Below are 288,358 nucleotides of genomic sequence, written 5' to 3'. Positions count from 1 at the left end.
GAAGAATCCTCCAGGGTCAGTTCCTGAGGCATGAATTCGGATACCGAAAATGTTACCCCATTTATAGAGAAATTCAGATGGATTGATAAGGGTGAAGTTAACTTTGTTACAAGTATTTAAGGCACAGTTGGACATGCTTGGTACCAGCGTTAAGGAAGCAGACTTATAAGTGGTATGCCATGTGGCAAATGCTACACAATCCCAGTAACCGCAGTAAGAATGTGCTACACCGGAGGTACAATGTCTCTTATCCTTGTATGTGCGGGGCCATTGTTTCGGACATATGTACTTATGATTGTGCATGTAAGTGTGGTGCCACACTAGGGAACTTCCACAGGTCTGGATAAAATCCCAGTTCGAGATCAAGGAACATACTTCGAAGATGAGGGAGGTAGGCTTGACAATGGGGGGCAGGGGAACAGACATCAGGAGCAGTCCTTGGGATGAGCCTCCTTTGTGAACTTGTAGCCATTGCTGGGCGGGGGCTTCAGTAGGATCAAAGCAGGTAATGGTTGTCTGCATGGTACATACACTGTATCGTGTAGAATTATGGGAACAATATGTAACTGTCCCTTCACATTCGTAATGGGATTTATATAGCAGGGTGGAAGTTTTAGTCGTACCGTCTATAGTGACTGAGATGCAAGCATCACAATTCGGGTCAGTAGTGCATACAGGGAGTATGCCACTCCAAAGGGACAACACACAAAAAAGGATAAACATGTTAATGCAAAAAGTGAATACCAAACTGGAAATACAAAAGCAAACTGATAGTAACAAAAATGATAAACAGGACAGAAAAAATGCACATCCAGGTATCAAAGGAAAAGAAAAGGGGCTGTTGAAACATTTGAAACATTTTGGTCGAGTCCTTAAATGAGGGTAATTGTCCTTAAGTATCTATGCAGCAGTCTGTATCTGTCAACCGGGGCTGTGGACGTATGTCCTTAAGGTGAGTCCAAACCGTATCTTGCCCAAGTTTAACTGCGGTAGAAGTGACGGCAGTAACAGGAAAGGGTCCCACGTACCCAGGGTCCTTCCAGCTCTTGTGTGTGTGGTTTTTTCTCCACACTAAATCACCGACTTTCACAGGAGGGGTGCACTCGTAGTCCACGGATCGGTCACTGGAGGATCCTTGCAATCAGCGTCCTGAATGGGAAGGATGAAGCCATATAACAACTGACCTTCGGGCTCCTGCCACGAATTCAGTAGATTAGGCGTCAGAGCTCTCTGCCATGACCCCACTTAGCACTTCTCGTGCAGCTGATCGACACCTGCACGCTGGGTGATTGCCGGCAGCTATAGGCGGCCGCCACACACCTATTAGGACAGAAGATTCCTGGGGAGGGGGTCGCAAAATCCTTCCTCAAGTATCCCCGTACGGGCCACCAGATGTTAATGGCGGTAACCTCTGACTAATTAACCCAATGAATACCAGCTCCAAAAAGTTATAAAAGTAGAAGTTTTATTTATGGAGGAGGCGTGGTTCCTCCAGGAGCAGAAGCAAATAAATATAATTCAGAATCTGCCCAGTGCTCTAGCGTGCATGCTCAGCAATATAAGGGTTTGGGTCCGCCGATCCCAGATATCTGAATAATCCCCACCCATTACCTTAATAGCCCATCAATAAATTTTAGCATGTGTGCGTGCTCTTACTATGGGCAGGAGCCTCTTGTTATCATTAGCAGAGAATAAGACCAAGTTAACTTTCGTTTTCCCAGGAATGATGTCATCTTTAGTTATCATAGTGCTTCATAGTGCTATCAATCTACTAGGTGCAATTCGGAGCTGGGTATTCTTACAGTATATATATAGAGAGAGAGCAAGAGCATACTAAGCATATGAGTGGTTACAGTATGTAAGAGGATACATATATTGTGTGTGTGTGTGTATATATATATAGAGAGAGAGAGAGAGCATACTCTGCATATGTGTGTCTATAGTATGTAAGCTGATATGCTGTATGTGTGTATGTGTATATATATAGAGAGAGCGAGAGCATACTAAGCATATGAGTGGTTACAGTATGTAAGAGGATATATATATTTTGTGTGTGTATATATATATATATATAGAGAGAGAGAGAGAGAGAATACTCTGCATATGTGTGTCTATAGTATGTAAGCTGATATGCTGTATGTGTGTATGTGAATATATACATCCAGAGAGCGAAAGCATACTCTGTATATGAGTGTCTATAGTATATAAGCTGATATGCTGTATGTTTGTATGTGTATATATACATCCAGAGAGCGAGAGCATACTGTGTATATGTGTGTCTATAGTATGTAAGCTGATATGTTGTGTGTGTGTATGTGTATATATTAGGGATGTGAATCGTTTTAGGACGATTAAAATTATCGTCCGATAATTTTAATATCGTCTTAAACCGTTATGGAACACAATACAATACAGATTCTAACGATTTATCGTTATAAATCGTTAGAATCGTGAGCCGGCACACTAAAACCCCCTAAAACCCACCCCCGACCCTTTAAATTAAATCCCCCACCCTCCCGAACCCCCCCCCCCCAAATAACTTAAATAACCTGCGGGTCCAGCGGCGGTCCGGAACGGCAGCGGTCCGGAACGGGCTCCTGCTCCTGAATCTTGTCGTCTTCAGCCGGCGCCATTTTCCAAAATGGCGCCGAAAAATGGCGGCGGCCATAGACGAAAAAGATTGGACGGCAGGAGGTCCTTCCGGACCCCCGCTGGACTTTTGGCAAGTCTCGTGGGGGTCAGGAGGCCCCCCACAAGCTGGCCAAAAGTTCCTGGAGGTCCAGCGGGGGTCAGGGAGCGATTTCCCGCCGCGAATCGTTTTCGTACGGAAAATGGCGCCGGCAGGAGATCGACTGCAGGAGGTCGTTCAGCGAGGGTTCCGGCGCCTCGCTGAACGACCTCCTGCAGTCGATCTCCTGCCGGCGCCATTTTCCGTACGAAAACGATTCGCGGCGGGAAATCGCTCCCTGACCCCCGCTGGACCTCCAGGAACTTTTGGCCAGCTTGTGGGGGGCCTCCTGACCCCCACGAGACTTGCCAAAAGTCCAGCGGGGGTCCGGAAGGACCTCCTGCCGTCCAATCTTTTTCGTCTATGGCCGCCGCCATTTTTCGGCGCCATTTTGGAAAATGGCGCCGGCTGAAGACGACAAGATTCAGGAGCAGGAGCCCGTTCCGGACCGCTGCCGTTCCGGACCGCCGCTGGACCCGCAGGTTATTTAAGTTATTTGGGGTGGGGGATTTAATTTAAAGGGTCGGGGGTGGGTTTTAGGGGTTTTAATGTGCCGGTTTTTCGATTTTTCGATTTTTCGATTTTTAACGATTTTTCACGATATTTTACCCCCCCAAACGGCAACAATACGATTCCCTCCCCCTCCCAGCCGAAATCGATCGTTAAGACGATCGAGGACACGATTCACATCCCTAGTATATATAGAGAGAGAGCGAGAGCATACTAAGCATATGAGTGGTTACAGTATGTAAGAGGATACATATATTGTGTGTGTGTGTATATATATATATATAGAGAGAGAGAGAGAGAGAGCATACTCTGCATATGTGTGTCTATAGTATGTAAGCTGACATGCTGTATGTGTGTATGTGTATATATATAGAGAGAGCGAGAGCATACTAAGCATATGAGTGGTTACAGTATGTAAGAGGATATATATATTGTGTGTGTGTGTGTATATATAGAGAGAGAGAGAGAGAGAGAGCATACTCTGCATAGGTGTGTCTATAGTATGTAAGCTGATATGCTGTATGTGTGTATGTGAATATATACATCCAGAGAGCGAGAGCATACTCTGCATATGTGTGTCTATAGTATGTAAGCTGATATGCTGTATGTTTGTATGTGTATATATGCATCCAGAGAGCGAGAGCATACTCTGCATATGTGTGTCTATAGTATGTAAGCTGATATGCTGTATGTGTGTATGTGAATATATACATCCAGAGAGCGAGCGCATACTCTGCATATGTGTGTCTATAGTATGTAAGCTGATATGCTGTATGTGTGTATGTGAATATATACATCCAGAGAGCGAGAGCATACTCTGCATATGTGTGTCTATAGTATGTAAGCTGATATGCTGTATGTTTGTATGTGTATATATGCATCCAGAGAGCGAGAGCATACTCTGCATATGTGTGTCTATAGTATGTAAGCTGATATGCTGTATGTGTGTATGTGTATATATAGAGAGAGAGCGAGAGCATACTCTGCATATTTGTGTCTATAGTATGAAAGCTGATATGCTGTATGTGTGTATGTGAATATATACATCCAGAGAGCGAGAGCATACTCTGCATATGTGTGTCTATAGTATGTAAGCTGATATGCTGTATGTTTGTATGTGTATATATGGAGAGAGAACGAGAGCATACTGTGCACATGTGTGTGTATATCCAGTATGTATCTATAGAGAGCACTGTAGGTATGGCAAGGAAGTAAGTTAATTAAATCCCTACCCTTCATTAAGCTTTTTGAGATAGGGACTTGATTTCTCTCCCCTTCCCAGACATGAGGTTTCTCTATTTCCACCCAAACAGTCCTCTCTTTACAGGTTATACATTCCAGGCATAAACATAACGATTTAAAAAGCAGTTTGCATGCAGTAGAAATCAAACCCTGCTTCTATGTGGTTCTAAACCGCTTTAACAGCTGACTTTCTCATGGAAAATTATTTGCTCTCACCCTCTCCAGTTCAGAGACTGAGGTCTATTCTAGCCCTTGCTTTTTCTTGATCCTTCTTTCCTATCTGTTTTCTTTTTCTCTGTTCCCTTATCACATTCACCTGGTTTCCAAGAGCAGATTGCTCGCAGCGAGCTTTGCCCAAGAGCAAGATCATTTCCTTGCTAGCCATTTCTCAGTGAAGGCACTGTGCACTCTCACTGTACAGGACTTCATTTTAAAGCAATTTATGCCCACAAAGCCCTGCTTTATGCAATTTGTGACACATTGAAAATCAATTAAAAGTACGGGCAAAACTCCATCCACATGCACCAGAGTCAGGGTGGGGGCGGGGGAGGGAGCATTTACACACATATTTTGCATTTTTGATGATTTTCAAAAGAATGTGCCTAAATGTACGTACAGACCTGCTGTACATCTGTATACATGTGCATCAGGAGGACACCCTGGGAATTTTCAAAGTAGATTTGTGGACGCAAGTCCACTTAGAAAATCTGAGCTACAATGTGCGGGTTTTTTGCACTTTTACACTACGCAGACTGTTATAACATTATCCTCCCAGAGCACTGTGTGGGTAGAGAGACAGACAGAGATAAGGGGTTGGAGCTCTGTTTCTAGGAATGTGTATTTATCTTTCATCAAACATTGTTTCAGCAATATATTCACCTATTTCTTTTCCTGCATGAAGTGGGTAGATATTACTGTTATCAAGTAACATTTAAAATGCTACAGCTGAGAGATCAGTGATTATATTCAATGTCATTTAGAACAAAACAATGAAAAAATTGCGTAATATGGGCTCTTCTCCTGAGAAAAAGACATTTGCACACTGCAGGTTATGTAACACATTTGTGCCATCATGAGTCTGGGACCAGTGCATTAAGGATGTTGAAATTAAGAATTTTAGAACCTGCACACCAGGGTATGACAAGCCTTTGGTCAGTTTTTTTGGATACCTCCTGTTAAGTGAAGTAAATCAAAACTACATGGCAAGAAGATTATGAACAATTAAGCACTTGCATAATAATAATAATAATATTGTTATTTTAATATCAAAGTTAGCAAACAAGAGGTGGATATGCATCGGGCCAGTTACCTGGTTACATTTTCCCCTGAATATGCTTAGCTCAGCGCAGGTTTATCAGACCATCACTAGCCAGCTACTACTGAACATCCATGCTTCCTGGCTCAGCTTCAGTCCTGGACATTGCTGCTGCTACTCTCTTCTTTTAACTGGATAGATATTGTACAGGGAATGAGCTATGTTGTTGGGAAATCATTTGAATATTGACCTTACAAGAAGTGTCTGCTCCCTCATGCTGGCATGGAAAGATGATTACTGACTGGAGCACAGCAGTTAATCTTGCAAAGGGGAAGGGGGCTTTGATTGGTGTTCACCTTTTGAGATGGGGGAGGGGAGATTGTGCAGCTCGTGCCAGGGGCTCCATCTTTGGATCCAGAGCTGACTCCTGCTGTAGCCTTCCTCCATGTTATCCTGTTTGTATCTGCTCTGATTGAATCCTGGGATTATTCAGTCCTATATGATATGGGGATGAAAAAGTAAGTCCTGCAACAACCATCTGGAGTTAGGTGTGCAGAGCTGGTTCACAAAGGAGGACATGTTGAGAGCGCATGTGTGTCTGCATGCACTTGTGTGTTGGGGCAAGGGAATGGGTAAGAGAAGAAGAAAGGAATGAGGTAGGAAGCTGGAGCTCAGGGAAGGAATAAAATTCCTTAAAGTACCCAGGAGACCATGCAACTGACAACCTTCAAAACATGTCTCAAAACCAATCTTTCAAACTGGTCTTCAATTAACTGATCTCCACTTGTCTACCAATTTCAAAACTATTGCAAGGTGCCCTGGATGAGTATGCCGGAGAAATGCAGAATAAATAACAGGCACTGCCTGGTAGTTTAGCTTTTTCATACACTAAAGACATGAAATTTGAATAAATTACAGAAATAGTAAGTGCATTCCCACTACCCAGTGACTTAGTGTTTATTATCATCCCAAAAGGAGCAGCTGTCCAAGCAATAAATAATATATAATAGTACTGTATGGGAGTACCTGATAGGGATGTGAATCGTGTCCTCGATCGTCTTAACGATCGATTTCGGCTGGGAGGGGGAGGGAATCGTATTGTTGCCGTTTGGGGGGGTAAAATATCGTGAAAAATCGTGAAAAATCTAAAAATCGCAAAACCGGCACATTAAAACCCCCTAAAACCCACCCCCGACCCTTTAAATTAAATCCCCCACCCTCCCGAACCCCCCCCAAATGACTTAAATAACCTGCGGGTCCAGCGGCGGTCCGGAACGGCAGCGGTCCGGAACGGGCTCCTGCTCCTGAATCTTGTTGTCTTCAGCCGGCGCCATTTTCCAAAATGGCGCCGAAAAATGGCGGCGGCCATAGACGAACACGATTGGACGGCAGGAGGTCCTTCCGGACCCCCGCTGGACTTTTGGCAAGTCTCGTGGGGGTCAGGAGGCCCCCCACAAGCTGGCCAAAAGTTCCTGGAGGTCCAGCGGGGGTCAGGGAGCGATTTCCCGCTGCGAATCGTTTTCGTACGGAAAATGGCGCCGGCAGGAGATCGACTGCAGGAGGTTGTTCAGCGAGGCGCCGGAACCCTCGCTGAACGACCTCCTGCAGTCAATCTCCTGCCGGCGCCATTTTCCGTACCTAAACGATTCGCGGCGGGAAATCGCTCCCTGACCCCCGCTGGACCTCCAGGAACTTTTGGCCAGCTTGTGGGGGGCCTCCTGACCCCCACGAGACTTGCCAAAAGTCCAGCGGGGGTCCGGAAGGACCTCCTGCCGTCCAATCTTTTTCGTCTATGGCCGCCGCCATTTTTCGGCGCCATTTTGGAAAATGGCGCCGGCTGAAGACAACAAGATTCAGGAGCAGGAGCCCGTTCTGGACCCGCAGGTTATTTAAGTCATTTGGGGGGGGGGGGTCGGGGGGGGGGGGGATTTAATTTAAAGGGTCGGGGGTGGGTTTTAGGGGGTTTTAGTGTGCTGGCTCACGATTCTAACGATTTATAACGATAAATCGTTAGAATCTCTATTGTATTGTGTTCCATAACGGTTTAAGACGATATTAAAATTATCGGACGATAATTTTAATCGTCCTAAAACGATTCACATCCCTAGTACCTGAATTGTCACAGAATCTCTTCGGTCTTCCTTGTTTTCTAGCAAGCACTCAATAAGTGTTGCACATTTCTGAGAGCAGAGCTACAGAACCTGAGAAATGATGGGGTGCACAGCTGAGCACAGAGATACAGCTCACATTGAGCACCAGGGTGCAAAGCTGAGGACGGAGATTCAGCTCAAGAGGAGCATTGGGGTGCAAAGTTCTGAGTGCAGAGATACAGCATGTGATGAGTGTTGGGGTGCACAGCTCTGAGTCATAAATCAGCTGATTTGCATTTTAGGAGAAATAAAAGCACTGACCAGGTAATTAAATTATTTTACATTGTGATAATGTTTAATAATGTCTTGTACATGGAAATCTTGTTAGATGTGCATTTATACTGAACCAGTGTCCTCTGTGCATGTCTGTCTACACAAAATATTGAAATTAAAGATACTAAAAAAATTAATTTGCTGATTGTATTGTGTCCACAAAGAAAATGTTGATCGTATTTTTAATGAAACATTTAATTTTGTGGCAGCAGCAAAAGGCATCAAAACTTCTAGGATTTCCCAGCATCTCCAACAACATTCAAAGTGAGGCTAAAGTGATGGAGTGAAAAGGTAGAGAGGAATATGAGAAATGGGTGGAAACTGCCGGAGACGGGAGACAAAGACTTGCATTTTATTATTCATTGTTCCAAGCCGAGCTACATTTCAAGTGCACCTTAGGGCTTACAATCTAAGAGGCTGATGTGCTAGCTCAAGTATTTACCATGGGTTACTAACCATTTTGCATGCAATTTTGTAACAGATGCTAATGACCGCAGAGCTCATTAGCATATGCAGTAAAATTGCATGTGAAATTTTTTGCACACTGCCATGCCAGAAACTTCATGCGTTCCAGGCTTGACCAAGAATCCGCTGATATGTGTGCCTGAGTCTGAGACCAACATGGAGACTATGATTGACCCAGAATGCTCTGCAGCCTTGGCCTGCTTGCAGTTCTGGCTATGTGAACTCTAAATGCCCTATTGAGCCTGATTTTGAAAAGTTTTAAGACACATCTGGACAAGAGCCGGAGTTTCAGACTTGTAATGGATGCTCATAGGGTCACAATAAGCAGAAGGAAAAGGTCAGAATCTTAGGCCAGAATTCCAACTACAGTGTGAAAAAATAGTCTAAGCCATGAAGATCTCCCTGAGCAGGTGAAGATGACAGGACAAAGGACTAACAGAAGACTAATGCAAATACCAGGCAAGTAGGCCACAATTTGGGAAAATGATCAGGGTAACATAGGTCTAATTTATCTTCTTTTTGTCATGAGAAACTGTGTAGGTGATGCTCCCATATGTTCATGCTATTTTGGGACTGACTTACTTGAAGAATTAGCTGATATTCAAAGGGAGACAGAGGGTAGTGCTTCTCATGAGCATCTTGCCAGAGAACTGCTACCATTCTGCTTCTTCCAGGGATACCTGTATTGCTTACTGATATACAATAAAAAATTGAAATTTGTTTCTACAAAAGTTTGGTGTGATATCCTTGTGTCCATGGAGAAGTGCCTTAGGTGTGACTGGCGCTTAACACCGTGAAGCACCAGGCAGATTTAAAGAAATATCAAGAGAGTTCCCTTCCACACTCCCCACAAAATGTAACAAACATTCCCTGGTGGTCCCCCTCCCTGGTCATTGAGCCCATCACAGGCCATAAAAGTAAAGATAAAACCCCATGGGGAAGCCACATTACCTTCCAACCCTTCCCCCTTGCATCCCAAAATGATCAATATTTCCATTTGGATCGAACCCCTGTCTCCAAAAACATATTCCATCGAAGGGGTGGGCTTCTGGGGACATCAGTGATCCCCACTCACTCCTGCCCACCTCTGTTTATCTGCAAGTTTATTTCCACCTTCAAAAAAAATCTAAAAGATTAGTAAGACAAGAATTGCTGTTTCTAAAAACATTTTCCCCCATTAAGCCAAGTCAATATACAGTAGAGATGTGGTTCGTTTTTCGCCCTATTTAGGAAATTTAACGAAATTTCCTAATTCGTTTCTGTTTCGGAGTATCCGAAACACGACATAAACGCCGTTATTTCGGAGCCCCCGAAACCGGAAACGAAATGTTCCCCGCAATTCGGGGGAAAATTCGTTTTCGGGTTTGCCTAGGGAGAGGGGCAAAAATTATTTTTTTTTTTATTAAAAACCACCCCAAACCACCCCAAATTTAAATTAATTATAATACACCACCCCCCGATCCCTCCCCAAGACTTACGAAGATCCCTGGTGGTCCAGCGGAGTCCCGGCTTCCATTTGCCATGCCCTCCGTGCCCTAGTTCGTGCCAGTGCAAGCCGCACGCCAAAATGGTGCCGAATAGCCCGAACGACCATGTCACAGGGGCTTTCGGCGCTATTGGTCAGCCCCTGTCACATGGCCATCGGCGCCATCTTGTGCTCCTATCATGTGACAGGAGCTGACCAATGGCGCCGAAAGCCTCTGTGACATAGTATGGGCAAAGGCTATCGGCGCCATTTTGGTTACTGGCAGCCGAAAATGAAATCGCTTTCGGACCCTTGCTGGACCCCCAGGGATTATTGGCAAGCCTTGGGGGGGTCAGGAGGGGGCTCCTGACCCCCCCAAGGCTTGCCAATAATCCCTAGGCAAACCCGAAAACGAATTTTCCCCCCGAATTGCGGGGAAAATTTTGTTTCCGGTTGGGGGGGTCAGGAGGGGGCTCCTGACCCCCCCAAGGCTTTCCAATAATCCCTGGGGGTCCAGCAAGGGTCCGAAAGCGATTTCATTTTCGGCTGCCAGTAACCAAAATGGCGCCGATAGCCTTTGCCCATACTATGTCACAGAGGCTTTCGGCGCCATTGGTCAGCTCCTGTCACATGATAGGAGCACAAGATGGCGCCGATGGCCATGTGACAGGGGCTGACCAATAGCGCCGAAAGCCCATGTGACATGGTCGTTCGGGCTATTCGGCACCATTTTGGCGCGCGGCTTGCACTGGCACGAACTAGGGCACGGAGGGCATGGCAAATGGAAGCCGGGACTCCGCTGGACCACCAGGGATCTTTGTAAGTCTTGGGGAGGGATCGGGATGGGGGGGGTTGTTATATATGTACGAAAATGCTTAAAAATGTTTTTAAATGCTTGGGGTGGGTTTTTTTTTTCGCTTCGTTACCGATTCGTTTTTCGGTCCGGTTTCGGGTTTCTCGTTTCATTTTCGGGCAAACGAACCGAAAACGAAACGAGAAGACCCGAATTATACCACGAAGTATTCGAACCGAAAAACGACCCGGTAGAAAAAAATGAAGCACATCTCTAATATACAGTACCTGCCCAGGGATTTCACTTTTATGATTCTAGCTTCTACCATTTTACCCAGTACTGAAACCAGGCTCATCCGACTGTAGTTTCCCAGCTCACCCTTGGAGCCATTTTCAAAATCGGCCACCCTCTAAGCTTTCAAGCATTGCGGTTGTTTTACATTTTAGGTTAAAGAGTCTAGCAAAAGGTTTACAATTTCAAGTTTGAGTTCTTTCAGTACTTTACATAAGAACATAAGGCTTGCCAAATTGAGTCAGACCAAGGGTCCATCAGGCCCAGCATCCTGTGTCCAACAGTGGCCAATCCAGGCCTCAAGTCCCTGGCAAGTACCCAAAAACTAAGAAGATCCCAAGCTACTGATGCAATTAATAGCAGTGGCTATTCCCTAAGGGTCGGATTTTAAATGCCCTGCGCGCGTAAATCCGGCCTGATTTGCGCGCACAGGACCCTCGCGCGCCGGCGCGCCTATTTTGCATAGGCCGCTGGTGCGCGCAGAGCCCTGGGACGCGCGTAAGTCCCGGGGCTTCGTAAAAGGGGCATGTCGGGGGCGTGTCGGGGGCATGAAGCGGCGTTTCGGGGGCGTGACGTGGCGTTTCAGGGGTGGGCCCGGGGGCGTGGCACCGGCCCGGGGGCGTGGTCGAGGCCTCCAGACTAGCCCCCGGGTTGGGTGATGGCGCGCCAGCAGCCTGCTGGCGCGCGCAGATTTACGTCTGCTTTCAGCAGGTGTAAATCTGCTAACAAAGGTAAGTGGGGGGTTTAAATAGGGCCGGGGGGTGGGTTAGGTAGGGGAAGGGAGGGGAAGGTGCGGGGAGGGTGAAGGAAAGTTCCCTCGGAGCGGCCTCGGAGGGAACAGGCAGCGCGCGCAGGTTGCACAAATGTGCACCCCCTTGCGCGCGCCGACCCCGGATTTTATAAGATACGCGCGGCTACACGCGTATCTTATAAAATCCAGCGTACTTTTGTTCGCGCTCGCGCAATTTTATAAAATCCGGCCTCATGTCAACTTGATTAGTAGCAGTTAATGGACTTCTCCTCCAAGAACTAATCTAAACATTTTTTAAACCCACCAAAACTAACTGCACAAACCACATCCTCTGGCAACAAATTCCAGAGCTTAATTGTGTATTGAGTGAAAAAGAATTTTCTCCGATTTGTATTAAATGAGCTACTTCCTAACCTTATGGAGTGCCCCTTAGTCCTTCTATTATCTAAAAGTCTAAATATCTGATTCACATTTACCCCTTCAAGACCAGTCTCCAGTCTTCAGGTACAATGGATGATTTTAATGATAGATAACAGATTTTTACTAATAGTTCTGAAATTTCATTTTTTTTGTTCTTTCAGAACCCTGGGGTGCATACCATCCAGTCCAGGTAATTTACTATTCAGTTTGTTAATCTGACCTACTACATCTTCCAGGTTCACAATAATTTGGTTCAATTCATCTGAATCATCACCCTTGAAAACCATCTCTAAAACAGATATCTCCCCAACATCCTTTTCAGTTAACATCAAAGAAAAAAAATTGTTTAGTCTTTCTGCAATAGCCTAATCTTCCCTAAAAGACCCTTTAATCCCTTGGTCATCTAACAGTCCAACTGAATCCCTCACAGGTTTCCTGCTTTGGATATATTTAAATAAATTTGTATTATGAGTTCTTGCCTCTACAGTGAACTTCATTACAAATTCTCTCTTAGCCTGTCTTATCAATGTTTTACACTTTTGACAATACTTGTGCTTTTTCCTATTTTTTTCATATGGATCCTTCTTCCAATTTTTGAATGTTTTTTTTTTGTCTAAAATAGCTTCTTTCACCTCCCCTTTTTACCATGTCGGTAATCATTTTGCCTTCCTCCCACCTTTCTTAATGCATATAATACATCTGGACTGTGCTTCTAAGATTGTATTTTTAAACAATGTCCATGCCTAGTGTACACTTTTAACCTTTGCAGCTGCACCTTTCAGTTTTTTTCTAACTATTTTCCTCATTTTATCAAAGTTTCCCTTTAGAGCTGTAGATTTACTTATTATCTCCCTTCCAGTCATTAGTTCAAATTTGATCATATTATGATCACTATTGCCAAGTGGCCCCATGACTGTTACCTCTCTCACCAAATATTGCGTTCCACTAAGAATTAAATCTAAAGTAGCTCCTTCTCTCATTGGTTCCTGAACTAATTGCTCCATGAAGCAATCATTTATTACATCCAGGAACTTTATGTCTCTAGCAAGTCCTGATGTTACATTTACCCAGTCAATATTGGGGTAATTGAAATCTCCAAATCAAATGAAATGGGAACTACAAATCAATTTATAAATTTAGCTTAAATGAAGAGGTCAGCAAGCCTGACGTTGTTTCAACCGAAACCAATCGGTCTTCTCAATCATGCACCTTCAAGCTTTAATGCACTATACTTTTAAGGAATTTTTTAGAATTTTTCAAAATAAGTTTTTCTTTAAAATTTAGATGTAAACCACAGTCCAGAAATTATATTCCAAAACAAACTCTGAAAATCATTAGATAGTGCCATTTCCCATTATTACTGCATTGCCAAATTCGTTAGCTTCCCTGATCTTTCTTAGCCTTCGATCATTTACCTGATCATTTTGGCCAGGTGGATAATAGTATACTCCTATCACTATACTCCTAGCCAACACATATGGGATTTCACTAATTAATCTGCTAGTGACCTACAAGGGGGTGATTAAACTCTCAATAATGGCTGGTGCAATACTATGATTTACAAAAGAGCCTGATTGATGTTTACTGAAAAAGTGTCTCTTGCCTAAAAATCAAGGGTTCAGCTAGGGGTGGGTGGAAGGGAAAGACAGACACTAGATTTAATTCCCTCTGGCTTGCTTATTATCTTAGAAACACACAAACTCCAAAGAATAAAATGTTTAAAGTCCTAGGTATTTCCAAGGCTATACTTACCAATCCTCTTTAACCAGTATTAGGTTTATCTTCACTCAAAGGATGGAGAGGTTTGAGATTTGCATGCCTAGGGGCGTGTGTGCTTCTGGTCCTTTTCTACTGCAAAGGGTGTGGGGCCTCTGGAAGCTGGGGCTGTTGAGTTTGAAACCTGTATCCCTCACTGTGACCTCTGGAGTCCTCCCCCAGGGGATGCTGGGAGCAGTATGCAGATGAGCCTTCCAGTCCTCTTGTACTGCAAAGGGTGTGGGGCCTCTGGAAGCTGGGGCTGTGAAGTTTGAAACCTGTATTGCTCACTGTGATCTCTGGAGTCCTCTCCCAGGGGATGCTGGGAGCAGTATGCAGATGAGCCTTCCAGTCCTCTTGTACTGCAAAGGGTGTGGGGCCTCTGGAAGCTGGGGCTGTGAAGTTTGAAACCTTATCGCTCACTATGATCTCTGGAGTCCTCTTTCAGGGGATGGTGGGAGCAGTATGCAGATGAGACTTCCGTGCTCTTATTCTGCTTCCTCTCTTATCAATTCCTGAACTAATTGCTTCAGGAAACTGTCATTTATTCCAGCTAGGTTACTTCATCTCTCTAGCATGTCCCGATGATACATTTACCCAGACAATATCAGGGTAATTGAAATCTCCCATTATTACTGCACTTCCAATTTGGTTAGCTTCCCTAATTTCTCTTAGCATTTCATTGTCCGTCTCATGATTTTGGCTAGTTGGATGGTAGTATACTATCACTATACTCTTCCCCAACATACAAGTGATTTCTACCCATAAAGATTTGATTGGGCATTTAGTCTCTTGCAGCATCTTTATCCTGTTGGACTCTGCCATCCCGGACACAAAGTGCCACCCCGATACCAAGTTGCTCCTCTCTGTCATTGCGATATAGGTTGTACCCCAGTATAGCACTTTCCCATTGGTTTTCCTCCTTCCACTATGTTTCTGAGATGACAATTAAGTCTATGTCATCAATCATGCTATCTCTCCCATCATACTACTTAGACTTCTAGCATTGGCATACCGTTATAAATCTGATGCCAGATGGGCGGAGCAATCAGATAGGAGTTAGAAAGGTTAGGTTATACTCCTGCAGAGGGGAGGAGTTAATAATCTGTTACACTTTGCTCCTGTAAAAGGAGGAGTTAGCAATCTGTATGAGCTGGCTCCTGTGGAAGGAGGAGTTGGCCATCTGATATACTCAGCTCTGTAGAGGGAGTAGATAACAATCTGTAAAGGTAAAGACTGTGGAGGTAGCAATCTAATATGAATCTGTAGCTGAAGACTCCTGTGGGAAAGGAGTAGCAATCTGTTATCAGCGGAGTGCTTGGAGATGACACTCGACTGTAGGGGAATGTAGATAGGTGGGTCCTTGGGCCGATGGCAGATGACAGCGCCCCCAGGAGGATATTCTGAGAGAGACCACCGGCTAGGCTTGGATATGGAGACAGACACAGATAGTTCTTTTATTAGACAGGTTAGTAGAACCACCAGAGGTGGCAGTAGTGAGGTGATATGCCTGGCAGGGCTGAAGTCCCTCAGATTGGAACAGTGATCCCAGGGTTGCTGAGCTGTAGAGAAACTATAGATAGTGAGTAGACAGGGTATGCGGTGTACATAATAGGGATGTGAATCGTTTTAGGACGATTAAAATTATCGTCCGATAATTTTAATATCGTCTTAAACCGTTATGGAACACAATACAATACAGATTCTAACGATTTATCGTTATAAATCGTTAGAATCGTGAGCCGGCACATTAAAACCCCCTAAAACCCCCCCCCGACCCTTTAAATTAAATCCCCCACCCCCCCGAACCCCCCCCCCCAAATAACTTAAATAACCTGCGGGTCCAGCGGCGGTCCGGAACAGCAGCGGTCCGGAACGGGCTCCTGCTCCTGCATCTTGTCGTCTTCAGCCGGCGCCATTTTCCAAAATGGCGCCGAAAAATGGCGGCGGCCATAGACGAAAAAGATTGGACGGCAGGAGGTCCTTCCGGACCCCCGCTGGACTTTTGGCAAGTCTCGTGGGGGTCAGGAGGCCCCCCACAAGCTGGCCAAAAGTTCCTGGAGGTCCAGCGGGGGTCAGGGAGCGATTTCCCGCCGCGAATCGTTTTCGTACGGAAAATGGCGCCGGCAGGAGATCGACTGCAGGAGGTCGTTCAGCGAGGCGCCGGAACCCTCGCTGAACGACCTCCTGCAGTCGATCTCCTGCCGGCGCCATTTTCCGTACGAAAACGATTCGCGGCGGGAAATCGCTCCCTGACCCCCGCTGGACCTCCAGGAACTTTTGGCCAGCTTGTGGGGGGCCTCCTGACCCCCACGAGACTTGCCAAAAGTCCAGCGGGGGTCCAGAAGGACCTCCTGCCGTCCAATCTTTTTTGTCTATGGCCGCCGCCATTTTCGGCGCCATTTTGGAAAATGGCGCCGGCTGAAGACGACAAGATGCAGGAGCAGGAGCCCGTTCCGGACCGCTGCCGTTCCGGACCGCCGCTGGACCCGCAGGTTATTTAAGTTATTTGGGGGGGGGTTCGGGAGGGTGGGGGATTTAATTTAAAGGGTCGGGGGTGGGTTTTAGGGGGTTTTAGTGTGCCGGTTTTTCGATTTTTAACGATTTTTAATGATTTTTCACGATATTTTACCCCCCCAAACGGCAACAATACGATTCCCTCCCCCTCCCAGCCGAAATCGATCGTTAAGACGATCGAGGACACGATTCACATCCCTAGTACATAACCAGAACTAGAAGACAACTTACATAAGTTCTTAATGAAGCTCAGTAGCTGGAAAGGGTTAGGCCCTCGAGGAGCGAGTACCTGGTTCCAGGGAAAGGTCTGAGAGCACGATGGTAACTCACAAATGTCTGTATCCGTGATAGCTTCCAGGCAGTAGAGATTCTTCAGAGTATTCAGGAACATAGGCCCTCGAGGAGCGAGTACCGGTTCTATCTGCAATCTGAAATAAAGAAAAGAGAGCGAGGCCCCCGAGGAGCGGGTACCCCTGGTAAGTTTGAGGAGGCAGAGGTAGCTAGGATGACTCCGTAGACGAATCCCTTGCTAACTCGATCTGTTAGCAAAATCTGAGACCTTTTGTATTGGAAGCAGATGACATCATCTCGGGGGACACCCCCGAGGTTCGCGCCCTTGCTGGTACATCAATGGGAGCGCGCGCCCTATGTCATCAGGAACATGGCGGATCCACAGCGTCGTGCTGGTCCGGGGACGCCGGAGAGAAGCAGCAAGAAGACGCCGCAGCAGCTAGCCGTCCATCAGGCCCAGAGGGAGTCACCACAGAGGTAGAGAGGGCGGAGTGAGGGTGTCGAGCATACAGACATTTCAAAGTGTATTTTTTTTTCTATTAACATTCTGCTTTTCAGTTGTCAGGGATAATTTGGAATCTTTTAGCTCAGGTAATTCTTTATTTATAGACACATGGATTATTTTTCTTGTTATTGGAACCTCTCTGTTGGGATACTCTAACTCTAATGCTTCATTAGTTTACTTTGAATATACTTCCCTCCAAACCATGTGCTGTTGGGCAACTGTCAGCTTTCCCCTTTGTTCTAGTTTAAAAGTTGCTCTATCTCCGTTTTAAAGGTTATTCCAAGCAGCCTGCTTCCACCTTGGATAAGATGAAGCCCATCCCTTTGGAAAAGACTCTCCCTTCACCAAAAACTTCTCCAGTTCCTAACAAAACTGAATCCCTCTTCCCTGCACCATCGTCTCATCTACGCATTGAGACTCTAGAGCTCTCCCTGCCTCTGGTGACCTGCGCGTGGAACAGGGAGCATTTCAGAGAATGCTACTCTCGAGGTTCTGGTTTTCAGCTTTCTAAGAGCCTAAATTTGCCTTCCAGAACCTCCCTCCCACATTTTCCTATAATATTGGTGTCCACATCTACCACATCAGTCGGCTTCTCCCTAGCACTGTCTAAAATCCTATCTAGGTGACGCGTGAGGTCCACCACCTTCGCACCAGGTAGGCATGTTACTAGGTGATCGTCATGCCCACCAGTAACCCAGTTGTCTATATTCCTAATAATTGAATCACCAGCTATGACAGCCATCCTAACCTTCCCTCTTGGACAGTAGACCTGGGAGACACTTTCTCGGTTTGAAAGGACAATGCATCACCTGGAGAGCAGGTCCTTGCTACAGGATCAATTCCTGCGGCACTAGGTTGATGCTCTCTGACCAAGAGCCCTTCTTCCTCCAAGGCAGCATGAGGACTGCCAAACTGGAGTTGGGACTTGGCTACTATGTCCCTGAAGGTTCCATCTATATATACCTCTCTATCTGCCTCAGCTCTAGCCTCCAGGTATCGTACTCATTCTCTGAGAGACAGGAGTTCTTTGCATTGGGTGCAAACATACAACCTCTCACCAGCAGTTAAAAAATCATACATGTGAAACTCGATGTAAAAGACTGGAAGGCCCTCTCTTGCTGCTGGACTGCTGTCTTCATCTTAATTTTGTTCAGGTCATAGTTACATTTAGGTTGCTCTGCGAGTAGGGATGCATACAATTAGAGTCCTTTAAATCTTAGTGTATTCCCTATTTATCTAATAGCGATAAATAAGGGGATGATTAAACTCTTGATAAGGCCTGGGACAATCCTGTATTTAAGTTATAAGGCTGATTATTTTTCTATGTGAAAGTATCTCCTACCTATAAATCAAAGGATGAGCTAGGGGTGGGTAGGATACCATCCAGTTGTGGGGATTTGTTACCCTTTAGTTTGTCAGTATTCCATTATAACATAGATTTGCTTAAATTCCTGTTGCGCGCCCCGTCCGCTCTCGGCCCACGCATGGGCCTGCTCGCCTCGCTAGCTCCTCTGCAGGTCTCGAGTTGGCCTCCCCAGTGGCAGCCACTGGCTCCTCCAGGCCTTGGCATCCCGTGGCAGCAGTCACCGGGCTCCTCCAGGCCTCGGCATCCCGTGGCAGCAGTCACCGGGCCTTCCACTGCGCACCAGGCCTCACACCGGAGTTCGGCGTCCTCTGTGGCGTCGGCCAGGCCACTACGCACACGGACCGCCTGGCCTCTTGTAGGGCCAGGGGCAGGTCCTAGCTCTGTGGCGCATCCTGATTGAACGTACTAATTAAGGAAGTTCCTGCCTGCACTTCTTTGCCTTGGCAATCGGGTCGGCACTGTATGTGTACTAGTTTGCCTCCGCATTCACAGTCTTGCTCCAGCCTTGTTCCAGCATCCTACTGTTCCAACCTTATTCCAGCATCCTCCTGTTCCAGCGTCTGTCTGTCCTGTCTCCCCAAGTAGTACCTTCAGACTGACTCTCTGGTACTGACCTCTGCCTGCTCCGTTGACCATTCTGCTCGCTGCCTGGATCTTGACCTCTGCCTGCCTTTGTGACCTCGTCTGACCTCTGGAACGTGACCCCTGCTTCATTGACTACTCTCGGACTGATTCCTGGTATCTGACCCCTGCTTTGGCAGACACTCCTCGGACTGATCCTCGGAACCTGATCCCGGCTACCATTGACCACGTTTCTTGATTCTGGCTTTGTCCCTTGCCTTGTCATCACCTACGCTGTACTGGCCTTCCCTGATTCTCCAGGCTTACAGTCTAGTGACTGATCATGCTCCCTTGCTACTCATGGGCACACCTCTCTACTACCTCTCCGGGAGATCTTGCGAGGCCCACCTAAGTTCAAGCGGCCTGGGTCCCTACGGGCTCCACCGGGGGGACCGCAGGCTTCCAGTGGTGAAGCTCTTCCTAGCCTCTGTCTCCTCCTGTGCTCTGCCCCCTGGGTGCAGTTGCTTCCTGGTCCCTACCAGGGAGCCATTCTACACTGCTCCAGGACAAGGGTCCACCTCCAAGTGCAACAGGTTGCCAAGGCCATGGACTCTGTGGAGTCTCCCGCCTCCAGGGCCCTACGGGTTTGGCCGCAACAGTCAAAGAACATCACCAAGCTTTGGAATTGTTAGCCCCTTCGGTGGAAGAGCTCCATTCCCAGCTGCTAGATACAGCTTTGGCCAATCTTATGAGCCTATCGGCCTTTATGCTACCCAAAGCATCGCTGGTGTTCCCTGTACCTCCATGATACAACGGGGACCCACGCTTCTGTCATGGCTTCCTCAATCAGTACTTCTTGCAATTTGCACTGCAATCCTCCTTGTTCCTGAAGGAAACCACTAAAGTGACCTTCATCCTTTCCCGCCTTGAGGGGAAGGCTCTTGCATGGGCCTCTCCATTGTGGGAATGCTCTGATCCCCTGCTTTCCAAGTTATGAGTTTGTTGTCTCTTCAAGCAGACCTTCGGAGACCCAGGCTGCCAAGCTGTAGCCAGCCATAATCTACTCCACCTCCGTCAAGGGTCTCGGACCCTCTCAGAGTATACAGTTGAATTCAGGACCCTGGCTACTAAGCTCAGGTAGCAAGAAGATTGTCTGCAAGCCATCTTCCTAGATGGTCTCTCCAGCGTTCTCAAAGATGAACTCTACATCCATGAGACTCCCACGTCTCTAGAGGATCTGATTTCTCTTACCGGAAAGATCGACCATTGACTCCGGCAATAGTGCCTAGAAGTAAAGGCCTCTTGCTCTCCTACTCCATTCCCCACACGTGTCCAGAGTCCTCCAGCCAAGACTCCATCACCACCACCTCCTCCCGTGGTGGAACCCATGGAGGTGAACCGTGGGAGATCTTCTCTGACCAAATGTCTTCATCAGAGGAGGAAGGTCTTTGCCTTTACTGTGGTGCCTCTGGACATCTTCGGCAGTCCTGACCGGTCCGTTCAGAAAACTGCAATGCCTGAGCCCAGCGGGGGTCCCAAGCTTAGGCGCTATTGTCACCGGCCCCTCAACTCCTGCTTCCAGTCTCTCTGGGCATCGAGTCCCACTCCTTCACCTCCACTGCTCTTGTTGATAAAGGGGCAAGTGGCAGCTTCATCATGGATGACATTGTTAAGCTTCTCAACATTCCTCTCCAGCCATTAGAGGTGAGCCTTCGTATTGCCTCCATCCAAGGAGAACATCTTCCAGGGCTCATCACCCATCAAAAAGTGTCCGTTCGTCTTACTATGGGCACTCTCCACGAGGAGGAGATCTCTTTCTATGTGTTAAAACACTCCACACATCCAGTCATCCTGAGGCTGCCCTGGCTCCAGTCTCACGAACCCCAGTTCGATTGACATTCCCTGCAATTGGTGCAGTGGGTTTCCAAATGCCAGAAGACATGTCTATGTCAAGTATCTCCAGCCGTCTCTGTCTTGAAGTCTTCCACCCTGTCTGGTTTGCCTACCCAGTATGTCGAGTTTGAAGACGTCTTCTCGAAGCAGAAGGCTGACACACTACCTCCGCTACGAAAGCTGAATTGCCCTATAGAACTTCTGCCAGGCACGACGCCTCCTAAGGGCAGAACTTATCCATTGTCTCGTCCAGAAACCCTAGCCATGTCTGAATATATTAAAGAGAACTTAGAAAAAGGGTTCATCAGACCCTCCGATTCTCCCGCCGGAGTGGGCTTTTTCTTTATCAAGAAAAAGGACGGCAGTTTATTCCCTTGTATTGACTACAGAGGGCTCAATGCCATTGCCCCTTTTCAGTGAGCTGTTTGACCGCCTTCAAGGGGCTCAGATCTTTACCAAGTTGGACCTGAGGGGTGCGAACAATCTGGTACGCATCCAACCTGAAGATATCTGAAAGACCGCATTCAACACGAGGGATGGTCACTATTTATTTATTTATGTATTTATTTATTTAACAGTTTTATATACCGAATTTCTTGTAACAGGGTACAAATCAAAACGGTTTACATAATAACAATAACAGTGCCTCAAATAGTGCAATTACATAAAACAGAGGAATACAGAACTAGGATCATGAAACTGTTGAAACAAACCAGGGTATATATATATCGAACTATGATACATGGCTGGTAGAGAATGGTTAGGTTAAGACCATGGTATTGGCAAAGGGCCTTGGGAATTGGGGCTAAAGTAGGACATATAGCATTTGACTGAATACACCATGATGCCCTTTGGTTTATGCAATGCCCCAGTGGTCTTTCAATGCCTTATGAAAGAAATCCTCTGAGACTTCTTGTACTCATTTGTAGTTGTATATCTTGACGTCATCCTTATCTTTTCAAAAGGCCTTAAATCCCACCAAGATCATGTTAGGATAGTGCTCCAATGCCTAAGAGAAAATCATCTTTATGCCAAGTTAGAAAAGTGTCTTTTTGAGCGAAATCGTTTACTCTTCCTAGGGTACATCATATCCGATCGAGGGTTCTCCATGGATCCAGATAAAGTCCAGGGCATCCGGGACTGACCCCAGCCAATAGGCCTATGGGCGTTACAACGTTTCCTTGGCTTTACTATTACAGGAGCTTCATTGCCAATTGTTCTACCCTAGCTGCTCCGCTTACCGCCATGACCAAGAAAGGGGCTATCACTCGTGTGTGGACTCCCAAAGCACAAGCCGCCTTTCAGACGCTAAAAGACGCATTCTGTTCTGATCCCTGTTTACAGCACCCAGACCCAAGATGCCCATTCATCGTAGAAGTCGACGCCTCTGCAATCGGAGCGGTGGCCTTCTTAAGTCAGTTTTCTCCAAAGGGTAAATTGATACCTTGTTCATTCTATTCACACAGTTTCTCTCCTATAGAGCAGCACTATACCGTTGTTCATTTTTTTAAGTCTCCAGATATTTTCTTCCCCCAGATTCAAGTTTCTTTAAGGGGATCTGCAATGGTTCTGTAAATTTGAAAAATGTGAAGTTTTTTGTTTCCTGATTATGTACTGAACTTGCATGTCCATTTTCTTTATGTAAGATATTATCTTGCTGTATTGTTAAAATGATTAAAAAAAAAAAAAGAAGCTCAACTCTTGAACCCTAGACAAGCCTAATGGGTGCTCTTCTTTGAACGGTTCAATTTCGAAGTATGATATCGCCCAGCTTCCAAGAACCTCCATGCTGATGCACTATCAAGATCCTTTGAACCAGAGGATGTTCCTGATGTTCCCAGACACATCATAGATCCTGCCTGCATATCCCTTACTGTGACCACTACAGTCCCAGTTGGGAAAACTGACGTTCCACATAGATTATGTGAACGAGTTCTGAAATGGGCTCATGATTCCAAGTTGGCAGGACACCCGGGATGTACCAGGACCCTAGAGTGTTGCGGAGATATTACTGGTGGCCCAGCATGGTGCAAGACTCTCGTAACTATGTAGATTCATGTCCCGTCTGTGCCCAACAGAAACCACCTACCAGATGGCCTTAGGGCCTACTCCAACCCTCCCAGCACCTACCAAGCCATAGTCCAGCATCTCAATGGACTTCATCACAGATCTGCCTCCGTTCCAGAACAATACCGTAATCTGGGACATCATCAACCATTTTTCGAAAATGGGTCACTTTATTCCCCTGCCGGGCTTCCCATTGGCCCCAGAGTTAGCCAAGTTGCTTCTAAAACATATCTTCCACCTCCATGGACTTCCATAGGAAATAATATCCGACCGAGGACCGCAGTTTGCTGCCAGGTACTGGCGCTCTCTATGCAAAAAGTTCAACATTGCCTTGAATTTCACATCGGCCTATCACCCACAGGCCAACGGTCAAGCTGAAAGGACCAACCAGACCTTGAAAACATTTCTTCGTTCCTAGGTGAATGACCAGCAGGACAACTGGTCTGATCTGTTACCCTGGGCTGAGTTGTCACATAATACCCACGTCTCTGCTGCCACCGATGTATCACCATTTTCCGTGGTATTCGGACAACTTCCTCGGTTGCTACTTCCAGTTCCTCTCACCGTTCCTTCTCCAGCCGCGCAATTCATGGCACACACCATTTTCCAGGTGTGGAATCAAGTCAAAGAATGCCTTACGCAGGCCGCTGAGTGCTCCAAGCGCACTTCTGAAGCCCACAGACATCTCGCTCCACTCTTCCGACCTGGCCAGAAGGTGTGGTTAAGCACCCAACACATAAGGTTGAGACTCCCTTCTCATCGCCTGGCTCCCAAGTTCATCGGCCCATTTCCAGTTCTCCAGAGAGTGTGAGCAGTGTCTTACCAACTTCAACTACCTCGTGCCATGGGCATCCACAACACATTCCATGTCTCTCTTTTGAAGCCATTGGTCCTCTCCTGGCCCCCTCGCAGAGATCCTTCACCTCCGCGATCTCTACCGAACCAGATTCTATGCTTCAGGTAAGAGAGGTCCTCGATGTCCATCGGCGTCAAGGCAGATGGGAATACCTCTTATCCTGGGAGGGTTATGGGGCCGAGGAGAACTCATGAGAACCTTCCCATAACATTCTTGATAAAGAACTCCTCAGGACATTCCACAGGACCCATCCTGAGAAGCCACGGCCGCATAGAGGGAGGACTAGAGGGGGGGTGTACTGTTGCACCCCGTCCACTCTCGGACCACGCACGGGCCTGCTCACCTCGCTAGCTCCTCTGCAGGTCACGGGTCGGCCTCCCCAGCAGCAGCCACGAGCTCCTCTAGGCCTCGGCATCCCGCGGCGGCAGTCGCCGGGCCTTCCACTGCGCACCAGGCCTCATGCCAGAGTTCGGCGTCCTCTGTGGCGTCAGCCACGCCCCTACGTGTGCTCATGCATGGATTGTCCGGACTCTTGTAGCACCATGTTGGGTCCTAGCTCTGCGCCGCGTCCTGATTGAACGTACTACTTAAGGAAGTTCCTGCCTGTGCTTCCTTGCCTTGGCAATCGGGTCGGCACTGTATGTGTACCTGTTTGCCTCCACGTTCACAGTCTTGTTCCAGCCTTGTTCCAGCATCCTACTATTCCAGCCTTGTTCCAGTGTCCTACTGTTCCAGCCTTGTTCCAGTGTCTTCCTGTTCCAGCATCTGTCTGTCCTGTCTCCCCAGGTAGTACCTTTGGACTGACTCTCTGGTACTGACCTCTGCCTGCTGCATTGACCATTCTGCTCGCTGCCTGGATCTTGACCTCTGCCTGCCTTCATGACCTCATCTGACCTCTGAAACCTGACCCCTGCTTCGTTGACTACTCTCGGACTAATTCCTGGTATCTGACACCTGCTTTGGCTGACAATCCTCAATCCTCGGAACCTGACCCCGGATGCCATTGACCACGTCTCTTGATTCTGGCTTTGTCCCTTGCCTTGTCATCGCCTATGCTCTACTGGACTTCCCTGATTCTCTAGGCCTACAGCCTAGTGACCGACCGTGCTCCCTTGCTGCTCGTGGGCACACCTCTCTACTACCTCTCCGGGAGACCCTGCGAGGCCCACCTAAGTCCAAGTGGCCCGAGTCCCTACGGGCTCCACCCAGGGGGACCGCGGGCTTCCAGTGGTGAAGCTCTTCCTAGCCTCTGTCTCCTCCTGTGTTCCACCCCCTGGGGGCAGGTGCTTCCTGGTCCCTACGAGGGAGCCGTTCTACACTGCTCCTGGACAAGGGTCCACCTCCAAGTGCAACTATTCCTCAGAATCATCATTATCAGGAAATATTTCTAGTGTGGGTATGTTCCCAGTATCCTCCTCAATAAAGACCAAGGCAAAGAATTCAGTTTTTCTGCTCTTTCCTTGTCCTCCCTAAGCACCCTGTTTTATCCTTGGGTCGTCGAGAAGCCCAACTGACTCCTTTCAGTCTTTTTGATTCAAATGTCATTGAAAAATGTATTATTATTTGTTTTTGCCCATTTGATATTCTCTTCTCAAATTCTCTCTTGGCCTGTCTTACTTCTGTTTGACCATAACTTGCCAATACTTATGCTCGTGAATGCTTTTGTCATTTGGGTCTGCTTTTTATATTATGAAAGATGCTTTCTTAGATTTAGCTGTCTCTTTCACTTCATCAGTAAACCATGTTGGCAGTCATTTGGTCTTCCTTCAACCTTTTGTAATGCATGGAATACATTTTCTCTGGTGTCCAAGATGATATTTTTAAGTGATGTCCATATCTCATGCAAACGTTTTGATCTTGGCAACCACTCTTTATAAGTTTTTTTTCTAATTAATTTTCTTATTCTATCAGCATCTCTTTTTAAAGTTATGCTACTGCAATAGTTTTAGTTAATGTGCTTCCTCCAGGGATTATATCAAATCTGATTGCATTATGATCACTAATGCTAAGCGACCCCATCACATTAACCCTTGCACTAAATTGTGCATTCTACTGAGAATTATTTGTAATAGCTGCCCCTGCATGAAGCAGTCATTTATAGCATCTAGATACTTCACCTCCCTAGCATGTCCTGATTAGACATTTACCCAATAAATTCTAGGGGTGTGCATTCGTTTTCGTCGTATTGGCGATCCACAACGTATCTTGCCATATACGTTATATACATGGGGAGGCGAAACGCATCGCAACTACCCACGTATGTACCGTATTATCCGTTTAATTTGGTGCGCCCCACAGCGCGCACTTTTCTTCGCCCCCATTAGCTACTAGCTAGCTTAGGATTTTCACAAAATGGCAGCGCCCATGCCCTACATTTTGGTATCCATGCCGACCTGTCTGACCCTTTCCTGTGAGTCACTGTGACTCACAAGAAAGGGTTGAACAGGTCGGCATGGATACCAGAATGCAGCGTATCTGCACTGACATTTTGTGAAATGCACTGAATTCAGCCAATTGCACTGTCATTCAGTGCTCTCTGTCGATTTTACTGATGAGCCAGCACTATATAAAGATCAGCACGAGGAGAGCCACACATTTTATTTCCAGCGATGCTGTGGGGAGGTGGGCTTGGTGTAAGAGGAGGCTGCACTGAGAGATAGGCTAGTTAAGGAAATAAAAAGCTAATTATTCTTTATTTTGAAGCAGTGCTAGGGCCAGCTAGTCCTGTTTCTTTCAAGCTGTTTATTTAGGTGATCTGACTGAGAAGAGAAGCTGTGCCAGGGAAAGAAGCAGCTACCACTCACTATTAGGGTGCTGTGGCTGGCTTGGAGAGATATATTATTTTCAATTTCATCCATTTTTCTGGAGTGACAAAAATTCCAGCTTTTTTAAACTGATTTTTTAAATTCAAGTCACTTAGTCTCTCTGTGCAGTGCACTGGGCTTCAGTGGGTAGTGGTTAGTTTTAACAGACTGAACTTAACTATTGGGTGGGTCTGTGCAGTCAAGTGCCCAGGGAGTCTGCTTCTATTGTGCTTACAAGCAAGCAGCTTCTGTGTGCACACCACACACATTAGTGCACAGCCAGGCACCGTGACAGTGGGCAGTGGGTATTTTTAACAGACTGAACCTAAATATTGGGTGGGTCTGTGCAGTCAAGTGCCCAGGGAGTCTGCCTCTTCTGTACTTACAAGCAAGCAGCTTCTGTGTGCACATCACACACATTAGTGCACAGTCAGGCACCGTGATAGTGGGCACTACTCAGTGACAATAAATCCATAATGTCAGGGAAAGATAGATGTAGTCGAGTGATAGGGACTGGCAGAGGAGGCACCTCAAAAGACACTAGTGCAACACCACCAGTACAGTTACAAAGGCACGTGTCACAATCTAAACTCTTTGTAGGGGCTGGCAGTTCCATCCAGAAAAAAATGAAACCTGACCATGATGCATCGCCATCGCCACCACATGTTTCTGGCCCTGTAGTTTTGGAGGTGAGGGAAGGGTAGGCAGAGTCATGCCAGACAAAATGTAGACACCCAAAAGCAGCAGGGGGACAGAAGTCTCGACTAACACTTAGCGTTGACAAGGTAGCGCAGTCACTGTTTGCTTCTGATTCAGATGAAGAATCTTCTTGTGTGGGATTCTCATCAGAAACGGAAGTAATAGTGGAGAATCTTCGGTAGGATCAGTTAGTCCTGTCTTAGCCTCCACTTCAGTGCAGCAGGGGAGAGATGAAAGTGATGATGTGGAGGAGGAGCAGTCAGCACAGGCACAGAGGGTGACTGAGGCGCCCCCTGGCATTGCTTTTCAGGGTGCACCCACTACCTCAGCTCCAGTGGCAGCTTCCACCCCCAAGGCTTTAGAGAGGGGAGGATCGTGAAAGACATCAGCGATCTGGAGCCACTTTAAAGTGACGGAAGACCCGCGTTATGCTCGGTGTAATTACTGTGCCAGGGCTATTAGCAGAGGCAAGCAAATGGGACATCTATCTAATTTTGGCATGAACCATCCTAAGAAGAGGCAACACCCAACAAGATTACTGCCATCTGGGGATGGTGACAGTACCAGTCGGGGGACCCCTTCCAAGCAGTTTGCAGTGGTAGAAAAGCAGCAGAGTCAGCTCATGCCCTTATTCCCTTCTAGCAGTCAGATGGCAGACCAGCAACCCCCTGACATGTGGCAGAAGCGACAATCCACCATAGAGGAAATGGGGTGGAGTGCGGTAATGCTATCCCGGGGTAGGAGGCAGGCAGCCTCAAACATTGTAACCAGGACCATTGGGGAAATGATTGCCCTTGATGACCAGCCTTTGCAGTTAGTGGAGAATGTGGGTTACAAGCGTTTTCTGAAAGTTGTACTTCCAAATGAAAAAGTCCCCTCCAGAACCACATTTAGTAGAAAGGTCATCCTCAGACTGTACAAGCAGTGTCGCAGTCGCATGCAAGCGCTGCTAGCTAAGGCAGAGGGAAGAGTACATTTCACCTGCGATATCTGGACCGCCATGAAAGCTGCACACTCTTACCTCTCTCAGACAGCACACTGGTGGGACATGGCTGAGGCAGGGGCAGCCAGCAGCTCTATTACTGAAGAAGTATCAGGGTGGAGGTGGGCTTTACTGCACACCCAGCTGACGGACCAGCTACAGGATATTGTTAGTCCCTGAGGAAGCCTGATTGTTCAGGCGAAACAAGGAGATCCTTTGTTGGACAGATAGAGAAGGGTTTGGATATAAAAACAATAATATACCTGATATTGTTATATTGCTTGTAATCAATTGTAACTATTAACCATTGAACATCATTTGTGTATGTAGATGTTTTTATATGATGTGTGATTGATGAATGAGTGTGTGAGTTTAGATTTTAAATGTTTAGATAGGGAAACACCTTCTAATTATACCAGCGAGACAGAAAAACTCAGGCAGAGTTCTTTGTCACAGACAATGGTGCAAACATGGTTAAGGCAATAAACGATGGGTGCTTTAAGAACATCCGATGTTTTGCACACACTCTGCACCTGGTAGTGAAGTCAGCTCTGGGGTTGGATTCCAATGACAAAGAGAATGAATACCTGCATAGGTTAATACAGACGTGCAGGAACATAGCAGCGCACTTCCACAGAAGTGTCAAGGCGGGGCAGGTCCTCCGACAAAAGCAGACTGATTTGGAGATGCCTCACAAGCGTCTCATTCAAGAGATTGCCACCCGATGGAATTCCACCTTTATGATGCTGGAGAGGTTAGTGGAGCTGCAGACACCCCTTCATGAACTTTCTGGTACAATGGACATAGGTGTGCAGAATCCACTAGGGCATCATGATTGGTTAGTCATGAGTCAGCTGGTAAAAATCCTGCAGCCCTTCAAGGATGTCACGGAGCTGAGTTCCAGAAGTGCCACCTTGGCTGACATCATCCCTATAGTTCATCTCCTGGATGAACGTTTGGAGGCCTTTAAACAGGAAGAGGGAATGACAGTTGAGGTGCTGTATTGTCTGGATGTTTTGCAGCAGCAGGTGAAAGAGAGATTAAGGCCTTTAACAGACAACCGCACATACATGCTTGCCTCAGTCTGTGATCCTCGTGTGAAAGGGAAACTCGCCCTACAGTACGATTGTCTCTTATTGCTGAAGGACCTGCTGTTAGCAAAAGTCCGTGAACAGGAGTCCCATAGGCAGAGACAGATTAGGCTTCAAGCAGAGGTGGAAACAGCGGGCACTTCAGAGAGTTGTGCTGCTAGCCCAAGCAGGAGTAGCACTGTGTCAGTGACAGATAGTACCTCCTCCTCCATGTCAGAACGCCCAAGGCATGTTGCCTATAAAGATTCATCTTTTGTGCAACGGACGAGAGAGAAAGCAGTTGGCATGAGTGACTCTCAGCCCGCCCAAGCAAAGGAGACACCAGCACAGCTCTCAGTGACACGGTATCTCTCAGAGCCGATAGAGAACATGCAGACAGATCCGCTGGCATATTGGACACACAAGTCCACTGTCTGGCCACACCTAGCCAAAGTGGCTCAGCGATATCTGTCATGTCCACCAACAAGTGTGCCCAGTGAACGTGTATTTTCAATGACAGGGGATATCATGAGCCCTCACCGCTCCAGGCTGGCACCAGAGATTATGGAAATGCTAGTGTTTTTAAAAGTAAACCTGCCTTTGCTTGGGTTTCCAAATTTTCCCTGTGAATGGCAAGATGAATACTGGCAGATGGCAGAGAAAAGTCCAAAGTGGTATAGTGAAATTGAAAGGTGGAAATGATCAATGTGTGGAGGGAGACGAAGAAATGGCAGAAATATTAAACGAATACTTCAGCTCTGTGTTCACTAAAGAAGACCCTGGAGAAGGACCATCTCTACACAACAAGAAACTGGAGGGAAGCGGAACAGAGGAAAATCCATTTACAGTAGATAATGTATGGGAAGAGCTAAAGAATCTGAAAGTGGACAAAGCCATGGGGCCTGATGGGATTCATCCAAGGATACTGAGGGAGCTCAGAGATGTGCTGGCGGGACCGCTGTGCGACCTGTTCAATAGATCCCTAGAAACGGGAGTGGTGCCGAGTGATTGGAGAAGAGCGGTGGTGGTCCCTCTTCACAAGAGTGGGAACAGAGAGGAGGCTGGTAACTACAGACCAGTTAGCCTCACTTCAGTGGTGGGAAAAGTAATGGAGTCACTGTTGAAAGAGAGAATAGTGAACTATCTACAGTCCGGAGAATTGATGGACCAGAGGCAGCATGGATTCACCAGAGGAAGATCCTGTCAGACAAATCTGATTGACTTTTTTGACTGGGTAACCAAGGAATTGGATAGAGGAAGAGCACTCGATATCATATACTTGGATTTCAGCAAAGCTTTTGATACGGTTCCGCACAGGAGACTGGTGAATAAAACGAGAAGCTTGGGAGTGAGTGCCGAGGTGGTGACCTGGATTGCAAATTGGTTGACGGACAGAAGACAACGTGTGATGGTAAATGGAACCTTCTCTGAAGAGAGAGCGGTTTTAAGTGGTGTACCGCAAGGATCGGTGTTGGGACCGGTCCTGTTCAATATCTTTGTGAGCGACATTGCGGACGGGATAGAAGGTAAGGTTTGTCTTTTTGCGGATGACACTAAGATCTGCAACAGAGTGGACACGCCGGAAGGAGTGGAGAGAATGAGACGGGATCTAAGGAAACTGGAAGAGTGGTCGAAGATATGGCAGCTGAGATTCAATGCCAAGAAGTGCAAAGTCATGCATATGGGGAGTGGAAATCCGAATGAACTGTATTCGATGGGGGGGGGAAAGGCTGATGTGCACAGAGCAGAAGAGGGACCTTGGGGTGATGGTGTCTAATGATCTGAAGTCGGCGAAACAATGCGACAAGGCGATAGCTAAAGCCAGAAGAATGCTGGGCTGTATAGAGAGAGGAATATCGAGTAAGAAAAGGGAAGTGATTATTCCCTTGTACAGGTCCTTGGTGAGGCCTCACCTGGAGTACTGTGTTCAGTTCTGGAGACCGTACCTTCAAAAAGACAAAGACAAGATGGAGGCGGTACAGAGAAGGGCGACCAGGAAGGTGGAGGATCTTCATCGGATGACGTACGAGGAGAGATTGAAGAATCTAAATATGTACACCCTGGAGGAAAGGAGGAGCAGAGGTGATATAATACAGACTTTCAGATACTTGAAAGGTGTTAATGATCAAAAGACAACGGCAAACCTTTTCCGAAGGAAAAAAATCAGCAGAACCAGGGGTCACGATTTGAAGCTCCAGGGAGGAAGATTCAGAACCAATGTCAGGAAGTATTTCTTCACGGAGAGGGTGGTGGATGCCTGGAATGCCCTTCCGGAGGATGTGGTGATGACCAGAACTGTGAAGGACTTCAAAGGGGCGTGGAATAAACACTGTGGATCCATAAAGTCAAGAGGCTGCCAATGAAGAGTGGGTGACTCGCCAGAATGATGGCTACTGCCTGGAGTCAATACCCTTATTAAATAAACATACACAGGCTTACGGTGACTCCAACATCGCTCTAAGCTTCAACAGCAAGAGGAAATGTGGAAAAAAAGGATTCACACTCACAAAGAGGGGAGTAGCTGGCTTGTTACGGCGGTTACTACCCCAAATCAAATAAGCCTGATACTTCACTTTCAATGCATATACAGCAAAGTTCTCTGATTCAACGGCAGGGGAGAAGAAAAACTGATACTTCACACATCCAGCAGAGCTCTCTGCTTCAATGGCAGGGGAGAAGAAAAGAGGGTTCGCACTCACAAAGCGGGGAGTAGCTGGCTTGTTACGGCGGTTACCAGCCCAAACCAAATGTGCCTGATACTTCACTTTCGATGCACATCCAGCATGGCTCTCTGCTTCAACGGCAGGGGAGAAGAAAAACTGATACTTCACGCATATCCAGCATAGCTCCCTGCTTCAACGGCAGGGGAGAAGAAAAACAACCAATAAGGGCTAATAACATAGTCTGGGTAAAACAAATAAGCATGGGTGCAGCTTGCTTATTGCGGCGGCTACTACTACTACCCCTAACGAATCAAGCTAGATATTTCACTTGGATGCAGCTCCATCACTGCTCTCTACATTAAAGGTGGGGGTGGAAGGGAAATAGAACCAAGAGCTAAGAGAAACAGATAAGTATGAGAGAAAATATGTGTGAAGCTTGCTGGGCAGACTAGATGGGCCATTTGGTCTTCTTCTGCCGTCATTTCTATGTTTCTATGTTTCTATGAATAAAAGCAATTCAAAGCCATGCAGCAGCTCCAACTGCCTCCTATGCTCCAGATAATATAAGCACTGCAGCACATGTACCTGACCTCAAACGCTGTGCCTGACCATCCACTGCCCAGGCCTTATGTTCCTACAAGTGTTTGACCTCGACTGCTGTGCCTGTTTGTCCAGGCCTTATGTCCCTAGGTGTGATTGACCTCTGTCCTCGACTGCATTGCCTGTCTGTCTGGGCCTTGTGTTCCTACAAGTGTTTGACCTCAATTGCTCTGCCTGTTCGTCTGGGCTTTATGTCCCTAGGTTGGATTGACCTCTGTCCTCGACTGCTGTGCCTGTCCGTCCCAGCCTTATGTTCCTGCAAGTGTTTGACCTTGATTGCTTTGCCTGTCCGTCCAGGCCTTGTGTTCCTACAAGGGTTTGACTTAGATTGTAAGCCCTCTGGGGATAGGGAAATACCTACAGTACGTGAGTGTAATCGACTATGAAGTGCTGGAAACATTTGAAAATAGCAAAATAAAGAAATAAAGAAAAAAACCTGCTGTGCCTGTCCATCCAGGGCTTGTGTTCCTAGGTGGGATTAACCTCTGTCCTCTATTACTGTGCCCTGTTCGTTCAGGCCTTATGTCCCTAGGTGGGATTGACCTCTGTTCTTGACTGCTGTGCCTGTTTGTGCAGGCCTTATATCCCTAGGTGGGATTGACCTCTGTCCTCGACTGCTGTGCCTGTTCGTCCAGGCCTTCTGTTCCTACAAGTGTTTGACCTCAATTGCTTTGCCTGTTTGTCCAGCCCTTATGTCCTTAGGTGGGATTGACCTCTGTCCTCGACTGCTGTGCCTGTCCATCCAGGCCTTCTGTTCCTACAAGTGTGTGACCTCAATTGCTTTGCCTGTCCGTCCAGGCCTTATGTCCCTATGTGGGATTGACCTGTGTCCTTGACTGCTTTGCCTGTCTGTCCGGGCCTCTAAGGCTGTGCTTGTCTGTCCAGCTTGGAGCTAGGATGTAGTTTTCATGATCTTCATAATATGGGCCATTTTCCCTAGATGATTTTTAGTTGCCACATTAATGTTTCTAGTGCTATAGAAAACTGGTGGTAGTTGTACTCTAGTTCATCCTCTGTGTTCCCATTGTTTACAGAGGCACTGTAGGCTACAAAGTCAACATAGGTTGATATTGTAGATTTGGACATGAATAGGAGTTTTCTTATTTCTGAGAGCTCTTCAAGTTCCTTTGTCATCAGCTGAAGTGCATAAGTACAGTCAGTAGCTTCTGGGTATTCACTAGACGCCAACGGAAACACCCCACTCTAGGGGTGAACCTGTTCTAGGGAGCCCTTTCCTGCACAAAGGAAAGGAAACTCTCTTCTGGGCCAGCCTGTCTTGCCCCTATCAAAACCACAGGGACCAGACTACCTCAGCTCTGCCAGCTTGTCTTACCCCTATCAGCTTTCTGCCACTCTGCCTCACTTAACTCCTTGTGGTGTTCTTGCCATTATCATGGTTCCTCAGTGTGTTGGTGCTAGTCTTTCTGCTTGCTGTGTTCCCCCTTCATTGGCCTGTTAGATGTCAATGACCAGGTGAAAGAAGCAGCAGTTAAGTACTAGAAGAGGGAAAGTCTGTCTCCTTAACTGAACTCTTGCCTCTTCCTCCAGCGAGGTGACAGGCAAGCAGCACCCAACCCCCATCAGCAGCTGCCCACCATGGAGCAGATTTAGTTATTTATTTAAAAATACTCCCCTAAGATATAGACAAAGATGATAACTGGCTGGCCAGCACCATTTTCTCAGGGACAACACAGGGCCTGGAGTCTATGAGATTCTCTGAGCCCAACTAGGCCACCAGTATGTTATATGAATTGGGGGGCTTGGGAGGGTCTGGAGGCTGGGGGAGGGAGACTGGGGGAGGGAATTGGGAAGGGAGGGTAAGGACTCACGTCGTGCATTTTAAAAATATTTCTTTTACATGTTCTTGCTTTTGGCTGCCTCTAAAGGCAATGGAGGGTGGGACAGGAGGGTCTCTCACAAGACCCCTGGGGTTTTGTTACAGTTGGGGGGGGGGGGGATTTCAGGCCACTCCAAGCCCTTTGATTCACTGCCTTGGGAGCATCGGGGTATGTTTTGTGTCTCGATGCTCCCAGGGAAATTTAGCTAGAACTGCAGAGCTGTAGCTTTCAAGAAAATAATGTGACTTGTGATTTTCAGGCAAGCAGTGCAATGAAATTGCCTAGTAATGAGCTGCTTTGCATGCATTTGCAAAGTATTTGGATGCAATGCAGCTCATTTCGATTTTGGTGTATTGGAAGCAAAACAATGTACAATATTTATAATACTGCATATTATTGCTACCGCAAGGCATTGACCACATGTTAAACACCCTTAGGCGGCTTGCAAAGATCCCCTTGAATAAAAAAAACCCAAATTTTGAGCCCCAAATACTATGCATTGCTTCTCCCACTGGCTTTAGTGGAAAACGAATGAATTAATTACATGAAGAAACTAATAATTAAATAAATCACTGAGAAAAATTAAGTGACTGAGCTGAAAATGTTCTCTGTACACAAACCAAATGATAGGAGGAAAACCACAATCTCTCTCACAGCTGGAAGCAGGGTCATGGCATAGCTTCTGTCTCTCTCCCCCTCTTTCCATCTCAGTACACTGTCTCCTTAGCTAATTGGCCCTTTGCCACAGGCAGCATCCTGATTGGCTACCACAAATGTCACTCTCAGCTGACTGACCGTGGAGATTCTGCATGCTAGGGAGATCTTGCAGCTGTAACCCTCTACTTGCAGACTGGCAGTTCCCTGACATGCATGCAGTATTGGTAAATAGCTGAATAAATTAAACACAATTCACAGGCATAGTGGATTCTCTGTAAGAACAAAATGGTACCAGCTCTAGATGTACAAGTCCCCTGCTTAATCTAACAGCTAGGTAGCCTTTTATGTCTTATCACCTACTTTTTCTGCTAATACAAACAGATCTGAAACCTGTTGAAATTACTTTCCAAACACTCGGTCATTCCATGCTAATTCATGTTAGGTTTGTAACCTCCGTGCAGGTTCCTCCAGCCTTCATGGAAGCCTGACACAGCTGTAGCCCTGATGTTAGGCTTGCAATCTCGCCTGTTCCATGCAGGCTTGGAAGTCTGATTCAGTAGTACTTCTGTCAGTTTTGTGGGTGCTGCGGGCAGTTGAGGACCACTAGTGTCAGATCTGCCTTCTGTATTAACTCTTCAGCAGCTAACAGATGAGAGACTGAACAAGTGACATGGGAGGCAGATCTGATATTGGTGGTGCTCAAGCAGGCACAGCACCCATTGAGCTGGAGCCTATTTATTATTTTTATTTCATACTCACCTTTTTGAATACAAAATTCACCTAAAGCCTCTCATGTTAGTTTTGTAAACATAGTTATTCCATGTAGGTTTCTCCAGCCTTCCTGAAAGCCCTATGCAGCCATATCACCACTCTCTGCACTTTGACTTGTATTCTTGCCTCTTCAGCCATCTAATATTCCACATGGCTAAGAAAACTCTCCGTCCCCTGTTACATTATGAAACACCAAATGGTTTCATTATCAGTATCAAGAGTGAGGCTTATGGTCTGATGACACTGATGTATTGGTTCTTCACCAGTATGAGAGTCATGAGGCACCTGGAAACACTTAGTTGGTTTACGAGTTCATTCATGATAGCAAAATCAACTAAAGTACATGAATTTGGTGTTCTTCCTGTTTACCCTTCTAGTACAGGTTATACCTGCCTCGTTGTTCCTTGAACTGCACTTCTCCCATTCAGCAAATCCTAGATTTAACAAGTTACATATAAACCAACCCCATGACATTCTGATTATTAATATGGGGGCAATTCAGAATAATCTGTGCAGATGCGAGGTCAATGGATACTTTTTGTACCTGCATTGCTTGTAGGTTTTCAATGAGAAGCTACACTGGCAGTTTCTCTTCAAACATTAGCTATGAGATTGATGGGTACAAAATCACTGATGAACATTGCACCTGCTAATTCTGTGCTTGAAAATCAGTCTTTGCACAAATTTTCCCTCCATCCCAGGACAGCCCATTTAATCTAGCTGCTCAGAGGGTGCAATTTTCACCAATGAGGATTTAGCCAGGTAACTCCTTAGATAGCCAACTAGATTCATTCAAATCTAGTTGGCTATCATTCAAATCGCCTAAATCCGCCCAAAACCGGGCAGATTTAGGCGAGCAGGGCCCTGCGCGCCGGTGAGCCTATTTTACATAGGCCTACCGGCGCGCGCAGAGCCCCGGGACTCGCACAAGTCCCGGGGTTCTCCGAGGGGGGCGTGTCGGGGTGGGCCCGGTCGTCGCGGCGTTTAGGGGGCATGTCGGCAGCGTTTTGGGGGCGGGTACGGGGGCTTGGCTGCACCCTCCGTACCCGCCCCCAGGTCGCGTCCCGGTGCGCAACAGGCCTGCTGGCGCGCGGGGATTTACTTCTCCCTCCGGGAGGCGTAAATCCCCGGAGAAAGGTAAGGGGGGGGGGGTAGACAGGGCCGGGCGGGTGGGTTAGGTAGAGGAAGGGAGGGGAAGGTGAGGGGAGGGCGTTAGAGGATTCCCTCCAAGGCCGCTCCGATTTCGGAGCGGCCTTGGAGGGAACGGGGGTAGGCTGCGCGGCTCGGCGCGTGCCGGCTATACAAAATCAATAGCCTTGCGCGCGCCGATCCAGGTTTTTTAGCAGATACGCGCGGCTCCGCGCGTATCTACTAAAATCCAGCGTACTTTTGTTTGCGCCTGGAGCACCAACAAAAGTACGCCTATTCACGGTATTTGAAAATCTACCCCATATTGTCTTCTTCCTCAAATATTGTCTTCCTCCTGTCTTGAAAAACTCAGAATCTCCACATAAAACATGAAAGATGAGCTTTATTGGTGTATATAAGAACATTTTAGGAACATTATTCACTTTTAACATGTTTTATGAATGTAATGTCAATGATAGCTTGCATACACTGCACAATACCATTATCATTGCATATATTTTTCACCTTACAATGAATCTCAAGGCAATTTATAATACATCAAACAAAACATACAATTTAAAAACAAAATAATAAACATACAGCATTCAACACTCAGTAACCCACACTATCCTAACAACACAAGCCTGTATCCATCCCATCTACATACATCTGTAACAATCCCAACAAAACAAGCCTGGACAAACCCAACTATATATACCTGTAACTGTCCCATCTACATGCCTGCAACAACCCAAACTAAATGTGCGAGCAACAAACCCAATTATATATAACTGCAATTGTCCCATCTACACGTCTACACATCTGTATTCCACATATTAAGAAAGGTGGAAAGAAGGCAAAATGATTACCGGCATGGTTAAAAGAGGAGGTGAAAGAAGCTATTTTAGCCAAAAGATCTTCATTCAAAAATTGGAAGAAGGATCCAACAGAAGAAAATAGGATAAAGCATAAACGTTGGCAAGTTAATGTAAGACATTGATAAGACAGGCTAAGAGAGAATTTGAAAAGAAGTTGGCTGTAGAGGCAAAAACTCACAGTAAAAACTATTTTAAATATATCCAAAGCAGAAAGCCTGTGAGGGAGTCAGTTGGACCGTTAGATGATCGAGGGGTTAAAGGGGCACTTAGAGAAGATAAGGCCATCGCGGAAAGATTAAATGATTTCTTTGCTTTGGTGTTTATTGAAGAGGATGTTGGGGAGGTACCCGTAATGGAGAAGGTTTTCATGGGTAATGATTCAGATGGACTGAATCAAATCACGGTGAACCTAGAAGATGTGGTAGCCCTGATTGACAAACTGAAGAGTAGTAAATCACCTGGAATGGATGGTATACACCCCAGAGTTCTGAAGGAACCAAAAAATGAAATTTCAGACCTATTAGTAAAATTTTGTAACCTATCATTAAAATCATCCATTGTACCTGAAGACTGGAGGATAGCAAATGTAACCCCAATATTTAAAAAGGGCTCCAGGGGCGATCCGGGAAACTACAGACCGGTTAGCCTGACTTCAGTGCCAGGAAAAATAGTGGAAAGTGTTCTAAACATCAAAATCACAGAACATATAGAAAGACATGGTTTAATGGAACAAAGTCAGCATGGCTTTACCCAGGGCAAGTCTTGCCTCACAAATCTGCTTCACTTTTTTGAAGGAGTTAATAAACATGTGGATAAAGGTGAACCGGTAGATATAGTATACTTGGATTTTCAGAAGGCGTTTGACAAAGTTCCTCATGAGAGGCTTCTAGGAAAAGTAAAAAGTCATAGGATAGGTGGCGATGTCCTTTCGTGGATTGCAAAACTGGCTAAAAGACAGGAAACAGAGAGTAGGATTAAATGGACAATTTTCTCAGTGGAAGGGAGTGGACAGTGGAGTGCCTCAGGGATCTGTATTGGGACCCTTACTTTTCAATATATTTATAAATGATCTGGAAAGAAATACGACGCGTGAGATAATCAAATTTGCAGATGACACAAAATTGTTCAGAGTAGTTAAATCACAAGCAGATTGTGATAATTTGCAGGAAGACCTTGTGAGACTTAAAAATTGGGCATCCAAATGGCAGATGAAATTTAATGTGGATAAGTGCAAGGTGATGCATATAGGGAAAAATAACCCATGCTATAGTTACACAATGTTAGGTTCCATATTAGGTGCTACAACCCAAGAAAGAGATCTAGGTGTCATAGTGGATAACACATTGAAATCGTTGGTTCAGTGTGCTGTGGTCGTCAAAAAAGCAAACAAATGTTGGGAATTATTAGAAAGGGAATGGTGAATAAAACTGAAAGTGTCATAATGCCTCTGTATCTCTCCATGGTGAGACCGCACCTTGAATACTGTGTACAATTCTGGTTGCCGCATCTCAAAAAAAATATAATTGCGATGGAGAAGGTACAGAGAAGGGCTACCAAAATGATAAGGGAATGGAACAGCTCCCCTATGAGGAGAGACTAAAGAGGTTAGGATTTTTCAGCTTGGAGAAGAGTCGACTGAGGGGGGATATGATAGAGATGTTTAAAATCATGAGAGGTCTAGAACGGGTAGATGTGAATCTGTTATTTATTCTTTCGGATAGTAGAAAGACTAGGGGGCACTCCATGAAGTTAGCATGGGGCACATTTAAAACTAATCGGAGAAAGTTCTTTTTTACTCAGCGCACAATTAAACTCTGGAATTTGTTGCCAGAGGATGTGGTTAGTGCAGTTAGTGTAGCTGTGTTTAAAAAAGGATTGGATAAGTTCTTGGAGGAGAAATCCATTACCTGCTATTAAGTTCACTTAGAGAATAGCCACTACCATTAGCAATGGTAACATGGAATAGACTTAGTTTTTGGGTACTTGCCAGGTTCTTATGGCCTGGATTGGCCACTGTTGGAAACAGGATGCTGGGCTTGATGGACCCTTGGTCTGACCCAGTATGGCATTTTCTTATGTTCTTGTGTTCTTAATCCAAACTAAACGTGCGTGCAACAAACACAATTATATATACCTGCATTCATCCTGTCTATACATGAATGCAAGTAATACCAAACACACCTAGAACAGCATAATCTGAGACCTTTTATAATACAATCTCATGAATATGTAAAATTTTACCTTTAAATCTTTATTATATCACAACTTTCTTAATTATATCATAGCTTACTTAATTTCAGCCAACAAATTTATTAGATACAAAATTGTCCATGAAATTTAATGTACCCAGCACTCAAACAAATCACACAATCCCCAATACCCTAAAATAAATAGCAACCCCTATAGCAACAATCTTTGGAAAAGACAATGAGTTCCAAGGCAACCAATCAGAAGATCAACTTATTGTCCCAAAAACAAAGAGGTTAAAGGGCACTTAACTTGTATCCATTGAGAAAAGAAATCGGCATAATTAAATGTCATCGAGGTTGTAATCAAGAGAAATAAAATGTTGAAATGAACATCCAAAATGTCAAAGTGTTCAAAAACAAGTGCTGAAGTGATCGCTTTTCCTTGTAACAATGGTGTTATTACGAAGACTGTGAGTGCATTGCATAAAGATTATAATTTTCAAAAGTTACTTGTAAACCATCTGAATAGGCTTCTATCAGGTCCGATATGCATCGTAGTTGAGTTATAGTAATAAGTTCCTCATGCAGCAGTGTTACCTCGACATGCCCTGTGACTGGATAAGAGGGCCATTTAAATAAGAGGAGGGTAAGTTAGTAGATGGGAGGCAGTTTGCCATACTGGCATGGAGTAGTTTTATTGGTAAATATGGTGAGTTATCTTTTGGGGTTTTAACTGGGATTTTGGCCTGAGGTCTTTGGGGGTTTTTTTGAGGGGAGGGGGGGTTATGATATTTTATTTATATGTCTCATTATAGAGCACAGACAGTAATCTGATGCAGGCATGAGTTTCGTGCCTAAATACTTCAGCATTGGGAAATTTTAACGCTTTGGGAGACACTTTTAGATATGCTTAATGAGTTACCTTAGCAGACAACTCTCCAAGGAAACTATCCTTGTTTGGTAACTGAGAATGTGTATGCTGTGACTGGTGTGTTGGCAGTGCACATACAACAGGAATATCATTGTGCATTATATAACTGTGTCTTGGAGCAGAGACAGCACAGTGAGCAAGGAAGCTTTTATTCCTCTACGGTTTACAAGTAACTTTTGAAAATTATAATCTTTATGCAATGAACTCACAGTCTTTGTAATAACACCATTGTGAGAAGGAAAATTGATCACTTCAGCAATTTCACATATGAAAAGTCCCTTTTCACATGTGATAGCTTGCTAGGGGCGGAGTCGAGGCGACGAGGAGGCAGACTCCGCGATGTCTTCACTGGCGGTGATAAGGTAAGACAGAGACATAGAAATGAAGAAAAAGACCAATCGGCCCATCCAGTGTGCCCAGCAAGCTCCCACACTTATTTTCCCATACTTATCTGTTTCATCAGCCACCAAGTTCAGGGCCCTTGTTGGTAATTGTTTGATTCAAATTTCCTGCCATCCCCTGTCATTGATGTAGAGAGTAATGTTGGAGTTGCATCAAAGGTGAACATAAGGCTTAATGGTGAAGGGTAGTAACCGCCGCATCAAGCTTGGTTACCCCGATGCTTGGTTACCCAGACTGCACAGATCAATGCCTTGTTAGATGTTGTCTGAATGTAAAACCTGTTTCCACATTTCCCCCTACTGTTGAAGCAAAGAGCAGTGCTATATATGTATTCAAAGTGATGGATCAGGCTTAATTGGTTTAGGGTGGTAACCGCCGTAATAAGCAAGCTACCCCCACTCTTATTTGTTTACCCAGATTGTGAAGTTCAGTCCTTGTTGGTGGTTGTCTGAATGCAAATCCCCTTTTCAACATTTCCCCTTGCCGTTGAAGCAGAGAGCAATGTTGGAGTTGTGAAGGCTTATTAAGTAAGGGTAGTAATCATCAGGTAGTAGCCTCCATTCCAGTACTCCACCCCCATGGCTCTTCTCTTCATTCCCATCCTCTAGCCTTTATGGATCCACAGTGTTTATACCATGCCCCTTTGAAATCCTTCTCAGTTTTAGTCTTCACCACTTCCTCCAGAAGGGCATTCCAGGCATCCACCACCCTCTCTGTGAAGAAATACTTCCTGACATTGGTTCTGAGCCTTCCTCCCTGGAGCTTCAAATCATGTCCCCTTGTTCTACTGATTTTTTTCCAACGGAAAATGTTTCTTCTTGACCATGGATAATTAAAACCTTTCAAGTATCTGAAAGTCTGTATCATATCACCCCTGCTCCTTTTCTCCTCCAGGGAGTACATATTTAGGTTCTTCAATCTCTCCTCATAAGTCATTTTATGAAGACCATCCACCTTTTTGGTCGCCCTTCTCTGGACCGCCTCCTGTCTCTGTCCCTTTGGAGAAATGGTCTCCAGAACTGAACACAGTACTCCAGGTGAGGCCTCACCATTCACCAAGGCCCTGTACAAGGGGATCATCACTTCCTTTCTCTTACTAGATATTCCTCTCTCTATGCAGCCCAGCATTTTTCTGGCTTTAGCTATCACCTTGTCACATTGTTTCACCGACTTCAGATCATTAGACACTATCACCCCAAGGTCTCTCTCCTGCTCCGTGCACATCAGCCCTTCACCTCCCATCAAATACAGTTCTTTCGGATTTCCACATCCCATATGCATGACTCTGCACTTCTTGGCATTGAATCTCAGCTGCCATATCTTCGACCACTCTTCCAGCTTCCTTAAATCCCGTCTCATTCTCTCCACTCCTTGCAGCATGTCCACTCTGTTGCAAATCTTAGTATCATCCGCAAAAAGACAGACCTTACCTTCTGTCCCATCTGGAATGTCGCTCACAAAGATATTGAACAGGACTGTATCAAAAGCTTTGCTAAAATCCAAGTAGATAACATCAAACGCTCTTCCTCGATCTAATTCCCTAGTCACTCAATCAAAAAAGTCAATCAGATTTGTCTGACAGGACCTTCCCCTGGTGAATCCATGCTGCCTCTGGTCCAGCAATTCTTACAACTGTAGATGGTTCAATATTCTTTCTTTCAGCAGCGACTCCATTACTTTTCTTACCACCGAGGTGAGGCTAACCAGCATGTAGTTTCCAGCCTCCTCTCTGCTCCCTCTCTTGTGAAGCAGGACCACCACCGCTCTTCTCCAATCACTCGGCACCACTCCCATTTCTAGGGATCTATTGAACAGGTCACGCAGCTGACTCGCCAGCACATCTCTGAGCTCCCTCAGTATCCTTGGATGAATCCCATCAGGCCCCATGGCTTTGTCCACTTTCAGGTTCTTTAGCTCTTCCCACACATTTTCTACTGTAAAAGGATTTTCATCTATTCCACTTCCTTCCAGTTTCTTGTTGTGTAGAGATGGTCCTTCTCCAGGGTCTTCTTTAGTGAACACAGAGCTGAAGTATTCGTTTAATATTTCTGCCATTTCTTCGTCTCTCTCCACACATTGATCCTTTCCACCTTTCAATTTCACTATACCACTTTGGACTTTTCTCCTTTCTCTGATGTATCTGAAAAATGTTTTGTCATCTCACTTTATCTCTTTGGCAATCCTTTCTTCCATTTGACTTTTTGCCAACTTGATTATTTTCTTTTTGTCCCTCAGTTCCAGCAGATATTCTTCCTTGGGCTCCTCCCTTTGGGATCCTTTATATTTCTTGAACGCTGTTCTTTTAGCCTTTATGTTGTCAGCCACCTCCTTCGAGAACCAGATAGGTTTCATTTTCCTTTTGCTTTTCTTTACTTTTCTAACATATAGATTAGTTGCCTTGGTAATTGCTCCTTTTAGTTTGATCCATTGTTGTTCCACATCTCTTGTTCTCCAGCCTTTTAGTTCTCCCTCCAGGTTCTTCCCCATTTCATCAAAGTCCATGTTTTTGAACATGAAAACTCGGGTCTTCATGCTTCTTCTCCGTATCCTATTTGAGATATGAAACCATACCGTTTGATGATCACTGGTCTGAGGTGGGCACCCACCTGGACATTAGAGACATTATCTCCATTGGTGCGCACTAAATCGAGTATAGCTCCCTCCCTCGTGGGTTCCATTACCATTTGTTTGAACAGAGCCCCTTGCAGGGCATCCACTATCTCTCTATTTTTGTTACATTCTGCAGAAGGGATTCTCCAGTCTACATCCTGCATATTAACATCTCCAACAATCACCACTTCTCCTTTCTTTCCCATCTTTCTTTCCCATGTTTGAATTAAAAACCTGTCCTTTCTCTTCTCTCTCTGCCAAGTTCTAATCTCCCTGTTATTTGTAACTGCCTTTTTCCGCACCATTGTTTTAGTTTTGTTTACGATGCACACTTGTTTTAATGTGAACCAGCATGATGGGACTGCGTTCTCGAATGCCGGTATATAAAAACCCTAAATAAATAAATAAATAAATCTTTTGGATGTCTTCAACCAGATCTCTGTCAAGCTCTTCCATTTGATTTGGAGGCCTGTAAACCACTCCAATAAAAATGGATGCCCCATCATCTTTTTTTAGGTCGGCCCATAGTGCTTCTTCTTTGCCCCATCTTCCTTTAGCTCACTTACTTGGATATTGTTTCTGACATAAAGAGCCACTCCTCTCCTTTTCCTGTCCTCTCTTTCCTTCCTTAATAAGTTACAGCCCGGTATTGCCATATCCCAATCGTGAGATTCCGTGAACCACGTCTCCGTGACAGCAACAACGTCCAAGTCTGTCTCTACCATTAGGGCTTGTAGATCTGGGATTTTATTGCCCAAACTATGAGCATTTGTGCTCATAGCTTTCCAGCTTTTCTCATTCAGGTTACGTCGCCTTTCTCGGTGGCGCCATTGGGTGCAAAAGCCGGCAGCGATAACACCACGGTGGTGTGATGGCTGCTGTCTTTCACAGGCCCAACCCCCCCTTCACCCCCCGCCCCCCATTTTCGCTGGATTCCCCATTCTGCGATAGAAAGGTGAATCCAGGCCTTAGGTTGGTACGTCCGCTAAAAAGCTTGTTATCTCCTGCTTATTTTTAATCAGTAGTACAAGCCTTGGTCCTAAGTCATCTGGACTATTGTGGGACATTATACATTGGGTTCCTGGATGGCAGACAATGTAACTGATAGAGCCCTAACTGGGTTACCTAAAAGGGCACATGTCAGCCCAGTTTTGAGGAAATTATATTGGCTTCCTGTTAATTGGAGAGTGAAATTCAGGGTGGTAACCATTGTTTTCAAGCTTATGCTTTCCCTTGTGCTTTAAGAAATTCCTTTCATTTGTATAGTCCAGGGCGATCATTAAGAACATAAGAAAATGCCATACTGGGTCAGACCAAGGGTCCATCAAGCCCAGCATCCTGTTTCCAACAGTAGCCAATCCAGGCCATAAGAACCTGGCAAGTACCCAAAAACTAAGTCTATTCCATGTAACCATTGCTAATGGCAGTGGCTATTCTCTAAGTGAACTTAATAGCAAGTAATGGACTTCTCCTCCAAGAAATCATCCAATCCTTTTTTTAAACACCCATCCTTTTTTTAAACACAGCTATACTAACTGCACTAACCACATCCTCTGGCAACAAACTCCAGAGTTTAATTGTGCGTTGAGTAAAAAAGAACTTTCTCCGATTAGTTTTAAATGTGCCCCATGCTAACTTCATGGAGTGCCCCCTAGTCTTTCTACTATCCGGAAGAGTAAATAACCAATTCACATCTACCCGTTCTAGACCTCTCATGATTTTAAACACCTCTAATATCCCCCCTCAGTCGTCTCTTCTTCAAGCTGAAAAGTCCTAACCTCTTTAGTCTTTCCTCATAGGGGAGTTGTTCATTCCCCTTATCATTTTGGTAGCCCTTCTCTGTACCTTCTCCATCACAATTATATCTTTTTTGAGATGCGGCGACCAGAATTGTACACAGTATTCAAGGTGTGGTCTCACCATGGAGTGATACAGAGGCATTATGACTTTTTCCGTTTTATTCATCATTCCCTTTCTAATAATTCCCAACATTCTGTTTGCTTTTTTGACTGCCGCAGCACACTGAACTGACGATTTCAATGTGTTATCCACTATGACACCTAGATCTCTTTCTTGGGTTGTAGCACCTAATATGGAACCCAACATTGTGTAATTATAGCATGGGTTATTTTTCCCTATATGCATCACTTTGCACATATCCACATTAAATTTCATCTGCCATTTGGATGCCCAATTTTCCAGTCTCACAAGGACTTCCTGCAATTTATCACAATCTGCTTGTGATTTAACTACTCTGAACAATTTTGTGTCATCTGTAAATTTGATTATCTCACTCGTCGTATTTCTTTCCAGATCATTCATAAATATATTGAAAAGTAAGGGTCCCAATACAGATCCCTGAGGCACTCCACTGTCCACTCCTTTCCACTGAGGTTAGCGAATTCTTGCTTACTAGCCATCTCTCTGGTTAAAAAGTACAATTGGGTGCAAACTAAAGCCAGAGCTTTCTCCTCAGTTTCTGCCATTAAACGGAACAAATTTTCGGCTGAGCTTCGGCAGCAGCAGGATGTAAAGAAGTTCAGAAAGTGATTTTTGAGGGAGCATTTGGGGTGGCAGACTGACTTAGTATGTTAATTTGATTGTTTATGTAAGAATGTAAATTTTATGTTTATTTAAATTTGTAATTATTATTTTTGTGTTTTGATGTTATTATATTGTATTAATTTGTGTACACACTGAACACATTTTTTTGGAAGTGGTGGAATATAAGTAACTTTTAAAAATAAATAAATAGCAGGTCTAACTTAGCTAGATAAGGCTGAATATTGTCCCTTACCTGGCTAAGGTAGTCAGATAAGTAGCTTCTCCCTAGATGCCCCCATTCCCTCCTTCTCCCCTACTTAGCCAGCTAACAATCTAGCCAGTTAAATAGTTATTTGGTTAAGTATCAACTGCTAAATGTGGATGCATATTGAAATAAGCCACTTAGCTGGATAAGTCTCAATTTATCTGGCTAAGTGGTGCTGAATTCGGATCTCTTTTTATTTTGTTATTCTCTTTTTTATTGTATACTTATATCTGCTGAGTCTAGTATAGCAGAAACGGGACATATAAGTGTACAGAACATAACAGAAAAAAATCCCAGCATCAACACAACTGCAACCATCCCATTTACATATGCCTACAACTGTCCCCAGCTATACATGCTGGGATCCATCCCATGTTCACATGGGATGGATCCCAGCTGGCAATCACCCTATCTACACACACAGCTGCATTTGTCCCACCAATACCAAAGGCCTGTGCCACCTTGACACACCACCATCCAACTCACCAACACTAGGGATGTGAATCGTGTTCCATATCGTCTTAACGATAGAAATCGTGTGGCAGGGCAAGAAAATCGTGTTAGGCACGATTTTTTAGTTAAAAAATCGTTAAAAATCGTTTTTTCCGATTAGTGCGCACTAACGGGAGTTACTGCCCACTAACTGAAAATGATACAATTTGACACTTTTCAGGTCAGTTAAGGTCAGTTTAGGAATGAATATGTATTCCTATTGGCTGCCCTCTTATTTATTCATGTTAACAAGGTTCCCACTGACAGTATATGGGGGATGGGAAATGGAAACAGTTGGTAGCTTGACAAAACAAGTAATGTGATCAGTCAATGTGACTAGAACTTGTGCCCTAACCCTGATACCAGGGGTATTGTGATCTTCCTGCACACAGTGACCTATCCCTATTAATACCAGGAGTGTTGTGATCTTCCTGCACACAGTGCCCTAACCCGGACACCAGGGGTGTTGTGATCTTCCTGCACACAGTGCCCTATCCCTATTAATACCAGGAGTGTTGTGATCTTCCTGCACACAGTGCCCTAACCCTGGCACCAGGGGTGTTGTGATCTTCCTGCACACAGTGCCCTATCCCTATTAATACCAGGAGTGTTGTGATCTTCCTGCACACAGTGCCCTAACCCTGACAACAGGGGTGTTGTGATCTTCCTGCACACAGTGCCCTATCCCTATTAATACCAGGAGTGTTGTGATCTTCTTGCACACAGTGCCCTAACCCTGGCACCAGGGGTGTTGTGATCTTCATGTACACAGTGCCCTATCCCTATTAATACCAGGAGTGTTGTGATCTTCCTGCACACAGTGCCCTAACCCTGGCACCAGGGGTGTTGTGATCTTCCTGCACACAGTGCCCTATCCCTATTAATACCAGGAGTGTTGTGATCTTCCTGCACACAGTGCCCTAACCCTGACACCAGGGGTGTTGTGATCTTCCTGCACACAGTGCCCTATCCCTATTAATACCAGGAGTTTTGTGATCTTCTTGCACACAGTGCCCTAACCCTGGCACCAGGGGTGTTGTGATCTTCATGTACACAGTGCCCTATCCCTATTAATACCAGGAGTGTTGTGATCTTCCTGCACACAGTGCCCTAACCCTGGCACCAGGGGTGTTGTGATCTTCCTGCACACAGTGCCCTATCCCTATTAATACCAGGAGTGTTGTGATCTTCCTGCACACAGTGCCCTAACCCTGACACCAGGGGTGTTGTGATCTTCCTGCACACAGTGCCCTATCCCTATTAATACCAGGAGTGTTGTGATCTTCTTGCACACAGTGCCCTAACCCTGGCACCAGGGGTGTTGTTATCTTCATGTACACAGTGCCCTATCCCTATTAATACCAGGAGTGTTGTGATCTTCCTGCACACAGTGCCCTATCCCTAATACCAGGGGTGTTGTGCTCTTCTTGCACACAGTGCCCTATTCCTGATACCGGGGGTGTTGTGATCTTCCTGCACACAGTGCCCTATTCCTGATACCGGGGGTGTTGTGATCTTCTTGCACACATTCCGGTATCAGGGATAGGGCACTGCATGCAGGAAGATCACAACACCCCTGGTATTAGGGATAGGGCACTGCATGCAGGAAGATCACAGCACCCCTGGTATCAGGGATAGGGCACTGTGTGCAGGAAGATCACAATACCCCGGAGGAGTGAGGGTCAGGCAGCTCCCCCCTGTCTGTGAAGCCAGCCTCTCACTAGTAATGCAGGGAGGGAGCTGTCTCAGACTGGTATCAGGGATAGGGCACTGAGTGCAGGAAGATCACAACACCCCTGGTATCAGGAATAGGGCACAGGTTCTAGTCATATTGACTGATCACATTACTTTTTTTGTCAAGTACCTACAGTTTCCATTTCCCATCCCCCCAACCATCACCTCAGTTGGAACCTTGATAACATCAATAGATAAGAGGGCAGCCAGCCAATAGGAATACATATTCATTCCTAACTGACCTTTACTGACCTGGATAGTGTCAATAATTTGTATCATTTTCTGTTAGTGTTCCTGAGTTTCCATTTCCATTTCCCATCCCCCCAACCATCACCTCAGTGGGAACCTGGTTAACATCAATAGATAAGAGGGCAGCCAGCCAATAGGAACACTTATTCATTCCTAACTGACCTTTACTGACCTGGAAAGTGTCAATTTGTATCATTTTCAGTTAGTGCGCACTAACTCGAGTTAGTGCGCACTAACACGATTTAACGATTTTTAACGATAAATCGTTAGAATTTCTATTGTATTGTGTTCTATAACGATTTAAGACGATATTAACATTATCGGACGATAATTTTAATCGTAAAAAAACGATTCACATCCCTAACCAACACATGACTGCAACATACCCAGAAAACAAATCGGAAGCCGATCCAAGGTTGCTGTGTAGCAGTAAACAAGGTGGAGATCGGTGTATAAGAAAAATCTTTATTGAAAATAGCCCTAAGAAACACTTAAGTTCAGCACCTTAGGGCTATTTTCAATAAAGGTTTTTCTTATACACCGATCTCCACCTTGTTTACAATTTACACATACTTACAACCCAACTGTGACATGTAAACATCCCTGAATCCATCTCATCTACATATGCATGTGAAATTCCCAATGATAAAATCCTGCAATAATCACATTTACATATTTAGGTCACTGTTCTCATACAATTTTTCATATTCACAGAATTGGAGAAATACTTTTACTAAATGGAACTGTAATTTGTGAAAAAAATAAAAGGCACTCTTATGGTTCTGAAGAAATTCATATCAGTTCCTATCCCATTCGGGAAGCTGGGACATCAGTTGCAACATTGTGAATTCCCATCAGCAAATTCAGGCACCACTGTACTGTGTTCACTCTGTAATGAAACAAGAAAAGGTTTCTTTAGTAAAATCAAAAGAAAAAATACAAGGAGAAATTCTGAGGATTCTTCAAAAGATTTTTGTAGAAAAGCAAGTTTATCCAAGTCAAATGGGAGCCTCTCCAGCCTTAGTGTAGATAAAGGTGAGCGTGTTTTACAGCTCATGCATTTTAACGTAGGAAAGCATGCTTACCCAAATCAAATGGGAGCCTCTCCAGCCTTGGTGTAGGAAAAGGTGAGTGTGTTTTACAGCTCATGCATTTTAACGTAGGAAAGCATGCTTACCCAAATCAAATGGGAGCCTCTCCAGCCTTGGTGTAGGTAAATATACGTGTTTTACAGCTCATGCATTTTAACGTAGGACACCATGCTTACCCAAATCAAATGGGAGCCTCTCCAGCCTTGGTGTAGGTAAATATACGTGTTTTACAGCTCATGCATTTTAACGTAGGACACCATGCTTACCCAAATCAAATGGGAGCCTCTCCAGCCTTAGTGTAGGTAAATATACGTGTTTTACAGCTCATGCATTTTAACGTAGGACACCATGCTTACCCAAATCAAATGGGAGCCTCTCCAGCCTTGGTGTAGGTAAAGGTGAGCGTGTTTTACAGCTCATGCATTTTAACGTAGGAAAGCATGTTTACCCAAGTCAAATGGGAGCCTCTCCAGCCTTGGTGTAGGTAAAGGTGAGCGTGTTTTACAGCTCATGCATTTTAACGTGGGAAAGCATGCTTACCCAAATCAAATGGGAGCCTCTCCAGCCTTGGTGTAGGTAAAGGTGAGTGTGTTTTACAGCTCATGCATTTTAACGTAGGAAAGCATGCTTACCCAAATCAAATGGGAGCCTCTCCAGCCTTAGTGTAGGTAAAGGTGAGCGTGTTTTACAGCTCATGCATTTTAACGTAGGAAAGCATGCTTACCCAAATCAAATGGGAGCCTCTCCAGCCTTGGTGTAGGTAAAGGTGAGTGTGTTTTACAGGTCATGTACTTTTATGTGGGAAAGCATGTTTACCCAAGTAAAATGGGCACCTCTCCAGGACTCAATGTAGATGCCAGAAGGCTCATCTGCATACTGCACCCAGCATTCCCTGGGAGTGGACTCCAGAAGTCACAGTAAGCAATCCAGGTTTCAAACTCCACAGCCCCAGCTTCCAGAGGCCCCACACCCTTTGCTGTAGAAGAAGACCAGAAGGCTCATTTGCTAATCTCAAAACTCTCAATCCTTTGAGTGAAGAGCAAATTAATGGTGGTTGAAGAGGATTGGTAAGTATAGTTTTGGAAATTCTTGGACTTAAAAAAGTTTGGACAGAGGTTTAATAGCAGGATATATTTAGAGGGTGTGCATTTCTGAGATAATAAGTAGGCCAGAGGCATTTAATTCTAATGTCTGTCTTTCTCTCCAACCCACCACTAACACAACCCTTGATTTTTAGGCAAGAGACACTTTCTCAGTAAAAATCAATCAGTCTCATTTCCAAATCATATTATTGCACCAGCCCTTACCGAGAATTTAATCATCCTCTTGTAGGTCACTAGTAGAATAATTAGTGAATACACCTATAAATTTAAAGTTCTCTAATTCCAACTCCCTTAGCAATCTAAATGTAAATAGAAACTCAACAAAATTAAGATGAAGCAGTAGTCCAGCAGCAAGAGGGGGGCTTTCCCATCTTTTGCATCAAGTATGATTTTTTACCCGCCAGTGAGAGATCATATGTGTGCACCCAGTGCAAAGAGCTCCTGGCTCTCAGAGAATGAGTCCAATCTCTGGAGGCTAGAGTAGCAGACCTGGAAGAGCTGAGGCAGACAGAGAGGAACATTGATGAGACCTTCAGGGACATAGTAGCCAAGTCTCAAATCCAGTTGGGCAGTCCCGGTGCTGCCTTGGATCAGAAAGGTCTCCAAGTCAGAAACATTACCCTGAGTTAGCAGGAAGTAGTCCTGTAGCAAGGACCCACTCTCCAGGTGATGCATTGTCATCTTGCACTGAGGACAAGTCTCCCAGGGCTACTGCCCAGGAGGGAAGGGTTAGGTCAGCCATCATAGTTGGTGATTCGATTATTAGAAATGTAGATAACAGGGTGGCTGGTGGATTTGAGGACTACCTGGTAACTTGCCTGCCTGGTGCAAAGGTGATGGACCTCACATGTCATCCAGATAGGATTATAGACAGTGCTGGGGAGAAGCCAGCTGTCATGGTACATGTGGGCACCAATGAGATAGAAAAATGTGGGAGGAAGGTTCTAGAAGCCAAATTTAGGCTTTTAGGTAGAAAGCTGAAATCCAGTACCTAAAAATGGTCCCACTTCCAAGTGCAGGTCCCCAGAGGCAGGCAGAGCTCTGGAGTCTCAATGCATGGATAAGATGATGGTTCAGGGAAGAGGGATTCAGTTTTGTAAAGAATTAGACAACCTTTTGAGGAAGGGGGAGACTTTTCCAAAAGGGCAGGCTCCACCTTAACCAGATTAGAATCGGGCTTCTAGTGCTAACTTTCAAAAAGGAGATAGAGCAGCTTTTAAACTAGAACAAGGGGGAAAGCCGAGAGTCACTCAGCATGGTTCAGAAGAATGTATCCTTGAAGGATATTAATGAAACAGGAGAGTTAGGGGATCCCAACAGAGAGGTGCAAATAAAAGCCAAAGTAGCCCATGTACCTATAAGTAAAGAATCACCTGAGCTAAAGAATTCCAAATTATCCATATCAACCAAAAAGGTTGTTAATATAAACAAAAACAACACTTTGAAATGTCTGTATGCCAATGCCAGAAGTCTAAGAAGTAAGATGGGAGAGTTGGAATGCATAGCAGTGAATGATGAGATTGACATAATTGGCATCTCAGAGACCTGAAAAAAGGAGGATAACCAATGGGACAGTGCTATATTAGGATATAAATTATACCACAATGATAGGGAGGATCAACTTGATGGGAGTGTAGCACTTTATGTCTATGAGGGTATATAATCCAACAGGATAAAGATCATACAAGAGACTAAATGCTCAGTAGAATCTATGTGTGTAGAAATCCCATGTGTGTTGGGTAAGAGTATAGAAACAGAAGTATTCTCTCATCTACCTGGCCAAACTGATTAGACAGATGATGAAATGCTAAGAGAGATGAGGGAAGCTAACCAATTTGGCAGTACAGTAATAATGGGAGATTTCAATTATCGAAAACCACAAAGTATTCATACAGTTAGTCCAATATACAACGAACAATACAAAATATTTCAACCGTTCACGTTGTATGAAACATATTTTTAACTTTTAATGTGTCAATTTTCTTTTAATTTTTATATAGGAGCATCATAACACCTGCGGTTTGCAAGCATGTGAACTTGTATTTTCAACCGCTATGGGCCATATTTAATCATTGGTCCTTTACCTCAATGTCCTTTTTATTGGTTCAGACGCCGACAAGAGGAAACGGCGGCAACGCTTGAGCGAAAGCAATCAGGACCAAAGCCATGTGGACATAAGAAATATACTTCTTTTCATTAATATTGCCTGAAGAATAGCATCCATTACAGTCCCTGAAGCAGCAGCCCTGCGAAACATACATCGGACCTTTGCTTTTGATACGGTTCCGCACAGGAGACTGGTGAATAAAACGAGAAGCTTAGGAGTGAGTGCTGAGGTGGTGACCTGGATTCAAAACTGGTTGACTGACAGAAGTCAATGCGTGATGGTAAATGGAACTTTCTCTGAAGAGAGAGCGGTTTTAAGTGGTGTACCACAAGGATCGGTGTTGGGACCTGTCCTGTTCAATATCTTTGTGAGCGACATTGCGGATGGGATAGAAGGTAAGGTTTGTCTTTTTGCAGATGACACTAAGATCTGCAACAGAGTGGACACGCCGGAAGGAGTGGAGAGAATGAGACGGGATTTAAGGAAACTGGAAGAGTGGTCGAAGATATGGCAGCTGAGATTCAATGCCAAGAAGTGCAAAGTCATGCATATGGGGAATGGAAATCCGAATGAACTGTATTCGATGGGGGGGGGGAAAGGCTGATGTGCACGGAGCAGGAGAGAGACCTTGGGGTGATAGTGTCTAATGATATGAAGTCTGCGAAACAATGCGACAAGGCGATAGCAAAGCCAGAAGAATGCTGGGATGCATAGAGAGAGGAATATCGAGTAAGAAAAGGGAAGTGATTATCCCCTTGTACAGGTCCTTGGTGAGGCCTCACCTGGAGTATTGTGTTCAGTTCTGGAGACCGTATCTTCAAAAGGACAAAGACAAGATGGAGGCGGTACAGAGAAGGGCGACCAGGAAGGTGGAGGGTCTTCATCTGATGACGTACGAGGAGAGATTGAAGAATCTAAATATGTACTCCCTGGAGGAAAGGAGGAGCAGGGGTGATATGATTCAGACTTTCAGATACTTGAAAAACTTTAATGATCCAAAGACAACAACAAACCTTTTCCATCAGAAAAAAATCAGCAGAACCAGAGGTCACGAGCTGAGGCTCCAGGGAGGAAGACTAAGAACCAATGTCAGGAAGTATTTCTTCACGGAAAGGGTGGTGGATGCTTGGAATGCCCTTCCGGAGGAAGTGGTGAAGTGTAAAACTGTGAACGACTTCAAAGGGGCGTGGGATAAACACTGTGGATCCATCAAGTCTAGAGGGCGTGAATAAAGTGGAGGCAGCAAAACACTGCACGGAGCGGCAGTAGCCACAGAGGCATTCAAACACTGCACGGAGCGGCAGTATCCACAGAGGCATTCACAGAGCGGGATGCCAGTGGCCAGTAATTATTGTTCCACCTTCACGGAGCGGAAGGATGGAGAGCTGCTATCTCCAAAAAAAAAAATAAAAAAACCAAACAAAAAATAATAACAGGGGTGTGTAAGAGTATGGGGCAAGGGTGTGGCCTGCTTGTTACAGCAGTTGCTACCCCTAATTGAGCTGTATGTCACTTGGATGCAGATACGGTGCTGCTCTCTAAATTGGAGGTGGGGTGGAGGGGAATTAGGGCTGGAGGGTACTGGAAGCCAATAGTAACAGGTGGGAGAGAGAAAAAGGGAAAAAAAATTGATAAAGTGCGTAGCTTGCTGGGCAGACTAGATGGGCCGTTTGGTCTTCTTCTGCTGTCATTTCTATGTTTCTATGGACTGGACCTGCATCAAAATTGTTGGATCTCCAAAGCGCGGTAGCGCCATCGAAAAGGGAATTATTGTTCCACATCTTTTTAAGAAAAATAACAAAAATAACATTAAAAAAAACAAACATTGCTATCAATAAAAAGGACATTGAGGTAACAGACTGATGATTAAATATGGCCCGTAGCAGTTGAAAATACAAGTTCACATGCTTGCAAACCGCAGGTGTTATGATGGTCCTATATAAAAATTAAAAGAAAATTGACACACTAAAAGTTAAAAATTTGTTTCATACAACGTGATCGGTTGAAAGATTTCAATTATCCCAATATTGACTGGGTAAAGGTAACATCAGGACATGCTAGAGACATAAAATTCCTGGATGGAATAAATGACTGCTTCTTGGAGCTATTGGTTCAGGAATTGAGAGAGAGAGAGAGAGAGAGATTTTAGATTTAATTCTTAGTGGAACGCAGGATTTGGAGAGAGAGCTAACAGTGGTGGGGCCACTTGGCAATAGTAATCGTAATGGGGTAGATTTTCAGAGCCCTGCTCGCCTAAATCCGCCCAAAACCGGGCGGATTTAGGCGAGCAGGGCCCTGCGCGCCGGGAAGCCTATTTTACATAGGCCTCCCGGCGCGCACAGAGCCCCGGGACTCGCGTAAGTCCCGGGGTTCTCGGAGGGGGGCGTGTCGGGGGGCGGGCCCGGTCGTCGCGGCGTTCCGGGGGCGTGTCGGCAGCATTTTGGGGGCGGGTACGGGGGCGTGGCTACGGCCCGGGGGCGTGGCCGCGCCCTCCGTACCCGCCCCCAGGTCGCGGCCCGGTGCGCAGGAGTCCCGCTCGCGCGCGGGGATTTACGCCTCCCTCCGGGAGGCGTAAATCCCCCGACAAAGGTAGGATGGGGGTTTAGACAGGGCCGGGCGGGTGGGTTAGGTAGGGGAAGGGAGGGGAAGGTGAGGGGAGGGCAAAGGAAAGTTCCCTTCTAGGCCGCTCCGATTTCGGAGCGGCCTAGGAGGGAACGGGGGTAGGCTGCGCGGCTCGGCGCGCGCAGGCTATACGAAATCGATAGCCTTGCGCGCGCCGATCCAGGATTTTAGCCGATACGCGCGACTACGCGCGTATCTACTAAAATCCAGCGTACTTTTGTTTGCGCCTGGAGCGCAAACAAAAGTAGGCTATTCGCGCTCGTCTGAAAATCTACCCCAATATGATCAAGTTTGAACTAATGGCTGGCAGGGGGACAATATGTAAATCTACAGTTTTAACACTAAATTTTGAAAAGGGAAATAGAAAAAAACTGAAAGGTGCAGCTGCAAAGGTTAAAAGTATACAACAGGCATGGGCATTTTTTAAATACAATCTTAGAAGCACAGTTCAGATGTATTCCATGCATTAAGAAAGGTGGGAGGAAGGCAACACAATTACGGCATGGTTAAAAAGCGAGGTGAAAGAGGTTATTTTAGCCAAAAAACATCCTTCAAAAATTGGAAGAAGAATCCATGTGAAGAAAACAGGAAAAAGCATAAGCATTGTCAAGTTAAGTGAAAAACATTGATAAGGCAGGCTAAGAGAGAATTTGAAATGAAGTACCATAGAAGCAAAAACTCATAATAAAACTTTTTAAAATATATCTGAAGCAACTTTCAGTGATGACATCATCCACTGAGGAAGCTTGAATAGCGAGTTCCACTGCCCCTCTCCCCAAATCCCCCACCATCTCCGTAAAATTTTAGCCATCTCACTCCTGCTCGCTGCCGGTTGCAGAACACCTACCTGGTGATTAAAATTGCCGTGTTTGTGGGCTGATTCGGTGCCGAGGAGCGCGGCATGCACCATCGCTGCACAAGCACCATCACGGAGCGGCGAAGCCATGCAGCCAAGATGGCATCTGGGGCCGACAACCCAAAGCAGCTGGCTATTACAGAAGACATGCTGCTCCAATCTCGTCAAGAGTCTCCGCTGCTCTCGACGAAAGATTGATTAAACTACAAGCGGCCATGGATGATGTCAAGGCAGCGGTGGAAGGCCCAGCAAAAGGGCTAGACGGCGTGGAACAGTGAGTGGGGGAGCAGGATGATTGCCTCGTGGCTGCAGAATAGCAGGAACAACTCCTGACCAGCCAACAAGCTGTCCTTTTAGAGCGGATCAAGGGCCAAGAAAATAGGAATCACCGCAATAATATCAAAATAGTAGGGCTACCAGAATCCGTGTCTGAAAGTAAAATATATGTGTTCCTGGAAGAATGGCTCCCAAATAAACTGGGCCTGGCACAGCTCGTGGGACTGCTGAGGTGTGAACAGGCCCACAGGATGGGACAGTTACGCAAGGCTGGTGGTCGGCCGTGCCCTGTAATGGCCTGAATTCTCAATTGCTTTCATAAGGTCCAACTTATGAGGGAATACCGGAAACAACTTGCCCTTGAATACCTGGGTAGCAGAATACTTCTCTTCAACGACTTTTTGGCCGTGGTAACCACACCACACAATGCAAAGCTATGGCCCCGTCATGCACGTTACTCCATAAATGCAGCATCACTTTTGCTTTGCTATATCCGGCTAAGCTGCGCATACAATATGCGAACAGGAAAGGAGGAAGCGTCTCGCTTCTTGACCACTTTGCCTTCACAGGTTCCACAGTGAGCCTATGTCTCCTCTGGTCCGGGGACACTAAGAGCGCAGAGGTTCTGCTTCACTGCAATATATAAGCAAAGCTGGACAGAAGTCCCTATGGATCTGTTACACAAGAGGCACTGTTAAGATTCCTTTCGCTGGCTATTAACTATATCTATCCCGCCCAGGGGGATACTCTCCATAGCTTTTGGTTTTCTCCCCTGTGAGCGGGGACGGAGGGCAAATAGAACTCTCACGATCCACAGGAAGTGGCCAGGCCACCTGGGGGGGGGGGTACATAACGTAAGATAGCGTTCAATCAGGCCACTAGCATGGCTGCAAAGATTTTTAAGACATTATTGATTAGGGAAATTGGACGATACGATCCCACTTCATGAAGATCCTTCCCGGGTTTAGGGAGAAGCACTATGGTGGATAGATTTTCCGCAGCGCTAATCACATGGCCCGAGAGTAAACCATTAAAATATTGCCCTAGGACAGGAAGTACAGGAACTTCAAAATCTTGTAAAATTCGGGGCCCAAGCCATCAGGTACTGCTGCCTTTCCAGGCTTCAGACCATGAATGATCGCATGAATAGGGCCATTAAGCATTACCTGATGGTTCCTTGTTAACTGGGGCCAGGAAAAACAATGCAGAGGCCTCCAAATTTCTTGGTTTTTCCCTGTATAAACCACTATAATATTCTAAAAACCTCTTAGCAATGGCAGAAGCTGTTGATTTAGGGGTCCCCACCCTGTCATTTATACTAGTAATAAGTGCCTTGGAGCCCCCTCGCTTTGATTAACCTCGCTAGGTGCCTACTGGGGCGACTTCCATGATGATAGAGCTGAAATTTATAGTAACGGAGGGACTTGGAGGCCCTCTGGTACAACAATGTGTTTAACGTCTCCCTGATACTATCAACTATCTGTTTGGTGGAGGCTGACGAAGATTACATGTGTTGCAGTTGTGCTTGCTTAAGTTCCGCAGTAAGGGTCAGAATGTCTTTATTACATTTTTTGTTTTGGGTCGCTACATAGGCAATAATTGCTCCCCTTATTACCGCTTTCCCGGCATCCCAGAGCACTACCGGAGAAACGTCCAGTTGTGACTATTATACACATATTCCTCCCATTGCTCCTGTAGGTAACTATGAAAACCTTTATCCAGCATTCGGCCCAGGGGCATGCGCCAAGAAAAGGGTGGTTTAGGCAGATGCCCAATGGTAATGCTTACTGAGACCAGGGCATAGTCTGATAATGCTATCGCACCTATGGTAGCCGCTGTCACTCTGGGGAAGAGGGAGTCAGAAATCAGGAAATAATCCAGCCGGGAGTATGAGTTGTGAGGGTGTGAAAAAAAGGTATAGTCCTGCTCTCCTGGATGGAGGGCCCTCCAAATATCCATCAAACCCAATTCCTGGCAAAGTTGGCTCCCAGACAGTGATCGTGGAGGTCTATATCTTTAGGGGGATTACAATCTTCCTGCTTGTTCAACACAATATTAAAGTCTCCCTGCAGTAACAGGGCGCAATCAGAAAGCTCGGCCAAGATCCCCACCAAACAAGCATAAAAGTCATGGGAATATACATTTGGAGCATATAGATTGCAAAGAGCCATCCGTTGTTGATGACACTTCCCTACAACAACAATATATCTGCCTTCTTTATCATGCCACACTTTTTACATAGAAACATAGAAACATAGAAATGATGGCAGAAGAAGACCAAACGGCCCATCCAGTCTGCCCAGCAAGCTTCACATTTTTTCTCATACTTATCTGTTTCTCTTAGCTCTTTGGTTCTATTTCCCTTCCACCCCCACCATTAATGTAGAGAGCAGTGATGGAGCTGCAACCAAGTGAAATATCAAGCTTGATTAGTTATGGGTAGTAGGGGAAGTAACTGCCGCAATAAGCAAGCTACACCCATGCTTATTTGTTTTACCCAGACTGTGTTATTCAGCCCTTATTGGTTGTTTTTCTTCTCCCCTGCCGTTGAAGCAGAGAGCTATGCTTGATATGCGTGAAGTATCAGTTTTTCTTCTCCCCTGCCGTTGAAGCAGGATATGCATTGAAAGTGAAGTATCAGGCTTATTTGGTTTGGGGTAGTAACCGCCGTAACAAGCCAGCTACTCCCCACTTTGTGAGTGCGAATCCTTTTTTCCACATTTCCTCTTGCTGTTGTAGCTTAGAGCGATGTTGGAGTCACAGTAACCATGTGTATGTTTATTGAATGGTGAGAAAGGTAACGGTGGTGGGGCCACTTGGCAACAGTGATCATAACATGATCAAATTTAAACTAATAACTGGTAGGGGGACAATAAGTAAATCTGCAGCTCTAACACTAAACTTTCAAAAGGGAAACTTTGATAAAATGAGGAAAATAGTCAGAAAAAAACTGAAAGGTGCAGCTGCAAAGGTTAAAAGTGTTCAACAGGCTTGGACATTGTTTAAAAATACAATCCTAGAGGCGCAGTCCATATGTATTCCACGCATTAAGAAAGGTGGAAGGAAGGCAAAACGATTACCGTCATGGTTAAAAGGTGAGGTGAAAGAGGCTATTTTAGCCAAAAAATCATCCTTCAAAAATTGGAAGAAAGATCCATCTGAAGAAAATAGGATAAAACATAAGCATTGTCAAGTTAAGTGTAAAACATTGATAAAACAAGCGAAGAGAGAATTTGAAATGAAGTTGGCCATAGAGGCAAAAACTCATAATAAAAACTTTTTTAAATATATCCAAAGCAAGAAACCTGTGAGGGAGTCGGTTGGACCATTAGATGACCGAGGGGTTAAAGGGGCTCTTAGGGAAGATAAGGCCATTGCAGAAAGACTAAATGAATTCTTTGCTTCCGTGTTTACTAGTGAGGATGTTGGGGAGATACCAGTTCCGGAGTTGGTTTTCAGGGGTGATGAGTCAGACGAACTGAACGAAATCACTGTCAACCTGGAAGATGTAGTAGGCCAGATTGACAAACTAAAGAGTAGCAAGTCACCTGGACCGGATGGTATGCATCCCAGGGTACTAAAGGAACTCAAAAATGAAATTTCTGACCTATTAGTTAAAATTTGTAACCTATCATTAAAATCATCCATTGTACCTGAAGACTGGAGGGTGGCCAATGTAACCCCAATATTTAAAAAAGGCTCCAGGGGTGATCCGGGTAACTATAGACCAGTGAGCCTAACTTCAGTGCTGGGAAAAATAGTGGAAACTATCCTCAAGATCAAAATTGTAGAGCATATAGAAAGACATGATTTAATGGGACACAGTCAACATGGATTTACCCAAGGGAAGTCTTGCCTAACAAACCTGCTTCATTTTTTTGAAGGGGTTAATAAACATGTGGATAAAGGTGAACCGGTAGATGTAGTGTATTTGGATTTTCAGAAGGCGTTTGACAAAGTCCCTCATGAGAGGCTTCTACGAAAACTAAAAAGTCATGGGATAGGAGGCGATGTCCTTTCGTGGATTACAAACTGGTTAAAAGACAGGAAACAGAGAGTAGGACTAAATGGTCAATTTTCTCAGTGGAAAAGGGTAAACAGTGGAGTGCCTCAGGGATCTGTACTTGGACCGGTGCTTTTCAATATATATATCAATGATCTGGAAAGGAATACAATGAGTGACGTTATCAAATTTGCAGATGATACAAAATTATTCAGAGTAGTTAAATCACAAGCAGACTGTGATACATTACAGGAGGACCTTGCAAGACTGGAAGATTGGGCATCCAAATGGCAGATGAAATTTAATGTGGACAAGTGCAAGGTGTTGCATATAGGGAAAAATAACCCTAGCTGTAGTTACACGATGTTAGGTTCCATATTAGGAGCTACCACCCAAGAAAGAGATCTAGGCGTCATAGTAGATAATACATTGAAATCGTCAGCTCAGTGTGCTGCAGCAGTCAAAAAAGCAAATAAAATGTTAGGAATTATTAGGAAGGGAATGGTTAATAAAACGGAAAATGTCATAATGCCTCTATATCGCTCCATGGTGAGACCACACCTTGAATACTGTGTACAATTCTGGTCGCCGTATCTCAAAAAAGATATAGTTGCAATGGAGAAGGTACAGAGAAGGGCAACCAAAATGATAAAGGGGATGGAACAGCTCCCCTATGAGGAAAGGCTGAAGAGGTTAGGGCTGTTCAGCTTGGAGAAGAGACGGCTGAGGGGGGATATCATAGAGATCTTTAAGATCATGAGAGGTCTTGAACGAGTAGATGTGACTCGGTTATTTACACTTTCGAATAATAGAAGGACTAGGGGGCATTCCATGAAGTTAGCAAGTAGCACATTTAAGACTAATCGGAGAAAATTCTTTTTCACTCAACGCACAATAAATCTCTGGAATTTGTTGCCAGAGGATGTGGTTAGTGCAGTTAGTGTAGCTGGGTTCAAAAAAGGTTTGGATAAGTTCTTGGAAGAGAAGTCCATTAACTGCTATTAATCAAGTTTACTTAGGGAATAGTCACTGCTATTAATTGCATCAGTAGCATGGGATCTTCTAGGTGTTTGGGTAATTGCCAGGTTCTTGTGGCCTGGTTTGGCCTCTGTTGGAAACAGGATGCTGGGCTTGATGGACCCTTGGTCTGACCCAGCATGGCAATTTCTTATGTTCTTATGTCTCCAGGCAGTAGCCGTCATTCTGACTAGCCACCCACTCTTTATTGACGGCCTCTTGATTTTATGGATCCACAGTGTTTATCCCACGCCCCTTTGAAGTCCTTCACAGTTCTGGTCTGCACCACTTCCTTCGGAAGGGCATTCCAGGCATCCACCACCCTCTCTGTGAAGAAATACTTCCTGACATTGGTTCTGAATCATTCCTCCCTGGAGCTTCAAATCGTGACCCCTGGTTCTGCTGATTTTTTTCCTACGGAAAAGGTTTGTCGTTGTTTTTGGATCATTAAAACCTTTCAAGTATCTGAAAGTCTGTATCATATCACCTCTGCTCCTCCTTTCCTCCAGGGTGTACATATTTAGATTCTTCAATCTCTCCTCATAAGTCATTTGATGAAGACCTTCCACCTTTTTGGTCACCCTTCTCTGGACCGCCTCCATCTTGTCTCTGTCTCTTCGGAGATACGGTCTCCAGAACTGAACACAATACTCCAGGTGAGGTCTCACCAAGGACCTGTACAAGGGGATAATCACGTCCCTTTTCTTACTCGATATTCCTCTCTCTATGCAGCCCAGCATTCTTCTGGCTTTAGCTATCGCCTTGTTACATTGTTTCGCCGACTTCAGATCATTAGACACCATCACCCCAAGGTCTCTCTCCTGCTCCGTGCACATCAGCCTTTCTCCCCCCATCGAATACAGTTCATTCGGATTTCCACTCCCCATATGCATGACTTTGCACTTCTTGGCATTGAATGTCAGCTGCCATGTCTTTGACCACTCTTCCATCTTCCTTAAATCCCGTCTCATTCTCTCCACTCCTTCCGGCGTGTCCACTCTGTTGCAGATCTTAGTGTCATCCGCAAAAAGACATACCTTACCTTCTATCCCTTCCGCAATGTCGCTCACAAAGATATTGAAAAGGACCGGTCCCAACACCGATCCCTGCGGTACACCGCTTAAAACCGCTCTCTCTTCAGAGAGAGTTCCATTTACCATCACACATTGTCTTCTGTCCGTCAACCAGTTTGCAATCCAGGCCACCACCTCGGCACTCACTCCTAAGCTTCTCATTTTATTCACCAGTCTCCTGTGCGGGACAGTGTCAAAAGCTTTGCTGAAATCCAAGTAGATGACATCGAGTGCTCTTCCTCGATCCAATTCCTTGGTTACCCAGTCAAAAAAGTCAATCAGATTTGTCTGACAGGATCTTCCAATGGTGAATCCATGCTGCCTCTGGTCCAGCAATTCTCCCGACTGTAGATAGTTCACTATTCTCTCTTTCAACAGTGACTCCATTACTTTTTACACCACCGAAGTGAGGCTAACCGGTCTGTAGTTACCAGCCTCTTCTCTGTTCCCACTCTTGTGAAGCGGGACCACTACCGCTCTCCTCCAATCATTCGGCACCACTCCCGTTTCTAGGGATCTATTGAATAAGTCACACAGCGGACCTGCCAGCACATCTCTGAGCTCCCTCAGTATTCTGGGATGAACTTCATCAGGCCCCATGGCTTTGTCCACTTTCACCAGCTCTTCCCATACATTTTCTACTGTAAATGGAGTTACATCTACTCCATTCCCCTCCAGTTTCTTGTTAACTAGTGTCGGTCCTTCTCCAGGGTCCTCTTTAGTGAACACAGAACTGAAGTATTCATTTAATATTTCTGCCATTTCTTTGTCTCTCTCCACACATTGATCCTTTCCACCTTTCAATTTCACTATACCACTTTGAACTTTTCTCTTTTCACTGATGTATCTGAAAAATGTTTTGTTACCACTCTTTACCTCTTTGGCAATCCTCTCTTCCGCTTGACTTTTTGCCATCTTGATTAATTTCTTCGTCTCCCTCAGTTCTACCAGATATTCTTCTTTGTGTTCCTCCTTTTGGGATCTTTTATATTTCTTGAACGCTGTTCTTTTAGCCTTTATTTTGTCAGCCACCTCCTTTAAGAACCAGATAGGTTTCATTTTTCTTTTGCTTTTCTTTACTTTTCTAACATATAGATTAGTTGCCTTGGTGATTGCTCCTTTTAGATTGGTCCACTGTTGATCCACATCTCTCTCGTTCTCCCAGCCTTTTAGTTCTTCCTCCAGGTACTTCCCCATTTCATCAAAGTCTGTGTTTTTGAACATCAAAACTTGGGTTTTTGTGCTTCTTATCCGTGTCCTTTTTGTGATATTAAACCATACCGTTTGATGATCACTGGTGCTGAGGTGGGCACCCACCTGGATGTCTGAGACATTATCTCCATTAGTGAGCACTAAGTCGAGTATAGCTCCTTCTCTCGTGGGTTCCATTACCATTTGTTTGAACAAAGCTACTTGCAGGGCATCTACTATTTCTCTACTATTATTAGATTCTGCAGATGGGATTCTCCAGTCTACATCTGGCATATTAAAGTCTCCAACGATCACCACTTCTCCTTTCTTTGCTATCCTGTGGATGTCTTCAATCAGATCTCTGTCCAGCTCTTCCTTTTGGTTTGGAGGCCTGTAAACCACTCCAATAAAAATGGATGCCCCATCTTTTTTTAAGTCGGCCCATAGTGCTTCTTCTTTGCCCCATCTTCCTTGCAGCTCAGATGCTTGGATATTGTTTCTGACATATAGAGCCACTCCTCCCCCTTTCCTATCCTCTCTGTCCTTCCTTAACAAGTTATAGCCTGGTATTGCCGTATCCCAGTCATGATATTGCGTAAACCATGTTTCCGTGACAGCAACAACGTCCAAGTCCGCCTCCACCATTAGGGCTTGCAGCTCTGGGATTTTATTACCCAAATTACGAGCATTTGTGCTCATAGCTTTCCAGCTTTCTTTGCTCAGGTTACTGCTGTTCCTGGACTCCTTTTGTGACCTATTTAGTTGAGTTTTGTTATCCACTTTTCTCTTTGCATTTGTGCAAGTGAAGATATTAATGCCTCTGATGACAGAGTCATCCTTCACTGTGAGCTTTTTCCTTTGGTTTCTGATTTGGAATTTCTGTATGCCTTGGGTTTTTTCTCTCTTTTCTGATAACATTTCAATCTTTTTCTCAAGGACTTCTTCAGAATTTAATACAGAGAAGGCATTTTGTACTTGTTGCACTTGATACAGTGTGTGTCTACGGAACACAGGTCTTATTCTTCCAGAGCCCACTGTAATACTTTTTAAGTCCTTAATGGCCTGTGTGAGTGGTGGGATAGAGTTGTGGGTTGCACAGCTTTCAATAATGGGTGTTTGTGGGTTACAGGTCTTATTCTACCTGAGCCCACGGTAAATCTCTTTTTTCTTGAGTTTTGGTTATTCAGTGGTAAGTGGAAATTATTTCCTGAATAATGTACTGTGGCTGAGACTCTCTTTATTGAAGCTAATTCAGCTTTAAAGTCATCCAGCTCCTTTTCCAAGGTAGAGAGTTTTAAACAAAAGGGGCAAGCCTTAAGTTTCCATATGATTACCCTCAATATAAAGGCTCCACAGCAGTTGCATTGAATAGTACTCATTTAGGTAAGTTATTTGATTGGTGCACCTAAGGAATAATCAATTTACTAATTTATCTGGTTGCCTATTATGAAGTTAGGATGACTACTTTAGAAATACAAACCTAGGGGTGGGTGGGCAGAGGGGTAGGGTGGGAGGGAGTTAAACAGTTTATACCTAGGTCAAGCTGGGTAGGGCAAGACACTTTCTGAAAGTTTACTTGTCCTTTAGCTAGTAAAGGATCCCACAGCACTTATAATCCCAAAATGAAACAGTTTATACCTAGGTCAAGCTGGGTAGGGCAAGACACTTTCTGAAAGTTTACTTGTCCTTTAGCTAGTAAAGGATCCCACAGCACTTATAATCCCAAAATGAAACAGTTTATACCTAGGTCAAGCTGGGTAGGGCAAGACACTTTCTGAAAGTTTACTTGTCCTTTAGCTAGTAAAGGATCCCACAGCACTTATAATCCCAAAATGAAACAGTTATACCTAGGTCAAGCTGGGTAGGGCAAGACACTTTCTGAAAGTTTACTTGTCCTTTAGCTAGTAAAGGATCCCACAGCACTTATAATCCCAAAATGAAACAGTTTATACCTAGGTCAAGCTGGGTAGGGCAAGACACTTTCTGAAAGTTTACTTGTCCTTTAGCTAGTAAAGGATCCCACAGCACTTATAATCCCAAAATGAAACAGTTTATACCTAGGTCAAGCTGGGTAGGGCAAGACACTTTCTGAAAGTTTACTTGTCCTTTAGCTAGTAAAGGATCCCACAGCACTTATAATCCCAAAATGAAACAGTTTATACCTAGGTCAAGCTGGGTAGGGCAAGACACTTTCTGAAAGTTTACTTGTCCTTTAGCTAGTAAAGGATCCCACAGCACTTATAATCCCAAAATGAAACAGTTTATACCTAGGTCAAGCTGGGTAGGGCAAGATACTTTCTGAAAGTTTACTTGTCCTTTAGCTAGTAAAGGATCCCACAGCATTTATAATCCCAAAATGAAACAGTTTATACCTAGGTCAAGCTGGGTAGGGCAAGACACTTTCTGAAAGTTTACTTGTCCTTTAGCTAGTAAAGGATCCCACAGCACTTATAATCCCAAAATGAAACAGTTTATACCTAGGTCAAGCTGGGTAGGGCAAGACACTTTCTGAAAGTTTACTTGTCCTTTAGCTAGTAAAGGATCCCACAGCACTTATAATCCCAAAATGAAACAGTTTATACCTAGGTCAAGCTGGGTAGGGCAAGACACTTTCTGAAAGTTTACTTGTCCTTTAGCTAGTAAAGGATCCCACAGCACTTATAATCCCAAAATGAAACAGTTTATACCTAGGTCAAGCTGGGTAGGGCAAGACACTTTCTGAAAGTTTACTTGTCCTTTAGCTAGTAAAGGATCCCACAGCACTTATAATCCCAAAATGAAACAGTTTATACCTAGGTCAAGCTGGGTAGGGCAAGACACTTTCTGAAAGTTTACTTGTCCTTTAGCTAGTAAAGGATCCCACAGCACTTATAATCCCAAAATGAAACAGTTTATACCTAGGTCAAGCTGGGTAGGGCAAGACACTTTCTGAAAGTTTACTTGTCCTTTAGCTAGTAAAGGATCCCACAGCACTTATAATCCCAAAATGAAACAGTTTATACCTAGGTCAAGCTGGGTAGGGCAAGACACTTTCTGAAAGTTTACTTGTCCTTTAGCTAGTAAAGGATCCCACAGCACTTATAATCCCAAAATGAAACAGTTTATACCTAGGTCAAGCTGGGTAGGGCAAGACACTTTCTGAAAGTTTACTTGTCCTTTAGCTAGTAAAGGATCCCACAGCACTTATAATCCCAAAATGAAACAGTTTATACCTAGGTCAAGCTGGGTAGGGCAAGATACTTTCTGAAAGTTTACTTGTCCTTTAGCTAGTAAAGGATCCCACAGCATTTATAATCCCAAAATGAAACAGTTTATACCTAGGTCAAGCTGGGTAGGGCAAGACACTTTCTGAAAGTTTACTTGTCCTTTAGCTAGTAAAGGATCCCACAGCACTTATAATCCCAAAATGAAACAGTTTATACCTAGGTCAAGCTGGGTAGGGCAAGACACTTTCTGAAAGTTTACTTGTCCTTTAGCTAGTAAAGGATCCCACAGCACTTATAATCCCAAAATGAAACAGTTTATACCTAGGTCAAGCTGGGTAGGGCAAGACACTTTCTGAAAGTTTACTTGTCCTTTAGCTAGTAAAGGATCCCACAGCACTTATAATCCCAAAATGAAACAGTTTATACCTAGGTCAAGCTGGGTAGGGCAAGACACTTTCTGAAAGTTTACTTGTCCTTTAGCTAGTAAAGGATCCCACAGCACTTATAATCCCAAAATGAAACAGTTTATACCTAGGTCAAGCTGGGTAGGGCAAGACACTTTCTGAAAGTTTACTTGTCCTTTAGCTAGTAAAGGATCCCACAGCACTTATAATCCCAAAATGAAACAGTTTATACCTAGGTCAAGCTGGGTAGGGCAAGATACTTTCTGAAAGTTTACTTGTCCTTTAGCTAGTAAAGGATCCCACAGCATTTATAATCCCAAAATGAAACAGTTTATACCTAGGTCAAGCTGGGTAGGGCAAGACACTTTCTGAAAGTTTACTTGTCCTTTAGCTAGTAAAGGATCCCACAGCACTTATAATCCCAAAATGAAACAGTTTATACCTAGGTCAAGCTGGGTAGGGCAAGACACTTTCTGAAAGTTTACTTGTCCTTTAGCTAGTAAAGGATCCCACAGCACTTATAATCCCAAAATGAAACAGTTTATACCTAGGTCAAGCTGGGTAGGGCAAGACACTTTCTGAAAGTTTACTTGTCCTTTAGCTAGTAAAGGATCCCACAGCACTTATAATCCCAAAATGAAACAGTTTATACCTAGGTCAAGCTGGGTAGGGCAAGACACTTTCTGAAAGTTTACTTGTCCTTTAGCTAGTAAAGGATCCCACAGCACTTATAATCCCAAAATGAAACAGTTTATACCTAGGTCAAGCTGGGTAGGGCAAGACACTTTCTGAAAGTTTACTTGTCCTTTAGCTAGTAAAGGATCCCACAGCACTTATAATCCCAAAATGAAACAGTTTATACCTAGGTCAAGCTGGGTAGGGCAAGATACTTTCTGAAAGTTTACTTGTCCTTTAGCTAGTAAAGGATCCCACAGCATTTATAATCCCAAAATGAAACAGTTTATACCTAGGTCAAGCTGAGTAGGGCAAGACACTTTCTGAAAGTTTACTTGTCCTTTAGCTAGTAAAGGATCCCACAGCACTTATAATCCCAAAATGAAACAGTTTATACCTAGGTCAAGCTGGGTAGGGCAAGACACTTTCTGAAAGTTTACTTGTCCTTTAGCTAGTAAAGGATCCCACAGCACTTATAATCCCAAAATGAAACAGTTTATACCTAGGTCAAGCTGGGTAGGGCAAGACACTTTCTGAAAGTTTACTTGTCCTTTAGCTAGTAAAGGATCCCACAGCACTTATAATCCCAAAATGAAACAGTTTTATACCTAGGTCAAGCTGGGTAGGGCAAGACACTTTCTGAAAGTTTACTTGTCCTTTAGCTAGTAAAGGATCCCACAGCATTTATAATCCCAAAATGAAACAGTTTATACCTAGGTCAAGCTGGGTAGGGCAAGACACTTTCTGAAAGTTTACTTGTCCTTTAGCTAGTAAAGGATCCCACAGCACTTATAATCCCAAAATGAAACAGTTTATACCTAGGTCAAGCTGGGTAGGGCAAGACACTTTCTGAAAGTTTACTTGTCCTTTAGCTAGTAAAGGATCCCACAGCACTTATAATCCCAAAATGAAACAGTTTATACCTAGGTCAAGCTGGGTAGGGCAAGACACTTTCTGAAAGTTTACTTGTCCTTTAGCTAGTAAAGGATCCCACAGCACTTATAATCCCAAAATGAAACAGTTTATACCTAGGTCAAGCTGGGTAGGGCAAGATACTTTCTGAAAGTTTACTTGTCCTTTAGCTAGTAAAGGATCCCACAGCACTTATAATCCCAAAATGAAACAGTTTATACCTAGGTCAAGCTGGGTAGGGCAAGACACTTTCTGAAAGTTTACTTGTCCTTTAGCTAGTAAAGGATCCCACAGCACTTATAATCCCAAAATGAAACAGTTTATACCTAGGTCAAGCTGGGTAGGGCAAGACACTTTCTGAAAGTTTACTTGTCCTTTAGCTAGTAAAGGATCCCACAGCACTTATAATCCCAAAATGAAACAGTTTATACCTAGGTCAAGCTGGGTAGGGCAAGACACTTTCTGAAAGTTTACTTGTCCTTTAGCTAGTAAAGGATCCCACAGCACTTATAATCCCAAAATGAAACAGTTTATACCTAGGTCAAGCTGGGTAGGGCAAGACACTTTCTGAAAGTTTACTTGTCCTTTAGCTAGTAAAGGATCCCACAGCACTTATAATCCCAAAATGAAACAGTTTATACCTAGGTCAAGCTGGGTAGGGCAAGACACTTTCTGAAAGTTTACTTGTCCTTTAGCTAGTAAAGGATCCCACAGCACTTATAATCCCAAAATGAAACAGTTTATACCTAGGTCAAGCTGGGTAGGGCAAGATACTTTCTGAAAGTTTACTTGTCCTTTAGCTAGTAAAGGATCCCACAGCATTTATAATCCCAAAATGAAACAGTTTATACCTAGGTCAAGCTGGGTAGGGCAAGACACTTTCTGAAAGTTTACTTGTCCTTTAGCTAGTAAAGGATCCCACAGCACTTATAATCCCAAAATGAAACAGTTTATACCTAGGTCAAGCTGGGTAGGGCAAGACACTTTCTGAAAGTTTACTTGTCCTTTAGCTAGTAAAGGATCCCACAGCACTTATAATCCCAAAATGAAACAGTTTATACCTAGGTCAAGCTGGGTAGGGCAAGACACTTTCTGAAAGTTTACTTGTCCTTTAGCTAGTAAAGGATCCCACAGCACTTATAATCCCAAAATGAAACAGTTTATACCTAGGTCAAGCTGGGTAGGGCAAGACACTTTCTGAAAGTTTACTTGTCCTTTAGCTAGTAAAGGATCCCACAGCATTTATAATCCCAAAATGAAACAGTTTATACCTAGGTCAAGCTGGGTAGGGCAAGACACTTTCTGAAAGTTTACTTGTCCTTTAGCTAGTAAAGGATCCCACAGCACTTATAATCCCAAAATGAAACAGTTTATACCTAGGTCAAGCTGGGTAGGGCAAGACACTTTCTGAAAGTTTACTTGTCCTTTAGCTAGTAAAGGATCCCACAGCACTTATAATCCCAAAATGAAACAGTTTATACCTAGGTCAAGCTGGGTAGGGCAAGACACTTTCTGAAAGTTTACTTGTCCTTTAGCTAGTAAAGGATCCCACAGCACTTATAATCCCAAAATGAAACAGTTTATACCTAGGTCAAGCTGGGTAGGGCAAGACACTTTCTGAAAGTTTACTTGTCCTTTAGCTAGTAAAGGATCCCACAGCACTTATAATCCCAAAATGAAACAGTTTATACCTAGGTCAAGCTGGGTAGGGCAAGACACTTTCTGAAAGTTTACTTGTCCTTTAGCTAGTAAAGGATCCCACAGCACTTATAATCCCAAAATGAAACAGTTTATACCTAGGTCAAGCTGGGTAGGGCAAGACACTTTCTGAAAGTTTACTTGTCCTTTAGCTAGTAAAGGATCCCACAGCACTTATATCCCAATTTGGAACAGATTATATGACAGCTATACAATTAGAGGGATACTGGGAATTTTTTTCTTTTTTGTTTTGGCTTTTTTGAATCTTACAACAATCTAATATCAAGAAACTAAACAGATTAGTATACAATATAATCAAGAAACCAAACTGATTAGTATACAACACTGGAATAGAAAGGGATTTGAAATCACAGAGCAGTTTTCTATACAGAATCAAACCAATATCAAGGAACCACAGATTATAATACTAGAATAAAAAGGGATTATGAAACACAGAGCAGTATTTCCAAAAACTAGTATCTTATCTGCACTGGAACAGTTGGCTCCTCTCCTGGGCTGTGCACAGTCTGTATTGTTTCTGCTGGCTCACAAGTTAGCTACCTCTAGCCACTGAGTGAGCCACACCCAAACTGGCTATACCTGGACTCTTCTGGATCTGGTCCTCTAGCTAGTAAATGTAAAGGATCCCACAGCACTTATAATCCCAAAATGAAACAGTTTATACCTAGGTCAAGCTGGGTAGGGCAAGACACTTTCTTGTCCTTTAGCTAGTAAAGGATCCCACAGCACTTATATCCCAATTTGGAACAGATTATATGACAGCTATACAATTAGAGGGATACTGGGAATTTTTTTCTTTTTTGTTTTGGCTTTTTTGAATCTTACAACAATCTAATATCAAGAAACTAAACAGATTAGTATACAATATAATCAAGAAACCAAACTGATTAGTATACAACACTGGAATAGAAAGGGATTTGAAATCACAGAGCAGTTTTCTATACAGAATCAAACCAATATCAAGGAACCACAGATTATAATACTAGAATAAAAAGGGATTATGAAACACAGAGCAGTATTTCCAAAAACTAGTATCTTATCTGCCCTGGAACAGTTGGCTCCTCTCCTGGGCTGTGCACAGTCGGTATTGTTTCTGCTGGCTCACAAGTTAGCTACCTCTAGCCACTGAGTGAGCCACACCCAAACTGGCTATACCTGGACTCTTCTGGATCTGGTCCTCTAGCTAGTAAATGTAAAGGATCCCACAGCATTTATAATCCCAAAATGAAACAGTTTATACCTAGGTCAAGCTGGGTAGGGCAAGACACTTTCTGAAAGTTTACTTGTCCTTTAGCTAGTAAAGGATCCCACAGCACTTATAATCCCAAAATGAAACAGTTTATACCTAGGTCAAGCTGGGTAGGGCAAGATACTTTCTGAAAGTTTACTTGTCCTTTAGCTAGTAAAGGATCCCACAGCATTTATAATCCCAAAATGAAACAGTTTATACCTAGGTCAAGCTGGGTAGGGCAAGACACTTTCTGAAAGTTTACTTGTCCTTTAGCTAGTAAAGGATCCCACAGCACTTATAATCCCAAAATGAAACAGTTTATACCTAGGTCAAGCTGGGTAGGGCAAGACACTTTCTGAAAGTTTACTTGTCCTTTAGCTAGTAAAGGATCCCACAGCACTTATAATCCCAAAATGAAACAGTTTATACCTAGGTCAAGCTGGGTAGGGCAAGACACTTTCTGAAAGTTTACTTGTCCTTTAGCTAGTAAAGGATCCCACAGCACTTATAATCCCAAAATGAAACAGTTTATACCTAGGTCAAGCTGGGTAGGGCAAGACACTTTCTGAAAGTTTACTTGTCCTTTAGCTAGTAAAGGATCCCACAGCATTTATAATCCCAAAATGAAACAGTTTATACCTAGGTCAAGCTGGGTAGGGCAAGACACTTTCTGAAAGTTTACTTGTCCTTTAGCTAGTAAAGGATCCCACAGCACTTATAATCCCAAAATGAAACAGTTTATACCTAGGTCAAGCTGGGTAGGGCAAGACACTTTCTGAAAGTTTACTTGTCCTTTAGCTAGTAAAGGATCCCACAGCACTTATAATCCCAAAATGAAACAGTTTATACCTAGGTCAAGCTGGGTAGGGCAAGACACTTTCTGAAAGTTTACTTGTCCTTTAGCTAGTAAAGGATCCCACAGCACTTATAATCCCAAAATGAAACAGTTTATACCTAGGTCAAGCTGGGTAGGGCAAGACACTTTCTGAAAGTTTACTTGTCCTTTAGCTAGTAAAGGATCCCACAGCACTTATAATCCCAAAATGAAACAGTTTATACCTAGGTCAAGCTGGGTAGGGCAAGACACTTTCTGAAAGTTTACTTGTCCTTTAGCTAGTAAAGGATCCCACAGCACTTATAATCCCAAAATGAAACAGTTTATACCTAGGTCAAGCTGGGTAGGGCAAGACACTTTCTGAAAGTTTACTTGTCCTTTAGCTAGTAAAGGATCCCACAGCACTTATAATCCCAAAATGAAACAGTTTATACCTAGGTCAAGCTGGGTAGGGCAAGACACTTTCTGAAAGTTTACTTGTCCTTTAGCTAGTAAAGGATCCCACAGCACTTATATCCCAATTTGGAACAGATTATATGACAGCTATACAATTAGAGGGATACTGGGAATTTTTTTCTTTTTTGTTTTGGCTTTTTTGAATCTTACAACAATCTAATATCAAGAAACTAAACAGATTAGTATACAATATAATCAAGAAACCAAACTGATTAGTATACAACACTGGAATAGAAAGGGATTTGAAATCACAGAGCAGTTTTCTATACAGAATCAAACCAATATCAAGGAACCACATATTATAATACTAGAATAAAAAGGGATTATGAAACACAGAGCAGTATTTCCAAAAACTAGTATCTTATCTGCCCTGGAACAGTTGGCTCCTCTCCTGGGCTGTGCACAGTCGGTATTGTTTCTGCTGGCTCACAAGTTAGCTACCTCTAGCCACTGAGTGAGCCACACCCAAACTGGCTATACCTGGACTCTTCTGGATCTGGTCCTCTAGCTAGTAAATGTAAAGGATCCCACAGCATTTATAATCCCAAAATGAAACAGTTTATACCTAGGTCAAGCTGGGTAGGGCAAGACACTTTCTGAAAGTTTACTTGTCCTTTAGCTAGTAAAGGATCCCACAGCACTTATATCCCAATTTGGAACAGATTATATGACAGCTATACAATTGAAAGGGCAAATTTTTGTGGAGCAATATTGCCACACCATGTTTCCATGAAGAATAGGAGGAAGAAAAACACTTACCTACCCACTCTCTGCACAGTTTAACGTGCTCTACGGTCATCAGGTGTGTCTCCTGGAGAAACACCACCTGAGAACCGAGTCTTTTAAAGGCCATTAACATTGTTTTCTGCTTAATAGGTGAATGGATTCCATCCACATTCAAGGATGTAAATTTAATAGTGGCCATCGATGCTAGTTAAGCAGGGAGTACTCTCCCCGAAGCATGTTGTAAAAGGTGAGGCCAAAAAAAATTCCCTGCGGCTCCCCAGCCTGAGTCGCCAGGATCAAAGGTTGTAAGAAGTACAACCTGGCATGAAAAATCCAGCGAAAATGAGTTACCAATTACTGCAATATGAACTCCTCCCAAGCCCCCCCCCCCCCCCCCCCAGCCATACACATTCGTACTGCAGTAACATCCATACAAGCCACCCATACATATCAGTCTGCTCCAAGAGGCACAGGCCGCTAGCATTCTCCTCTGAGCAGGTCGTGCCGACGGCCTCCCCCGACCCCTCCCCCCCCAATAACAGATCATTTGCAACATGAAAAAAGGAAGAGCAACATGATCTATTAACCAGGCAACTGCCTTAAACTAGTGAAAAATGGGGGGTGCATTCTGGTGCATTCTGGAGCAAAGGGGAAAGCCGACAGTCGCTCAGCAGCGCATGGTTCGGAGAGAGGCATCTTCAAAGGATACTAATGATGCATTAGAATTAGGGCATCCCGACAGTGAGGTTCCAATAATTAGAAAAGTTATCCAAGTGCCTGTAACTAAAAACTCACCTGAACTAAAAAATTCTAACTTATCCCTATCAATTAAAAAGCAGAATGAAAATACAAACAAAAAACAAGCTTTGAAATGTTTGTATGCTAATGCCAGAAGTCTAAGAAGTAAGATGGGAGAATTAGAATGTATAGCAGTGAATGATGACATAGACTTAATTGGCATCTCAGAGACATGGTGGAAAGAGGATAACCAATGGGACAGTGCTATACTGGGGTACAAATTATATCGCAATGACAGAGAGGAGCACTCGGGAGGAGATGTGGCGCTTTATGTCCGGGATGGCATAGAGTCCAACAGGATAAACATCCTGCATGAGACTAAATACAAAATTGAATCTTTATGGGTAGAAATCCCTTGTGTGTCGGGGAAGACTATAGTGATAGGGGTATACTACCGTCCACCTGGTCAAGATGGTGAGATGGACAGTGAAATGCTAAGAGAAATTAGGGAAGCTAACCAAATTGGTAGTGCAATAATAATGGGAGACTTCAATTACCCCAATATTGACTGGGTAAATCTATCATCGGGTCACGCTAGAGAGATAACGTTCCTGGATGGAATAAATGATAGCTTTATGGAGCAATTGGTTCAGGAACCGATGCGAGAGGGAGCAATTTTAGATCTAATTTTCAGTGGAGCACAGGACTTGATGAGAGAGGTAACGGTGGTGGGGCCGCTTGGAAATAGTGATCATAATATGATCAAATTTGATTTAATGACTGGAAGAGGAACAGTGTGCAAATCCAAGGCTCTCGTGCTAAACTTTCAAAAGGGAAACTTTGATAAAATGAGAAAAATTGTTAGAAAAAAACTGAAAGGAGAAGCTCAAAAGTAAAAAATGTCCAAGAGGTGTGGTCATTGTTAAAAAATACCATTCTAGAAGCACAGTCCAGATGTATTCCACACATTAAGAAAGGTGGAAAGAAGGCAAAACCATTACCGGCATGGTTAAAAGGGGAGGTGAAAGAAGCTATTTTAGAAGCTATTTTAGCCAAAAGATCTTCATTCAAAAATTGGAAGAAGGATCCATAAACGTTGGCAAGTTAAATGTAAGACATTGATAAGACAGGCTAAGAGAGAATTTGAAAAGAAGTTGGCTGTAGAGGCAAAACCTTACAGTAAAAACTTTTTAAAATATATCCAAAGCAGAAAGCCTGTGAGGGAGTCAGTTGAACTAAATGATTTCTTTGCTTCAGTGTTTACAGAAGAGGATGTTGGGGAGGTACCCATAATGGAGAAGGTTTTCATGGGTAATGATTCAGATGGACTGAATCAAATCACGGTGAACCTAGAAGATGTGGTAGGCCTGATTGACAAACTGACGAGTAGTAAATCAACTGGACCGGATGGTATACACCCCAGAGTTCTGAAGGAACTAAAAAATGAAATTTCAGACCTATTAGTAAAAATTTGTAACTTATCATTAAAATCATCCATTGTACCTGAAGACTGGAGGATAGCAAATATAACCCCAATATTTAAAAAGGGCTCCAGGGGCGATCCGGGAAACTACAGACCGGTTAGCCTGACTTCAGTGCCAGGAAAAATAGTGGAAAGTGTTCTAAACATCAAAATCACAGAACATATCGAAAGACATGGTTTAATGGAACAAAGTCAGCATGGCTTTACCCAGGGCAAGCCTCACAAATCTGCTTCACTTTTTTGAAGGAGTTAATAAACATGTGGATAAAGGTGAACTGGTAGATATAGTATACTTGGATTTTCAGAAGGTGTTTGCCAACGTTCCTCATGAGAGGCTTCTAGGAAAAGTAAAATGTCATGGGATAGGTGGCAATGTCCTTTCATGGATTGCAAACTGGCTAAAAGACAGGAAACAGAGAGTAGGATTAAATGGGCAATTTTCTCAGTGGAAGGGAGTGGACAGTGGAGTGCCTCAGGGATCTGTATTGGGACCCTTACTTTTCAATATATTTATAAATGATCTGAAAAGAAATATGATGAGTGAGATAATCAAATTTGCAGATGACACAAAATTTTTCAGAGTAGTTAAATCACAAGCAGATTGTGATAAATTGCAGGAAGACCTTGTGAGACAAATTGGGCATCCAAATGGCAGATGAAATTTAATGTGGATAAGTGCAAGGTGATGCATATAGGGAAAAATAACCCATGCCATAGGGATGTGAATCGTGTCCTCGATCGTCTTAACGATCGATTTCGGCTGGGAGGGGGAGGGAATCGTATTGTTGCCGTTTGGGGGGGTAAAATATCGTGAAAAATCGTGAAAAATCGTGAAAAATCTAAAAATCTAAAAATCGCAAAACCGGCACATTAAAACCCCCTAAAACCCACCCCTGACCCTTTAAATTAAATCCCCCACCCTCCCGAACCCCCCCCAAATGACTTAAATAACCTGCGGGTCCAGCGGCGGTCCGGAACGGCAGCGGTCCGGAACGGGCTCCTGCTCCTGAATCTTGTTGTCTTCAGCCGGCGCCATTTTCCAAAATGGCGCCGAAAAATGGCGGCGGCCATAGACGAACACGATTGGACGGCAGGAGGTCCTTCCGGACCCCCGCTGGACTTTTGGCAAGTCTCGTGGGGGTCAGGAGGCCCCCCACAAGCTGGCCAAAAGTTCCTGGAGGTCCAGCGGGGGTCAGGGAGCGATTTCCCGCCGCGAATCGTTTTCGTACGGAAAATGGCGCCGGCCATACGCGTATGGCCGGCGCCATTTTCCGTACGGAAAATGGTGCCGGCAGGAGATCGACTGCAGGAGGTCGTTCAGCGAGGGTTCCGGCGCCTCGCTGAACAACCTCCTGCAGTCGATCTCCTGCCGGCGCCATTTTCCGTACGGAAAATGGCGCCGGCCATACGCGTATGGCCGGCGCCATTTTCCATACGAAAACGATTCGCGGCGGGAAATCGCTCCCTGACCCCCGCTGGACCTCCAGGAACTTTTGGCCAGCTTGTGGGGGGCCTCCTGACCCCCACGAGACTTGCCAAAAGTCCAGCGGGGGTCCGGAAGGACCTCCTGCCGTCCAATCGTGTTCGTCTATGGCCGCCGCCATTTTTCGGCGCCATTTTGGAAAATGGCGCCGGCTGAAGACAACAAGATTCAGGAGCAGGAGCCCGTTCCGGACCGCTGCCGTTCTGGACCGCCGCTGGACCCGCAGGTTATTTAAGTCATTTGGGGGGGGTTCGGGAGGGTGGGGGATTTAATTTAAAGGGTCGGGGGTGGGTTTTAGGGGGTTTTAGTGTGCCGGCTCACGATTCTAACGATTTATAACGATAAATCGTTAGAATCTCTATTGTATTGTGTTCCATAACGGTTTAAGACGATATTAAAATTATCGGACGATAATTTTAATCGTCCTAAAACGATTCACATCCCTAGGTTCCATATTAGGTGCTACAACCCAAGAAAGAGATCTAGGTGTCATAATGGATAACACACTGAAATCGTCGGTTCAGTGTGCTGCGGCAGTCAAAAAAGCAAACAGAATGTTGGGAATTATTAGAAAGGGATTGGTGAATAAAACGGAAAATGTCATAATGCCTCTGTATCGCTCCATGGTGAGACCGCAACTTGAATACTGTGTACAATTCTGGTCGCCACATCTCAAAACACATGTAATTGCGATGGAGAAGGTACAGAGAAGGGCTACCAAAATGATAAGGGGAATGGAACAACTCCCCTATGAGGAAAGACTAAAGAGGTTAGGACTTTTCAGCTTGGAGAAGAGACGACTGACGGGGGATATGATAGAGATGTTTAAAATCATGAGAGGTCTAGAACAGGTAGATGTGAATCGGTTATTTACACTTTCGGATAGTAGAAAGACTAGGGGACACTCCATGAAGTTAGCATGGGGCACATTTAAAACTAATCGGAGAACGTTCTTTTTTACTCAACGCACAATTAAACTCTGGAATTTGTTGCCAGAGGATGTGGTTAGTGCAGTTAGTATAGCTGTGTTTAAAAAAGGATTGGATAAGTTCTTGGAGAAGTCCATTACCTGCTGTTAAGTTCACTTAGAGAATAGCCACTGCCATTAGCAATGGTAACATGGAATAGACTTAGTGTTTGGGTACTTGCCAGGTTCTTATGGCCTGGATTGGCCACTGTTGGAAAGAGGATGCTGGGCTTGATGGATCCTTGGTCTGACCCAGTATGGCATTTTCTTATGTTCTTATGGTTTCGAGGGGAATTTTATTAGATGGTTAAGGGCACTGTATGCTGCTCCTAGTGCTAAGCTTCTAATTAATGGTTCTCTGACAGTCATTCCCCCTCCATTGTGGAGTGTGATAGGGCTGCCCCTTGTACCCCCTTTTGTTTGTACTAGCTCTGGAACCTCTTGCTATTCCCTTCCGACAGGACAGTTTTGCGGTCTCCATATCGGGAGACGCCAAATGAAATTAGCGCTGTTTGCAGACAATATCCTGTTGTTTGTGGGCAAGCCCAGATAGAGTGTCTCAGCTATCCTTCATAGTTTTGCTCACTTCAAAGAAATTGCGGGGCTGACTATAAATTTTTCCAAATCCGAGGCTCTCAGGCTTGACTCCCAGATGCCGCACACATGGCCCGGGGAGTTCCCCTTTACTTGGGCACCGGGTAGGATCAAATATCTGGGGGTGTGGATCCCTAGGGATTTGAAGCAGCTTTATGTCCTCAACATAAAAAGTACTTTGACCAGCTTGGGGGCTCAATTAAAGGCCTGTCACCCTTTGCCACTTTTGTTCTTTGGACGGTGTGCCCTCCTCAAGATGGCAATAGTATCCAAGTTACTCTATAAACTCCATGGGATAGATTTTCAAACCGCGCGATTTGGCGTACTTTTGCTGGCGCATCAGGCACAAGCAAAAGTACGTGGGATTTTAGTAGATACGCGCGTAGCCGCTAAAATCCTGGATCGGCGCGCGCAAGGCTATCAATTCCGTATAGCCGGCACGCGCCGAGCCGCGCAGCCTACCCCTGTTCCCTCCGAGGCCGCTCCGAAATCGGAGCGGCCTCGGAGGGAACTTTCTTTTGCCCTCCCCTCACCTTCCCCTCCCTTCCCCTACCTAACCCACCCGCCCGGCCCTGTCTAAACCCCCCCCCTTACCTTTGTCGGGGGATTTACGCCTCCCGGAGGGAGACGTAAATCCCCGCGCGCCAGCGGGCCGCTAGCGCGCCGGGACGCGACTTGGGGGCGGGTCCGGAGGGCACGGCCATGCCCCCGGGCCCGCCCCCGGAACGCTCCCGACACGCCCCGAAAACGCCCCGACACGCCCCCCTCAGAAAACCCCGGGACTTACGCGAGTCCCGGGGCTCTGCGCGCGCCGGTAGGCCTATGTAAAATAGGCTCACCGGCGCGCAGGGCCCTGCTCGCCTAAATCCGCCCGGATTTGGGCGGATTTAGGCGAGCAGGGCTCTTAAAATCCGCCCCCATATGCGTCCATGTTGGATGCTTAACAAAGATGTCACTTGGTTACAGCAATCTTTTCAGAAATTCCTTTGGGCGGGGGGGGGGGGGAAGCTGCATTCCAGGGACATGGGGGGGACTGGGTATGCCAGATATTTCCGCCTGTATAATGTAGCTTGTCAGCTCCGGTTTGTGGGGGAGTGGATTTTAGATAAATACTCATACTGCGAGGATGGAGTGATGAACAACATGACCGCCCCCTGGGCCCCCTTGTTTCTGCTAGAAGTTGAAGCCACAGCACTGTGTAACTTTGACGTCCCTATGAGACTCATACAACCTTGTCATTTGGCATGGCGATGCCTTCTGACTCAGGGACATCTTACTGGCTCGACCTCCTTATTGCTCCCGCTCCTAGGCAACAGGAATTTTGTGTCAGGACGAGAATACAGTGCTATCTTCGATTATTGGCTGCAAAGGAGTTTACCATTTCTTTTCCACTTCTACCAAACTGACTCGCCGACAGTGGTTGATTTTGCCTCTCTGACTTGAGATTACCACATCCCCTGCAAACATTTTTTTGCTTATTGTAATAAATCTGCTGTTAGTTAGACTCTGGAGTAGCAATCTGTTCTTATAGGCTCCTAAAGAAGGAGGAGTCAGCAATCTGATATAGTTGTGCGTGGATCCCTGGGCCGGTGGCAGATAACCAAGCTCCCGGGAGGATATCCCGAGAGGGACCACGGCTAGGCTTGAGTATGAAGACAGACACACATTCGTTTTTTTATTAAACAGGTTTTTGAAACCAGCAGAGGTAGCAGAAGTGAGCTGATAGGCCCGGCAGGGCTGTAGTCCCTCAGGAACTGGAACAGCGATCCAGGATGGCTGAGCTGTTGAGAAACTGTAGAAAGTGAGTAGGCAGAGTAGGCAGAGTTCATGAACAGAACTAGATGACAAAACTCACATAAGGTCTCAAGGAAGCTCAGGTGCTGGAAAGGTTTAGGCCCTCGAGGAGTGAGTACCTGGTTCCAGGGAAAGCTCTGAGAGAGCGATGGTGACTCACAATTGTTTGTAACAATGATAGCTTCCAAGCAGTACAGAATCTTCAGAGTGTCCAGGAACATGGGCCCTCGAGGAGCGAGTAACGGTTTCTATCTGTAATCTGAAAGTAAAGAAAAAAAGCGAGGCCCCCGATGAGCGGGTACCTCTGGTAAGTCCAAGGAGGCAAAGTAGCTTGGGAGGTGTAGTCGAAGCAATCCCTTTCCTTGCTAACTCAGTTAGATAGTGAAATAGAGACCTTTAAATATTGGAAGCGGATGACGTCATCTCAGGGTGACGCCCCTGAGGTTCGAGCTCTTGCTGGTACTTCAATCAGAGCGCGTGTGCGCCCTAGGTCTTCAGGCAACATGGCGGATCTGCAACGTCAAGCTGGTCTGGGGACGCTGGAGGGAGATGGCATGGAGACGCCGCGGCAGCCAGCCGTCCATCAGACCCAGAGGGAGTCGCCACAGGGGTAAAGAGGGTGGAGTGAGGATGTCGAGCAGCGACTGTCGCAACAGTACCCCTCTTCAAAGGGCGATCTCCTCTTCAGGTACCAGGCTTAGGTTTGGAAGGATGCACGAGGTGGAACTGATGAAGCATCTCTTTGTCCAAGATATTGGTCTGAGGCTCCCAAGAGATTAAATCGGGGCTGAAGCCTTCCCAAATCAGAAGGTATTCAAAAGTCTTGCCTCTGTTACGAACATCCAGAATTTCTTTGATCTTAATTTCTAAGTTGTCTTCTGCATTGATGACAGATGGATCTTGAGATTTGGAAGAATCTTGCAGAATGTTATAGATGATATCAGCAGCAATGAATTGAGCTGCTGTGGACATCACTGAAAGTTTCAGTGGAAGTGATGATGTTGGGGTATGTCCAAAACCCACTTCTAAAGACTCTCCAGTAGAAGTTGCAGGATGAGAGATGGTGGCATCACCAGCGGAAACAGACTGGCTGGTTGCTAGAGATATCTTCATCGGATCTATTATGTGCTGTGGTTCATCAGGCACATCTGAGTGAAATGAGCGAGACAGCGCATCTGCTCTGGTGTTCCGATCTCCAGGTCAATACTTAAGCACAAAATCAAAACAGTTGAAGAATAAAGACCACCTGGCCTGTCTGTAATTTAAACATTGTGCATGGTGGAGATACTCAAGGTTCTTATGATCCATGAAGACGGTTATTTGATGTTGAGCACCTTCAAGCCATGGCCGCCACTCTTCAAATGCAAGCTTTATAGCCAGGAGCTCCTTATCGCCGATCCCGTAGTTCTTTTCAGCTGGAGAAAATCTTCGAGAGAAGAATGAACAGGGTCGTAAGGTTTTTGAGTCTCCCGCTTGGTTTAACACAGCCCCTACCCCCACATCTGAAGCATCAACTTCAACTATGAAGGTCTTTTTGGGGTCTGGATGCCATAAGCATGGTTCTGTGGAGAAGACAGTCTTCAATTTCTCAAATGCGGAAATGGCCTCTGAGGACCATTTTGAAGCATTGGCACCCTTGCGAGTCATCGCTGTCAAGGGTACAGTTAAGGAGGAATAGTTCTTTATAAAGCTTTGATAATAGTTGGTAAACCCCAGGAATCTCCTTAAGGCCTTCAGACTGGTAGGTTGGTAGGGGGCCTCCTGACCCCCCCAAGCTGGCCAAAAGTTCCGGTTGGGTCCAACGGGGGTCCCGGAGCGGAGGCGCGGAGAAGCACGTGACGTACGCGTCACTCCGACGTGATGCCGACGTCACGTGCTCCTCGTAAAGGAATACAGGGATGGCTTCCTGACTCCCCGCTGGACCACCAGGGAGTTTTGGTAAGTCTTGGGGGGGTCAGGAGGGTGGGGGGTTTAAGTGTTTATTTAGGTTCAACGTATTCAACATAGCTATGTTGAATAAGTTGAAAATTGCGATGCATTGCGCATAATCACTTTTTTAAGTTTAAAAAAAAAATTAGTTGCGTTTTACATATGCGTTCAAAACGAATGCACACTCCTAGAGGATAACAGTAGTGGATCTTTTAATTTGATGAGAGGGATCCTAAAGTATTCCACTAAACATCTGAGAATGAAGTTGCCTCCTGGCCCTGAGTCCATCAGGGCAGGTGTCTGAACCGTGACTGGTCCGTAGGTCAAGGAGACTGGGAGAGAAAGCAGAGGAGAGGACGCGGTAAGGCCTAGGAACAGTCCTCCCGCAGGACTTGTCCGTCCGTTTCCTGGACAAAATAGGGCATGTAGAGACATCATGGCCAGGCTGACTACAGTACATGCACAGGCAGCATTTCTTCCGAAATCTTCTCTCCTTGGAGGTCAAGTGTCCATGACCAAATTGCATCGGTTCATCTTTATCAGCAGCAGAAGTTACTGGAACCATCCGAGGTGCAGTGGTAGTACTATCCTCTTTCAACCCAAGTAACACCTTAGGCCGGAGTTCCTTCACCTTGTCTCGGAGCCAGTGATCAATCCGAGTGACCAAGGCTCTTAATTCATCCAGTGAGTCAGGTGTCTGGCGAGCGGCCAGCTCGTCCTTTAAGCGGGTATCCAGGCCTCTGCAGAATAGAGTCTTGAGACATTTGGGGTCCCAGCGAAGTTCCGCTGCAAGAGTCTTGAATTCTATGGCAAATTCAGCCAGTGATCTGTTGCCTTGCTTCAAGTCCACCAAAGCAAAACCAGCAACAGAATTACGAGCAGGGTCATCAAAGACGGATTTAAACAAGTCCATAAATCCTTCTTTGTCCTGCAAAATAGGGTCCTTGTGTTCCCACAAGGTAGATGCCCACGACAGGGCTCTTCCATCCAAGTATGACAGGATGTAGGTGGTCTTCAAAAGAGCCATGGGAAATAAAGTTGTCTGTAAGGTGAACAGCATGCAGCACTGGTTCAGAAAGCCCCGATCTTCTGGATTTCTCCGGAAAAACGGATAGGAGCCGCCAGTGGTACAGCAGTCTTTAAAGTTACCTCCAGTAACTGACCTTCTTGGTTAGAAGCTGTGCCTTGTATCTTCTGGGTGTGTAGCTGATGAAATGCTGCAGTAAGTTTCTCCAAAGGTTCTTGCTGCTCTGAGATGCGTTGGGCCAGGCCCGGTGTAGCCTGCAAGGCAGAGAGAAGATATCCCGAGAGGGATTACTGACTAGGCTTGAGTATGGAGACAGACACACATTTAGTTCTTTTATTAAACAGGTTTTGAAACCACAAGAGGTGGCAGTAGTGAGCTGATATGCCCGGCAGGGCTGTAGTCCCTCAGGTATTTGAACAGCGATCCAGGATGGCTGAGCTGTTGAGAAACTGTAGAAAGTGAGTAGGCAGAGTAGGCAGAGTTCATGAACAGAACTAGATGACAAAACTCACATAAGGTCTCAAGGAAGCTCAGGAGCTGGAAAGGTTTAGGCCCTCGAGGAGCGAGTACCTGGTTCCAGGGAAAGCTCTGAGAGAGCAATGGTAACTCACAATTGTTTGTAGCAGCGATAGCTTCCAAGCAGTAGAGAATCTTCAGAGTGTCCAGGAATATGGGCCCTTGAGGAGCGAGTACCGGTTCCTAATTGTAATTTGAAAGTAAAGAAAAAGAGCGAGGCCCCCGAGGAGTGGGTACCTCTGTAAGTCCAAGGAGTAGCTTGGGAAGTGTAGCCGAAGCAATCCCCTTCCTTTCTAACTCAGTTAGATAATGAAATAGAGACCTTTACATATTGGAAGCGGATGACGTCATCTCAGGGGGACGCCCCTGAGGTTCGCGCTCCTGCTGGTACTTCAATCAGAGCACACGTGCACTCGCCCTACATCTTCAGGCAACATGGCGGATCTGCAACGTCAAGCCAGTACGGGGACGCCGGAGGGAGACAGCATGGAGATGCTGCAGCAGCCAGCCATCCATCAGACCCGGAGGGAGTCACTACAGAGGTAAAGAGGGCGGAGTGAGGACGTCGAGCAGCGACGGTCGCAACACTTATCTACAGACTCACCACTATCTCCAATCATTCTCTTGGACAACGGAGACCTTCCACCTGGAGTCGACTTTTGCCCAGCGTATGTTTTATGTTTCTCTAAAACAGAACTCTATTAAAGGCTGGAGCATTCTGGGACAGGAATATAGGGAGCCCCACCATGTTCGTTCTGTGGTGTGGTATTGGACAGAGGCTTAGGGAGATGAGCTTACTCCGGCTTATATTCTTACCTGCTTTAAGACTTTGCATAAAACTTTACTGGACACGAGCCTCCGTGAGCTACAATTCAGAATCTTGCACCATCTAATATATGACGATGTTCGCCGACAGCGCATGGGCCACCTGCCTTCTGCCCTGTGTGTTAAATGCGGCTTGGACTTGAGCACCCTAGCTCATCGGCTTTTTAACTGTTCGACCCTGACAGTATTCTGGGATGGGGTCCTTGCACTTATTGCTCAGTGTCTGAAGGTCAGTTTCCGATGCTCCGTCCGCCTTCTTTTGTCTGGAATGCGGGGCAATGTAGCTGTGTCTGACACAGCTATGGACAAGTTTGGGCACACCGCTATAATTCTTGCATGCCGCATGATTATAGTTACGTGGATTGAGCCTGCTACACAGCCTACACTCCAAGCCTGGTATTATTGGCTTGCATCGGCTATGCAAATGGAGCGGTTAGCCGTCATCACGAACTCGCGCCCATTTAATACCTTGTACTGTGATTAGTGGGCTGCCTGTTTCTCTCTACTGCCTCTAGATGTACAAAACTAATTACTCTCCACTGGATATCAAACTGTCTGGCGCTGAATTAAGCCGTCTAATGTCTCTGCCACTTTCTCCCTGAAGATACAGACTGGATGATTGTTGACAACCTTAACGCTGGGACCCTCAGTGGTCCTACATATACGGACTCCCGAAGGTGGGGGGAAGGAAGGGGTTGCAGAGGTTGACTGCTCCAGTGGGGTGCTGTTTGTTGCTGCGTGTGGTGGTAAGCTTGAGAGTCAGTATGTGCGGTTGTTTGCTGACGGATGTTGTAGTTCTCAAAAAGTAAAAATGACCGGTTCAAGCGGATTGCGGCACCTGAGGTTGGTTGTTTATTGATGTATTTGAATACATTGTTTGCTGGTGTTTCTGCCTTGCTGTCACGGAAATAAAAAAAATTATTTTGACAAAAAAAATATAAATATATATATATATATATATATATATATATATATATATATCTCTGAAGAAAGAAAACTGTGAGGGAGCTGGTTGGACCGTTAGATGACTGAGGGGTTAAAGGGGCTCTCTGGGAAAATAAGGCCATTGTAGAAAGACTAAATGAATTATTTGCTTCTGTATTTACTAATTTATTTATTTATTTATTTGATGAGTTTTATATACCGTTATTCGGTTGAGCCATCATAACGGTTACAAAAGTGTACAATATCTTGTAACAGAGCTAATGAAGATGTTGGGGAGATACCAGTTCCAGAGATGGTTTTCAAGGGTGATGATTCAGATGAACTGAACCTGGATGATGTAGTAGGCCAGACTGACAAACTAAAGAGTAGCAAATCACCTGGACTGGATGGTATACAACCAAGGGTTCCGAAGGAATTAAAAAAATGAAATTTCAGATCTATTAGTTAAAATTTGTAACCTATCATTAAAATGCTCTATCCATCCTATCTGAATTCCTTAGCCTCCCTGAGGCTCATCTCTAATATCTTTCATTAGCATGGCAGGTAACAAATCAATACATTCCCTGATGACAAGCATTCTTACATCACATCATTGGTCCAATCACAGACATGATTTAGGGTCTGTTGCCAATCATTTATTGTCCCATTGTAGCCAAGTCCAAATACTGAAACCATATCCATTTTTCTTACATACTAGGTGTCATCAATTATATCATGCTAGGTGACAGTTGCAAAGTCTGATGCAACATTGCACAACCCATCTTTTGAGTAAGGGGCAGATTTTCAAAGGGTTATGTGCGTAACCCCTGAAAAGCTGCCCCTTCTACCCCCTGTGCACACCGAGCCTATCTTCCATAGGCTCGGTGGCACACGCAAGCCCTGGGACGCACGTAAGTCCCAGGGCTTTCCTGGGGGGCGTGTCGGTGGCGTGTCATGGCCGGCGTGTCATCGGGGGGAGGGTGTTCGCATTCCAGGGCATGGCCGAGGCCTCCGGGCCAGCCCATGGACCAGAACATGGTGCGCCGGCAGGCGTAACTTGTAAAATAAAGGTAGGGGGGGGAATTAGGGCTGGGGGGTGGGTTAGATAGGGGAAGGGAGGGGAAGGTGGGGGGGGGGGCCGGAAGGAAAGTTACCTCTGAGGCCGCTCCGAAATCAGAGCGGCCTTGGAGGGAATGGAGGATGGCTGCACGACTCGGCGCGCGCAGGCTGCCGATTTTGCGCAGCCTTGCACGCGCCGACCCTGTATTTTATAACGTGCGCGGCAGCGCACATGTTATAAAATCGGGAGTAGATTCATTCGCGCCGGGTTGCGCGAACAAATCTACTCCCACCCGCACCTTCTAAAATCTACCCCTAAGTAGAGATGTGAATCGGAACCAGAATCGGTTCGGATTTCAGTTCCGATTCACATCTCTACCCCTAAGTACTTAGCGCACTCCTTATTTTGACCACAATTTGCCCAAACAAAATTTGCCAGTAGGGTCACTTCTTGAAATAAAGCAACTCAGAACACAACATGCTTGCTAAGCTCTACAAAATCTAAAATGTTTCACTGTGCTTCTCCATGTAGCCAATCCATCAAATATAGAGACCTTTAAGAACTGAAAGGAAAGGTTTTTCTTACTCTAAATTCCACATTATTAAGCAATTGCCCAGGCTGAAACTTGTCCTCTCTCAGCAGCTGAAAGAGAATGCATCTGTAAGGACAAAGGTCTGGAGGCAGATTTCTGGCAATTTGCTGCTTTTCACTACCACCGGCAGCTCCTGTCAAGCAGGAGCAAAGTTTGAAGGTATTTCTGTGGTCTCTGTCCCTGCTACTACTTTGTACTTGTGGACCTGCAAACTGCTCAGTTACTTTAAATCTTACTTCTCCAGGACAGATTTTTCAAAGCTGTTTACCCAGCATAAACCTGTGTTTGTGCACAGAAATGGACAGATAGAAGGGTTGGAGACTGATGGGATCAACCCTGGAGGAAGGAAGGGTGAAATTGAATGGGTTAGATTTGGGATGGAGGGGAGAGAAAGCATGTATGTATGTGTGAGAGATGGGTTTGTACACTCCTCCCCTCTGGTGATGTATTCCAATCCCTGAGTGATCTGACAGCAAAAGCTCTCATGTATGGAGAAAAGGCCTCACTCATGGAGCTTGGTCACATGGTAAGGATAGAGGAAAGAGATAAGGCCTCACAGAGTTATGACAGGGACAGAAAGAGGAGATGAAGCCTCACTCATACTGATGTAGTCGAGGAGATAAGGCCATGCTTACAGATATATGACAGTCACAGAGTTTGGAGGCAAGTCTTCACTCACAATGACGTGACAGGGACAGAAAGAGGAGATGACGCCTCACTCATACTGATGTAGTCGAGGAGATAAGGCCATGCTTACAGATATATGACAGTCACAGAGCTTGGAGGCAAGTCTTCACTCACAATGACGTGACAGGGACAGAAAGAGGAGATGAAGCCTCACTCATACTGATGTAGTCGAGGAGATAAGGCCATGCTTACAGATATATGACAGTCACAGAGCTTGGAGGCAAGTCTTCACTCACAATGACGTGACAGGCTAAAGGGAGGAGATGGGACTAGAACAGAGGAAGGAGGTAGGGCCTGTACTCATGATGTGATGAGGAATTTCACCAGGAAAGAGGATGCTAGTTATATTACCTGCAAGTGTGAAGGCTTTCAGGAGCTCGAGGTATGAATACAGGTCATTGCTGTCCTCATCAAAGCGCTGCAGGTCCTTCTTCCTGGGAGCATCGTCTCCCAGGGCTCTCAGGATATCAGTGTAGTTCAGAAAGCCATTGCCATCATTGTCAGCACCATAAAAAAATATCTGAAAATCTTTTAAAATTAAAAATGGTAGAATAAGTATCTTACATATACCAACAAAGCGCAAAGGTACATCGAAGTGATAATCATGATACAATCCACATGGATGGAAAGTTCACAGTAATAATCTATCCTTAGTGCAAAGCAGTTATTAGATCTCGGCAAATGCACAGTATTTTCATCATTTACCCTACTTTTATATTGTAAATTTTGCTTTTTTCTTCCTTTTTGTTTTTGCATTTTGTGTCTTCCATAGACACAAAATGGGGGAAAGCCTTTAGTAAATAACCTAATGACCCCCTTAATAAGCTAAAACTCTATGTACCATAAATACCAATATTCTCTTCTAGTTCTAGTCATAGGGTTGCTCTGAGTTTATTCATTGGAGACATAACCATGTAGTTTTGAGTACTGCTCATACGGACTTTGGAGCAGCTATTCAGCAATTAAAATCTCAATAGTTGCTGACTAGCTGCTCCAAAGGGAGATGCCACCGAGCTTCGGATCCAGGCTCCACCCCTCCTAGGCGCGCGTGCGAGGAGGGAGCATTTAAAAAGCTTTTCCCGCCAGACCTCGGGCCGCCCCCAGGAGTGACGTCAGATGCCGCTGGGGATTTAAACCCAGCGTCTGACTGACAAGATTGCCTTGCAACGAGGTTCCCTGCTTGGGTGGTTAGTTGCTGTGTTCCTGTTGTTCCTGTCTTCATCTCTGCTTGGATCTTCAGTTTTCTTACTGTTCCTGCTCCTGCTTCAGTTCCAGCTCCGTACCTTCAGTTCCTGCTCCGTACCTTCAGTTCCAGCTCCGTACCTTCAGTTCCTGCTCCTGCTTCAGTTCCAGCTCTGTACCTTCATTTCCTGCTCCTGCTTCAGTTCCAGCTCCGTACCTTCAGTTCCAGCTCCGTACCTTCAGTTCCAGCTCCGTACCTTCAGTTCCTGCTTCTGCTTCAGTTCCAGCTCCGTACCTTCAGTTCCAGCTCCGTACCTTCAGTTCCTGCTCCTGCTTCAGTTCCAGCTCCGTACCTTCAGTTCCTGCTTCTGCTTCAGTTCCAGCTCTGTACCTTCAGTTCCTGCTTCTGCTTCAGTTCCAGCTCCGTACCTTCAGTTCCTGCTCCTGCTTCAGTTCCAGCTCCGTACCTTCAGTTCCTGCTTCTGCTTCAGTTCCAGCTCCGTACCTTCAGTTCCTGCTCCTGCTTCAGTTCCAGCTCCGTACCTTCAGTTCCTGCTTCTGCTTCAGTTCCAGCATCGTATCTTCTGTTCCTGTTCCTGCTCCCGCTTCGGTTCCAGTCCCAGATTCTCCATGGCTCCAGATTCCGCTTCTGCTGCGGTCCACAGTTCCTGGATGCTGCCCACTTCCTTGGATCGATTTCTCGGCTTCTGACCTCTGCTCGTCTCTCCATAACCCTTGTTGCCGCCTGCCCAGTACTCAGACTGTCTTGACACTGTGTTCTTGCTTCCCGCAAGTCTTCTCCTAAGTCCCAGCGGCCCGGGTCCTCATGGGCTCCTCCTGGGGGGACCTCGGGCTTCCAGAGTGAAGACCCAGCTTCTTTGTCTTGTTCCGTGCTGCCTCCTGCCCTATCCTTTCTACTGCAATAGGCCAGTCCAAGGGTCCACCGCTCCGGTTGTAACAACCTGCTATTAATTAAGTTGACTTCGAAAATATCCACCGCTATTACTAGCAACGGTAACATGGAATAGACTTAGTTTTTAGGTACTTGCCAGGTTCTTATGGCCTGGATTGGCCACTGTTGGAAACAGGATGCTGGGCTTGATGGACCCTTGGTCTGACCTAGTATGGCATGTTCTTATGTTCTTAGGGATTTTTGAGTTGGCCAGTGTAGAACCATAAGGACTAAATGCCAGTATCAAGTGGATACATTTTATATAATACATTCCTTGATGGAATTTTTTATATAACTGATACAATGGAAATTTTCCACGATATTAAGTGAAGATATTTAGACGATAATTTTTTCAGAGAAGAATTTTAATCACTTTTCATTACTTTTGAATTTCATGAAAGTTGTATCACAATAAGAAAATGTCTTGTTAATTATGATTGACATGAAATTTCATCGAGGTGAAGAGACTGGACATAAAACACACTTTAATTTATTGGATGCTTTTGATTGACATATGGAAGGACCAATTGTATTGAGGAACTAGAATTCCATCTGGCTCGGTTCCATTCAAATAGTAGCTGCTGGATTTTCGATTTTCACTTCATTTGTAGGCGTTTGCTGAATGAGATCAGTTTTTAAAGCAGATACATTGCAGCTTTGGTGAGTAAAAGAGGATATCAGTTTATTCTTCTTTTCTTCGTTCAGTTAATGTTTAGTAAAATAGTTATATTTTGGCAGTGGAAGCAGAAGAATTACTCCCTGAGGCAGCCATTTTGGCAAAACACTGGCAGGGACAGAGCATTTATATATGAGATCTTGAAAAGTGAAAAGAATCTAAAAGATCATCGCAAGCATACAGCAACAATGTTGATAAAAAGAGCCGTTCAACCAAAGTAAAGTTAAGTACATTGGCTTTGCCTAATAAACAAGTGCAAGGTTGCAGGCTCGACTGAACTTTAAATTTTCATCGTTGCTTCCAGAGATTTTGTGTTTTTATAAAAAAAAAAAAAAAAAGGATATATACATATATATTTTTTTTATAGAAACAAAAACAAACAATAAAAATATAATGTTTAATTGGGCCTGCAACCTATATATATTAAATGCTGGTATAATAACATTTCATTGAGGAGGATATATGCATAATCACACAAAAAATTGGAGGTTTTTCTGGCTTATGATTTTGCCCTCTACCAAATCAGCGAGGATTCACTTGCATTTGGCATCTGAAATCTTTTCCTCCCAATAATAAAAAACGGTTGTGTGTGCAATGTGTTTTAAACATTAGAGGTGCAAATTATTTTTTGATTGTCAGTGTTGCACCATTAGCCTCATTGTCCTCTGGATAAGTGCTTAAGAAGTGCCAGACTGGTTCAGACCAGTGACAAAGCAGACCTCATCAGGACAAGTAATCGAGGCATCAGCTGTTGAGCTCTGAGCGATCGACAGGAGTCTCTTGTCAAGGGGACTCAAAGATACCTCATCCAAAGCCAGAGAGAGCTCTCCTCCCGTACTCCTGGCAACAGGACCCAGTACCATCTGTCCCAATGTAGGAGCCATGAACTGGACAATGGTAGACTACCCTGATAAAGGGAGGGATTCTGAAGGAAAGATATTTCAGCATCAAGCAAAAAGTAGTTTGAGGAAATCCAATGGAGCAGAGGCAAAGTGTGGCTATCATGCCGCCATATTGCTCCTCTCCCCAGTCTCTATGCTTTTGATGTCCTTACATAGATGTGGCCTCCGGTATTCAAAGTGGGACCTTACAAGTTGTGGATACAGTACATATTACCGTCTTATAAATCCTGCATTTATGCATCTGAACATAGTGGGCCAGATTTTAACACTTATGCGTGGGCGTGCACAAATCTATGCCTTATTTTATAACATGCACGCGCAGCCGCGCACATGTTATAAAATCCGGGGTCAGCGCGCACAAGGGAGTGCCTCAGAGGGAACATTTTTTCACCTCCCCCCCACCTTTCCCTCCCTTCCCCTATCTAACCCACCCCCCATCCCTACCTAAATCCCCCCTACCTTGTTTCTGCGAGTTAAGCCTGCCCGAGGCAGGCGTAACTTGCACACCCTGGCCAGCTGTCGGCGCGTGAACCTCCGGCACGGCCGCTGTGCGTAGGACTCAGGAATGCCCCCAGCCCTGCCCCCGGACTGCCGCCACGCCCCCAGACCCTCCCCCAGACCGCCCATTTTGGAAAGCCCCGGGACATCCGTGCGTTCTGGGGCTTGTGCGTGCGCCGAGCCTATGCAAGAAAGGCTCGGCGAGCGCAGGGGCAGCTTGGGCAGTGTTCTCTCAACCTAGCTTGATGGACTCTCTACCTGGGTAACATCACGATAGGTTGAGAGAACATTGCCCAAATCTCATCTTGGAGTGAGTTTCCTCACTCCGAAGGCCATCAAATCTTCACAAGAGATCACTGTTCTGTTCGTAGGTGTCACGTAGAATGTCAAAGTGGCCCCTAACCCCCTACACTCTTACCTAAACCCCACCTCGAGTTACTAGGTGGGCCTACTATAGGGATACAAATACCTACCTATGGGCCAGGATATTATGGCCAGTCTCAGTCTCTCTCTCTCTCTTAACAATGGTCCCCCAGTGGTTGAATACAGGAAATACAACAAGTTTGGCACTTATCACAGAATCTGAAAATGGTATCACAATTTGCAGTAATTTAGCTCTTTGCACAGGTAATTAGTGCAAATTGTGCTGAATGTAGCCAGTTAGAGTTAAAATTACCCAGTTATATGCTGAACATAACAAGATAGGGTTTAAGTTACCCAGTAATACGCTGAATATATTTAGTTAGGGTTAACGTTACCCCAGTTATATGCTGAATACAGTTAGTTAGGGTTAAAGTTAACCAGTAATATGCTGAATATAGTTAGTTAGGATAAAAGTTACTCCAGTAATACACTGAATATATTTAGTTAAGGTTAAATTTACCCCAGTTATATGCTGAACGTAACAAGTTAGTGTTACATGACGGGTGATTTAGTGTGCCCTTGGGCCTCAGCCCGACCACAGACGGATCCAGGACTGAACCGAAGGTTGACGGCGTGTTCCAGCATGGCTGACGGTCTTACCCTCTGCCGGGCCTGCAAGCTCCCAAGGCCAACAACATGATGATGTTGGAAGTTGAATGGTCCTCCGAGCCCTTTCGGACCTGCCGCTTAGATTGGCATGGAGCAGCAGGCCTGGCCTGAGGACGAGGGCAGACGGGCCTTGACATGAAGACATGACACCAAGGTTGATGCGGATGGCATCAGAGACGAGGGCTGGAACAAGACATGAAGACATGACACCAAGGCTGTTGAAGACATGACACCAAGGCTGATGCGAAGACATCCCGGACCAGGGTCGATGCGATGACATCAGAGACGAGGAACTTGACGAAGTCCAGACGAGACGAGAATTGAGCGGAAGGACATTGGCACTGTCTCTCAGGGCGCCCTGCTCAGCCCACCTTCACGGGCGTACCCAATGGGCTGGTTGCGGACCACCCTGTCCCACTGCATGCCCTACACAGCCTGAGGAGGCTGGTCACGGACCAGGCGGAGAGCAGGACAAGCGCAGGGAAGGATACAGCTGAAGCAGAACTTAGACGACTGAGCCAAAGGTCATCCGGAGCTCCGCAAAGGCTAGCAGGACATGACGGCTCAGGAGCACAGGACACCGGTCCTCCTGCAGGCCACTCCAACTCAGGAAAGACGTCATCCGAGGGACCAAGGCCAACAGGACAGAAGGCTTAGGAGCCCTGAAGACACAGGAACAAGACAACAAGGATCTTGGGACATCAGGAAGCGGAAGATCACATGACGAGACACTAGGACACCTGGACGAGGACCTCAGGCATGAAGACTTGACTTGACATGACATGAAGACGAAATGAAGAGGAGCTCCACAAAGAAGACCTGATTGAGCTCTGGCAGGCAGGAGCCTCCAGAGTGAAGTAACTCCGATGGAAGGCCAAGGCTGAAGTGACGGAGCAGCCCTTTGTAGGGCTGGAGCAGGAAGTCCAATCATAGGTTTGGCCAGCACACTTCCTGTGTCTGGCCCTTTAAATATTGAAGAGAGATGCGCGCCAGCACCTAAGGGAAGCAGAAAGGAGGAGCTGTGCAGGGCCGTGGACAGTGGCCTGCACAGCATCATCGCGTAAGAAGCAGGGCTGGCCTGAGAAGCACGCCCGATGACGGCAGCGGCTCCAGCTGCTGCAGGAGGCCCCAGGGGCGGCTCCAGCCGCCACTCCAGCCCGGGGCTTGCGGCCCGCAGCCCCGGAGGATGCGATGATGTCGACGGCGGCTTCCAGCCGCGAAGAGAGGCAGGGAAGTCCACGGCTCACCGCGGGGAAGAGGAGGCTTGATGGGCGGCCTCCGGGCCACGTGAGCAAGGAGAGACCACGGCTCCAGCCGCGTTGAGGGCCTGAGTCCGGCGGTGTCTGTGCCGCGTCGGGCAGAAGAAAGCAGCATGGGGTGAGTGCCTGCTCGCGGGGAGACCGGTGGGCAGGGTTCATAACAGTTAGGGTTAAAGTTACCCAGTAATATGCTGAATACAGTTAGTTAGGGTTAACGTTACCCAGTAATATGCTGAATGTAGCTAGTTAGGGTTAAAGTTACCCCAGTTATATGCTGAATATAGTTAGTTAGGGTTAAAGTTACCCAGTAATATGCTGAACATAGTTAGGGTTAAAGTTACCCCAGTAATGTGCTGAATGTAGTTAGTTAGGGTTAAGGTTACCCCAGTTATATGCTGAATATAGCTAGTTAGGGTTAAGGTTACCCAGTAATATGCTGAATATAGTTAGTTAGAGTTAACGTTACCCAGTAATATGCTGAATATAGTTAGTTAGGGTTAAAGTTATCCCAGTTATATGCTAAATGTAGCTAGCTACAAGGTCCTTGCGGTCTAATTAAACATAATGGGGCAGATTTTAAAACCCCTGCGCGTGCCGGAGCGCCTATTTTGTATAGGCCGCCGGCGCGCGCAGAGCCCCGACACGCGTGTAAGTCCAGGGGCTTCCTGTCGGGGGCGTGTTGGGGGCATGTCGGGATGACGCGGCGTTTAGGGGGCGGGGTGTGGCGTTTCGGGGCGGTGACGTGGGCGTGGTTTCGGCCTGGGGCGTGGCCGCGGCCTCCGGAACACCCCCCGAGACCGGACCACGGAGCAGGGCAGCTGGCCGACGCGCACAAAGGTAAGGGGGGGGTTTAGATAGGGCCAGGGGGGTGGGTTAGGTAGGGGAAGGGAGGGGAAGGTGGGGGGAGGGCGAAGGGAACAGGCAGCACGCGCAGGTTGCACAAATGTGCACCCCCTTGCGTGCGCCGATCCCGGATTTTATAAGATACGTGCGGCTACGTAATATGCTGAATATAGTTAGTTAGGGTTAAAGTTACCCCAGTTATTTGCTGAATGTAGCTAGTTAGGGTTAAGGTTACCCCAGTAATATGCTGAATACAGTTAGTTAGGGGTAAAGTTACCCCAGTAATATGCTGAATGTAGCTAGTTAGGGTTAAAGTTACCCCAGTTATTTGCTGAATGTAGCTAGTTAGGGTTACAGTTACCCCAGTTAATGTTACCCAGTAATATGCTGAATATAGTTAGTTAGGGTTAAAGTTACCCCAGTTATATGCTGAATGTAGCTAGTTAGGGTTAAAGTTAACCCAGTTATATTTGCTGAATGTAACTAGTTACATAGAAACATAGAAACATAGAAATGACGGCAGAAGAAGACTGAATGGCCCATCCAGTCTGCCCAGCAAGCTTCACACATTTTTTCTCTCATACTTATCTGTTTCTCTTAGCTCTTGGTTCTATTTCCCTTCCTCCCCCACCATTAATGTAGAGAGCAGTGATGGAGCTGCATCCAAGTGAAATATCTAGCTTGATTAGTTAGGGGTAGTAGGGGTAGTAACCGCTGCAATAAGCAAGCTACACCCATGCTTATTTGTTTTACCTAGACTATGTTGTACAGCCCTTGTTGGTTGTTTTTTCTTCTCCCCTGCCGTTGAAGCAGAGAGCTATGCTGGATATGCGTGAAGTATCAGTTTTTTTTCTCCCCTGCCGTTGAAGCAGAGAGCCATGCTGGATATGCATTGAAAGTGAAGTATCAGGCATATTTGGTTTGGGGTAGTAACCACCGTAACAAGCCAGCTACTCCCCGCTTTGTGAGTGCGAACCCTCATTTCTTCTCCCCTGCCGTTGAAGCAGAGAGCTCTGCTGGATGTGTGAAGTATCAGTTTTTCTTCTCCCCTGCCGTTGAAGCAGAGAACTATGCTGTATATGCATTGAATGTGAAGTATCAGGCTTATTTGATTTGGGGTAGTAACCGCCGTAACAAGCCAGCTACTCCCCTCTTTGTGAGTGCAAATCCTTTTTTCCATTTCCTCTTGCTGTTGAAGCTTAGAGCGATGTTGGAGTCACAGTAAGCATGTGTATGTTTATTGAATAAGGGTATTGTGTCCAGGCAGTAGCCATCATTCTGGCGAGTCACCCACTCTTCATTGGTGGTTAAAGTTACCCCAGTTATTTGCTGAATGTAGCTAATTAGGGTTAAATTTACCCAGTAATATGCTGAATATAGTTTGTTAGGGTTAAAGTTACCCCAGATATTTGCTGAATATAGTTAGTTGGGGTTAAAGTTACCCCAGTTATATGCTGAATATAGTTAGTTAGGATTAAAATTACCCCAGTTATATGCTGAATGTAGCTAGTTAGGGTTAAAGTTACCCAGTAAATCATGACCAGACTTATTCGGCTGTTCAGAAGAGCCACAAATTATAAGACCTCAGATTTTTGTGGAAAAGCCTCGAAGTTAATGGGACAAGCCCTCTGAATATTGATCTCAGCCGTCTTACCTGGACGAGTTTTGATGGAGGGGATCTTAATCTGACCTCTTCCTTCTGTTGTCTTTTGTTGCTGCACAGGTCTCTGTTGGCTGGTGAAGGCCTGAGAAGTCATTGATCCTTAAGAGAGGAGAATAGTAGGATTACACATCTTCAGACTAGGATTGAGAAGACACCCAGAAGTTATAGTTGAGTTACAGGCTTGGCTCCAGAATTTTATTTTTGGAGAGCTGATAAAATACAAGGAGTGGCAAAAGTAGAAAAATAAGGTCCTTGCTGTCTATTCACAGCTAGGAAAATGTGGAATATAAGATTTTATATAAATAAAATCAATAAATAAGAACCCAACTTTTCAGATGGAAGCAAAAGAACGAAATGTGCTCCATGTTTGTCTCTTTAGCAGGCCTAAGACCTTAGGTGAGAAGAGCTGCAAGATCCAGCAGAGAGAGAGTGAGGGATGGGAAATGCTATTCAATCAATCCTGCTCCTGTCCAGCCTGGACAGCAGTCTCATTCAGTCTGCCCCTGTGATGCCTGCAGAGAATACCACAGGCCTGGTGCTGGAGCACAAACCTTACGATGACTAAGAGGGGATATAAGAGACAGTTCATTGTTTTATGTAAACCGGAGTGATTTGTAGTCCCTACAAGAACTTCGGTATATAAAAATTAAAAATAAATAAATAAATAAATAAAATCATGATTATAGGAAATGGTTCTTTACCCTTTCACATAGGCTAAGGACTAGGGACACTGACTCCATGAAACTAACAGGGGGCATTTTTCACTTAATGCCAGAGGGTGTGCTCAAGGGGCAGGGTTTAAAAGCGATTTGATGAAAAGTTCATAAAACATGATGAGCCAGTTGGACTTGGGGAAAGTTGCCGCTTATTCCTGAGAGTGAACAAGGATTGTATCTACTCTTGCTATCTGCCAGGTATTTGCTAATGATCTGAATTAGCCACTACTGGAGGCAGGATGCTGGGCTCAGTGGCACTTTCTTGGTTCTTATCTGCTTACTCTCCTTATATGATCATTTCCCAAACATACCTTTTCTTATTTAAGCTTCTGAATTTCTACAGTGCTCTTTGGTTAAATAGAACATAGCAATCATAATAGTGATCATATCAACATCCAGCAGTTCATGGGTGAACCTTAGACCACCTGAAATGCTTCCTAGATTGAGCAATCACAATGTCAGCAATAATGAGGAGTATCACGACAACTTTTTTACTGTAAGGATCCTGTCTGCTGGGGCCCTCAGTGGACCATAGACTGAGCTATGCAGGAGGATTCAGCTTTGCCTCACTCACAGCTCCTCACCTCATTATGGGAGTCTTCCTTATTCCTTGCTGCGGCTTGATTTAGCCTTCTCTGAGGTTCTGCTTTTCTGACCTTCCTGGTGGCCTTCTTGTTCGTTGTGTGTGTGTGCTGGGTGGGCCCTGCTTATTTGGCTTTAGTATTGCCCTTCTGATATCCTGTTTGTCTGATCTATGCTTTGCCTTGTACTCTGTTTTGGCTTAATCTTGACTTGCACTTTTGGGATTGTTCTGGTCTTGCTAACTTGTTTTTCTGTCCCTTTGGTGCATCCCTTGTTCCTTGTCTTATGGGCACCTTTCTGTACCCTTCAGCCAGCTCTGCCTTAGTGAGTGCCTTCCTGTGACCTTTTATCAAATGCACCTCCAGCTAAGTCCTGCTGTCCATCAGAACCTGCAGGCTGAACCCAAGGGGAAGGTGGCTGGACAGGCAGCAGACCTGGACTGCCCTACCCTGGGGATTACCTACAACTAGCCTATGCAGCCGTGACATTTATAGAGCTCAAAAACCCAGAGGAGGTAATTTTCAAAAGGATTTACATGTGTAAATGGGATTTTGAAAATTGCTACTTTTATACACATAACTCCTTTGAAATGTCAATGAATTTTCAACTTTATATTTGTAAATGGGCTGTTACATAGAAATGACAGCAGAAAAGGACCACTGGTCCATCCAGTCTTCCCAGCATGCTTCCCATAGTAATATCTGCCACAACATGCAGGTTACCCCCATGTATCAGTCAGTGCTGCTTGACGTGCTGTGCTTATTGACTTGGCTGTAGATGTAGTCCTGGCTTTTCCCCCAATGTCTGCCCACAAGTACTCCAGACAGATTGTAAAAATGTCATGGCTCGTATTGGTTGTCTCTGAATCTAAATTCCTCTTTCCCTGCACGTACCCCTCCTGTCGAAGCAGAGAATGATGTTTCAATTGCATCAAAAGCATCAACGTTTTGGTTAAGGGTAGTAATCCCCAGCCTTCTGCTAAGGGTAGTAATTGCTGCTCTGTGCAGGTCGCCCCCATGCTTATCAGTTCTCCATACTATAAAAGTCAGGGCTATCCATGGTTTCTGTCTAAATCCAATTCCCTTTCCCCCCCTGCCTTTGAAGCAGAGAGAAATGTTGGAGTTGCATCAATAGTATCAAGGCTCATTGGCTAAGGATAGTAACCCGCACACCAGCAAGTTACCCCCATGTACGCTTACTTCATTTCCTTTAGGACTTGGCCGTAGAAGCAGTCCTGTACCTTTTGCCTTATGTCTGCATATCAGAATCCCAGATCATGGAAGTCAGGGGCCTCTGTTGCCGTCTGAATCCAATTCCTCGTTTCCCCCTGCCGTCTAAGCAAGGAGCAATGTTGCAATTACAATAACATTTGATATCATAAACTCCCCAGTGTATATTATTCTAAAAAGTGTTGTAATAGAATAATAGTGCCATGTACTCACATCTGTGAAAAATATCTATACTTTTTTTTATTAATGCTACAAATAGCAGCAAAAAAAATTTTTTAGGTGGTAGTTTCATATATTTTATAGTGGGCACCACCCAGTTACTACGACATAACGACGGATTTTGGCAAGAAAACAAAGAAAACAACTGTTAAAGCTAAGTATTTTTGGCGGTCTCATGATGCAATGTTTGAAAAATAACAGATAATATATATAAACAAACAAATTTTATTGTCAGAGGTTCCACTTAAAAAAACAGGATGGAGATGGGTCGTTAATGATTATATCTAAATAATAAAAGTGAACAAACCTGGGTGGTGCCACCTCACTCCTAAAAACATTTTTTTGCTGCTATTTGTAGCATTAATAAAAAAAAGTATAGATATTTTTCACAGTTGTGAGTACATGGCAATATTATTCTATTACAACACTTTTTAGAATAATATACACTGGGGAGTTTATGATATAAGATTGATTTCAACTCAGTTTAGTGATCTTTAAGTGAAGAGCAGTTACAATAAAAGAATAAAAGCAAATGTAAGGGTAGTAATCTAATCTCCATGCCTTCTGCTAAGGGTAGTAACTGCTGTACCAGCAAATTTCCCCCCTGCATGCTTATCTCATGTCCATCCTCGAGCATTAGCAATCCACAGTATTTATCCCATGCCCCTTTGAATTCTTTGACTGTTTTCTTCACCACCTGATCCTGAAGGGCGTTCCAGGTCTTTACCACCCTCTCTGTTAAGAAATATTTCCTGAGGTTGATTCTGAGTCGTCCCCCCTGGAGTTTCATTTTGTGATCCCTAGTTCTATTGTTTTCTTTCCAACGGAAAAGGTTCGAAGTCCATACAACATTGAAACCTTTTTCGTATCTGAAGGTCAGAATCTCCCCTGCACCTCTTCTCTTCCAGGGTGTACATATTCAGATCATATGTCTTTCAATACAGACCCCACATCATTTTGGTCACCCTTCTCTGGACCACCTCCATCCTGTCTCTGTCCCTTCGGAGATATGGTCTCCAGAATTGAACACAGTACTCCAGGTGAGGCCTCACCAAGGACCTGTACAAGGGGATAATCATTTCCTTTTCTTACACACTAAGAGAGGGAAATATATTAAAAACTATGTAGGAGAAAGGACTGGAGTAAAGATTTAATAGCAAATCCCAAAATTTCTAAAGTGCACACTAAGATAGGAAGATGTATAAATATATAGAAACAAAATCACTTAGCTAATAGTAGTGCTGTAATCTTTTGAATTGCCCACTAAAGGTGTGCCTTGATCTGCTTGAAAACTGACACAATATATGCTACTTTTACATGTGTAAATCCTTTTGAAATGTTGTCCACAGGGCTGTGGTGGAGTAGTTTCTACCCAGCTTGCAAAGCATGGACTGGGCCCATGCCCGCATTAGACAGACGGGCCACAGGCTCAGACACTGAAGAAGGCTTCACCTATGCCAGCTCTTTTCTCCATCGTTGGAGCCCTTGGGGTCTGAGGCTGGCAAGACTTAACAGAATGACCCCAGTGGGAAGAGCAGTCCTAGGGTCAGGGTAGACAGTGGTCCAGCAAGTCCAGTATCCAGGCGAGTGTCGAAGCAGTTAGGCATGGTCGGTACCCAGGCAGTTAGTCTAAGTCAGCAATGAAAGGTCCATTGGAAGAGGACAGGGATGGAGCAGGACCAGGCAGGGAGGGCACAGAACAGGGAGGCAAGGTAGAGACAGGAACAACATAGGGAGATGGAGCAAGACATGGAGAAGGCAAGGCAGGAACTGGAGGCAAGGGAACAAAGCAGAGGACTTGATGCTGAGGTGTTGTGTTGCTACATAGCTGATGCTTAAATGCCCTGGCCAGGCCAACGTCATTAGAGAGCCCTGGTGGTGATTTCCCAAAGTAGGCCAATAGAAGGAGCAGCAAGCCTAAGGGGACTGTATAGTGGCATTCTCCGTGGCCTGGCTGCAGCATGCTTACCACAGCATTACATGAAAAATACACCCAGAGTCTTTCTAAAGGGGAAGTGTCAAGCACTTGTTTAGAAGACTTATATGTGGAGACAATATGTGAGTATAAGAAGATAAATGCTCAGTTTTATCCAAACAGGGACAATGTTATACATGGGTTATCTAAGCAGAAAATCCACCTACCGGAAGTAGTTAGTGGGGAGTCAGTTACTGCCTTATTCTTTTCTGTTTCCTTTCCATTAAACATTGACTTGAAGGCATCTGAGTTTTCAATGTTCGTGTAATTCAAGGAATTCTCAATGCTGTAGATTTCATCTTGCAGGTGAGAGATGTGAAGGAAGGCTGCATCCAGACCCTATTAAATAAATAAATAAATAAAGCACTGTTAGTAAAATACAGAGCAAATGATCCATCCAGTCCACCCTGGGCAGATACATGCACAAATTCCCTTTCCTCTTCCTTCCCCAAAACTCTTAAGTTGTGCCATTGCATTTTTGGGTTTGTAACTGATGTTCATGCAGGTTACTCCGGTGCTTTCAGGTCACGGTTGTAACTAATTATCTGTGCAGGTTACCTATGTGGGAGCACTGAGAGAACAAGATCACCTTGCTGGTGACTGAAAGGAATCAGTAAGTTTTGCTTGGAAATGTATTTTTTTTTAAGTATTGGGGAGATGTAAACTATTGGGGTATATTATTTAGTGTTATGTTTAGTTTAGTTTATTATCATTTATATACCATTATATCAGACATGCCTTCACAACGGTTTACAAAGATCGAACACAGATATGAAATACAATATATCATAAAATAGTAATGGCTAACTCTATTAAAAATATGAAATAAATTAGCTGTTAAAGAGAAAGATAAAAGCAAATAAAATTACATAAAACTCTAAAAGGGTACATTCATGACTAAAACGATAAACAGACAAACTCAAAATAAATAAATGGAACACTCTTAACAGGTCAGCGAGCTCGATTATCTAGAATTAGCGTCTCAAGTCCGGTTACTTGAAAATCATTATTAATAACTTATTACTTGGTGTTCATAGCTGACACTTCATACTCATTAAAAGCACATTTAAACAACCAAGTCTTAAGATCAGACTTAAATTGCTTTTTGTCTGTGCAGAGTCTCAAATGGGCTGGTAAAGAATTCCATAGCTTTGTTCCTGCGATAGATAAAACACGATCTTTCACCTGAGTAAGCCTTGCTGATTTAATGGTCGGTACTGATAGAGACCCTTATTAGCTGATCTCAATTCTCTCTGAGGGACGTGGAGACGCAAAGATGTGTAAAGCCATTCGGTTTGCTCCCCATATATGACATTTTGAATCAAACAGGCCACTTTATATTGAACACGGTATTGAATTGGAAGCCAATGTAGTTTGATCAGGGTAGGAGTGATATGATCACATTTTCGTTTACCTGTCAAAACATGGGCTGCCGTGTTCTGGAGAACCTGCAGCGGTCGAATACTAGAAACAGGCAAGCCAAGCAATAAAGAGTTACAATAATCGAGATTTGCAAAAATAAGCATTTGTAAAACAGTCCTAAAATCTCTATACTCTAAAAATGGCTTTAGCTTTCGTAGGGTCAATAATTTAAAATAGCCGTCTTTCAACTTAGCAGCTATATGTTTTTTAAAAGAGAACTCTGTATCAATAATTACCCCTAAATCACGAGTGCAAAAAGAAGGACTTATTTTTGTGTTGGCATTTAAAGACAGTGCAAGTATACTATTAAAATGACATTTGCGTTCAAGAAGCATAATTTCTGTCTTGTCCATATTTAAAACTAAACGTAAATGCTGAAGTAATTGTTTTAATGATAATATATACATTTTAACAATTTCTAATGTATCCTCTACTGATTTTTCAATGGACAGCCGGCGCCATCTTAGAAAATGGGGCGGGCCATCCATTGCTCCTTCCATGTGACAGTGGCCAACCAATGGCTCCGCTAGCCTCTGTCACATGGTAAGGGCAAAGGGTCACCGGTGCCATTTTTTTTACTGGCAGCCAACGGCCTGAGAGCAGGAGATCCATCCTGAGACCCCCGCTGGGCCACCAGGAACTTTAGGCAAGTTTTTGGGGGACCGGGAGGGTGGAAGGGTTGTAATTAACTAAATTTGAAGGGTTGGGGTGGGGGTTTTTTTTTTTTTTTAAATAAATGCTCCCCTCCCCCCCATGCTAACCCGAACAACAAATTTTCCCTGAAGTTCAGGGAAAATCCATCTCGGGATTCGGATCCTCCAACCCATGCCGAATTGGACTATTTATTTAAAATTTTCCAAATCGGCAAAAATGATTGCACATCCCTAGTATATAGATGAGACCTTCAGGAACATAGTAGCCAAGTCCCAACTTCAGACTGGCAGCTCTGGTGCTGCCTTGGAGGAAGGTCTCATGATTGGAGAGCATCAACCTGGTGGAGCAGGAAAGGATCCTGTAGCAAAGACCTTTGTCCTTTTGCACCGAGGATGTCTCCCCAAGGTCTATTGCCCAGGAGGGAAGGGTTAGGTCGGCCGTCATAGTTGGTGATTCGATTATTAGGAATGTAGACAGCTGGGTGGCTGGTGGGTGTGAGGATCACCTGGTAACTTGCCTACCTGGTGCGAAGGTGGCGGACCTCACGTGTCACCTAGATAGGATTTTAGACAGTGCTGGGGAGGAGCCGGCTGTCATGGTACATGTGGGCACCAACGACATAGGAAAATGTGGGAGGGAGGTTCTGGAAGCCAAATTTAGGCTCTTAGGTAGGAAGCTTAAATCCAGGACCTCCAGGGTAGCTTTCTCTGAAATGCTCCCTGTTCCACGCGCAAGTCACCAGAGGCAGGCAGAGCTCCGGAGTCTCAATGTGTGGATGAGACGATGGTGCAAGGAAGAGGGATTCAGTTTTGTAAGGAACTGGGGAACCTTTTGGTGAAGGAGGAGTCTCTTCCGAAGGGATGGGCTCCACCTTAACCAGGGTGGAACCAGGCTGCTGGTGCTAACTTTTAAAAAGGAGATAGAGCAGCTTTTAAACTAGAACAAAGGGGAAAGCCGACAGTCACTCAGCAGTGCATGGTTCAGAGAGAGGTATCTTCAAAGGATACTAATGATGCATTAGAATTAGGGCATCTCAACAGTGAGGTTCCAATAATAAGAAGAGTAATCCAAGTGCCTGAGCTAAAAAATTCCAATTTATCCCTCACAACTGAAAAGCAGAATGTAAATACAAACAAAAAAAAATAATTAGAAATATTTGTATGCTAATGCCAGAAGTCTAAGAAGTAAAATGGGAGCATTATTTATTATATTTATTTATTTATTTAAAGGCTTTTTTTTTAATATTGGTATTCGTGGGTACATCATATCAGTTTAGATATAACTTGAACATTGTACAAAGGACGGGGAGTAAAAACTTGGAAGGGGTAGCATAACATTTTACAGAGAACTTGATTTAGGTTATGTACAGGGGTAGAAGATATACATTATAGTGGTATACAGGGGGCAGGCAGGAGATATATAAATAAAGTAAATAATTTGGGAGAACATGTTGGGGGAAGGAGAGAGGGAAAAACATGGAGCAATATATTTGGAATACCTTATTCAAAACAATATAATTGGAAATACCTTATTCAAGACAGTGCAGGGGGTTAATTAGGCATACACTTGACATTATTGGGGTAAAAGGAGTGGGGAGCAAGGGGGGAGAGGGTGCAGGGGGATATTTGGCATATACATAACATTATTGGAACAGGGATGGGAGAAGTTTAAGGGAGCATTGAAATGTATAGCAGTGAATGATGACATAGACTTAATTGGCATCTCAGAGACATGGTGGAAAGAGGATAACCAATGGGACAGTGCTATACCGGGGTACAAATTATATCGCAATGACAGAGAGGAGCACCCGGGAGGCGGTGTGGCGCTTTATGTCCGGGATGGCATAGAGTCCAACAGGATAAACATCCTGCATGAGACTAAATACAAAATCGAATCTTTATGGGTAGAAATCCCTTGTGTGTGGGGAAAGACTATAGTGATAGGGGTATACATGAGGGATCTAGCAAAGCTTGAGGAAAGATCTAAGTTCTGGCAACTAAGATTTTTCAGTCCGCATTAGGGATGTGAATCGTTTTAGGACGATTAAAATTATCGTCCGATAATTTTAATATCGTCTTAAACCGTTATGGAACACAATACAATAGAGATTCTAACGATTTATCGTTATAAATCGTTAGAATCGTGAGCCGGCACACTAAAACCCCCTAAAACCCACCCCGACCCTTTAAATTAAATCCCCCACCCTCCCGAACCCCCCCCAAATGAGTTAAATAACCTGCGGGTCCAGCGGCGGTCCGGAACGGCAGCGGTCCGGAACGGGCTCCTGCTCCTGAATCTTGTTGTCTTCAGCCGGCGCCATTTTCCAAAATGGCGCCGAAAAATGGCGGCGGCCATAGACGAACACGATTGGACGGCAGGAGGTCCTTCCGGACCCCCGCTGGACTTTTGGCAAGTCTCGTGGGGGTCAGGAGGCCCCCCACAAGCTGGCCAAAAGTTCCTGGAGGTCCAGCGGGGGTCAGGGAGCGATTTCCCGCCGCAAATCGTTTTCGTACGGAAAATGGCGCCGGCAGGAGATCGACTGCAGGAGGTCCTCGCTGAACGACCTCCTGCAGTCGATCTCCTGCCGGCGCCATTTTCCGTACGAAAACGATTCGCGGCGGGAAATCGCTCCCTGACCCCCGCTGGACCTCCAGGAACTTTTGGCCAGCTTGTGGGGGGCCTCCTGACCCCCACGAGACTTGCCAAAAGTCCAGCGGGGGTCCGGAAGGACCTCCTGCCGTCCAATCGTGTTCGTCTATGGCCGCCGCCATTTTTCGGCGCCATTTTGGAAAATGGCGCCGGCTGAAGACAACAAGATTCAGGAGCAGGAGCCCGTTCCGGACCGCTGCCGTTCCGGACCGCCGCTGGACCCGCAGGTTATTTAACTCATTTGGGGGGGGTTCGGGAGGGTGGGGGATTTAATTTAAAGGGTCAGGGGTGGGTTTTAGGGGGTTTTAATGTGCCGGTTTTGCGATTTTTAGATTTTTCACGATTTTTCACGATTTTTCACGATATTTTACCCCCCCAAACGGCAACAATACGATTCCCTCCCCCTCCCAGCCGAAATCGATCGTTAAGACGATCGAGGACACGATTCACATCCCTAGTCCACATGACCCTTTAAATAGCATCGGGACATACGTTAACATGGTGATGCTCCAGGGAACAGCTAGCTACAACTCCTGAGTTGAAGCTAACAGTTTGAAAAATAACGAGGCTGCCTGCACATTTGTAAAATTTATGTATGCAAATGCACGCACAGCAGCTAATTTCAATAGGAGGAGGAATTTTGTTCAAAATATCATGCAATATCTCCACGATATGCGATTATCATCTAATGAACAGCATTTTACGCACGATAAATGCTGATTTTTAGGCCTTAATCACATATTACAACTTAGTAAATATACCCCTAAGTTTGTAGCTGAGGCAATGGAGGTCGAAGCGACTTGCACAAGTTCACAAGATGCAGCAGCAGCAGGATTTGTACCCTGTCCTCCCTGAGCTGTTCTTACCTGTAGATAGACTACTACTCCACTCCACTTATTCTCACTAGCAGTCAGTCAGCACTTCTCACACTTACCTCTTCCAGACGCCTCTGGAGAGAATTTACAATTTTTGTTAGATTCAGTAACCATTCTTCTCTTTCTTTTAGTTGAGCATCAGTAGCTTTCTGGAAGAATTAAAGAAGAGATTTATTAACCTATGAAGAGTAATAAGCCTGTTGCTCAGTTCTGTTATATGTAAACCGACGAGATGTTCCCAACGTTCGTCGGTATATAAAAGTTACTAAATAAAAATAAAAATAAAAATAACACAAGAAATGCCAGGCTGGGTCACACCAAGGTCATTGAGTCCAGCATCCTGTCTCTGACAATGGCCAATGCAGGTCACAAGCACCCGTCAGATCCCAAATAGTTGATCTATTTCTTGTATCTCACTCCCAGGGGTAAGTGTGGGCTTTCACAAGTCTACCTGCCTAATAACAGCTCATGGACTTTTTCTCCAGGAACTTGTCCAGTCCTCTTCTGAAACCCCGCTATGCCAGCTGCCTTGGCAATAGATTTCATAGCTTGATTATGCATGGAGTTTATTTGTATTTACTTTTAGTATTATACAAAGTTCCAAGCAGCTCACATAAAATACACAATGAACATAAAATACAAATAATTAAAATATTAAAAATGAGGCTAGAAACACAACATATACAATAAAACAGGAAGGCATAAATATGTAAAACAAATGAATCAGATAAAAAGGATAAGACGTAACACTATATGAGTTGCCAATTTCATGGCGGGTCTCCTAGTCCTTGGTGTTTGGAGTAAATATTATAACCCGTTCCACCCCACTCATGATTTTATGAATCTCAATCAAATCCCCTCAGTTATTTCTTTCCTAGCTCGAGTCCTAATCTATTTAGACTTTATCCATGGATTGCTCTGTTTCCAAGGGCACAAAACAGTATTTATATCTTGAGCTGTCTTCCCTGCTCTCACTTCTCCCCAAGGTGTGGCCCAGGCAGTGGTGCACATTCCTGCACATCTCTGCTGATTGTTTGTGATGCAGAGCTGCAGGGACCGATAGGCTGGACAGAGTGCTGGATGCTGAAAATACACTTCTGATTCTTTGAAAGTCAAATAAATTTCCAATCAGCCGAAACTATGTGAAGTTAAAGCTGTTGCTGGATCTGCTTGTGTGTAGGGGTTGCTGAGCTCAGGTTCCCTGGGATGTAGCTTGCCACTCCTGTACTGAGTGTATATGAGTCCCGGTCACTGGGGAAAAGTCCTCCCTGAGCCTCGCTTTTCAGTCTCTGCTCCCCACCCTGTGTCCTGGTCCCCTGGGTTTAGATCCTGTAGAGGTCTCCAAAAATTCTTGCTTCTTTCCTCCTGCTTCCTCTGTTTGCCACCCCTTGGGGGGGGGGGGGGGCAGGCTAATATAGCCCACAGTCTTTAATGAGGAGGGGTGGCACAAATACTCATCAGAACTCTCTGAAGATAAGTCACTGCAAACTTCCACTGCAGGAGAAGGCACAGAGAGGGCTTCGGGTCAGGGTCTCACTCCAGCTAAATTGGTAAACTGCCCACAGGAAAAATAAAAAAATCCTTCTTTCAACTAGAGGCAAAGGTTACACTGCTTAGGCCTCCTAAAAATAATCCTCCAACTCTTGCAGCCGGCTCTTTCTCCTTCAGAAGCCATGATCTCTCCTAGCTTAACCCCCCTCTTCTAGGCAGGGGGAGGTGCTGTAGGGAGTGGGTTATTCCACCCTGCTATTACCTCAAAGGCAAGGAACTAGGGACATCTAGTGAGTGTCCAGGGAGTCCCCACATCAATGACGGAGCTTTTCCATCCTCCATGACATTTTTCTTCTCCTTCTCTCTATCTTTTCTATGTTTGCTATGTCTTTTTTTGACTAGGTATAACAATACTAAGGGCAATTTTAAAGTACAACTCCCTATATCACTATAATAACATGTAACAAGAATAGAGAGACATATAATATAAATTTAATGTTTTATTAATGTAGAAAAACCCCCCATTATTTAACCCTACATAGACAAATTAAAACTAAGCTAGCACATCCATCCACATACACCACACTAAAAATATTGCATGAAGTTTGACAAAATTAATGCATAAATGTTTCTTCTATATTTATATAATTATGCATTCAATATTTTTAAGTACAAATATGCAAAAAATCACATGTATAATAATTCATCAAGTTTGAAGTTCATCTGTAATAGGACCTATTACAGATGAACTTCAAACTTGATGAATTATTATACATGTGATTTTTTGCATATTTGTACTTAAAAATATTGAATGCATAATTATATAAATATAGAAGAAACATTTATGCATTAATTTTGTCAAACTTCATGCAATATTTTTAGTGTGGTGTATGTGGATGGATGTGCTAGCTTAGTTTTAATTTGTCTATGTAGGGTTAAATAATGGGGGGTTTTTCTACATGTCTTTTTTTGAGACACACAAAACCCATGGTGCAGTCACATCGTGGATCAATACAAAGGCATTATGATATTCTTAGTTTTGTTCTTTATTCTTTTCCAAAGGACAGTATAGGTGGCAAGAACATAGTAAGGAGCAGAAAAAACGATGACACGCCACAGCTGAAACCGCGACAGAGTTTTAGAAACTGCTTGATATTTAGTGACAGATGCACAGGGGGAGACCATAACAAGTCAGGAACCGGAGTTCAAAGCTCCAAAAGGAATGACCTCTGACCCTCCAGGCCTGAGAACCTTGGAAGGAATAAGATAACCTGATCTAATGTAGATTACACCCTCTAGCCAACCAATTAAAAGATTGAGACATTCTCCAGGAGTCTCTGAAATTTCAGATCACCCAGATTTTTGACCAAGTCTTCCTCAAACAATAAACGGCTCCTACAGGGATGCTTTCCGAAAGACGAATTAGAACAAGAATCAGCAGACCAATTATAGAGTCAAAGGAGTTGCCTGGCAGCTATTGCCAAAGCCACGGATGTGGAAGAAACTTGTAGAAGATTATACAAGGTATCTGCCAAAAGTATTACAGCTGATTCCATTCTCGCTGCCTCCTTGCTTTCCTGGAACTGCTGAATCCAGCATAAGAGTGACCTGACTACAGAGCCACTAAACGTAGAACTTTGAACTGCTTCAAGGAAATCTCAGTTTCCTATCCTGAGGTTCCTTCACTGAAGTGCGTTCTCTACCAGGATGGTGGTACAGCTAGAGATGGCCAAGACCAGTGCATCCACCCAAGGCACTAAGAACAAATGTTTAACAGCCTCATGAGAAAAAGGATACAAGCAAAGAAGATTCTTAACCCCCTTGAGACCAGACTCTGGGACCTCCCATTCAGCTATAACTATCTCCTCTACTTCTGAATTAGGTAGCTTTACAGACTCCCTTAATAATAGGGTCCCAGACAGACATCTCCTTGACCATGGACTCCACTATTCAAAAACAAGAATCCACTGGGTCAATCAGCGCTGCAATCTCCTCCTCACAAAAGAAGCAGATATTGTTTTTCATCTTCCCTATTGGAGGGGACGTTTTTTCCAGAGAAGCCTCACTTGCAGAATCTATGAGGTTATCTGGATCCTCCAGAACCTCCTCCAGGTCTGAAATGGAGTGTTCCATAGGTCCCTAGAGATGCTTGCATGGAGCTTGGACTTCAACAAGATCCTTAGAAACCCCATCAATTGAGTATCTCCCCCTATCAGGCTTTTGAAAAGCACAGAACACGTAATACAAAACCTAAGAAATTTGTGAGAAAGTTCTGCCCTGGAACTCACTTGACCCACAGGAACCAGTTTAAAAGGAAAACTGAAGAAACTCTTAGAATAAACAATTTTTTAGTTACACAAAAATTTTATTTTATTAAAAATACATTTCAATCAAAATCTATTATTTTTTTAATCATCAAGATTAATAAAAATTCAACATCTCTTAATCATATCAAAACCACCTATAAACCTATGAGAATGACACCTATACCATGGAACTGCAACATACCTTTGATGTACAACATATATAAACAAAACACAAAGAAGCATAAAAATGAAGACAAAGGCCGGTATAGTCAAAGCACAAGAAACAGATCAATGCGATGTAAACCCAGTCCTAAAAATAGTTCTTGATGAAAGTAAGAACATCCAGAAGCCAATTGCTGCAATGTCTGATGACTTTTGTAGCTGTACATTATTGATGTGCTCACTGTACTAAGACTTAAAATGTCCAAGGATGACAAAACTTGATGTCCAAAGATATCAACTCTACTGTATAATTCTTATGATGACAAATGTCCATGGCAAGCAACCTTTCGCATTTATCAGTCTTGTGTAGAAAGTAAGGAAATATCTCCAATAACGAAAAGAATAAAATAATCCAATCATAAATGATGTCAATATACATGGAGACCTGCTTGGTATTGATGCAGGTGATCTCCCATTCATCGAAGAGTAGCCCCAAACCCATGTATCCGTCTAAAGCCTCTTTAGAGGAACTCAATATTAATCCATTGCATCAATTAATTTAGCAGGTCCCAGCTTCAATGAGTCCCCACACTGCAGTGTTTCAGCACAGAAAAACATGCCTGCATCAGGGGAACTCTCATATATCTAAAAAACATATAAACAGAACAAATCAATGACCTACATTCATAAAACCAAGAACCATATCTAAACCCCAAATCCACACCTCAGTACACAATGGCAGGCTCTGTCTGGAAGTCTACAACTGCGTAACTGGTGAATAAACCTATTTATCAGTCCTGTCCAATAGGAAGGCACGGATATTGTAAAAAAAAAAACTACCTAAGTTGCATGTCCTCCAATTGGACCTGAAAGGAGACCACAAACAGCAGAGATGTCAACACACTAAAGTGAAACCATGGGTAAGAGAACCTGAAAGAAAAATGATCTGCAAAGGCCCTGAACTAAGGGGTGGAGCAAGGACACAAAAAATGATCTGGCCAGTCGGAGGTATGTCTTTTACAAATGACTGAATAGGATGCACATCACGTGTGAAAGAAGGTCACAAACTACAGGGGTGAAACCATGGGCTAGAGGTCCTGAAAGGAAACCAATGTAGGAAAAGACCTAATCAAGGGAGTGGAACCAGGAACCCAACCACAATTTGTAAACAAAAGAATTTCAAAAGAAAAAAACATGCAATTGAAACGCAGGTTATAATCACATCACTATATTTACTGATGAGCTGTATAAAAAATATATCTATTGGAATGTCAATAGAAAAAATGAATATCCATTAAGAAGTCATTAAAAAAAACCCTCCCATTCCACTTCCTTGCTCAGGCCTTTTGGGGCTACAGTATCCCAATCAAAGATATAGGATTGTTCTTTCTGTAATAACTATTCATCAGGACCACACACACGACACCTATATTAGATATATTAGATATAGAACTATTCTCTCTGTAATAACTATTCATCAGGACCACACACACGACTCCTATATTAGATATATTAGATACAGGACTGTTCTTTCTGTAATAACTATTCATCAGGTCACCCCCTCCTATATTAGATATATTAGATATAGGACTGTTCTTTCTGTAATAACTATTCATCAGGACCACACACACGACTCCTATATTAGATATATTAGATATAGCACTTCTCTTTCTGTAATAACTATTCATCAGATCACCCCTCCTATATTAGATACATTAGATACAGCACTGTTCTTTCTTTAATAACTATTCATCAGGTCACCCCCTCCTCTATTAGATATATTAGATACAGGACTGTTCTTTCTGTAATAACTATTCATCAGGTCACCCCCTCCTATATTAGATATATTAGATACAGGACTGTTCTTTCTGTAATAACTATTCATCAGGATCACTCCCCTCCTATATTAGATATATTAGATACAGGACTGTTCTTTCTGTAATAACTATTCATCAGGATCACCCCCTCCTATATTAGATATATTAGATATAGGACTGTTCTTTCTGTAATAACTATTCGTCAGGTCACCCCCTCCTATATTAGATATATAAGATATAGGACTGTTCTTTCTGTAATAACTATTCATCAGGATCACCACCTCCCCATCCTATATTAGACATAGGACTGTTCTTTCTGTAATAACAATTCATCAGGTCACCCCCTCCTATATTAGATATATTAGATATAGGACTGTTCTTTCTGTAATAACTATTCATCAGGTCACCCCCTCCTATATTAGATATATTAGATACAGGACTGTTCTTTCTGTAATAACTAGGGATGTGAATCGTTTTCCATATCGTCTTAACGATAGAAATCGTGTGGCAGGGCAAGAAAATCGTCTTAGGCACGATTTTTTAGTTAAAAAATCGTTAAAAATCGTTTTTTCCGATTAGTGCGCACTAACGGGAGTTAGTGCGCACTAACTCCTAGTTAGTGCGCACTAACTGAAAATGATACAATTTGACACTTTTCAGGTCAGTTAAGGTCAGTTTAGGAATGAATATGTATTCCTATTGGCTGCCCTCTTATTTATTCATGTTACCAAGTTTCCTACTGACAGTATATGGGGGATGGGAAATGGAAACAGTTGGTAGCTTGACAAAACAAGTATTGTGATCAGTCAATGTGACTAGAACTTGTGCCCTAACCCTGATACCAGGGGTATTGTGATCTTCCTGCACACAGTGCCCTATCCCTATTAATACCAGGAGTGTTGTGATCTTCCTGCACACAGTGCCCTATCCCTAATACCAGGGGTGTTGTGATCTTCCTGCACACAGTGCCCTATTCCTGATACTGGGGGTGTTGTGATCTTCCTGCACACAGTGCCCTATTCCTGATACCGGGGGTGTTGTAATCTTCTTGCACACATCCCGGTATCAGGGATAGGGCACTGCATGCAGGAAGATCACAACACTCCTGGTATTAATAGGGATAGGGCACTGCATGCAGGAAGATCACAACACTCCTGGTATTAATAGGGATAGGGCACTGCATGCAGGAAGATCACAACACCCCTGGTATCAGGGATAGGGCACTGTGTGCAGGAAGATCACAATACCCCGGAGGAGTGAGGGTCAGGCAGCTCCCCCCTGTCTATGAAGCCAGCCTCTCACTAGTAATGCAGGGAGGGAGCTGTCTCAGACTTCACCATCCACCCCCCCCCCCTCACCCACACACCATTCACTAGCTGGGACATGGGGGAAGTCAGGAGTGAGGGACAGGCAGCTCCCCCCTGTCTGTGAAGCCAACCTCTCACTAGTAATGCAGGGAGGGAGCTGTCTCAGACTTCACCATCCTCCCCCCCCCCCCCTCACCCACACACCATTCACTAGCTGGGACATGGGGGAAGTCAGGAGTGAGGGACAGGCAGCTCCCCCCTGTCTGTGAAGCCAACCTCTCACTAGTAATGCAGGGAGGGAGCTGTCTCAGACTTCACCATCCTCCCCCCCCCCCCTCACCCACACACCATTCACTAGCTGGGACATGGGGGAAGTCAGGAGTGAGGGTCAGGCAGCTCCCCCCTGTCTGTGAAGCCAGCCTCTCACTAGTAATGCAGGGAGGGAGCTGTCTCAGACTTCACCATCCTCCCCCCCCCCCCCTCACCCACACACCATTCACTAGCTGGGACATGGGGGAAGTCAGGAGTGAGGGTCAGGCAGCTCCCCCCTGTCTGTGAAGCCAGCCTCTCACTAGTAATGCAGGGAGGGAGCTGTCTCAGACTTCACCATCCTCCCCCCCCCCTCACCCACACACCATTCACTAGCTGGGACATGGGGGAAGTCAGGAGTGAGGGTCAGGCAGATCCCCCTGTCTGTGAAGCCAGCCTCTCACTAGTAATGCAGGGAGGGAGCTGTCTCAGACTTCACCATCCTCCCCCCCCCCCCTCACCCACACACCCTTCACTAGCTGGGACATGGGGGAAGTCAGGAGTGAGGGTCAGGCAGCTCCCCCCTGTCTGTGAAGCCAGCCTCTCACTAGTAATGCAGGGAGGGAGCTGTCTCAGACTTCACCATCCTCCCCCCCCCCCCCTCACCCACACACCATTCACTAGCTGGGACATGGGGGAAGTCAGGAGTGAGGGTCAGGCAGCTCCCCCCTGTCTGTGAAGCCAGCCTCTCACTAGTAATGCAGGGAGGGAGCTGTCTCAGACTTCACCATCCTCCCCCCCCCCCTCACCCACACACCATTCACTAGCTGGGACATGGGGGAAGTCAGGAGTGAGGGTCAGACAGCTCCCTCCCTGTCTGTGAAGCCAGCCTCTCACTAGTAATGCAGGGAGGGAGCTGTCTCAGACTTCACCATCCTCCCCCCCCCCCCCTCACCCCACACACCATTCACTAGCTGGGACATGGGGGAAGTCAGGAGTGAGGGTCAGGCAGCTCCCCCCTGTCTGTGAAGCCAGCTCTCACTAGTAATGCAGGGAGGGAGCTGTCTCAGACTGGTATCAGGGTTAGGGCACTGTGTGCAGGAAGATCACAACACTCCTGGTATTAATAGGGATAGGGCACTGTAAGAGATGACTGTAGTAGATTGAATAAAGATCTGATGTTTCTGCTCTTCTCACACCAAACAAAAACAACACACAAGCAGAGAAGCCCTTCTTACAAAGCTGAGCTAGTGAGTTAAGTAGGAGGAAAAGTAAACATACTGGTGCCAGTGTGGCTACTTAAAAAATACACTTACCAACAATCAATTACATATGAACTGTGTACAGTTCCAGCCAGGACCACCTTTCTAAAATGCACAGTGATTGGCAAATTCAACATGCACTAGCATTTCAGGTGCCTGCTAACAAAAATAATAAACAAACAAGTTCTAGTCACGTGAGTGCTGATCATTACATTACTTTTTTTGTCAAGCTTCCAACTGTTTCCATTTCACATCCCCCCAACCATATTGGTAACATCAATAGATAAGAGCACAGCCAGCCAATAGGAATACATACATACATATTCATTCCTAAGTGACCTTTACTGACCTGGGAAGTGTGAACACTTTGTTTCATTTTCTGTTGGTGTTCGTTAGTTTCCAGTTCCATTTCCCATCCCCCCAACCATCACCTCAGTGGTAACCTTGGTAACATCAATAGATAAGAGGGCAGCCAGCCAATAGGAACACATATTCATTCCTAACTGACCTTCAGTGACCTGGAAAGTGTTTATTTGTATCATTTTCAGTTAGTGCGCACTAAATCGAGTTAGTGCGCACTAACGGGGAGTTAGTGCGCACTAACTCGAGTTAGTGCGCACTAACACGATTTAACGATTTTTAACGATAAATCGTTAGAATTTCTATTGTATCGTGTTCTATAACGATTTAAGACGATATAAACATTATCGGACGATAATTTTAATCGTTGAAAAACGATTCACATCCCTAGTAATAACTATTCATCAGTTCACCCCCTCCCCACCTATATTAGATATATTAGAAATAGGACTGTTCTTTCTGTAATAACTATTCATCAGGATCACCCCCTGCTATATTAGATATATTAGATATAGGACTGTTCTTTCTGTAATAACTATTCATCAGGAACACCCCCTCCTATATTAGATATATTAGATATAGGACTGCTCTTTCTGTAATAACTATTCAACAGGTCACCCCCTCCTATATTAGATATATTAGATATAGGACTGTTCTTTCTGTAATAAGTATTCATCAAGTCACCCCCTCCTATAATAGATATATTAGATATAGGACTGTTCTTTCTGTAATAACTATTCATCAGGATCACACACACGACTCCTATATTAGATATATTAGATATAGGACTGTTCTTTCTGTAATAACTATTCATCAGGACCACACACACGACTCCTATATTAGATATATTAGATATAGGACTGTTCTTTCTGTAATAACTATTCATCAGGATCATCCCCTCCTATATTAGATATATTAGATAGAGGACTGCTCTTTCTGTAATAACTATTCATCAGGTCACCCCCTCCTATATTAGATATATTAGATATAGGACTGTTCTTTCTGTAATAACTATTCATCTGGTCACCCCCTCCTATATTAGATATATTAGATATAGGACTGGTCTTTCTGTAATAACTATTCATCAGGATCACCCCCTCCTATATTAGATATATTAGATATAGGACTGTTCTTACTGTAATAACTATTGATCAGGTCACCCCCTCCTATATTAGATTTATTAGATATAGGACTGTTCTTTCTGTAATAACTATTCATCAAGTCACCCCCCCCCCTATATTAGATATATTAGATATAGGACTGTTCTTTCTGTAATAACTATTCATCAGGATCACCCCCCCCCCCCCCTTCCTATATTAGATATATTAGATATAGGACTGTTCTTTCTGTAATAACTATTCATCAAGTCACCCCCTCCTATATTAGATATATTAGATATAGGACTGTTCTTTCTGTAATAACTATTCATCAGGATCACCCCCCCCCCCCCTTCCTATATTAGATATATTAGATATAGGACTGTTCTTTCTGTAATAACTATTCATCAGGTCACCCCCTCCTATATTAGATATATTAGATACAGGACTGTTCTTTCTGTAATAACTATTCATCAGGATCACTCCCCTCCTATATTAGATATATTAGATATAGGACTGTTCTTTCTGTAATAACTATTCATCAGGATCACCCCCTCCTATATTAGATATATTAGATATAGGACTGTTCTTTCTGTAATAACTATTCATCAGGATCACCCCCTCCTATATTAGATATATTAGATTTAGGGCTGTTCTTTCTGTAATAACTATTCATCAGGATCATGCCCCCCCCCCCCCTATATTAGATATATTAGATATAGGACTGTTCTTTCTGTAATAACTATTCATCAGGATCACCCCCCCCCCTATATTAGATATATTAGATATAGGACTGTTCTTTCTGTAATAACTATTCATCAGGATCACCCCCCCCCCCCCCCTTCCTATATTAGATATATTAGATATAGGACTGTTCTTTCTGTAATAACTATTCATCAAGTCACCCCCTCCTATATTAGATATATTAGATATAGGACTGTTCTTTCTGTAATAACTATTCATCAGGATCACCCCCCCCCCCCTTCCTATATTAGATATATTAGATATAGGACTGTTCTTTCTGTAATAACTATTCATCAGGTCACCCCCTCCTATATTAGATATATTAGATACAGGACTGTTCTTTCTGTAATAACTATTCATCAGGATCACTCCCCTCCTATATTAGATATATTAGATATAGGACTGTTCTTTCTGTAATAACTATTCATCAGGATCACCCCCTCCTATATTAGATATATTAGATATAGGACTGTTCTTTCTGTAATAACTATTCATCAGGATCACCCCCTCCTATATTAGATATATTAGATTTAGGGCTGTTCTTTCTGTAATAACTATTCATCAGGATCATGCCCCCCCCCCCCCCCCTATATTAGATATATTAGATATAGGACTGTTCTTTCTGTAATAACTATTCATCAGGATCACCTCCTCCTATATTAGATATATTAGATATAGGGCTGTTCTTTCTGTAATAACTATTCATCAGGATCACCCCCCCCCCCCACACCTATATTAGATATATTAGATATAGGACTGGTCTTTGTGTAATAACTATTCATCAGGTCACCCCCTCCTATATTAGATATATTAGATATAGGACTGTTCTTTCTGTAATAACTATTCATTAGGATCACTCCCTCCTATATTAGATATATTAGATATAGGACTGTTCTTTCTGTAATAACTATTCATCAGGATCACCCCCTCCTATATTAGATATATTAGATATAGGACTGTTCTTTCTGTAATAACTATTCATCAGGATCACCCCCTCCTATATTAGATATATTAGATATAGGACTGTTCTTTCTGTAATAACTATTCATCTGGATCCCCCCCCTTCCTATATTAGATATAGGACTGTTCTTTCTGTAATAACTATTCATCTGGATCCCCCCCCTTCCTATATTAGATATATTAGATATAGGACTGTTCTTTCTGTAATAACTATTCATCAGGATCACTGCCCACCCCTCCTATATTGGGACAGTCTTTGTTCCAAGAACCACAAATCTCAAATCCTCCAGTTGATGATTCAACTGTTGCCAATGGGAGACCGAATGGGCTTCAGATCTACGATGTTTAATATACCTTAGGTGGCCTTGAATCCTTATCTCTAAAGATCGCCGGGTTTTGCCAGTATATATGAGATCACAAGGACAGCATATCAGCTAGATTACCCTCATCAACTCACATGATGTTGCAGTCAATAAATGGAATGGCCAGTGATTGCAATGGCAAAAGTGTTCCCTGCAAAGAAAAAGAACACACATTGCAATGACCACAGAGGAAATGACCCCTGGGGGAGGCCGTAGTGGTATAAGAAGGATGTATATAAGCAGAACGCATTAAGCTGTCCCTAAGGTTATGGGCCCGTGTTAATGCAAATATACAATGCTCATTAAAAAAAAAGAGTATAAGTGTAGAATATTCCAGTCAGCATGAATACTGCATGGTACCCACCGAGTTTCCAGAGAAAAAGGTAATATGCAGCCCAATCTAGAAGAAACTGGTTTCTCAACAGATTGAAGTAGAAGATCTCTATTAGCCCACCTACCAAGATCTTCTTAAAATCTTGGATGGATAGTCCCTGGCCCTAAAACAATGATACATCTCTACAGCCTTCTGTTTAAATTCTTCCGTAGTGGAACATAATTTCCTAAACCTAAGAAATTGGCCCACTGGAAGATTCTGTCTCAGTTTCCTGGAATGACAATTAGAATAGTGTAGAAAAGAGTTCCTGTCAATGGGTTTCCTAAAGATAGAAAACTGAAAACCGTACTCCTCATATCGAATAGAGATATCTAAAAAATGAACTTCAGAATCACTGATGTCGGCAGAAAAATATAAATTAAAATCTTGTAAATTCAACCAATCTAGAAAGGTCTGTCAACTGCCTCGTGAACCAAACCATAGTAATCAAATGTAATCAATATATCTTTTCCACAATAAAATGTTGTCCTTGAAAGAGCAGATGGATAAAACCTGATCTTCAAACACCTCTAGATATAGATTGGCTATATCCGGAGCCATTAAGGCCCCCATTGCTATCCCTTTGATCTGCCGGAAAAAGGCTTGATTGAAACTGAAGAAATTCTTCTTCATTGCAATGATAATAAGATCAACAAAAAATTGAGTAGGAACCTGACCCGATTCAGTCCTCTTTTCTAAAAAGAGCCGGGTGATCTTGATGGCCTTGTCTTGGAGAATATTAGTATAAAGGGAAGCCACATCAATAGTCACCATAAGTAGGTTCCAGAATAGAAATAATGTGTCCCGAATACCTAATATAAGAGGGCAATTGGGTGATGAAATCACGTAGAAAAATGTCTGCAAAGATAGACAGGCGTTATATACTGAAGATTCAGGGGTTATACTGAAGATTCAGAGTTTATTCAAGACTGGAATAAGATTGTTAATAAATGTGCCCTTGATTTAATGTTATTGATCATCTAAAAGGCATGTAGTATGTCAGAACAAATACAAACAGAATTAGATACAGAACTTCTTTCTGTGAAAAGAAATCTTACTCCAGAAGCTGTGAATAAGTTTGAAATAGATTAAAAAACCCATATGGACGATTTCTCTAATGAACTTCATAAATTCAAGTACAGTAAGTTCATCAGAGATGAAAATGACTAAGACATAAGTGAGGTAATGACTAAGACATAAGAAAATGACTAAGACATAAGAGAGGTAATGACTAAGACATAAAAAAATGACTAAGACATAAGAGAGGTAATGTTTACCATTGAATATAAGAACATATGAAATTTCCATACTGGGTCAGACCAAGGATCCATCAAGCCCAACATCCTGTTTCCAACAGTGGCCAATCCAGGCTACAAGAACCTGGCTAGTACCCAAAAACTAAGTCTATCCCAAGCTACTGATGCTAGTAATAGCAGTGGTTATTTTCTAAGTCAACTTGATTAATAGCAGTTAATGGACTTCTCCAAGGACTTATCCAAACCTTTTTTAAACCCAGCTACACTAACTGCACTAACCACATCCCTTGGCGACAAATTCCAGAATTTAATTGTGCGTGAGTGAAAAAGAATTTTCTCCGATTCGTTTTAAATGTGCCACACGCTAACTTCATTGGATGGGCACTCAGAAACAATACCCTCATCATAAGAAGGAGACATTCCAGGGATCCTCTGATGACTCATCAGGGGAAGAATCTAACAGTAATGATGTACATTATGATGGTTCACATTGGAGGCCTTTCCAATGTACCCACTCGCCAGGGGATGGGAGCAGCAGAGAACATAGGGGGCAGGTCTCTACTAAGATCCAGACTGGATTGATACAGACCCAGGACCAGATCACAGATGGCAGTTCCACATCAGTGATAAATCTTTCTTCTAAAACCCTCACTCAAAACCAATGGCAGTCTTGAGTAAAGGTTTATCATTTGTTCCTACCAATCTATTTAATGTTTTTCAATTTCATGTCGTACTACATAGGTTTATAGGCACCCTTATGTTGAGTTGATAACTTTGGACATCAAATTTTGTCATCCTTGGACACTTTAAGTCTTATTCAGTGAGAACACCAATAATGTACAGCTATGTGGTGTGATTGTTACCTATGGAAGCTATCAGACCTTGAAGGAATTGGTTTCTGGACGTTCTTACTTTCATCAAGAACTATTTTTAGGACTGGGTTTACATCGCATTGCTCTGTTTCTTTTTAGGTCTGGAGTGCCCCAGTGTGCTTTCGCCATACCGGCCTTTGTCTTAATTTTTATGTTTCTTTGTGTGTTGGTCTTTGTGTTTTGTTTTGTTTGTTGTATATCAAAGGTCTGTTGCATTTCAATGGTATAAGTGTCATTCTCATAGGTTTAGATGTGGTTTTGATAGGATTAACAGACGTCGAATTTTTATTAATATTGATGACTAAAAAAAATAGATTTTTAAAGAAATTTATTTTTTGATAAAATACAATTTTTGTGTAACTGAAAAATTGTTCTAAGAATTTCTTCAGTTTTCCTCTTCTGACAGAACAATTCTTGCCGCCTCTTTTGTATTAATCAGTTAAAAAGGACCTGGGGCAGCCACCAGGACTGGGGGACCTTAAGCTTCTATTTTGGAGTCCTCCATTGCTGTCTAGGAGAGATACCACTGTAGGAACATGGCCTAAAATTGCTGCCACTTCTGCCAAAAATGTCTTTTCCTGGGTCCCTTCAGGCAATGAATTGGCCCCGGAGAACCCCTCAGGGCCAGGGGCATATCAGATCTGCTAGTCATGGCTGAAGAACACTTCTTGCGAACCTCCCCAGGAATGACAAAGGCCAAACAAAGATGCCCTGCTGTTGATGTGGCTCTCCTTCAGCCACAAGCCCTACAGCAATGACTGCAACTCTGCTTTTCCATCACTGCAAGAGCAGCCCCCACCCATCTCAGCTTAACTTGAGAGAGAAGAAGCCAGAAACAAATGCATCTGCAGAAAAATATTCCCAATATTCCAATGGATCTATTGAGTTGCCCTTTATGGGGTTTGCCAAATGGTGTGCGGCTGATATTTATCTTATCCTTTCCTTTGCTGGGGATTGTAACTTCATCAGCTGCAATTTCTGTAACTGACTTGTTTCAAGAGAGAAAGTTCTGTTATAGTCACAGAGGCTGGAGAGGAGGGGGCACTTAATCTGGGGGGAGGACGTGGTAGCTAACAGGGTGTTACTCTGGCTAACACTTCTGTGTGGGAAGCCCACTCTCCCATTCCTACATCCAGTGCAATGCGTCTTCATCCTCTGAAGACTACACTTATACTAGGGGGGGGGGGTGTGTGTGTGATACTCCTTTTCACCCATGAGTCACATGGCATGGCTAGCATACAAGTATCCTTCTGTGTGAGGGGTTTCAGCCTATCTTGCACCTGCTGCTGCACGGAGCCCTTGGAAACCAACATCTCTCCTCTCAATCCCTGTTCCTGCTGGAAATCTCCAACCTATTCTGCAGGATGTTGACTATGGGCATCACCTCACACGTGGTGGCTCTTGAACTTATTCTGCAGGATGTTGACTATGGGCATCGCCTCACTCATGGTGGCTCTTGAACTTATTCTGCAGGATGTTGACTATGGGCATCGCCTCACTCGTGGTGGCTCTTGAACTTATTCTGCAGGATGTTGTCTAAGGGCATCGCCTCACACGTGGTGGCTCTTGAACTTATTCTGCAGGATGTTGACTATGGGCATCGCCTCACACGTGGTGGCTCTTGAACTTATTCTGCAGGATGTTGACTATGGGCATCGCCTCACACGTGGTGGCTCTTGAACTTATTCTGCAGGATGTTGACTATGGGCATCGCCTCACACGTGGTGGCTCTTGAACTTATTCTGCAGGATGTTGACTATGGGCATCGCCTCACTCATGGTGGCTCTTGAACTTATTCTGCAGGGTGTTGACTATGGGCATCGCCTCACACGTGGTGGCTCTTGAACTTATTCTGCAGGATGTTGTCTAAGGGCATCGCCTCACACGTGGTGGCTCTTGAACTTATTCTGCAGGATGTTGTCTAAGGGCATCGCCTCACACGTGGTGGCTCTTGAACTTATTCTGCAGGATGTTGACTATGGGCATTGCCTCACTCGTGGTGGCTCTTGAAGAACTGAGATCCTCCACGGCATCCTTGAAGGGCTTCAGAACTCATATCAGCTCTGTTATGTATAGTGAATCATGATGCCCTGGGGGCTGTCCACACCTATGTCACCTGTCCATTGCTTCAATAACTTCTGTGGCATTGGGTAGGTAGAATTTCACCTGGTGCTTACATCCTCACTCAGGTGCTACACAGGTGCCCCACTGCTTCTTGCCTCTCATGCAGCTGTGCCTACCCTTTACACTTCCGTGAAAATGTCCCACTATCTTTATGCATCTCTTGAGAACACTTCCATGTTGCTCTTTGGCACCCATGGCACCCTTTACTGCCATGAGCAGCAGATTTTGCTTAATCCTTATTCCAGGCTTATTAGCAAACTCTAAGTGATACCGATTTATAGTAGTTCATAGACTTAAAAACCGGCTCAGGGGTGTAGGTGAGAAGTTTCTTTCATCACATAAATGCCAGACATATCTATTTTTGATACTTAGGAATTTCAATTTACATTTTATCAGGCTGGTCAGGGTCAGTGGATGGGGGTTATAAGTGATCTGCAGACTTAAATACTAGCCTAAAGACGAGCTAAAATTTAGCAGAAGACTGTACCTTGGCTTCCTCTCCTTCGGACTCTGATCCTGGTGCACCCACCATTTGTCTTGTGCTGGAAACTCTCATTTCTAGGAACTGCACGTGCTAAAAGCAAGACATTGGAAGTTACTCACAGGCCGAGCCCATTACCTTCTTCTGTTCTTAGGGGACAATGTCAAGTAGCCTGCCTAGAGCAAGTTGTATGAGGACTTTTATATGCATACTTTGGAACTAATTTTTCAAATAAAATTATCTGGGTAATTCCTTTAGAAAAGTCATTTCACAAAGTATGCATGTACTTTAACCTATTTCTTCAGCAGCCAACCAAATGTTCACCTGCTTTTGCCCCTCTGAGCTAAAACGATCCCTGGAAGTACCTCTGTTTAAGGCACTGGAAAGAGTGCACAATGGGAACCCCTGCCTATGGTTTACCCATAACTTTCGGTCATCTATTCAGCCAGTTAAGGAGCTTTGAAAATGTCCCTCTTCAACATGACCCATAAGTTATTTTTATTTTAAAAACGTTTATATAGCGCTGTTCCAAAAAAAGGAGATCAAAGCGTTTTACAAGTAAACATATATAATAAAGTAACATAAAAATGAACAGCTATCGCAATATAATCATATTATAAAACAGCTTGGAAACAAACTTTAAAAACAAATAAAATCATAATAAATATAATACTAAGACAAAAAAAAAAATCCATGTTTGAAGTCTTGGGAGAGTGGTAGCAGATGGGTTACCCGCACCGCTCTGCCCTGCTTGCTGGAAGCTTTATTTCTGTTTGTTTTTTATGTAATCCGCATGCTTAGCATGGCAGGTCCCTTATGCATCTCTAAATAACCTCAGATAATCACAGTTTATGTAGTCTGCCCTTTCACAGCACCTGCTCAACCCCCCTAGAGATCTTTATACCAAATCCAGATACTGTCCTTGTGGCCCCCAGACGAAGTTACAAGGTCAAGTGCTGCATTCGTCTTAAGGAGGAGGTTAGTGTTAAAGCTGAGAATTGAATGAGAATATGTAACATTTCAGGAACAGGTCAGAGCAGCTCTTTACTCGGGTGTGTGCTGATATGAAGCACAGCTTAGAAAATATTATGGGCTATAGTTTTTGCTTTTTATGTTTGTGGCATCTATATGTTTATGATTTTATTGTTTTGTTTTTAAATGTTTTATCTTTGCTTTTAAATGTTTCATGTAAAATTATAATGTATTTGAAATTGTGATCCACATTGAACAAAATGTGGTTGCAGAATATAAAATGTTTTTTTCAATAAAAATGAGAAAAATAAATCATAGAAAGTGGAAGTTGCAGAAGTGGGTGGCTCACAGGTTCAGCATGTTTTTCTGTATCACTTCCTTGGCCTGCTCTTGTGCAGAGAGAGGTCTCACCTTAGGATCCCCTCTCCTCTCCTTCCGTCACGCTTAGCTTCATTCTCTTCACTCTCAGCTGTGCTTTAACATGGACTCACTGCCCATGGGCTCCAATTCCTCACCATGCAGGCGCTCCATCTCCTTCTGCTCTATGCTGCTCCTTCCTTACCCTCCACGTCTCATCATGCATGGCCTGTTCTCCCTACCTCAGAGCAAACCAGCTCTCCCTATAGGCAGGAGAGGGCAGACGTCCATGCAGTATGTGGAGCCAGCTCCGCTGGTTACCACTGGACCATCACTACTAGTCACTTGTGGAAGCCAGCGCTGTGCCACTGCTTCTGTGCTCAACACTCAGAATGAGTCATTTGTATTGTTCACTGTATGCTCGCCCCATCTCATTTGACCTGGGGATAACAAAAATGGTGGAAGAACTCAAAAGAGGGGGAGGTGATGCTGTGTGCACTCTGTTTACACGGCCAGGGACCATGGTGTGCACCTGTACACAAGTATTTATGCTCTAATTTCAAATTAAAATCCAGGAATGCCCATGTCCTGCCCAGACCAGCCATTGACCTGCCCCTGAGCTTAGCGGCAAGCACCCAGGAGGTGGCTTTTAAAATCTGCTTAGCGCACAGCAGCCTGATTTGTGCAAATATCTCCTGGTTTTAGCAGGCACTAGGCTTTTAAAATTCACCTTTAAATGAATGTGATGTTAACATTTTTCTGAAAGTTTTTTTTTTTAAATATTTATTTCAGGCCTTAACTTCTCTGGGAGTGCGTTCCCCATTTTTTGGAAAGTCCTTCCCTTATTTTACATGAATGCATACATCTTAATGATGCTAATTCCAGTCAGTTTTTCCCATGTGAGCGTTCATAAGAACATATGGATATAAAACTTTCCATACTGGGTCAGACAAAGTTCATTGAGCCAATCCAGGTCACAAGTACCTGGCAGGGAACCCAAAAGGTAGACAGACCCCACCTTGTTTATCCCAGGGACAAGCACTGGATTTCCCCAAGTCCACCTTATGGTTTATGGACTTTTCTCAAGGAACTTGTCCAGACCTTTTTTAAATCCAGCTACAAAAACAGCTTTTATCACATCCTCTGCCAACGAATTCCAGAGATTAATTATGCGTTTAGTAAAAAAAATATTTTATCTTATTAGCTTTAAATGTACTACTTAGTAACTTCATTGCACGTCCCCTGTGCACTTTTTGAAAGAATAAACAACGGATTTGCATTTCCCTGTTCCATTCCACTCCTCCATCTCTTCACTTTTCAATCAGGAATGTAAATCTTTAGTAATGCACTAATAGTAAATGGTGTCTCCGAATTGGGTATTTTAAAAATCAGAGTCCAGTGTTTATGAATGCTTCATCTTTTGGGAATTATATTCAGTTTTACCTCGATATACAGGGTCTTCTATGATCTAATCAGAGTTCGATATTTCCTGTTACATTTTACTCTACCAGGAGGCTTCCTTGCTGTCAGTGGCTCATGGTTTTTTTTCTATGAACCAGGGATTTCCCTCCATCTCACAGGTTTCTTACTCATTTCATACAGGATTTTTTAAAATTCTTTTTCAGTTTTATGTGCCTCTTTATTATTCCCCTCTTTGAATGTTGGATTTGTGCAAATACAAATCTTTCAAATATATAAATAAAATTGTAATGAATGTAAGTCATCATTTCCTCTCTCTGTCTTTAACTTAATTGTTTGGCAGCCTGTGTAGTATAATGTATTCTGTGCTATGCAAAAGAAAGTATTACTTACTGTTTCTAATATATTGAGTCTTTGCCCCAGAGAAATATTCTTTTTCCAGGGTTCAATGAGTCCACGACCTTCATCAGCCTGTAAGGAAGCAGAAGCTTGTAGTTATCACCCTGAGGCGCTTGCACCCAGAAGAACCAATCTTACAAATGAGATCCAGCTACCTTGTGCAGTGCATGTTACTACCCAGCCTGTTCCAGCTGTCTGCTCAGTCTCTTCCTGGATTGTCTGCCCAGCCTGCTTCAGCCCTATCTGTTCCTCCGCCACTGCCTCAGATGGACACCAGGTTTCGACACTTGCCTGGACTCTGGATGTGCCTAATCACAGCCTGCTTTGACCCTTGCCTGGACTCTGGATGTGCCTGATTACTGCATGCCTTGACCCTTGCCTGGACTCTGGATGTGCCTGATTACTGCATGCCTTGACCCTTGCCTGGACTCTGGATGAGCCTGATCACAGCATGCTTTGACTCTTGCCTGGACTCTGGATGTGCCTGATCACAGCATGCTTTGACTCTTGCCTGGACTCTGGATGTGCCTGATTACTGCATGCCTTGACCCTTGCCTGGACTCTGGATGTGCCTGATCACAGCCTGCTTTTACCCTTGCCTGGACTCTGGATGTGCCTGATCACAGCATGCTTTGACCCTTGCCTGGACTCTGGATGTGCCTGATTACTGCATGCCTTGACCCTTGCCTGGACTCTGGATGTGCCTGATCACAGCATGCTTTGAACCTTGCCTGGACTCTGGATGTGCCTGATCACAGCCTTCTTTGACCCTTGCCTGGACTCTGGTTGTGCCTGATTACTGCATGCCTTGACCCTTGCCTGGACTCTGGATATGCCTGATTACTGCATGCCTTGACCCTTGCCTGGACTCTGGATGTGCCTGATTACTGCATGCCTTGACCCTTGCCTGGACTCTGGATGTGCCTGATCACAGCATGCTTTGACCCTTGCCTGGACTCTGGATGTGCCTGATTACTGCATGCCTTGACCCTTGCCTGGACTCTGGATGTGCCTGATCACAGCCTGCTTTGACCCTTGCCTGGACTCTGGATGTGCCTGATCAGAGCATGCTTTGACCCTTGCCTGGACTCTGGATGTGCCTGATTACTGCATGCCTTGACTCTTGCCTGGACTCTGGATGCGCCTGATCACAGCCTGCTTTGACTTTTGCCTGGACTCTGGATATGCCTGATTACTGCATGCCTTGACCCTTGCCTGGACTCTGGATGCGCCTGATCACAGCCTTCTTTGACCCTTGCTTGGACTCTGGATGTGCCTGATTACTGCATGCCTTGACCCTTGCCTGGACTCTGGATGTGCCTGATTACTGCATGCTTTGACCCTTGCCTGGACTCTGGATGTGCCTGATTACTGCATGTCTTGACCCTTGCCTGGACTCTGGATGTGCCTGATTACTGCATGCCTTGACCTTTGCCTGGACTCTGGATGTGCCTGATTACTAGAGATGTGAATCGTGTGCCCGATCGTCTTAATGATCGGGTTCGGCTGGAGGGGGAAAAAATCTGATCGCTGGAGATGTGAATAGAAATCAGTTCCGATTCACATCGTTAATTTTTTTTTAGTGAGGCCCGACCCTTTAAAATTGACCCCTTACCTTCCCCCACCCCCCCCCCGAACCCCTCCCCCCAAAACTTTTTACGAGTACCTGGTGGTCCAGTGGGGGCACGGGGACCGATCTCCCGCTCTTGGGCCATCGGCGCCATTTTGACTGCCACTCAAAAATGGCGCCGATGGCCCAATTAAAAAAAACCCACCCAACCCTTTAAGATGACCCATTAGCTTCTCCCACCCTCCCGATCCCCTCAAAACATTTAAAAATTACCTGGTGGTCTAGTGGTGGTCCCGGGAGCGATCTCCTGTTCTCGGGCCGTCGGCTACCATTCATAAAGATGGCGCCGATGGCCCTTTGCCCTTACCATGTGACAGGGTATCCGTGCCATTGGCCGGCCCCTGTCACATAGTAGGAGCACTGAATGGCCGGCGCCATCTTTAAAGATGGCGGCGGACTCTGGATGTGCCTGATTACTGCATGCTTTGACCCTTTGCTGGACTCTGGATGTGCCTGATCACAGCATGCTTTGACCCTTGCCTGGACTCTGGATGTGCCTGATTACTGCATGCCTTGACCCTTGCCTGGACTCTGGATGTGCCTGATCACAGCATGCTTTGACCCTTGCCTGGACTCTGGATGTACCTGATTACTGCCTGCTTTGACCCTTGCCTGGACTCTGGATGTGCCTGATTACTGCATGCCTTGACCCTTGCCTGGACTCCGGATATTTCTGATCGCTGCCTACCTATGACCCTAGTCTGGCCTTGGACCATGTCTCCAATCATTTGCAGACACCCTCGCTTAAGTCCTGCCAGCTCCGGCACCCAAAGGCTCAACCTGAGGGGAAAGTGGGCTGGTAAAGATGAAGCTCCTGACTGGTCTCTGCTTCAGCTGCATCCATTTGCTGATGGCGCGAACCTGCAGAGCTTCTTCCTGCAGGTAGTGCCAATCCAACTCAGCCCAAGGGTCAGATATAACAGTTTGCTGAGGCTATGAACTATGAGGACTTGACCTCGATCCAAGCCATCCCTAGTACTGATTGCTAGATACAGGACCTACAGGGTGGTTTGGAGCTCTTCGCCATAGCTATGGACACCTCAACACATGTCCAGACACCCTGCCACACCTGCTGCCTCATTTCAGCCTGTAGCAGTGCCACTGCCTCCTGCAGCTGGCCCGTTCCTCAGCTGACAGCTTCTCCTAATTCTCCTCTGTACCCCAGGAGACAGTGCTGTGAATGTCCCTCCTCTCCTCTACTCCTACACATCCTGCTCATTCTTAACATAGTCTCCTCTCCCTCCTTATCCTCATCTTTTTTGGATATGTTGTTTACCGTGGAAGAATCCCTTACCTGATGCTGCCAGGCTCTCCATCTGGACTCCAGGTCTTCACCATCTCTCGGATTGTATTCCTCCACTGTAGTACTATCATTTGTTTCTTCATAAATAAACATACAGAAAATGGAATAAATAGCACAGTTTCCATTTTGAATTTGGAGAAACATTAATAGTGGTTTGAGGAGCTTTGAAGAAAATAGAACATAAGAACGTGCCATACTGGGTCAGACCAAGGGTCCAATAAGCCCAGTATCCTGTTTCCAACAGTGGCCAATCCAGGCCATAAGAACCTGGCAAGTACCCAAAAACTAAGTCTATTCCATGTTACCGTTGCTTCTAATAGCGGTGGTTATTATCTAAGTCAACTTAATTAATAGCAGGTAATGGACTTCTCCTCCAAGAACTTATCCAATTTTTTTATAAACACAGCTATACTAACTGCACTAACCACATCCTCTGGCAACAAATTCCAGAGTTTAATTGTGCATTGAGTGAAAAAGAACTTTCTCTGATTAGTTTTAAATGTGCCATATGCTAACTTCATGGAGTGCCCCCTAATCGTTCTATTATCTGAAAGAGTAAAAAACCGATTCACATCTACCCGTTCTAGACCTCTCATGATTTTAAACACCTCTATCATATCCCCCCTCAGCCCTCTCTTCTCCAAGCTGAAAAGTCCTAACCTCTTTAGTTTTTCCTCATAGGGAAGCTGTTCCATTCCCCTTATCATTTTGGTAGCCCTTTTCTGTACCTTCTCCATCTCAATTATATCTTTTTTGAGATGCGGTGACCAGAATTGCATACAGTATTCAAGGTGCGGTCTCATCATGGAGCGATACAGAGGCATTATGACATTTTCCGTTTTATTCACCATTCCCTTTCTAATAATTCCCAACATTCTGTTTGCTTTTTTGACTGCCGCAGCACACTGAACCGACGATTTCAATGTGTTATCCACTATGACGCCTAGATCTCTTTCTTGAGTTGTAGCACCTAATATGGAACCTAACATTGTGTAACTATAGCATGGGTTATTTTTCCCTATATGCATCACCTTGCACTTATCCACATTAAATTTCATCTGCCATTTTGATGCCCAATTTTTCAGTCTCACAAAGTCTTCCTGCAATTTATCACAATCTGCTTGTGATTTAACTACTCTGAACAATTTTGTATCATCTGCAAATTTGATTATCTCACTCGTCGTATTTCTTTCCAGATCATTTATAAATATATTGAAAACTAAGTGTCCCAATACAGATCCCTGAGGCACTCCACTGCCCACTCCCTTCCACTAAGAAAATTGTCCATTTAATCCTACTCTCTGTTTCCTGTCTTTTAATCTGTTTGTAATCCACAAAAGGACATCGCCACCTATCCCATGACTTTTTACTTTTTCCTAAAAGCTTCTCATGAGGAACTTTGTCAAACGCATTCCGAAAATCCAAGTATACTACATCTCCCGGTTCACCTTTATCCACATGTTTATTAACTTCTTCAAAAAAGTGAAGCAGATTTGTGAGGCAAGACTTCTTGGGTAAAGCCATGCTGACTTTGTTCCATTAAACCATGTCTTTCTATATGTTCTGTGACTTTGATGTTTAGTATAGAGATGTGAATCGTGTGCCCGATCGTCTTAACGATTGGGTTCGCTGGAGGGAGAAAAAAATCTGATCGCTGAAGATGTGAATCGGAATCGGTTACGATTCACATCGTTAATTTTTTTTTAGTGAGGCCTGACCCTTTAAAATTGACCCCTTACCTTCCCATCCCCCCCTCCCCCCCTAAAACTTTTTACGAGTACCTGGTGGTCCAGTGGGGGCGCGGGGACCTTTCTCCCGCTCTCAGGCCATCGGCGCCATTTTGACTGCCACTCAAAAATGGCGCCGATGGCCCGATTAAAAAAAACCCACCCGACCCTTTAAAGATGTCCCCTTAACTTCTCCCACCCTCCCGATCCCCCCATTTTGGCTGCCACTCAAAAATGGCGCCGATGGCCTGATTAAAAAAACCCCCACCCGACCCTTTAAAGATGACCCCTTAGCTTCTCCCACCCTCCCGATCCCCCCCAAACATTTTTAAATTACCTGGTGCTCTAGTGGTGGTCTAGTGGTGGTCCCGGGAGTGATCTCCCATTCTCGGCCGTCGGCTGCCACTCATAAAGATGGCGCCGATGGCCCTTTGCCCTTACCATGTGACAGTGTATCCGTGCCATTGGCCGGCCCCTGTCACATGGTAGGAGCACTGGATGGCTGGCGCCATCTTTAAAGATGTTTAATCTGACAGGGCTGTGAGAGGTCACTGATGACTCACACCTTTCACCTAGGGACTTAGCTTTACAGTTTCTGTAAGAAAGCACTGTTTAAAGTCAGCCTTGTGGAAACATGCTGTGGGACACTGTCTTGCACATTGATTGAGGTGTAAGGAGGAGAAAGGCTAGCAGTCCATTCTTCTTACCGTGCCTCAGGATCACAGCTTGTTCATTCCTCACTCTTTCCAGGCCCCAGTGGGTGATGAGAAGGAAGACCCCCAAAGTGGCCTGAGAAGTAATTAGCAGCAAGATGAGGAAGACGTGGAAAAGCCAAGGGCACTTCCCAGGGTTGGGCTTAGCAGCGTAGATCTTTCTGTGAAGATACAAATACACAACCCTGTTTCTTTCATGTCAAAGGGGTCCAGCTGAGAAAATTAACCAGATAAATTTAATCTGGCTGACATATTCAGTGGCCTGCCCGCACCACTGAATAAATTTGGGTTTTTAAAAATTAGCTAGATAAATTAATCCAGCTAATTTTAGTCCAGCTAAATAGCAGGTCTAACTTATTCAGCTAATTTAGTCACATAAGGCTGAATATTGGCACTTATCCAGCAAACTGGGTGATGCATCAAGCCATGTTGGTGCTCTAACATGCGTTAAATTGCGCTTATTGGACCGGATTTTAAAAGCCCTGGGCGCTTAAATCCTGCTGGATTTATGTGCGCAGGGCATTCGTGCGCGGCGTGCCTATTTTGCATAGGCCGCCGGTGCGCGCATAGCCCCGGGACGCGCGTAAGTCCCGGGGATTCGTACAAGGGGCGGGGGCATGTCTGTGGGCGTGTCCGGGGTCAGGGGGCGGTTCAGGGTGGGTCTGGGGGCGTGGCGCCGGCCCGGGTGTGTGGCCGAGGCCTCCGGACCAGCTCCCGGGTTGGGTGATGGCGCGCCAGCAGCCTGCTGGCGCGCGCAGATTTACACCTGCCTCGGGTAGGTGTAAATCTGCCGACAAAGGTAGGGGGGTTTTAGATAGGGCTGGGGGGGTGGGTTAGGTAGGGGAAGGGAGGGGAAGGTGAGGGGAGGCGGAAGGAAAGTTCCCTCCGAGGGAACAGGCAGCACGGGCCGGGCTCGGCACGTGCAGGTTGCACAAATGTGCACCCCTTGCACGCGCCGACCCCGGATTTTATAAGATACGCGCGGCTATGCCGCTTGGCAATAGTGATCATAATATGATCAAATATGAATTAATGACTGGAAGAGGAACAGTGTGCAAATCCAAGGCTCTCGTGCTAAACTTTCAAAAAGAAAACATTGTCAAAATGAAAAAAATAGTTAGAAAAAACCTGAAAGGTGCAGCTACAAAGGTAAAAAAAAAAAAAACAAACCATCCTAGAAGCACAAACCAGATGTATTCCATGCATTAAGAAACATATATAAAAGACAAAATGATTACTGGCATGGTTAAAAGATGAGGTGAAAGAGGCTATTTTAGCCAAAAGATCTTCATTCAAAAATTGGAAGAAAGATCCAACAGAAGAAAATAGGATAATGCATAAACATTGGCAAGTTAAATATAAGACATTGATAAGACAGGCTAAGAGAGAATTTGAAAAGAAGTTGGCTGTAGAGGCAAAAACTCACAGTAAAAACTTTTTTTATTATGTCAGAAGGAGAAAGCCTGTAAGGGAGTCAGTTGGACCGTTAGATGATCAAGTGTTAAAGGGGCACTTAGAGAAGATAAGGCTATCATGGAAAGATTAATCAATTTCTTTGCTTCAGTGTTTACTGAAGAGGATGTTGGGGAGGTACCCGTAATGGCAGGGCCGGTGGAAGGGTATTAGGCACCCTAGGCGAAACGTCAGCTATGCCGCCCCCCCCCCCCCCCCCACACACACACACAATTAACTTACATTGTGCATTAATGAAAATAACAAAGTCTGTATTTATAACAGAACACTTATTTGACATTTTTATGCCATGTAAACCATTGAGATGATTTGTCTTATCGACGGTATAGAAACTCTTTTATAAATAAATAAATAAAAATAAATAAAATAAACATAAACCAAAGCTATACTTGTTGCTCAAACTAAAAAAGCAGACACATCACATAATATTAAATAATTAAAATGGCAGTCAATCAAGAAAAATAAACTTAAAAAGCCATCTTTACTTACCCCCTCCAGCAGCTCTCTTACTCCTCTTCCATGCAGGCTGTAGCACACACCAGAAGCAGCAGTAGAGGCTAAGCTCTATACTCATGGTCCTCTTCCTTAATGCCCATGTCTCTCACACACACACACCATATCAGTCATGCCCCCATGACCAGTTTCTGTCTCTCACACACCAATCATCTCCCAAACAGTCTTTGGCACACACACACCAGTCACCTTCCTGAACAGTTTCTCTCATGCCATACACACACAGGCTTCCCACTCCCGTGTTCCACTTACATATATGGGCTTCTCACTCTCATAATCACTTTCTTTCTCACACACATACCCAGAGTTCTCACTTCCATGCTTTTTCTCTCTTTCACACACACACACACACACACACACACACACACACACACACACACACTCACCAGTCTCTCACTCCCATGCTTTCTTTCACATACACCCCCACACCAGGCTTCTTACTCCCATGCTTTCTCACATACCCAGAGTTCTCACTTCCATGCTTTTTCTCTCTTTCACACACACACACACACACACACACACACACACACACATCCCTGACTGTCTCACACATCAGTCATCTCCTTGAGCAGTCACTTTCATTGTCTCTCACATATACACATACATCAGCTCTCTGACCAGTTTCTCTCAATCACACACACATGCTCTCCATCAAATACATTCTCTCACTTACACACAGACTCTCAATCACATGCAGGCAGGCAGGCAGGCAGGCTGGCTGCTTCTCTCTCTTTCTCTCACTCACTTCCTCCCCCCCCCCCAGCACAAATGGTAGCTGCTCCTCCTCCTCCAGCCCCTGCAGGCCAAGAAGGAAGAATCCCATCGGTCGCAGGAGGCTCGTGCTGCTCTCTCCTTTCCCGATTACCGGCTGCTTCAGTTGCTCGGGGGCCGATGCTGCTGTCGCCGCTATTTTTTCACGCAGCACTTCTCTTTCTTCCCGCGCATCACTTCCTGTTCTGGTTCAAAGGGGGGGGGGGGGCGGGAAGAAGACCAGCCGCGGATGCAACAGCTTTTTTTTTTTTTTTTGCACCGCTGCCGTTCCCGCTGGGCTTGAACGTGCTGATAGCCCGGCGGCAACGGCAGCAGGGAAGAAAGAGCAGCGGGAGGGACCGGGAGCCACGCGAACCGCTGGGGGAGGTCAGATGGGTCTTTTGGGGCGGGCTGCCGGCAGCGGCTGTTTTATTTTTATCGGGGGGGGGGCGGCTGCTCTCTTAATTTTACTGGGGCAGTGCCGCCCCCGGGAAGCTGGCGCCCTAGGCGACCGCCTAGTTCGCCTAGTGCTTCCGCCGGCCCTGCGTAATGGAGAAGGTTTTCATGGGTAATGATTCAGATGGACTGAACCAAATCACGGTGAACCTGGAAGAAGTGGTAGGCCTGATTGACAAACTGAAGAGTAGTAAATCACCTGGACCAGATGGTATACACCCCAGAGTTCTGAAAGAACTAAAAAATATAATTTCAGACCTATTAATAAAAATGTGTAACTTATGATTAAAATCATCCGAGATACCTGAAGATTGGAAGATGGCCAATGAAATCCAGATATTTAAAAAGGGATCCACGGATGATCCAGGAAACTATAAATCTGTAAGCCTGACTTCAGTGCCAGGAGAAATCATGGAAACTGTTATAAAGAATAAAATCACAAAACATTTAGATAGACATGGTTTGATGGGACACAGATAGCATGGATTTACCCAAGGGAAGTCTTGCCTCACAAATCTCCTACATAATTTTGAAGGGGTAAATAAACATGTGGACAAAGGTGAACCAATATATGTGGTGCATTTGTGTTACTTGGACTCTTGGGCTGCAACAGGGTGGAAGGCCCCACGAGGGAGCCCCTATCTCTCTGCCATAACAGACGGACAGTTCGACCAAGACTGGGTCTAGGCATGAGGCCTGACAGCTGTCGTCTGAGTGAACAATGGTCAGCATGAAGAGTCCAGAGTATAATTCAATCCGGGTCAGACGGCAGGGAAAGAGGAATCTGAGGCACAGTCTGAGTCAGGGCAGGCAGGAAGCAAGAGTAATCCAAGGTACAATCCATTCCAGGGCAGGCGGAAGGCAAGGGGAGTCCGAGGCAGAGTCTGAATCAGGGCAGGCAGCAAACAAGAATGATCCAGGCACAGTCCGATGATATAACAGGCAACTGCAGGAGAATGCTTCAGACAGGGGACCTGTAGCTTAGGCCCCTAAAGCAAGTCAAGCTTCCCTTTAAATAGGAGCAGCTTGATGACATCCATCACCTGTGCCACTGAGGTTTCCCACAACGGACCCTTTAAAAGAAGGGCTGCTGTGCCTGCGCGCGCCTGGGGGACCCACATATCTCTGCCATGGAATGGCGGCATTCGGTGGTTGGGTGTGAGACAGTGGTCTGTGAGTACTAACAGTACCCTCTCCTTTAGGCGCCCCCCCCCCCCCCCCCCCCGAGATCTGGATTTCCCAGGCTAGGTAGCATGGAAAGTCCTTAGAAGGTTCTTGTCTAGGATGTTCAATGCGGGTTCACACAAATTCTCCTCAGGGTCAAAACCCTCCCAAGAAAGTAGGTATTATTCCCATTTGCGGTTCCTCCAGAAAACATCCAGGACTTCTTTTACTTGGTAGATTTGTTTCTCGGATGCAATAGTGGTGGGTGCAGGTGTCTTTCGAGAAGGCCATGTAAGAACCAGCGGCTTAAGGAGAGATACGAGAAAGATGTTACGTATGCCCATAGAGCTGGATAGCCATTGCTGGTAGGTGACAGGGCCAATTTGTCAGAGGACAGGAAACAGCCCTACATATCGAGGTGCCAACCTCATGGAAGGTAGGTGGAGTCAAAGATATCGGTTACTTTGCCATACTTTGTCTCCAGGCTTAAATTGGGGAGCAGGTATGCGATGTAGGTCTACAGAAGCCTTGGCTTTCCGAGCCACATGTTTAAGCATTTCCTGCATGTGAATCCATAACTCACTCAACTCTTCTGCCGTGGATTGAGCTGCAGGCGATGGTACAGATAGAGGAGAGGTCCCAGTAGCATGGCTAGCATGAGAATTATGTGAGAACTCTGCCCATGGTAAAAGGGACTATGCGATAAACACCTATGCTTACACTTTCTACCCTTTAAGGGTCGGGGATGGGGGAGATGGGGAGGGCAGGGGATCTGTATACAAATGTAAACTGTTGGTTAAATGTTTGTCGTGTATTTTACATATTGTAATGTTTTTTACATTCTAATAAACAGTTTATACCAAAAAAACAAACAAAAAAACAAAAAAAAGAAAACAAGAACAGTCGGAATAAGAATCAGAAGAAATAAAATAAAAAGAATTCCATTAATCAGAATAGCAGGATCAGGTAAACTGATATATGATGAAATTATTTATTATTTGTTCAATTGCTCTAATCCTGCAAATGCTTCTTTAAACTTATGCATTTTTAGTGATTTTTTGAATTCTTTATGATTGGAGATTTGCCTCAAAACATTTGGAAGAGAATTCCAAAGTATGGGACCAGCTATGGAAAACGGTTTTTCTCTTGTTATATTTAATCTTGCAAGTGAACTATTCGAACTTCAAGCAAATTCTTGCTGGCAGATCTGAGGTTCCTAGTTGGTTTATAAAGCCTCAGAGCAGAGCATAACCAGATGGAATCCTGATTATTTATTAGTGAGTGTAGTAGAGATAATATTTTATATTTAACTCTGGACTTAATTGGAAGCCAGTGTAATTTATATAGAATAGGTGTAATGTGTTGTTTCATTGGAGAATCTGTTAGTAGTCAGGCTGCTGCATTTTGGATCAACTGTAAAGGTTTTATTGTAGAGTCAGGTAGAACCAAATGAAGGCCATTGTAATAGTCCAGCCCAGAAAAAAATGAGGGATTGAAGCACCATTTGGAAATCAGACTTGAATAGAAGTGGTTTTAATATTTTCAGAGTATATAATTTGAAAAATGAGTTTTTAACTGTATTTGAGATGTGCTGTGTTAATGATAAGTTGGTATCTAATTGAATTCCTAAGTTACGAGCTACTTTTTTAAATTGCTATCATATCATTTCCTAAATGGATGATGGTGGACTATTTAGCTAGCAGCGCTTGGATACAACTGCGACACTGGTTGTACAGGCTGGGGATTACATTTCTGCTAAGAGTGGTTCTGGAGGGGACTTTGTAATTTGGAACTAAGACTTTCAACAAATGCTTGAAACCCACATTCTCCACTATCTGCAAGGGCTGGTCATCAAAGGCAATCATTTCCAAAATGCTCCTGGTTACAACTTTTGAGGCTGCCTGCTTCCTACCCCGGGATAGCGTTAACGAACACCACCCCATTTCCTCCATGGTGGGTTATCACTAGGGATGTGAATCGTTTTAGGACGATTAAAATTATCGTCCGATAATTTTAATATCGTCTTAAACCGTTATGGAACACAATACAATAGAGATTCTAACGATTTATCGTTATAAATCGTTAGAATCGTGAGCCGGCACATTAAAACCCCCTAAAACCCACCCCCGACCCTTTAAATTAAATCCCCCACCCTCCCGAACCCCCCCCCCAAATGACTTAAATAACCTGCGGGTCCAGCGGCGGTCCGGAACGGCAGCGGTCCGGAACGGGCTCCTGCTACTGAATCTTGTTGTCTTCAGCCGGCGCCATTTTCCAAAATGGCGCCGAAAAATGGCAGCGGCCATAGACGAACACGATTGGACAGCAGGAGGTCCTTCCGGACCCCCGCTGGACTTTTGGCAAGTCTTGTGGGGGTCAGGAGGCCCCCCCCAAGCTGGCCAAAAGTTCCTGGAGGTCCAGCGGGGGTCAGGGAGCGATTTCCCGCCGCGAATCGTTTTCGTACGGAAAATGGCGCCGGCAGGAGATCGACTGCAGGAGGTCGTTCAGCGAGGCGCCGGAACCCTCGCTGAATGACCTCCTGCAGTCGATCTCCTGCCGGCGCCATTTTCCGTACGAAAACGATTCGCGGCGGGAAATCGCTCCCTGACCCACGCTGGACCTCCAGGAACTTTTGGCCAGCTTGGGGGGGGGCCTCCTGACCCCCACAAGACTTGCCAAAAGTCCAGCGGGGGTCCGGAAGGACCTCCTGCCGTCCAATCGTGTTCGTCTATGGCCGCCGCCATTTTTCGGCGCCATTTTGGAAAATGGCGCCGGCTGAAGACAACAAGATTCAGTAGCAGGAGCCCGTTCCGGACCGCTGCCGTTCCGGACCGCCGCTGGACCCGCAGGTTATTTAAGTCATTTGGGGGGGGGGTTCGGGAGGGTGGGGGATTTAATTTAAAGGGTCGGGGGTGGGTTTTAGGGGGTTTTAATGTGCCGGTTTTGCGATTTTACGTTTTTTCAATTTTTCACGATTTTTCACGATTTTTCACGATATTTTACCCCCCCAAACGGCAACAATACGATTCCCTCCCCCTCCCAGCCGAAATCGATCGTTAAGACGATCGAGGACACGATTCACATCTCTAGTTATCACTTCTGCCACATGGCAGGGGGCTGCTGGTCTGCCACATGACTACTAGAAGGAGCTGAGGGTCAGGGGTGACTCTGCTCCTTTTCAACCACTTTAAGCTGCCTGGAAAAAGGGTCCCCTGACAGATACTGCCACCATCCCCAGATGGCAGTACTGTTGTTGGGTGTTGCCTCTTCATATGATGCGTCATGCCTAAATTAGATAGATGTCCCATTTGCTTGCCTCTGCTAATAGCCCTGGCACAGTAATTACACCAAGCATAACGCGGGTCCTCCATCACTTTAAAGTGGCTCCAGATCACAGATTTCTTTTGTGATCCTTTCTCTATAGCCTTCAGGGTGGATGCTGGTACTGGAGTCAGACCCTGACAGAGAAGATCCATGAGGGCACTAATACACAGGAATTCTCAAGTGTCTCCCCCTAGGACTCAGTCAGACCCTGCCAGAGAAGGTCCATGACGGCACTAATACACAGGAATTCTCAGGTGTCTCCCCCTAGGACTCAGTCAGACCCTGACAGAGAAGGTCCATGACAGCACTAATACACAGGAATTCTCAGGTGTTTCCACCTAGGACTCAGTCAGTAGGGATGTGAATCGTTTTTCAACGATTAAAATTATCGTCCGATAATGTTTATATCGTCTTAAATCGTTATAGAACACGATACAATAGAAATTCTAACGATTTATCGTTAAAAATCGTTAAATCGTGTTAGTGCGCACTAACTCGAGTTAGTGCGCACTAACTCCCCGTTAGTGCGCACTAACTCGATTTAGTGCGCACTAACTGAAAATGATACAAATAAACACTTTCCAGGTCACTGAAGGTCAGTTAGGAATGAATATGTGTTCCTATTGGCTGGCTGCCCTCTTATCTATTGATGTTACCAAGGTTACCACTGAGGTGATGGTTGGGGGGGATGGGAAATGGAACTGGAAACTAACGAACACCAACAGAAAATGAAACAAAGTGTTCACACTTCCCAGGTCAGTAAAGGTCACTTAGGAATGAATATGTATGTATGTATTCCTATTGGCTGGCTGTGCTCTTATCTATTGATGTTACCAATATGGTTGGGGGGATGTGAAATGGAAACAGTTGGAAGCTTGACAAAAAAAGTAATGTAATGATCAGCACTCACCTGACTAGAACTTGTTTGTTTATTATTTTTGTTAGCAGGCACCTGAAATGCTAGTGCATGTTGAATTTGCCAATCACTGTGCATTTTAGAAAGGTGGTCCTGGCTGGAACTATACACAGTTCAAATATATGTAATTGATTGTTGGTAAGTGTATTTTTTAAGTAGCCACACTGGCACCAGTATGTTTACTTTTCCTCCTACTTAACTCACTAGCTCAGCTTTGTAAGAAGGGCTTCTCTGCTTGTGTGTTGTTTTTGTTTGGTGTGAGGAGAGCAGAAACATCAGATCTTTATTCAATCTACTACAGTCATCTCTTACAGTGCCCTATCCCTATTAATACCAGGAGTGTTGTGATCTTCCTGCACACAGTGCCCTAACCCTGATACCAGTCTGAGACAGCTCCCTCCCTGCATTACTAGTGAGAGGCTGGCTTCACAGACAGGGGGGAGCTGCCTGACCCTCACTCCTGACTTCCCCCATGTCCCAGCTAGTGAATGGTGTGTGGGTGAGGGGGGAGGGGAGGATGGTGAAGTCTGAGACAGCTCCCTCCCTGCATTACTAGTGAGAGGCTGGCTTCACAGACAGGGGGGGAGCTGCCTGACCCTCACTCCTGACTTCCCCCATGTCCCAGCTAGTGAATGGTGTGTGGGTGAGGGGGGGGGGGGGAGGATGGTGAAGTCTGAGACAGCTCCCTCCCTGCATTACTAGTGAGAGGCTGGCTTCACAGACAGGGGGGAGCTGCCTGACCCTCACTCCTGACTTCCCCCATGTCCCAGCTAGTGAATGGTGTGTGGGTGAGGGGGGGGGGGGAGGATGGTGAAGTCTGAGACAGCTCCCTCCCTGCATTACTAGTGAGGGGCTGGCTTCACAGACAGGGGGGAGCTGCCTGACCCTCACTCCTGACTTCCCCCATGTCCCAGCTAGTGAATGGTGTGTGGGTGAGGGGGGGGGGGAGGATGGTGAAGTCTGAGACAGCTCCCTCCCTGCATTACTAGTGAGAGGCTGGCTTCACAGACAGGGGGGAGCTGCCTGACCCTCACTCCTGACTTCCCCCATGTCCCAGCTAGTGAATGGTGTGTGGGATGGGGGGGGGGGAGGATGGTGAAGTCTGAGACAGCTCCCTCCCTGCATTACTAGTGAGAGGCTGGCTTCACAGACAGGGGGGAGCTGCCTGACCCTCACTCCTGACTTCCCCCATGTCCCAGCTAGTGAATGGTGTGTGGGTGAGGGGGGGGGGAGGATGGTGAAGTCTGAGACAGCTCCCTCCCTGCATTACTAGTGAGAGGCTGGCTTCACAGACAGGGGGGAGCTGCCTGACCCTCACTCCTCCGGGGTATTGTGATCTTCCTGCACACAGTGCCCTATCCCTGATACCAGGGGTGTTGTGATCTTCCTGCATGCAGTGCCTATCCCTATTAATACCAGGAGTGTTGTGATCTTCCTGCATGCAGTGCCCTATCCCTATTAATACCAGGAGTGTTGTGATCTTCCTGCATGCAGTGCCCTATCCCTGATACCGGGATGTGTGCAAGAAGATCACAACACCCCCGGTATCAGGAATAGGGCACTGTGTGCAGGAAGATCACAACACCCCCAGTATCAGGAATAGGGCACTGTGTGCAGGAAGATCACAACACCCCTGGTATTAGGGATAGGGCACTGTGTGCAGGAAGATCACAACACTCCTGGTATTAATAGGGATAGGGCACTGTGTGCAGGAAGATCACAATACCCCTGGTATCAGGGTTAGGGCACAAGTTCTAGTCACATTGACTGATCACATTACTTGTTTTGTCAAGCTACCAACTGTTTCCATTTCCCATCCCCCATATACTGTCAGTAGGAAACTTGGTAACATGAATAAATAAGAGGGCAGCCAATAGGAATACATATTCATTCCTAAACTGACCTTAACTGACCTGAAAAGTGTCAAATTGTATCATTTTCAGTTAGTGCGCACTAACTCCCAGTTAGTGCGCACTAACTAGGAGTTAGTGCGCACTAACTCGAGTTAGTGCGCACTAATCGGAAAAAACGATTTTTAACGATTTTTTAACTAAAAAATCGTGCCTAAGACGATTTTCTTGCCCTGCCACACGATTTCTATCGTTAAGACGATATGGAAAACGATTCACATCCCTATCAGTCAGACCCTGACAGAGAAGGTCCATGAGGACACTAATACACAGGAATTCTCAGGTGTCTCAGGAGGTGGCAGAGAAGAGCCTGCGTCTTGTCTCTTGGGTAGGGATCCCCTTCTCCTCTCACTCTCACAAATCCTGAATCTAATCTTGGAAGTAATAAGCAACATCTGTGTATAACAACCCAAAATAATCTCATTTTCTCTGTGACCAACCCAGCAAGTAGCACTCTGCAGTATTAAAGGACTGGAAATGTCCGGGTGGTATTTAGTCTGTTTAAAACAGTTTAATTAAATGGAGTTGTTCCTTTATGGAAATATAATGATGTCTCTTGCTACCAAAAATATATTTAAAAAATATTAAAAGCAGTTGCTATATCCAGCCAAAGTTTGTATATGTGAGATAAATAAATGAAGAAGCTTGTGATATAAATCCTCCAAATTGATGTTCATTGCATAAAAGCCATAACTCAGAAGAGAAATATAATGTTTCTGATGTGTCATGAAAAGTGAGGATGTGAACCCTCATGGATCAATAAGAAACATTGCTTCAGGTTCATTGCTGGCTGCAAGGAAATGGAGAAACTTCCCTAAAGTTATACTTACATTTACCAGGCTTCCAGCTGATGTCAGCTACACGTCTGCGAGGATATAGGTTTGAGGCTATACAAATCTGTCAACATGTAAGTTTATGAGCAGGTAATAAAATAAATTGTATTTCTAAACCATGTTTCCAATGTTTTCAGATATAAGTCCCTTCCCCAAAGAGCTTACATACTAAGAAGTATCTTTCAAAACATGCGCGTGCATAAAAGAGCCCATGTGCCTGTAAAGTGACACAAATGTGTGTATACACAACCTAAGTACACAGGAGGGCCAGGGGGGTTCCATCTACACGCAGAAGTTGCTATTTAAAAACCTGCCAAAGTGACGTGCATAATAAGTCTCTCACTTGTGTATATTTATTTTTGCACAATATCAGGTGTAAGGGATTGGAAACATGATAAAAGTGAAGAAATGGCAGGGAGGAATGTCTCGTTGCAATGGAGGGGCTTCAAGCTGAAGAGACAGAAAGTCTTCACAAGCTGCACATTGATTGATGAACTGGTAGACTAACTGGTAAAGCTACTTATTTGTTTGTCTTGTGCATGTTATAAAATACTCCGACTTACGCATGTAAAAGCCAACTTATCTGTCATGAGATAGTGAGCCCTTGTGCAGTTATTAACTCTGCACAGTCTGTTTTCTGCATGAACAAGATAGGCCTTAACAGGCATTGATGTGCAATTGATAGTAGCTCTTTGCCTTGCCAACCACCTCCTCCTTGGGTTCTAGTGGCAGTCAGGACTTTCCTGGTCTGATGCAAAGACAGTGGTGATAGGCTGAACTGGTGGCCATGCAGAGGTCGAGGCAGGCGGCAAGCAGAGCAAAGTCAAGATCTGGTCCAAGGCTGAGGTAGGCTGAAGGGAAAGGCAAGCTCCAGGCCCAGTCCAAGGCTGAGGTAGGCTGAAGGGAAAGACAAGCTCCAGGTCCAGTCCAAGGCTGAGGTAGGCTGAAGGGAAAGGCAAGCTCCAGTTCCAGTCCAAGGCTGAGGTAGGCTGAAGGGAAAGGCAAGCTCCAGGTCCAGTCCAAGGCTGAGGTAGGCTGAAGGGAAAGGCAAGCTCCAGGTCCAGACCAAGGTTGAGGTAGGCTGAAGGGAAAGGCAAGCTCCAGGTCCAGTCCAAGGTTGAGGTAGGCTGAAGGGAAAGGCAAGCTCCAGGTCCAGTCCAAGGCTGAGGTAGGCTGAAGGGAAAGGCAAGCTCCAGGTCCAGTCCAAGGTTGAGGTAGGCTGAAGGGAAAGGCAAGCTCCAGGTCCAGTCCTAGGTTGAGGTAGGCTGAAGGGAAAGGCAAGCTCCAGGTCCAGTCCAAGGTTGAGGTAGGCTGAAGGGAAAGACAAGCTCCAGGTCCAGTCCAAGGTTGAGGTAGGCTGAAGGGAAAGACAAGCTCCAGGTCCAGTCCAAGGTTGAGGTAGGCTGAAGGGAAAGACAAGCTCCAGGTCCAGTCCAAGGTTGAGGTAGGCTGAAGGGAAAGACAAGCTCCAGGTCCAGTCCAAGGTTGAGGTAGGCTGAAGGGAAAGGCAAGCTCCAGGTCCAGTCCAAGGTTGAGGTAGGCTGAAGGGAAAGGCAAGCTCCAGGTCCAGTCCAAGATTGAGGTAGGCTGAAGGGAAAGGCAAGCTCCAGGTCCAGTCCAAGGCTGAGGTAGGCTGAAGGGAAAGGCAAGCTCCAGGTCCAGTCCAAGGTTGAGGTAGGCTGAAGGGAAAGGCAAGCTCCAGGTCCAGTCCAAGGTTGAGGCAGGCTGAAGGCAATGGTGAAGTCCAGGTCTGAGCAGAGGTCAAGCCAATGAGAGAAGTCATGCCAGGGAAGGACATAGGGACACCTATAAGGAGTTAGGCAGGAACGAGACAGGAAATTGAAGGCAGGAAATGGAACCAGAAGGAAGGATAAATAGGAACAAGGTTGGATATGCAGATTAGAAATCAGGAACAGGCTGGAACGCTGTCAACTAGAAGGCATCCAAGAGGGGCAGAGTTGGAGAGTAAATCCTTCCCAGTGTTGACTTCAATGATGGCAAGGTTTCCTGCTGTGAAGCCTAAAACTGCACGCACACACATCTATGGGAGTGGGCTGCATCAGCGTTGGGGGCGCTTAGTGAGTGAGAATGGCCAGCAGCTTCGGGAGTACTTGATGAGTGAGGCTCGCCACGGCTGCCACACTGCAGCTGGCCCAGCGGTACAGTCCTCTCCCTTTGGCTTGGATTTATGGGGAAATAATGTGTGAAAATGTCTGATTAGCTGGGATGCCTGGTGATCCAAGGTGTTCTCTTATAGTCCATACCTGTTCCAGGAAATAAGATATTGGAGCTTTCCCTGTTTTCCTTTAGCATCCAGGATCTCTTGTAACTCAAATTCTGTGTCGGAGTCCAAAAAGGCTTCTGTGATTGTGGGTAGCTGCCTATTTCTCAATTTAAGGACCACAGGCTTTAACAGGGCAACAAGAAAGTCCAGTGCTTCCATTAGGTGAACGAGGCAGTTTCCTAGAGCATCAAACACTAGGGGACAGCAAAGGGCAGCCACATGGGGCCATGAGCAGAGCCCATCTCGCTTGCAGCCAAAGGTTAGTCCCAGCAGGGCCGAGAGCAGAGCCCATCCTTCTCGTGGCTGAGATTAGGATACAGTCCCAGCGAGGCCACAATCAGAGTCCATCTTGCTTGTGGCCAGAGATTAGTCCTGGTAGGGCCACTGGCAGAGTCCATCATTCCAATGTCGGAAGACAGAGAGAGGGCTGGGAGAGATATGGTTGGAGCCCATCCCACTTGCAGCCAAAGATTAATAGACAGGCCTAGCAGGACCGTGGGTGGAGCCCATCCTGTCCACGGCAGAAGATAGAGGGGAGAAGCATGGGAATTGCCAAAGACATAGCAGGCTGAGACTGGGGAGAGCTGGGGATTAAAGTCCACACTACCTGCAGAAGTAAGAAGAAGGAGAGGCCCACAATAAGAGACCAAGAGAGCCTATGAGCGAATGTGAGTGAAAACGAAATTTAAAAGGTGTGTGTGTTTATATGTGGGTGTGAGAGAGAGAGGGAGTCTGTGTGAGAGACTTTGCATGAGTGACAGATTGGGAGCCTGTGTGAGGGAGTGAGAGTGCATGTCTATGTGTGAGAAAGGGAGGGTATGTCTGTGTGTGTGTGTGTGTGTGCACAAGAACCAGAAAGAGAAAATGTGAGCGAGGTGCGCATAAGAAAGAGACAGAAGGAGCCTTTGTGAAGGTGTGTGTGTGTGGGAGAGAGGGAGCATCTATGAGGGGGAGTGTATGTGTGTGAGAGAGAGAAGCAGCTTGTATGAGGGTGTGTGTGTGTGAGTGAGAGGGATTGTTTGTGTGTGAGTGATAGACAGAGGAGCCTGTGTGAGGGTGTGTGGGTGAGTGAGACAAGGAACCTGTGTATGTGAGTGTGTGTGTGTGTATCTAAGAGAGGGCTTGTCTGTGTGAATGAGGGTATGGATGTTTGAATGAGAGGGGATATCTGTGTGTGGTAGAGCTTGCATGTGTGGGGGAGCCTGTGTGTATGAGAGAGTGAGCAACTGTGTATGTGTATGTGTATATGAGAAAGAAAGGAGAAAATCTGTGCACAACAACCCCCGCTCCCAACCCCATCAGCTATTCCACAACAATCTCAGGGCATCTGGAAATCAAAGGCTCCCAGGTATGGGGAGTGGTCGATTTGTCTGCTGTTTTAATATTTTTTTGGAGGTTGAAACATTTAAAAAAAATTATAATTAGTTTTTAATTATTGGATGCCATTCTATTTGTCAGCTACTTTGAAATAAGTTTTTTAATAGTATTAAATAATAATACTATTATTAATATTATTGATTTATATTTCTTGATTTTATTGTTTAATATTTTATGAAGACTGGCAGTGTTTCAGTTGTGCTGCATACAGAGTCTAGTGCTGTGGGTTCCAGTTCAGTTTTGTCTGCAAATTTTTTATTTTTATTTTATTGTCTCTATTCTACATTTGCTGAGGGTTTGTCTGTGTTCTGTATGAGTGACTGAACTTGAGGTATTCTGCTAGTGTATAGGTACTGTTTTTTTTATAGGTGGTTTACTGATGTTTTATGGCCTCGTGTAATATTTATAGCATTGCTTTTTCATAGGTAGGGTTGTTACTATTTGAGTGCTGGCCGTTAGTGCTGTTTTGGTATGGAGATTTACTCTACTGTAATTAGGTTTACTTGTGGCTTTCTGAGGGCCAATCCCACACCCAACATATGTTACATTAGGCCTAATACCATATGGGTTCAAGTGTCTTTTTTGCCTTTTAGCAAGCAGGGTTTTCTGGTCAACATACAATAGGGATGTGAATCGTTTTTTGACGATTTAAAATATCGCCCGATATTTTTTAAATCGTCAATAATCATTAAAGAGTGCGATACAATAGAAATTCCCCCGATTTATTGTGAAAAAATTGTTAATCGGGTTAGTGTCCAATAACGGGAGTTATTTGGGGGGAGGGCGGGAAAACCAGCACACCAAAACAACCCCTAAACCCACCCTGACCCTTTAAAACTAATCCCTTACCTTCCCCCACCCTCCCAAACCCCCCCAAAACTTTTAACATGTACCTGGTGGTCCAGTGGAAGCCTCGGGACCGATCTCCCTCTCTCGGGCCGTCGACTGCCACTAATAAAAATGGCGCCGATGGCCCGATTAAAAAAAACCCCACCCCGACCCTTTAAAACTGACCCCTTAGCTTCCCCCACCCTCCCGAACCCCCCCAAAACGTTTTACAAATACCTGGTGATCTAGCGGAAGTCCCGGGAGCGATCTCCCGGTCTCGGGCCATCGGCTGCGCTAATAAAAATGGCGCCAATGGCCCTTTGCCTTTACCATATGACAGGGTATCCGTGCCATTGGCCGGCCTCTGTCACATGGTAGGAGCACTGGATGGCCGGCCATATGGTGCGGTGACACAGGTTAGGCCTTTCCCATTTCCCTCCCAAACCGCTCCAATTAAGGAGCAGACTGGGAGGGAACTTCCCTAACCTTAACCCTATTCTTCCTCCCTCTTCCCCTCTCCTCCCTGACCCCTAAACTATCCCTAACTAGCGTTTTTTTTTTCATACTTACTGCTCCTCTGGAGCAGAAGTAATCTCCGTGTGCCGGCCAGCTACCGGCATGCACTTCCCTGGCACAGCGGCTGATGGCACTGTCCCGGCCCTCTCCCCCGCCCCGTCCCACCCAGATCCCACCCCTTTGTTCAGACCCGGCACTTCGATGAGTATCGGGGGATACACACGTGGCCAGGCCCTTTAGAAAATACACGCAGTGTGAGCAGGGCCGGGCCACATGAGTAACCCCCAACTTGTACACGTGCCAGGCTTTTAAAATTGGCCCATATCTGCTCAGGTAGGCTGTGTAATCGGAAAATCTCCTTGAAAAAATGACATGCCAGGTTGGCTGCTGAAGGTACATAAGGTAAGGGGATGAAATGCATTATCTCTGAGAAGTGATCTACAACTACCCAGATGACAGTACAGAAGGGTTGCCAACTGGCTCCAGATTTTCAGGACATGTTGATCCAGTCCTGATTTTACTCATCTGCATGCAGGAACCCATAGTCTTGCTTTTCTTAGGGAATGCAATAGGGAAATCAGAATACGTTCCTTCATGCAATGGGATAAAACCAGAACTGGATTAACCTGTCCTGAAAATCTAGAGCCAGTTGGCTACAGCACAGCCCCCAGATGGGGATAGATCTGAATTAAAGTTGGTGGACATGTGAGTCCAAGGCTTGTCTGGGACCAGAAGGGGTTGCAAAAGGTTTCCTAGAGGGAAAGATTTTTTATGGTTCATAGAAACCGTAATTGGGTGCTTGGCCCCCTCCAGTAGATGTCGCCGTTCCTCGACAGTGAGCTTGATGGCCAGTAGTTCCCAGTGCCCGTTAGCTAATTCTTTTCTCCCGGGGAAAATTTTCTGGGAAAAGAAGGAAGAAAGATGGAGTTTGCCAAGTGGTGCTGCTTGTGAGAGGAATGCCCCAGTTCTGATCGAGGAGACATCCACCTTGAGAAAGAAGGCCTAATCTGGATCTGGATGCAGATATGAAAGTCTGTTTATGTTGTTCAAAAGCCCGGACAGCTTCCTTGGGCCAGTCTTTAGGATTAGCCCCTTTGTGGGTTAAGCCATAAGTGGGCTGTAAGTGAAGAGAAGTGGGGAATACATTGGCAATAGTAATTTGTGAACCCAGAAAGCATTGGAGTGCTTTGAGTCCTACAGGATGGGACAATTCTCTTATGGCACAGAGTTTGGTAGGGTCCATCTTCAAATCTTGTGCAGAAATAATATTGCGTGTTGATAAACCTTTATCACCCCCATTGTAGCAGCAACTAAAAATCTGATACAAACATACAGAATGTAAATAACTCCTGCTTTTTGTAAATAATCCTCCTTATTCCCCTACTCTCTTCCCAGCATACTCATTCAGTTCCAAGTTACTGCCCTGCCCCCTTCCCTCCCCTCCCCCTAGTTATAATATCAGTTACAATGTAAAGCCCTGTTGGCTGAATTTGCTGTTATCTGGAAACCGATGTGATGTCTCGTGCGAATGTCGGTATAGAAAAATGTTAAATAAAATAAATAAATAAATGCTGCAATATGTCATGTTAATCAGCATTCAAAATGATATTAAACAACATATAGAGGTCGATATTCAGATAAAGTCTGGCTAGCAAAGTTAACAAGATAAACTTATCCAGCTAACTTTGGAGGTATAGTCATTAGTGAAACCGCACTATTGAATAAAGCCGGCTATCCTAAAGTTAGCCGGCTAACTAATACCACCTAACTTTAGGACAACTCTTTGGCTCGTACAGACTTAGCCAGCTAAGTCATCCAGCTAACTTTGAATATTGAAGTTAGCTGGCTAACTTAGGCCTGGGCTCTCTAAGGTCGCTGGCTAGCTTTCGCACCAAATAACTACACCATAAAAGGTGTAGTTATTCGGCGCGAAACTGGCGGCAATAAGAGTCCTTACCTTTCGCTGCCAGCGATGTCTCCGTAGAGTCGGCCCCCGTGCCGCCCCACGACGCCTCCTCTTCTGGGGCCAACTCCGTCCCGACTCCGCCCCCATTTAGTTATCGCACGCGAAAAGTCCCTTTTTGCGTGCGATCGCTTTTGAAAATGACCCCCTTAACCAGCTAACTCAACTCCTCCAAGTTACATCCCAGGAAAGGTGGTGCTATTGGGCTCGCTACTGGCGACGATAACGGTGCTTACCTTATCACCGCCAGCGAAGACATCACAGCGTCTGCCTCCTCGCCGCCCCAACTCCGCCCCCGGCAAGCTATCGCACGCGATAAGCGATAGAAAATGAACCCCTTAGCTGGCTAAATTCTAGCTGGTTATCTTATTAGCTAGCTAGAATTTAGCCTGAAAAATGCCCAAATATTCATTTATCCAGCTAACTTCTGAGTTAGCTGGATAAATGCTTTTGAATATGGACTTCATAATTAATAGTTGGTGTCCCCACTGTTAGCTTGCAAAATCATTTTAAAATGAGTGGGGTAACAGCTTTTTTTCTGCTTGTTGTGGAATTTTCAATATTTTTTTGGCTTTCTTGAGACAATTTTATTGGTCAGCCCTCACCAAATTCCATAAAACGCTCATCAGCAGTTTTGCCCGATGTCCTCTGAACCCAGCTTTCACTTTTACCTAATTTTTCAGCAATCCACTTTTTCATAATAAAGGATGCTCCAACATTATGCACCTTATGAAATGCAATACACTTAATACAGTCAATCTGATGATGTTTTTTGCTATCGAAAATTCTGGCCATAAGTAATACATTTAAGCAATGTGTAATGTACTGTTAAATTCCAAATTGAATGACCTACAAAATGGTACAAAAATTATATTAGTGGAATAATCCAGTGGAGTGCTAGAGGGGGAGGCAATGGTTATGCAGCACCCGATATAACATAGGAAAGGCAACTCAGCTTGTTCAAGGGAAAATTTTTCAAATTTTGTGAATAGCTGATTTTCACAAAGATGCTAGATGACAGCTCTGACCTGTGAACAGAGTTGGGCAAGTGTTTGGGAAAAGATGAGAATGACATCAAGATAAACCAAGACACATGTCTACAAAGATCCCTGAAGATGTCGTTTATGAAATTTTGAAAAACCGCTGGAGGGTTGGACAGCCCAAAGGGTATGACAAGATATTTGTAATGACTGTCTCTTGTATTATGTTCGGTCTTCCATTCATCCCCTCGTCTGATCCTTACCAAATTATAGGCTCCCCGAAGATCCAATTTAGTGAAAATCCTAGTCTCTTAGAGCCGTCAAAGAGCTCAGAGATAAGAGGTAACGGATATTTATTCTTAATGGTAATCATCAGGCCTTGGTAGTCCATACAGGGCTTAAGGGATCCAGGAGAACCAGCTCCTGCGATGGATGAAACCCCTCTTTACATTTTCTTTAATATACCATGACATGATCTGTTACTTTCCAATTATGGGATTTCTATTCAAATGTACCAAAAACCTGGGAATCCTTTTTGCTTAAGGTAGGTCTGTTCCTTAAAGAAATGTATTGAATAAGTTTCTTAATATCTGAACTCGCAGAATTTAATGTAGTCTGGTTAAGGACTCAGCCTAATATTTGATTTATTTATGGTCATTATTAGATATATACTTTCAGCCAGCTCTACATCAATGTGTACCTGACAATGAGTTTGACTTTAAAAAGAGCAATGTGAGGATTATAATATGGTGGAAGAAAGGTTAAGAACTCTTGTGCTATGTTATTTCCGATATTGTAATTGTTGAATTGTAAATATGAGCTAATCTGGCAATCCTGTAATTTTAAAATGTTAAAATTTAAATAAATAAATACATAGAATAAAAAATACTGTGACATGGCTTGTGCCTCGGGCACCGAGAGTAGACAGACCCTCCCATGAGGCAGCATTTACCTTGGTTGCAGGTCTAAGGGATAATCATAGGTCCAATGAGAACATAAGAAATTTCCATGCTGGGTCAGACCAAGGATCCATCAAGCCCAGCATCCTGTTTCCAACAGAGGCCAATCCAGGCTACAAGAACCTGGCAATTACCCAAACACTAAGAAGATCCCATGCTACTGATGCAATTAATAGCAGTGGCTATACTCTAAGTAAACTTGATTAATAGCAGGTAATGGACTTCTCCTCCAAGAACTTATCCAAACCAGATACTCTAACTGCACTAACCATATCCTCTGGCAACAAATTCCAGAGCTTTATTGTATGTTGAGTGAAAAATAATTTTCTCCGATTAGTCTTAAATGTGCTTCTTGCTAACTTCATGGAATGCCCCCTAGTCCTTCTATTATCTGAAAGTGTAAATAACTGATTCACATCTACTTATTTATTTATTTAACTCTTTTATATACCGACATTCATGAAAAATATCATATCACATCAGTTTACAAGGAACCGAGGTATTATAACATTAACGGTAACGAGAAGAGAAAAATTACAAAAAACAAGGGGTTATGGTAACTTGGGAAACTGAGAGCATAGACAGCAGATGTTTAAACAATTATAAGCTTAACAAGTAAAGTACTGTATGTGCCAAGGATCACATATGTGATCAAGGATCACATATGTTCAAGACATCTCATGATCTTAAAGACCTCTATCATATCCCCCTCAGCCGTCTCTTCTCCAAACTGAACAGTCCTAACCTCTTCAGGGTTTCCACTTGTTTTTTACTAAATACATTTAGGTAGATCACATAGGCCCATGGAAGTCCAGGAGGTATTGAAAGATCTGAGAGTATGATGACCTAGGTGAGACTATGGGGTTGAGACAATGCTGGAAGCAGTACAAGCTCAATGACTGGGTATCCCCAGAAAACCAATTCACAATGGGGCCATATTGTTGGAGCCAGGGTAAGCCTAGGTCCAGGGGGCTTGCAGAGCATCTGAGAACATGAAATGACATCTGTTTGTGATGCAGGAGCCAACCCAGAGGGTCATAAGACAGGTCAGCTGTGATATTTCTCGGCAGCGGCTCCCCATAAATTGAGGAAATGAGAGGGCGAGGCAGCAGATCCATCAGAAGGCTATGATGACAGACTCCTCACTGCACCGGAATCAAGGAAGGCTTCAGTCAAAACTTCCTGGATGTCAGTCTGGAGGTACACTGGAAGATTATCCAAGAAAGGAGAGTGTTAACTGAGGAATCTAGAGCTGCCTCCCCAGCCAGCCCCAGGAACTGGAGTCTCCCAGCTTCACAGGACATGTGCTGATATGATGCCCGGAGGCAGCACAATAGAGACACATTCTGTAGCCAGCATTAACATCTCGTATCCTTGATCGAGTGGAAGTTGCCCATTTGAATGAGTTTTCTGTAGTAGCTGAAGGGTTAGCTTTTTTTGATTGGAAAGAGAAAGTGCTGAATCAGGGGAGCCAGGCATAGTGCTGTGCGTGATTCTCTGTGCTCCTGAGACCTTTCCTGGAAATGGATGTGGATTTGATTGCAGAGGGTGATCAGTGCATCCAGAATTGTGGGACTGGGTGACTAAATCTTTCTAGAATACTGCTGCTAAAATTTTGTCATTCCAGTGAGTTCTGCTGCCACAGTCCATAATTGAATTGTGTATTGACTGACTATTTGTGAACCCTGTTGGAGTCACAAAAGATCAGCCACAAAGGAGGAGGAGCGGCCCAGTTTCTCGCATACTCCATGGAAACCTACCAGGAAGTTGGACAGGTTGTTGGGTTTGTTAGACTCACACAGTGGGGGCGCTAGGCCAAGGCCTCTCCAGGGAGTAGGGAGATTATGTAGGTCACTCTTGCCCGATTAAAAGGGAAACTCACTGCTTGCAGTTCAAATACTGCAAGCAGTGAAGGAGAAGGTGAAGGAGAGGCTGTTCCAGATTGAGGTTGATGTGGAGAAGGAGTGGGTGTGCCTTATGCCTGAGAGGAGTCTATGCATAGGTAGAAGTTTGGCATGGAAGCGGTAAGTTGCAGGACTTCTAAAGCCAGTCCTTGCAGAAGCTGGAGGGCCAGTGAGTCAGCAGAAAAAGTGTCAAATTAATGCACTTAAAACAGTAACAGTACTGGAAGACTGGTGGGTGACTAATGTGACATCAATTTTATCAAAAGGGCTCCAGGGATGACCCAGAAAACTGTAGACCAGTAAGCATGATGTTGATGCTGGGCAAAATGGTAGAAGCTATTCTTATTTTATTTATTTAAAAGGGTTTATATACCGCTTTTACAAGGAAAGTCGGTCAAAATGGCTTACATTTGTTAAAACACATAATTAAAAGGTAACATAAAAACATACCGTACGGTAAAAACATAATAAATATAATATGAGTAAAAAAACGAAGTAGAAGGAGGCGTAAACAGGAAGCTGGCAGGGGGGCTCCAAGAGATGGTAAATGAGAGACAGGGTCCTGAAACGCCGATTGAGAGATGAAAAGAGAGCTGAAAGCCACCGAGACAGGTATGTAGATTCTTTCTGAAGTCTTTGTGCAATGTTATCTGCCTTAAATGATCTGGGATTGCATTCCAGAGCGAGGGCTGGCGACTGAGAAGGTGAGCCTTCTGGTGATATCTAGTCTGGCCGGACGGATAGACGCTATTTCTAAGAGGTTTTTATGTAAGGAACATAACCGCCCGCAGGGCTGGTAGATTTGAAAAAGTGAGCAGAGCCATGCAGAGGAACCATTATGAATTAGATTGTGTATAATGCACAGAACTTTGCATTGTATTCTATAGTGAGCCGGGAGCCAGGGAAGCGAGTATGGTACTGGAGTTATGTGATCTTTCCGGGAGGTACCAGCTCAAAAAATACATAACAGAACTAAAAATAGCTTCAGAGAATGGCAGCACAGATGATAAAAGGGGATGGAAAAGCTCCCTAAACAGATCAGGGCTCTTTAGTTTGAAGAAAAGTCAACTGAGATGGGACATGATTGAGATTTGTAAAATCATGAGTGGGGTAGAACAGGTAAATAGGGAATGGTTATTTACCCTTTCAAACAACACTAGGAATTGGGGACATTCCATGAAATTAGCAACCAGCACATTTAAAACAAATTGTAAGCATTTTTTCACTCAGTGCCGTATTTTGGATTAGTAGTTAAGGGGGGAGTGCGTTGTCATGGAGCCAGACAGAGGGTGTGACAGGAGTCTATATCTGTGAGAATCAAGGATTGTAGAACAGTGCAAAGGTCATTAGCGAATAGTGGTAGGCAAAGACCTTTCAACGTGAGAAGCTTGAAAAAGCAGTTTCCAACAGTGGTTGAGATATGGTGAGACATGTTTATTATTAAAAACATAATTACTGACCACATAGCTAGACGTGGTTTAATGGGGGAGAGTTATTGACATGTTTTTTGCAAAGGGAAGTCTCGCCTTATCAGTTTAGTAAATTAGTATCTGAAGGTCTAAATAAAAATGTGCATAGACCTGAGCCAGTTGATAAGAGTATTTTTGCATTTTCAGAAACCATTTGACAAAGTCCCTTATGAGAGATTCCTCAGGGAATTGGGAGGTCATGTGATCAAAGGCAGAATCCTATTGTGGATTGCTGATTGAATAAAGGGTCAGTTTTACAAATGCAGAAATGAAGGCTCCAGAGGTCGACTCTCTGCTAGCACTTGTCCCATGTACCATATTCATTTATTTTCTGCAGAAAGGGACAGTGAGTGAGGCGATCAGATTTGCAGACGACACAAAATTGTTTTAAGAACAAAAGACTTGCCATATTGGGTCAGAACGAAGGTCCCTCAAGCCCAGTATCCTGTTGCCAACAGTGGCCAATACATGTAACAAGTCCCTGGCAGGATCCCAGAAGGTGGATAGATTCCATGATGCTTATCCCAAGAATATGCAGTGGATTTCTGCAAGCCCATCTTAATAACATTCATGGACTTTTCCTCCAGAAAGTTGTCCAAACCTTTTTAAACACAGCTATGCTAATAGCTTTCACCATATCCTCTGGCAACAAATTCCAGTGTTTAATTAAGTGTTGAGTAAAAAAACATATTTTCTTCTATTTGTTTTAAATGTATCACATAATAACTTCATTGTGTGTCCTCTGGTCTTTGTACTTTAGAAAGAATAAACAACTGATTAACATTTACTCACTCCATCCCACTCATTTTTTATAGACCTCTATCATATCTCCCCTCAGCCGTCTCTTCTCCAAGCTGAAAGTCCTAACCTCTTTAGCCTTTCTTCATAGGGGAATTGTTCCAATCCCTTTTATCATGTTGGTTGCCCTTCTCTGTACCTTTTTTTAATTCTTCTATATCTTTCTTGAGATGTGGTGACGAGAACTGAACACAATCCTCATGAGGTTGCACCATGGAGTGATACAGAGACATTATGATATTCTCTGGTTTATTCTCCGTTCCTTTCCTAATAATCCCTAGCACTCTATTTGCTTTCTTGGCTGCTGCTGCACACAATGCTCATTGTATGGTTTCTCTATGGAGTGATACAGAGACATTATGATATTCTCTGTTTTATTCTCCATTCCTTTCCTAATAATCCCCAGCATTCTGTTTGTGTATGATATATGAACACAAGATGAGGATGCACCATGGAGTGATACAGAGGCATTATGATATTCTCTGTTTTATTCTCCATTCCTTTCCTAATAATCCCCAGCATTCTGTTTGTGTATGATATATAAACACAAGATGAGGATGCACCATGGAGTGATACAGAGACGTTATGATATTCTCTGTTTTATTCTCCATTCCTTTCCTAATAATCCCCAGCATTCTGTTTGTGTATGATATATGAACACAAGATGAGGATGCACCATGGAGTGATACAGAGACATTATGATATTCTCTGTGTTATTCTCCATTCCTTTCCTAATAATCCCCAGCATTCTGTTTGTGTATGATATATGAACACAAGATGAGGTCACACCATGGAGTGATACAGAGGCATTATGATATTCTCTGTTTTATTCTCCATTCCTTTCCTAATAATCCCCAGCATTCTGTTTGTGTATGATATATGAACACAAGATGAGGATGCACCATGGAGTGATACAGAGGCATTATGATATTCTCTGTTTTATTCTCCATTGCTTTCCTAATAAACCCCAGCATTCTGTTTGTGTATGATATATGAACACAAGATGAGGATGCACCATGGAGTGATACAGAGACATTATGATATTCTCTGTTTTATTCTCCATTCCTTTCCTAATAATCCCCAGCATTCTGTTTGTGTATGATATATGAACACAAGATGAGGTCGCACCATGGAGTGATACAGAGACATTATGATATTCTATGTTTTATTCTTCATTCCTTTCCTAATAATCCCCAACATTCTGTTTGTGTATGATATATGAACACAAGATGAGGTCGCACCATGGAGTGATACAGAGGCATTATGATATTCTCTGTTTTATTCTCCATTCCTTTCCTAATAATCCCCAGCATTCTGTTTGTGTATGATATATGAACACAAGATGAGGATGCACCATGGAGTGATACAGAGACATTTTGATATTCTCTGTTTTATTCTCCATTCCTTTCCTAATAATCCCCAGCATTCTGTTTGTGTATGATATATGAACACAAGATGAGGATGAACCATGGAGTGATACAGAGACATTATGATATTCTCTGTTTTATTCTCCAATCCTTTCCTAATAATCCCTAGCACTCTATTTGCTTTCTTGGCTGCTGCTGCAGTTGCACACTGAGCAGAAGATTTCAATGTGTTTTCAATGATGACACCTAGATCCTTTGTCTGAGTGGTGTCTCCTAATGTGGAACCTTGCATTGTGTAGCTATAATTTGGGATACTGTTCAGTAAGTGCATCACTTTGCATTTGTCCACATTAAATTGAATTTGCCATTTGCATGCCCAGTCTCCCAGTTTTGCAAAATCCTCTTGCAATTTCTTACAATCTTTTTGTGATTTAGCAACTTTGAATAACTTTGTATCATCAGCAAATCTGATCACTTCATTCATCATGCCCATATCTAGGTTATTTATGAATATGTTAAAAAGCATCCATCACTGGGGCACTCCACTTCCACTATTCACCTTTCTTCATTGAGAAAATTGACCTTTAGCCCTACTTTCTGTTTTCTTTTACCAGTTCTCAATCCACAAGAGAACATTGCCTGCTAACCCATGACTTTTAATTTCCTCAAGAATCTCTCATGAGGGACTTTGTCAAATGCTTTCTGAAAATCCAGATACACTTTATCACCTGGCTCACCTTTAGCCACAGGTTTATTTATGCAGCAAATTGGTGGGGCAAACTTCCCTTGGTTAAATCCATGTTGTCTTTGCTTATCTACAGTGTATTGTATGTTCAGGAATTTTGTTTTGAGAACACTTTCAACCATTTCTCCCAGCACTGATGTCATGCTCACCCGTCTGCAGTTCCCTGGATCACTCTTGAACCTTTTTTAACATTGGCCAACCTCCTGTTTTCAGGTACTGTATCTGGTTTTAATGATAGTGTTGGGATTCGTGGACCCTTGGGCTGGTCGGGACGAATGGAGGGATGCTGTGGAGGACCCTAGCAAACGATCCCAACCGGGAGGCGGTTCGACAGACCTGGATATGCTTGGACGCCGGGACAAGATGGAGTCCTATGCGACCAAGGACTTGATGATGGCAAGAAGGCTGGACGGCGTTGGGCCCTGTAGGTGGAAGACACTTCACCCTGGAGACCGGTGCTCCCCCGAGAGGAGCTCGTAGGAGCCCGGCCGCTGGGACTTTTGGAGATTCGCCCTGGAAGCCGGAGCCCCCCCCAGGAGGAGCCTGTAGGGACCCAGCCACTGGGACTTAAGAGGATCTTCGGGGCCAGTGGATGCAGGAACCACGGGGCGGTGAAAATCCAAGGCAGAGTCCAGGAAGCGAACCAGTCGAAGAACCAAGTCGGAGTCGAGGACAGAGCCGGGTCAAGCCAGAGGTCAGATGTCGTACCAGAACCAAGTGGACAATCCAGAAGCGAAGTCGGGGACGGAAGCAGGGTCAAGCCAGAGGTCAGATGTCGTACCAGAACCAAGGAGAAGACGAAGAGTAGTCAGCAGGCAAACCGGATCGGAGCGAGGATTTGAAGAAGCAAGGACGCAGCAACTAAAGACAGGATACCTGGAACCTCGTTGCAAGGCAGGGAAATGCCGTGAGTGCAGGGCTTAAATAGGCCTGCAGCGTCTGACGTCACCAGCCGGGTGGCTGGATCTCCCGCGCTGGCCCCTTTAAATGTAGAGCTCTAGCGCGCGCGCGCGGCTAGGGGGCAGGGCCAGCCGCGGGAGGACGCCGGCTGCTACGTCGGCGTGGGAGCGCCGCGCCCGAGGCCTGCACGGCCCGAACGGGGCTGAAGGAGGGCCGGAGCCGGGTCGGAGGTAGGCGGCAGTCCCGGGACCGACCCGGGATCGCAACAGATTACAAACTAGGGATGTGAATCGTGTCCTCGATCGTCTTAACGATCGATTTCGGCTGGGAGGGGGAGGGAATCGTATTGTTGCCGTTTGGGGGGGTAAAATATCGTGAAAAATCGTTAAAAAATCGTTAAAAAAATCGAAAAATCGAAAAATCGAAAAACCGGCACATTAAAACCCCCTAAAACCCACCCCCGACCCTTTAAATTAAATCCCCCACCCTCCCGAACCCCCCCCCAAATAACTTAAATAACCTGCGGGTCCAGCGGCGGTCCGGAACGGCAGCGGTCCGGAACGGGCTCCTGCTCCTGCATCTTGTCGTCTTCGGCCGGCGCCATTTTCCAAAATGGCGCCGAAAATGGCGGCGGCCATAGACGAAAAAGATTGGACGGCAGGAGGTCCTTCCGGACCCCCGCTGGACTTTTGGCAAGTCTCGTGGGGGTCAGGAGGCCCCCCACAAGCTGGCCAAAAGTTCCTGGAGGTCCAGCGGGGGTCAGGGAGCGATTTCCCGCCGCGAATCGTTTCCGTACGGAAAATGGCGCCGGCAGGAGATCGACTGCAGGAGGTCGTTCAGCGAGGATTCCGGCGCCTCGCTGAACGACCTCCTGCAGTCGATCTCCTGCCGGCGCCATTTTCCGTACGGAAAATGGCGCCGGCCATACGCGTATGGCCGGTGCCATTTTCCGTACGAAAACGATTCGCGGCGGGAAATCGCTCCCTGACCCCCGCTGGACCTCCAGGAACTTTTGGCCAGCTTGTGGGGGGCCTCCTGACCCCCACGAGACTTGCCAAAAGTCCAGCGGGGGTCCGGAAGGACCTCCTGCCGTCCAATCTTTTTCGTCTATGGCCGCCGCCATTTTTCGGCGCCATTTTGGAAAATGGCGCCGGCCGAAGACGACAAGATGCAGGAGCAGGAGCCCGTTCCGGACCGCTGCCGTTCCGGACCGCCGCTGGACCCGCAGGTTATTTAAGTTATTTGGGGGGGGGGGTTCGGGAGGGTGGGGGATTTAATTTAAAGGGTCGGGGGTGGGTTTTAGGGGGTTTTAGTGTGCCGGCTCACGATTCTAACGATTTATAATGATAAATCGTTAGAATCTGTATTGTATTGTGTTCCATAACGGTTTAAGACGATATTAAAATTATCGGACGATAATTTTAATCGTCCTAAAACGATTCACATCCCTATTACAAACAGTAGTCTGCAGTTTCATTTTCAGTTCTTTTAGCACTCTGGGATGTGTATACTATCTAGTTCAAGGGATCTGCTACTCTTTAGTTTGTCAATTTGCCCTAGTGCGTCATCATCCAGCATCACCAAGATTTGTTTTATTTCCTCTGACTAATCATCACTTTAAGCATGGGTATCTTCCTTTCATTTTCCTCACTGCCCCCGCTGAAGAACATGGTATATAAATAAATAAATAAATAAGTAATGACTGAAGCAAAGAATTCATTCAATCTCTCAGCTATGGCTTTATCCTCCCTTAGCATCCCTTTCACTCATTGATCACCTAAGAGCCTGATTGACTCCCTCACAGCCGTTTTGCTTCAAATATACCTGAAAAAGTCCTTATGAGTTTTTGCTTCCGCAGCAAGCATCATTTCAAATTCTCTCTTTGCCTTTCTTATCGATGCTTTGCATCTGCCTTGCCAATGCCTATGCTGTCTCCTGTTTTATTCATTCAGATCCCTTTTCCATTTCTTGAAAGATGTTCTTTTGGCTAGAACAGTCTCTCTCACCTCAATTTCTAACCATGCTGTCAGTCATTTGCCTTCCTTCCATATCTTTTAATGCGTGGAATACATCTGGTCTGGGCTTCCAAGATGCTATTTTTAAACAATGTTGAATGCTTTGAGTTGTGACAGTGGTCAAAAAGGCAAATAGAATATTAGGAATTATTTGGAAAGGAATAGAGAACACAACCGAGAATATCATAATGCCCTTGTTTAGATCCATGGTGTGACTGCACCTTAAGTATTGGTTCTGGTCACTCCATCTCAAAAAATACATAACAGAACTAAAAATAGCTTCAGAGAATGGCAGCACGGATGACAAAAGGGGATAGAAAAGCTCCCTAAACAGATCAGGGCTCTTTAGTTTGAAGAAAAGTCAACTGAGATGGGACATGATTGAGATTTGTAAAATCATGAGTGGGGTAGAACAGGTAAATAGGGAATGGTTATTTACCCTTTCAAACAACACTAGGAATTGGGGACATTCCATGAAATTAGCAACCAGCACATTTAAAACAAATTGTAAGCATTTTTTCACTCAGTGCACAATAAAGGTATGAAATCAGTTGGCAGAGGATGTGGTCAAGGCATAGCAGGGTTCAAATGAGAAGTGGACAAGTTCCTGAAGAAAATGTCCATAAACAGTTATTAGCCAGGTGGCTTGGAATAGTCAGCACTTATCCCTGAGAGTGAGATACAAGAAACTGCTGGGTAGTGGTGACCCAGACTGGCCAATGGAGACAGTTATTAGCCAGGTGGACTTGGAATAGTCAGCACTTATCCCTGAGAGTGAGATACAAGAAACTGCTGGGTAGTGGTGACCCAGACTGGCCAATGGAGACAGTTATTAGCCAGGTGGACTTGGAATAGTCAGCACTTATCCCTGAGAGTGAGATACAAGAACCTGCTGGGTAGTGGTGACCCAGACTGGCCAATGGAGACAGTTATTAGCCAGGTGGACTTGGAATAGTCAGCACTTATCCTTGAGAGTGAGATGCAAGAATCTGCTGGGTAGTGGTGACCCAGACTGGCCAATGGAGACAGTTATTAGCCAGGTGGACTTGGAATAGTCAGCACTTATCCTTGAGAGTGAGATACAAGAACCTGCTGGGTAGTGGTGACCCAGACTGGCCAATGGAGACAGTTATTAGCCAGGTGGACTTGGAATAGTCAGCACTTATCCTTGAGAGTGAGATGCAAGAATCTGCTGGGTAGTGGTGACCCAGACTGGCCAATTGAGACAGTTATTAGCCAGATGGACTTGGAATAGTCAGCACTTATCCTTGAGAGTGAGATACAAGAACCTGCTGGGTAGTGGTGACCCAGACTGGCCAATGTTGGAGACAGGATGTTGGGCCCAATGGATTTTGGTTTGACTTAGCACTGCAACTCTTATGTTTTTATGTTCTTACTGCAAGTGAGAAAAGAAACTGTTTCCTTCATGGGAGGGGGAAAACAACTGTTCCTATGTAGAAGAAAGGAGAGTAGTAACTATCCCTACATGAGAGAGGAGGATGTAATGATGACTGCCTTGCCTTCTACGAGCGACGAGGTGGCTGCCTCCCTTCCATGAGAGGGAAAAGAGTGGCTGTCCCCACATAGCAGGGGAATTAGCAACGTGCTAGGCAGCCTTACCCATTTTACAACATTTAGGAATCTTCCCCCCACCCACCACAGAAAATTAAAAAACCCAGAAACAAAGGATTTACAGTTGGCTGAGATAGGATAAGACCTGTGACCCAAAGACACCTACTCTTTACAATAGTGCAGCTCAGATGCCCTTCACCACTTGCACAGAGCATCCAGAAACCCACGAATAAATGGATTACAGTGGGGGCTGGGAGGATGCAGAGAAGGTACAGAGAAGGGCAATCAAAATGATAAGGGGAATGGAACAGCTCCCATATGAGGAAAGACTAAAGAGATTAGGACTTTTCAGCTTGGAGAAGAGACGGCTGAGGGGGATATGATAGAGATTTTTATTTATTTATTTATTATTTTGTTATACCGACTTTCATGATAATAATCACATCAACCCGGTTTACAATTAACAATGTGGGTAAGGCAGAGAATAACAAGTAACACTATACAAAGTTTAAACATCGAAAACAATAGTATGTATGTGGGAAAGTTACAATAAAACAGGGAGAGATGTTTAAAATCATGAGAGGTCTAGAACAGGTAGATGTGAATCGGTTATTTACTCTTTCGGATAATAGAAAGACTAGAGGGCACTCCATGAAGTTAGCATGTGGCACATTTACAACTAATCGGAGAAAATTCTTTTTTACTCAACGCACAATTAAACTCTGGAATTTGTTGCCAGAGGATGTGGTTAGTGCAGTTAGTATAGCTGTGTTTAAAAAAGGATTGGATAATTAATGCTTAATTAATAGCATTACCTGCTATTAATTAAGTTGACTTAGGGAATAGCCACTGCTATTAATTGCATCAGTAGCATGGGATCTTCTTAGTTTTTGGGTACTTGCCAGTTTCTTATGGCCTGGATTGGCCACTGTTGGAAACAGGATGCTGGGCTTGATGGACCCTTGGTCTGACCCAGCATGGCATGTTCTTATGTTCTTAAACCCACTCTGTCAAGTGACAAATAAGAACATAAGAAGATGCCATGCTGAGTCAGACCAAGGGTCCATCAAGCCCAGCATCCTGTTTCCAACAGTGGCCAATCCAGACCACTGTTGGCCTGGATTGGCCACTATTGGAGACACTGCTGAAGGATAGGATAGTGAACTATCTACAATCAGGTGGATTACTAGATCCAAGGCAGCATGGATTCACTAGGGAAAGGTCCTGTCAGACAAATATGGTTAATGTTTTTGATTGAGTGATAGAGAATTGGATCAAGGAAGAGCACTCAATGTGATCTAATTGGATTTCAGCAAAAGTTTTGATATGGTCCCGCATAGAAGGCTTGTGAAGAAAATTAGAAGCTTGGGAGTGAACGCCAAGGAGGTGGCATAGATTACAAACTGGTTGACCGATAGGAGGCAGTGTGTAATGGTAAATGGTACCTACTCTGAAGAAAGAGCCGTGTTCAATGGAGCTCCACAGGGATCATTGTTAGACTGGTTCTGTTCAATATCTGTGGGAGCAACATCGCGGAAGGGATAGAAAGTAAAGTTTGTCTATTTGTGGATGATACTAAGATCTGCAATAGAGTGGATACACTGGAAGGAGTAGAGATAATGAAAAGAAATTTAAGAAAGCTTGAAGAGTGGTCAAAGATTTGGCTGCTGGGATTCAATGCCAAGAAGTGCAGAGTCATGCATATGAGATGTGATAATCCAAAAGATCTGTATGTGATGGAAAGTAAAAGACTGATGTACACAGACCAAGAGAGGGATCTTGGGGTAATAGTGTCTGGGCATCTCAAGATGATGAAGCAATGTGACAAGGTGATAGCTAAAGCCAGAAGAATGCTGGGCTGCATAGAGAGAGGAATAACCAGTAAGAAAAAGGAGGTGATGATGCCCTTGTACAGGTCCTTGGAGAGGCCTTTCCTGGAATACTGTGTTCAGTTCTGGAGCCCGTATCTCAAATGGATAGAGACAGAATGGAGGCGGTCCAGATAAGAAAGTGATGAAAATGGTGTGGGGTCTGTATCAGAAGGACTTATGAGGAGAGGCTGAAGGATCTGAATATGTACACCCTGGAAGAGAGGCGATGTGGCAGAGATATGATTCAGACTTTCAGATACCTAAAAGGTTTCAATGATGTATGGACTTCCAACCTTTTCCATTGGAAAGAAATCAGTAGAACTAGGGCTAATGAAATTAAACTCCAGGTGGGATGACTCAGAACCAATGTCAGAAATATTGCTCCCCCGCTTAGATAGCAGGGGGAAAAGAAGAATTGGATTCATACATCAACCAAGGGCCTCGACTTCCATGGGAGGGAAAAAGTACAGGACTGCTTCTACAGCCATGTCCTAAAGGAAACAAAGAAAGCAAAGCATGATGGAGGTAACTTGCTGGTATGGTGGTTACTACCCTTAACCAAAAAACCTTGATACTTTTGCTACAACTCCAAAATTGCTGTTTGCTTCAACAGCAGGGGAAAAGGGGAACTGGATTCCGACAGAAACCAATGAGGGCCCCAACTTTTACGATATGGAGAATTGATAAGCATGGGGGTAACCTGCCCAGAAGACATGGGATTACTATCCTTAACCAATAAGCCTTGATGCTTTGATGCAACTGCAACATTGCTCTTGGCTTTGAAAGAGGGAAATGGGGGTGGGTGGAAGGAAAGGAATTTGGATTCAGAGGCAACCAACATGAACAATGACTTTTTTTTCAGTCTGGGGTACTGATGCGCAGACTTTAGGGAAAATCACAGGACTGCTTCTATGGCCAAGTCCATAAGCAAAGAATGTCAAGCAGCATTGACTGATACATGGTAGGAAGCTTGCTGGGCAGACTGTATGGACTATTGGTCCTTTTCTGCCATCATTTTTATGTTTCTATGTAAGAGACGACAATCTGGCAAAGTGTGATAGGGGGAGGAGCGATTTATTTTGCAATAGAAGGAGAGGGGAGATTCCCCTGTGTGGGAGAGATGTGGTTACTACTATGTGATAGGGTGAAGAGTGAATGCCACTATGTGGGAAGAGAGCCATGATTGCCCTTGCATGGGTGGGAGGAAATGAGTGCCCAAACCTGGTGAAGGGGGAATGAAGTGATAACCCTTACATGAGTGAGAGAGGAATGACTTCTCCTGTGTGGGAAGGTAAACAGTATATCAATGAGAGGCAGTGAATTCAAATACATAAGAACATGCCATGCTGGGTCAGACTAAGGGTCCATCAATCCCAGCATCCTGTTTCCAACAGTGGCCAATCCAGGCCATAAGAACCTGCCAAGTAACCAAAAACTAAGTCTATTCCATGTTACCGTTGCTAGTAATAGAAGTGGTTATTATCTAAGCCAACCTAATTAATAGCAGGTAATGGACTTCTCCTCCAAGAACTTATCCAATCCTTTTTTGAACCCAGCTATACTAACTGCACTAACCACATCCTCTGGCAACACATTCCAGAGTTTAATTGTGCGTCGAGTGAAAAAGAACTTTCTCCGATTACTTTTAAATGTGCCCCATGCTAACTTCATGGAGTGCCCCCTAGTCTTTCTATTGTCCGAAAGAGTAAAAATCCAATTCACATCTACCCGTTCTAGACCTCTCATGATTTTACACACCTCTATCATATCCCCCCTCAGTCGTCTCTTCTCCAAGCTCAAAAGTCCTAACCTCTTTAGTCTTTCCTCATAGGGGAGTTGTTCCATTCCCCTTATCATTTTGGTAGCCCTTCTCTTTACATTCTCCATTGCAATTATATCTTTTTTGAGATGCAGCGACCAGAATTGTACACAGTATTCAAGGTGTGGTCTCACCATGGAGCGATACAGAGGCATTATGACATTTTTCGTTTTATTCACCATTCCCTTTCTAATAATTCCCAACATTCTGTTTGCCTTTTTGACTGCTGCAGCACACTGAACCGACGATTTCAATGTGTTATCCACTATGACGCCTAGATCTCTTTCCTGGGTGGTAGCACCTAATATGGAACCTAACATTGTGTAACTATAGCATGGGTTATTTTTCCCTATATGCATCACCTTGCACTTATGCACATTAAATTTCATCTGCCATTTGGATGCCCAATTTTCCAGTCTCAGAAGGTCTTCCTGCAATTTATCACAATCTGCTTGTGATTTAACTACTCTGAACAATTTTGTACCATCTGAAAATTTGATTATCTCACTCGTCGTATTTATTTCCAGATCATTTATAAATATATTGAACAGTAAGGGTCCCAATACAGATCCCTGAGGCACTCCACTGTCCACTCCCTTCCACTGAGAAAATTGTCCATTTAATCCTACTCTCTGTTTCCTGTCTTTTAGCCAGTTTGCAATCCACGAAAGGAGATCGCTACCTATCCCATGACTTTTTACTTTTCCAAGAAGCCTCTCATGGGTGGGAGGAGAGTAACTGCCCTCGTGTGGGATGGCCTGAAGTGATTTCTCCTGCACTGGTGGGATTGGATGAAGAGGAGGAGAGTAATTGCCTCCATGTGGGATGGCCTGAAGTGATTTCTCCTGCACTGGTGGGTTTGGATGAAGAGGAGGATATGTGGGTAGCATGCGTGTGACTGCCCCTCTACTCCTACCTTGTGTGTGGAAGTGCAAATGATGAGATTGACATAATTGGCATCACAGAGACTTGGTGGAAGGAGGATAACCAATGGGACAGTGCTATATCAGGGTACAAATTATATCGCAATGATAGGGAGGATCAACTTGGTGGGGGTGTGGCACTTTATGTCTGGGAGGGTATAGAATCCAACAGGATAAAGATCATACAAGAGAGTAAATGCTCAGTAGAATCTATATGGGTAGAAATCCTATGTGTGTTGGGTAAGAGTATAGTGATAGGAGTATACTACCGTCCACCTGGACAAAATGGTCAGACAGATGATGAAATGCTAAGAGAAATCAGGGAAGCAAACCAATTTGGCAGTGCAATAATAATGGGAGATTTCAATTACCCCAATATTGACTGGGTAAATGAAACATCAGGACTTGCTAGAGACATAAAGTTCCTGGATGTAATAAATGCTTCATGGAGCAATTGGTTCAGGAACCAACAAGAGAGGGAGCTATTTTACATTTAATTCTTAGTGGAACGCAAGATTTGGTGAGAGAGATAATGGTGGTGGGGCCACTTGGCAAAAGTGATCATAACATGATCAAATTTAAACTAATAACTGGAAGGGGGACAATAAGTAAATCTGCAGCTCTAACACTAAATTTAAAAAAAGGAAACTTTGATAAAATGAGGAAAATAGTTAGAAAAAAACTGAAAGGTGCAGCTGCAAAGGTTAAAAGTGTTCAACAGGCTTGGACATTGTTTAAAAATACAATCCTAGAGGCGCAGTCCATATGTATTCCACGCATTAAGAAAGGTGGAAGGAAGGCAAAACGATTACTGGCATGGTTAAAAGGTGAGGTGAAAGAGGCTATTTTAGCCAAAAAACATCCTTCAAAAATTGGAAGAAGGATCCATCTGAAGAAAATAAGATAAAAATAAGCATTGTCAAATTAAGTGTAAAACATTGATAAGACAGGCGAAGAGAGAATTTGAAATGAAGTTGGCCATAGAGGCAAAAACTCATAATAAAAACTTTTTAAAATATATCCAAAGCAAGAAACCTGTGAGGGAGTCGGTTGGACCATTAGATGACAGAGGGGTTAAAGGGGCTCTTAGGGAAGAGACTAAATGAATTCTTTGCCTCCGTGTTTACTAATGAGGATGTTGGGGAGATACCAGTTCCGGAGATGGTTTTCAGGGGTGATGAGTCAGACGAACTGAATGAAATCACTGTGAACCTGGAAGATGTTATAGGCCAGATTGACAAACAAGAGTAGCAAATCACCTGGACCGGATGGTATGCATCCTAGGGTACTGAAGGAACTAAAAAATGAAATAACTGATCTATTAGTTAAAATTTGTAACCTATCATTAAAATCATCCATTGTACCTGAAGACTGGAGGGTGGCCAATGTAACCCCAATATTTAAAAAAGGCTCCAGGGGGGATCCTGGTAACTATAGACCAGTGAGCCTGACTACAGTGCCTGGAAAAATAGTGGAAACCATTCTCAAGATCAAAATTGTAGAGCATATAGAAAGACATGATTTCATGGAACACAGTCAACATGGATATACTCAAGGGAAGTCTTGCCTAACAAATCTACTTCATTTTTTTGAAGGGGTTAATAAACATGTGGATAAAGGTGAACCAGTAGATGTAGTGTATTTGGATTTTCAGAAGGCGTTTGACAAAGTCCCTCATGAGAGGCTTCTGCGAAAACTAAAAAGTCATGGGATAGGAGGCGATGTCCTTTCGTGGATTACAAACTGGTTAAAAGACAGGAAACAGAGAGTAGGATTAAATGGTCAATTTTCTCAGTGGAAAAGGGTAAACAGTGGAGTGCCTCAGGGATCTGTACTTGAACCGGTGCTTTTCAATATATATATAAATGATCTGGAAAGGAATATGACGAGTGAGGTTATCAAATTTGCAGATAATACAAAATTATTCAGAGTAATTAAATCACAAGCAGACTGTGATACATTACAGGAGGACCTTGCAAGACTCGAAGATTGAGCATCCAAATTGCAGATGAAATTTAATGTGGATAAGTGCAAGGTCTTGCATATAGGGAAAAATAACCCTTGCTGTAGTTACACGATGTTAGGTTCCATATTAGGAGCTACCACCCAGGAAAAAGATCTAGGCATCATAGTGGATAATACTTTAAAATCATCGGCTCAGTGTGCTGCAGCAGTCAAAAAAGCAAATAGAATGTTAGGAATTATTAGGAAGGGAATGGTTAATAGAACGGAAAATGTCATAATGCCTCTATATCGCTCCATGGTGAGACCGTACCTTGAATACTGTGTACAATTCTGGTCGCCGCATCTTAAAAAAGATATAGTTGCGATGGAGAAGGTACAGAGAATTGCAACCAAAATTATAAAGGGGATAGAACAGCTCCCCTATGAGGAAAGGCTGAAGAGGTTAGGGCTGTTCAGCTTGGAGAAGAGACGGCTGAGGGGGGATATGATAGAGGTCTTTAAGATCATGAGAGGTCTTTAACGAGTAGATGTGACTCAGTTATTTTCACTTTCGAATAATAGAAGGACTAGGGGGCATTCCATGAAGTTAGCAAGTAGCACATTTAAGACTAATTGGGAAAATTATTTTTCACTCAACGCACAATAAAGCTCTGGAATTTGTTGCCAGAGGATGTGGTTAGTGCAGTTACTGTAGCTGGGTTCAAAAAAGGTTTGGATAAGTTCTTGGAGGAGAAGTCCATTAATGGCTATTAATCAAGTTTACTTAGGGAATAGCCACTGCTATTAATTGCATCAGTAGCATGGGATCTTCTTAGTGTTTGGGTATTTGCCAGGTTCTTGTGGCCTGGTTTTGGCCTCTGTTGGAAACAGGATGCTGGGCTTGATGGCCCCTTGGTCTGACCCAGCATGGCAATTTCTTATGTTCTTAAATGTGGAGAGTTGCAGAGCTGGTAGAGTTTATCTGAATTTTGATGTTCTGATGCTGCAGCCTTTGAAACACTAACTTCCAAAACGGATTGGTAGGATCTCAGAGAGGGGAATGAAAAGGAAGGGACGCAATGTGATCATAATTAGTGGCCAATTGGAAGTGATAAGTGGGGTCTATATGCTGTTAATATTTTCATCCGTTATCTAGAAGCAGGAATAAGCGTCAGCATTATCAGTTTGAAGGATGACTCCAGGTTGTGTGGTTTTGAAGTTCCTGTAGGGCTGGCTACTTTTTCAGAGGAAGATCTCTGGTAAATGTGATAATAACAGGTGATTAGTTAATAAACTCTGAGGGAGTGTGCACAGTCGGGCAGCAGCTGCCAGAGCTGGGATCAGGCATGGAAATAGGGTCTCATCCTTCCACTGTATAAGGGTACAGGCTTCAGTTTTATGCATTCACCTCCAAATCTTAGACAAGGTACAAAATGAAGAGACGCAAAGCAATGAATGAACACGACTATTAAAGTACAACAGGAAATGAGGAGAAACACTCATGCTGCTTGCACGATGCCCACCCTAAGCTTCAGCACTAGGGCTGATGAGGGCAGCACTAGTGACGATTCTTGTATGGAAGATAACAAAGAATCTGCCCTGAATAGAAAAATATGGTAAAGTAGTGGAGCCTGAGTCAACCCTCAGCATCGCTATAGCAGGACAGCACTGGAATCACAACTCAGAGAATGACAAAGTCGTGATCACCTGAGATGAAAAGCTGCTGACAGAACTGACTCTTCTGCGGAGGAAATCCTCAGGGATCTGACAATCAGACACCAAGCAAAAGTGACAGAAAGATTCCCAAAGCACTGGGCTGATTAAAATCTTCCAGGTGGATCTGGTACATATTACATCTCATCAAGTGCAGAAGGAGAAAATCTTTCACACAAGGCAGGGATTAACAAGGTGATCAGCAGAAAATCTGGGAAACTGAGATTAGACTCTGGCTAGTTTAGGGGTGAGGTACTGTAGGTGCAAAACGAGCCCATTTGGCGTCATTACCCTGGGAGTCTCTCCCTCACATTGCAGTTACAGACAAATCCTCTAAAACTGTTATCAGCAGACGAGGATGGGAGGTTTTATTCTGTACAAATGATGCAGCCTGCAGAAGTGCTTATAACTGCAGCACTGCATCGATGCTAAATTATACTGGACAAGAGCAGTGTTTAGAGGACAAAGCTAGGGATGGGTGTGAGGCTGCAACTCGGCTGGAGTGGAAAGGGTCGCATGCTTGGGGTTGGGAAGATTGTGGGGTTTTTTTTGCATAATTGTAGCCGGGAGGTTTCATTCCCAGTGGGCTCAGCTGGCAGGACAAGATCCCTTCCCTCCCTGACTACCATGCGACTGAACAGATTATTTCTCAATCTGTGTCAAACAATGACTCGTCCTCAGCTCCTGGTTGTTGTTACCCTGCAAGAAGCCATGGAGACGCCCAAGGACGTATCCCCTTCCCCTGAAGGATGTTAGGTAATCAGGAGCTCAGATTTCTTTCAAGCCGAGCCGAGCCGAGCAGTAAGAAAGAGAACAGTAAGTGTACCTGGGATTTGTGAGTTAGATTAATTATAGAAAATATGATTAAAGATAGCGTCAGAAGTACGCGCTCTCCTTCCCCACACAACTCACCCGTCCTGGGGGTTCATCAGAGCTGATTTACTTCGGTCAAACTCCTCCAGGTCAGAGTCATCATTCAGAAGGACGTATTTTTCCTGCTTGATTCCTTCCATGATCTTCATCCGAAGCTGGATTCGGTGTTACTTATGAATTCGGTGTTACCTATGAATTCAGTGTTACCTATCAAGCTCCTGGATGCCAGCAGCACACGCGGAGCTGCCACAGACAGAAGTCTCTTTCAGAGGCGGCTGCACAGAGCTCCCTTTGTGTGACCCATGCCTGCCCCTCCCATGCTCCCAGAGCAGGTTTCAGGGACTGCACACACCTGGCAGGGAGGGAAGTGCAGAGCAGCCCTCAGTACAGACTTGATCCGGTGCAATGGCAGCAGATCTTCACATCTGCATGCTGGGAAAGGGCGCATTGCCTGTATAACGCTTTCATACTTGTCCAGTCATGGAAAGATATCATGTCTATATAGCAGCAGATAGATTTGCTACCTGTACATAAGAGGAAAGCCCTTCTGGTGGGTAACACAGTTCCTGTAGTGTGAAAAACCTGCCACCAGAAATTACACTTTACTCTCCCTCTTCTCTGCCACCTGGGGCTGCAGTGGAAAGAGATGCACAGTACAGAGATGCCATGGGCTCACAGTCTCCGAGATGGCTCCTCTATGCACGTCTTTCCATCAGAAAACATCTTTGCAGGGGAGAGGGCAGGGTAGTGACGGAGGGGTATTCAAAATCTCTTAAACAAAGTCATCTATAAGAACACACACTGCACCATAAAATAAACTATAAACACTGTCAACTTTCAAGTCCTATAATGCAATATAGAAAGTAGATCTATGTTGCTACCTTCCAGGATTACATGCATAGTGCTATTTATTTTATTTATTTATAACTTTTTATATACCGAGGTTCAATTAACAAGATTAATTATCACTTCGGTTTACATTACAACCAGCAAAAAATAACAGAGACAAAGTCTTGTTTTACAATGAACAGGGTAGAAGTAACCTGCTATGACGGGCAGCCCTGGCCCAGCCGCCCACGCTGTAATGTCCTGCCGTTTCCCATGCCCATGGACACCGACCTCAAATGTGGCAGGGAGCTGACAGGTCAATTCATTCATTTATTTATTTATTTGTTGCTTTTCTTTGTACTGACGTTGGTTCACACATCCCATCGGTTTACAAAAATATGTAAAGCATAGAAATAAAATAAAATACAATGTCTCAAGGCAGACGCTGCCACTCTTCCACTCCCCTCTGCCTCTTAGGCATGCAGGTGTGCAACACAGGGTAACTTAAACGGCCTGCGGCAGGAAATCCCCCTCAGCAGCACCCACGGATTACATCAAAGCCTTTGGCCCATGAGAGGGCCTTTCTCCCTGCAACCCATGCCTCGGCAGCAGGCCTCCTGCCCTGTGTAGTGTGAGCGGCCTCAGCATTGATCCCACTTCCTGCTCTCCTGGGTTCCTTCTTCCAGTGCTCCTTATCTCTCTTTGTGGTACAGTCGTCAGTATCCTCTGCAGCTTCGTTTGCCTGCCTGTGCTGTTCCTTACCTCCCTGCCTGCCTATCCATCCCTCTTACTCTTGCATGGATCTCTGGTTCTGACTTCGGTCTGCCTTGGACTCTGCTTGAACTCTGCCTGCCACTGACCACTCCCTGATCTCCAACGACACCTGAACTCAGCCTGACCCTGACCACTTTATGATTTCCGATAATGTGTGAACTTTGCCTGCCTTGGACTCTGGTTTGTAACCCAACCCTCTCTATGGATCTCTAGGTCATCAGCAGAGGCCCCCATCTAAGTACTGCCAGGCCCAGCACTTGAGGGCTCAACCTAAGGGGAATGAGGGCTGATATAGGTGAAGCTCCAGTCAGGCTTCTGCCTCCTCCAGATCTGCCAGTCAATGGTGGGGACCTGCAGGGCTGCACCAACTTCACCTTGGTCCAATTGTCTATACCCATAAGAGATTACCAAGGTTATGGACCCACTGGACATAATAGCCCTGCAGGTTATACCCAGTTAAGCTCAGAAGCTACAGGCACTACAGATGGTGTTGCATTCGAGGTGGATCCTTGGGCTGAGGTGGGGTTGATGCACCCCATAGGCGAGGGCCTATGGGTCCCCACCATCAGCAGGTGGAATGGGCTGAAGCTGGAGGCCACTGGAGCTTCACCTATACCAGCCCACGTTCCGCTTGGGTTGATCCTTCGGGTGCCGGGGCCAGCAGGACTTAGGCAGGCCTCAAGGTTGAGTACAGGTAGGAGATGGTTCAGCCCAGAGACAGAAGCCAGCAGGTGGCGTGGTCCTAGCCTGGACAGGATGTGGAACAGGAACTCAAGCACCAAGGGACAAGGGACAAGAAAGAACAGAAGGCATTTGACAAAGTCCCTCATGAGAGGCTTCTAGGAAAAGTAAAAAGTCATGGGATAGGTGGCGATGTCCTTTCGTGGATTGCAAACTGGCTAAAAGACAGGAAACAGAGAGTAGGATTAAATGGACAATTTTCTCAGTGTAAGGGAGTGGACAGTGGAGTGCCTCAGGGATCTGTATTGGGACCCTTACTTTTCAATATATTTATAAATGATCTGGCAAGAAATATGACGAGTGAGATAATCAAATTTGCAGATGATACAAAATTGTTCAGAGTAGTTAAATCACAAGCAGATTGTGATAAATTGCAGGAAGACCTTGTGAGACTGGAAATTGGGCATCAAAATGGCAGATGAAATTTAATGTGGATAAGTGCAAGGTGATGCATATAGGGAAAAATAACCCATGCTATAGTTACACAATGTCCATATTAGGTGCTACAACCCAAGAAAGAGATCTAGGTGTCATAGTGGATAACACATTGAAATCGTCAGTTCAGTGTGCTGCGGCACTCAAAAAAGCAAACAGAATGTTGGGAATTATTAGAAAGGGAATGGTGAATAAAACAGAAAATATCATAATGCCTCTGGATCGCTCCATGGTGAGATCGCACCTTGAATACTGTGTACAATTCTGGTCACCGCATCTCAAAAAAGATATAATTGCGTTGAAGAAGATACAGAGAAGGGCTACCAAAATGATAAGGGGAATGGAACAGCTCCCCTGTGAGGAAAGACTAAAGAGGTTGGGACTTTTCAGCTTGGAGAAGAGACGGCTGAGGGGGGATATGATAGAGGTCTTTAAGATCATGAGAGATCTTGAACGAGTAGATGTGACTCGGTTATTTACACTTTCGAATAATAGAAGGTCTAGGGGGCATTCCATGAAGTTAGCATGGGGCACATTTAAGACTAATCGGAGAAAATTCTTTTTCACTCAACGTACAATAAATCTCTGGAATTTGTTGCCAGAGGATGTGGTTAGTGCCATTGGCCGGCCCCCTGTCATATGGTAGGAGCACTGGATGGCCCGCGCCATTACCCTGTCACATGGTAAGGGCAAAGGGCCATTGGCGCTATTTTTAACGTTCAACGGTTTTTATTGAGTAAATCAGAAACAAATGAACAGTGGTAACACCGATATTACATATGATCAGGTCCAGATACTACAGCTGAAAATCATTGTTCCACTAACACAAGTACTAGCATGAACCACCAAAACCTCGGAATGTCAACAGCCAACTCATTTTATCCCTCCCATCCCCCCCCTTCCCCCCCCCCCCTTTTTTCCCCCTTCTGTTTCCCCCCCCCCCCCCCCCCCCCACTCCTTGGTTGTATGTCTCTCCATTGGCGTGAATTACTGCAAGGTTCCCAACCGTGTCGCAGCCACATCATTCAGTATCCGGCTGCGAATCATGGGTGAGAGAGATTGTAAGTACGAATCCCACACACTGAGGAAGCGGCGCTCCCGTTGGAATGAGGTGATCGCCCACTGCTTGTCCATCAAAAGGAGTCTATGAAGATGATTCCTCCATTGCCAATACGCTGGTGACTCCGAAGATTGCCAGTTTAGTAAAATTATTTTCTTCCCCACAGCAAACGCCTTCCGAAGGAATAAACGTGGTCCCTTTCCTCTGATTGTGCTTTGCGAAATCAGTCCAAACAGTATCAGAGTAATCTTAAAAGGTATCACAGCAGTCAACAACCCCTCCAAATACTGCACCAACCGACCCCAAAATCTGTGCACTCGGATACAATCCCAAAACATATGCTGTAGAGAGCCCTCAACCGCTCCACATTTCCCACAGTGCCCAGTGGGCACCAATTTATAGTGTACAGCCCTGATAGGCGGGATGAAGGCCCTCCACAAAAACTTGAACTGCATCTCACGGTAATAGGAATTTGAGGAGATACAAGATACGTGACCAAAGCATCGCTGTAGGTCCAATGCTGTTACCACTGGGGTCCCAGTCCCATTCCAATGCTCGGCCAAAGCCGCAGTAACTCCCGCCACCTGAGTACCCATAAGCTTTTTATAATATTTAGCTAGCGTGGGAGCCTTCTGAGCAGATAGGGAAAGAAATAGGGATGTGAATCGTTTTAGGACGATTAAAATTATCGTCCGATAATTTTAATATCGTCTTAAACCGTTATGGAACACAATACAATACAGATTCTAACGATTTATCGTTATAAATCGTTAGAATCGTGAGCCGGCACACTAAAACCCCCTAAAACCCACCCCCGACCCTTTAAATTAAATCCCCCACCCTCCCGAACCCCCCCCCCAATAACTTAAATAACCTGCGGGTCCAGCGGCGGTCCGGAACGGCAGCGGTCCGGAACGGGCTCCTGCTCCTGAATCTTGTCGTCTTCAGCCGGCGCCATTTTCCAAAATGGCGCCGAAAAATGGCGGCGGCCATAGACGAAAAAGATTGGACGGCAGGAGGTCCTTCCGGACCCCCGCTGGACTTTTGGCAAGTCTCGTGGGGGTCAGGAGGCCCCCCACAAGCTGGCCAAAAGTTCCTGGAGGTCCAGCGGGGGTCAGGGAGCGATTTCCCGCCGCGAATCGTTTTCGTACGGAAAATGGCGCCGGCAGGAGATCGACTGCAGGAGGTCGTTCAGCGAGGGTTCCGGCGCCTCGCTGAACGACCTCCTGCAGTCGATCTCCTGCCGGCGCCATTTTCCGTACGAAAACGATTCGCGGCGGGAAATCGCTCCCTGACCCCGCTGGACCTCCAGGAACTTTTGGCCAGCTTGTGGGGGCCTCCTGACCCCCACGAGACTTGCCAAAAGTCCAGCGGGGGTCCGGAAGGACCTCCTGCCGTCCAATCTTTTTCGTCTATGGCCGCCGCCATTTTTCGGCGCCATTTTGGAAAATGGCGCCGGCTGAAGACGACAAGATTCAGGAGCAGGAGCCCGTTCCGGACCGCTGCCGTTCCGGACCACCGCTGGACCCGCAGGTTATTTAAGTTATTTGGGGGGGGGGGTTCCGGAGGGGTGGGGGATTTAATTTAAAGGGTCGGGGTGGGTTTTAGGGGGTTTTAATGTGCCGGTTTTCGATTTTTCGATTTTTAACGATTTTTAACGATTTTTCACGATATTTTACCCCCCCAAACGGCAACAATACGATTCCCTCCCCCTCCCAGCCGAAATCGATCGTTAAGACGATCGAGGACACGATTCACATCCCTAGAAAGAAATGCATCTAACTTGTGAAAAGCTTGGACCTGCCTGATGGCTAAAGATAGCGAATTGAAATAGTGTTGCACTTGCATATAAGGGAAACATGTTGAAACAACAATCCATATTGCGCTATTACCTCTTTATGTGACAAGAGACGGCCTTCTTCATCTAGAACATGGCCCAAGTACTTTATACCTTGCGCTGCCCAATCTTGAAAACCCCGTGTTTGGGAGCCCGGTGAGAACTCTGGGTTACCCCTTAAAGGCAAAGGATAAGCATTCTTTCTAGGGATTCCCAATTTGCGGGTCAGCACCCTCCAGGCCCGTTTCAATGGCGACAGTAAGGCCTCCACCATCGGCGGATAGGACACTGTTGAGGCATCCGCCTGTAACACATAGCCCAATCCAAGGGGAGCCACCAAAGCCCTTTCCACTGAAAGATTAGTGTATGTCGGGACGCCCCTAAGCCAGTCACGAACTAGTCGGAGATTGCCTGCCACATTATACATGTGGAAGTCGGGAACTCCAATCCCCCCCTGCCCCCAACGATTCTGCAAATACCGAAGAGGTATTCGTGCCCTCCTACCCCGCCACAAAAATTGGCACAAGGCCTTCTCCAATCGCTTCCTATCTAGAGCCTTAAGAAAAATGGGTAAATTTTGAAAAAGAAAAAGCCATTTAGGCAAAATTATCATCTTAAACAAGTTTAGACGACCCAGCAACGAAATAGGGAGCGAGCGCCAGGCCTCTAATTTTTCCATGGTCTGCTGCAAAAGAGGGGCAACATTACTCGCATACAGCAATGCCAATTGTGCCGGGAGTATGATTCCCAAATAGCGTATGCGAGAATCAGCCCACGATAAGGGAAAGGCCTGTCCCCACCTATCCTTTAAGGACAAAGGGAAGGGCAGCGCTTCAGACTTGCCTAGATTCAATTTAAGCCCCGCAAAAGAGCCAAATTCCCGAATCAATGCCAACAAGGAGGTCAGGGAGTTTACTGGATCAGTCAAAAAAACCAGAACATCATCAGCAAACGCTGCATATTTAAAAGTTTCCGACTGAAACCGGATTCCCTTAATCGTACGAGTCTGCTGGATAGCGATCAGTAAGGGCTCAAGTTGTAACACAAAAAGCAAGGGTGACAAAGGGCACCCCTGCCTGGTGCCTCTGCAAATGGGAAAAGCGTCTGAGCAAACATTGTTGACCACTATAGTGGCTAGCGGATCATGATATAACAACTGGATCGCCTGATAGAAAAACCCCTTGATTCCCACCAATTGAAGCACATGAAATAAATAAGGCCATTCAACCCTATCAAATGCTTTTTCAGCATCTAGACTGACTACCAAATGGGGGAAGCCGTCATTCTGTCCAAGGGTCATAGCAGCGATAACCTTCCTAATATTTGTTATGGCGTACCGACGTCTAACAAATCTCACTTGACCCAGCCCCAGCAAATCGGGCAGCACAAGTGCCAACCTATCAGCCATAATTTTTGCTAAAAGCTTCTGGTCAACATTGAGAAGGGAGATTGGTCTATAAGATTCCGCTTGCAAGGGATCCTTCCCAGGCTTAGGCAACAAAGTGATAGTGGCACTATTCGTATGTGGCGGATAAGAACCCCGTTGTATCAGAGCATTAAAAGCTTGAGTAAGGGGACCTTGTATAGAGTCTCGGAGAGTTTTATAAAACTCAACCGCATAGCCATCGGGACCCGGGGCCTTATTTCGCTTTGCCGTGGCAATGACTAACCGAACCTCCTCCTCAGAAATGGGCTTATTCAAATCTTCTTGCTGAGTGGAAGTTAACTGGGGAATGTGTGTGCGGCTGCAAAATTGTTCCTGATTGACCCCATTCACAGGCCCCTGTGAATATAGATTCGAATAAAATTCCCTAAAAGATTGCAGAATGGATGAGGTATCCCGTACCAGTTGCCCCGAGGCGGTGTAAAGAGCAGGGATGTGCCGGGATGCCCTCTGTGATTTAGCAAGATTGGCCAACATCCGTCCCGGTTTATTCCCAAATTGAAACAATCGGTATTGATAGTATGCCCACCCCTTTTTTGCCCTAAGGTGCAATAAAGTGTTAAGTTCGGCCTGAAGAGCCAGGTAAGTGGCCCGCGTCTCAGGGCTCGGGGCACCTTGCAGCCTCTGTCTTGCTCGCCGAAGCTGAGCCGACAATAGCACTAATTTCTGGTCCCCCAATTTCCGTCGACGGGCCATGAACGCTATCACATCGCCCCGCAATACTGCTTTAGCAGCGTACCAGAGTAACACAGGGTCCAATGTATGGTCACTATTGAAACGTAAATACTCATCCTATTTAGTGTGAAGATAATCTTGAAACCCTCGGTCGTCCGCCAAAGAAAGTGGATAACACCACCACCGCCTTCCCGGCTCCGTCACTGATCTATTGAGCTCTAATGAGATTGGAGCATGGTCAGACACTATTATATCATCTATATCAGCCTGAGGGACATGACTTAGCAAGTTGGAACTAATAAAAAAGTAGTCCAATCGAGCCTGTGACTGATGTGCCCTAGAAATATGTGTAAACGTTTTCTCACCGGGATGGAATAGTCTCCAGGGATCTAATAAATGCAGCGATCTTTCCAAAAATTGAAGACCCTTACTAGGAGGTAATGCTTGGGCCCGAGCACTAATCTTGTCCACAAGGGGATCTCTAACGGAGTTAAAATCTCCCCCAATAATGAGTTTCTGCTCAATGTATGGCAATAACGCTCCATATAGCCCATGAAAAAAAGCTAAAGGGGGACTATTAGGAGCGTACACAGTACACAATACTAACGGTTTGTGATCTAGTTCCGCCTCGAGGATCAAGTACCTTCCCTGAGGGTCTTTAATCTCCCTATGGACAAGCAAAGGCACGTGTTTCCTGACTAGGATTGCCACCCCGGCCGACCGAGTCGTACCTGATGCATAATAAGCATTGGCCACCCACTGCCTCCGCAGCTTCTGATGCTCAATGTCATTAAGGTGGGTCTCCTGGAGTAGGACCACATCGGCCGACCTCTTATTGAGAACCGATAGGATTTTTGAGCGCTTCAAAGGTGAGTTAACCCCACAAACATTCCAAGAATAGAGCTTAAGAGTAGGATGCGTCATATTTTAAGTAACCCCCGAGACCCAACCGGATATGCTACAAAACAAGTCACTGAAGTGACCGCCCGGGGACCCTCCCAGCTGGAGCCCCCGCGCCGAGGTTCCCGCTAACCGGGACAACAGAGGAACCTGTAACATGAAGTCATTAAATACAGCCCACAACAGCAAACCAAGGAGTGGAACCCACGCACAACCCACCCTCCCCCCCCCCACCCCGCCCTCTCTCCCCCCTTCCCTCCATACACAGTTATCACTGCTTTCCCCCTCAAATCTCCTTCTGGAGATGAAGATCACTAGTTTGCTGATCGGCACCCCCCACCCCCCACCCAGCCCCATCCCCCAAGCAAGCAATAGCAAAAATTCAAGTAAACAGTACCCCAAGCATACATTCAATGTACTAACATTTTAAACCAGAACCTCTGTAAAACATGCAGAGAAGAACATATGGAAAAAACCAATGTCTGACAGACAGGCTAACCACAACGAGAACAAGGCTGATATGTCCCATAGACAAATGCGCACTCTGTAGCCCTCCGGCTGGAACTGTCCTGGAATAACAGGCAAGCGCTGTGCCCCGATCTGGCAGCTCAAGTGCCACCATTTATCGTTGTGCAGATATATGATGCCCACCTCTATTCAGGTGGAAGCTAAAATCATGGCCCGGAGCAAAGGCTGCCATTGCTAGCAAAGAGTCACGATGCCACTAACGCTGGCGTAACTGTCTTCCCACGCTCCTCGACAAACTTGGCGGCCACAGCCGGATCCGTGAACCAACGTGTACCTTCACTGGTATGAACGAGCAATCGAGCCGGGTATACCATGATCGCTTTCTCTCCCATCGCGTGCAGCTTAGAACAAATTGGCGCCATTGCTCGGCGCTGCTGCGACACCGCCGCGGAAAAGTCCTGAAACACCAAAATACGCTGGTTTTCATATTGCAGGGTTTTACCTCGCCGTACCGCCATCAATATTTCATTTTTATGCACAAAATTCAGCACCTTCGCGATAACAACCCTCGGGCGGGTATCCTCCGACCTCCTCTGGCCCAGTCGGTGTGCGCGCTTGATAACCAATGGGCCATGCGTAACCGCCAAGTCCAACACGGTGGGCAGCCATGTTTCTAGTAATTTAGGTAGCTCCCGATCCGTTAGAGACTCCGGCAACCCAACAAACCTGAGATTCGACCGCCGCGAGCGGTTTTCCAGATCTTCCATGCACTCGGTTTGTTTAAGCACCGTTTGTTTAAGCGTGGTTATCTCCTGCTGCATCGCCTGGTGCCCGTCCTGCAGGTCAGAAATTCGTTGTTCCGCCTCGTCAAACCGAGTCTCAAAGGTTTCAATGGAATTATTCAGTTCTGTTAATTTAGATGATATGGTTAACAATTACGGTGTTTATCGTTTCTTGGATTGCAGCCTTCAGATCTGCCATATTCGCCTGCAGTAATACTTCCGAGGGCTGCTCCTCCCCCTCAAGCATGGCCTCCGAGGGCCGCACCCGTTCTTTTTCTTTTTCTCTGTCCTTCTTTGCCTGTCTCGAAAGCATGGAGCCAAAGCAGGCCGCACGATATTAGCACTACAGAGAGGCTTGGTTAGCGAAGTATGGGGCTTCTTTAGACGCCGGATGGAGCCAGATGGCGGGCTAAGGCCGCCGACAAGAGAGAATGTGCGACTTCTCCCTTCACAGCATCACGTGATCCCCCTCCTCCATTGGCGCTATTTTTATTGGTGGCAGCCAACGGCCCGAGAGCGGGAGATCGCTCCCAGGACTTACACTGGACCACCAGGTACTTGTAAAACGTTTTGGGGGGAGGGGGGGGTTCGGAAGGGTGGGGGAAGCTAAGGGATCAGTTTTAAAGGGTCGGGGTGGGTTTAGGGGTTGTTTTGGTGTGCCGTTTTTCCTGCCCTCCCCCAAAACGATAAGAGAACCCCACGAACAATTTTGTGGGGTTTTCCTATCGGTTTCAGGGAGCCCCCGATTTCTGACGACTTTGAAAATATCCTACGATATTTTCAATCGTCAGAAGCACGATTAACATCTCTAGTAGCTTTGTCTGCCAGTTTGTGCTGTTCCTCACCTCTCTGCCTGCCTATCCATCCCTCCTTCCCTTGGCTGGATCTCTGGTTCTGACTTCAGCGTATCTTGGACTCTGCATTAACTCCACCTTCCACTGACAACTACCTGCTCTCCAACTATTCCTGAACTCCGCCTGCCACTGATCTCTGTCTTCTCTCCCATTATGTCTGCCTGCTCCGGATCCTGCCCTGTAACCCAACCCTTTCTATGGTTCTCTAGTTCATCAGCGGAGGTCCCCATCTAAGACCTGCCAGGTCCATCACCCAAGGGGAATGAGGGCTGAGACAGGTGATGCTCCAGTCGGGCCTCCAGCACTGCCAGCCTGCTGGGCTCCACCCTTCAGGTTGTATCAACTCCACCTTGGTCCAAGGGTTCATGCCTGCAACGGATAGGAACAAAGTCTCTGTCAAAGGAAAAGAGTGGCTCATAGAATGGGGTGAACGAGTCTAAAATCATGAGTAATGTAAGGAAATATTTCTATACTGAGAGGGCAGTGTATATATGAAACAACTTCCCAGTGGAGGTGTGGACAACATAAGAGTTCAGAAAAGCACTGGATAAGCACAAAGGATCTCTAAGGGGGAGAGAGAGGATTGTAATAGTAAGCCGGAGGTAAGTTATGTGGCTAAATTCATCTGAATATGGACTCCACAGATATAAGGATCGTACCCTCATTTGCAAAATATAAAATATAAAATTCACAATCCAGTAGCACAAGTATACATTCTGTTCTGGAATAAAGTTCCCCTGCATTACCTATCAGTACATCAAATGAAATTCAACCTCAGACCTGAAAAGAAGAAATGAATAATGAAATGGACCTGAAACATCCTGAAAAATTCCACAGAAGGCAGAAAACGTAGCTCCTCATTCACAAAATGATAGAAAAAGCTATGTTAGAATCTTTACCGTCCTCCAAAGGAGAAGGACATCAGTAAGATGTTCCATAAACATGAGGAAAGGGCAGAAAGCATCTTATCTCTGGCCAACCTGAGAGGAGGGAGATGGATAAGACAGCAGGAGCTCCCCAGGCAAACTGAGGAGCCATGAAAAAGTATACAAACACAACCCTTTAACTGAGTATTCACTCTCAGGACCTTAAATGGTAGGCAGAGGATTTTAAATTGCATTCTGACAGGAATGTCTGCAGAATGGATAAAATTATGTCCCTAGGTTTTCCGCTTGTGCTAACCCTAGCTGCCATATTATCAACCAGTTCTGTTCATCTCATCTCAAAAAGGATATAGTTGCACTGGAGAAAGCAGAGAGAAGGGTGACCAAAATGATAAAGGGGATGGAACAGCTCTTCTATGAGGAAAGACTAAAGAGGTTAGGGCTGTTCAGCTTGGAAAAGAGACGGCTGAGCGGGGATATGATAGAGGTCTTTAAGATCATGAGAGGTCTTGAATGAGTAGATGTGACTCGGTTATTTACTCTTTCGGATAATAGAAGGACTAGGGGGCACTCCATGAAGTTAGCAAGTAGCACATTTAAGACTAATCGGAGAAAATTCTTTTTCACTCAACGCACAATAAAGCTCTGGAATTTGTTGCCAGAGGATGTGGTTAGTGCAGTTAGTGTAGCTGGGTTCAAAAATGGTTTGGATAAGTTCTTGGAGGATAAGTCCATTAATGGCTATTAATCGTTTACTTAGGGAATAGCCACTGCTATAAATTGCATCAGTAGCATGGGATCTTCTTAGTGTTTGGGTACTTGCCAGGTTCTTGTCGCCTGGATTGGCCACTGTTGGAAACAGGATGCTGGGCTTGATAGGTGTCTAATGAACACATAGTGAGTCTCAGTTGCTTCAAAATGCTAAAAATATCCTCCTCCTTTTATATCATTTGTCTGATCATGAACCTTCCTGCTCTACAGTCCTCTCTGCTGAAATCTCTGCCATCCCCTCCTGCACAAGCCCAAGTCACCCCCAGACCTTTCTTATGAGGGTCTGACTTCCAATGGAGAAGCGATACTAAGAGATTGTCTTGTTTGCAGTCTTTGCAAAGCAATGCTGTATTGCTTTTCATGTCAAGGCTTTGTTTTATGGATCTTGGAGGAAGAATTTTGCTGCTACCCTTCCTGCCCAAGAATGAGGAAACGTTGGAAGAGCTGATTGTTCCCTATTAGCTGGACCTTTCAGCCCAAAGATCATCTTTGACATCTGAAAAGGAGAACTGTGAGTAAGATTTTCAGAAAAATAGCAGTGGCTATTAGGGATGTGCATTCGTTTGCGACAAAATAGGAAATATAGATGATATTTCCTATTTTGTCGCGGTTCAGGGGGGTCGACGAAATGATAGGAAAACCCACAAAATTTCATGTGGTTTTCTTATTGTTTTTTGGGGGGAGAAAGGGCACATTAAAAAAACAAACCCAAACCCACCCCAACCCTTCAAATTTAATTAATTGCAACCCCCCACCCTCCCGACCCCCCAAGACTTGCCCGAACCTCCCCCCCCCCCCCCAATGCTTACCGAAAGTCCCTGGTGGTCCAGCGGGGGCCCGGGAGTGATCTCCCCCTCTCAGGCCATCGGCTGCCATTAATCCAAATGATGCTGATGGTCTTTTGCCCTTACCATGTGACAGGGCTATTGGTGCCATTGGTCGGCCCCTGTCACATGGTAAGGGCAAAGGGCCACTGTCACCATTTTGTTTACTGGCAGCTGATGGCCTGAGAGCGGGAGATCGCTCCCAGGACTCCCGCTGGACCACCAGGGACTTTCGGTAAGCCTTGGGGGGGTCGGGAGGGTGGAGGGTTGTAATTAATTACATCTGAAGGCTTGGGGCGTTTTTTGTTTTTCTTTTAGGTTGGAACAGCCGAAAAGAAATCGGCCTGAACCATGGGAAACGAAATTTCCTGTGGCGGGCTGATAACGAAGGCTGAACCAAAAGGTTCGGCCAAATCACTTCCCTAGTGGCTATTCCCTATGTCAACTTGATTAATAGCAGTTAATGGACTTCTCCTCTAAAAATTAATAAAAGCTTTTTTAAACCCAGTTACACTAACTGCACTAACCACATCCTTTGGCAACAAATTCCACAGCTTAATTGTATGTTGAGTGAAAATGAATTTTTTTCTGCTTTGTTTTAAATGTGCTACTTGTTTACTTCATGGCGTGCAAATCTAGTCCTTCTATTATCCGAAAGAGTAAATAACTGATTCTCATTTACCCTAAAGCCCTTGTGGGGTGGTTTTCACTGTTTATCTGTGCTATATCTGGACACTTCACCCTGGGGAATTATTCTTACTGTTTTATGGAGAACTGAAAATTGCCTAGACATCAGCATGAAAGGCATTCCTAAACAAGAACGTCTTTAGCTGCTTTCTAGCAGAATCCTTTTTATTAAGAAGATATGCAGCTCACAGGCAGAACAGTAGCATGCAAATACAAAGCAAAACTACACTGGGCCGATCTCAGGGCTTAAAGTGGACTGTAAAACTGCAACATAGCACAAAGGCATGGTGATTTATTAATCCCTAATACGTGAGTCAGCATTGCTGCCTTTGAATTTGATTCTCAGTCCAGTGCATTGGCAAGCAGTGTAGAAAACAGAGCAGAGGAGAAATGTGTGCCGTCAGTCTGATATTTGTCAGAACTCTTAACTGTTTGAAGACCTCGTATGCTATTTGCTTTTAAACCAATATACATGGATTTACAATAATCCCATGTAGGAAGTGCCTGCAACACTGTTTGAAAGTAATTAGCACTGAGTAAATAGTAGGGATGTGCAGAGCAAAATTTTATGTTCATATTTTTTATGTCCGAAAGGGGGTCCCACTTGCGGCCAATATGGACATAAAAAAAATCCAATGAGTTGGGTATATGTACATATGTGCAAAAAAAAATTAAACCCCCTCACCCTCCTTAATCCCCCCCCCAGACTTACCACAACTCCCTGGTGATCGAGCGAGGAGTGAGGACGTCATTTCTGCAATCCTTGGCGAGAAGCATGTGACGTCGGTGGCACGTCGAGTGACGAGGCGTCACGTGATTCCCGGCTCGTTCGGCCCAAAAAGAACTTTTGGCCAGCTTGGGGGGCCTCCTGACCCCCCCAAGCTGGCCAAAAGTTCTTTTTGGGCCGAACGAGCCGTCCGGCGCGAACGAGCCGGGAATCACGTGGCGCCGCGTCACTCAGACGCGACGTCACGTGATTCCCGGCAAGTTCGCGCCGGACGGCTCGTTCGGCCCAAAAAGAACTTTTGGCCAGCTTGGGGGGGCCTCCTGACCCCCTCAAGCTGGCCAAAAGTTCTTTTTGGGCCGAACGAGCCGTCCGGCGCGAACTTGCCGGGAATCACGTGACGTCGGCGTCACGTGATTCCCGGCTTGTTCGCGCCGAACGAGCCGTCCGGCGCGAACTTGCCGGGAATCACGTGACGTCGCGTCTGAGTGACGCGGCGCCACGTGATTCCCGGCTCGTTCGCGCCGGACGGCTCGTTCGGCCCAAAAAGAACTTTTGGCCAGCTTGAGGGGGTCAGGAGGCCCCCCCAAGCTGGCCAAAAGTTCTTTTTGGGCCGAACGAGCCGTCCGGCGCGAACGAGATGGGAATCACGTGACGCCGGCGTCACTCGACGTGCCGCTGACGTCACATGCTTCTCGCCAAGGATTGCAGAAATGGCGTCCTCACTCCTCGCTCCATCACCAGGGAGTTGTGGTAAGTCGGGGGGGGGGATTAAGGAGGGTGAGGGGGTTTATATTTTTATTTTGGCTCAACAATCGCGATTTCCCACATATCGAACATATCTATGTTCGATATGTGGGAAATCCAATCGTTTATGTCGAATCAATTTTTTAAGTAAAAAAAAAATATGAGTTGCGTTTTACTAATGCGGTCAATCCGAATGCACACCCCTAGTAAATAGTGGCTTCAATCTTCCTACCATTTTCTATATTGAACAAGTTACTTTTACCATCACCTTCCCTTGTCCTCATGGACATAATCTAACCACATCCCCAAATTCCTAGCTTGTGTAACAAAGGCCATACTATGCTCACTGAACTGGAAAATAGATGGAATATCAGTCACAAAGAAGCAACCAAGAATTAACATATCTGGTTTTCCCACATTCAGTGCAAGTTAGCTCTGAAAAAAACATTGCTTCATAGCAGACAAATATAAATCATAGGCTGCATTACATAAGAATATAAGAACTTGCCATGCTGGGTCAGACCAAGGGTCCATCAAGCCCAGCGTCCTGTTTCCAACAGTGGCCAATCCAGGCCATAAGAACCTGGCAATTACCCAAACACTAAGAAGATCCCATGCTACTGATGCAATTCATAGCAGTGTCTATTCCCTAAGTAAAATTGATTAATAGCAGTTAATGGACTTCTCCTCCAAGAACTTATCCAAACCTTTTTTAAACCCAGCTACACCAACTGCACTAACCACATCCTCTGGCAACAAATTCCATGCTGGGGGATGGTGCACCGGCAGCCAGCCGGCACGCGCAAGTTACGCCTGCCCGGAGGCAGGTATAACTTTCCCAATAAAGGTAAGGAGGGCGTTTTTAGATAGGGCTGGGGGGTGGGTTAGATAGGGGAAGGGAGGGGAAGGTGTGGGGGGGGGGAGAAGAAAAGTTCCCTCTGAGGACGCTCCGATTTTGGAGCGGCCTCGGAGGGAACGGAGGAAGGCTGCGCGGCTCAGCGCGTGCAAGTTGCACAATTGTGCACGCCCTTGTGTGCACCGACCCTGGATTTTATAACATGCGCGCTGCGGCAGCACGTGCATTTTATAAAATTGGGCATAGATTTGTTCGCGCCGGGTTGCGCGAACAAATCTACGCCCGTGCACAGGTTTAAAGATCTGCCCCTATTTGTTTAAGACTTTTCTTTTAATTACCTTTACTTTGTTTATTTCTCTACCGGAATATTCATACTGTTGCTTCTCCCCCTGAGACAGCCCTGTGGTGAAACACAGCTTGTGTTGGAGTGTGGGATGTCCACTAGCAACCTTCTTAGAGTTTGCCTTTTATTTCATATGTTGAGATACCTTTGGTAGAAAATAAGACATAAATCTTCCATGAGACTCTTACAGTGATAGGACTCATCTATCTTACCCTATTTCTCCTTCATCTGAGGGTATCAAAGGCCATGGATACTTGCCAGGTACTTGCGACTTGGATTGGCCACTGTTGGAAACAGGATACTTGGCTTGATGGATCTTTGCTCTGACCCAGTGTGGCATGTGTTATGTTCTTTTGTTATGGTTATGTCTAATAAGACCAGTACATAATTTGTAGTGCTGTCAATGCCCTAATGAATATGTCTAGCCTAGCCAGCAGCAGTGTTTCTAAGCTAAAGGATTTCTGGAAACCAAATTGATAGGGATGTACAGAGGCAAAAATGTTGTTTTGGTTCTTTTATTCATTTTGTAGCTCACAATCTTTAATTTGCTTTGTTTCAAATGAAAAAAATATATGTTTATTCATTCATTTCTTTCCTATTGAAGAAATACAGCCTATTAAGGGTTCTGAAAATAATATTTTCTCATCATTTCTAATGAAACTTGTGGGTAGACATCATCAGAAGAGTGGAGGTGCTTCAACTCATCATCCCAGTCAAGTGGGCATGAATAGCCCAAGAACCAGCAATGCGGCATAATCCTACCAGGATTGGCAGGAGATCTCCAAGACATTGTCAGAGGAGTAAAGCAGCAGAAAGAGTTGCCAGAATACCCCAATGCTCTAAAAAAGGGGCAAAGAGTATAAAAAGCATTGGCATGAAACCCCCAAGGCTTCATGAGAGGGGGAAAGAAGAATTGGATTCAGACAACAACCAACAAGGACATTGAACAGTACAGTCTGGGAAAACAAATTAGCATGGGGGTAAATTGCTTGATGTGGCGGATATTACCCATAACAAATAAGCCGTCACATGGGGATATCTTGCTGGTGTGGCAGATACTGCCCTTAACAAATAAGTCTTCATACTGTGATGCAACTCCATCATTGCTCTCTGCTTCAATGGCAGGGGAAAAAGAACATAAGAAACATAAGAAATTGCCATGCTGGGTCAGACCAAGAGTCCATCAAGCCCAGCATCCTGTTTCCAACAGAGGCCAATCCAGGCCACAAGAACCTGGCAATTACCCAAACACTAAGAAGATCCCATGCTACTGATGCAATTAACAGCAGTGCCTATTCCCTAAGTAAACTTGATTAATAGCCATTAATGGACTTTTCATCCAAGAACTTATCCAAACCTTTTTTGAACCCAGCTACACTAACTGCAGTAACCACATCCTCTGGCAACAAATTCCAGAGCTTTATTGTGCATTGAGTGAAAAAGAATTTTCTCCAATTAGTCTTAAATGTGCTACTTGCTAATTTCATGGAATGCCCCCATAGTCCTTCTATTATTCGAAAGTGTAAATAACCGATTCACATCTACTCATTCAAGACCTCTCATGATCTTAAAGACCTCTATCATATCCCCCCTCAGCCGTCTCTTCTCCAAGCTGAACAGCCCTAATCTCTTCAGCCTTTCCTCATAGGGGAGCTGTTCCACCCCCTTTATCATTTTGGTTGCCCTTCTCTGTACCTTCTCCATCACAACTATATCTTTTTTGAGATGTGGTGACCAGAATAGTACACAGTATTCAAGGTGTGGTCTCACCATGGAGCGATACAGAGGCAATATGACATTTTCCGTTTTATTAACAATTCCCTTCCTAATAATTCCTAACATTCTGTTTGCTTTTTTGACTGCTGCAGCACACTGAGCCGACAATTTTAAAGTATTATCCACTATGATGCCTAGATCCACCGCTATTATTAGCAATGGTAACATGGTAATAGACTTAGTTTTTGGGAACTTGCCAGGTTCTTATGGCCTGGATTGGCCACTGTTGGAAACAGGATGATGGGCTTGATGGACCCTTGGTCTGACGCAGTATGGCATTTTCTTATGTTCCTTTTCCTGGGTGGTAGCTCCTAATATGGAACCTAACATCATGTAACTACAGCAAGAGTTATTTTTCCCTATATGCAACACCTTGCACTTGTCAACATTAAATTTCGTCTGCCATTTGGATGCCCAATCTTCCAGTCTTGCAAGGTCCTCCTATAATGTATCACAATCCGCTTGCGATTTAACTACTCTGAATAATTTTGTATCAGCCACAAATTTGATAACCTTACTCGTCGTATTCCTTTCCAGATCATTTATATATATATTGAAAAGCATCGGTCCAAGTATAGATGCCTGAGGCACTCCACTGTTTACCCTTTTCCACTGAGAAAATTGACCATTTAATCCTACTCTCTGTTTCCTGTCTTTTAACCAGTTTGTAATCCACAAAAGGACATCGCCTCCTATCCCATGACTTTTTAATTTTCTTAGAAGCCTCTCATGAGGGACTTTGTCAAACACCTTCTGAAAATCCAAATACACTACATCTACCGGTTCACCTTTATCCACATGTTTATTAACTCCTTCAAAAAAATGAATCAGATTTGTTAGGCAAGACTTCCCTCGGGTAAATCCATGTTGACTGTGTTCCATTAAATCATGTCTTTCTATATGCTCTGTGATTTTGATCTTGAGAATAGTTTCCACTATTTTTCCCGGCATTGAAGTCAGGCTCACTGGTCTACAGTTACCTGGATCACCCCTGGAACCCTTTTTAAATATTGGGGTTACATTGGCCACCCTCCAGTCTTTAGGTACAAAGGATGATTTTAATGATAGGTTACAAATTTTAACTAATAAATCAGAAATTTCATTTTTTAGTTCCTTCAGTACCCTAGGATTCAGACAGCAACGAACAAGGACATTGAACAGTACAGTCTGGGAAAACAAATAAGCATGGTGGTAACTTGTTTGATGTGGCAGTTAGTACCCTTAACCAAAAAGCCTGATGCTATACTTCTGATGCATCTCCAACATTGCTCTCTGCTTCAGCTGCAGGAGGGGGAAGGAAATTGGACCCAAACAGTAACCAACAAGAGCCTTGACCTTGGCAGTCTGAGTAACTGATATTTATGGGACACTGATAACTATGGGAGCTTGCTGGGCAGACTGGATGGGCCATAAGGTCCTTTTCACTGTTACTTCTATGTTTCTGTTGTAATTTTAAGTTTGTTATTTGTTTTGTACATTGCTTTGGAAGATTTTATTGTAAAAACTGGAAAGTGATTTATAAATGCTGCAAATAAATAAATAAGTAAATAGGTTACGTGTGGTTCACCATCTACCCTTATTTCTCAGAACTTGATTTTCTCTCAGTTTTCCAAGCTCTTATAATGAACAATTTTGACTATTGTAACTCAATGTTATTAGGCCTTCCAAATTCCAGAATAAGGGTCCTGTTGTGCTGGAGGTGGAACCTTGGACTGGTGCAGGATAGGTACGACCTTCTGGTCGGACCCGGAGAGCGCCTCCCAGCAGGAGGTGGAGCACAGGAGAAGACAGAGGCTAGCTGGAGCTTCACCAATAGCAACCCGGGGTTCCCTCAGGTTGAGCCCTTGGTTACTCGGGCCGCCTGGTCTTAGATGGGCCTCGCAAGGTCTCCTAGAGAGAAAGTCCAAGGGAGGGCCCACCACAAACAAGGGTGCACAGTCGAGGTCCAAACCAGAATGTCTAGCAGTCACAGGAGGCCAGAACAGAGAGTCCAAATGGAAAGCGAGGATCAAGTCCAGAGTAGTAGTTCAGAATGGTCAGCCGAAGCAGGGGTCAGAACCTGTAGTCAATCAGTGTCCAGGCAGAGGTCGGTTCCAGGCAGCGGTCAAGAGTAGTCAGGAGCAAGCAATGGTTAGTACCGTGAGATCAGTCCAGAGGTTACTACCAGGGATGGAGAGATGAAGGAACAGGAGACACTGGAACAGGAGACACCGGAGATGCTGGAACAGGAGACGCTGGAACAGGAGACGCTGGAACAGGAGACACAGGAGATGCTGGAACAGGAGACACAGGAGATGCTGGAACAGAGACACTGGAACAGGAGATGCTGGAACAGAGACACTGGAACAGGAGACACAGGAGATGCTGGAATAGGTGACACTGAAACAGGAGACACAGGAGACGCTGGAACAGGAGACACCGAAGACGCTGGAACAGGAGACACAGGAGACGCTGGAACAGGAGACACAGGAGATGCTGGAACAGGAGACACTGGAGATGCTGGAACAGGAGACACTGGAACAGGAGACACAGGAGACGCTGGAAAAGGAGACACAGGAGATGCTGGAACAGGAGACACAGGAGACGCTGAAACAGGAGACACAGGAGATTCTGGAACAGGAGACACTGGAACAGGAGACGCTGGAACAGGAGACACAGGAGATGCTGGAACAGAGACACTGGAACAGGAGATGCTGAAACAGGAGACACAGGAGATGCTGGAACAGGAGACACAGGAGACGCTGGAACAGGAGACACAGGAGACGCTGGAACAGGAGACGCTGGAACAGGAGACACAGGAGACGCTGGAACAGGAGACACAGGAGATGCTGGAACAGGAGACACAGGAGACACTGGAACAGGAGACACAGGAGATTCTGGAAGAGGAGACGCTGGAACAGGAGACACAGGAGATGCTGGAACAGGAGACACAGGAGATGCTGGAACAGGAGACGCTGGAACAGGAGACGCTGGAACAGGAGACACAGGAGATGCTGGAACAGGAGACACAGGAGATGCTGGAACAGAGACAGTGGAACAGGACACACAGGAGACGCTGGAACAGGAGACACTGGAACAGGAGACACAGGAGATGCTGGAACAGGAGACACAGGAGACGCTGGAACAGAGACACTGGAACAGGAGACACCGGAACAGGAGATGCTGGAACAGGAGACACAGGAGATGCTGGAACAGAGACACTGGAACAGGAGACACAGGAGATGCTGGAACAGGAGACACAGGAGACGCTGGAACAGGAGACGCTGGAACAGGAGACACAGGAGACACTGGAACAGGAGACACAGGAGACGCTGGAACAGAGACACTGGAACAGGAGACACAGGAGACGCTGGAACAGGAGACACAGGAGACGCTGGAACAGAGACACTGGAACAGGAGACACAGGAGATGCTGGAACAGGAGACACAGGAGACGCTGGAACAGGAGACACAGGAGATGCTGGAACAGGAGACACAGGAGACGCTGGAACAGAGACACTGGAACAGGAGACACAGGAGATGCTGGAACAGGAGACACAGGAGACGCTGGAACAGAGACACTGGAACAGGAGACACAGGAGATGCTGGAACAGGAGACACAGGAGACGCTGGAACAGGAGACGCTGGAACAGGAGACACAGGAGACACTGGAACAGGAGACACAGGAGACGCTGGAACAGAGACACTGGAACAGGAGACACAGGAGAGCTGAGAACCAGGAGACGCTGGAACAGGAGACGCTGGAACAGGAGACACAGGAGACACTGGAACAGGAGACACAGGAGATGCTGGAACAGGAGACGCTGGAACAGGAGACACAGGAGACGCTGGAACAGGAGACACAGGAATGCAAACTAGACACACAGCAGTGTACCACCCGATTGCCAAGGCAATGAGCTAGGGGTTGAGCTGTAGTTTAAATACCCTGCTCAAGTAACGTCAGTCTTGGGCGCCATCCAAGGTTAGATGAGGGTTAGGGACAAAGAGGACAAATACTGCTGGAGATCTGTACCAACTGGGAGCTGAGGCCTTTACTGTGCCCGCCTCCTCTTTCCATCACATCCAATCACAGCCATTGGTGCAGAGATCAGCATTGCCACTGGAAACTGAGGACAGTAATGTGCCCGCCTCCTCTTTCCATCACATCCAATCACAGCCATTGGTGCAGAGATCAGCATTGCCACTGGAAACTGAGGACAGTAATGTGCCCGCCTCCTCTTTCCATCACAACCAATCATAGCACAGGACAAGAGCTGGAGGCGGAGGTTCTTCCTCTATCCTTGTAACCAGGAAAGGCTGTGGGGGAGGGTAGGAGCCTCCTGTACAGGCTGAATTTTTAGTGTCCAGTCAGTACAGCTGTCAGGGCATTGCATGTCATGAGTAAACTCCAGGTTGTTTGTCTGCTTCAAAAGTGGGCAGTTGGCAATCCTAGATGTTTTAGAAATGTTTTTGTATGGATTACACTTTATAATATAAATGATATTGCTGTATTTGTTATGTCCATATATTTTACTGCATTTTTTCTGTGTTGTTCACCACTTTGGATTGTCTTGTGTTGATAAAATGTGAAATGACATGATCACACAGGTGACACTCTGTTATATGGGTCCCAATAATGTACAATGTATAGTACATTAAAGAAAAGCTTCTTAGTTTGTATTTATTTTGAGTTAAAAGAATGGAGAGTAGCTGCTTTTATTATATTTTAAATTGGTAATCTGGCTTGGTCCTCAGATAAATAAAAGAAATGCTAATTGCCAGCTTGATGACTGTAGAGATGAAGGTTTTGATAATAGCTCTGATTTCAGTGGTAATGAAAGGTGTTCATTATGTTAAGTAATTCTGAGCACTCTGCTCTTCACTGCAACTTGTAGGAATGATGAATGCTGCAGCAGTCTCTCGTGAAACATGGACGTGTTTTGTATGTCTGCTGCTAGCCCTTTCAGGTAGACTCTGAGTCTGGCACAGGCTTCAGCAGATGCTCTCTGTCCACTCAGCTTGCATCTTCCAGTTCCAGGTATTCTGGAAGCACTGGAATGTGCCCAGGAATTAAACTTGACAAACACATCTCAGAGGGTGGACTGAATGGGGTGCACAGTCTTTATCAGCCATCATGTTCTCTGTTTCTAATTGAACTGGAAGCATATTCTGATGCCTTTGGTAGAAGTTTCTCTGACAGTAGCCAGATAAACTTATCTGCCTAAGTACTGCTGTATATTCAGTGATGCAGCCGTGCTGCTGAATAGACCCATCTGCCTTAAAGTTAGCAGGATACATGTAGAGTTCTTCCATCTCTGAGAAAGATTCACAGTCTTTAGTCAGAAGAAATGCTTTTAATACAGCACTATCTGTGAATTACGCAGAGTTTCAATGTCACGAATAACCTTTGTTTTACATTGCATTTAGTTGTAAAATACGTGTGCCCTCCCCTATTTCATAGATGGCAGGCTTGGCCCCTTTTCTCCTTAACGTATGCAGAATTCGCCTCCTGTTTCGCAAATGTGGGTCTGATAACTGAAAATGTGTTGTTGAGAGAGGTGCAGTACAAGTTTCTTTGGCAGTTCTATATTACCCCAGAGCGAGCCCACCAAATGAGGATTACGCAATCTCCGGCCTGCCAAAAATGCTTACAGGCAGTCAGTGGGTACTCTCATTGTTTTTGGGATTGTAGAAGGAGTTCTGGCTTCTGGAATCGAATCACTCATGCGTGTTCTTCCTTTCTGAAGAGAACATTGCCGCCGGATCCCAACCTTTGGTTGTTTGGAATCCCCGCGTCGCTGCCCACTCCACTCTCTATACCTGAACACTTATTTATCTTAAAAGCGGGAGTAGTGGGGAAACAAGTTATACTTGCCAATTGGCTCAACGCCACTGGCCCTAGTTACGACCACTGGTTCCGACGCATGCTAAGGCTCTGCTCTATGGAACACGCCATCATATCCCAAAGTATGCCGAGGAGGGCTGTACTCACCTCTCGTACTTGGAATGCATTTACCAGTTACTTAGCTCCTACCACAGGGTCTACTGACCCATGGCACTTGGAATATAATGAGGATGAGACTGCTGACACCACACAGAACACTTGACCACAGGCAGCAAGAATATTCGCTGGAGTACATCCAACCGAGCATCCTGGACGCTTATTTCTTCTTCCAGTTATGAGACATCTGGACAATCCAAACCGATTAGTATGGGGGGGAAGGGTGGGGAAGGGGGGGGGGGGGAGATATTGGCGAATACAAGACCTGTTAGCATGTTGATTTGTTATGATCTGTAGCCTAAAAATCTCAATAAACATATTTCAAAAAAAAAAAAAAATATGTGTGCCCTGTCCCCAAAACTGTGCCCCTGACTTTGTCCCTAACTAGCAGAAGGGGTTGAAAAGAAGCTGGTGCCCTTCAGGATGGATGATGTGGAGCAGGAGATGTGAGAGGGTGAGAAAGCATAGGAGTCTGCAGCAGAAACAGAATCCAAGAAATGAAGCTCCTGCTGGCTGGAAGTGCTAGCATTTAACTCAGGGATGAACTGCCCTGGGTCTGCATCCGGAGAATAAATTCTATTTGTGAGGTGACAAGCTGCTGTGTAACCAGTTCTGCTGCTTGCACCGGGAATGAAAGCGGCTCCGTATCTGCTGTCACATTCATGTTTACATTTTAGTGTATCTACTTACCATGTCTCATTTTTACAACTAGTTGCTCCTTTTTGGAGAGTGCAGAAGGGGTTTGGATGCTGAGTTATAAAATTGAGAAGGATTTGAAAAGCTCTTGGGGAGAGCACTTGTGAAATTGCAGCATTAAGAAACCCCCGAGCTTCCTGTCCCGACCTGTTGAGAGAGTGCAGGGTGTGGCTGGCTCGGGAAGTTGCACACCTGACCTGTGCATGGTTTCTCTGCTGAGAAGCCTGGGAACTCGCAGTCTCTCACTCTCACCGCCTCGGAGAGACGAACCCTCCCTGTGATGTTGCTTCTGCTTCTGCCGCTGCCCTGTAGAGAAAGAAGCGATTAGAGGTGATTAACAGTTTAACACCACCTTCATTTGCTAAAGTTTTCTTTTGTGCTGTTGGGAAAGAGCATTTATTATTGAAAGTCTTGCTGAGGCGTTTAGCCAAAGGCGGGGAAGCCTCAGTGGAGGCCAGAGAGACAAGGAAGGGAGAGGAAGGGAGAAGAAGAGCAGTGAAGAGGAATCTAAGAGGCCTTATAATACGTAATTTTATGTGCAAGACACTGCAGTCACTGGAAGGATGGACGCATGGCTAGGGAAGACTTATTTTTGGCACCCAGCTCCTGTTTTACTGATGTTAATGTAGAAAGGGCAGCAGCGTTGTGCCCTAAGACATAAGAACCACATGGATCAGTCTGAGGGTCCATAAGCCCAGTATCCTGTTTCTAACAGTGGCAAATCCGGCTCACAAGTACCTGCAAAACAGTAAACAGATCCCATGCTACTATCAGGCAGTAATAAGCAGTGGCTGTTCCATATCCTCTTGGTTAATAACAGTTTCTGGACTTCTCCTCCAGGAAGTTGTCTAAACCTTTTTTAACCATAATATATTAACTGACTTAAGGACATCCTCCTGCAATGAATTCAAGAGTTTAATTGTGCATTGAATGAAAGAATGTTCTCCAGTTTCTTATGAATGTGCTATTTACTAACTTCATGGGGTGCCCTCTAGCCTTTGTAATTTTTGAAAGAGTAAATAACTGATTTACATTTATCCATTCTATTCCACTAATTGATTTTATACACCTCTATCATTCTCACCCCCCCCCCCCCCCCCCCTCTATCATATCATATATTCTCCAGGCTGAACAGTCCTAACCTCTTCAGCCTTTCTTCAAGGGGAGCTGTTCCATCCCCTTTATCATTTTGGTTGCCCTTCTCTGTATCTTTTTCAATGCACTGAGTGGAGGATTTCAAAGAATTGTCCACTATGATGCTGCCCAGATCCTTTTCCTAGATGGTAACTAACTCCTAGTATGTAATCTAACTTTCTGTAACTATAGTGTGGGTTACGTTTCCCTGTGTGCATTACTTTGCTCTTGAACTCATTCGGTTTCATCTGCCATTTGAATGCCCAGACACCCAGTCTTGCAAAGTCCTCCTGGAATGTTTTCACAATCCTTTTGCGATTTAGCAACTTGGAATCTGCAAATCTGATCACCTCACTCATCCAGATCATTTATAAATATATTAAACAGCACCGATCCTAGTACAGAAGATCTCTGAACCATTCCACTCTTTATCCTTCTCTACTGAGCGAATTAAACATTTAGGGGTAGATTTTCAAACCCCGTGCACATAAATCATGGGGTTTATGCGCGTGGCCAGGCCTTAAGTGCACAAAACCCGGGACGCATGTAAGTCTCAGGGATTGAAAAAGAGGCAGTCTGGGGGTGGGGCGGGTTTAGAGGTGCCCGGGACAGTGGCCATTTACCACTGCACCGGGAGATCGCGGGCCAGCACGGTGCAGGCGTGCGCAACTTGTTCCTGCTCTGAGGCAGGAGCAAAAGGTAAAACAAAATTTAGGGTAGTTAGGATAGGGATAAGGGGAGGGCAGGGAAGGGGAAGGGAGGTTAGGATAGGGATAAGGGGAGGGCAGGGAAGGGGAAGGGAGGTTAGGATAGGGATAAGGGGAGGGCAGGGAAGGGAAGGGAAGGGGAAGGGAGGTTAGGATAGGGATAAGGGGAGGGCAGGGAAGGGAAGGGGAAGGGAGGTTAGGATAGGATAAGGGGAGGGCAGGAAGGGGAAGGGAGGTTAGGATAGGGATAAGGGGAGGGCAGGGAAGGGGAAGGGAGGTTAGGATAGGGATAAGGGGAGGGCAGGGAAGGGGAAGGGAGGTTAGGATAGGGATAAGGGGAGGGCAGGGAAGGGGAAGGGAGGTTAGGATAGGGATAAGGGGAGGGCAGGATGGGGAAGGGAGGTTAGGATAGGGATAAGGGGAGGGCAGGATAGGGGAAGGGGAAGGGAGGTTAGGATAGGGATAAGGGAGGGCAGGATAGGGGAAGGGGAAGGGAGGTTAGGATAGGCATAAGGGGGAGGGCCAGGATAGGGGAAGGGGAAGGGAGGTTAGGATCGGATAAGGGTGAGGGCAGGATAGGATAGGGGAAGGGGAAGGAAGGTTAGGATAGGGATAAGGGGAGGGCAGGATAGGGGAAGGGGAAGGGAGGTTAGGATAGGGATAAGGGGAGGGCAGGATAGGGGAAGGGGAAGGAAGGTTAGGATAGGGATAAGGGGAGGGCAGGATAGGGGAAGGAGAAGGAAGATTAGGATAGGGATAAGGGGAGGGCAGGATAGGGGAAGGGGAAGGAAGGTTAGGATAGGGATAATGGGAGGGCAGGATAGGGGAAAGGGAAGGGAGGTTAGGATAGGGATAAGGGGAGGGCAGGATAGGGGAAAGGGAAACACTGAGAGGAGAGGATCACCTTGCTGGTGGCTGAAAGGAATCAGTAAGTTTTTGCTTGGGACATTTTTGCTTGGGACATTGACATTGACTTTTTTAAAAGTATTGGGGCAAAGTTAACTATTTGGGAATATTATTTAGTGTGTTTGTGTGTTTGTGCTTTTAATAGTCAGGCAGTGAATAAACAAGTTAGACTGTTTGCATTTTTAAATAGTCAGTCAATAAGGTAGCAGTAGGTAGGCAGTGAATACACAAGTTAGACTGTATTTTTAGTCAGTCAATAAGGTAGCAGTAGGTAGGCAGTGAATAAATAAACAAGTTAGACTGTTTGTATTTAGTCAGTCAATAAGGTAGCAGTAGGTAGTGTGTTTATTTTTTAAAAGTCTGCCTGACTATTAAAGTGTCCTGCAGACTTTTAAAGAGCTAAGTGTTTTATTTAATAAATAACTGAGTGCATTGTATTGAAAAACAAAAAAAAAACTACAAAAAAAAAAAAAACCCACCAAAAAGTAGCCAGAAGCTAGAAATAAGCTAGGAGCAGTGTACACCTAAGTAAAAAAGTTGAATAGTTCAGCTCAGTTACTCACCTTGGAAAGGTGTTGAGGTAGTGTGATTGGGTTTGAATAGGGACCAACATTTGTTAATCAAGGGAGCAGTGAGTCACTCAGGCTGACTAACTAAAGTTAGACTGTTTGTAATTCCCAACCCTCCCACCCCTCGCCCACCCACCCCAAGCTCATCCCTTAATTTATAGGCAGGTGCCACTTGCACAAAAAAAAACAAAAAACCCATCAACAAAAACTTTATTGAGAATTCGATCAGACCACAGTAGGCCACTACCAGACATATAGTGAATTCACTAATACATTTAAAGGAACTTAGACACATTCCTACTCCCATAGCAACCTAAAACTTAACTAGGAACTGATCAAAATTGAGATGAAGGCAGCAGTCCAGCAGCAAGAGGGGGGCTTCCCAGTCTTTTGCATCGAGTGTCACATGTATGATTTTTTACCCACCGGTGAGAAGTTGTACATGTGCATGCGATGCAAAGAGCTCCTGGCTCTCAGAGAACGAGTCCGATCTCTGGAGGCTAGAGTGGCAGACCTGGAGGAGCTGAGGGAGACAGAGAGGTATATAGATGAGACCTTCAGGGACATAGTAGTCCAGTCCCAACTTCAGACTGGCAGCCCTGGTGCTGCCTTGGAGGAAGAAGGTCTCATAATGGGAGAGCACCAACCAGGTGTAGCAGGAAAGGATCCTGTAGCAAGGACCTGCTCTCTAGGTGATGCATTGTCCTTTCGCACTGAGGATATCTCCCCAAGGCCTACTGCCCAGGAGGGAAGGGTTAGGTCGGCAGTCATAGTTGGTGATTCGATTATTAGGAATGTAGATAGCTGGGTGGCTGGTGGGCGTGAGGATCACCTGGTAACATGCCTACCTGGTGCGAAGGTGGCGGACCTCACGCGTCACCTAGATAGGATTTTAGACAGTGCTGGGGAGGAGCCGGCTGTCGTGGTACACGTGGGCACCAACGACATAGGAAAATGTGGGAGGGAGGTTCTGGAAGCCAAATTTAAGCTCTTAGGTAGAAAGATTAAATCCAGAACCTCCAGGGTAGCATTCTCTGAAATGCTCCCTGTTCCACGCGCAGGTCACCAGAGGCAGGCAGAGCTCCGGAGTCTCAATGCGTGGATGAGACGATGGTGCAAGGAAGAGGGATTCAGTTTTGTTAGGAACTGGGGAACCTTTTGGGGAAGGGGGAGTCTCTTCCGAAGGGATGGGCTCCACCTTAACCAGGGTGGAACCAGACTGCTGGCGCTAACCTTTAAAAAGGAGATAGAGCAGCTTTTAAACTAGAACAAAGGGGAAAGCCGACAGTCACTCAGCAGCGCATGGTTCGGAGAGATGTATCTTTAAAGGATACTAATGATGCATTAGAATTAGGGCATCCCGACAGTGAGGTTCCAATAATGAGAAAAGTTATCCAAGTGCCTGTAACTAAAAACTCACCTGAGCTAAAAAATTCTAACTTATCCCCATCAATTAAAAAGCAGAATGAAAATACAAACAAAAAACAAACTTTGAAATGTTTGTATGCTAATGCCAGAAGTCTAAGAAGTAAGATGGGAGAATTAGAATGTATAGGAGTGAATGATGACAGAGACTTAATTGGCATCTCAGAGACATGGTGGAAAGAGGATAACCAATGGGACAGTGCTATACCGGGGTACAAATTATATCGCAATGACAGAGAGGAGCAGTCGGGAGGAGGTGTGGCGCTTTATGTCCGGGATGGCATAGAGTCCAACAGGATAAACATCCTGCATGAGACTAAATACAAAATTGAATCTTTATGGGTAGAAATCCCTTGTGTATCAGGGAAGACTAAAGTGATAGGGGTATACTACCGTCCACCTGGTCAAGATGGTGAGATGGACAGTGAAATGCTAAGAGAAATTAGGGAAGCTAACCAAATTGGTAGTGCAGTAATAATGGGAGACTTCAGTTACCCCAATATAGACTGGGTAAATGTATCATCGGGTCACACTAGAGAGATAACGTTCCTGGATGGAATAAATGATAGCTTTATGGAGCAATTGGTTCAGGAACCGATGAGAGAGGGAGGAATTTTAGATCTAATTCTCAGTGGAGCACAGGACTTGGTGAGAGAGGTAATGGTGGTGGGGCCGCTTGGCAATAGTGATCATAATATGATCAAATTTGATTTAATGACTGGAAGAGCAACAGTGTGCAAATCCAAGGCTCTCATGCTAAACTTTCAAAAGGGAAACTTTGATAAAATGAGAAAAATTGTTAGAAAAAGCTGAAAGGAGCAGCTACAAAAGTAAAAAATGTCCAAGAGGCGTGGTCATTGTTAAAAAATACCATTCTAGAAGCACAGTCCATATGTATTCCACACATTAAGAAAGGTGGAAAGAAGGCAAAACGATTACCGGCATGGTTAAAAGGGGAGGTGAAAGAAGCTATTTTAGCCAAAAGATCTTCATTCAAAAATTGGAAGAAGGATCCAACAGAAGAAAATAGGATAAAGCATAAACATTGGCAAGTTAAATGTAAGACATTGATAAGACAGGCTAAGAGAGAATTTGAAAAGAAGTTGGCTGTAGAGGCAAAAACTCACAGTAAAAACTTTTTTAAATATATCCGAAGCAGAAAGCCTGTGAGGGAGTCAGTTGGACCGTTAGATGATCGAGGGGTTAAAGGGGCACTTAGAAAAGATAAAGCCATCGCGGAAAGATTAAATGATTTCTTTGCTTCGGTGTTTACTGAAGAGGATGTTGGGGAGGTACCCGTAATGGAGAAGGTTTTCATGGGTAATGATTCAGATGGACTGAATCAAATCACGGTGAACCTAGAAGATGTGGTAGGCCTGATTGACAAACTGAAGAGTAGTAAATCACCTGGACCGGATGGTATACACCCCAGAGTTCTGAAGGAACTAAAAAATGAAATTTCAGACCTATTAGTAAAAATTTGTAACTTATCATTAAAATCATCCATTGTACCTGAAGACTGGAGGATAGCAAATGTAACCCCAATATTTAAAAAGGGCTCCAGGGGCGATCCGGGAAACTACAGACCGGTTAGCCTGACTTCAGTGCCAGGAAAATTAGTGGAAAGTGTTCTAACATCAAAATCACAGAACATATAGAAAGACATGGTTTAATGGAACAAAGTCAGCATGGCTTTACCCCAGGGCAAGTCTTGCCTCACAAATCTGCTTCACTTTTTTGAAGGAGTTAATAAACATGTGGATAAAGGTGAACCGGTAGATATAGTATACTTGGATTTTCAGAAGGCGTTTGACAAAGTTCCTCATGAGAGGCTTCTAGGAAAAGTAAAAAGTCATGGGATAGGTGGCGATGTCCTTTCGTGGATTGCAAACTGGCTAAAAGACAGGAAACAGAGAGTAGGATTAAATGGGCAATTTTCTTAGTGGAAGGGAGTGGACAGTGGAGTGCCTCAGGGATCTGTATTGGGACCCTTACTGTTCAATATATTTATAAATGATCTGGAAAGAAATACGACGAGTGAGATAATCAAATTTGCAGATGACACAAAATTGTTCAGAGTAGTTAAATCACAAGCAGATTGTGATAAATTGCAGGAAGACCTTGTGAGACTGGAAAATTGGGCATCCAAATGGCAGATGAAATTTAATGTGGATAAGTGCAAGGTGATGCATATAGGGAAAAATAACCCATGCTATAATTACACGATGTTGGGTTCCATATTAGGTGCTACAACCCAAGAAAGAGATCTAGGTGTCATAGTGGATAACAGATTGAAAACTTCGGTTCAGTGTGCTGCGGCAGTCAAAAAAGCAAACAGAATTTTGGGAATTATTAGAAAAGGAATGATGAATAAAACGGAAAATGTCATAATGCCTCTGTATCGCTCCATGGTGAGACCGCACCTTGAATACTGTGTACAATTCTGGTCGCCGCATCTCAAAAAAGATATAATTGCGATGGAGAAGGTACAGAGAAGGGCTACCAAAATGATAAGGGGAATGGAACAACTCCCCTATGAGGAAAGACTAAAGAGGTTAGGACTTTTCAGCTTGGAGAAGAGACGACTGAGGGGGGATATGATAGAGGTGTTTAAAATCATGAGAGGTCTAGAACGGGTAGATGTGAATCGGTTATTTACTCTTTCGGATAGTAGAAAGACTAGAGGACACTCCATGAAGTTAGCATGGGGCACATTTAAAACTAATCGGAGAAAATTCTTTTTTACTCAACGCACAATTAAACTCTGGAATTTGTTGCCAGAGAATGTGGTTCGTGCAGTTAGTATAGCTGTGTTTTAAAAAAGGATTGGATAAGTTCTTGGAGGAGAAGTCCATTACCTGCTATTAAGTTCACTTAGAGAATAGCCACTGCCATTAGCAATGGTTACATGGAATAGACTTAGTTTTTGGGTACTTGCCAGGTTCTTATGGCCTGGATTGGCCACTGTTGGAAACAGGATGCTGGGCTTGATGGACCCTTGGTCTGACCCAGTATGGCATTTTCTTATGTTCTTATGTTCTTATGTAGGATAGGGATAAGGAGAGGGCAGGATAGGGGTAGGGGAAGGGAGGTTAGGATAGGAATAAGGGGAGGGCAGGGAAGGGAGGTTAAGATAGGGATAAGGGGAGGGCAGGATAGGGGAAGGGGAAGGGAGGTTAGGATAGGGATAAGGGGAGGGCAGGATAGGGGAGGGGAGGGCAGGATAGGGGAAGGGAGGTTAGGATAGGGATAAGGGGAGGGCAGGATAGGGGAAGGGGAAGGGAGGGCAGGATAGGGATAAGGGGAGGGCAGGATAGGGGAAAGGGAAGGGAGGGCAGGATAGGGGAAAGGGAAGGGCGGTTAGGATAGGGATAAGGGGAGGGCAGGATAGGGGAAGGGGAAGGAAGGTTAGGATAGGGGAAAGGGAAGGGAGGGCAGGATAGGGGAAAGGGAAGGGAGGTTAGGATAGGGATAAGGGGAGGGCAGGATAGGGGAAGGGGAAGGAAGGTTAGGATAGGGATAAGGGGAGGGCAGGATAGGGGAAGGGGAAGGGAGGTTAGGCTAGGGGGTCAGGAAGTTCCCTCCCAGTCCGCTTCTTAATTGGAGCAGACAGGGAGGGAACTGGGGATGGCCCTGATGCGTTGCCATGCGAAATCGCTAAAGCTGACACCCCCCCCCCCCCCCCCCCGGGCAGCGACCTGGTATTTTATAACATGCACGCGCCAGTGCACGCATGTTATAAAATCACAAGTCCATGCATGCATGCCGGGTAACGTGTGCAAATGGACGCCTGCGTGTAGGTTTTGAAAATCTACCTTCAATCCTACTCTCTGTTTCCTATCTTTTAACAAGTTTGCAGTCCACAATAGATCATCGCTCCCAATACCATGACTTTTAAATTTCTCAGGAGTCTCTCACAAGGAACTTTATCAAACGCCTTCTGAAAATCCAAATACACTGCATCCATCAGCTCACCATTATCCACATGTTATTAACCCCTTCAAAATGTAGCAGATTGGTGAGGCAAATTTTCCCTTATGTAAATCCATGCTGGCTGTGTCCCATTAAACCATGACTTTCTATATGTTCTGTGATTGTGTTCTTTAGAATAATTTCTATGATTTTTCCCAGCACTAATGTCACTCACCAGTGTATAGTTTCCAAGATTACCAATGGAGTCCTTCAGATACAATGAATGATTTTAATAATAGGTTACAAATTACTAGTAATATATCTGCAATTTCATTTTTGAGTTATTTAAGAACTCTCGGATGTATGCCATCTGGTCCGGGCAATTTGCTACTCTTTAATTTGTCAATCTGCCTTATTACATCTCCCAATTTTACCATGATTTGTTTCAGTTCTTCTAAATCATCATTATTGAATGCAGTCTCCAGCATGGGTATCTCCCCCAACATCCCGTTTAGTAAACACTGAATTAATTAATTTATTCTTTCTGCAATAATATTATCGTCCCTTACACCCCTTAATCATCTAATGGTCCAACTGACTCCCTCACAGGCTTATTTCTTCAGATGTATTTCAAAAAGTTTTATTATGAGTTTTTGCCTCTGTGGCCAGTTTATTTTCAAATTCTCTTTTAATTTACCTTATCAATGTTTCACATCTAACTTACACTAAATAAGCCCTAAACTCTATTCCAGAAACCTCCAAAATGTAAACACACATCAAATCCAATGGCAACTGGTACAATTTTATATACACTATAAATCATGAACCTTGTGAAAGATCTCAGCTAAATCAATTATATTTGTAGGACCTCTAAACTCCATGAGTCTGCCAGTCATTCAGACTCATACTAGGGTGGAATGGTTTATTAATCAAATGTCAATTTTTTAATTTCATCATTTTTTAGACCCAACCGAGGTCATTTTTCATAAAATGTTACAGGAATATTTTTCTGAAATGAAAGAGACCAGAGTGGAAAAGTGTAAAACTCTTTTTTTGAGCCTCATCAAAATTATTCTCTGAGATATATAGACTTAGATATAATGTAGGAAGATACTCATCTGAATTATTCGACACCAAATTCCATAGCTAAGAATGTTCACCATCTAAATTATTCAGCAATAGAATCCATTGTAAAGACTGACCCGACACGATCGTGTTTCGGACCACACCGGGTCCTGCTTCAGGGGCAACGGCTCGTCCAAAAGGGTTCCTCAATAGTGCTCAAGCTTTTATCCCACTGCGGTGACCAAATAGTCTTTCCCGGTTCCATTCCATTTCTTTTTTCTTTTTAAGCGGTCAGCGTTCTTGACCGTAATTTAGCAGAAAACATGGCGGATCCTCTGGTTTAAATATATACGCTGGAAGTGTAGGTATGACAAAACAAGTCCTCCATCAGGTCATCTTTAGAAGGCAAGTCCTCCATCAGGTCGTCTTTAAGAAACAGAGGAAGGAGGGAGTTCAAGAAACAATCGTTAAATGCCTAAAAAGTGGATAGATCCATATGTGTTCTTCTCATATAACATGAAAATAAGAAGGCTTTCTTCCAAAAGACACAAATAATTTGTATAAAGGTCCATAAAAGTCCAAAATCAAATCAAGGAGTACCAGTTTATCTTCTCGTTAAGGCCCCGCAGATCAACAGAGCCTAATCGATAAATCCAAAAATGTTCGCGACGGTTGAGGTAAATCTGAATATCTCCCCCACGGGTTCCCTTCTGTATCTGTTCTAGAATGGACCAACGAAGATCCGTGAAGATGTGACCCAATTGTGTACAGTGTTGGACCAGCGGTGCAGTGAGTTTGCCAGTCCTTATGCAGCTTCTGTGCTCAATGAGCCTCGTCCTGATCTTTCTTTTTGTGCGACCAACATACACTTTATCACAAGGGCATTGGATCACGTAAATCACACACTCCGAGTCACAATTCGTTAAAGCAGACTGTTGTACCACAATATTGGAATTAGGCAAACTCCATTGGGTCCCCGTCATTGCCAAATTGCACATGTCACATTGTCCACATGTCTGATGCCCGCCTATTCTGGGAGACATGCGTACAGATTGAAATGCAGAATGTACTACAAGATCCCGAATGTTCGATGCTCTAGAAAACACAAATCTTGGAATAGAGTCAAAACGCTATGTAGAGCCAGTATTTGCCAATGGGATTTCACAATCCTCACTACCTCATTACTACGAGAGGAATAGCGTAAAACGCACGTGAGGTCCTGGCTATAAGGTTTCTGCTGGTATTGTAATAACAATTCCCGGTTTGCAAATAGGGCCCGTTTGAATGATTTTTTAATTACAGAGTTGGGGTACCCTTTTTGGATAAATCGTTCTCTCAACTCACTAGCTTGTTTGATGAATTCCGCTTTATCCGAGCATATCCTACGCAATCTCAGGAATTGAGAAGTGGGAAGACCATCTTTTAGTTTCTTCGGATGGTAGCTAGAGTATTGAAGGAGATGATTGCAATCTGTCTTTTTACGGAATAATGTAGTAATCAATTTTTGTCCATCACGTTGAATAAGTATATCTAAAAATGACACGGTGTTCTGATGGTATTGGGCCACAAACTGTAAATGGGGATTACACTGGTTCAACCACTGTAAGAAGTCCAAAAGATCTTTTTTAGAAGCCTACCAGATACTCAGAACATCATCTATGTATCGTTTCCATAGCAAAATCTTAGAAAACCACCTCGAGGGATATAAATCATGAAGCTCAGAATTGGTCACATAAAAATTTGCGATATCAGGGGCTACAGTGGCCCCCATTGCCACTCCTTGTATTTGAAGGTAAAATGTTTCATCAAACTTAAAGAAGTTTTTGAAAAGGACCAATTTGACCAGTTCCACAAGAAAACTGGTGGGAATCCTGCGTGGACGGGGACGAGAATGTAAAATCCCTTCAACCAGGGTCAAAGATTTGTCCTGGGGCACGTTTGTATATAGTGATGCTATATCTAGGGTAACGAACCAATAGTCTTCTGGTAACGGCGGTAATTCTGATAATAAGTGTAGCATATGTGAAGTGTCCTGAAGAAAGGAGGCAGCCTCCCTTACAAAAGGTTTGAGAAAAAAGTCTAGAAGATTTGAAAGGGGCTCCAAAATTGAGCCTTTGCCCGACACTATGGGGTGCCCTGGTGGTACTTCAAGATTTTTATGGATTTTGGGCAAAGTATACAAAACTGGATGCCTAGGATGGAGTACCTTTAAGGCACGTACTTCTCTAGATGTCAAAAAACCTTTGTTCTTTCCCTCAAGAATAAGCTCATCAATAGTATCCTGTAAATCAGCAGTAGGGTCCGATGGAAGCACTTGATAGTATTTGGGATCACTCAACTGGCGGTGAATCTCAGCAACATAGTCTGTCGTGTCGTGTATGACTATTGCTCCGCCCTTATCGGCGAGTTTAACCACCACTTTCGGGTTACTAGCTAATTGTTTTACAGCACAGTATTGATCGTATGACCAATCTGAGGAATGGTGTCTATTCCGGTTTGAAGATACACTTTCTAACTTGTCAACATCTCTGAGGACCAATTGTATAAAAACATCTCTGAGGACCAATTGGTCCTCAGAGATGTTGACAAGTTAGAAAGTGTATCTTCAAACCGGAATAGACATCATTCCTCAGATTGGTCATACGATCAATACTGTGCTGTAAAACAATTAGCTAGTAACCCGAAAGTGGTGGTTAAACTCGCCGATAAGGGCGGAGCAATAGTCATACACGACACGACAGACTATGTTGCTGAGATTCACCGTCAGTTGAGTGATCCCAAATACTATCAAGTGCTCCTCGGGGGCCTCACTCTTTTTCTTTCTTTCAGATTACAGATAGGAACCGGTACTCACGCCTCGAGGGTCCATGTTCCTGGACACTCTGAAGATTCTCTACTGCTTTGAAGCTATCGCTGCTACAAACAATTGTGAATTACCATCGCTCTCTCTGAGCTTTCCCTGGAACCAGGTACTTGCTCCTCGAGGGCCTAAACCTTACCAGCTCCTGAGCTTCTTTGAGACCTTATGTGAGTTTTGTCATCTAGTTCTGTTCATGAACTCTGCATACTCTACCTACTCACTTTCTACAGTTTTTCAACAACTCAGCCATTCTGGATCACTGTTCCAGTGCCTGAGGGACTACAGCCCTGCCGGGCATATCAGCTCACTATTGCCACCTCTAGTGGTTTCAAAAACCTGTTTAATAAAAGAACTAATTTGTATCTATCTCCATACTCAAGCCTAGCCAGTGGTCCCTCTCGGGATATCCTCCTGGGGGCGTGGTCATCTGCCACTGGCCCAGGGATCCACCTACAACTATATCAGATTCATTACAGATTGCTACTCCTTAGCAAGATGATATCTGAGGCACTACAAGATCGCTGACTCCTCCGCCTTTAGGAGCCATTACATTATATTGCTAACTCACAGCTCTATCAGAGCTTTCCTAACAGATTTATAACTCCTATCTGATTGCTTCTCCCATCAGATAGTGGAACCTAACAGGGAAGGGTTAGGTTGGCCATCATAGTTGGTGATTCGATTATTAGGAAGGTAGACTGCCGGGTGAGTGTGAGGATCACCTGGTAACATGCCTGCTTGGTGTGAAGGTGGCGGACCTCACACATCACCTAGATAGCATTTTAGACATTGTTAAGGAGGAGCCAGCTGTTGTGGTACATGTGGGCACCAACAACATAGGAAAATGTGGGAGAGAGGTTCTGGAAGCCAAATTTAGGCTCTTAGTGTTAAACTGTTACGGTTATGGACCCTTGAGCTGGAGCAAGCGGTGATGACCACCGAGGGATTGCCCCCAATGGAACTCATCTCCGGGTGGTGGTACTGGTGAGGAGTAGAAGACAAAGACAGGGTCAGTCATCTGGGTCTGGGCAGGCAGTGAAGAGACGGAATGGAGACACAGACCAAGGGTCAGGATGGGCAGCGGACAGTCAGAGACGAGAAGACAAGCTGAGGTCAAACCTGAAGATCAAGCCAAGGACTGGATACAGGAATGAAGGCAGGAGCTTGGAACGAGGCAGGAGCTTGGAACGAGGCAGGAACAAGGCACGAAGGACGTCTGTAGCAACAAACAGAGAAGACCTGCTGCGAAAGCAAATTCAGTGTTCAGCTGAGGTGTTTAAATAACCCTCTTTGCAGACGTCATCTTCCGGGGCCTGGCTGGTTTTCCCGCCGCGGTCCCTTAAGAGGCGGGACTTCCCATGCACGCCAAGAGAGGTCCCGATGCTGGCTGGGAGGAGGATGCTGACAGAGCCACTTGGCCGACTGTTTGTGGTCTGCCGCGGCGAGTGGACCTCCGTGCCGGGCGGAAAGCGGAGGTAGGAGGGACTGGCAGGGGGCTGCCGCAGCCAGGCACCACAACAGTACCCCCATCTTACGCTCCCTCACAGAAGTACTGGACTTGCCAGGATATGAGCAATGGAAGTGCTGAAGTAAGGACCTTTCCAGAATATTAGATGGGGGTTCCCAAGAGTTTTCTTCAGCACCGAAACTTTCCCAGGCAATCAAATACTCCCAACATCTATGGTATCGTCAAAATCTAGGATCTCCTGAACCTGGTAGACCAGGTCGTCATCCGAAACTACCTCTGGAGGTTTGGGTGGTGCAGCATGGTAAGAAGACAGCACCAAAGGTTTTAACAGGGACACATGGAAAGAATTGTGTATCCGGAAACTGGAGGGCAGTCTTAGATGATAGGTCATTGGACCTAAACATTTGGAAATGGAAAAAGGACCAATGTATCTGGGTGCCAGCCACATGGATGGGACCCGAAGGTGGATGTGGCGAGTGCTGAGCCAAATACAGTCCCCCGTTTTAAAGAGGGGAGCTGGACAGAGGCGTTTATCAGAAGTGTGTTTGGTAGTGCCGGCAGCCTTTATCAGGTTGGTGTTGGTGGTCTCCCATAAGTCGTGCATCTGGTCTGCAGTGAGTTGGGCTGTGGGAGAATGTACAGACAGAGGTAGTGGTAGTGGGGGTTTTGGATGCCTTCCATAGACCACTTGGAATGGAGACAACCCTGTGGCAGAATGGACGTGTGAGTTGTGTGAAAACTTTGCCCAGGGCAAGAGTGAAGACCAATCATCTTGGCAGCTTCCTATGAAGGATTGGAGAAAGGTCTTCAATCCCCAGTTAAGTTGCTCAGCCTGTCCATTCCCCTGTGGATGAAAGGCAGTAGTGAAATCCAAGCATACTCCAAACTTCCTGCACAAAGCACGCCAGTACTTGGCTGTAAACTGGGGGCTGCGATTGGATGCAATGTGCCAGGGAAGGCCATGCAGTCGAAATATGTGCAATGTAAAAAGTCATGCCAATTCTGGAGCTGATTGTAGCTTCGGTAGGGGAATAAAATGTGCCATCTTAGAGAATCTGTCATTCACGACCCAGTTCACATGATTGCCAGAGGAAGTAGGCAGGTCTACTACAAAATCCATGGAAATGTGTGTCCATGGTTCCTGAGGTGCCGGAAGAGGCTGGAGTAAGCCCCAAGGCTGACCAGGCAAGGACTTCTGCTGCACACAAGTCGGGCAGGAATCGACATAAGACCTCAGGTCCTGGGTCGTCCGAGGCCACCAATAAAATCAGCACAATAGCTTCAAAGTTCGGGCTCTGCCTGGGTGCCCAGCACTAAGGGAGTCATGTGCCCAGGCTAGTACCTTGGGTTGCTGGTGAAGAGGCACTACTGTTTTCCCTTGAGGTATAGTGTTGGTAGATGCCAGCAGGACCTTGGCTGGGTCCAAGATGTAGTGGGGTAACTCTGGTTGACCTTCGGCCTCATTTAGTCTGAAAAGTGCATCTGCCTGCGTGTTTTTTGCTGTGGGACAGTAGCAGAGTATGAAGTCAAATCAATTGAAAAAAAGTGACCAACATGCCTGGTGCAGATTCAGGCATTGAGCCTTACTGAGAAACTCAAGGTTTATGGTCCGTGTAAACTGTAATGGGGTGTTGTGCCCTCTCTAACCATTGTCTCCACTCCTCAAAAGCCATCTTGATGGCCATCAGTTCCTTATCTCCAATTTCATAATTCCTCTACGCAGGGGAGAACTTGTGGGAGAAGAAGGAGCAGGGGAGAAGAGTCCCTTGAGGAAAGTGTTGGCTGAGTACCGCCCCCACTGCGAAGTCAGAGGCATCAACTTCCAGGATTAATAGACAAGCTGGATCGGGATGATGAAGACACGGCACTTGCAGAAATGCCTTCTTTAATTCTTTGAAGGTGTGGATGGCTTCAGCTGACCAATGCTCAGTGTCAGCTCCTTTTTTAGCGCTGTTAAGGGTGCTACGATACGTGAATAATGGGGAATTAAATTCCTGTAGAAATTGGCGAAGCCAAGAAACCATTGCAATGAATGAAGTCCCACAGGTTGTGGCCACTCCCGGTTGCTGGTTAACTTGCCCGGGTCCATTCGGAAGCTGGTGGTAGATACGATGAAGCCCATGAAAGGCAGGGACTCCTGTTCAAAGAGACATTTTTCTAATTTCGCAAATAGGCGGTGTTCTCTTGGTTGCTGGAGAACCCGATGAACATCGGTGCGATGTGTATTCAGGTCCTTGGAATAGATTAGGATGTCATCAAAGTAGACAATTACACCTTTATGAAGCATGTCCTAGAATATCTCGTTCATTAAATTTTGGAACATTGCAGGTGCGTTGCATAATCAAATGGCATTACGAGATATTCATAATGACTGTCGCGCATATTAAATGCGGTTTCCATTCGTCTCTGGGTTTTATTTGGACCAGATTGTAGGCCTCTCGGACACCTTTGCTCCATTGAGGCGGTCCAATAGTTCAGGAATCAGAGGAAGTGGATAACGATCCCTTCGAGTGATCGCGTTGAGCCCCCTATGGTCTATACAGTGTCTTAGAGAACCATCCTTATTGGCTTCAAAGAAGAACCCTGCACCCGCTGGGGAAGAAGATGGACGAATAAAAACCCTGTCGAGCTTTTCCTTTATATATTTAGACATTGCCTGCATCTCTGGTAGAGAAACAGATACACCCGTCCATGGGGCGGAACTGTGCCGGGTAGCAGGTCAATGGCACAGTCTAAGGATCGATGCTCCGGAAGGGTCTCTGCTCTTCCTTGGAGAACACATCGACATAGTTGCTGTACTGAGGAGGTAACTGAAGGGTAGTGCTAGCGAGCACCAAGTGTGGTTGAATTCTTTGTTGAAGACAGGTAAAAAAAGCAGTCAGTACCCCAGGCTGTAATCTGTAGGGTCTTCCAATCAATGGTGGGTGAGTGTTTCTGTAGCCAAGCAAGACCTAGGACCATGGAATGAATGGATTTCTCGAGGATAAAGAAGGATACTTCTTCCTTGTGGAGAACTCCGGTTTGGAGTATCACTGGAGCCGTACAAAGGGTAACCCGTCCCGGGAGAGGGTCTCCTTGGATGGACAAGATCAATAACGGTGGTGTACGAGACATCACGGGTAATTGTTGTTGGTGAACCAGTTCAGATAGGATGAAGTTCCCCCCAGAACTGGAGTCGACAAGAGCTAACGTCGTAAATGATCCTCCGGAGAATTGCAGCGTAACAGGAACCATGCATTGAGGAGCGGGATTGATGCAGCCTAGGCTCAGCTTCCCTGTGACACCTAGACCTGAGAGTTTCCCAGACGTTCAGGACATTGAGCCAATAGCTGTCCCTTGCCACCGCAGTAGAGACACAATCCAAACTTTCTTCGGCACTGTTTCTCTTCAGCTGTCAGGTGGCTATGGCCTAGCCATATAGGGTCCTTCCCGCGTTCTGGAGAAGCCCCAGAAGCATTTGGAGTGACCGATAGGCGAGAGGAGGAAGGGGCCAGGGGAACCGTGCAATGGACTGGCTTTAATTCCTTAGCGCTGCTGTAATCGCCGATTGATCTGGCCTGCCAGTTCAATCCGCGCCTCGAGATCATCCAGAAGCTCCCGAGCGGCTAACTCATCTTTACTGCAGGAGGACAACCCTTCAAGGAAGATACCATGTAGGCTGTCCTCATGCTATCCCACTTCAGATGCCAAAGTGCAGAATTCCACTGCGAAGTCAGCCAGCGTGCGTGAACCTTGACGGAGGTTAAGCAGTTCAGAGGTGGCAGTAGACTGGCGACCCAGCTCAAATACTTGGCGGAATGTCCGTTCGAACCGAGGCAGGTCTCCTAGAATAGAATCTCCGTGCTTCCAAAGCAGAGATGCCCAGGCCAGGACTTTACCATCCAGTAAGGAGAGGATGAAAGATGTCTTAACTCGGTGCGTCGGAAACTGCTGTTCCTGCAGGGAGAACCTTATGAAGCAGTGATTCAGGAATCCTCGGCATTGTTTGGGTTCTCTGGCAAATCGAGGTGGAGCGGTCATATGGGTCACGGAAGTTGGAGCAACCGGTGCTGTTGGGGGAGGGGCGGCAGCCCCGGGCCCAGAAGCATACTCTAGACGGCTAGCCAGGCATTCTACTGTGGCGGACAAGACTTCCAGACATTGCTGCTGCTGCTGCTGCTGTAGTCATTGAGCCAAATCCGGAATAGCCTGGAGGCCAGATAAGTCCACTGGGTCCATGGCCTTTGCAAACTGATAAACTGTTATGGTTGTGGACCCTTGAGCCGGAGTGAGCAGTGATGACCACCGAGGGATTGCCCCCAATGGAAATCATCTCCAGGCGTTGGTACAGGTGAGGAGTAGAAGACAAAGACAGGGTCAGCCATCTGGTTCTGAGCAGGCAGTGAAGAGGCGGAATGGAGACACAGGCCAAGGGTCAGGACGGGCAGCAGAAAATCAGAGACGAGAAGATAAGCCAAGGTCAAACCTGAGGATCAAGCCAAGGACTGGATACAGGAACAAAGGCAGGAGCTTGGAACAAGGCAGGAACAAGGCACAAAGGACATCTGTAGCCACAAAACAGAGAAGACCTGTTGTGAAAACAAAGTCAGTGTTCAGCTGTGGGGTTTAAATACTCTTCCTTGCATCTTCCGGGGCCGGGCTGGTTTTCCCGCTGCGGTCCCATTAAGAGGGAGGCCCCGATGCTGGCTGGGAGGAGGACGCTGACAGATCCGCGCGACCGACTATTCGCGGCCTGCCGTGGAGAGAAGACCAACACGCCGGGCGGACAGAGGAGGTAGGGGGGACTGGCAGGGGGCTGCCATGGCCAGGAGCCGCAACACTTAGGTAGAAAGCTGAAATCCCTTCATCTGACCCAGTATGGCATGTTCTTATGTTCTTAATCCAGAACCACCAGGATTGCGCGTTCTCTAAACCTTCAAAAGGAAAACTTTGATAAAATTTAAAAAAAAATAGTTAGAAAAATACTGAAAGGAGAAGCTAGAAAGGTAAAAATTGTGCAAGAGGCATGCACATTGTTGAAAAATACCATTCTAGAAGCACAGTCCAGATGTATTCCACACATTAAGAAAGGTGGAAAGAAGGCAAAACGATTACCAGCATGGTTAATAGGTGAGGTGAAAGAGGCTATTTTAGCTAAAAGATCTTCATTCACAAATTGAAAGAAGGATCCAACAGAAGAAAATAGGATAAAGCATAAGCATTGGCAAGTTAAATGTAAGACATTGATAAGACAGGCTTAGAGAGAATTTAAAAAGAAGTTGCCGTGAAGACAAAAACTCACAGTAAAAACTTTTAAAAATATATCTGAAGCAGAAAGCCTGTAAGGGGGTCAGTTGGACCGTTAGATGATCAAGGGGTTAAAGGGGCACTTAGACAAGATAAGGTCATCATGAAAAGATGTAATTATTTCTTTGCTTCAGTGTTTACTGAAGAGGATGTTGGGGAGATACCAGTTCCGGAGAAGGTTTCATGGGTAATGATTTAGATGTACTGAACTAAATCACAGTGAACCTAGAAGATGGGGTAGGCCTGATTGACAAACTGATTCAAGAGTAGTAAATCACCTGGACCGGATGTTATACACCCCAGTGTTCTGAAGGAACTTAAAAATGAAATTTCAGATCTATAAATAAAAATTTGTAACCTATCTGTTATGGCTGCCGGCTGCGGTAAGCCGTGACCGGGGCCGACTGTCATGGCCACAGCGGTCTGCGGCCGGGACCAAATACTCACCCAAGGCGTTGGGTTGCTTTGGAGGCTCCTGAAGGAGCAGGGGACCTCCTCTGGCGTTCTCCTCACGGTCATGGCCGCTGCTAGGCCGGCCTTAGGGCCCTGGTGGCTGCTATGACTCCTCCCCCTTCCTGGCTGCCTTAGAGCCGCGTGCGCGGCTGAAGACAGGATTTAAAGGGGCCACGACAGGAAGTGTCGTGGCTCCCTCCTGAAACTCCTCCTTCATGTTTAGGTATTTAAGGCAAGGTCTGCTCCTCAGACCTTGCCTTGGTATTGAGGCTTGTGCCTGGTTTCTGGTTCCTGTGTTCCTGGTCTCGCTTGGCTCTTTGTCCCACTTCTGCTTCTCCTTCCTCATTGGATTGACTCTTTGGCTCCTGACCTTCGGACCGGCTGTGGTGAGTTCCTGTCGTTGACTTCGGATTGGCTTTGGACCCTTCTCCTGTGTTGCTCCTGGACTGGCGTCTGACCTCTCTCCCGTCTGTTCTCAGACTGCCTTTGGACCGTTCTCTGGACTTCGACCCCTGGACCAGCTTTGGATTCTCCTTCAACTTCTACTCCCGGACTACCTTCGACCAGCTGGAGGCACCAGCCATCTGGAATCCATGACCTGCAGGAGGCGCCTGCATCCAGTCCTTCATTAGTCTTCAGGGAGCTCCTTAAGTCCCAGTGGCAGGATCCCTACAGGCTCCTCCTGGGGGGATCAAGAGCTTCCAAGGTGAAGTCTTCTTTCAACACTCATCGAGCTTTGCCCTCTGATGGTAGAGACCTAACGGGTTCTCTGTCTGTTTGGGTAGCACCAACTCTACCTCGGAACAGGGGTCCACCTTCTGAATTCATAACACTGTCATTAAAATCATCCATTGTACCTGAAGACTGGAGGGTGGCTAATGTAACCCCAATATTTAAAATGGGCTCTATGGGTGATCTGGGAAACTACAGACCGGTTAGCCTGACTTCAGTGCCAGGAAAAATAGTGGAAAGTGTTCTAAATATCAAAATCACAGAACATATAGAAAGACATGGTTTAATGGAACAAAGTCAGCATGGCTTTACCCAGGGCAAGTCTTGCCTCACAAATCTGCTTCACTTTTTTGAAGGGGTTAATAAACATGTGGATAAAGGTGAACCGGTAGATATAGTATACTTGGATTTTCAGAAGGCGTTTGACAAAGTTCCTCATGAGAGGCTTCTAGGAAAAGTAAAAAGTCATGGGATAGATGGCAATGTCCTTTTGTGGATTACAAACTGACTAAAAGACAGGAAACAGAGAGTAGGATTAAATGGGCAATTTTCTCAGTGGAAGGGAGTGGACAGTGGAGTGCCTCAGGGATCTGTATTGGGACCCTTACTTTTCAATATATTTATAAATGATCTGGAAAGAAATACGACGAGTGAGGTAATCAGATTTGCAGATGATACAAAATTGCTCAGAGTAGTTAAATCACAAGCAGATTGTGATAAATTGCAGGAAGACCTTGTGAGACTGGAAAATTGGCAATCCAAATGGCAGATGAAATTTAATGTGGATAAATGCAAGATGACCAAAACAAGAGGATCAGTGAACACCAGGAGTTCTTTTATTTTGCACAAAACATCATAAAAAGCCCGACTCAGGCCAAGTTTCACTCTTTGAGCTGCTTCAGGGGCTATTATTATGTGTAATGCCGGTGGTTTGTCTCCATGCAGCAGTTCAGCCTCTTTTAGAAATGTGTAAACCATTACCTTCAGGGCAGTCAGTGATGAATACACCTCTACTCGAATGCCGGTACAAACACTTCAGCGGCAAGTTCCACTTCAGACAGGAACTCAGCCGATTAGTTACCAGCCTTAAGACAGTCGGAGCCATACATTTTACAGGCGGAAGGCAATTGTTTACACAGTCTAGGGAAACAAGTATGGGGGTAACTTGCTGATGAGGAGGTTAATACCCTTAACCAATAGGAATGATGCAACTCAAACTTTGATCTCTGCTTCAACAGCAAGGAAAAATGGGGAATTGGATTCAAGAGCAATCAACGAGGGCCCAGACGTTTATGGTCTGGGAAACAGATAAGCATGAAGGTAACCTACAAAGCTCAGAAGAACATAAGAACATGCCATACTGGGTCAGACCAAGGGTCCATCAAGCCCAGCATCCTGTTTCCAACAGAGGCCAATCCAGGCCATAAGAACCTGGTAAGTACCCAAAAACTAAGTCTATTCCACGTTACCATTGCTAATGGCAGTGGCTATTCTCTAAGTGAACTTAATAGCAGGTAATGGACTTCTCCTCCAAGAACAAGCCAGTTGGAATTGTGTGTGTAGATGGCTTTGTGGATAGTGGTAAGCGTTTTATAGAGGATACGGGATGGGACAGGGAGCCAGTGAAGGTCTTTCAGGACGGGTGTGATATGCTCTAACCAACCCACTAGAACTTCCAATAAAACGACCCTCCAAGTGCCGTCCTTAAAGAAGGCACACCTCACATCCACGAGAGATCAGGCCCTCTCCATTGCTGGCCCCTCGCATTGGAACTCTCTACTGACCAACCTTAGGCTAGAGCAGGGGTGGGCAAGTCCAGTCCTCGAGGGCTGCAAACCAGTTGGGTTTTCAGGATACCCCTAATGAATATGCATGAAATAGATTTGCATACAACTGAGGCAGTGTGTATGAGGTCTCTCTCATGCATATTCATTAAGGATATCCTGAAAACCCGACTGGTTTGCAGCCCTCGAGGACAGGAATTGCCCACCCCTGGGCTAGAGTCATGCACTGCGAAATTTAGATCCTTATTAAAGACTTGGCTTTTCAAACAAGCCTTCCCCAAAACCCTTAACAGCCCCCTTGGCTTCTCGCTCCCACAGTTACTCCTGACACTATACTATACATAGCAGTATAGTGTCAGTTACTCCTGACACTATACTGCTATGACACTATACTGCTATGTACAGGACACTATGTACTCCTGTACATAGCAGTATCCCTATACTGTACATAGCTGTTTTTTTATATTATATACTATTCATAGCTGTTTTATAACTACAATTATAATCGCTCCTCCATTTGCTGCTGTTCTTTCCTTAAGTTGCCCGTTGCAATTGTTTTCGCTCATTTCCTTGCTTTTATCTGGTTACTTGTATCCCCTCCCCTTTCCCTGTTTATTGTAATTTCCACTCTATAAGTTCGCTGTAAACCGATATGATGTCTCCACTAATATCGGTATAGAAGACTCTCTAAATAAATAAATAAATAAATAAACAAACAAATAAACAGGAATTCGTGCATCCTAGCCCCCAATGAATGGGTTCCATTGTGGACCAATTAAACTGGGGTTGGTGCTTCTACAACGATGGTAGACCCAAAATGATAGGACTTACTGCCCTAGGAAGCACATGGAAGGAAATAAGCTCCGTGTGTATGGGTCCAATCTACAATGTGAATGGCACAGTCATTTGAGTCACTAGCCCAGGAAGAGGATCCCCAAAAGCCGAAGAACTGCCAGCGGTGGTATTAGGCATTTTGAGGGGATCTGATACCATTCTATAATCTCTTGTCATATGAAATTTTCCCCAGCCCCGGAGTCCACCAGGGCTTGGGTGGAGAAGCCCACGGAGGGTTGTTCCAGGGATACAGGCAGTAGAAACTGGGGCAGGAGGGTTGTTAGCCCGAGGGTCATCTGCTCTGTTGCTTCACAGCGAGGGGGAGTCCCCTTCCTCTCTGGGAACTGGACAAACAGATGGCCGCTTGATCTGCAATACAGACAGAGACCCAATTGATGACGCCGAGTCTTCTCTTCATTAGCATGATGGGTAATATCGAGTTGCATGGGTTCTTCTAGGGGATCCCCCAAAGGGGGAGTGAGACCGATTGAGGAAGATGGCAGCATTCTGGAGGGGCCCCTTTGAAGTGGGCGAAGCTCCTGAGCTCAATGCTGGAGGCGTCTGTTGATCTTCCCCGAGAGATCAATGGGGCCCTCGAGAGAGGGAGGCAATTCTCGCGCCACTAACTCATCCTTAATCCTGGGGAATAAACCCTCCAGGAATATAGTATAAAGGCAGTCTCCATGCCAGTTCAGCTCTGACCAGTGTTCAGAATTCGATTGCATAGTCCATTAGTGATCGATTACCCTGGCGCAGGTGCAGAAGGTGGGTAACCGGCCGGCCTCGTCAAAGACGTGCTTGAACGCTGAGACGAATTGCTGGACGTTAGAGAGAAGTGGGTCAGCGCGCTCCCAGAGCAGGGAGGCCCAGGCCAGAGCCTTCCCATCAAGAAGGGAGAGGATGAAAGTTATCTCTACCGAATCATTCGGAAATCGTGCTGGCTGAAGCGAAAAATGCACATGCCATTGGTTCAAAAACCCATGACACCGCCTGGGATCTCTGTCATACCAGGGTGGTGCGGGCAGGGGAATTGTCGCCAGAAGGGAATCTGGGACTGGTGCTGGAGCGGCAGCAGGCAGCGGTGGGGCCGCGGGAAAGGTCAAGGAGTCCAAACGTGCAGCAAGGTGATTCATATCCACCACAACAAGTTCTAGGGCTGACTGGAGGGTCTGCAATTTCTGGGCGAGTCCAGGAATGGTCTTGAGGGCTGCAAGGTCTTCCGGGTCCATGGCCTTGGCAAACTGTTAGCTCTGAGGACCCTTGGGCCAGCAGGAGTGTTGGTAACACCCCAGAGGGACGGCCCCAGGGGACCTCATAGCTGGGAGGTGGTTCAGATCCAGGATACCCAGCAGGAGCTTCACCTATACCAACCCCGTTCTCCTTAGGTTGATCCCTTGGGTGCTGGGGCCAGCAGGACTTAGGTGGGGGTCTCCTGGTGCAGGGTGAACCAGCAGAGAAGGCAGTGTCAGGAAGTCCAGGTCGAGGCAGGCTAAGAACAGAAGCACCATGGGCAGTCCAGAAGACAGGGTAGGCAGAGCGCAGGCTGAAAGTGGAACCAGGACAGGGGTCAGGGCAGGCAGTGGACTCAGACAAACTGGAAACAAGCCAAAGGTCAGGACAGGAAGCAGACACTGAGAAACCAGGAAGCCAAGTCGAAGTCGAAACTGAGAAGACCATCCAAGGACCAGGGAGCCAGGAACAGTGGAACCATAGGCGAGAAGCAGGCAGGATCTCAGGAGTGAGCAGGAACTAAGGAACAGGCAGGAACTCAGGAATGAACAGGAATGCAGCAACACCTACTCAGAGAGTAGGACCTGTTGCCAAGGCCCTGATTGAAGGCAGGGCCTGGCTTTAAATAGTCCCAGGCTTGATGAGGTCATCAGTAAGGGCCATGGACTTCAGGGCCCATCCCCCTGCTGTTGGCCCTTTAAGAGGCCAGGCTGTCCCGCGTGCGCGCCGGAACGGGGGGAAGGGCAGAGAGAGCCGAGAGCGACCCGCACAAGGGACTCCCTGACACAAGGAGCCGTGCACCGCACCAGCTCCGGTGTGTGCGGCAGCGCAACGTGCCGAACGTCAGTCCCTGTACTGGGACATGGGGCGCCCGCCTCGCAGGACCTGTAATGAGTGAGGCGGACCGATGAGGTAACTCATGGGCTGCCGAACGTAACAGCTTGGAGAAGTGACGGCTGAGGGGGGATATGATCGAGGTGTTTAAAATCATGAGAGGTCTAGAACGGGTAGATGTGAATCGGTTATTTACTCTTTCGGATAGTAGAAAGACTAGGGGACACTCCATGAAGTTAGCATGGGGCACATTTAAAACTAATCGGAGAAAGTTCTTTTTTACTCAACGCACAATTAAACTCTGGAATTTGTTGCCAGAGGATGTGGTTAGTGCAGTTAGTATAGCTTGTTTAAAAAAGGATTGGATAATTAATGCTTAATTAATAGCATTACCTGCTATTAATTAAGTTGACTTAGGGAATAGCCACTGCTATTAATTGCATCAGTAGCATGGGATCTTCTTAGTTTTTGGGTACTTGCCAGTTTCTTATGGCCTGGATTGGCCACTGTTGGAAACAGGATGCTGGGCTTGATGGACCCTTGATCTGACCCAGTATGGCATGTTCTTATGTTCTTATGGGGTAACCTGCATGGAGCGGTAGTTACTTCCATAAGCAACTTGCTGGAGAGAATGGATAGACCATTTTGTCTTTATTGACATCATAGTGTATTACTATGTTATGTTACATTTAAAGGTGCAAAACTATGTCTGAAAGTACAAACTGCTCCCGAACTCTGCCCTCTGGAGCACCTCGGCTCTGTCTGGGTAAACGTAGGTGCATCTATACAAGCCCAACTACAGAGTACAGAAAACTTTCCAAACTCAGTATTATTAGCTTACTGTATTCTATTCATCCTGCCCATCAATCCCTTCCTCCTTCCTCCCCCTCATCCTTGGAAGAGCCAGGGCAGGTTTCTGAATGGGGAGATGCTGGAAGGCTGCCAGTACCTAATGCCTTGTAAGAAGGGACATCTTAACCCCTCACTGAGCTGCACTGCAAGAGGTCTTGTGAGGTCTGGGAACGCTGTACATGTTTTCATGAGTCAGCAGACCGTCAGTGATAGATTTCAGGCACACCCTTCACCAAACTGAATCCAGTTACAATGGAACTGGTATATAGCATGATTACCACACCAGTACCTAATGCCTTGTAAGAAGGGACATCTTAACCCCTCACTGAGCTGCACTGCAAGAGGTCTTGTGAGGTCTGGGAACGCTGTAAATGTTTTCATGAGTCAGCAGACCGTCAGTGATAGATTTCAGGCACACCCTTCACCAAACTGAATCCAGTTAGATTACAATGGAACTGGTATATAGCTTGATTGCCACACCAGCATAATTAGGGAGAACAAATGATGCTAAAGCTCACCAGCCCTGCCCACCCTCTTGCCCTCAAGGAACTTTGGAGCTGGAGAGGAGGTTAAATAGGAAACAAGAGAAGGTGGAGAAAGGCGAGTGAATGCAAAGGGCTATAATCAGCATTCTCTTTCTTCCTTATTTCATGATCTGTGCACTACACCAAATATATTGCTAATATTCTGGCCGGAATAATTTACGTGGATTTTTTTATTTTTTTCTTGAACTGTATTGCGATATTAGGTGAGGTAGTGGTTTTCTGCTCTTAATTACAAAACACTCTTTTTCTTAATTTTCCAGTGCTAAAAATGTTTTCATTTATTATAATGTCATGTGCTTCTGTTTCTTAAAGTGTGTAAGAATCCTAATGTATTATGTAATACTGCATGCACTGCTTTTGTTTGCATTACTTCCAATAGTAATATTTTGTATGTTTAGTTTTATTTTTATTTTATGTATGTTATTTTTCTGTTTTGCTCCAGCTACTCCTCTCCATCCCTGGCAGAACCTTTGGAGCATTCTTGTAGCTATTAAAGCAGAGAGTGATCTTTCTCAGTTTAGGAAGAACTTAAAGACATATCTCTTTTCTCTAGTCTTCCCAGACTGAGTTAAGCTTGATCTTGTTAAGCTATGTTTGTTTTTTGTTTTCTGTTTTTCCAAGAGATGTATAGCAATGTTGTTTTTTAGTTGTTTTGACTTGTTTTTGTTTGTGTTGCATAAGGTTATGTTATGCTTTACTGTGTTGACTGTAATCCACTGAGATTGGTGGATCAGCGGAATAGAAATTGTGGAATTAATTAAATAAATAATAATAAATAGTTGTATGGACATGCTAAAAATCATAGCTAAGAGGTGGAATTATTTATGTGGGCCTTCACAAATGTAATACAGTTTACATTTGGTGTAATGGACAGAATCTAGAATCCGGTTCCAAATCATCATCTAATGTCACTCTAGAACCCCAGTCTAGAACATGCTTCCAAATCCCAGGATCTAGGATGTAATCTACAACATATTTATAACATAGTCTAGAACATGATTTTTCAGTGGTTTTCATTGAGATTTTTGCTATGCTATATCTGAGCTTGTACTAAAAAACTCAATCACATTACCTGGATTAGTTTGCCTTCTTCTTGAAGAGAAAAGAATTTCTGAAGTATAGGAACAATCTGAACCATTCCATGAAGGCTGAGAGTATTGAACAGGGGGAGGTATCACATGTGGAAACCAGGGAACTGTGTACACAACTTGTTGCATCAGACTACCTGCAGCTCCTAGCTTGTACATCCTTTGGGAAAAGAAGACTTCTGATTTTGATGGAATATCTTTGAAAAATGGTGATCTGATGATGGAAGAATGAATAACACAAATCCATTGGTCTATGAATGAGAGAGTTTTATGACTCACGCCAATCCAAAAAAGAAGTTATTTGAAGCTTTGCCTATAGAATCCAGAATTTATTGGCCAAGGTGTCACTCTGTAGTGGAATACACATTAGGAAACCAAAATTCATGATGATGGAACAGTTTGTGGCAGGGCTTAATGATGCATACCTCAGAAAAGAGGTGAAACGTCTATAGAAGGCAAACATTAACATCAATAGCAAGAGGTGACTATTTGGGCAGAAGAGGACAAGATCCTAGTACCCATGGAATTCAGGATTCCACCACAAGTTGCACACAGAGAATGGATAGAGGCCTCAGTTCAGTGGTGGCAATCATGAATCTCACCAGGATGTTAGATTCATGGACCCTTGGGCCGGCTGAGACGGGTGGTGATGCACTGTGGGGAGCCCACAGTGGACGTCGCAGCCGGGAGGAGGCACTGAAGAGGTTGTCCTGCGAAGGCTTCACCACTGGAAGCCTGAGGTATCCCCAGGAGAAGCCCATAGGGATCCGGGCCTCTTGGACTTAGGTGAGATCCTCTGCAACCGAGGACCAGAAGAGAAGCCCTGAAGAGGTAGTCCAACGAAGCGGCTGAGCCCAGGAGGAGCCCAGGAAGAGGCTTCACCCTTGAAAGCCCATGGTCCCCCTGGGAGGAGCCCATGAGGAACCGAGCTGCTGGGACTTAGGCGAGACCTCCAGGCGGGTGAAGAACAAGATACCTGAGGAAGACAAGAGGTCTAGAGCCGGAGACCAGGCAGGGGCGGAGGATGAAGCCGGAGTCAGTGGATGAGCCAAGGTCAGAAGCCAGAAGTCAGAAGCCGAAGACAAAGCCAGGGACGGAAGCTGAAGCCGGAGTCAGAGGACCAGCCAAGGTTGGAAGCCAGGAAACAGAAGCAGGAGAAGTCCGAAGAGCAGCAACTAGTGACTCAAGAGAGTGAACCTCGTTGCAAGGTGAGGTTTAGGCCAAGCTGCAGGGTTTAAATACCCTGTAGCATCTGATGTCATCCAAGGGCTGTCCTCCCTCTTCACGCGCTGGCCACTTTAAAAGTTCGAGCCCCCGCGCATGCGCATGCCTAGGGGGTGGGGTCAAGCGCGTCGGATCTGCGGTGTCTCCCTTGCGAAGGGAGAGCCGCGGCAGGAGCCAGGTCGGGCCTAGACGGCCGAAGAGAAGTTCCTGCAGCCCGGGCCAGCCCCGAGGTAGGTGGGGAACCGGGGCACAGCCCGGGACCATAATAGAACCTCCTCTCCTATGCCCCCTTCGTGGGGGTCTAGGTTTAGCAAGATGGTCCACATGGAACTGATGGAGGAGGTCCTTGACCAGTATGTTGGAGGCTGGCTCCCAGGAATTCTCCTCAGGACCATAACCCTGCCAAGAGATGAGGTACTCCCAACGTCTGTGGAGGAATCGCACATCTAGGACCTCTTTGACTTGGTAGACTGAATCCTCGTGTGCCTCAGGCATGGCCAGTGCAAGGGTCTTCCTATGGAAGATGGACAGAACTAACGGCTTCAGCAGGGAAACATGGAAGACATTGTGGATCCTGAGCGTAGACGGGAGGCGGAGGTGGTAAGTGACTGCCCCCACCCATTCCATGACGGGGAACGGACAACGTACTTTGGGACTAGGCGCATGGAGGGAAGCCACAGGCGAAGATATTTCGTACTTAACCATACTTTATCCCCGGAGAGGAAGGCTGGGGCTGGACATTGTAGGTGGTCTGCGTACTTCTTAGCGATAATTGCAGTGCGTTGCAGCTTCTGTCAGGTAGAGTTCCAGAGATTACGTAACTGTTGGGCTGTGAGTTGCATGGCTGGAGATGGTACTACCAACGGCAAGGGCAAGGGAGGTCGAAGACGTTTCCCATACACCATATAGAAAGGAGAACTGCCGGTGGCCGAGTGTTTGTGGTGGTTGTACGAGAACTCTGCCCAAGGAAGCAGAGCCACCCAATCATTCTGTAAATCACCCATGAAGGACTGAAGGAAGGTTTTCAATGTCCGGTTCGTGCGCTCCACTTAGCCGTTAGCTTGAGGGTGGAAGGCAGTTGTGAAATCTAGCTGGACCCCCAAACCTTTTACAAAGGTTCGCGAGTTCAGGTGCTGTAGGCAACTTAGCGAGGGGAACAAAGTGGGCCATCTTGGAGAACCTGTCAATCGTAACCTGTCAATCGTAACCCAGATCACCGTCTTTCCTTCTGAAGAGGGCAGATCAACAATAAAGTCCATGGATAAGTGGGTCCATGGCTCGGTGGGGATAGTCAGTGGCTGAAGAAGACCCCAGGGGCAGCTGGTAGGAGTCTTCTGTTGAGCACAGGTCAGGCAGGAGCTGACATAGAGCTGGACATCCTTCTTAAACTGGGGCCACCAGTAGAACTTGGAAAGTAATTCCTGGGTTCTAGCTACCCCTGTGTGACCTGCGGTCAGGGAGTCATGGGCCCAAGACAGTACCTTCTTCTGGAGGTGAACCGGTACTACCGTCTTCCCCATAGGAACCAAGTCAGATGCCGCGAGAAGCACCTAGGCCGGGTCGAGTATGTATTGTGGTGGATTAGGGGTATCCTCCGTCTCCATCATACGGGAAAGGGCATCTGCCCGGATGTTCTTAGATACTGGCCTGTAGCGGAGGAGAAAGTTGAAGCGGCTAAAAAAGAGGGACCATTGAGCTTGTCAGGGGTTGAGGCGCTGGGCGCGGCAAAGACATTCCAGATTCTTGTGATCCGTATAAATGATCACTGGGTGTTGGGCTCCCTCCAACCATTGGCGCCATTCCTCGAAGGCCATCTTGATGGCCAGACGTTCCTTGTCTCCTATGCCATAATTTTTTTCTGCGGGTGAGAATGTCCGGGAAAAGTAGGAACACAGCAGGGATCTACCACTGCCAGATATTTGACTCAAGACGGCTCCGACCACCATGTCAGAGGCATCAACTTCCACAATGAACTGACATTGGGGGTCTGGGTGATTGAAACATGTGTCCTGAAGGAAGGTTGTCTTCAGTTCTTGGAAAGCTTGTAGCACAGCTGCAGGCCAGTTTCTAGCATCGGCCCCCCTCTTGGTGAGGGCCGTAAGCGGAGCCACCATCCTGGAGTAGTGGGGTATAAATTGTCGGTAGAAATTGGCGAAGCCCAGGAAGCGTTGAAGTGCCTTGACCCCCACAGGTTGAGGCCAATCCTTGATGGCCATTACTTTTCCAGGGTCCATATGGAAACCCATGGAGGACACAATATTAGAGATGTGCTTTGTTTTTTTTCTACTGGGTCGTTTTTCGGTTCGGATACTTCGTGGTACAATTCGGATTTTCTCGTTTCGTTTTTCGAAAAACGAAACGAGGAAACCCGAAACCGGGCTGAAAAACGAATCGGTAAACAAAGCTTAAAAAAACCCACCCCAAGCATTTAAAAACATTTAGAAGCATTTTCGTATATATATACAACCCCCCATCCCGATCCCTCCCCAAGACTTACGAAGATCCCTGGTGGTCCAGCGGGGTCCCGGGTTCCATTTGCCCTCCGTGCCCGGTACTGCAAGCCGTGCGTCTCAAAATGGTGCCGAATAGACTGAACTACCATGTCACAGGGGCTTTCGGCGCTATTGGTCAGCCCCTGTCACATGGCCATCGGCGCCATCTTGTGCTCCTATCATGTGACAGGAGCTGACCAATGGCGCCGAAAGCCTCTGTGACATAGTATGGGCAAAGGCTATCGGCGCCATTTTGGTTACTGGCAGCCGACAACGAAATCGCTCCCGGACCCCTGCTGGACCCCCAGGGATTATTGGCAAGCCTTGGGGGGGTCAGGAGGGGGCTCCTCTCTCTCACATACACACGCTCCAACACTGGCATACTCTCGCTTACTTACACATATTCATATACACACTCACTCTCTCCCCCACATGCTCTCTCACACACACACATATGCTCTCTGCTCCATATGCTTTCACATACACATACACTTGCTCTCTCTCCCCCCTACATGCTCTCTCTCTCACACACACACATATGCTCTCTCCTCCATATGCTTTCACATACACATATACTTGCTCTCTCTCCCCTATATGCACACACACACACACACACACTCTCCCCCACATGCGCTCTCTCACACACACACACACACACACATACTCCTCCCCCACATGCTCTCTCTCTCACACACACACACACACACACACACACACACATTCTCTCTCCCCACATGCTCTCTCTCTCTCTCTCACACACACACACACTCTCCCCCACATGCTCTGTCTCTCTCTCTCACACACACACACACACACACACATTCTCTCTCCCCTCATGCTCTCTCAAACATAAATGCTCACTCTTCCTCACATGCTCTCTCTCACAAACACATACTCTTTTTTCCCCACATGCTCTCTCTCTCCCCATATGCTCTCATATACACATGCACTCACACATGCTCACACGCATGTACTCTTTTCTTTTACTCTCCCTCCTATGTGTAGGTAGCAGCAGCTTTCTTCTTGGACTTCCATGGCATTAGGAGGCCTCCACTGTCTTCCTCGTTCAGCAGAAATGCTGCCTCTTTTCTGCAGCATGCCCAGCCGATCCTGCCTTTCTCCTGCTGTGCGGCCTGGCTGATCGGTGCCTCTCTCCTGCTGTGTGGCCCAGCCGATCACTGCCTCTCTCCGGCTGTGTGGCCCAGCCGATCCTGCCTTTCTCCTGCTGTGCGGCCTGGCTGATTGGTGCCTCTCTCCTGCTGTGTGGCCCGGCCGATCACTGTCTCTCTCCTGCTGTGTGGCCCGGCCGATCACTGCCTCTCTCCTGCTGTGTGGCCCGGCCGATCACTGCCTCTCTCCTTCTGTGTGGCCCAGCCGATCACTGCCTCTCTCCGGCTGTGTGGCCCAGCCGATCACTGCCTCTCTCCGGCTGTGTGGCCCAGCCGATCCTGCCTTTCTCCTGCTGTGTGGCCTGGCTGATTGGTGCCTCTCTCCTGCTGTGTGGCCCGGCCGATCACTGCCTCTCTCCTGCTGTGTGGCCCGGCCGATCACTGCCTCTCTCCTTCTGTGTGGCCCGGCCGATCACTGCCTCTCTCCTGCTGTGTGGCCCGGCCGATCACTGCCTCTCTCCTGCTGTGTGGCCCAGCTGATCACTGCCTCTCTCCTGCTGTGTGGCCTGGCTGATTGTTGCCTCTCTCCTGCTGTGTGGCCCAGCCGATCACTGCCTCTCTCCGGCTGTGTGGCCCAGCCGATCCTGCCTTTCTCCTGCTGTGCGGCCTGGCTGATTGGTGCCTCTCTCCTGCTGTGTGGCCCGGCCGATCACTGCCTCTCTCCTGCTGTGTGGCCCGGCCGATCACTGCCTCTCTCCTGCTGTGTGGCCCGGCCGATCACTGCCTCTCTCCTTCTGTGTGGCCCGGCTGATCACTGCCTCTCTCCTGCTGTGTGGCCCGGCCGATCACTGCCTCTCTCCTGCTGTGTGGCCCGGCTGATCACTGCCTCTCTCCTGCTGTGTGGCCTGGCTGATTGGTGCCTCTCTCCTGCTGTGTGACCCGGCCAATCACTGCCTCTCTCCTGCTGTGTGGCCTGGCCAATCACTGCCTCTCTCCTGCTGTGTGGCCCGGCCGATCACTGCCTCTCTCCTGCTGTGTGGCCTGGCCAATCACTGCCTCTCTTCAGCCGCGCAGCCTGGCCAATCCTGCCTCTCTCCTGCTGTGTGACCCGGCCAATCACTGCCTCTCTCCTGCTGTGTGGCCTGGCCAATCACTGCCTCTCTCCTGCTATGTGGCCTGGCTGATCGGTGCCTCTCTCCTGCTGTGTGGCCCGGCCGATCACTGCCTCTCTTCAGCCGCGCAGCCTGGCCAATCCTGCCTCTCTCCTGCTGTGTGACCCGGCCAATCACTGCCTCTCTCCTGCTGTGTGGCCTGGCCAATCACTGCCTCTCTCCTGCTATGTGGCCTGGCTGATCGGTGCCTCTCTCCTGCTGTGTGGCCCGGCCGATCACTGCCTCTCTTCAGCCGCGCAGCCTGGCCAATCCTGCCTCTCTCCTGCTGTGTGACCCGGCCAATCACTGCCTCTCTCCTGCTGTGTGGCCTGGCCAATCACTGCCTCTCTCCTGCTATGTGGCCTGGCTGATCGGTGCCTCTCTCCTGCTGTGTGGCCCGGCCGATCACTGCCTCTCTTCAACCACGCAGCCCGGCCAGTCCTGCCTCTCTCCTGCTGTGTGACCCGGCCAATCATTGCCTCTCTCCTGCTGTGTGACCCGGCCAATCACTGCCTCTCTCCTGCTGTGTGGCCCGGCCGATCACTGCCTCTCTTCAGCCGCGCAGCCCGGCCAGTCCTGCCTCTCTCCTACCGTGTGGCTGGCTGATGCTGCAATTGACCCTCTCAGTCTTTTCTTCTGGCCACTCCTTCCAGCTACGATGATTGGGCATCCTTCTTCCTGCCCGCGCGGGTCCACAACACATTTCCTCTTACGGTCCTCAAGGGCTAGAAGAAGGAGGTCCTGCAGCTGCCACCAGTGTCGGGAATCGGGACAACATTTTTTCACAATTCTGAGCAGGTCCGATGGAAGCAGTAGATGGCTGCTGGGTCACCCCCAAACCTGTGGCATCCTAGGCGATCGCCTAGTTCTTCCACTGGCTGTTGATATTCTGTTAGTGATGTACATTGTCATATAGAAATGTATATAATTGCATGACTTGAGAGTACTAATCATGAGTAGATAAGTGTGATGTTTGATATCCTATTAGTGATGTACATAGTCATATAGAAATGTATATAGTTGTGTGGCCTGAGACTATAACCATGAGTAGATAAGTGTGATGTTTGATATCCTATTAGTGATGTACATAGTCATATAGAAATGTATATAGTTGTGTGGCCTGAGACTATAACCATGAGTAGATAAGTGTGATGTTTGATATCCTATTAGTGATGTACATAGTCATATAGAAATGTATATAGTTGTGTGGCCTGAGACTATAACCATGAGTAGATAAGTGTGATGTTTGATATCCTATTAGTGATGTACATAGTCATATAGAAATGTATATAGTTGTGTGGCCTGAGACTATAACCATGAGTAGATAAGTGTGATGTTTGATATCCTATTAGTGATGTACATAGTCATATAGAAATGTATATAATTGCATGACTTGAGAGTACTAATCATGAGTAGATAAGTGTGATGTTTGATATCCTATTAGTGATGTACATAGTCATGCAGAAATGTAGTTTCATGGCCTGAGGAGACTAATAACCAGGAGTAGCTAAGTGTGCTGTTTGATATTCTGTTAGTGTAGAAATGTATATACTCATATAGTCTGATAATCCTGAATATATTTGTACATAATGCCAACCTTGTTTACAGTCCAATTTATTTTCTGGGGTGAAGGGAGGGAAATCGCACCCACTAACACCTTCTTCTCCCAAGTGGAGGTGCCAGGAACGCAAAGACCGACAGAGTCTTCCCTAGGAAAGCTTCTGCCAGGTCAGTCCCTGACCCCTGGTATGCGGTCAAGAGTCATTACAAGTGTAGAAGAACTCAGGGCTTAGAAGGTTTATAGAGGCCCCAGGGAGCAGGCAGATAGCTACCCTACTACATTTAAGGTGAGCTGCTCTGTTTGGTTTTGTTTTTTTCATTCTAAAGGTCTAGAACGGGTAGATGTGACTCGGTTATTTACACTTTCGAATAATAGAAAGACTAGGGGCATTCCATGAAGTTAGCAAGTAGCACATTTAAGACTAATCGGAGAAAATTCTTTTTCACTGAACGCACAATAAAGCTCTGGAATTTGTTGCCAGAGGATGTGGTTAGTGCAGTTAGTGTAGCTGGGTTTAAAAAAGGTTTGGATAAGTTCTTGGAGGAGAAGTCCATTAATGGCTATTAATCAAGTTTACTTAGGGAATAGCCACTGCTATTACTAGCAATGGTTACATGGAATAGACTTAGGGGTAGATTTTCAAACCGCGCGATTTGGCCTACTTTTGCTGGCGCATCAGGCGCAAGCAAAAGTACGCTGGATTTTAGCGGATACGCGCGGAGCCGCGCGTATCCGCTAAAATCCAGGATCGGCGCGCGCCGAGCCGCGCAGCCTACTTCCATTCCCTCCGAGGCCGCTCCGAAATCAGAGCGGCCTCGGAGGGAACTTTCTTTTGCCCTCCCTTCCCCTTCCTAACCCACCCGCCCGGCCCTGTCTAAACCCCATCCTTACCTTTGTCGGGGGATTTACGCCTCCCTCCGGGAGGCGTAAATCCCCGCGTGCCAGCGGGCCGCTAGCGCGCCGGGACGCGACCTGGGGGCGGATACGGAGGGTGCGGCCACGCCCCCGGACCCGCCCCCAAAACGCTGCCGACACGCCCCCTAAACGCCGCGACGACCGGGCCCGCCCCCCCGACACGCCCCCCTCGGAGAACCCCGGGACTTACGCGAGTCCCGGGGTCTGCGCGCACCGGTGAGCCTATGTAAAATAGGCTCACCGGCGCGCAGGGCCCTGCTCGCCTAAATCCGCCCGGATTTGGGCGGATTTAGGCGAGCAGGGCTCTTAAAATCCGCCCCTTAGAGAATAGCCACTGCCATTAGCAATGGTAACATGGAATAGACTTAGTTTTTGGGTAATTGCCAGGTTCTTATGGCCTGGATTGGCCACTGTTGGAAACAGGATGCTGGGCTTGATGGGCCCTTGGTCTGACCCAGCATGGCAATTTCTTATGTTCTTATAAAATGCACCTAAGGGACAGGCAGAATCTGCCTCCTTATTTCCCTTGGCTGCTTTCCTAAGTCACCACAGTGAGATTAAGATTGCTACATTCTCCCTTTTTTCAATGAAACATGAGACGGTGTGGATCTGACTCTTGCAAGATAAGATGTGTATATTTTACAAGCAAATCAAATAATAAAAACTTGTGAACTTGGCTGACAATGATTATAACTCAGAAAGGGAGGGAAGAGTTATGTTAGTCCTCTGCCAAAGAGTTATATATCAGATGAGGATCATTATTATAGAAGGATAAAATATTGGTTAACCACCGATTTGTACAGTACAATTATTTTTGTTTTACCACCTCCCTCTTTGGATGTTTCTTGCTTAACTGCACCCAAATAAAGCCATTCAGAGTAAAGTTTCTGAAAGCCTACAGTGAACTTTGGCTCCCCAAACAACCTAGTAAAGGTAATGACAATCATTCTGATACCATAGCTAAGCTGGCCTGAGGCCTTACACACTTGCGGCACCTGTCATGGTCTCTTGGGATCCTCGCGCCTGTTGTTTATGGTATTGTGGACCCTTAGTCACTGTGGAAACATAGAAACATAGAAATGACGGCAGAAGAAGACCAAACGGCCCATCCAAGCTTATTTGTTTACCAAGCCTGTGCCATTCAGTCCTTGTTGGTTGTGGTATGAATATAATTCCTCTTTTCTTCATTCCCCCCTGCCATTGAAGCAGAGAGCTATGCTGGATATGCATTGAGATGACTCCACCCACGGGGAGGGGTCCCGTGAGGAACTACAGTGATAGGCTGAACTCAGATAGCAGACACGGAATGAATGGAAGGCTTTATTGTACTGCTGTAGATAGATGGTATGAAGCAGGAAGGTAAGGCACTGAGGTCCGCGAGGTGCCAATATGTTCAACAGTCTCAGATGTAGAATCTCACCCAGATGTTCAAGAGAGGTGGGGACCCGTGGTGTGATCAACGCCGAGCCTGATGGGTGGAGTTAGAGCACCAGATCATGGAGGTACTCACAGGAGTGTAGGCGTCTTCCTGGTAGTGAGATGGTGGGACTGAAGGTCCGTGGTACAGGATACATAGACTGGTAGGCCCTCGAGGAGCGAGTACCTGATAGTCCGGATATCCTGAAAAGAATAAGAGAGGGAGAGACCCCCGAGGAGCGGTTGTCTCAGTTAGTAGAGGCCCCAAAGGGTGACGGAAGCGAGAGACCCCCGAGGAGCGGGTGTCTTGAGCTTCTAAAGGAGTGAGGCCCTTGGAGTGAAGAGCGGCGTCTAAGTGTGCAGCTTAGAGCGGTCAGAGTAGCTTAAACCGAAGTCCTTGCTAACTCAAAGGTGGTAGCGAAGCAGAGGCTTTAAATACCCGGAGGTATTGACGTCATGCGGTGGGGACACCCCCGAAGTTCCCACCATGACGTGTATTTGAGTGTAGGAGATGTGCGCGCGCGCCCTAGGAGGCCACGGGAGTGAGCAGGACAGGGTTTAAAAAAGGTTTGGATAAGTTCTTGGAGGAGAGGTCCATTAATTGCTATTAATCAAGTTGACTTAGGGAATGGCCTCTGCTATTACTAGATCAGTAACATGGGATCTTCTTAGTGTTTGGGTACTTGCTAGATTCTTGTGGCCTGGTTTGGCCTCTGTTGGAAACAGGATGCTGGGCTTGATGGACTCTTGATCTGACCAAGCATGGCAATTTCTTATGTTCTTATGACAGAGACAGAGGACAGGCGATAACTCTGGATCAAGGATGAGACATAGGCACTTAGAGACTTGCACGAGACAAGGCACTTGGAGACTTATTCAGACACTGCCCCTCAGGTTGCCCTACTGTTATTGTTTGGGATAGTTGTGGATCCTTGGGCCGGTGGATCCTTGGGCCGGTGGCAGATGACCACACCCCCGGGGGAAGATCCCGAGAGGGACCACCGGTCAGGCTCAGAGTTTGGAGACACACACACACTAGTTCTTTTATTAAACAGTATATTGAACCACCAGAGGTGGCAGTAGTGAGCTGGAAGCGCCCGGCTGGGCTGTTGTCCCTCAGATACTGGAACAGCGATCCCAGGATGGCTGAGCTGTAGAGAAACTAAGTATAGTGAGTAGGCAGGGTATGCAGAGCTCAGGAACAGAACCTTGATGGTAACACTCACACAATAGTCCCTTAGAAGCAGCCCAGGAGCTGGAATAGATTAGGCCCTCGAGGAGCGAGTACCTGGTTCCAGGGAAAGCTCTGAGAGAAGGATGGTATCTCACTGGCAGAAGTGGTATTCAGAAGCAGGTCCGAGAACGTGGGCCCTCGAGGAGTGAGTACCGGTTCCAGACTGCGATCTGAAAGGCAAAAGAGAAAGGAGGCCCCCAAGGAGCGGGTACCCCTGGTAAGTCCGAGGAGGCAGAGTAGCTAGGAGCATAAGAAAACCTTTCCTTTCCTTGCTAATTCGATTAGTTAGCGAATTCAGAGACCTTAAATATCCGGTGCGGATGCCGTCATCTCAGGGGGACGCCCCTGAGGTTCACGTCACTGCTGGTACTTGAGTCGGGGCCGTGCCACGCGTGCACCCTTAAGCTTCTGGGAAACATGTCTTGCCAGTCCGGGGACACCGGAGGAGGGCGGCAAGATGACGCTGCGGCAGCCAAACATCCAACAAGCAAAGAGGGAGTCGTCCAAGAGGTAAGGTGGGCGGAGTGGAGACGTCGGGCAGCGACGGTCGCAACACCTATACAGCCCCCTGTGAGCTGGTCGCAGACCATCCATAGAAACATAGAAACATAGAAACATAGAAATGACGGCAGAATAAGACCAAATGGCCTATCCAGTCTGCCCAGCAAGCTTCACACATTTTTTTTCTCTCATACTTATCTGTTTCTCTTAGCTCTTGGTTCTATTTCCCTTCCACCCCCACCATTAATGTAGAGAGCAGTGATGGAGCTGCAAGTGAAATATCAAGCTTGATTAGTTAGGGGTAGTAGGGGAAGTAACCACCGCAATAAGCAAGCTACACCCATGCTTATTTGTTTTACCCAGACTATGTTGTACAGCCCTTGTTGGTTGTTTTTTCTTCTCCCCTGCCGTTGAAGCAGAGAGCTATGCTGGATATGCGTGAAGTATCAGTTTTTTTCTCCCCTGCCGTTGAAGCAGAGAGCTATGCTGGATATGCGTGAAGTATCAGTTTTTCTTCTCTCCTGCCGTTGAAGCAGAGAGCCATGCTGGGTATGCATTGAAAGTGAAGTATCAGGCACATTTGGTTTGGGGTAGTAACCGCCGTAACAAGCCAGCTACTCCCCGCTTTGTGATTGCGAATCCTTTTTTCTTCTCCCCTGCCGTTGAAGCTATGCTGGATATGCGTGAAGCATCAGTTTTTCTTTTCCCCTGCTGTAGAAGCAGAGAGCTATGCTGGAAATGCGTGATGTATCAGTCTTTCTCCCATGTCGTTGAAGCAAAGAGCCATGCTGGATATGCATGGAAAGTGAAGTATCAGGCACATTTGGATTGGGGTAGTAACCGCCGTAACAAGCCACTGTGCACCCTACACAACCTGAGGAGGCTGGTCACGGACCATGCGGAGAGTGGGACAAGTGCAGGACTGAAGCTCAGGATGGAAGAAGAATCCGGGCAGCACTTGAAGACGGATCCAACCAGAACAGGGCTCCAATGATCAGAACAGGACACTAAATCAGATATGGATTTACTCAGAGAATGGTCATCTGGAGGTGGAATCCGGCAAGCGAGACAAGGCTGGGAAACCCAGAGCCAGGAACGGACAACTGGACACAGGAACCAAAGTACTGGAACAACTGGAGACAGGAACTGAAGAACATCCAAAGACAGGGACATCCGAAGAGAGGAACCAGAGAAGACTGGGACATCCAAAGACAGGAACCTCTATAGACAGGAACATTTGGAGACAGGAACTGGAATATCAGGACACAGGACAGACAAGAACGCAGGATCTGACGAGAGACCATGCACAATGGGCGAAGACAAGGGAGCTCCCATGAAAAACAAGGACCTTGAAGGAGAGATGATGGACCTCAGAAACCTCCTGGAATGATGAGACGGAAACCAGGAGTCCAGGAGCAAGCAGGATCCTTGCGAAGGCAGTGATGGACTGGCAAGGAGCCCTTTTATAGGACTGAAGAGGAGACATCGGGTGACATCATCAGACAGGGCCACTAGGTTTTTCCCGCCATGGGCCCTTTAAATATAGAAGAGTAGTGCGACCACGTGCCTATGGAGAGCCGGGGGCCAGGAAGCTGCAGCGACGGCATCCATGCCACGAAGAGGACGGAGCAGGGGACGACCTCGCTGGCGGCAACAGGCCACGAAGATAAGGTTGGAACGACAGCGGTTCCAAGCCACAGAGCTGGAGAACCCAAGTGGCTCCCTGCCATGAAGGAGAGGCAACATCGGTGGCCTCCAGGTTGCAAGAAGGGCAGTGGCAGCGGCACTCGGGCCATGGGAACAGTAGTGTTGGCGGCCTCCGAGCCACATGAGGACAAGGTAGGCGGTGGCTCTGCCCATCGCGGAGAGAGAACAATGGCGGTGCTCCTGCCACACAAGTAAGGACAGTCGACAGTGCTCAGGCCGCATGAAGCAGCGGCGTCGGGCTGCAACGCCTGGAAAGGTGAGAGGTTGCTTGTGTCTAGGACCCACGAGCAGCATCGTAACACAGGGTATCCTTCTAAGTGGGTTTATTTTAACACTTTCTCATGCAATCTGGAAAACACCACCATTGTCCCTGGAGGGATGGGTACCATGGCACCCAGGAGTATCTTAGCAAAGTCAATGATGTGCTTTCAGGATTCCGGAGCATCCTTGGTCTGAAAAGAATGGGAGAGGGGGTATGCCCATTGACTCTTCAGTGCAGCACAATATCGCAGGTCAAAATCAAAGCAGGCAAAGAACAAGGACCAGTGGGATTGTCTAGCATTGAGCTACTCAGCTTGATGAGGATGTTCAAGGTTCTTTTGGTCCATATATATAGTGATGTGATGGTGAGCTCCCTCAAGGAGATGATGCCATTCTTCTAGGGCCAACTTGACTGCCAAGAGCTCCTGATCCCCAATGTTGCAGTTGCACTCATCTAGAGAGAAATTCTTGGAGAAAAAGGAACATGGACACAGCTTCCCTTAAGAGCTGTGCTGGTTAAGGACAGTCCCTAACCCAAGGGTGGAGGCATCTACCTTCAGAATGAAGGGCTGTGTGGGACTCCAGTGGAATAGATAAGGTCTGTCAGCAAAAGCATCCTTTAATTTCTGGAAAGCCTCAGTAGCCTCTGGCAGTCAGTCCCTGGTTTTGGCACCCTTATGGGTACTGGCAGCAAGGGGGACAGTTAAGGAGAAGTAATTAGGAATAAACTGTCAGAAATAATTATCAACTCTAGGAATCTTTGTAAGGCTTGGAGCCCTACAAGGCGAGACCAGTCCATGATGTCTTATACCTTTACTGGTTCCATTCGGAATCCATCTCATGAGACTATGTACCCAAAGAAGAGGAGTTCCTTTTGCTCAAAGAGTTATTTCTCCAGTTTGGCATAGAGACTATTCTCCCAAAGTGCTGCAGGACAGTGCAAATATCCCTACGATGGCAACTCAAGGTCTGGGAGAAAATCAATATGTCATCCAGGTATACAACCACACAAGTGTACAGTAGGTTGCGAAAGATCTCATTGACCATTTTCTTGAAGACTGCTGAGGTGTTGCAAAGCCTGAAGGACATGACCAAATACCAATAATGCCTGTCGCGGGTTAAAAGTGGTCTTCCATTCATAACCAGCCTTGATGCAGATGAGGTTGTATGCAACTCTCAGATCCAGTTTCATGAATATCTTAGCACCCTGAAGGTAATCAAAGAGTTCAGCTATTAGAGGCAGAGGGTAGCAGTCTACCTTGGCAATAGCATTCAGGCCATGACCTGAGAGATATGTCCTTCTTTGCAATGAAGACGAAACCAGATCCCGCCAGAGAAGAGGAAGGCAGGATGAATTCACGGGCCAGATTCTCTTGAATGCAGGCCAACATGGCTTGGGTCTCTGGTGGAGAAAGGGAGTAAACCCAGCTCCACAGAAGTATAGTTCCAGGAATGAGTTCTATTCTGCAGTCATACATGTGATGCAGAGACAAGGTCTCGGCACTCTTCTTTGAAAAGACATCCTTGTAATCTGTATACTGTGGCAGAAACCCCAGAAGTGTAGAAGCCATGGATACCATGCAGGAATCTGTACATCCGTGGCCCCAGCAGACAAGAACATTAGAACATGAGAGCATGTCATACTGGGTCAGACCAAGGGTCCATCAAGCCCAGCATCCTGTTTCCAACAGTGGCCAGTCCTGGCCATAAGAACCTGGAAGTTCCAAGGTTGACCAATGAAATTGAGGTTGATGTTGTTAGAACCATGGCAGGCCAAATATGATGGGGTTAACAGCTCAGATGATCAAATGGAAGCTGATTTTCTCAAAGTGCAAGAGGCCAGTGAATAATATGAGAGGTACAGTAGTCTGGGTGACCTGTCCCAGGATAGGATCCCAGAGACTGAGGAAATTACCAGCGGGAAATAGTCTGGACAGTGGGTATTTGGAGCTGATTGACCAGGTCCTGTAAAATGAAGTTTTCCCTGGAGCCAAAGCCCACAAAGGCCTGGGTGGAGAAGCATGTGGGGTCCAGTTCCAGGATGGCTGGCGAGAGGAGTTGGGGAGCTGGAACAGTAAGACCTAGGGTCAGCTCCCCAAAGGATCCTAGGCATTTAAGTTTCCTGACATCTCAGGACATTGGACCAGGAGATGGACTTGAGCTGCGCAGTAGAGACAGAGGCCCTGTTGCCTACACTGGAGCCTTTCCTTGGGGGCTAGACGGCAGTGGCCCAGCTGCATCAATTCCTCAGAAGGAGAGGCTGAAGGTGTGGTGGCAGCAGGCAAGAGAAGGCGCTGGAAACAAGGTACCAGGAAGATGCGTCTCCATGCTGGACAGGTCCCTCAGACCCTTTGCTGCAGATGTCTATCTATCTTGTCTGTTAGGGCAATGAGAGCCTCCAGCAAGGTGGGGAGCTCCTTGGTGGTGAGCTCATCCTTAATTTTCTCAGAGAGGCCTTTCAGGAAAATGGCAACTAGGCTGTCCTCTTTGCAGTTTTGTTCAGAGGCCAAAGTCCTAAATTCCACAGTGTACTCGCCCAAGGTTCAAGAACCCTGGTGAAGATGGAGTAGCTCAGAGGCTATCACAGCTGTGCAACCTGGCTCTTCAAAGACGGAGCAAAATTGTTCAATGAATCTCTGGAAGTCAAGTAGAGTGGGGAAGCCCAGGCCAGTGCTTTGCCATCTAGTAGTGACAGAATATATGTCGTCTTGGCTTGGTCATTGGGAACAGTAGAGCCTGTAGCTGGAAGATCATTTTGCACTAGATGAGGAATTCCTCACACTACTTGGGATCCCTTGTGAACTGGGGTGGAGCTGGCAGCTCAGGTAGGAGTTGACTGGGCACTGAAGGAAGTGACAGCACCAGTGCGGGTGGAGGCAGTGCAGCAGGCATGGTCAGGGTGCCCAAGCAAGTGGTGAAATGGTTCACAGCTGTGGGCAGAAGCTCCAAGGTACCCTGTTGGTCCTGTAGCCTGCAGGCTATAGTAGGGATGGCTTCAGCAAACTGTTGTGTCCTTGGACCTTTGGGCTGAAGTGGAATTGGCTCTACCTGCAAGGAGGAGCCCTGCAGGTTCTGTCAGCAGATGGACCCAAGGTAAGCAGTGACAAGTCAGGAAGTTCACCTTTACCAGCCCACATTCCCCTCAGGTTGATCCTTTTGGTGCTGAGGCCACCAGGACATAGGCTAGAGTTTCTGCTGTAGGCTGAATATGTTATCCAAGGCCAGGCTAGGGTCATAGGCAGAGACCAGGCATAACCAAAGTCCAGACAAGGTCAAACCAGGTATCCATCCAAGGATAGGGCTGAAACAGACTGGGAGGCAGACAGAAACAGGGTGAGTAGACGAGGACTGTAACAGGCTGGGCAGAGTAGCAACACACACTATGCAGAGAAGCTGGACCTGTTGCTGAGAGAAGGTGCATCAGGAGACCTGACCTTATATAGGGCAATGCGGATGACATCATCAGTAGGGGCTGCGTGGACTTTCCCGCCGTGATCCCTTTAAATAGCCCAACCTCAGGCACGCGCATGCCTAAGGAGAGGTGCTGAGAGCAGGGCATCTGATGGCGTCTTGTCGGGAAGAGCATCAGTGGTGGAAGGAAGTGCAGATGGCCCGGTTGTGAAGGTTGTCTGTGCCTTTTGCTCTTCTATTGATGCTTGGGGATTTTCATGCCATGTTTGTGGCTTTTCTCCTCATAGGTTGCCTTGACCTGTTCATTACATTGCAGTTTTGCTTTTCCCCTTTCAGTATTTAATCTACTTTGCCCCTTCTTTGATAACCTGGGGTTTTCCTGCCATTGTTGGTGCTGCTTTGCTGTTTGCTCCTTTTTTACTGCTTGGAGTGCTCTTCCCACGGTTTGTGTTTGTTTTTCCTTCTCTGTCCATGCCTCTGTTGTATCACTTTTCCCACTCTTGGCGTTTAGCTATGATCTTCCCTTTGCTGCTGATGCTTTCCTGCAAGTTTCATTACACTTGGATAGAAAATCTCAATCTTATATTTCAAAATAGGATGCATTTCTTCTATCATTGACTTTAATGGAAACAAATAAACTAAATTTGAAACAGAAATGAACAAAATAAATTGTAATGACAAATGAATCAAATTATTTTGCAGAGAGGATGTTAGATGCCTGGAACAGGCACAGGCAGAGCTAGTAGCAAGCATAAGAACATAAGAAAATGCCATACTGGGTCAGACCAAGGGTCCATCAAGCCCAGCATCCTGTTTCCAACAGTGGCCAATCCAGGCCATAAGAACCTGGCAAGTACCCAAAAACTAAGTCTATTCCATGTAACCATTGCTAATGGCAGTGGCTATTCTCTAAGTGAACTTAATAGCAGGTAATGGACTTCTCCTCCAAGAACTTATCCAATCATTTTTTTAAACACAGCTTGTTTGTAATCCTCCAAAGGACATTGCCACCTATCCCATGACTTTTTTAAGCAAGTTTGGGAAAATGCAAAGTGCAGTGGTAAACATTTTTGGGGGTGTAGTAGGGGGCCTGACTGTTGGAGAAGTTTTAGAACCCTTTATGCTCAATCACATTAAAGTTGATGCACTAAAGATGTCGCAAGGTCCACTTAATGAGCAAAAAAGACAACTCAAATGCCTAATATGGGTTTAGGGGAACAGTTTTCCTTTTTTACACATGAAGGAGAATTTGCTTGCTGAGCTTAAATACATATGAAAAGGCCTTCGCAGGGTGCTTTTTGCAAAAGATAAATACTTGAAAAAATAAACTGCATCTCAATAATGTGGGTTTTTTTTTTAAAGTCTAAAGGAAACTTCTATGCATAATTTTCTACTTGTATGCAGTGAAGTCCCAGTAAAAAATGTATACACAGAAAGTCACGAGTTCTGCGTGAAATTCAGCAAACTTTAGTATTTCAGCATCAAAGAACATTAGAAGGCAAAAGAGTGAGGAGAAGAGTCCAGATACAGAGAGTGGCTGTACCACTGCACCAAGCGCCCTAGAAAAGAGTGAGGAGAATAGTCCAGATACAGAGAGTGGCTGTACCACTGCACCAAGAGCCCTAGAAAAGAGTGAGGAGAAGAGTCCAGATACAGAGAGTGGCTGTACCACTGCACCAAGAGCCCTAGAAAAGAGTGAGGAGAAGAGTCCAGATACAGAGAGTGGCTGTACCACTGCACGAAGCGCCCTAGAAAAGAGTGAGGAGAAGAGTCCAGATACAGAGAGTGGCTGTACCACTGCACCAAGTGCCCTAGAAAAGAGTGAGGAGAAGAGTCGAGGAGAAGAGTCCAGATACAGAGAGTGGCTATACCACTGCACCAAGCGCCCTAGAAACGAGTGAGGAGAAGAGTCCAGATACAGAGAGTGGTTGTACCACTGCACCAAGCGCCCTAGAAAAGAGTGAGGAGAAGATTCCAGATACAGAGAGTGGCTGTACCACTGCACCAAGAGCCCTAGAAAAGAGTGAGGAGAAGAGTCCAGATACAGAGAGTGGCTGTACCACTGCACCAAGCACCCTAGAAAAGAGTGAGGAGAAGAGTCCAGATACAGAGAGTGGCTGTACCACTGCACCAAGTGCCCTAGAAAAGAGTGAGGAGAAGAGTCCAGATACAGAGAGTGGCTATACCACTGCACCAAGCTCCCTAGAAACGAGTGAGGAGAAGAGTCCAGATACAGAGAGTGGCTGTACCACTGCACCAAGCGCCCTAGAAACGAGTGAGGAGAAGAGTCCAGATACAGAGAGTGGCTGTACCACTGCACCAAGCGCCCTAGAAAAGAGTGAGGCGAAGAGTCCAGATACAGAGAGTGGTTGTACCACTGCACCAAGCGCCCTAGAAAAGAGTGAGGAGAAGAGTCCAGATACAGAGAGTGGCTGTACCACTGCACCAAGCTCCCTAGAAAAGAGTGAGGAGAAGAGTCCAGATACAGAGAGTGGCTGTACCACTGCACCAAGCGCCCTAGAAAAGAGTGAGGAGAAGAGTCCAGATACAGAGAGTGGCTGTACCACTGCACCAAGCTCCCTAGAAAAGAGTGAAGAGAAGAGTCCAGATACAGAGAGTGGCTGTACCACTGCACCAAGCGCCCTAGAAAAGAGTGAGGAGAAGAGTCCAGATACAGAGAGTGGCTGTACCACTGCACCAAGCTCCCTAGAAAAGAGTGAGGAGAAGAGTCCAGATACAGAGAGTGGCTGTACCACTGCACCAAGCTCCCTAGCAGAGGAGGCAAGGTCAAGCGAAAGAGTGAGGAGAAGAGTCCAGATACAGAGAGTGGCTGTACCACTGCACCAAGCGCCCTAGCAGAGGAGGCAAGCTCAAGCGAAAGCTCTCATGTGTCTTACAAACCCAATCTCCACAAGGAAGAGATTAATGTCAATGTGCAATCCACCTAATCACTTCAGTAAGGAGCTGCTCAAAAATAACTCAAAACTAACAATAAAAAATAAAAACTGATGGAAATTTTATGTACGGCTACCTCTAAACCCAGCTGGGCTAGGGTGCCAACTTTTTAATCATCAATACCGCCACAACCACTCTAAGGTCAAATATTTTAATGAAAAAAAACATTTTTACATTTTTGAAAATTTATTTAAAACCACAAGGTTTTTCCATAAGTAATTAGCTGAATGAGCCTCTGTCAAGTGGAAATATCCAATGTGCCCACATTTCAAAGATATTTCTTCCTCAGGACTCAACACAATGTTTGCTTTGGTGTCTCTGGTGAATTAAACCTTGGCACTGGTGCACTCTTTAGCATGGAAATAGGGCAGATGGGGTGGGCCAAATCAGCCTTTTCTACTCTCAGCTATTACGTTACCTTGTTGGAATAATAATTACTAATAATGATTGGAAATTGCCTGTGACTGACCCTTGGGTGGGCAGCCAGCGCTTCCACTTCCAGTTCTGGTTCCTGTACGCATTGTATAAAATAAAGACTATCTGTTATAAATATATTTCCTGGAAGATTTTTCTTTGTGTATGGACTGGGCAGGCCATGAGTCAGAGCTGGAAATAATGCCACAGAGAAGTTTATAACGCTGGAGATATCTTCAATCCCCTGTGATTGTGCTGGCACAGGGAGAGAGCTGCTCTGACCGTCCTCTGGCACACGGGCTCTGTCTCTGCTGCTATCTCACTTTCCGCAGTTCCTGCCGCAGCCAGGATGGTAAGGGCTGCCCCAGCCGGTGTAAGAGTCTGGACAGATCCACATTGGGCTCTCGGTAGTGCTGTGAGAGGTAAGATCTGGACTGTGAAAAGAAATGAGAGACAGAGTTGTGTACCTGGGCTCAGAGCACTTGCACATCAGCAACAAGATCCTAGTCTAATCAGCCAGGATAAAACCAATGCCAGAGCTTTTCTCAACTGCTAAAGAGTTTCTTATCACCCAGACTGCACTTCCTGAACAGAGCAAAATATCCTTCCCTGTAATCAGCTGCCTTTCCATTCACCGAGACCCCTGACTGCAAAATCCTGCCCGTCCTTATACCAAAGTACCTTACCATGTGAAGAGCTGACTGTCCTTACATCAAGACCCCCCTCCATGTGTCCTTCCTGTGAGACCCCTGACTGTAAAAAGCTGCCTTTCCTTATATCAAGACCCCCTCCATGTGTCCTTCCTGTGAGACCCCTGACTGTAAAAAGCTGCCTTTCCTTACATCAAGACCCCCTCCATGTGTCCTTCCTGTGAGACCCCTGACTGTAAAAAGCTGCCTTTCCTTATATCAAGACCCCCTCCATGTGACCTTCCTGTGAGACCCCTGACTGTAAAAAGCTGCCTTTCCTTACATCAAGACCCCCTCCATGTGTCCTTCCTGTGAGACCCCTGACTGTAAAAAGCTGCCTTTCCTTATATCAAGACCCCCCTCCATGTGTCCTTCCTGTGAGACCCCTGACTGTAAAAAGCTGCCTTTCCTTATATCAAGACCCCCTCCATGTGTCCTTCCTGTGAGACCCCTGACTGTAAAAAGCTGCCTTTCCTTATATCAAGACCCCCTCCATGTGTCCTTCCTGTGAGACCCCTGACTGTAAAAAGCTGCCTTTCCTTATATCAAGACCCCCCTCCATGTGACCTTCCTGTGAGACCCCTGACTGTAAAAAGCTGCCTTTCCTTATATCAAGACCCCCCTCCATGTGTCCTTCCTGTGAGACCCCTGACTGTAAAAAGCTGCCTTTCCTTATATCAAGACCCCCTCCATGTGTCCTTCCTGTGAGACCCCTGACTGTAAAAAGCTGCCTTTCCTTATATCAAGACCCCATCCATGTGTCCTTCCTGTGAGACCCCTGACTGTAAAAAGCTGCCTTTCCTTATATCAAGACCCCCTCCATGTGTCCTTCCTGTGAGACCCCTGACTGTAAAAAGCTGCCTTTCCTTATATCAAGACCCCCTCCATGTGACCTTCCTGTGAGACCCCTGACTGTAAAAGCTGCCTTTCCTTACATCAAGACCCCCTCCATGTGTCCTTCCTGTGAGACCCCTGACTGTAAAAAGCTGCCTTTCCTTATATCAAGACCCCCCTCCATGTGTCCTTCCTGTGAGACCCCTGACTGTAAAAAGCTGCCTTTCCTTATATCAAGACCCCCTCCATGTGTCCTTCCTGTGAGACCCCTGACTGTAAAAAGCTGCCTTCCTTATATCAAGACCCCCTCCATGTGTCCTTCCTGTGAGACCCCTGACTGTAAAAAGCTGCCTTTCCTTATATCAAGACCCCCCCTCCATGTGACCTTCCTGTGAGACCCCTGACTGTAAAAAGCTGCCTTTCCTTATATCAAGACCCCCCCTCCATGTGTCCTTCCTGTGAGACCCCTGACTGTAAAAAGCTGCCTTTCCTTATATCAAGACCCCCTCCATGTGTCCTTCCTGTGAGACCCCTGACTGTAAAAAGCTGCCTTTCCTTATATCAAGACCCCATCCATGTGTCCTTCCTGTGAGACCCCTGACTGTAAAAAGCTGCCTTTCCTTATATCAAGACCCCTCCATGTGACCTTCCTGTGAGACCCCTGACTGTAAAAAGCTGCCTTTCCTTATATCAAGACCCCCCTCCATGTGACCTTCCTGTGAGACCCCTGACTGTAAAAAGCTGCCTTTCCTTATATCAAGACCCCCCCCCCATGTGTCCTTCCTGTGAGACCCCTGACTGTAAAAAGCTGCCTTTCCTATATCAAGACCCCCTCCATGTGACCTTCCTGTGAGACCCCCTGACTGTAAAAAGCTGCCTTTCCTTATATCAAGACCCCCTCCATGTGACCTTCCTGTGAGACCCCTGACTGTAAAAAGCTGCCTTTCCTTATATCAAGACCCCCTCCATGTGACCTTCCTGTGAGACCCCTGACTGTAAAAAGCTGCCTTTCCTTATATCAAGACCCCCCTCCTCCATGTGACCTTCCTGTGAGACCCCCTGACTGTAAAAAAGCTGCCTTTCCTTATATCAAGACCCCCTCCATGTGTCCTTCCTGTGAGACCCCTGACTGTAAAAAGCTGCCTTTCCTTATTTCAAGACCCCCTCCATGTGACCTTCCTGTGAGACCCCTGACTGTAAAAAGCTGCCTTTCCTTATATCAAGACCCCCTCCATGTGACCTTCCTGTGAGACCCCCTGACTGTAAAAAGCTGCCTTTCCTTATATCAAGACCCCCCTCCATGTGACCTTCCTGTGAGACCCCCTGACTGTAAAAAGCTGCCTTTCCTTATATCAAGACCCCCTCCATGTGACCTTCCTGTGAGACCCCTGACTGTAAAAAGCTGCCTTTCCTTATATCAAGACCCCCTCCATGTGACCTTCCTGTGAGACCCCTGACTGTAAAAAGCTGCCTTTCCTTATATCAAGACCCCCTCCATGTGTCCTTCCTGTGAGACCCCTGACTGTAAAAAGCTGCCTTTCCTTATATCAAGACCCCCTCCATGTGTCCTTCCTGTGAGACCCCTGACTGTAAAAGCTGCCTTTCCTTATATCAAGACCCCCTCCATGTGTCCTTCCTGTGAGACCCCTGACTGTAAAAAGCCTGCCTTTCCCTTATATCAAGACCCCCTCTATGTGTCCTCCTGTGAGACCCCCTGACTGTAAAAAGCTGCCTTTCCTATATCAAGACCCCCTCCATGTGTCCTTCCTGTGAGACCCCTGACTGTGAAAAGCTGCCTTTCCTTATATCAAGACCCCCTCCATGTGTCCTTCCTGTGAGACCCCTGACTGTAAAATCTGCCTTTCCTTATATCAAGACCCCATCCATGTGTCCTTCCTGTGAGACCCCTGACTGTAAAAAGCTGCCTTTCCTTATATCAAGACCCCCTCCATGTGACCTTCCTGTGAGACCCCTGACTGTAAAAAGCTGCCTTTCCTTATATCAAGACCCCCTCCATGTGACCTTCCTATGAGACCCCTGACTGTAAAAAGCTGCCTTTCCTTATATCAAGACCCCCTCCATGTGTCCTTCCTGTGAGACCCCTGACTGTAAAAAGCTGCCTTTCCTTATATCAAGACCCCCCTCCTCCATGTGTCCTTCCTGTGAGACCCCTGACTGTAAAAACCTGCCTTTCCTTATATCAAGACCCCCCTCCTCTATGTGTCCTTCCTGTGAGACCCCTGACTGTAAAAAGCTGCCTTTCCTTATATCAAGACCCCCCTCCTCCATGTGTCCTTCCTGTGAGACCCCTGACTGAATGTGAGGGAAGACTTTTGAGTTGCGGTGTATTTCTTTATATTCCTTTGTATTTTTCCTGCTTGTTTAGATAACAGGTCGGCAGAGTGTGTTTGTGTGTGTGTGTGGGGGGGGGGGGTGGGGGGTTTCTAGGGGATCTCTGAGGGAGGGAGGGAGGGGGAAGAAAAGTGAAATAAGTGTACTTCCTTTACTGAGAACATGTTAGCGTATTATGGGTTCTAAGAGTTTATTGTTATATGACGATTGAGGTGTTAACATGTAAACAATTTGTATAAGTTGTTTTGTTTTTTTACACTCAATAAAATACTTTCAAATATAAAAAAAAATGTGAAACCCCAAACCCCCTGAAAAAAACCACAGGCCTGCATTATAGGGGATCAGGGAGAAGGTATCTCCAGTCTCAGCAGCAGCAGTAAAAGGATAAGGTGTGAGTGGAGGAGTCACCTCCTGGTTAGAGCAGCAGCAGGCTACAAATCCCACTGCCACTCCTAGGGACCTTGGGCAAGTCACTTAACCCTCTGATTCTCTAAGGCATTCCTCCCAGTCTCTGTCTATGATTGTGAGCTCTGGAGAGAGTGAGATACCCCCAGTAGCTGAATGTAATCCACTCTGAAGTGCTGAAGGCAGACTATAAATCAGATAAATAAACTGCATGCAATAGGGCAGGGTTTGTAACAAGAGGGCAAGGTAGAACAACTACAAAATTGAGTATTTCTGTTGGGGAATACGTCAGGATTGCTGAATGTGGACAGACAGGCTGATACCTCTAGATCCATGCTAGGATATTTCTGTCCCTTGCTTCTTCCCACACACTGTGTTTTACCTTCTGCCATCAGCTGGCACCAGAAGCCAATCTCAGGGTCAAATCTGCAAGTGAGAAGAGCAGTCAAAAAATGATTCAGCAGAGACCTAGATCTCCTATCACATTGTGAGCCATAAACATAAACTGCTTGTCACCTTGTGATCACGCATACAACCTCTCCACCCCTTCCTCTGCTTCCAATCACTGCAATGCTTTGCATCATTCAATTGGCAGTCACACTACTTTATGTTTCCTGCTAATGTCATCTTTTGCTCATTTGAATTCTGACCTGAGGAAGAGAATTTTAGTTCTAGAGAATCAGTGAAAAAGTGTATTAAGTTATTGCAATAAAAATGCATCACCTTATAAGATATATAGTTCTTCCTTCACAGTATATGTGTTTGTTTCTTCATTACACTGCCACCTTGTGGCATCTTTTGATATTGCAGGATATAGACCCCTTTTTTCTGATTGTTATTGTGTAAATCATTCTGAGTTCCTTGTTGGATCAATTCCTGCTTTGCTCTGATCTCTTTCTGTGTTCTTTCTCCTCTTCCTTTTGGTCCCTTTACAAAAATGAGTCTTGGCAAACTTAGAGCTCTCCTATTTCCTCTACAAACTCCTAGAAGCATGCGCTACTACTCACTATTAGCCACATCTTCTACCTCAGCTGCAGCTGACTTTCTCTTATTATTGAGCTCCCAGAGACTCTCAGCAGCTGATCCACGCTGCTGTCTGTCTCTCTCTGCCCCTTGCAAGTCACATTGAGTATTGAACTGTTTCTTCATTTTAATTAATATTGTTCCGCATTCAAGAACCGAGTTCCGTGCTATTTGGAAGTTGGGGAAAAGAAGGTTTAGGTAAAATGCAACAAATGAGACCATTTTTGTTTCATTCTTGCACCCCTGAAATGAATGGAGGGTGCCCATGAATTTTAACATAAAAATGTGACTTGTTCCTTTATGTGTCCCATTCAAGTCTAGGCCCGTGCTGCACTGAGAAAGTTGCAGGAACTGTTAACTATAGCAATCACCCATAGCAGTCAGGCTGTGCTTAGATCAGAGACCTAGAGAAAGAGGACCAATCAAGATGAAGTATTTTTTTAAACTAACCTATAGCTGCCATCAGGATGAAATGACTCTGATGTCCTCCCACTGAATGGTCTGGGAATGTGCAAGAAAACTACATTCACATTCTGCAGAGTAAGATTGTACATTCAAAAGCTCTCTTAGAGTGAAAGAACAGCTTTTAAAAAGTAGCCATTGCCTTTGGCAAAGGGTTTTTTTCTGATCTTTACTGCGGCAGTCACAGTGTACTGACATTGTGACAAAAAAACATAGGGCTTGCCATATTGGATCAGATCAAGGATCCATCAAGCCCAGTATTCAGTTTCCAGGTCACAAGTACCTGGCAGGATCCCAAGGGGGTAGAGAGAATCCACGCTGCTTATCCCAACCTGTAACTCCATCTTAATAATGGTTTATGGACTTTTCCTCCAGGAACTTATCCAAATCTTTTTTAAACACAGCTACACTAATAGCTTTCACCACATCCTCTAGCAACAAATTGTAGAACTTAATTATGCATTGAGTAAAAAAAAAATATTTCCTCTTCTTAGTTTTAAATGTATTACCCAGTATCTTCATTGTGTGTCCCCTGGTCTTCGTACATTTTGAAAGAGTGAACAACTGCCTGCCCTGACCTCTGGCCCGTCCTTGAATCCTCCTGCCCGCAACCGGCCCCGAGCTCTGGGATGCTCGACTCTGCTTTCGCATCCCATCTTCAGACTCGTCTTCGTCCGGAAAGTCCTGCCGGCCCCGACACCCAAGGGCTCAACCTGTGGGGAACGTGGGCTGATATAGTTGAAGATCCGGTTGGGTCTTCAGCTCCAGCGTCTGCCTCCTGATGACAAGGGCCGGTAGGAAGCCCTCCTACAGGAAGTACTGACCTCGTCTCGGCCCAAAAGTCCACTAACTACACAGCAGTGTAACAGTTTGCTGAGGCCATGGACCTGGCGGAGCTTTCAGGCCTGCAGGCCATCCCAGGCCTAGCGTTGAAAATTCAGCAGCAGCAGCAGCAGCACCAATTCTTGGAGACATTGGCGGCCTCCTTACAATGCTTGAATGCCTGCTTAGATGCCTCCGCAGCCCTGAATTCGTCTCCCGCTATGCCAACATCCACCATCTCCTCTCTCCGATTACCGGCTCCCCCCCAGTATGCTGGTGACCCATGGCAATGCCAGGGCTTTCTCAATCAGTGCTTCATGCACTTCTCTTTGCAGCCTGCACAATTTTCTTGTGATACCGTGAAGACCACCTTCATCCTCTCCCTCCTGGATGGCAAGGCTTTGACCTGGGCATCCCCCCTATGAGAACGAGGGGATCTGCTCCCCTAGGACCTCCAACGCTTTGTCCAGGTGTTCAAGCAGACCTTTGATGATCCTGGTCGCTTGGCTGCCACCGGGTCTGATATCCTCCACCTCCAGCCAGGGGCACGACCACTATCCTACTATGCCTTCAAGTTCCGGACCATGGCCACGGAGCTAAATTGTCGAGAAGATAGTCTGAGAAGCATTTTCTTGGGAGGTCTATGCTCCCGCATTAAAGACAAGTTGGTGGGAGATCATGTGACGCTGTGCAGGGGAGTGGGTGTAGCTCTCCCTTACTGGCTACTTGCTAAACCATCCAGCCCCATCTAGATCAGCCTAAGCCTTGATACAGGGCACAGAACACAGCATCAAGCATCTGAAACCTCAGAGAGGTCATTGTTAGCGGCAATGTCAACGTGGAACGCAAAGAAAGAGAGAGAACAGGATAGGGAGAGATCAAGGCCTGTAGATGTACTGTCTGATGAAGATATCGGGATGGCTAACTCTCCAGTACCGGCGAATTGGGCAGACATCAGGGCTGCTGTGGTGGAAGCCCTGGAGCCCGAGTTTAAAAAACTCTCCCACCAAATTTCAGATCTCATGACCTCCATTGCTGGATATGAAACGAGGTTCACCGAGTTGGAACAGAGGGTTTCCGAGACCGAAGATGGCCTCCAGACTATGCGGTCTGAGCTCACCAAGCTGCAGATGGCAATCGCGCAACATATGGACCAGCTGGAAGATCTGGAAAACCGGTCCCGCTAGTCTAATCTCCATTTTGTGGGGCTACCAGAATCGCTGGATGAATGGGACCTGCCCAAAATATTGGAGGCATGGCTGACATAGGAATTACACCTCTCACAGGCGCGCGGCCCTCTGTGAATTGAATGCATCTATCAGTTATACCTAAGACACGAGAAACAAGATCAGCCGAGAGTCATTATTGAGAAAATTTTAAATTTCACACATAAAGTGGAAATCATGCAAGCAGTGTGCGGTGGGAAGTCCTTACTGTTTGAGGGTAAGAAGATATTAATATTTCAGGTCTTCTTGGCAGCTCTATCTGCCCAATGGCACATGTTATTTCCTTACTGTGCCCAACTGCACAACCCGGGGCAACGTGCCTCTTAATTTACCTGGCCAAAGTCCGTGTGAACACCCCTGGAGGCCCCTGTTGGTTTTTCGGAGGCCGGAGAGCTTCGAGAGTACATCGCAACGCTGGACTGGTCTGCTGCGGGCGCCGGAGTGCAGGCATGATTCTCGTGCGCTGCCATCAAAATCTAGTGTTTTCTGGTTTTCTTTCCGGGTGGCAACAGGATTGCTGCCTTTTGGATGCTGCACAGGGGAGGCGCTGTTTTTCTTTTTTCTGGTTTTGATCATCCTCTCGGTGTGCTTCCAGTTCGACCATTTGAGGTTTGACTGACATCAGGGCAGTATGGTGTCCCGCCTATCTGTTTCATTGATTTGGAGGGTTTCCTAGCTTCGGCTATTATGTACAGCGTTGATCTTAGCATTGTTGTATGCCTGAAGCTCATTGTTCTAACTATAGCCACCCTAAGTCAGAGACAATTTATTGTGTGATGCTGTTTCATGCTTGACCCTTTTCTTTTTTTTCTTACAGTAATCTGTCATATTTCTTTTTTCTTGGGAGGAGGGGTGGGGCTGGGTGGGAGTAGTGGAGCCTCTAGCGTCTCCTGTAATCTTGTTAGGAGGGGTTAGCATGATAAGTCTAAGGGAAGGGGGGGTTGGGGGAGAAGACTGTGGGGAGTGAGTGGGAAGAGGTGGGAGGGGGGTGGGTCCTTGTGAGAGGCAAGGTGCGTGGGGGCAACAAAGGGGGGGGGGAGTGCGGAGATGGGGTGGGATGGGGTTTAGTGTGTGATATTGCTACGTCCTTCGTCTGCTCTCAGTCCACGAGTGGTGGGAGGTAAAAGGTTCAAGGTTCGGTCCATGCTGGGACGGCCATCCCTCTTCTTGAGGTGTCAGTGTCTTAGTCAGTGGTTAGTCTCTGTCGATAGCTAGTCGGGGTACTTTTTTGTTTTCATGGAATGTTTGTGGTATTAATTCCCCCATTAAAAGATCTAAGATCCTACAGGCTCTGAAACAAAAGTCGGCAGACCTGGCATTCCTTCAGGAAACACATTTGACGGATGCTGAGCACGCCTAACAATGACAGGGCTGGGTGGGGTCTGTTTAATTTGCGTCTGGTAGTTCTAAATCTGCAGGGGTGGCCATATTAATTTGGAAGAATCTCCCACTCAAATACCTGACAGAAATTAAAGACCCTCACGGTCGGTACCTGGTTTTAGTGGCGGAACTTAACCAAGTCCCTATGGTGTTCTGCTGTGCCTATGCCCCAAACACCCACCAGGCCTCATAAGTTGCTTCTTCCATACATATATCAGGTGGTAGTGGTTGGAGAGGATTTCAATGCCCTTCGAGACCCTGGGTGCGATAGGTCTTCTGCGGCCTCCAACACTGGTGTCCCAAGTAAGGGGATCCGTCTTTTGGAAACGGCTTTGCATTTATTTGATTCCTGGAGAACTCTTCACCCCTTTGAGAGGGATTTTACTCATCTCTCCAGGATGCACGCGACACAGTCTTGCCTTGACTATTTTTTGATTAGTGCGCACTATTTTTCCAAGGTCTCCTCTGCCGAGATTGGGGATATTATTCTCTCAGACCATGCCCCGATTTGGCTGGAGTTGACAGGGGCACACACTAATCCCTTGAGGCAGCACTGGAACTATCCTTAGAAACATAGAAATGATGGCAGAAGAAGACCAAACACCCATCCAGTCTGCCCAGCAAGTTTTGCACCTTTTTTTTTTCTCATATTTATCTGTTACTCTTGGCTCTTAGTAACCTTTTGGTTCTACTTCCCTTCCACCCCCACCATTAATGTAGAGAGCAGTGTTGGAACTGCATCTAAGTGAAATATTTAGCTTAATTAGTTAGGGGTAGTAACCGCCGCAATAAGCAAGCTACACCAATGCTTATTTGTTTACCCAGACTATGTAATTCAGTCCTTGTTGGTTGTATCGACTACAGGGGCTTAAACGCCATCACTCGATGGGATCATTATCCCTTACCATTGATTCCTGAACTCTTGGACAGGTTACAAGGAGCTAAAATATTTACCAAGCTTGATCTTTGTGGAGCTTACAATCTGGTCCGAATTCGCCCAGGAGATGAATGGAAGACTGCCTTCAAAACCAGAGACGGGCACTACGAGTACCTAGTAGGGATGTGAATCGTTTTTTGACGATTTAAAATATCGTCCGATATATTTTAAATCGTCAAAAATCGTTAGGGCCACGATACAATACCAATTCCCCCGATTTATCGTCAAAAAATCGTAAATCGGGGGAAGGGGGAGGGCAGGAAAAACCGGCACACTAAAACACCCTAAAACCCACCCCCGACCCTTTAAATTAAATCCCCCACCCTCCCGAACCCCCCCCCCCAAATGCCTTAAATTACCTGGGGGTCCAGCGGCACACTAAAACACGGCACACTAAAACCCCCTAAAACCCACCCCGACCCTTTAAATTAAATCCCCCACCCTCCTGAACCCCCCCCCAAAATGCCTTAAATTACCTGGGGGTCCGTAGCCTTAAATTACCTCCGTAGCGGCGGTCTGTAGCTAAATCGGGGGAAGGGGGAGAGCAGGAAAAGCGGCACACTAAATCGTGTAGTCTTCAGCCGGCGCCATTTTGCAAAATGGCCGCCGCAAAATGGCGGCGGCCATAGACCAAAACGATTCGACGCAGGAGGTCGTTCCGAACCCCGCTGGACTTTTGGCATGTCTTGTGGGGGTCAGGAGGCCCCCCCCAAGCTGGCCAAAAGTTCCTGGGGGTCCAGCGGGGGTCCTGGAGCGATTTCCTGCCGCGAATCGTTTTCCGTACGGAAAATGGCGCCGGCAGGAGATCGACTGCAGGAGGTCGTTCAGTGAGGGTTCCGGACCCCCGCTGAACGACCTCCTGCAGTCGATCTCCTGCCGGCGCCATTTTCCGTACGGAAAACGATTCGCGGCAGGAAATCGCTCCCGGACCCCCGCTGGACCCCCAGGAACTTTTGGCCAGCTTGGGGGGGGGGCCTCCTGACCCCCACAAAACTTGCCAAAAGTCTAGCGGGGGTCCGGAACGACCTCCTGCGTCGAATCGTTTTGGTCTATGGCCGCCGCCATTTTGCGGCGGCCATTTTGCAAAATGGCGCCGGCTGAAGACTACACGATTTAGTGTGCCGCTTTTCCTGCTCTCCCCCTTCCCCCGATTTAGCTACAGACCGCCGCTACGGAGGTAATTTAAGGCTACGGACCCCCAGGTAATTTAAGGCATTTGGGGGGGGGTTCGGGAGGGTGGGGGATTTAATTTAAAGGGTCGGGTGGGTTTTAGGGGGTTTTAGTGTGCCGTGTTTTAGTGTGCCGCTGGACCCCCAGGTAATTTAAGGCATTTGGGGGGGGGGGTTCGGGAGGGTGGGGGATTTAATTTAAAGGGTCGGGGGTGGGTTTTAGGGGGTTTTAGTGTGCCGGCTCACGATTTTAACGATTTTCACGGTACTTTACACACCCAAACAGCAACAATACGATTCCCTCCCCCTCCCAGCCGAAATCGATCGTTAAGACGATCAAGGACACGATTCACATCTCTAGTACCTAGTAATGCCTTTTGGATTATGCAATGCTCCCGCAGTCTTCCAAAACTTGATGAATGAGGTACTTCGTGAGATGCTGCACTCTTCAGTTATCGTATACTTGGAAGATGTTTTGATCTACTCCCAAGATTTGGATTCTCATCGGCAACACGTGAAACAGGTGCTACAGATCCTAAAAGACAATCACCTTTATGCAAAACTGGAAAAATGCCTGTTTGAACGGGAGTCACTTCCCTTTTTGGGTTACATCGTTTCCTCTACAGGATTCCAGATGGATCCAGACAAAGTCTCTGCCATTAAAGACTGGCCCCATCCTATGGGAGTGAAAGCTCTACAACGCTTCCTGGGATTCGCAAATTTCTATAGACAATTCATTCCTCATTATTCCCTTAAAGGTGCACCACTCACCGCCCTCACCAAAAAGGGGGCTGATACCAGAGTATGGCCCAAGACAGCCTGCCAAGCTTTTGAGGAGTTGAAGGAGGCATTCCTGCTGGAAACTTGTCTATACCATCCGGATCCACAGCGCCCCTTTATTGTGGAGGTGGACGCATCCAACATCGTAGTAGGTGCAGTACTCAGTCAAACCTCCAGTAAAGGGAAGTTACTTCCATGCTCATATTTCTTCAGGAAATTCTCCGCAGCAGAACGTAACTACAGTATTGGAGACAAGGAACTTCTAGCTATCAAATTGGCCTTCAAGGAGTGGAGACAATGGCTGGAGGGAGCATTACACCCCATTACGGTCTACATGGATCATAAGAATTTAGAATTCCTATGTCGAGCCCAGCGATTAAATCCCAGACAAGTCCGCTGGTCCCTCTTCTTCAGTCGCTTTGATTTCTCCCTTCGCTATAGACCAGCAACCAAGAATATACAACAGACATAATGTCCCGAACTACCGAACAGGAGGAGGTAGGGGAGCCACCACAATACATTCCTGATCCAGCAAGAGTTAATGTAGCAAGCACCGACTTAAATCCCCTGGGCAAAACAGTGGTCCCACGTCGTTTACAAAGGAGAGTACTGTCATGGGCTCATGATTCCCTCACCAGAGGACACGCTGGTCGGGAGAGAACATTGGAACTACCGTCCCGCTATTATTGGTGGCCACGTATGGGGCAAGATGTTCGTACTTATGTCAGCTCCCGTCCTATCTGTGTTAAACAGAAGCCTTTGCCAGGGCAACTGTGGGGACTTCTTCAACCTTTGCCCATACCAGTAGAGCCCTGAACACACTTAGCCACAGATTTTGTGGTTGATCTGCCATCTTCTGAAGGGAAGACTGTCATTTGGGTCACAGTGGACCGCTTTTCCAAGATGGCTCATTTTGTTCCACTTCCCATGCTCCCTTCAGCACCAGAATTGGCTCAACTATTCACACAGCATATCTTCCGGGCTCATGGCCTGCCTCTAAATATTGTCTCAGACAGAGGACCGCAGTTTACCGCCCGATACTGGAGGGCATTATGTAAGAAATTTGGAGTCCAGTTAAATCTTACCATGGCTTTCCATCCTCAGAGTAATGACAAACTGAGCATATGAATCACTTTTTGAAGACTTTCCTCTGAACCTTTGCAACTGAAAAACAGGATAATTGGGAGATGTTATTACCATGGGCTGAATTCTCATATAATAACCATACTCATTCTGCCACCAGGAAATCTCCTTTTCAATTAGTTTACGGCAGGCAATTCAAGCCACCGTTACCTCTTCCAGTAACTGTTCCATCACCAGCGGCTCAGCTTTCAGCTCAACAGCTGCATGCCCTCTGGAACTTCATTCAGAAGAAACTATCAAGATCTGTGAAATCCACAAAGAAGTATGCCGACCGGCATCGCTGACCGACCCCGGTGTTTCTACCAGGTGACAGAGTCTGGTTAAGCACCAAGAATATTCATCTTTGGTTATCATCCCGATGACTGGCTCCTAAGTTCTGTGGGCCCTTCATAGTCGCAGAGAGAGTAGGGATGGTTTCCTATCACCTACGTCTTCCCACTATTTTACGAATCCATAACGTGTTTCATGTCTCTTTGCCCAAACCAGTAATTCTTTCTAAGTTTCATCGTAGACCACCACGGAGCAGAGGGTCTCCGTGGTGGAGACCCCTGCTACAGATGGCACAACGTATCAGGTCTGAGAAGTCCTAGATGTATGTTTCCACCGTCGTCGATGGGAATACTTGCTGGCCTGGGAGGGATGTGGTCCTGAGGAGCCAGCCAGTCATATCTTGGACAAATCTCTTCTTTTTTTTTTCTTTTTTTTTTTAATTCTTTATTTATGCAGTTTTAATATGACTTACAGAATAAATCCAATTTTCAATAACATTAGGAAAATTGAAAGCAAAATTCAAATAAAGAAATTAAACATTTACCACACAATTCCTTCATCATCTTCCCCCCATTTATCATATTAAACTATTTAAACGGTAATATAGGAGATCCAAGTTTACAGGAGCATTTACTTCAAAGAACATTTATAAACCAAAATAATTGGGAGGAATGCTGCTTCTATACTTCATGCTCAAGACTAGGTTACACGCCCCACATTCTTATGGCTATCTATTAATGATCGAAGATGGTCCGGTTCATAGAATATGTAACGATTATTATTCAGAGTTAATACACACTTGCAAGGATATCTAACAGTTACTTTGGCACCTATCGCCCTTGCCTCCTGGCACATTTCCAGCATCTTTTTTCTTCGGATTTGCGTTGTCTTAGTAATGTCCGGGAAAATCCAAACCTTTTGCCCGTAGAATAGTTTCTCCCTATTTCGAAAGAATGATTTTAAAATCATATCTCTATCCGTCAAGAATACAAAGGAAACAGAAACTGTTCCACGCGACTCAACTTGCTCCTCCGCTGACGATTCAAGAAATGCAGTTAAATTACTGCCAAGATTCAGGGGTGAACTGTCCAAATTTGGTTTTTTTAGATAATAAATATTTGCCAATGTTGGTATCAATTCAGGAGTAATTTGTAAAATTTCTGTCAGATATTTCTTAAATAAATCTCTCAATGGAGTCATTCTTACTTGTGGAAAGTTCAAAATCCTTAGATTCAACTTTCTTTGCATGTTTTCCAAATTCTCAAGTTTCCTAAAATTCTCCAAATCTGATTTCACCAAATTTGTTTGTACTTCTTGCATCCCTTTAATTTTATCTTCCAACTCTTGTATTTTTACATCATGCCTTGCAACCATAGGCTCAATTTTTTCAATACTTCCCTGATTTTTCATCAGGGTCTGAGTTAACGCTGAGATCACTTTCTCAAGCGTTACCAATGCACTCCAGACCGTTTCTAATGTTATTTCTAAAGGTTTAACCAATTTTAGAATGTGGCTTGTGCCTACCTCAGCTCCTCGACAAACCTCTGAAATTTTTTCAATTTCGTTGGTCGAGTCCCCATCCTCCGTCTGGTTGAAACTGGCAGCACTCTGTTCTCTGCTCCCTCGTCTCCCACTCCTACTCGTGGAGCTTAGTTGTTCCTTAACAACAGCAGTGCTAGCCTCAATTACACTCGCGGCAAACTCTCCTCTTGCCGCCTTGGTGGCCGCGCCCTTTTCCAGCAGAAGCTGAGGGGAGCCCAGCCCAGGTCCTGGATGTTGCTGCGGGTCGGGGGGAGGGCATCTCGAGTGCTCCAGGGCTCAACGAAGCTTGAATGTCCTGGGGTGAGTCTGCGTGCTCCTCGCTCTGCACCCCTGCGGACCGTCCTGGAGTTGAAGCAGCAGTCGGGACAAAGAAGACCTCAATCGTTGGTTGGGAGGGCGTCATCGCCACCGGCACCGAGGAGTCCTGGCAAATCCGACCCTTCCTCTTGGTGTGAGGCAAGAATTTTTGTGGCAGGTAAGCTAGTTCGGAGAGCCACTCTGTTGCGACCTCTCCCTTAGGTCACCATCTTGGATCTCCTCCTGTCTGGACAATCTCTTCTGCAACAGTTCCACATGAATCATCCTGGTAAACCGGGGCCTCTGAGGAGGGGGAATAAGAGGGGGGGGGGGGAGTACTGTTGCGGTCCCGGTCGCGAGTCCTTACCTTTCTTTCACCCCGAGCCCCACGATGAAGTCCAGTTTTTTCTGGGCCTTGTCAGGCCTCTTCATGGCAGCGTCTCCACGATCTCAAGCCCCATCCTCCTTAGATGCATGCGCATGCATGGGGGAAACTTTTAAAGGCGCAGTGGCATGAAACCACGGACGGCCACCAAGATGATGTCAGACGCCAGCAGGATATTTAAACCCGGCGTCTGACTGAAGACTTTGCCTTGCAACAGGGTTCACTCCACGGAGTTACTAGTTACCTCGTCATTCCTTATTCCTGAGTTCCTGATCCAGCTTCCGCTCCTGCTCCAACCTCCGCTCCTGCTCCAGCCTTCCTGACCTTTGGACTGCCTTTCTGGTTTCTGATTCCGGTATGTCCTCAGTTCTCCCTTGTCTGCTGCCAGCCCTGATGTCGGACTGTTCTCATCTGCTAAGAGTCTGCTCCAAGAGACCGCTCCTAAGTCCCAGCAACCCGGGTCCTCACGGGCTCCTCCCGGGGGGACCGCGGGCTTCCGGTGGTGAAGCTCCTGTCTGGTCTCTCGGCTCCGTGCCACCTCCCGGCCATCTCATCACTGCAGAAATCTCTCTTCTTTCATTCTTCATCCGTACGGCCGGCCCAAGTGTCCACTAACCCCAGCTATAACATTTCCTGGCCCGATGTCCTGAAAAATTGGGAAACATCCGGGCCTAGGACCAACCAGGGAGGTGGTTCTAGGTTTCACCGTGTCTGCTCCCTAACTCATCCTCCCAGTAGCCCTATTCACGAACCAACAAGAGTTCTTCACCCTGGCCCTTCTGAACTCAGGCGCAGGGAGGAATTTCATTATGAGAAGTCTGGTTGATCATCTCAACCTGCCCACGGTACTGCGGGATACCCCGCTAGTGCTCTCCTTGATCTCGGGGAGCCCCTTTCCAGGGTGGATCACCAGGACCACTCTTCCCGTGCGCCTTCGGACTGGCATTTTGCATGTTGAAGAAGTAACGTTTCACGTGATTGAATGGGCCATCCATCTGATTGTCCTTGGGTTGCCATGGCTTCAATGGCACTCTCCCACGATCGATTGGGAGATACTTCAGCTGGCCAAATGGGGCCCTTGATGCCACCAACAGTGCCTCCTTCAAGTTACGCGCTCTTCCTCAGTGCCTCTTGCCACCGCTTCAGTGGGTATATCTCCACAGTATGCCAGCTACGCCGATGTATTCTCCAAGGAGAACGTGGAAATCCTGCTTGAATATCTCCAGTTTGACTACACTATCAACTTGCTCCCTGGAACCATCACTCTGCAGGAAGGGTGTACCCACTATCCCTTCCAGAAACCAAGGCCATGTCCAAATACAATCAGGAGGACTTGTAGAGGGGGTTCATTCACACATCAACGTCACCTGCAGGAGCCGTATTTTTCTTTGTGGCTAAAAAATATGGTACCTTCCGGCTCTGCATTGACTACCGGGGGCTAAACGCTATAACAAGGAAGGACTGGTACCCTTTGCTCCTCATCCTGGAATTATTGGACCGTCTGTAGGGAGCCCAAGTTTTCACCAAGCTAGACCCCCGGGGGTGGGGGGGGTGGGGGCATATAACCTTGTCCGAATTAGACCCGGAGATGAGTGGAAGACCGCTTTTAATACCTGCGATGGCCACTTTGAATATCAGGTGATGCCTTTCGGACTGTGTAATGCCCCTGCAGTCTTCCAATCGATGATGAATGAGATCTTTTGGGATCTGCTATACACCAATGTAGTGGTTTATCTTGATGACGTTCTGGTCTTCTCTAAGGACCTCCAGTCCCATCGTCATGAAGTCCAGCAGGTACTCCAGTGCCTGCATGCCCACAAACTCTATGTGAAGCTAGATAAGTGCATATTTGAAGCAGAGTCTCTCCCTTCTTGGGGTACATCATCTCCAGCACTGGTTTCAGAATGGATCCAGGGAAGTGGCCTGTATTTGGGACTGGCCCCAGCCATCTGGGCTTCGTTCTTTACAGCAGTTTCTGGCTTTTGCCAACTTCCATAGGCATTTTATTCCCCACTACTCTCAATTGGTCACCCCTCTTACCGCACTAACCCGGAAAGGAGCCAGTACCTGAGAATGGCCTGTGGAGGCGCTAAATGCCTTTTCAAACCTGAAACAAGCCTTCCCTCGTGATCCCTGCCTCTTCCACCCAGACCCCGCACGTTCTTTCTTCCTGGAGGTTGACGCCTCCTGCATCGCGGTTGGGGAAGTCTTGGGCCAGCTCATCGCTAAAGGCATCTTTCACCCATGTTCCTACTTTTCCTGCAAATTCTCTCCAGCAGAAAGAGGTTATGGAATCGGGGACAAGGAGCTCCTGGCCATAAAACTAGCCTTTGCAGAATGGTGACAGTGGCTGGAGGAGGCACAACACACCATCACTGTCTACACTGATCATAAGAACTTGGAGCACCTCTGCCATGCCCAGTGTCTAAATGCCCACCAGACTCGCTGGTCCCTGTTTTTTAATCGGTTTGACTTTGTGATGAAATACAGACCAGCCGCCACGAACATCAGAGTGATCATGCTCTCTCGCACCTCGGAGCCTGAAGACAACTCGGACCCTCCTGGCTATATCATTGACCTAGCTCATATCCTGTTGGCCACTTCCCAGTCAGTCCCTCCAGGAAAAATTGTAGTCCAAATCTGACTCCAACAATGACTGCTGGAGTGGGCCCATGTCTCCAAAGTAGCCTGTCACTCTGACCGGGCGCGGACCTTTTCTCTGCTCAAGCTATACTATTGATGGCCATTGATGGACAAGGATGTGAAGGCCTATGTGGACTCGTGTCCCACCTGCGCTCAACAAAAGCCTTTGGTGGGATGACCTTGGAGGCTGTTTCAGCCACTGCCTGCCCCCAAGGATCCCTGGACTCACATTTCTACCGATTTTTTGGTAGATCTTCCCCCTTCTAGCAGCAACTGAGTGATTTGGGTCGTCACCGACCACTTTTCCAAGATGGCTCACTTCATCACCTTCCCGGTGCTCCCACTCCAGCGTTGGCAAGGTTGTTCACCTCCCATATCTTCCGCCTCCATGGACTGCCTCGTCACATCGTCTCGGACCATGGGGCCCAATTCACTGCTAAATACTGGCGGTCCCTCTGTCGCAAGTTTTACATCAAGTTAGATTTCACCACGGCCTACCACCCTCAGGCCAATGGCCAAGCGGAACAGGTGAACCGCACCTTGAAGACCTTTTTGTGGATCTTTGTAATTGAGCGACAACATGATTGGGCCGAACTCGTTTCATGGGCAGAGTTCTTGCATAACTCTCACTCCAATGCCGCTAAGGGATCATCACCCTTCTTCATCGTATATGGAAGACAACCGCCCTTCCGCTCCCGATACCCCTGTCTGTTCCATCTCCAACCGCTCAGCTAACAGCATGTGATCTTCAGGTGTTATGGTCCCAAATTGAGACTATGATCCGCAGGGCTGCCCAGAAAGCGAAGGCCTCTACCGACAAGCATCGGCGTCCTACCTGCAATTCAAAATCTGGAATAAGGTATGAATGAGCACCCACAATTTATGACATCGGGTACCCTCTATGAGGCTGGCACCCTGCTACGTTGGCCCCTTCCCTATCCTGTAGCAGATCTCTCCAGTTACTTATCAACTGTGCCTTCCTCCATCATTGAGAATTCACAATGTCTTTCATGTCTCTCTATTGAAACCAGTAATCCTATCTTGGCCAAATCGGAGGCTACCGGACCCACAAAGGGTCTCCTCTGAAGAAGATGAAACGTACCAGGTGAAGGAGATATTGGATGTTCGTCGATGAAACAAGAGAACATAAGAACATGCCATACTGGGTCAGACCAAGGGTCCATCAAGCCCAGAATCCTGTTTCCAACAGGGCCCAATCCAGGCCATAAGAACCTGGCAAGTACCCAAAAACTAAGTCTCTTCCATGTTACCGTTGCTAGTAATAGCAGTGGCTATTTTCTAAGTCAACTTAATTAATAGCAGCTAATGGACTTCTCCTCCAAGAACTTATCCAATCCTTTTTTAAACACAGCTATACTAACTGCACTAACCACATCCTCTGGCAACAAATTCCAGAGTTTAATTGTGCATTGAGTAAAAAAGAACTTTCTCCAATTAGTTTTAAATGTGCCACATGCTAACTTCATAGAGTGCCCCCTAGTCTTTCTACTATCTGAAAGAGTAAATAACCGATTCACATCTACTCGTTCTAGACCTCTCATGATTTTAAAGACCTCTATCATATCCCCCCTCAGCCGTCTCTTCTCCAAGCTGAAAAGTCCTAACCTCTTTAGTCTTTCCTCATTGGGGAGCTGTTCCATTCCCCTTATCATTTTTGCAGACCTTCTCTGTACCTTCTCCATCGCAATTATATCTTTTTTGAGATGCGGCAACCAGAATTGTACACAGTATTCAAGGTGCGGTCTCACCATGGAGCGATACAGAGGCATTATGACATTTTCCGTTTTATTCATCATTCCCTTTCTAATAATTCCCAACATTCTGTTTGCTTTTTTGACTGCCGCAGCACACTGAACTGACGATTTCAATGTGTTATCTACTATGACGCCTAGATCTCTTTCTTGGGTTGTAACACCTAATATGGAACCTAACATTGTGTAACTATAGCATGGGTTATTTTTCCCTATATGCATCACCTTGCACTTATCCACATTAAATTTCATCTGCCATTTGGATGCCCAATTTTACAGTCTCACAAGGTCTTCCTGCAATTTATCACAATCTGCTTGTGATTTAACTATTCTGAACAATTTTGTATCATCTGCAAATTTGATTATCTCACTCATCGTATTTCTTTCCAGATCATTTATAAATATATTGAAAAGTAAGGGTCCCAACACAGATCCCTGAGGCACTCCACTGCCCACTCCCTTCCACTGAGAAAAAGAGATGGGAATACCTGATAGCCTGGGAACGGAATGGCCCGGAAGAGAATTCTTGGGAACCTGTATCCAATATCTTGGACAAGAGGGTCCTCAAGGAATTCTACATCACTCACCCAGGGAAACCCAAGCCCCCAGGAAGGGGGCTTAGAGGAGGGGGCTTTTCCCTCCACTAGCCCTTTAAGAGAGCAGAAGAGGCACGCACCCGCGCCTATGGGACATCTGGAGGCAAGGCTGCATCAGCAGCATTCCTGCTGTGTGGGAGGCCAGGAGGACAGTAGATTCCCTGCTGCTCAATCAGAGGATCCTGGTGGAGGCTCAGGGCCGCGAAGGCAGAGTGACTGCGGCACACAGCCACAAAGAGGTGGAGTTCCAGCAGTGGCGCTATGCTGCAAAAGTGCAGGAGCAGTAGTCCGGGCGACAGCATGGTCCTGAGGTGGCCTAGGCCGCAGGAAGAGATCCCACAGTGTTGGGCCGTCATCTGGCGAGTGAGGAGCCTGTCCGTGGGTTGGGGTCCGCGGCAGGATCCTAACAGCACTCCCCCCTCAAAGACCCCCTCCCCAAGCCTCCTATCAACAGCTTGGAATAGTGGAGGAATCACTCCATACCTGTCAGGGGGAGATTAAGGGTCCAAGGACAGAAGCTGGAATTTTTTGGCGAGGAACCGCAGTGATGAAAATACTTGTAGCTAAAGACATGACATAGAATGTCGAAGATCCAGGCAAGACGTAGACAAACACTGAAGGCATAAAACAGGCAGGATACAGGGTTTGCAGGACAGCAAGGCTTGCATCTTATGTTCTAGTAGTCAAGATGGCAGAAATTGAAGACAAGGAGTCCAGGTGGAATGGGAGGCACAGATGAATGGAAGCAATGGTGAAAACAGATCAGGCATCAAGCTGGATTCTTTAGATATGAGGAGAGTGAGTAGATGAACTTGGAAGGTTACCACATGCCCTTGAGTAGACATAGGTACAAGGAATACCCAGTAGGACAAGGGAATCCAATGAACCTTGCCAAGGATGGAAAGCTGGTCGTGGAGGCATGGATATTCCTTCAAAGATGGTTGGTTCATGGCTGAGGTAGACAAGTGGAAAGAAGTTCAAGGTTACTACTTCCAGGCTTGCAAGGGCAGATGATGCGAGAAATCCCTTTAACTTGGTTAAGGAAAGAATTGAATCTCAGGAAAATCCATATGTTAATACAGGCTCCCATATGATGGTGAAGTTGTTCCCAAGAGGAGCTTGGTAGTTGGTAGATGCCACTGTGGTGCTTTATGCAAGGTACTGATTTGTTGAAGGGGATTTCCCAGATGACAATAAAGATGAAGTTTCCCTCAGAAGTGAGTCAACAAGCCACTTAGGATAGATGAAGCTTCAGGAGACAAAACTCAAGGATAGAAGAGGATTCCAATGGGTACGTAAAGCGAATCTCCACTGAAGGATGGTTGAAATGCAGCTGATGGCGAACATCCTTGCAGAAGCAACCTGCAGATAGAAAACACTTAAAAGGCTGGTTATTTCCTTAGTTTATTTATTTATTTATTTAGCATTTTTCTATACCGACTTTCCAATAACAAAATTACTGATCAATTTGGTTTACATTCTAAACAATAACAACAATGACAAGTAAATGTCTTACAATGACAGGTCGAATTAACTTGGATTAAGATATATGGGGTAATAACATAATTAACATAATTACTTAATAATTAACAATTACTTAATTAATAATTAATAATTAATAATTACTTAATAATTAACATAATTAACTTAGTTATCCTGTAGGGCCATACAGAAAAGACTCTCTGGAGTGATGGGTAGAAGATGGCTCTTAGAAGTTTAAAGGATGGAAAACCCTGGAGAAAATGACCAATGGCGTTTTCACGGATCCACGTACAGCGACGTTCAAACATGATGTGGTTTCCAAGGAAGCCAGGGTCTCTCCAGGAGGATTAACAGCAAGGCAATGCAGGCATAGTAGACAAACTGGAAGATAGCCGTGATCTCTGGATGCAGGATAGCTCTCAATGATGATGATAGGGCTAGAATTCCACTTGCTCAGAGCAAGGCTTGATTGAAGCTGTAGATTCAAGGCAACTTGCCATGTTGAAGTCATGGCGGAAAAGTATAGCAAGGTGACATCTCAGAAGTGGAATCAGTTAAACAAGCAGAGACGAAGTCTTAGCTGTGGACGGTCCCAAGAAGAGCACCAGGACAGAGCAAGCAGGGACTGAGTTGGAAGCGACGAGACAAAGCAGGGTCTAGGGTACAGATGCCTCCTGCAGGTCGTACAGATCCAAAGACCCAGAGTTGTTGTGAAGTATACCCTGATTGGTTATATACTCCCTGATGCTTGAAGATACTTGACATTGAAGGTGAACTTGATGTTGGATGTGGAACCTGGGCGCAGGCGCCTTCTCCAGGTCATATGGAACCCAGGGATATTAGCCAACATCTCAGTGGAAAGAACGAAGATAGTCTCTGGAACAATGGCCTGCAGGTCGAGAGGGTTCCAGGACAGGACTGGACTTGGAGAAGATCTGGATGCAGGCACCTACTGCAGGTCGTGGGATCCAGACAACTGAAGAGGAGAAACAAGCAGCAAAAGAAAAAAATTTGGCTAAAAGAAAGTTTTAAATGTCCAGGAAACTGGGAACAAAACTTCTCTGGGCAAGGAACAGGTTGAAAAGTGTCCGGGAACTTGAAGCAAAATTCTGAGCAAATCAGGGCTTAACAAAATGATGTCCAGGAATTTGAGCCCGTCACAGGCACAGCTCACCGAGCTCATGGCCTTCGGATCCTGTTAAGAGCGTGGAGGTGCAGTCCTATCTCAAGGGAGGTTGTGAGCCCCTGGATTGCGGTGCGGCTCAGGGAGGAGCCCCAAGACACATCACAAGAGGTGAGCAGGTATGAGCACGGGCAGAGCAGGAGCAAGGCTGGAGTGAAGACAAGGCAAAGAACGTCTGGAACAGGAACAAGGCAGGCTCAGCCCTCCACTGGACCTGCACACAACAATGAGACCCAGCAATGCAATGCTGGTCTTGAGAGTAGCCCTCCGGCCACTCGATAGCCCTTCTGGACCCACTGCTTGGGAACGATGAATGCGTGAGGCCAGACGGAGGCTGAGGGCAGGAACAAGAAGACTCAGACTTAGACTTGGATACTGGGAGTACTCAGACATAGACTTAGGATACTCGGAGGACTTGGACGTAGACTTGGATACTCGGAGGATTCAGATGTAAACTTGGATACTCGGAAGACTCAGACAAGGATTCAGGTTACTTAGGAGGTCTCAGGCAAGGCTTCAAGAGAAAGTACTAGGTGAGTGCTGCATCGCAGTGCACCCTACTCAGCCGCCCATGGCTGGTTGCGGACCATGCCGAAAGCGAAGTGGATTCCAGACGAGGCAATGGAACTTGAAGCCAAGACAAGATGAAGATTCAGAAGAGGCCTGCACCAGGGCACACCCTACAAAGCCACCTGTGGAGCAGGTTATGGCAGAGTCTTAGGCATGGACAGAAGCAGGCACAAGGAACTCCAAAGACCGAGACAGGATTCAAGACTCAGGATTCTCAGAAGCAAGGAATTAAAAACAGAAGCCTTTCAGAGGCTTGGGCTGCTGATGATAAGAAGGTCTTCATCCTACATAGCCCCCCATGGGCTGGTCACAGACCACAACGGTGGTACGCTAGGAACGGTGAACAGATGAGGGGCCTGTGAACTGGACGAAGAGCTGAAGAAGAGACGGATGGAGTCAGGAGAGGAACATTGGCCATCAGGAACATGGAACATGGTACCTCTGGACTCGGAACATCAGGACATCTGGACATCAGGAGAACTGGACATCTGGAACATCAGAAACACGAACAAGTGATGAAGGAGTACCGACAAGGGACGAGACCAGGAACATCAAGGTAAAGAAGGTCAGGAACACGAAGAACATGGAACGAACATCCATCAAGGCACAGGAAGACCATGGAGGACGTGGATCAGGAAGAAGACTACAGACGCTGTGTAGACTGGATCTGAAGGCACTGAGACACTGAGGCTGGGCCCTTTTAGAGGGCTGGTCCAGGCAAAGACTGATGACATAATTGCTGAGGGCCGCGGGGCTTTTCCCGCCACTGGCCTTTAAGAGAGCAGGAGAGGCACGCCTATGGGACGTCTGGAGGAAAGGCTGCATCGGCGGCATTCCTGTGAAGTGGGAGGCCAGAAGGACAGCGGCTTCCCTGCCTCTCAAACAGAGGAACCCGGTGGTGGCTTAAGGCCACAAAGGCAGAGTGACTGCGGCACACAGCCACGAAGAGGCGGAGTCCCAGTGGTGGTGCTATGTCGTGAAAGTGCAGGAGCAGCATGGTCTGGAGGCAGCCTAGGCCGCAGGAAGGGGTCCCATGGTGTCAGGCCAGCATCTGGTGAGTGAGGAGCCTATCCGCGGCAGGATCCTAACACCGTAAAGCCCATAAAAAAGAGATACTGTTGTTATCTATCTCATTGTGTTCTTATACGGATTTCATAATGACAGAAGTTTTGTCTTAGTTTTCTAGCTAGGAAGGGAAGGTAAAGTATGTGAGATGTGAAACAATGTTGAGGGGAGAGGGGTGGGAGAGGGGAGGGAAGATAAAGTATGTGAGATGTGAAACAATGTTGAGGGGAGAGGGGTGGGAGAGGGGAGGGAAGGTAAAGTATGTGAGATGTGAAACAATGCTGAGGGGAGAGGGGTGGGAGAGGGGAGGGAAGGTAAAGTATGTGAGATATGAAACAATGCTGAGGGGAGAGGGGTGGGAGAGGGGAGGGAAGGTAAAGTATGTGAGATGTGAAACAATGCTGAGGGGAGAGGGGTGGGAGAGGGGAGGGAAGGGAAGTTAAAGTATGTGAGATTTATTTATTTATTTATTTATAACTTTTATATACCGACATTCTTGGATAGAGTACAAATCACACCGGTTTACAGTAAACATAACTTCGCATGGGAGCATTACATAGAACAATCTGGTTAACAGTGAACTTAACATCGCCTAGGAACGTTACATGGAACAAACAGGTATAAACATCACAATGGTACAAATAACAGGGCGACTGGGACTTCAGGTTGCCCTTTGAGAGACAAACCTGGGGGTGAATAAGCGTTCAATAAGTATATAATAAATAAGCGTTCAATAAATATTTAATAAAAGCTACGTAGATAATAAATTTACCAATATCTGAACCAGAGGGAGTAATCTCAGATCAAGCGGAGAATGGGATGAGTAGAGCTTTAGATAGCCATAGGACTTGGGTAGTAGTGAGAGTCGTAACGTGAACTTCAGTAGAAGGACTGGCTCGGTGGATCCAAACGCTGACCGGTGCGTAAAAGTCTTTAGATAACGATTTTTGTGCTGTAGAGCTTGCTCAAAATTCTGGAGTTGGGAGGAATTACTAGAATACTGATGCTAGGAGGGATCAAGGAACCACTGGTAGAAGGAAATATAATAACTGTGTGGGAAGAATGATTAAGACTGGTTGGCAGGTCTTGCGTGGGCAGGGTCCTGAAAAGATGGGATCAATCAGGAAATGGTAGTCTAAAAAGCCACGTTTTAAGTTTGTATTTTTTTGAATGATATGGGGCATGGATCTTGTCGGAGGTCCGGAGGGAGTGCGTTCCATTGAGGGGTGCCCGCTGTAGATAGAGCTCGTTTCCTTAGAGATGATTTTGCAGGAGGAGTGTACAACGTGCCTTGATAAGCATTTGGAGGGAAGGTAAAGTATGAGATGTGAAACAACGCTGAGGGGAAAGGGTTGAGGCCAGGGGATGAATGAAAGTATGATGATTCTTTTTTAAATTCCCGTGAAATCTTCATGCCTGCTGTACAGGGGATGCCAAGCTGCAGGTACTTTGTGCCTTTATTCTCAGGGACCTGCAAGAGGCCGAGCCCCTCTAACAATGCAATGTGTCATGTTCAGGAAGTAGCCGGGATCCTTAATGCCTCTGTGTGCCCAGCTGATAGCAGGCAGGACTTCCTCTTCCATACAGAAGGGCTTGGTCATTGTTACTGCAGGATTACATTAGTGCATGAATGAGAGAGGAAACGAGACATGAGGGGAGACTTACCTCAGAATGTCAGAGTAATTAAGATGAGGAGATACTCCCAGGAACCTCTGCACTTCATCCATCCCTATCACTGGGTCCGCTCTCCATAGATGTCCATCAATAATCAATAACTGTATGTAGAAATGATAAACAGAGACAGAGAGTGGTAAACCAGGAGATAGAGGGCAGTGCATATTGCCTCCATTTTAAAATATGGCAGCAGGAGGGCAATAGCCAGGGTTCCCCTCCTGCATATAAGTTACAACCTGAACTTTGGCCTTAGCCAGACAAATGGTGGGATTTTAAATTTGGCCTTGCTCACCCTCCAAGGCCGCTCCGATTTCGGAGTGGCCTTGGAGGGAATGGGGAAAGCCATTGGAGTCCCCTAGGGCTTGGCGTGTGCAAGGTGCACAAGTGTGCACCCCCTTACGTGTGCTGACCCCGCATTTTATAACATGCGTGCAGCTGCGTGCGCATGTTATAAAATCAGGCGTAGATACGAAAATCTGGCCCATTGTGAATTTCTAGTTCCACTTGTGTGGTGTTCAGGCCTCCAAATCAGACAAAAGAACTTGTCAGAGATCTGGCTGAGGACATCCAAAAGGTGGGAAAGAAGGGTGCAGCATTACTCGTTGGACATTTTAATATGTCAAATGTGGATTGGAGTATCCCTGCTGCAGAGATTGTGGATGACCTTCAAGGTGTTCTGCTTAGACAAATAGTGAAGAGAAGCACAAGGGGAGGAGCGTTAATGGACATGGTGCTCCTGAATGGAGAGAGTATCGCTAATGTCTGAGTAGGTGCCCAGCTGAGCACAGTGACCATCAGTCTGTCTAGTTTGATATATCACCAAAGTTAGAGAAAAGTCACATGAAAATAAAAATCCTGGATTTGAAAAGTACAGTCTTTGCTAAAATAGGGAGACACCTTGAGAAGGAATTAGAAAACTGGATGAAATTGTGTGAAGTGGAATAAGAATAGGCTGAGTTTAAAAGGAGCTAATATTAAGGCAACAAATCTTTATGTAAGCAACAAATGGAAGAGAAAAAAGAGACCAAGTCCATTCTCCAAAAAGGTGACTGAAAAAATAAAGGCAAAATGATTAGCAGAGAAGAATAACTCATGAAAGTGAAAGAAACAAGAAAAGAAATCAGGATAGCAAAAGCTGGAGTGGAAGAAAGGATCACCAATGAGGTAAAGTGCGATGACAAACATTTTTCAGATATCTAAGAGAAAGGAGGCAGGCCAGAGATGGTACTGTAAGATATAAAACAGATGAGGGTCAATGTGTGGAAAAAGCAGATGTATAATAAACAAACACTTCAGCTCAGTGTTCACTAAATACTAGGGATGTGAATCGTTTTTTGACGATTTAAAAAAATTGTCAGATATTTTTTAAATCGTCAAAAATCGTTAGAGTCGCGATACAATAGAAATTCCCCCGATTTATCGTGAAAAATCGTAAATCGGGGGGAGGGCGGGAAAACCGGCACACCAAAACAACCCTAAAACCCACCCGACCCTTTAAAAACAAATCCCCCACCCTCCCGAACCCCCCCAAAATGTTTTAAATTACCTGGTGGTCCAGTGGGGGGGTCCCGGCATGATCTCCCTCTCTCGGGCCATCGGCTGCGTTAATAAAAATGGCGCCGATGGCCCTTTGCCCTTACCATGTGACAGGGCAAAGGTAGCGCTGGCGCCATTTTGAATATTGGCAATATGGCCCAAGTGCAGGAGGTCGCTCCCGGACCCCCGCTGGACTTTTGGCAAGTCTTGTGGGGGTCAGGAGGCCCCCCCAAGCTGGCCAAAAGTCCCTGGGGGTCCCTGGGGGTCCGGGAGCGATCTCTGACGGTCGGCCCCTGTGACATAGTGAGGGCAAAGGTAGCGCCGGCGCCATTTTGAATACTGGCAATACGGCCCGAGTGCATGAGGTCGCTCCCGGACCCCCACTGGACTTTTGGCATGTCTTGTGGGAGTCAGGAGGCCCCCCCAAGCTGGCCAAAAGTCCCTGGGGGTCCAGCGGGGGTCTGGGAGCGATCTCCTGCACTCAGGCCGTATTGCCAATATTCAAAATGGCGCCGGCACTACCTTTGCCCTGTCAGATGGTAAGGGCAAAGGGCCATCTGCGCCATTTTTATTAACGCAGCCGAATGCCTGAGAGCTGGAGATCCCTCCCCGCGCTTCCGCTGGACCACCAGGTAATTTTAAAACCTTTTTTGGGGGTTTGGGAGGGTGTTTTGATTATCGGATCGGGCGCAGCAGATAATCAGAACTCAAATAGGGCTGGGCGATAAAAAATTTAAGATTTGGATCGGAACCGGAACCGATCAGATTCCAGTTCCGATTCACATCTCTAATAAATACCCCATTGAGGTTTGTCAAGTGTGCAGATGGCAGTGGGGTAGATACCACCCTGGGTGGAATAGCATCCAGGAAGAGTTCAGAGAGGTGCTGGCTGGTCTACTGAAAGACGTATTCAATAGACTTCTGGAAATGGGGGGGGGGGGGGGGCCCTCTGGAAGCTGGGGCTGTAGAATTCAATCCCTGGATCACTTGCGATGACCTCTGGACTCCTCAGGGGATGCTGGGAGCAGTATGCAGATGAGCCTTCCGGTCCTCCTCTACTGCAAAGGGTGCGGAGCCTCTGGAAGCTGGGGCTATGGAAGTCAATCCCTGGATCGCTTGCGGTGACCTCTGGACTCCTCTCCCGGGGGATGCTGGGAGCAGTATGCAGATGAGCCTTCCGGTCCTCCTCTACTGCAAAACTTGCGGGGCCTCTGGAAGCTGGGGCTGTGGAAGTCAATCCCTGGATCTCTCGCGGTGACCTCTGGACTCCTCTCCCGGGGGATGCTGGGAGCAGTATGCAGATGAGCCTTCCGGTCCTCCTCTACTGCACAGGGTGCGGAGCCTCTGGAAGCTGGGGCTGTGGAAGTCAATCCCTGGATCGTATGCGGTGACCTCTAGACTCCTCTCCCGGGGGATGCTGGGAGCAGTATGCAGAGGAGCCTTCCGGTCCTCCTCTACTGCAAAGGGTGCGGGGCCTCTGGAAGCTGGGGCTGTGGAATTCAATCCCTGGATCGCTTGCGGTGACCTCTGGACTCCTCTCCCGGGGGATGCTGAGAGCAGTATGCAGATGAGCCTTTGGGTCCTCTTCTACTGTCTAAACTTGCTTATTTTTACTTTTTAAAAAATATCTTTAATTATTTATATCTCATTTTCAAGCAGTTCATATGTATTCTTAAAAGATTTGAATATTGTCTATTTATTAAAATCATGATTGTTGTTTTACAGCCCCTGATGCCGCCGATCAGGCGAAACTTGGCCAGAGTCGGGCAGTTTTACCTTTAGTTTGGATTAATTGTTATTAATAAATATTTCACTTTCCAAGATGAACAGTCTTGTTCCAGGATTTTATCAATGTCATGAGCTTCCTGACTTTTGTACATTCAATATAGCCATGAGATTACTATAACATGTTCTATAAAAGGAGAATTTAGTAGGGATGTGAATCGTTTTTTGACTATTTAAAAAAAAACGTCAGATAATTTTTAAATTGTCAAAAATCGTTAGAGTGCGCGATACAATAGAAATTCCCCCGATTTATCATAAAAAATCGTTAAATCGGGCACGGGAATTATTTGGGGGAGAGGGCGGGAAAACCGGCACACCAAAACAACCCCTAAACCCACCCCGACCCTTTAAAACTAATCCCTTACCCTCCCGAACCCCCCAAAATGTTAAATTACCTGGTGGTCCAGTGGGAGGGGGGGGGGGGTCCCGGCGCGATCTCCCGCTCTCGGGCCATTGGCGCCATTTTGGCTGCTACTAATATAAATGGCGCCGATGGCTCGATAAAAAAAAACCCACCCAACCCTTTAAACCGACCCCCTTAGCCTCCCCCACCCTCCCGACCCCCACCCCAAAACCTTTCAAAATTACCTGGTGGTCCAGGGGGGGCGCGGGGAGTGATCTCCCGCTCTCGGGCCATCGGCTGCCACTCATAAAGATGGCGCCAATGGCCCTTTGCCCATACCATGTGACAGGGTATCCGTGCCATTGGCCGGCCCCTGTCACATGGTAGGAGCACTGGATGGCCGCCCCCTGACCACCAGGTATGTGTAAAAAGTTTGGGGGGGGGGGGGGGTCAGGAGAGTGGGGGAGGCTAAGGGGGTAATTTTAAAGGGTCGGGGTGGGGTTTTTTTTTTATCGGCGTGGGCCTCATTAAAAAAAATTAGTGATGTGAATTGGAATTGGAACCGATCCCAATTCACATCTCTAACGATCAGATTTCCCCCCCCCAGCCGAACCCGATCGTTAAAACGATCGGGCACACGATTCACATCCCTAGAATTTAGTACACATCATGCATGTGGCTACTAAAGAATCTGTTTTCAATGATAAGTCGACCCCACAAATGAAGACAGACTGTCAGTGTTTCCACACATTACCTGTTTCTCCAGCAACCGTTCACATCCCAAACCACCTCCACCCTGAACACTGTAACCTGATACATATTCCTGAAGAGCAAAATGCAGATACAATGATTACCTATATCCCCACCCTCTGGGTGCATGATACACACACCATGACATTGCACACTCACATCCCTCAAGTGCATGAAGCAGGCATTGTGCTGGGATATAGCCATAACTCTGTCTTTATGATTATACATATAGGCATGGTTTTTCATAGCCCTACGCGCATTGAGCCTATTTTAAAAAGGCCCAGCGACGCGCGTAAAGCCCCGGGACATGTCTAAGTCTCGAGGCTTCGGGAAAGGGGCGGGGAGGGAGTGTGGCAGTCCAGGGGGAGGGGCAGGGTGGAGCTAGAGGTCGCCGGCACAGCGGCCATTTGCCGCTGTGCTGAGGGATCACGTGCCGACAGGGTGCCGGCGCGCACAACCTGCGCCTGCCCCAAGGCAGGCACAAATGGTAATTTAAAGGAATGGGGGGGTTAGAATAGGGCTAGGGGGTGGGAAGGTTAGGAGAAGGGGTAGGAAGGATAAAGTAGGGGGAAGGAAAGTTCCCTTCCAGGCCGCTCCTAAATTAGAGCGGCCTGGAAGGGAATGGTTGAAGGTCGCGGGCGTCGGCACGCGCAAGATGCACTAGTGTGCACCCCCTTGGGCGCGCCGACCCCCAATTTTATAACATGCACGCACTTGCGTGTGCATGTTATAAAATCGGGCGTCCATGTGCATGTGCCGGGTAGTGTGTGAACATGGACGCCCTTGCATAGGTTTTTTTTTTTTGTTTTTAATTTTTTTTAATTCTTTATTTTCATAATTTTTACAGACAATATAGTCAAACCACATTGACATAACGGAAATTTAGAACTAAGTGAGGAAATAAGTAGGGATGTGCAGAGCAAAATTTTATGTTCATATTTTTTATGTCCGAAAGGGGGTCCCACTTGCGGCCAATATGGACATAAAAAAAATCCAATGAGTTGGGTATATGTACATATGTGCAAAAAAAAAAAATTAAACCCCCTCACCCTCCTTAATCCCCCCCCAGACTTACCACAACTCCCTGGTGATCGAGCGAGGAGTGAGGACGTCATTTCTGCAATCCTTGGCGAGAAGCATGTGACGTCGGTGGCACGTCGAGTGACGCGGCGTCACGTGATTCCCGGCTCGTTCGCGCCGGACGGCTCGTTCGGCCCAAAAAGAACTTTTGGCCAGCTTGGGGGGGCCTCCTGACCCCCTCAAGCTGGCCAAAAGTTCTTTTTGGGCCGAACGAGCCGTCCTGCGCGAACTTGCCGGGAATCACGTGACGTCGGCGTCACGTGATTCCCGGCTTGTTCGCGCCGAACGAGCCGTCCGGCGCGAACTTGCCGGGAATCACGTGACGTCGCGTCTGAGTGACGCGGCGCCACGTGATTCCCGGCTCGTTCGCGCCGGACGGCTCGTTCGGCCCAAAAAGAACTTTTGGCCAGCTTGGGGGGGTCAGGAGGCCCCCCCAAGCTGGCCAAAAGTTCTTTTTGGGCCGAACGAGCCGTCCGGCGCGAACGAGCCGGGAATCACGTGACGCCGGCGTCACTCGACGTGCCGCCGACGTCACATGCTTCTCGCCAAGGATTGCAGAAATGGCGTCCTCACTCCTCGCTCCATCACCAGGGAGTTGTGGTAAGTCGGGGGGGGGGGGGATTAAGGAGGGTGAGGGGGTTTATATTTTTATTTTGGCTCAACAATCGCGATTTCCCACATATCGAACATATCTATGTTCGATATGTGGGAAATCCGATCGTTTATGTCGAATCAATTTTTTAAGTAAAAAAAAAATATGAGTTGCGTTTTACTAATGCGGTCAATCCGAATGCACACCCCTAGAAATAAGAACATAATATACATCTTGATAATTAAAGTACACATTTGTTCAATATGAGACCACAAATGGGGACTGTATTATAGGTATTTAGGAATTAGGAAATGACCAGCTTAATAATTAATATCCGCTAATTTCTTATTCCAATGAGACACTTGTGATAAATTTATGAAGAAATATTTGTAGGGGTTGTTCTATTCTGTAAAAAACCTTCCAATTGATCAGGATTAAAGAAAGTATATTTTATGGAAGCTAATTTTATCGAGCATTTGCAAGGATATTGCAACATAAAGGTAGCACCAAGGGCTAATACCCGTTGTTTTTTCATTAAAAAAGCTTTCCGTCTCAATTGAGTTGGCTTAGCAAGATCAGGAAAAATAGTTATCTGTTAACCAAGAAACTTTTTCTCTACAATACGAAAAAACAATTTCATGGTCCATATTTTATCAGGTTCTAGCGCAAACACTACTAATAATGTAGCACGACTCTCAACAGTAATTTGAGAGTCTTGTAGAAAATCTGTTAAATTTTCTAATACATTTGATGTTTGAGGTAAGTTATTTTGATTCTCAATATTTCTTACTGGTATATAGAACGCTTTTGTTATTGGGGGAATTGTTTCTTGTGGCACTTTAAGTATTTCCACATAAAATTTCCTTAACATGTCTATAGGAGACATTGTTGATGATTTAGGGAAATTTAATATTCTCAAATTTAACCTTCTAGAATAATTCTCTAGACTTTCCAATCTACGAGAATTAAATTCTTGACCTTTTATCAGAGCCACATCTGTTTTACCCAAAGTATCGCATTGCTTCTCAATCTCAATTAAACGCTCAACATTTTTCTTAATAGCAGTATCATGGGTCTGTACCTGAAAATGAATCATGTCAACAGATTTATTTACTTTCTCAATTTTAACCCCTAATGAGGATTCTAGTCCTTTTATCGCAGTCCACAGTGTTTCCAGGGTGATTATCGATGGTTTCTCAGGCAAACCAACGTTTGCCTGGACATCTAGTTTCGCAGTGTCCTCCTCTCTTGGAGGGGCTGATGCCGCTCCCATTAGGTGCAATAGACCCTCCTGTGACTCTGCCAAACGCAAAAAGTCCTGATTTGGTAGCGAGCGGAATTCAGGAGTCAGGGAGATGGAATTCCCAGAGGATACAGGCTTAGATGAATCTAGGCCAATTCCCAACATACCTGACGGAGTGCTGGTACTAATTGGTTGCATGAAACCCTCAATAGTTGGTTGGGAAATTAGGGGGGGGTACTGCAGAGTTGGGAGGAAAAACTCTTACAGTTCCTTTCCTCTTTTTCCCCATACGTTCTTGAGGGTTACTCCATGAAATAAAGGGGAGACGAGAGAGTTGCACTTACTTGGGCACTTAGATGTTATGTTCCAAGAAGTGTTGATGTTTTAAAACCAGGAATCTGCGATTTAAGGAGAGACAGTCCAGAAGATAAAACTAAGCCGTGCGCCGGCGGCGGCCACGCGCCGCGGTGGGGGAGTTTTTAAACCCCTCGATGGTCTCTGGATGATGACGTCACTCGTCGGGACGTCCTCCAATCAGCCCCGTCGGGGACCAGAAAACAACTCGGGTCTCCCGGTAAGGCCTCAGCGGTTCCTCAAACCCCTCTCTCTCCTTTCAGTCCCGCTTGTACACCGCGGTGGGGGAGTTTTTAAACCCCTCGATGGTCTCCGGATGATGACGTCACTCGTCGGGACGTCCTTCAATCAGCCCCGTCGGGGACCAGAAAACAACTCGGGTCTCCCGGTAAGGCCTCAGCGGTTCCTCAAACCCCTCTCTCTCCTTTCAGTCCCGCTTGTACACCGCGGTGGGGGAGTTTTTAAACCCCTCGATGGTCTCCGGATGATGACGTCACTCGTCGGGACGTCCTCCAATCAGCCCCGTTGGGGACCAGAAAACAACTCGGGTCTCCCGGTAAGGCCTCAGCGGTTCCTCAAACCCCTCTCTCTCCTTTCAGTCCTCCTTGCATAGGTTTTAAAATCTACCCCATGGTGACTACCTGTATCCACATCCTGCAAGAGCACAATGTTCATATTATGATCATGTACACCTACATCCTGCATGAGCATGATGTACGTATTGTGACCATGTTCACCTACATCTTCCATGAGCATGATGCACATACAGTGACCATGTACACCTACATCCTCCATGAAAACAATGCACATACTGTGACCACGTTCACCCACATCCTGCATGAGCCTGATGTATGTATTGTGACCATGTACACCTACATCCTCCATGAAAACAATGCACATACTGTGACCGTGTTCACCCACATCCTGCATGAGCCTGATGTATGTATTGTGACCATGTACACCTACATCCTCCATGAAAACAATGCACATACTGTGACCACGTTCACCCACATCCTGCATGAGCATGATGTACATTTGTGACCATGTACACCCATATCTGGTGGGTATATGATGTTGAAAACTCTACATCTGACCCTGTTATGTTTTTAATATGTAAGTTGTACATTACCTGAGAAGAAGGGAAGTGTGCTAACCATCTTTCTATGTGATTTGCATACCAGCCAGGCATCAAACATCTCCTCTGCAGAGCACGTAATTTTGAGGGGGCATGGAGAGCAGCAGTGATCACCTCATAGAAAGTGTACTGGAGAGCTGTGAGGTCCTCATGAGTTCGCTGATGCTGCAAGACACAGGAGCCCATCCCACCATTCCTCATCAATTAACAACAGAAGGTAAGATTCTTCAGAAAGCTGTCATTGCACTAAATGGGAGATAAGTCTCTGTTTTAAAGATCACAGGTCATGTACATAGTCCAAACATTCTTTGCAGACAGCAGACATTTTTGCCAGTGAATAGCTAATGGATTATGTAAAACCAATGAATCATTTGTAGAGGTACAGGTACTCCACAAAGACAAAAGCAGAATCCAGCCTTAGAAAAAGAGAAAGAAGAAGCCTGGCAATTCTCTGCACTGATGCTACATACAGATTGGCCCAACATTTTCTTTTGCCATGCGCATGGTACAACTGGTGAACTTTCACATGCATAGGACATGTCCTACACTGGATTTGATTATTGGTATAATGGAAATGGAGCAGTCAAGACAGTTGAGGGTAAGTGGGGATAGAGAAATGATATGGTCATCCCATTACTCTTCTCTTTTACAGTTTTAGAGGGTAAAGAGAAGTGGGAGGAGATTATATATAGGAAGAGTAGGGGTATGATAGAGGCAGAGTTGTTTTTTTTCAGAGTGGAAACATGTATGGCCAGATTTTGTTGGGAATGATGGTGGTTTAGAGGATTTTATGGGGCAATGGAATTTATCAATTACACTTGCACTGGATAGATTAGCTCCAGAAAGGGTGAGAAGGAGATGCTGGGAGTTGCCTGCACTGTGGTTCTCTCCTGAACTGAATAGGTGGTGGCAGGAAATTCATAGATTGGAAAGGAGATGGGTTATGGGAAGATAGCTGGCTTAGCGGAAAATGGCATTAGGTATATTTCTGAGGTTAAGCAAGCAAAGAAACAGTTTTTGATGGCCCAAACAGAGGAAGCTGAAGATAGGCCACAGGAGATCTTTTGGATCAATCAATCCTTGTTGGAGAGGGGGTAATTATAAATCAGTGTCTGTGATCCCTGAGACATTGGATGGAGATTGTTTTGTTGTATTTTGGAACATAAACTTTCAGGAGACTTTCAGATCCATTGGACAGATACCAATGTATAAGGATGAGTTAAGTCCATTGGAAGAGGTTTGGGAACTGAGGCTGTATGATTCAGTTGGTAGAGGGAATGGGCATGGAGGAGTTTGCTTTAGTTGGGAAGAAGGAACTTAGAGACGTGTTGGCATCTTTTAGGGCTATAAGATGCTATTAGGATCTATGTCCTACATTTTTGATAAGGTTCTTCCAGAGTAAGTTGCAGCAGGTCATTCATTCCTCTCATGGTGCTAGGTGTTTGCCAGGTTTGTTGAAAGAGTCAATGGTGACTCTTATCTTGAAACAAGATACTTTGAATAAGGCAGACTGTGCTAGCTATCACCATGTGATAAATAGTTGTTTTCTAGCTAAAGTAATTGGAAGTGTGGTGTGTTCACAGTTAACCTCCTATTTGGATGAAATTGGTGGTTTGGATGTGTGTCAAACTGGTTTCAGGAGGGGATATGGCATGGAGACAGTTTTATAATTCATACAGGTTGAGATTTTGAGATACAGAGACAAAGGCAAATCAGTGTTGTTGATATTATTGAATCTGTGAAGTTCATTTTACTTGGTGTTCCACAGGATTTTATTGGAGAGGTGTAAGTTGATGGGGTAAAGGGGACTGTGTTGAATTGGTTGACATCATTTTTGACAAGCAGATCTGCTGTGGTTCAAGTGAGAGGTGAAGTCTCCGATACTTTTAGTATCCTCAGGGTTTTGCTCTGTCCCTGCTTTTATTTAATCTTTTTTAGGGTCAATCATCTGGAAGTTGAGTTTCAAAGGTTTCATTTACGTAGATGATGTTCAATTGCTGTTTCCTGTAGGTAAGTGATGTGGGTGCTCATAGACCCTTAACGACATTGAAATACTTTTTGATATGTCAAACAAGAAGTCATTATACTTGTTCTCCTAAGTTCTGATTTTTCATAAGCAGCCTTTATAATTGCTGAGATGTATAACATTGTAACATGATATTTGTGTTGCAATATTGTAGTTGTTTGTATAGACAGTAAGTGGAGTCCCGCGGCTGGGATTCATAACAGTACCCCTCCTCTTATGCCCCCTCCTTGGGAGTCCGGGTTTGTTCGATGGTCCTGATGAAACTGGTGAAGAAGAGATTTGTCCAAGATGTTGACAGCTGGTTCCCATGTGTTGTCTTCAGGACCACATCTCTCCCAAGACAATAAATATTCCCATCTACAATGGTAGAAGCGTACATCCAGGACCTCTCATACTTGATAGATGGTGTCATCTTCGGCGGCTGTTCTGGAGGGATTAGGAGGTTTTCGATGGAATTTTGAGAGTATCAAGGGTTTGAACAATGACACGTGAAATACATTGTAAATCTTCAAAAGCTGGGAAGACGTAGATGGCAGGAGACGGCACCAATCCTTTCTGAAACCATGAATGGACCAATGAATTTGGGTGCAAGGCGCATAGAGAGAATGTGAAGACAAATGTGTTTTGTGCTTAACCACACTCTGTCTCCAGGGTGAAACACAGGAGCTGGATGACGATGTTTGTCAGCATTTTTCTTAGCAATGGCAGCCGCTTGTTGCAATTTGAGTTGTATGGAGCCCCAGAGAGAATGAAGCTGTCGCACAGATATTTGTGCTGCAGGGGATGGCACCAACAATGGGAGAGGTAACAGTAGTTTGGGTTGTCTACCATAGACAAGCTGAAAGGGAGACATCCCTGTAGCTGAATGGACATGGTGATTGTATGAAAATTCATCCCATGGTAATATAGAAACCCAATCATCTTGCTTGTCTCCTTCAAAGGCTCGGAGGAAAGTCTTCAGAGAGCGATTGGTTCACTCTGATTGTCCATTACTCTGGGGATGGAACGCAGAGGTGAAATCTAAGCGAACCCCACATTTTTTACAGAGAGCCCTCCAGTACTTCACTGTAAACTGTGGACCTCTGTCGGAGGTAATGTGAAGGGGTTGTCCATGAGTGAGAAAAATATGTTGCGCAAAGAGTTGGGCCAACTCAGGTGCACATGGAAGCTTGGGTAAAGGGACAAAATGGGTCATTTTAGAAAACCGGTCCACAATAACCCAAATGACAGTCTTCCCTTCAGATCGCGGCAGGTCCACTATAAATTCCATGGACAGATGGGTCCATAGTTTGGCAGGAATGGGTAGTGGCTGCAGAAGGCCCCAAGGATGACTGGCAAAGGCTTTTGTTTGGCATAAATAGAACAGGAGCTGACGTAGGCCCGAATGTCTTGTCCAATGTGAGGCCACCAATAATATTGGGTGAGAAGTTCCAAAGTTTGAGCTCTACCAGGATGTCCAGCTGTAAGCAAATCATGGGCCCACGAGAGAGCTTTCTTTCTTAGGCGAGCGGGAACTACTGTTATGCCAAGAGGAGCTACTTCTGTAGCAGCAACAATAATCTTCGCAGGGTCCAAGATATATTGAGGTGGGTTGGATGAGTCATCAGTTTCAGTAGTGCGTCAGCACGTATATTCTTTGATGCGGGCCTGAAACATAATGAGAAGTGAAAGCGACTGAAAAACAAAGACTGGCGAGCTTGTCTTGGGTTCAGACGTTGTGCACAGCACAGAAACTCCAAATTCTTATGGTCTGTGTACACTAGGGATGTGAATCGTTTTAGGACGATTAAAATTATCGTCCGATAATTTTAATATCGTCTTAAACCGTTATGGAACACAATACAATAGAGATTCTAACGATTTATCGTTATAAATCGTTAGAATCGTGAGCCGGCACACTAAAACCCCCTAAAACCCACCCCCGACCCTTTAAATTAAATCCCCCACCCTCCCGAACCCCCCCCAAATGAGTTAAATAACCTGCGGGTCCAGCGGCGGTCCGGAACGGCAGCGGTCCGGAACGGGCTCCTGCTCCTCAATCTTGTTGTCTTCAGCCGGCGCCATTTTCCAAAATGGCGGCGAAAAATGGCGGCGGCCATAGACGAACACGATTGGACGGCAGGAGGTCCTTCCGGACCCCCGCTGGACTTTTGGCAAGTCTCGTGGGGGTCAGGAGGCCCCCCACAAGCTGGCCAAAAGTTCCTGGAGGTCCAGCGGGGGTCAGGGAGCGATTTCCCGCCGCGAATCGTTTTCGTACGGAAAATGGCGCCGGCAGGAGATCGACTGCAGGAGGTCGTTCAGCGAGGGTTCCGGCGCCTCGCTGAACGACCTCCTGCAGTCGATCTCCTGCCGGCGCCATTTTCCGTACGAAAACGATTCGCGGCGGGAAATCGCTCCCTGACCCCCGCTGGACCTCCAGGAACTTTTGGCCAGCTTGTGGGGGGCCTCCTGACCCCCACGAGACTTGCCAAAAGTCCAGCGGGGGTCCGGAAGGACCTCCTGCCGTCCAATCGTGTTCGTCTATGGCCGCCGCCATTTTTCGCCGCCATTTTGGAAAATGGCGCCGGCTGAAGACAACAAGATTGAGGAGCAGGAGCCCATTCCGGACCGCTGCCGTTCCGGACCGCCGCTGGACCCGCAGGTTATTTAAGTCATTTGGGGGGGGTTCGGGAGGGTGGGGG

General features: G+C 45.8%; 2 protein-coding genes across 2 annotated transcripts in view; both read right to left on the bottom strand.

Annotated features, from left to right (window-relative positions):
* Window positions 1-50,177: 50,177 nt before the first annotated feature.
* On the bottom strand, window positions 50,178-175,310 carry LOC115077189. Its single transcript, XM_029579818.1, has 10 exons — window positions 175,052-175,310; window positions 134,848-135,014; window positions 132,405-132,490; window positions 129,475-129,552; window positions 126,340-126,426; window positions 109,170-109,259; window positions 103,678-103,849; window positions 98,781-98,888; window positions 90,134-90,310; window positions 50,178-50,549 (listed from the first exon to the last, which is right to left on the bottom strand). Exons 1-10 carry the CDS (start codon window positions 175,159-175,161, stop codon window positions 50,545-50,547), a joined length of 1,080 nt encoding a protein of 359 aa, XP_029435678.1. The 5' UTR covers window positions 175,162-175,310; the 3' UTR covers window positions 50,178-50,544.
* A 72,545-nt stretch (window positions 175,311-247,855) lies between these two features.
* LOC115076603 (bifunctional heparan sulfate N-deacetylase/N-sulfotransferase 4-like) overlaps window positions 247,856-288,358 on the bottom strand; it is a 287,503-nt gene continuing 247,000 nt past the window's right edge. The window contains exons 11-14 of the mRNA XM_029578650.1: window positions 283,646-283,816; window positions 274,825-274,934; window positions 252,736-252,838; window positions 247,856-248,566 (exon numbers count right to left, since the gene is read on the bottom strand). Of these exons, the coding sequence (XP_029434510.1) occupies window positions 248,447-248,566; window positions 252,736-252,838; window positions 274,825-274,934; window positions 283,646-283,816 (504 nt within the window). The 3' untranslated portion in view covers window positions 247,856-248,446. The remainder of the gene's footprint in view (window positions 248,567-252,735; window positions 252,839-274,824; window positions 274,935-283,645; window positions 283,817-288,358) is intronic.

This window comes from Rhinatrema bivittatum, chromosome 1, assembly GCF_901001135.1.
Source record: "Rhinatrema bivittatum chromosome 1, aRhiBiv1.1, whole genome shotgun sequence".
In the NCBI taxonomy this organism is placed as follows: domain Eukaryota; kingdom Metazoa; phylum Chordata; class Amphibia; order Gymnophiona; family Rhinatrematidae; genus Rhinatrema; species Rhinatrema bivittatum.
Note: the sequence above shows the minus strand (reverse complement) of the source record. Positions and strands in the feature narration are given on the sequence as shown.

Excerpts from the sequence above, each read along its gene's own strand:
- LOC115077189 (XM_029579818.1), bottom strand. The coding sequence starts at position 175,161 with ATGAAGATCATGGAAGGAATCAAGCAGGAAAAATACGTCCTTCTGAAT. Across the intron at positions 132,491-134,847 it reads AGCTGTGATCCTGAGGCACG|AAACAAATGATAGTACTACA; the intron begins GTAAGAAGAATG and ends TTATTTATGAAG. Across the intron at positions 90,311-98,780 it reads CTCCATCAAAACTCGTCCAG|ATTTTCAGATATTTTTTTAT; the intron begins GTAAGACGGCTG and ends TAATTTTAAAAG.